Consider the following 288358-nt stretch of genomic DNA (forward strand, 5'->3'; position numbering starts at 1 on the left):
TACTTCCTTTTTTTTTTTTCCTGCTTCCCCAAGTGCTGGGATTACAGGCATGTGCCACAGTGGCTAGCTCAGTTGTTATTGTTTTTGTTTAACTAATTATGATGTTTAATCCTGGTTGCCAACGTAACTGGACCTGAACTCAGCTGAGACAGATCACGGGGCCCACCTGTGAAGGTTATTGGTTATTTGACGTGGGACAATGTACCCTCAATGAGGGCTGACTTTCTGATGGCAGAACAGATAAAAAGAGGTCTAAGCAGCTTTGCTTTTTGCCTGCCTTTCTTCACTCACTCTGGCAAGTGCATCTACCCTATAGCTGTTGCTGCTCCTTTTCTTGTGGTCTTTCACTGATTTCAGAGCCTAGTTTCTTTGGAGTTCCAACATCAACTAAAAATGAGTGGTTCTCCAGGGACTCTCCAAGCCTTTGGTGCCAGACTGGAATTGTTGAGGCATCTAGCCTTGTGGGCTGAGCAGCTCCTGGGTTCTTGGTTTTTCAGGTGTGAGACAGCCATTTTTGGATGATCCACACTGTATCTTGTAAGCCAACTTAACAAACCCTCTTGTAATATACATTCACCCTATACATTCTGTTCCTCTAGAGAGCCTTGACTACTACACCACCTGAAATATGTTTTATTAGGACTTTGGATGTAGCATAAAAGAGAATAGCAAGGCACATGCAATGTTCAGTTTTGTACCACTGGCATAATTAGCACAAGGTACCTAATTTTCAAAAGTATGGCTAAGGGAAAAGATAAATGAATCATAAAAGAGGATATAGCCAGGTGTGGTGGCGCATGCCTTTAAAGTCAGCATTCAGGAGGCTGAGGCAGGCAGATCTCTCTGGGTTCCGGGCCAACCTGGTTTACAGAGTGAGGACTAACAAAGAGAAACTCTGTCTGGAGTAGGTGTTAGTGGTGGGGCAGGAGACAAATCTCATTGTTTTTCTAGTTTTAACTTAGTAATCATTTTTTCCTGGTGGATAAGTAAATGCAAGCAGAACTGATAAACAGGTGCATAAAATACAATGTAAGCCTCACCGTTTTTAGAATGGCTGTTCTAACTGTATAGACGTTTGTGGAGATGTATAGGCTTTGGTCTGGCCTAGAACTGACTATGTGGACCAGACTGGCCTTGATCTCAAATGCTGGGATTAAAGCATGTGTCACTATGCTCAGCCATACAGGCTTTTAAAAAATTCTAAAAGCCGGGCGTGGTGGCGCACGCCTTTATTCCCAGCACTCGGGAGGCAGAGGCAGGCGGATCGCTGTGAGTTCGAGGCCAGCCTGATCTACAAAGTGAGTCCAGGACAGCCAAGGCTACACAGAGAAACCCTGTCTCAAAAAACAAAACAACAACAACAAAAAAATTCTAGAAATGTAGAAAGCCCCGAGTTGAGTGTGTATTGTATGTCTTAGTAGAGCTGACATTTCAAAAGATAAACATAAGCCTGAATACAAATACAATATACACCTGTATCCTTTTTTATAAATCTGCTTCGTAGAATAAATAGCGTATGTCATGTCATGGATCCCAATGCGTTAAACCCATGGACAATGGCCAAGCCTTCCTTCCTGGTCCAATTGCAAATGTTGATGCATGTGCAGAAAATGTCCATGGTAGCTTTGTTCTCACCCCGCCCCATGCCCACGCCCCCTCACCTCTCACCTCTCACCTCTCACCTCTCACCTCTCACCCCTGCGGTTTTAAGGTCTAGCCATCACTCTCCAACAGAAACTGCTCCTGCAGAGGCTAGCAAAACCTGCCTCTTTGTTCAGCTGTGTATAATATTCTCAGTTCCCTGTTCAGCTGCCTATAATAAGCACACTGAGCTTGTAGAGTGCTAAGCTTCCTTCATCAGAGAGCCCAGGCCACCTGTTTGCAGCTTTTCTGTGTATGTGTATGCTTGCCTTTTCTTCATTCCTTCAACTGCCCCAGGCAGGTCCATCCCCAGAGTCATGCTGGATGAGGCACAGGAAGACACAGAAGAAATGAACAGAATGAGTCAGAGGATGTGGGACTCAGCACAGGGCTGCAAGCAACACTGGGGGTCATATGCTATTTGTTCTATGAAGCAGATTTATAAAAATCTGTACAGGTGCATATTGTATTTGTTGTTTTTTTGTTTTGGGGATGTTTGTTTGTTTGTTTGTTTTTTGAGACAGGGTTTCTCTGTGTAACAGTCTTGACTATCCTGTACTTGTTTTGTAGACCAGCCTGGCCTCGAACTCACAGCGATCCACCTGCCTCTGCCTCCCAAGGGTTGGGATTAAAGGCGTGCGCCGCCACCACGCCCGTGTATATTGTATTTGTATTCAGTCACATTTGCCTGTTGAAATATCAGCTCTACTGACACATAATCCATATACCACATGATCATCCAAATGGCACAAGTGGCTTTCAGTATATTCACAAAATCGCAAGGATAGTTTCATTATTCCCCCTTCTCCCCAAATGCATAGCCACTAGCAACCTTTTTCTCTTTCCCCCACCTACCCCGGCACCCCCTATCCTGCTTTCTGCCTCTGTGGAGCTGCTCGCTGTATGAGGGGTTGGCTCCCAGTTCCTCTTCCTGATCATTCTCTTCCTATACAGATTCAATCCCCGTGTTTACTTACAGCTACTTCTGCTTGCTTTGCAGCAATGCAAACATCTCCAACTGTCACCATACTTTATTTAGCTTCATGTCTATAAATGCTCTGTGGTGGTAACAAATGACATCTGCCAGCTTCCCGTGGCCACTGTCCTTAGCTGACTCGGGGTTTCTCACTAATTGCTGTTTCCCTTCCAGATCTTTGTCTGTCTGTCTGTCTGTCTGTCTGTCTCTGTCTCTGTCTCTGTCTCTCTCTGTCTCTCTGTCTCTCTGTCTCTGTCTGTCTCTCTCTCTGTCTCTCTCTGTCTGTCTGTCTCTCTCTCTGTCTCTCTCTGTCTCTGTCTGTCTGTCTGTCTGTCTCTCTCTCTCTCTCTCTCTGTGTGTGTGTGGGGGGGGTGGGTATATGTGTGGAAGAGGGCAGAGGGCAACTCTGAAGAGTCAGTCCTCTCTCTCCACTATGGGGGGCAGAGATCTAACCCGGGTGGTCAGGTTTGGTCGGCCACTGCTGCTGAGTCATCTCACCAACCCTCTGGTTTACTTCTAGTGATACAATGTAAACACTGTGTAAACCGTTAGGGAATAATGACAAGGACTTAATATCTTTCTAATGTTTTTCAGCTGGACATTGGCTCAATTTGCAGATTGGAAACTTGTGAAGGTAGAGAGACAACTGTATTTGTCTGTATTCAACTTGAAACCAAGAATTAACCAAGTCTGTCTATGCTATTTCTTGAAACCAAAGTGGGACCAGGAGATGGTTTGCGTGCTTTCGCTCCTTCATTCCCTTATTCCCTTCCCAAACCAAAGGTGATGTCAACTCCCTACTCCTCAGAGAAGGCAGTGAGACTGCCTCAAGCCGTGGGGTCCAGTGAAAATTAGCTCCACAGCTTCTGGGGATAGACTATCAAAACATGCAAGTCTGCTTTTTCTTGGGATGCTGACTCTGGGATGGCAGCCAGGAGGTGGTGAAGAAATCAGTGCCCTGTGGGAAGCCCGTGTAGACAGAGACTGGGGACTGTGGGACATGACTCTAACTGAGCTCACAAGCAATTGGCCATCCATGTGTGTTAACAATCTTGAAAATGAAGCCTTGAGCCCTGGGTTGAATTAGCCCTGTGGAGCACGTATGACAGCCGAGTCAGGAGGACTAGAGAGACAAAGTACTTACCAGAATAGGCCATTGGTGCTAGAGATTTAGCTTTGCGTGGATGTGTGCTGTGTGCACAAGGCTAAGGGTTTGATTCCCAGGCATGCAAAGTGAGATAAAATACATAGAAGTAACTGAATCAATTCAGCAGGCAGAGTTCAAGGCTAGCCCGGTCTACAGAGCAAGTTCCAGGACAGCCAGGGATACATAGAGAAACCCTGTCTCAACAAACAAACAAATAATAAATAAATAAATAAACAAACAATAAGCCTGGCAGTGGTGGCACATGCCTTTAATCCCAGGACTTGGGAGGCAGAGACAGGCGGATCTCTGTGATCGAGGCCAGCCTGGTCTATAGAGTGAGTCCAGGACAGCCAGGGCTACACAGAGAAACCCTGTCTGGAAAAACCAAAACCAAACCAAACAAGAAAACAAAAACAAAAACAAAAAACAAAAACAAAAATCCTTGGAATAATGGCACTGCACTTGTAATTCCAGTGTTGTGGGGAAGATGAGACAGGCAGATCTCTGAGGCTCACTGGCCAGCCTCAGGACCAAATGAGAGATCCTGTCTCACAACACACGGCGAGGATGGGGAGATGACTCAGTGGAAAGGCACTTGCTGTGGAAGCCTAAGGCCCTGAGTTCGGATTCCCAGATCCACATAAGGCCCAGAGCTCCTACTGGGAGGTTGGGAAATAGAGACAGGCGACTCCTCAGAGGCTTAACAGCCAGCTCGGCTTACAGAGCACAGAACAACATTGGTTCCAAAGTAACGAGTTATCTCAATTGATTGTTCACCATCTGTCATACACCGAACAAAGCGTGGAACAAGAGTCCCTGTTTCAAACGAGGTAGAAAGCAGGAACCCGTAGCTGAAGTTATTCTCTGACGTCCAGTGTGTGTGCCATTGCACGTGCATGCCTGTACTCACACGGGTACACAGGCACACCTATGGAGATGGGAAGGAGGAAGAAAAAAAGAAGGAAGGAAGGACTAAGGAGTGGACGGCTCCCAAGGGACAATGCCGGGAGATGACCTCTGGCCTCTGCATGTCCCCCACCACTGCCCACACACAGAGAAGAGATCAGGAATCAGGACTTGGATGGAGTCTCAGCAGTTAGGAGATCTTCCAGAGGCCTCCGCTATAACCCAGCCACAGGCGGCTTATAACCCTCTATAATTCCAGTCCTAGGTGATCTGACGCCTTCTTCTGGCTTCTGTGGATATTAGACATTCATGCACTGCACAGACATGTAGGCAAAGCAGCCGTACATGTAAAATAATTTCCAAAAAGAAATAAAAAATGATGCCTTTGTTGTATCCTTAACTTGACAGTGTATAGCTCTCATAAACAACTATATTTTCTTTGTAAACTATTAAAAATTACATTTAGCGTGTGTATGTATGTGCATGTGTGCATGTGAGTTTAGGGGTGTATGTGTGTGTGTGTGTGTTATTGAGGTACATATATATGCACACATGTGCATGGTGTTCGGTCTCAAACCCAGGACAAATGGCTAATGGAGGTGCCTATTTAAGATATCAAAGCAGACCTGGCCATCAGACTCTCCCAGCATCCCTCAGTCCCTACGTGTTATAGGGATCAGTGACATACCCCCACCTCCTACTCTAAGCTTTTCCATCCCAGAGTCTGGGATGCTGTTCCTCCAGCTGCTCTTCCATATATAATCCAGCCATTTTGGTTGCCCTGTCTTTCTTTCTTTCTTTCTTTCTTTCCTTCTTCCTTTCTTTCTTTTTCTTTCTTTCTTTCTTCCTTTCTTTCTTTCTACCCTTTACTCTCCTGGCCTCTTGGCCTCTTGGTCTATTGGTCTCCTGGCTCTCCCATCCGCCCATCTCCTCACAAGGCTCGGCTCAGGGTCAAATTCACCTGAACCTCCCAGATGTCTCTGCCTCTGGCTATGCTCTCCCTTTTATCTACAATAAACCTTCTCCTCCATCACACCTAGAAATAGTCATGTCCTCCTTTTTTATTTATTTTCACTCACATACTGCAACTACTCTGTTATGGAAGTCACAGGACAAGTTGCAGGAAACTGGAGTTCTCTTCGTCCACCATGTGAGTCCCAGGGATTGAATTCAAATCATCAGACATGGCAGCAGGCTCCTTCATCCACTGGGTCATCTCACCTGCCCTCCTGCATCTCCGCAACCTAAAGTGGTTCTTCAGCCTTTTTCTCTTTCACCACACTGGAGTTTAAAGAATCTGAGTCAGCTATTTTAAGAAGTGTTCCTTAGCTGTTCTATCCCGGTGGCTCCTCATGCCTTGGTTGAGGTTTGGGGTCCTCTGGGAGGAGGTGAGCATCCGAGCTGGAGGTGCCCCATCCATCAGTTGGCCCTGGGGCAGGATAAAGTTAACTGATTACCTGATCCACATGGTATCAAGTGTCTCTACTAAATAGCTACTACAATTTTCTCCTTGCGAAAGGCAAAGCTGTCTCCTGAGAGACACTTCAGGCCCGAGGAAATATCCTATCTCTTAGCAGACATTATCTCTAGATTTAGCAATCACTGCTTCCTGCCAAAGTTTTTTTTTTAATTATAATTTATTCACATTACATCCCAATTGTAATCCCCTTGCTCGGATCTTCCTGTCCCCACCCTCCCTCCCTCTTCCCCTCCCCTAGACCTCTGACAGCTGGGGTCCTCAGTCCTCCTCCCCCACCATCTGACCACAGCCTATAAGTCTCATCTGGATCGCCTGCATCCCCTTCCTCTGTGTTCCCACAGGGGGCGTTGGCATGGGCACCAGAGTTTGTGCCAGAGGCAATCTCCCCCTTCCCCATGTAGAGAATGAGCCGTCCATCAGCTACGTCTGAACAGGGGGTCTAGGTCCACTGCTTGCAATGCCCTTAGTTGGTACATCAGCTTGGGCAGGTCCCTTGGGCCAACATTACTTTTTGGTTTGGTTTGGTTTTTTTGTCTTTAAACTGTGAAGATTGCAAAAGTGTTACACCCCATCCCTTCCTCCACTTGCCCCTCTCAGCTCTGTTTATCAATCACCTATCAGCATGAATTGAAGGAATGGGTACCGTGTGTGTGTGCGTGTGTGTGTGTGTGTGTGTGTGTGTGTGTGTGTGTGTGTGTGTATACAGGGTATGTGCATATGGGTATGCAAGTCTACATGTGTGTGGGTGCATGTGTGTTTGGATGTGTGCATACATGTATGAACAAGCATGTGAAGACCAGAAATCAATACTGGGTGCCTTCCTCAGTTTTCTTTTTTCTTTTTTTTCTTTGTTTCTTTCTTTCTGTTTGGTTGGTTGGTTGGTTGGTTGGTTGGTTTGTTTTGATTTTTGGACATAGGGTTTCTCTGTGTAGCCTTGGTTGTCCTAGACTTGCTTTTTAAACCAGGCTGGCCTCAAAGTAATAGAAATCCACTTGCTTCTGCTTCCCTGAGTGGTAGGATTACAGGTGTACGCCACCATGCCTGGCGTTCCTCAATTTTCTATACCTCGTACGTAGAAGCAGGTTCTCTCACTTGAGCGCAGAGTTCATCAGTTCCGTTAGGCAGCTTATGTGGAGATGCCATCTCCTGAGTGATGGAACTGCATGCAGGCCGTAATGCCAGCCTGGGATTTACCTGTGTTCTGGCGATCTGAACTCTTGCCCTCACTGTTGAGTGGCAAGCAGGCGTTTTCCACACTAAGCCATCTTTTTAGCTGTTTGCTTTGTTTTGACACAAGGCTGCCTTTTTGCCTAGGCTGGCCTTAAACTTGCTATGCAGTGGGGATGGCCCTGCCCTCCTGGTCCTCCTGTCCCCACTTGCCAAGTGCTAAAATATTACATGCATACACCCCCAACCCTGCTATGTAGAATCCTTGTGTAGATGTGGAATTTAGCTTTGGTTTTTAAGATAACCCAAGGGAATCTAGCACTTCCCAGGAGTACATGTGTTTTGCCATTTATTCAAGGCTTTTATGTCTGAAGGATTTTATTTTAAAATTCACTTAGCCATAGAGTTATTGAGGGTGGAGCTCATTATTTAATTTTGGTTCTCCTGTATAGTGCTTAGATGCCAAAGGGGCTTAAGCCATCAGTTAACTGAATGAAGGAAGGACCATTCGGTTCTTTCTTTTTTTTTTTAAGATTTATTTATTATTATGTATACAGTGTTATGACTGCATGTACACCTGCAGGCCAAAAGAGGGCATCAGATCACATTATGGATGGTTGTGAGCCACCATGTGGTTGCTAGAAATTGAACTCAGGACCTCTGGAAGAGCAGTCAGTGCTCCTAACCTCTGAGCCATCTCTCCAGCCCCTCCATTTGGGTTCTTGACTTACTCTCTCTTAAAAACAACCCACCTGCTCTGTCTCCAACAGAGCTTCTGTGTTTTGTTTTATTTTATTATGTGTATGTATGAGAGTGTGTAGTGCACATGTGTGTGTGGTATGGGCATGTGCCCCTGTGCACAGAGGCCAGGGGAGGGATGCCCTGGGCCCTGCTTTCGTTTCCATGAGACAGGGTCTCCCACTGAACTTGGAGCTAGGCCAACTACCAGCGAATGCCAGGGATCCTTCTGTCTCTGCCCCACCATGCACTAGGGCTCCGGGGTTGCAGAGCCACACCTGGCTTTTGACATGGGGTTTGGGATTTGAACTTGGGCTCTCATGCTTGCACATGCTCTTACCTGCTGAGCTGTCTGCCCAGGCCTGAAGTGTTTGAAGGCCTTCGTAGATGTGGAGCGTGAAAGTAAGGATAGAGTTTGTCCTTGTGTAAGGGTGGGGACCTCAGTGGCCAGATATACTTGTCTAGTGTCACAAGTAGCTCTGGGTTCCTAGTGCTGGAAGAAGGAAAAAAAAAAAAAACTGGGCAGGGAGAATTCTCGATTAAAGTATAAAGAATAATTCCAAGTGAAAACGAAGTAACTGGCACCCTGAGTCAGATCTGAACAATTCCTTGTCATTTAATACGGTTGTTTGAACGAGAATGGCTCCCATATAACTCATGTTTTAATGTTTGGTCCCAGTGAGTGGAGCTGTTTGGAGATGGTTAGGAGGCGTGGCCTTGTTGGAGTGGGTGTGGCCTTGTCGGAGAAGGTGTGTGGTTAGGGATGGGTGTTGAAGTTTCAAAAGCCTAAGTCAGGCCCAGGCTCTCTTCCCTGGCCTGCAGCTTAAGCATCAGATGTGAGCTTTTAGCTACTTCTCCAGCACCATGCACCCACTGCTGTGTTCCCTGACATGATGGGTTTGGGCTAACCTCTGAAACTATAAGCAAACTCCCAATTAAATGTTTTCTTTTATAAGCTGCTTTGGTCACGGTGTCTCTTCACATCAATAGAAGAGTAACTAAGACAATCAGCATGTGTGTGTGTGTGTGTGTGTGTGTGTGTGTGTGTGTGTGTGTGTAATTTATTTATTTAATTTTATGTGCTTTGGTGCAGGGGTGTTGGTCCCCGGGAACAGGAGCTACAGACAAATTGTGAGCAGCCATGTGGGTGCTGGGAATCGAACCCGCATCCTCTGGAAGAGCAGCCCATGCTCTTAACCACTGAGCCATCCCTCTAGCCCCTCGGTCAACATACGTTTGTCCTACGCTTTGTGTTTATGCTATGTGTGCCGATGTTAGTGCAGCAGAAAGAGAACCAATGCTAACTGCCTGTGAAGTGACAGATGCTGATGACACTTGCGTGCACTCTCTGCCAGCCCAGCCAGCCTTGCAGACGTCCATCCACATGGCGGATCGATAGGAGTGGCCTGGAGAAGAGAGTCTCATTAGTGGTGTGTGTAGAGGGCTGCACATGTGTGCAGATGTGCGTGCACGTGTGTGTGTGCATGTGGAGGCCAGAGGTCAGCCTCAGGTGGTGTCCCTCAGGAGCTATCCTTTTGTATTTTTAAATAGGCTTTCTTATTGGCTTGGATGCCTGCAGGTAGGCTGGTCAGCCAATGGAAAGCTGGGATCTTATGTGTCTGAGTCCTCATCAAGATGGTAAGTGCCACCTTCAAGTGGGTGCTAGGGAGGGAACTCAGGTCCTTCTGCGTTACACAGCAAGCACTTCACCTACCTACCCAGCTCCTAATCTAACATCATGAAATGTTCACAGTATAATTTATGGCTTTTGTATGACTAACAAAAGCTTGCTGGCTTATTATATAAAATACAAACTAAGGTGTGCAAAAACATATGCTTGCCAAGTATAATTGGACTTAATGGCTCTCTGAAGCCTTCCTTATGCCTTTGTCTGAAAATATAATCCCTTTGGGGCGGAACTGCCAATTTACCTGACTTAGTTGATTTTTTTCTCCACTTCTCAGAGTTCCATAGACTCAATCCTATGGAGGGGTAGCCACAAGGTAGGAGAGCCGTGAGGAGTTGCTGTGATTTTATAACCCGCATGTGTTTTAACTGTAAGTTGGAAAGACGGCGGACATATAGCTCAGTGGAAGAACACTTGCCTGGCCTGTGCAAAAACTCTGAAGGGCTGAATCCTCAACACCTCAAAAATCAAACCAACAAACAAGGAAACAATTAACTATATGTTGGACTTTCTCACACTAGCAACAGGGTTTGCTCATCTTTGCACGGTGCCCACTCTGTCTGTCCACTCTGGATTCTTCCATGTGGTCAACCCAAATCTGCGTGATGTGATCTCCTGGTGGTTTCTTCCCTTGGTGCTACCTGCATGCAACCCAGCTTACCTGGCTAGCTGCAACAGAAGGGATAGTAAGGTTGGGGCTAGCCTAGGCATAAACATAGCAACACCCTTGTGTTAAAATCAATTTTTTAAAGGATTGAGGGTGATTCTGGTAGAATCATGCTTACCTGACATAATTAAGGCCTTGGCTTGATCTCCATCTTTCAACCAACCAACCAAACTTATTCCCTAAAAGACACATCACAAGCATACATAGTGGAATCCCCTGGAAACCAACTGTGTCTTCTCCACTCCCTCACAGTGCTCTCTGGAGGAGTCAAGAAAGACGGTCAAGGCACCTGAAGAGTCTGATGTAAAGTCTTGTCCACACAGCTTTAAAGGCCAAGGCACAGCCTTCTTGTCAAAGTTTTCTCAGTTTCTGGGGTTTCTTTTCCCACTGTAGAACGCTCTCCCCTCACGGCCACCTCACCACCTGCTCCATCACCTCTTGTCCTCGGGCCACAAAGAGAAAGTGAGATTGTGGTTGCGGGGCAGCCACCAGCGAAGACTGCTTGGACAAGGGTTTAAGCCAATAGCAAGTCTTTATCAGCGGGCTGTAACTACCCTGGGTCAGGATCACAGTGAAGCATGGAGCTTTCCTCAGAGTGAGGTTTTAGAACAAAATCCACATCCTGGGTTGACATACTTCAGTTAACAAGTACAGTCGGCTAGAAGCAGAACAACAGAAGACAAAGAGCAAGGTTAGGACATTAGGGACTTTCCCAGAACTATGGGCTTTGATGGACTAGGCCTTTGATTTGGCAGGGGACAACTGTTCTATACTGACTTTTATGGCTGGAATGGTACTTCCATCATGGAATAAGTTGTGCTGAACTCGGGGGGCCTATTAAGGTCGAGAGGCCCGTTACAACAATGACCCTTTATTCTCAGATTTCTCTAATCAAATCTATGAGTTGTAGCTCATGAGTTCCTAAAAGTTCCTCTGTTCATCCTTGGAACTCTAGGAGCACAGCAGGTAGGGGCCAGACTCTGCCTTTGCTCCCCCCAGACTTTTGTTCTCAGTGAACAGATATTTTTGTTTTGTTTTTTGAGGCAGGGTTTCTCTATGTTATCTTGGCTGTCCTGGACTCTTTGTAGGCCAGGCTGGCCTCACAGCAATCTGATCCCCATGCCTCTGCCTCTTGAGTGCTGGGATTAAAGACATAGACCACTAGGGCTGGAGAGATGGCTCAGAGGTTAAGGGCACTGACTGCTACGCCAAAGGTCCTGAGTTCAATTCCCAGCAACCACATGGTGGCTCACAACCATCTATAATGTGATCTGATGCCCTCTTCTGGCCTACAGGTGTACATGCAGGCAGAGTACTGTATACATAATAATAAATAAATACATCTTAAAAAAAAAAAGACATACACCACCACGCCCCGCTGTCATCTCTTCTCTTGCCTTTTCCCTTCTTCAAGGCAGGATCTCATGTATCTCAAGCTGGCCTTGAACTAGATACACAGCCAACAGTGACTTTGAGTCTCTGCTCCTCTGCCTCCACCTTCTGAGCCCTGGGATTACAGCCATGTGCCACCATACCTAGTTTATGTGGTGCCAGGAGCTCACGCATGCTATCAACTGTACTGCATCGTCACACCGAGGTTTTAAGTCAGGAGTAGTGATGGGGAAAGGGCCCTGGCGCCTTCAGAGCCTGCTCTGGTCCTTCCTGATAGCATAGGAGGAGAAGCTTATTACAGGAGGGAAGAAACTAAGTGTTTGGAGTCCTGACTGCCACAGTCTCTCCAACAGAGGAGGGATGGTGTCCTGTGGACACGATCTATATCCTTGGGGAAGGAAAGCTGGGTCTGTCTTCTCAGCATCCGTTACAGGGATCAATGGCTCTGGAGGCCGGGGAGGAGAGACCTCTATGGTTGGCTTTGTAAGAAAGAAAATCTGATGTTCACTCTCAAAATAAAGTGTCTTGAGCCAGCTTTGGTCTAATTGCAGATAAACATAAAATGGCTCCCATCAAACTTGCTAGTCTAGCTACTCCACGCCCCCCTAAAAAAAAGCCTAAGGGGTTAGAGTAAAACGTTATTACTGCCCAGCCTGCCTAACAACCTGAAGATATGACACGATCATGTGGCCGTTAAGCTTTCAAACAAACAGGATGTTAAACAGAGGCGAGCCCATTAGGCTGGCTGGGTTCTTTGTCAACATGCCACAAGCTGGAGTCATTCGGGAAGAGGAAACCTCCATTGAGAAAATGCACCCACCAGAGTGGCTTGTGGAATATTTTCTTGATTAGTGACTTAGGTGAGAGGGTGCAGCTGCAGTGGGCAGCGCCACCGATGAGCTGTGCCCCTGGATGGTGTAAGAAAGCAGGGTGAACAAGCCACGAGGAACCAGGCAGGAGGAACATGCTTCCCTAGCTTTGTGCCCAGCCCCAGACTCCTTGCACTGAGTTCCCCTCAGCGACAGAGTGTGGCCTGGGAGTTACAAGCTGAATTCAACTCTTTCCTTCCCAACATGCTTCTGGTCAGAGTGGTTTACTACAATCGAACTCCTAACTAAGATACCCACGCAGTCTTTGTTAAGAAGACACGGGAGGTGACCTGCGTGATTGTACCCTCCTGACTGCACAGCCGACGAGGGAAGTGAGAAAGGGACCTGCGTGAGGGTGTTTAGACTCTCCTCTGCTTGGTCAGCAGGCCTGCCATTCTGGGCTGACACCTGGCTTTGGAAAGTCATAAAAAGAAACTGCCTTGTTGTCACTACTCCCAGTCTCCAGCGCTCTCACTATGAAGTGATTATCATGAAGGTTCTCTTACTAGAAAGGGGAAGTCTTGCCAGGCATGGTGGCACATGCCCTTAATCCGAGGATCTCTGTGAGTTTGAGGCCAGCCTGGTCTACAAAGAGAGTCCAGGACAGCCAAGGCTGTTACACAGAGAAACCCTGTCTTGAAAAACCTAAAAAAAAGAAAGAAAGAAAGAAAAATAAAAGAGGAAGTCTTCATTTCTCACATCTTTAGACCCCACCTCCCATTTTCTTAGCCTTTAAATTTTTTTTTAGATTTTATTTTATTTTTGGTTTTTCTCGAGACAGGGTTTTTCTTTGTAACGTAGACCAGGCTGGCCTCAAACTCACAGAGCTCTGCCTGCTTCTGCCTCCTGGGTGCTGGGATTAAAGGCATGTGCCACCACAGCCTGGCTATTTATTTATTTTTATATTATTTTTGGTTTTTCTCGAGACAAGGTTTCTCTTTGTAGCCTTAACTGGCCTGGACTTACTTTGTAGACCAGGCTGGCCTCGAATTCAGAGCAATCCACCTGCCTCTGCTTCCTGAGCATTGGGATTAAAGGAGTGCGCCACCACTGCTGTTTTTTGATAGCAGACTAGAACTCAGCTCCTTCTGCTTCCTCAGAAGCACTTTTACCAAGTGGGCTATCTCCCAAGCCCAGACAGCATTCTCCTTTTGTTTGTTTGCTCAGTATCCCTGGCTAACTTAGACCTTTCTGTAGCCCAGGCTGCCCTTTAGCTAGCAATTCTCCTGGGGTTTGGGTGTGCTGCACCACATCCTGGTCCATCTGGATTCATTCTTAAGGGGCCTGGCACTTGTACATCTTTGTTTCGTACCAGAAAGCCTCTAGGTGGATAGTAATGCTGTGACCTTTTGGGCAGCTTAGGGTGTCATAGAAACAGCCAGAGAAATGACTCAGATCCATTCTTTTGACCAGTAATCAAAGTCCTGCAGGCTCAGAACTGGTTTCACAAGCTGCCAACGATGAAGAAGAGGTATCCCCCTGTGACCTGCTAATATGTGACTAGCTACCTAAAGCAGGCGGCTGGCAGCAAGACCAGACTGAGCAACTGTCTTTGTTAGTCCCAGAACTAAAAACTACGGAGTAAATAAGTGAGTGTCTTTTTGTACCACATCCTCCTTCACCACTACAGACCAAGGAAACAAAAAAGCAGATCAGTGGTTTTCAACCTGTGGGTCATGACCCCTTTGGGGTTAAAGGACCCTCTCACAGGGGTCACCCAAGACCATCTGTGCATCAGATGCTTACGTTATGACTCACAACAGTAGTAAAATTAGTTATGAGGTGGCAATGAAAATAGTTTTATGGTTGGGGGTCACCACAACATGAGGAGCTGTATTAAAAGGTCGCAGCACTAGGAAGGTTGGGAACCACTGAAGTGGATGAACAAGGAAAGCCTGACAATAAAGGACCGTGGGACAAAGCAAAAGCATAGACAACATTGACGTGCATTTCCAAGAACTGCTATTTTCTCCCTGAGTTTCTGCTTGAGCCCGGGTCTTCATGGCCACTTCCTCCTTAGGGAAAAGCATACTAGGGTTGAGTTTCTGTCTCTTGAAGTTAAAGAGGTCTGCTTGCTTCCTTTGAAAAATGTGTCTTCTCAGAATCCCTGATAATGTAAGTAATTATTGAGCTTACTGTAGGAAAAAAACAAAACAAAACAAAACGACCAGTTTCAGAACTGTAACAAGAGGCTGTTGCGGGGCTGGAGAGATGGCTCAGTGATTGAGAGTATTGGCTGCTCTCTCAGAGGACCCAGGTTAAGTCCTCAGCACCACCCACATGGTGGCTCAGAACCATCTGTAACTCCAGGTCCAATGGACCCACTGCCCTCTTCTGGTCTTTTGACAGCTGGTACCCAGACCCTACCAGCAGGCAAAACACCCATATGCAGAAAATAATAAAATAATTTTTTTTTAAAAAAAGCACTGAAAGAGAGCCAGGACCACACAGCCAGACTCTACTGCTCTGGTCTCTGAAAACATCTCTTGCTATTTGGACTATTTTTCCTTCCACTTTAGTATGTATCTACATAAATTAAATCATGATTTTTTGGTGTGACTTTTAAAACCCATACCTTTATCCCTTTCAGATTATGCCATAGGCATTTCTATGTCAATATATTTTAATAAGTGGCCCAACTATGTGGGAATGAGTGCACTTGACCCTCTCCATTTCTAAGAATAAGATCTGTGATGTAATTAATAGAAAAGAAAAAACTTGGTCAACATAGAAAGACAGCGTTGGTCTCTGCCAAATGAGAAAGAGAAAAAGGCCTTGTATGATGCAGTTTCTGTGGGAAATGTCTATCACTGGTAAAAAGCCAGGGCTTTCTTTCTCCTTCACCATTTAACCAGAGGGAAATAGGTCTAGAACAAAAATGTCAACATTTGCTAAGCAACCCCTGTAACAAGCACTGGGCTGTACCTTACATAGAAGACTCCTTTAAAACTACGCAAATATTTATATGTAATGTTTAGTTAACAGAAGGGTGTTTCTAAGTCCCTCATTGATACTGTAAGAGAAAAGAGACCATTATAATCTTGGGTAGAGTCTCCCAGTAGATGAGTATTTATGAGGCTCATATTATGTTAATATAAAAGTTTCAGTGAAGTATCCAGGAAGACCCCTGGCTGCCCAGGAGGCCCGCTATATACACCTCATGATTGGCAGTTGAGCAACACATAATAGCTTCTGTCCCGGGAACAATCCTGGAGACTTTTCTAGGCATCACTTTCCTTATGTGAAGGCAGAGAGGGCTGTTGATGAAGGTCTCAGGAAGGGAACCCACATTTTTACCCTAACAGTTGTCAGAGGGCCCTGGAGGATGTTATGTGAGCTGTTAAACTGTTGAACTCTCTTTCCTGGTGCTTCCTTTGAAAGGGATATCTTCTCAGAATCCCTGATAATAATCTATAATAATTTGTCCTTATTCCCAGCACTCGGGAGGCAGAGGCAGGTGGATTGCTGTGAGTTTGAGGTCAGCCTGGTCTACAAAGTGAGTCTAGGACAGCCAGGGCTACACAGAGAAACCCTGTCTCAAAACAACAACAACAACTAAACAAAAAAATAATTTGTCCTTATGCCCACAGATATGTCTGGTTCTCACTCTTCAACCAGGAACCTTCTCTTTGGAACAGAAGGAGACCAGTACAGAAAACCACAACCAATCGAAATGCAGAGTCGTGGAGCCCATCCCAACAGATACATCTGGAAAACACTCCTGCACCTACAGCCTCTATAGCTCGGGGGACATTGAGGAAGAGGGGACGGGAAGACTGTACGAGCCAGAGGCTCGGGGGAGTTTGCTGTGAGATTGCGTGGTCTATCTAGCATGTTAGAAGCTCCAGCCATAGAGAGTCACCAGCATGACGGCCTGAATGTGAGCTGAACAAAGGCCACCCTGATGGACCTGCCAAAGCCGATGAGGAAAAGCCTAAGACGCGTCAACCCCACACACAGAGCTGTAGGCAACCGAGGAAAGCTGGGAGAGGGAGAAGTGGCCTTCTCCAGGGAAGAGCTCGCCAACTGGTTGTCCAGTGCCGACCAGCCAGCGCTGAAAACACACACACATTTACAGACTGAATAGGTTATAGTTAGGAACATATATGTACATGCACATACTTATATGCATGCAATAGCAGTTAGGGGACAGGAGCTCGAAGGAGAGCAGGAAGAGATGAATGGGAGGGCTTGGAAGGAGGAAAGGGAAGGGAGAAACATAATTATAATCTAAAAAAGGGCTGGAGAGAGGGCTCAGTCATTAAAGGCAAGGCTCACAGCCAAAAATATAACCTAAAAAATTTTTTTTTGATTTTGTTTTTGTTTGAGACAGGGTTTCTCGGTGTTAGCCTTGGCTGCCCTAGACTCGCTTTATAGGCCAGGCTAGCTTCGAACTCACAGCAATCCATCTGCTCTCTGCCTCCCAAGTGCTGGGAATAAGGACAAATTATTATAGATTATCATCAGGGATTCTGAGAAGATAATTTTTCTTTCTCTTTTTTTTAAAGATTTATTTATTTATTGTATATGAGTGCTTTATCTGCAGAAGAGGGCATCAGATCACATTATAGATGGTTGTGAGCCACCAAGTGGTTGCTGGGAATTGAACTCAGGACCTCTGAAAGAGCAGACAGTGCTCTTAACCACTGAGCCATCTCTCCAGCCCCCGAGAAGATACATTTTCAAAGGAAGCAACCAGAAAAGAGAGTTCAGCAGCTGGTGGCAAAATCAAACCCAAAGCTCCCAGCAATGCGGTTCCACTAGCACTGCCATCTTTACAAGGTGGCTTTCTATGCCTTTGGACCAAGACAATATTATCGCTTGGATCCAGCACACTGTCACCACTCCTACCAGAACGCGGCACGAATGTTGCAGTGTTGGGATTGTAGCCAATTTTCTTAATGTAGGTCCTGATTTCCTGAACAGCTTCCTCCCATCTCTTCTGGCTGTAGGGTGGCTCAGTGGAATCCATTTTGTTTGCACTAACAATTATCTGTTTCATGCCCAGTGTGTAAGCCAGAAGCACATGCTCACGGGTCTGCACCTCCTTAGATATAGCAGCTTCAAGCTCACTCATAGCAGCAGCTCCAATCAGGGAGGCCCAATCAGCCTGAGATGTGTCTGTAATCATGGTTTGGTGTTTTTGTTTGTTTGTTTTTGTTTTGTTTTGTTCTGATAAAATTTGTGTCCTGGAGCATCACTGATAGTGACACGATGTTTCCTGGTCTCAGATCTCCACAGGGAGATATCAATAGTTATACCACGCTCACACTCAGCTTTCAGTTTGTCCAAGGCACATGCATACTGGAAAAGGCCTTTCCCATCTCAGCTGCCTTTTTTCTCCCCAGATTGTACGGTGATGAGTTTATCAAGCCACAGCAACTTTGTAGACCATGTGGCCAACAACGTAACTTGCCTGAGTCTTTTCCTTTCCTGGTTGGCTTCGAGTTAGCAATAGTGGTGATTTTTACAGCACCCGCATTCTGATGACAAACCCATTGCAAAAACAAAACAAGCAAACAAAACAGACATTGCTTCCTCTATGTGTATTTACTAAGTGGAATGAGATTTTCAAGACAGGGTTTCTCTGTGTAGCCTTGGCTGTCCTGGACTCACTTTGTGGACCAGGCTGGCCTCGAACTCACAGCTGTACACCTGCCACTGCTGGGAGTACTGGGATTAAAGGCGTGTATTATCACCTCCTGGCTAGATAGTTGGACTATAATACTGTCCCATTGCTTCTGTGTCCTATGGGATGTCTCACATTCAAGTGAAACTTGATTGCCACGAGCCAGAAAGGAAAGAAGGACCCAGAAAAGAAAACCTGATCCAGGTGGAGAGAGTCTAACAGAAACGTAGGGCACTGTGATCCAAACTCAGGGATGTGTCATAGACAGAGCAGCCATAGGCATCCACTGGAATTCATGTGTCTCGGCCACTCCTCAGCCATGGGCATCTGCTGGGATGGATGTGTCTCAGTCAGTCTTTGTTTTGACAGCTTGGCTGCTTCCTGCCTGAGTCAGGCCTGGGTAAGTTCACCTGGTGCCTGGAACACAGAGACCTTATTCCCTGGCATCTGCTGTGTTATTATGAAGAAACCCAACAATTTTTGAATCTGCTCACAGAGGAGACGTATGTAACAAACTGGCTCTGTACAAGGCAGAAAACGGCTTGTGTTATGTTATGTTTTCCTTACCATCGACTGTAAACAGACGCTGTTTAATTTCTTGGCTTTTTAACTAATCTTGCAAAAGTTACAAAATATTTCTTGGAGTCTTGCTACTCTTTGCCGCTGCTCCACAGCTTAGAGGATCTGGGGTGGGGGTGGGGCAGCATTGCTCACTGTGCTTCAAAGGCCGTTAGAGGTTCTTAAAACCAGATGACAGCCATGGAAGTACTCTGTATACTGATGGCATTATATAGCTCTTTTATCTAATAGAAGTTCGTGTAGATTAAGGATGAAATCCTGTAACCATCCGGTTAACGCAGCATGTTTATAAGGCAAGGGACCGTGTGGGCCAAATCTTCAATTCTGGAAAATCAGGCCTGCAGCTAGAATCCTGAGGCTGGGTACACCTCTCCGGTAGAAACCAGAGGTATTGCCAAGCGCCCACGGGTGCTCTGAGGACATAGAACACTGCTCCTTTATGAAGGACGGTCAGCCCCGCATTCCAGACCGGCCAGAAGCTAAGTAACTTCAATTGAAGCAGAAGGGAGCTGGCCGCGCCTGTGAGGCCTAGGTGTGGGAGGGAGCAGTCCTCCCCTGCCCCCCCTCCCCAATCTGGACATTAGTGCTCTACTCCTGACTCAGTGTAGGGAGAAAAGCGGAAGGGAGAGATGTGGCCCTAAACAGCGTCTGACCACTCACGTGCCTTAGGAGCAACCTGAACCCATTGTTTTTGTAGTAGTCAAATGCTGCCAATCTCCTATTGTCTCCACCTAAATGGTTATGCATATCGCATATGATTATAGGGGCACAGTGACAACTAGGAAAGGATACTGTGGTGGTTTGAATGGGAATGGCCCCCATATGAGCATAGATTTGAATTCTTTTTTTTTTAAATAGGAACATTATTTTTTTAATTTTTATTTTATTTATTTATTCTTATTACATCTCAATGGTTATTCCATCCCTTGTATCCTCCCATTCCTCCCTCCCTCCCTTTTTCCCCTTATTCCCCTCCCCTATGACTGTGACTGAGGGGGATTTCCTCTCCCTTTATATACCCAGATCTAGCCAATGGCAGGACATTCTCCACAGTTGAGTGGACAGTGGGGTCTGACTTTCACACGTACTCTGGTGTCTCATATTTGACCACGTCCCCTGGAGGGGGAGACCTGGTGGCACTCAGAGGAAGGATAGCAGGTTACCAAGAAGAGACTGGATTTGAATTCTTGATAGGTCCCCAGCTGGTGGAGCTATTTAGAAAGGATCAGAAGGTGGGACACCTTCTTGGAGAAGGTGTGTCACTGAGGTCAGGCTTTGAGATTTCAAGAGCCCATTCATTCGCAGTTAATTCTCCACCGCCTGCTTGTGGGTCAGACGCGAGCTCTCGATTACTGCTCCAGCACCAAGCCTCGCTGCTGGCTGCCATGATGCCCACCATGATGGTCACAGATTCGGTCTCTGAAACTGTAAGCCCCCATTAAATGCTTTTGTCTCTAAGTTACCTTGATCATGCCGTCTCTTCACAGCAATAGAAAAAGTAACCAAGACAAATATGTACAAAGTTAACACAGACAGAAGGGCGCATTATAAACAGAGAAACAACTTTTGACAGTAGCAGCAGCCACGGCATGACCTTGCCTATCAAGGAGGCACGCCTGCACATATAAGGGGACACAGCTTTGGTGACAGCACCAACTCTCCTCTCTCAGGCAGGCCATTATCACACAGCAGGCTCTGCTTGCACTCATCGCGCCTCCTTCCTACATCCTCCACAGAAGGAAACCCAGGCTCCTGCTCCCAGGAGCATCTTAGGAGGACCAGGCAGGCAATTGAGATCGAACTTGTTAGGATCAAAAAGTCACCTGTGCCTCATTTTAAAACACTCCTTTAGCTGGAGATTGCCGCTGAGGTCAGAGGCCATAAGCATCAGTTAATAGTCTGATAAGGGGCTGGGAGATGGCTCAGTTGGTGATATGCAAGAAATTAAGGTCTGGCCTAGAGACCCAAAACCCACAGTCCTAGATCTAGGGAGGCATAGACAGGAGAATCTTTGGGGCTCTATCACCTGCAGCCTAACTGAGTTGTTGAGCCCCAGGTGCCAGTGAGAAATACTGACTCAGGAAGTCAGGTGGATGGCCCTTGGTCTCCACATGAGCACATGTGCTCACACACCAACAACACTCAGACAGGTCTGATCAGAAACCTTAGAGACAGAGACTGTTGACAAGACTGCGTTGAAAAGGCGGTTCTGAACCAATCATTATGCCTCCAAACAAATACCTAAAGAAAATGTTAGCATTTGCATGCATCAGAAAATCCAGGCTATGTCTGTACCTGTTTTGAGTTGTGGTATCATATATCGGGTGTTCTAAGGTTGAAAAGTCTGAATGTCCCAAGGGGTTTCACCAGTAATGAAGAAGCTAAGGATATGAATCAATTCAGACCATTTATTTATTTATTTATTTATTCATTCATTCATTCATTATTTTGGCTTTTGGAGACAGGGTTTCTCTGTGTAGTCCTGGCTGTCCTGGACTCGCTGTGTAGACTAGGCTGGCCTGGAACTCCCAGAGATCTGCCTGCCTCTCCCTCTGCCTCCCGACAGCTGTTGGTATGCAGGGTCAGCCACATCTTTGTTGGGAGTGGAGCCTGTGCCGCACACTGCAGGATGCTTGGCAGCACCATAGGCTACTAAAGCCTAATAGCATTCGCCTTACCCCGATGCTGTGACAAACATACCCTGCAGGTGGGCTGAGAGACAATGAATTTGTTGAACGCCGTTTGTTGTATTAATACAAAATACTGTGGTGAAGCATGCCAATAGCCACAGCGTGCATCTCATCCTCAAGTTGTGGCAAATATCCCTAGAGATGGAAGGAGGGCACATTGAGAAACAACGAATTTGATAAACCTCCTTTTCTGCACTAATACACTTCATTGTGAAGCATGCCTATGTTAAAAATGAGTTAGAAGGGATATATATTTATATGTACATATCTATTATATTGTTTAGATGGATAACGATCCATCTAGTATCAGTATGTGAGATATTCTTTTCTGGACCGTTGGTCAGGGAGGCCCCAAAGGCCCCTAAAACAACACCGACTCTAGCCATCTCCCTTGGCTGCCCCCCAGAACTAGACGATGAAACCCTGCTGATGAAGACACCATACTCTTTGGTTCCAAGATATAAAGAAGTGAGGCAGGAACTGGGCTGGACACGTCCTCCCAGCTCAATAGCTTTCATAATGCTGGCAGCTGCTCCGCAGGCTGCTGGGGAGAAGCAGCATTGGTAATCAATCCCACGAAGATCTCGGGTTTTTTTTTTTTTTTCCCTCATGGGTTACCGAGGCTTTTATTTTGCAGGTAGAGCCCCTGGGTGTCCTTGCCTGTGGCTGCCCTAGAGAGGACACTGGAGTTAGGAAGGTTCCAGACACCAGCTGGGAAGTGAGCTGACAGAAACAGTGATTCAGACCAATTATATGATTTACAAAGCTGGGGTTTCCAGCAGGGCTCCGGGTGGTCAGGCGGGACTTTGGAGCTGGGTATGCTGGCGCAGACCTTTAGTACCAGCACTCGGGAGGCACAGGCAGGCGGATCTCTGAGTTTGAGGCCAGCCTGGTCTACAGAGTGAGTCCAGGACAGCCAAGGCTACACAGAGAAACCCTGTCTAAAAAGAAGAAGAAGAAGAAGAGGAGGAGGAGGAGGAGGAGGAGGAGGAGGAGGAGGAGGAGGAGAAGGAGGAGGAGGAGGAAGAAGAAGCAGAGATGTAGAAAAGGCAAGCACTGGGCCAACCTCGAGCCGCCTCAGTGACATCGGGACAGGGAGGATCCAAGCAGCTGGTGGCCCCAGGGATCTCCAGCCCACACTTTACTTGGCCACGGGGTTCCTGAAGGCCCTGCCAGCACACTTGGCCTTGCTGCCCAGTTCTTCCTTGAGTCTAAGGATCTAACTGTACTTGACCGGATGCTGGGTCAGCAGGAGGCACCAGTCTTGATCTACCCAGTGCAGTGTCCCACCACCAGGTCAGCGATGAAAGGTCCTCAGTTCCCCCAGAGCCATAGGACACCACGATGGCCCAGCCATTGGACTGGGCCAGCTTACTGCCGACTCAGTCACTGAGCCTTGAGCTGGTTCACCTTGAGCAGGAGGTGGTTGCCAGACTCTCTCCCACAGCCTTGGCATTCCACTTAGGGTTGGTCAGTATGAGACCATCCCCAACCACCTGGATGCCTACACTAGCTACCAACTTCGGCCAAGTTTCCCAGTCATCCTGGTCAAAGATGCCTTCAGCCAACACCACTGGACTCCCGGATGAAGGACCAGTACAGAACGGACAGCTGGTCAGGCATGATGTACCTGCTAGAGCCATCAGGAGACTTAAAGTCCAGGTCATAGTTGCCAGACCTGTTTAACTCACAGGCAGCCATGTCCATGCCAACGACGACCTGCTCAGTGTAGCCAGCTTCTGCAATTGCGGTCTTCAGTAGCTCCAGCGCCTCTTTGTTCTCCAGGATGTTAGGTGCAAATCTGTCCCCATCACCCACGATGGTGGCATCCTTCCCATATTTCTCCTTGACGACTTTCTTCAGGTTGTGGCAAACCTCTGCTCCAGCGCTCATGGCTCCCCAGAGCAGGACGCCCCACAGGGAGGCTCATGAATTCCTGCTTGTTGCCCGCTGAGAACTGTCGTTGATCACACTGAAAGCTGGGGCCCGCAGGATAACTCAGGGTTGCTAGCCAAGTCAGCGATGTGACAGCAAAGGGGCGCTGTTGGCGTACTTTTAACCAACTATTTTTATTTCGGGTTCTTTACATCTCTTTCTCCCTTCTCCACCCCAATCCCTTCCAACACCCCAGCACTCAGGAGGAGGGAAAGAAGGTGAGTGGGGAGAGAGGGTGTAGTTTTCCTTAGCTGCTTCCTGCTGTTTAGGGTTGTCAGGTTCCTTGGGGCAGGTCCATTCCTGGTTTCGGGACATCTCTGACTTCTCGTCCAACTGCATCAACAGCAACCAGGACTAGCAGGGGTCAGCACCAGCAGCCTGCTTCTTTCTCGGAGCCCCCAGTCTCTCTTAGGGGCTGGCTTTTATCCCCACTGACAAAGACCACGCCCTCACATGAGGCACTTTCACAGCTGACAAGCATTACATGCCCTCTCAGGAGGCAACTACTAGCTGGGGATCCCACACCTGGGATTAAAACAAAAACATGTTTACATAGAAACCAAAACTTCGCCAGGCGGTGGTGGCGTACACCTTTAATTTCAGCCCTCGGGAGGCAGAGGCACGTGGATCCTTGTGAGTTCAAAGCCAGCCTGGTCTACAATGCAAGTCCAGGACAGCCAAAGCTACACAGAGAAACCTTGTCTCGAAAAACAAAACAAAAAACCCACCACCACCACCACAAGGACCCCAAAACTTCCACAACAAGGCACCCTATTTTCCAGGGCATCAGCGACACTCCCAGGATGGTATCTGCCAAATTTAGACTTATTTTTAGTGCCATCTATCTCAGTCATCAGCTTGTCAATCTTCTTGTGTTCCACAACATTCATAAGCTGGTTAATAGTTTTATCGATGTGCTCAACAAGCCTTTGAGACTCCCATCCCCATGCAGCGTGTCTTATCACTGTCACAGAGTTCCAGGGCCTCATAATTGCCAGTGGAGGCCCTGCCGGGCACTGCAGCTTACAAGAGAACCTTTTCAGGCACAGAGATCAACGTCAACAGTGGGATTCCCACAAGAGTCAGCGATCTCAATGGCATGGATCTTTGAGAACAGACATGGTAAATTTCTGGCTGTCGGGTCACTGCACAGGAAAGAGATCTCTACAGACACTTAAAAGAGCATTAAAGAGAGATGCGCAGTGGGCCCTGTATCTGAGCAGCTCTCTGAGATCTGAATCTTACTAATACCAACCTACCTGGCAAGATGTGCCCACTGGAGGTATAAGGGCACAACTGTTGTAGGGGCAACCAACGGCTTTATGATTAGATTTGACCCGTGAACAGGAGGACTTGAAGTTTGTTACTGTAAACCCAACCAAAACCTCATGGTTGAAGCAGCTGTAGGCCTTAGCGGGAAACTCACTAATACTCTTTAGCTTAATTGACTTGATGCCGAGGTTAGAGAGATGCCTCAGAGGTTAACAGCATTGACTGCTCTTCCAGAGATCCTCCTGAGTTCAATTCCCAGCAGCCAAATGGTGGCTCACAACCATCTATAATGTGATCTGATGTCCTCTTCTGGTCTGCAGGTGTGTGGGCATACATGCAGGTACAACACTGTGTATGGAATAACAAAGAAAGAAAGAAAGAAAGAAAGAAAGAAAGAAAGAAAGAAAGAAAGAGAGAGAGAGAGAGAAAGAAAGAAAGAAAGAAAGAAAAGAAAAGAACAGAACTATGGGGCTGGAGTGATGGCTCAGAGGTTAAGAGCACTGACTGCTCTTTAGAGGTCCTGAGTTCAATTCCTAGCAACCACATGGTGGCTCACAACCATCTATAATGAGATCTGGTGTCCTCTTCTGGTAGGCAAGCATACATGCAGGCAGAACACTGTATATATAATAAATAAATAAATATTATTAAATAAAAACAAAAAAACAAATAGCCAAAAGACTAAGAATGTAACATTTATATAATTCCTGATTGTTTCACAGTTCTTCTTGCTATAGGTAGTTGTTGTATATATGTGTAATAATATAAATGTATATGTAAAAAATTAAAAATAAAAAAAATTGAGTCGATGTCAAATTGTCTTCTAAACTTCTATGTTTATAACCAGGGACAAATGCGTTCCTCGGCCTTAATGAAAGAAGATTCTCTTTACAATAAATGGGAGTGGTTGCAGAATCTCTTGACTGCATCAAGGCACTAAGAAAAAGAAAAAGGAAGCATTGAGTGTTCAGCTCAAACAGGGCATTTATGCCACCCCCACAAATGCTTGGAATATTGTGGCAGTGGAGGTGGAAATAATGTAAGATCCAGAAGAAAGGGGGAGTCCTATAAAACGCTGTCTTCTAGGTATGACACAGACATTGTAGTCATGAACACAGAGCAGATTGCCCATAGGCAGTTGCTGATAGCCCCTCCCTGCTGAACTGAAGGGCTCAGGGGATGTGGAGGTCAGCTTTAGGTTTGTGTCCACTGTTTTGTTGTTGTTGTTGTTTTGTTTTTCGAGACAGGGTTTCTCTGTGTAGCCTTAGCTGTCCTGGACTTACTTTGTAGACCAGACTAGCCTCAAACAGCGATCCTCCTGCCTCTTCCTTCCAAGTGCTGGGATTAAAGGCGTGCACCACCACTGGCTGGCTTGTGTCCACTGTTGAGCCCATTAAGAATAGTTGGATAGTGTCATACCCAAGGTCACATAGACAGTCTTGGTTAAAATCACTGGGTCTCATGCTGGGCGTGGTGGCACACGCCTTTAATCCCAGCACTTGGGAGGCAGAGGCAGGCCAACTGCTGTGAGTTTGAGGCCAGCCTGGTCTACAAAGAGTGTCCAGGACAGCCAGAGCTGTTACACAGAGAAACCCTATCTTGAAAAACAAAACAATGGCTAGAGAGATGGCTCAGAGGTTAAGAACACTGACTGCTCTTCCAGAGGTCTTGAGTTCAATTCTCAGCAACCACATGGTAGCTCACAACCATCTATAATGTGATCTAATGCCTTCTTCTGGCCTTTAGGTGTATATGCAGGCAGAACACTCTGTACATAATTAATCATCTGTTTAAAAAGAAAAGAAACAAGCAAAAAAAATTACTGGGTCTCAAACAAAAAAAAATACATGAACATAAAAAGGGAACTTATATGGAGGAAGGAGTATTGATAGGTTTGAAAGAAAGACAAAAGAGGGTGTTAATAAAATTAATCAGTTGGGTGTGGTAGCGCACACCTCTAATCTTAACACTGGGAGGCCTTTAATCCCAGCACTTGGGAGGCAGAGGCAGGCCGACTGCTGTGAGTTCAAGGCCAGCCTGGTCTGCAAAGCAAGTCCAGGACAGCCGAGGTTACACAGAGAACCCCGGTCTCAAAAAAACAAAAGAAAAAAAAAGATTAATCAAAATGCATTACATACATGTATGAAATTATAATGGAATAAATTTAATTATTAATTTTTTAAGTAGAAAGGCTCTCTCCTGTGCACAGCAGAAGTGGCTTTGACAAGGCAGTCCTGAGCAGGAGCAAGGAAACACTGGGTGACCTAACACTGGGCTGTTTTCATGTGAGGTCTTAAAGCACAGGGACCTTCTTTAGACTAGCCCGAGGTGCCTGGGCCCCAGCAGCTTAGGTGCTGATGCTTGGTTTTAGGAATAATGGTTGGTCTGTTCGGGGATTTTCTTCCATCCTCAGAGGTGCAGTTTAATTGCATGGCATGAATGACTTCGTTTTGGTCTTCTGGGGCCTGGTGCAGAAACTCAGTCTAAAACAGTAGCCTCTCCTAAATCCCACTGAACGCTGATAAATCTGATTCCAACCAAGCAATATACACGGCTGTTTTGCAACACTGAGAGAAGTAGGTGAGACAGCCAATCCACAGGACCTCTTGAGACTAGGAAGAGCAACTAAATATTTGCAGGAGCCTGTGGGCATCTGGGGGGGGGGGGGACGGGACGGGACGGGACGGGACGGTTTACTAGTGTGTTAATCTAGGCTAGACTAAGCTAGTTAGGTGCCATGCTTAGAAGAACTGGCAACCATAGCTGGTCGTGGGAGGAATCACGCCCATATTCCAAGAGGCCCTCCTGACTGCAGCAAATGGTGCCCTGCCCACATCTCTGTCACTACTTATACACACCAGCAGATTCCCAAGAACAAGCAGCTTGCAGAGAGGAAAAGAGCTGATGTGCCATCTTCCTCTGGCAAGCCAGCTCTGAGCACACGACACAGTTACTCAGTATGTGCCAGGGGTGTTTTAGCCAGATTCCGTGTGTGTGTGTGTGTGTGTGTGTGTGTGTGTGTGTGTGTGTGTGTGTGTGTTTTGTATGCATGCATACGTGTGCACTTGTGTCACTATTTTGAAACAAGATCTCATGTATTCCAGACTAGCCTCAAATTTACTATGTATCTGAAGATAACCTTTAACTTCTAATCCTTCTGCCTCTGCCTTCAAAGTGCTGGCATTAAGGGCATGCACCTCCACCCCTGGCTTTCATTCATACACTTATTTTTATTTTATTCATGTGTTTGCTCGCATGTGGTGCCCACAGGGGCCAGAAAATAGGGGATCCCCTGGAACTGGAGTTCCAGACTGTTGTGAGCCATCATGCTGGGATCCAAACTCAGGTCTCCTATAGAAGCAGCAAGTGTTTGGAATTGCTGACGCACCTTTCCAGCCCCTCATTTGTGTACTTTGCGGGGCTGGGGTGGAGACAGGGTTTCTCTGTGTAGCCTTGGCTGTCCTGGACCCGATGTGTAGACCAGGCTGGCCTCAACTCGCTTGCCTCTGTCTCCCAAGTGCTGGGACTAAAGGTGTGTGCCACCACACCTGGCTGTGTCCTTTTTTATTGTCTTTCTCTTTGCTCAGTTCTCTGTGTCATCAGCAGTGCTCAGGATTACTATGTAAGCATACTATTTTCACCCAGATTCCTGCCTCAGACTCAGCTTCTGAAGGGAGTAAACTAAGATATCCAGATCTTAAACAAAGGCCCCAGGCAGCAGCCATGACAGCCGGAAGGCCACAGAGCAGATTCTCATGCCACTCTTAGTTACAGTTTCTACTGCTGTGATGACACAGCACAACCAAAAGCAATTCGGGGAGGAAAGGGTTTACTCAGCCTACATTTCCCATCACAGTCCATCATCCAAGGCAGCCAGGCAGGCAGGGCAGGTCCTGGAGGCAGGAGCTGATGCAGAGGCCACGAAGGGGTGCTGCTTACTGGCTTACTCGTCATGACTTGCTCAGCCTGCTTGTTTATAGAACCCAGGACCATCAGCTCAGGGATGTTCCTACCCACAGTAGTCTAGGCCTTCCCCATCCATTACTGCCTGCCTCCAGCCTGCTCTTACAGTGGCATTCTTCTCAACTGCCTCCTCTCAGGTAATTTGTGTCAAATTGGCATAAAACTAGCCAGGACAAACTCTCAGGAAGCAGAGGAGGCCTGCAGCTCTAACTCTGACAGAATGTCTAGTACCTGCAATCCCGAGTGCCTTCCTTATACATGTAATAGCGCATCACAAACTGACCCAAGGCAGGGTGATAGTTAACCCTGATTATCAACTTGACTAGACTGAAAAGTGCCTGTGAGACAGACACACTTGTAGATGTGTCTGGGAGGGGTTTCCAGACATGGTTTACTAAGAGAAGAAATTCTTAAAGTTAGTGCTTTTAAAGGCAAGGGTCTAGGTGGGGCTCAAGGATGTGTTCACTCACATCCGCCTTCCGGCTCCTTCCCTCACCCCTACCCTCCCTGACCACTGAGGTGAACAGCTGCCCCACTTTTTAGTGCTTTCCTGTGAATTGAAATTTTCATCCTGAAAGAAAGTTCCTTAAGGCTCAGGAAGTCCTAAAGCAGTGTTTCTCAACCTGTGGACTGTGAACCCTATGGCAAATGTCTATCTCTAAAAATATTTAAATTATAACGCATAACAGTAGAAAAATTACACTTAGGAGGTAGCACTAAAAATAATTTTATGGTTGGGGAGTCACTACAACATGAGGAACTGTATTAAAGGGTCACAGCATTAGGAAGGCTGAGAACCACTGTAAAAAAAAGTTTTTCTGGGCTGGAGAGATGGCTCAGAGGTTAAGAGCACTGTCTGCTCTACCAAAGGTCCTGAGTTCAATTCCCAGCAACCACATGGTGGCTCACAACCATCTATATTGAGATCTGGTGCCCTTTTCTGGCCTGCAGATGTACATGCAAGCAGAACACTGTATACATAATAAATAAATCTTTAAAAAAAAAAGAAAAAAGAAAAGTTTTTCTTTTCTTTCTTTGACAGGGCTTTTCTGTCTTGGTTTCCAGCTTTGGATGTCCTGAACTCACTTTGTAGACCAGGCTGGTCCCAAACTCACCGCGATCCACCTGCCTCTGCCTGAGTTCTGGGATTAAAGGTGTGCACCATCATGCCCAGCTGGTCCTTCACCCACACTCCACACTAACCTCAATAAACTCATTGGTTCACCAAATTGAATTTTGGTGGTATTTTCACTTTGTTCTTTGACTAGTCTTGGTATGGGGAAAATTATATATATATATATGTATATATATATATATATATATATATATATATATATATGTATATATATTCACAACACAGTCAAAACGCTGTTTTAATTATAAAGTCTAATTGAAAGCTGTACTTCTAACACAGTCAAGAACAAGGAATGCTAAACTCTGCTTCTGTATCTCTGCTTGTTTCTGTCCTTGGGAAAACACTTAGAACCATCTGAAAAGGCAGCTGTTCTCCATCTTTTCTGTTAAAACAACCCTACTAAAACTTACATATGTCATATGGATTTGTAACTCGGGGCCCAGTCTTCCCTAGAGCATTAGCTTAGCGAGGTGGCCAGCCTAACTCAACTGCAGCCTTCTTTGCAACCTTCGAGTGCACAGAAAGATTTCTTTCTGGAATTAGTCTGAGAGTTCCTCTGCCCTTATAGGCTCCCCAGGAAAAGTGTCACACAGCAGCCACACGCTCTCACTGCCATGATGCACTGCCTCACTCCATACCTATAAACACGGAGATACGTGCTCAGACTGCAACCACCTGCCAAATCCACCTTTCCTCCTTTCCTGTGTTCATATGGTGACAAAGTCTGGCTGACACGTGTGTCTGGTCATGTGGCCATCACACCATTCTTCTGGCAAATAGAAGCAGCTGGTGGAGGGTGCAGCAGGCAGGGATGGCAGCTCCTTAGCAGCTGGTGCTCTTCAGGGTAAGTCTCAGAGCAAGACTTACAAATACACAAACCCTTATTAACAATGTGAATGGTCATGTTCCAGCTTGGTGGGGGCCAGCTCTGTCCTCGGGCCTCTACACTATGCCTTCTGGGAAAGCCTCACTCCTGAGCCAATACAAACAGGGGCAGGAAGGGTTTAGACTTTGCTCTGCATCTTAGGTGCTGGTCCTATGGATTTGTGACTTGCAGGTTTGATGGTGGGGCCTCTGCAGTTTTTCCAATCAACCACATTCCTAACCTTTGAAATAGTTTTTATATACTATGTTAAACTAAGTGGGATAGATTTAAAATTTTGTTTTTATAGTTTTTGTTATGTATATATTTTCCAATATAGTATTTTTATTGATTATTTGGGAAATTCACCCTGATCAAATTCACTTCTCAGGCCTCCCAGGTCATCCTTGTGATCTCCCCTCCCCCCAAATATAAAGAAGAGAAAAACAACAAAAAGTCCAATTTGTGTTGCCATATACTCTGGAGCATGGTCAAACTCCCAGTGGCTAGTCCCTTAAAGATTCCTTCCCTATGCTCACCCTAGCCAGAAGCCATCGATTGTGGAGAGCTACACTTCAGCATCTCCATCACACACTTTTTTTTTTTTCAGGATATGGTTTCTCCGTATAGCCCTGGCTGCCTTGGAACTCACTTTGTAGACCAGGCTGGCCTCTGTCTCTGCCTCCTAAGTGCTGGGATTAAAGGCATGTGCCATCATGACCAGCTCCTTATCACACTTTTAAAGAGTTCGTTTTGATGGTTTCCTCACTAGTCTGTTGCTTTGGGGGTGGGGGTAGTATAGTTGTGTGTGGCTGCTTGTGGGTATGGGCATGGGAGTGTAGGTGTCATCAGAGGCCAGAGGCATTGAATCTCCTGAGGCTGAAGTTTCAGAGGGTTGGGAGCCACCATCCAGGTGCTGGGAATCGAACCCTGGTCCTCTAGAAGAACAGCAAGCACTCTTAACTACTGAACCACCTCTCCAGGTAGATCTAACAATATCTGAAGTGCTCATGCTTTATAAATGCCTTTGGAAATTGTGTTCCTGCCCAGGGTATGTCAATGCTAACTGTTCCTGCAATGGAAAATTTCATACTCTATAACAGCTAAATTTATTAAGCATTTACTTCATAATAGATACTGTACATGAACTTATTTTTAGTCCTCTAGAACTTCCCACAGGTGGGTTCCATAAGTGATGATGCTAAGTTACAGAGGAGAGGACTCAGGAGCTGGGCTTCAGGGAGTCCAGGACCTTAAAAACTATACTTTGTGGCCTCTCATGAGGCCAATGCCAGAATCAACTTGGAGAAACATGAGCTGTTACAAAATGTGAGAATCTGGGGTGGCGGGTGGGGGGCAGGGGGCGGGGAAGGCTGACTTGGTCATAGTAAAAAGATAGCTCTCAAAGTCTGTTTATGAACTCAGAGATGTGCAGACATTAGGAACAGACTCCTTCATGTAGCAGTGTCCCCAAAACAGAGCCAGCTGAGAACTCTCTTCACCAGAAATCTGACTGCTATACTGAAAATAATTTCTGTTGGCAATTGGGGGAGATGAACACTTTAAGAAAAGGCCCTCAAGCCAGGAGCAGTGGAACATACCTTTAATTCTACCACCTGAAAGGCAGAGGTGGATCTCTGAGTTTGAGGCCAATCTGATCTATAAAGTGAGTTCTAGGACAGACAGGGCTACACAGAGAAACTCTGTTTCGAAAAAACAAAATAAAAAACAAAAGAAGAGAGAGAGAGAAAAAAAAGGCCTCTCTGCCTATGAGCATTGAGACCAAACATCTCTAATGTCACCTTTTTTTATTATTATTATTATTATTATTATTATTATTATTATTATTATTATTATTAAAATTAAAGACTTTCTACCTTAAATAATAGTAACTCAAAGTTTTAATGGATATATCCACAAAAAAAATTCAAGCCAAGAAATATGTGACTGCTTTAAGAAGAACCACTGAAAGTATATGAGGACATGACAAAAGGGAGGGGCGTGGTGGCGCACGCCTTTAATCCCAGCACTCTGGAGGCAGAGGCAGGCGGATCGCTGTGAGTTTGAGGCCAGCCTGGTCTACAAAATGAGTCCAGGACAGCCAAGGCTACACAGAGAAACCCTGTCTCAAAACAAACAAACAAAAAAACAACAAAATACAAAACAAAAAAATAAAGGGAAGGGACCAGAATTAGAAAAAGTTGAGAACAGTGATCTAGACAGTAGAAGATGCTGCAGAGAGACCAAGAGAACAGAGGAAAAGGGATAGGGGAGGTAAACATTCTAGTTCTTCCTTCAATTTCCAAAATGACTACATCAACCACTTTCCCCTTTTCCAAATTCCAAATTCTTCTGGAGCCAGGGAGCTTGATAAGGCTGGGGCATCTCCCCTCCTTTTAATGATCAATATACTCTCATATGTATTTCCCCTCCTGTGTCTCCAATTATTTCTTGGAGGATTTAAACTTCTGCCCATATTAGTACAAAAACTATAGACAGGCATGGTGGTCTTTATCCAGCACTCGGGAGGCAGTGGTAGGCAGATCTCTGTGAGTTTGAGGCCAGCCTGGTCTATGGAGTGAGTTCCAGGCCCATGAGGGCTACATAGTGAGACCCTATCTCAAAAGAAACAAAGGAAATGCCTATCAAATAACAAATGAATGTTTTTTTTAAAGTACTGCCTAATTGCTACGTCTAGATCATTCCACTGTTATTTGTCCTATTATCAAGCGCCTCGCTGGTCTATCCTTCTACCAATCCTTTAACCCAGCTTAATTTTAGTACTATCACAAAGTAACCATGAACATCGCCACTCAGAATGATCAAATAGCCAAAGAGTTGATTTGTTACTCCCCACCCCCCTTCATTTTCTTTCCTTTTTATTTTCACTTACTAGAGAGTGTAGAACCTTATGCATGCGAGGTACGGTACACTACCACTGAGTTACAGCTCAAGTTTTGTTTTTCTGATGTAAAATTTAAATACAATGAAACACTCCAAAATTGTTTGGGGTTTTTGGTTTTCTTTTGTTTTTTGAGATGTTTCTCTGTGTAGCCTTGGCTGTCCTGAAACTCCCTCCATAGACCAGGCTGGCCTTGAACTCACAAAGATCTGCCTGCCGTTGCTTCCCAAGTGCTGGGATTAAAGGTGTGCACAACCACTGCCCATTGAAACACCCAAATCTTTTTTTTTAAAGGGTTATTTATTTATTTTATATCATAAACTTCTCATTATATATAATAAAATTCTGTTCTGCCTGTATGTAACACCTGCACACCAGAAGAGGGCACTTGATCTCATTATAGATGGCTATGAGCCACCATGTGGTTGCTGGGAATTGAACTCAGGACCTCTGGAAGAGCAGTCAGTGCTCTTAACCTCTGAGCCATCTCTCCAGCCCGAAACACCCAAATCTTAACTGTGAATGTGCTGGGTTTTCTCTCCTCTCTTCCCCTCCCCTCCCTCCCCCCCTCTCTGTGTAAAGTCACTGCTACTTTAGTACATTACTGAGTCTCGCCTCTCCCTGTCTTCCCCCCCCCCCCCCCCGCCCCCAGACAGGGTTTCTGTGTGTAGTCTTGGCTGTCCTGGACTTGCTTTGTAGACCAGGCTGATCCGCCTGCCTCTGCCTCCCAAGTGCTGGGATTAAAACCATGGGGTACCACACCCAGCTCTGAGTCTCTTACCCAGCACTGTCTCCACCTGAACCCCTAGAAATCTCAGCAGATTATACTACAAACTAATCAGTTGGGGTGAAGGCTCTTTTCATCCCTCTTGTAGGAACATCTGTAGTAGATTGCCATCAGGGTCCTCAGGGATGAAATGTGGAATACTTGAATTCTTTCCTACCTGTTCAGCCGCGCTGCGGTTCAGTTAGCACAACATCCATCAGGCCCCAACTGCTGGGAAGAGGGTTCTTTTTCTCCCCCCTCGAGACAGGGTTTCTCTGTGGAGCTTTGGGTGTCCTAGAACTTGCTTACTCTGTAGACCAGGCTGGCCTTGAACTCACAGAGACCCACCTGCTCCTGTCTCCCAAGTGCTGGGATCAAAGTTGTACACCACAACTGCCCACCTGTGAAAAGGGGTTTTGGATTTCACTTTCATTTAGGATTCAAAGGCAGTGGTTTTTTATTTGTTTTATAAGACTATAATTTTTATAAGTGGCTCAAAAGCTCATAATCTCTATGACTATATACTTCATACCCTTTAATTACTAAAGACAGTATAAGAGACAAACAAGTAGACCTAACCCACAAAGCAGGCTCCCAATGCCTGTTAAAGACATTAAACCACCAAGTGAACAAGATACTTTCTAATTAATATTTAAACGACATGTAAAACACTGACTTTGCACTACCCACTGGCCAGGCTCTCAATCTCCCATGTAAACACTAGGATACTGTTGGGTTTCAGAGGCAGGACAAGTAAGCCGAGGTTCCTACTTAATATATCAAAGCTGACCTGGCCTCCAGGTTCTTCCAGCATCCCTTAGTCCCTACTTGTTACAAGGTGTGGCTGGCATACCCTGCCCTCTGCTCTCAACTTTCCAGCTCAGACATTTTTCCTTTCCATGTGCAAACTCCCTGCTCCAGTCTCCCTGCCTGCAGAACTCCAGAGCTGCCCCCAAATGAATCTGCCTTTCTTTACTTTTTTTTTTTAAGATTTATTTATTTATTATTATGTATACAGTGCTCTGCCTGAATGTACACCTGTAGCCAGAGGAGGGCATCAGATCACATTATAGATGGTTGTGAGCCACCATGTGGTTGCTGGGAATTAAACTCATGACCTCTGGAAGAGCAGTCAGTGTTCTTAACCACTGAGCCATCTCTCCAGCCCCACCTTTCTTTACTTTTAATTCAGCTTGAATTGGCTTATTTCATTGTTGGAGAAAACCTATTACTTTCCTGACAAATGGGGGTCCACAGGCAAGCAGGAACCCTCTCCTTTCCTATACGGTGCTATACGGGCTTTGGGGGGTATTGGTATTGAGAGATTGTAGTTAGACCTATAAATTAGCTTCTTTGATGCTGTTATAAAATATCACACACACACACACACACACACACACACACACACACACACACACGGGGTGTATGTGTGTGTAAGCGTAAAGTCCATCATGGCTGCAAGAACATCGGGCAGCCTGACATGATGTGTTATATCTGCAGCCAGAAAGCAGAGAGATGGCCTGGCGCTCAGCGGCTTTCCCCCCCAGCCCATGGACTAGTGCTGCACACATCCAGGGTGGGCCCTCCCTCCCATCCCAGTTACACCTCTCTGGAAACAGTGTCACACACAAGCCGGAAGTTAGTCTTCTAGCTGAATCAAGTTGACAGAATAGCTCAGAAGAGTAAATGTTGGAGCTGTGCATGGTGGCACACACCTGTAATCCCAGCACTCAGGGAGGCAGAGTCAGGTGGTCTACCTGCCTGGTCTACAAAGCAAGTCTAGGGCAGCCAAGGCTACACAGAGAAATCCTATCTCAAACAACAACAACAACAACAAAAGCAAATGGCGGCATATTAAGGCCATACAGCACTACAGATCCTTTCCCTGTAAGAGGGTGTGTGTGTGTGTGTGTGTGTGTGTGTGTGTGTGTGTGTGTGTGTATGTAAGCATGATTCTGGATGCTTAGCTCCAACCTGTCCTGCCCCAAGGACGGCATTATAAATATGAGCCGCAGTACAGGAGAGCTTCTTTGACTACAACCAGAGAAAGCTCAGAAAATGGGCTTTAGTCAGGTTATTTCTACAGTCTGTCCCACAGAAGGGCAGGAGGTCACATGGCACATATACATAACACACATGCAAACAGGAATATGATGTAAATCAACCATTACAAAGTAAGTCTGAGACGAATGTGGCAACAAGAGCCTATCAGATCGCAGGGGAGCGAAGGCTGGCTTTCTGGACACACGGGAGGCAGGCCAGACTGGGAAGGACGTTACAGGGTATGGACCGGCAAAGGCATGGGAAGCCTGACCCCCAGGTGGGACAGGGCAAAGACAGAACGTCAAAGGACAAAACAAGCAACATGTTCCAACCTAGTAAGTGTGGGACAGAATAAACGACACACGACTAGGGCATATGTTCTGGACACGCGCACCCTTTCACGTCGGGAAGGAAAACAAAGGCCACCTCTCAGCTTTAAATAAACTCTGATCCCTTCCAGCAAGAAATAAAATCAGAACATCATAGGTCCCCACAAAGCAAATACGCAACACTAGCTCATTTCAAGAGCACAGGAAAGCCCTTTCTTTCCCTCACCCCTGAGAGCTCCTGACTCCGTTTGCTTTTTCTTCAGAGCACTAGACATTATACTTACTTCTTCTGTGTGGGGAGCATAGACAAGACGGTCTGTGTGGAGGGCAGAAGACAACTTACAGGGGTCAGTTCTTCTCTTTCTCCTTTAGGGTCCCGGGATTTGACTAGGGTCGTCAGGCTGGGTGGTAAGCGCGCTTAGCTGATGAGCCATCTCACCACCCCTCCTAAAAGCATTCTATTACCATCTGGCATTTGAAGCATTTGTCTGGATGCTGGTTCCCCATTGCCAGCCAACCACACGAGTGTTCACGTATGTGCATACACAGAGGAGAGAGAAGGAGGGGGGTGGTTCAGAAAAGCACACCTTGACCTCCCGAGGGCTCTGTCTGCTGTGGGGCCTGCCGGGACCCCGGACTCGCTTATTTATCATGTCCGGAATGAGGAGGCTAACCCAGGAATCAGAGCACACACATCAGTCATGGCGCTGCTTGGAAGTTGTGCTTTAATCTCTGCAGTTGGCTAGAATACTGTGAGACATGAGCATAAACTTTCATTAACACCCATAAAATAAACTGCACATTTTTACTGCTTTGCCTAACAGCTTATTCCTTTGAAACTTTTGAATTGAATTAAAGCTAGTTTATCTTCAGTGTAAAAACTTGGAGGTATAAACATATACAAGGTATTATATACAGTAAGTCATTAATATACACTTCCAGACTTGCACAGTGCATTTTAAACAAATGGTCTTATCTTACTTTTTAATGTTATGCATAATCCACATCTCAGTCTTGGATAGAAATTCACAATATATAAACCCACAGAAAGTTCCGTACACAAATACAAGTTATAGAAATCTGGTTTCAAATATAAATACATAAACTGTCATAAGCACACAGGTTACAATAGCTTGCTTGCTTTTTCTACTGTGATCTTAAAAAAAACATAGAAAAATATTTCAATGTACATTCAACTGCTATACCAAGGGTCATGACCTTGTGCCTTTAAACCATACCTTGTGAAGTATAAAACATCACAAAAGGCATTTTTGGAAAGATCACTAAGACTGTAGAGGCTACCATATAAATATTCACGTTATAATATGGTAACAAAAATAGTTATCTCTGCTGAGGCCTTGGGAAGCAGAGGTGGAGAGGAAGTGGCGGTTAGTGCTGAGCGCTCAAAGAAGGCAGCCAAGGGCCTGGCATGTTCTAAACTTCTCCACCGCAAGCCTAGCACGGATCTGGCCTGAAAGACTCTTAAGGCAACCAAGACTGAGTACGTTTGGCCCCAGAAACACAAACCCTGACCTCCCTCCAACATGCTGTCTCAACACAACAACCTGGCTTGTGCGTTACTGTGGAGGGGAGAAGAGGGAAAAATGATCATACATACAAAGGCGATTCAGTGCAAATCAGAAAGAACTCTTTATGAAGTTTCAAAATGCCTTATTGCCCATGAGCAACAGAAAGATTCCCTGCACAGGACCTCTCCTGAGTAGCAAACGTAGACAGAAGGCAAAGGCTTGAGGCGTTCTTGTTTGAGGTCCCTTGCCACGTCCGCTCTCCATGCTCTGTGCCTTTTGTGGGATTGGACAGGGTTCTGTTGAGTGACAGGGCTGATTTTTACAAATCATACTTTCAAACACTAAAAAAATATATATCTTTAAAACAGCAGATCCAAGGTAACCAGGCAGAGCTGAGTTTCTCTATGGCTTTTTAATCACTGAGGCATCCCGTGAGAAGTGCTTCTGACTCTTACGATGGCTTTCGTGTGAAAGCCTCATTGGAAAGGGACCCACATGCCCCAGCATCTGTGTAGGGGGTGGGGAAGGCGAGGGGAGCAGCTGCAGGGCTGGAGGCACAGTCCAGGTGCCCAGAGGGCCTGGTGTGTTCAAAACTGAGGGGCTCCACCAAGGAATGTGAGGCCCCTTCGGAAGACAGAGGAATTGCCCTAGTTTAGCCAGCAGGTCAGCAGCAAGACACTGGGACAAGGTGCGCCAAGGTGGACATGCAGAATGGCATGGAGCAGAAGGACGCAAGGGGGGCATGGCAGCAAAGGAAACCAGGCAGGTGCCTGCTCCACCCTGTGCTCTGCTATAGTCCAGGAAGGAGGGGACTGGACGTTAGGATGAATGACACCAGTAGAACTTTCCAGCTTTTCAAAGGTGTGTGTGTGTGTGTGTGTGTGTGTGTGTGTGTGTTGGGATATGCTTGGCTTAAGTCAAAGCACATCTCTTGATACCTCTGTCTCTCCGCTTACAGGCCTTACATAAAGCTGCTCTTGCTCCAATGGCTACACAGTTGTCTTGGCACAGACAGGACGGACGGGAGGAGGAAGCTCTCACAGCAATCCCGTCAAGAGCCATTTTGTGTACATATTATACAGGTGTCAGGAAATGACCTAATCCTATGACAGGTCAAGTAGAAGCTCCTTCCTATGAATAGTAGAGGCACAGCTTTAGTTGCACTGTCTTTCAGCACTGTGAAAGAAAAGGAGAACCGGCTCTCTTCCTGTAAGCCTGTTTTTCTCCTGCACAGCACTGGGCTAACACCATGACTCCACTCCAAGGAACGACTGTCCCACCCTCTTTCATGTCCCATGCCTCTTTCACAGTCCCTGAGGAGACAGGTCACACGTCCCCTAGGTCCACAAACTCATCTTCTCGTTTGGCCAGATCATCTTCGCCTCCCAAAGCTTTCCACCCACTGGTGGGTAAGACAGGCTTGGCTGAATGTCGCTGGAGCAGCGCGAAAGGGAACAAGGAGGACAGGCGAGCAGAGGTCCTGAGCAGGCACGGTGCCTGTGCGCGGACAGCCTCCTGTCTGTGATGCCTTGCGTCAATTTTCTCCTGTAAGCTCTGCACTTCCTCCATCATTTCCAAGAGTTTGCTCATAGTGGCTACTCTGCCACCACCCAGGATTTGGGCTTCTGGAATCCAACGTAAGTAGCGCTGGGCCCACACCTTGATTTCCGGCCCCTCAATGTGAGGCAGCAACAAGCCGTGATAGTCTGTGGGCTTACTGTGCCAGCTGTCATAGAACTCTCGAGAGTTGTCCTGCAGCTCGTCCGAAGAGTTAATAAGTTTACTAATTCTCTTGCCTAGAAGGTTTTTGATTAAATGATCTGTTTCTTCCCTGAAAAATCCTCTCTTGGGAGATGACTTAGACTGGGTAAGTGGCAAAGAAAGTTGTCGCTGATGCTTTGAAAGAAAACACAGAGTATGTGGTTAAGAGACAAGGTTACAGTTATTCTCCTTATAATAGTCACAATGAGCATCATCACCCTGCTGTGCACAGTGTCAAGAGACATCAGAACGGCCATCTCATGTGCATCCGCTAAAATGCTGTGGCACACAGAGGGGACTTCCTGCTTAAGGTGACAGTGAGTGATCTATGCATGATGCATATCAACAAAAGAAAGAAACCAGGCCTATGTGGGGCTGCACAGAAGGCATGCTGGGACAGCCTGGACCTTCTGGTAAGACGGGCACCAGTGGACACAAAGCACTTCACTGGAACTAGTTTAATGACCTAGGCCAGTCTTGGGGCCTTTTTGAGACATAGTTGTGCTACATATAGCCTGGCCAGCCTGGAACCCACAGTGTAGATCAGGCTGGCCCCTAACACTGGGACCCTGCTGCTTCTGCCTTCTGATCGCTGGCATCACAGACGTGTGCCACTACTCCTAGCTGGCATCACAGGCGCCTGCCACCACTCCTAGCACGTTTTTAAAAAGGGAACGAAGTGTGTCTTTCTTGAGAACTTAAGACCCTTTAACTTTAAGCACCAATATCTGAACATCGAGGTCCCCCCAGGACTGACTGATCTTATCCCGTGGACAAAATAACCTTCTGTCTGTCTGTCCATCCGTCCATTCGTGTCTGTCTGTCTGTCTGTCTGTGTCTCTCTCTCTCTCCCTCTTTCTCTCTCTCTCTCTCTCTCTCTCTCTCTCTCTCTCTCTCTCTCTCTCTGGCAACAAACAATGGGAGTAAGAGGCACTGGTAAGGAGGGATGGGCTCACTTGGCCAGACATTCTTGCTTGACAGGCTGCTCAGAGCAGGAAACGTGAGAGCATTTAGGTTTTGTTCCTTCGTGCTAGCTTTCTCAGGAGTAAAGCATGGTATGCCATTCTGCGGCACACTGTGCCAGAGTTTGTGGGGATTCATTGATGCCCAGAAGAAAAGGTACACATGTAAGGAGAGGCTGCTTTCTGCCAACTCTCCTGCTCTTAAGGTGTCCACTCGCAGTAGGAACAGAGAGCTGTAAGCAGAGGCTGATGCCTGGAACCCCGTGCTGGGGGGTGGGGGCTGAGACTGGAGACTGCCTGGGGTTTGGGGCTGGCTTGGGTTACATAGCAATTAGCCTGAGCAATAGCTGCTCACCCTCAATCTTGCCTCATTTACACAACCTGTAATCCTCTTGCTGGCTCACATCTCTCCCACCAGCCTCTCCTGGAGCCAACACCATCTGCCACTGTCTAAAAGAAGAGACAGCGAGGGCATCAGATAAGGGGTGCTCAGCTGTCCCAGGGGCTCCTTGCCCCACAGGTACCAGGCAGCTCTGTGACACACGCCCAGAGGACGTGTAGGCTGCCACCAGGGGGCACAGCACACCACACAAAAGCTCATCTCTGCCTGACAGGCTGAGGTGCAGCAATCTTGCTCTACTTGCTGAAAAGAAGCATCCATGTTGGGCCTAAGAACAGCTCAGAGGGCATCATGGTGGGTCTAGTGTTCAGCAGCAGACATTGTCTTCAAGTGCTGGCCGTGGCTCCCTGCATGTCATCTTCCTTAGACTAGAACCTTATTCCATGCCTGACCTGGCAAGGCTCCTGGAAGCCCCGAGAAGCAGGCAGGCTAGGAAGGACAGTGGCAGGAAAGATGCGGGGGTGCACGGACATAGATCTGTCAGAGAGGGATTCCAAGCTAGGCGACGATGCTGGGCAACACTGTTTAAACTGTGGTCAGTTAGTGAACGCTGGGCCACGATAATTAGTCAAATCAGAACAATTGTCTAAAAGAAAAATGGGGACTTGGTGGTGGTGGTTTAGGGGACAAGCGGGCAAACTCTACTCCATGGGGCAAAGCTGGGGGGCAGGGGGTGGGGTGACAGCTGTGTAAAACAAGGGAACACAGCTGTGCCCACTGTATGTTATTCAGGACAACTTCCCAGTTCCTAGAGCTTTAGTACAGTCTTTGACACAAAGCTTATCACTCTCAGTTTATAGGTTTATTAAATATCCTGAGGCTGGAGAGATGGCTCAGTGGTTAACCAGAGCACTGACTGTTCTTTCAGATGATCCAGGTTTGATTTCTAGCACCCACATGGGAGGTTTACAAGTGACTCTAAGGCCAATTCCAAAGATCTGATGCTGTTTTTTCTGGCCTCTGTGGCCACCAGGCACACATGTGGTACACAGACATATACCAGCTAAAATACAGCGACATATAAAATAAGGTAGCAATAATTTTTTTTTAAACAAAGAAAAAAAAGTAAGTCTTGCTATGAGCTCTATGAGCTGGTAAATGTTTAGCAAAACCTTCACGATCCCCGTTCCCTGTGCTCTCCCAGCCACACACAGAGACAGGGTAAGAAGCACAGCTCTGTGCAGCGCTGCTGTGGCAACAGCAGCCTCAGCTACAGGTCTCACCAGAGCAAAGGGGGGTTTGCTGAAACACAAGGCACCACTAGGAGCCCCAATAACCTGAGCGCCACAAATCCCAGCTGCACACCGTATAAAGAAGTAACACACCAACAGAGAGGTCCATAAAGTAGCCTTTGTCCTCACGTACATGGGATGGAGGAGCCGGTGGGGGGTGAGAGAGGGGGTGGGGGTGGTTAAGACATGCACATCTTACTTTGAAACGAGATCCTTTCCGCGGGCCTTTGTCCAGTTTTGGCTTTTCCGCATAGAGAGGGTTTCTGAGCAATGTCTGTGCTTTGGGTTCAAACTGTACTGACCAATCCCACACGGTAAGCAGAGTCAAAGGCTCTGTGTGCAGGCTTTCTCTACCCTGCCAAAACAAACACAGGTCACCACAGCTTCCAGGGAGGGCTGGAAAGCAAACACAGGTTCTCAGAAGCAGGCTCCAGGAAGAGTGCTCTGCTGGGACTGAGAATGAATACACACAGGCACTGCGTTTCTTAAGGCAGAGGCTCTGGGCAGGAGCACAGTGAGAAGGGCCCTTATTTTCAGTGGTCTACGTCAGCTATAAGGCTGGGTGCTTTCATAACAACCTTGTGAGTTAACCCCTACATTCCCAATTTGACATCTGAGGAAACTGAGGCTCAGAAAACAAAAGTGGGCTGCCTGAGGGTATGGAGCCTGCAAGCTGCAGGGCTGGTCGTTGTCTAAAACACCACGTTCTGTTGTCCCTGCTTCCTCCTGGGACTTGGCAATCTACCAACTCAAAGTCAGCCCAAAGCAGGACAGGGCTAGGGGGAAGGCACAGAGGTTCACCTGAAGCACAGGCTGAAGAGGTGGAGCTAAAGGACTTTCAGGTGCAAAACCAAAGCCCAGCTGCCCTGTTCCTAGGCATCCACTCTTGCCCCAGAGCAACTCTAGGTGTTAAGGCAGTGGAGAAAGGACATCTGGTCTACCTATACAAAGGATAACTTTTAATTTAGCTTATTCCTCAAACTTCAAAATGAACTTCCAGCTGAATATTCACTGTATTAACCTTGGGTTAAATCTATTGTTGCAGAGTGTGCTGCAAAAATTAAGTACTTTCTCAGGAGGACCAGCTGGGGTCACTTGAAGCAATACCTAGTGCATAACCAGTATTGAATACATGTCAGCTTTAGGGCCAGTATTTTGCATGGAGTTTGTAAGACGCAGCTTCTTTGGCTAAGGGGTCTTTAAGAGGAACTCTTACCATGTTAGCATCTTTTTGATGAGGCGAATTGAAGAAGAAGGTGCTAAAAATAGGTATGAACAGACTATCTGACAAAACAGTCAGGTAAGTCTCTGTGAACTCAAATGCTGGAGGGTACTGGTGCACCAGCTGCCAGACACAATCTAAGAAAAGCAGGAACACAGGGACCTACGTGGAGACAAGACACACATTACTTAGAAAGCCTTGGCTCAGCAAGAGCTGTCCTGAGCTCAGTGGACAGCCATCAGCAGCTTCTGAGCCTTGCTTCTCCCACAGACAATCCATTCCAAGGGATGAGTGTTCTCACTTCCCTGTGGGCTAGCATCAGCCTATGAGGTACCTACTATGTCAAAGATGAGCAAGCAGCTGCAAGCAGCTTTGGTGACAGGGAACACTAATTCTGACTCCAATTAAATGAATTCCATTACTGTGTGTGTGTGTGTGTGTGTGTGTGTGTGTGTGTGTGTGTGTATGTGTGTGTGTATGTGTGTGTGTGTGTGTTTCTCAAGATAGGGTTTCTCTGTTGTCCTAGAACTCACTCTGTAGACCAAGCTGGCCTTGACTTCAGAGCTTCACCTGAGCTCTGGGACTAAAGGCATGCACCAGCACTGGCCACTAGGAACCCCGTTCTTCTTCATTCCTGCCTGCTCCCGTGATAACAGGTGGAGCTGGCTCTGGAGACTCCGCTGGAGACGGTTCTCTTCAGCGAATGTCCTGAAGGCAAAGGCAAAAGCTGCAGGAAGGGCTCCTACCCCGTGCTCACATGTGTCTTGTTAACCTGGGTCCTCTTTTGAGAGCTCTCAGAGGCAAGTCTAGTTGGCAGTTCTGTTGTGCTACCAGTTATGAGGCTTTCCTCTTGATCCCCAGGGACCCTGCAACAGGGTTAAGGCAAGCTATGTGACAGTGTCCACCTTCCACAGGAACTGGTAAGAAGGTGGTGAGAATTCTTGGAAAAAAGGCCCGATTAACACAGTAATATCACACCAGCAAGTCCTTCAGAACTCCAGCCAGGCAGCTCTGAGAAGCTTCACACCAGAGATCCTGGGCAAGAGCACTAAGTAAAGTGTAAAGTGTACAGACCTTACTGTACAGTGAGGACCAAGGCTCTGAAGTGTGAGTGACTCTCAAAGGGCTGAGCACGGGCCTGCTTTTAGCTTCCTTCCCAACTAGATACAGAGCCTGCCAGCCTCCCTTTCTCAAGACATGCAACAAGACACCTTTCCAAACAGTATTGCCTCACTTTGCTTATCACAGTGTGTGTAGCTCATTAGCCTTTCAAATTGCTTCCTCCAAGCCCCTCCCAAGACAGAGAAGTGGTAGTCTCTCTCAAGTTTGATAACACACCGAAGAACTCAGGTCCGTCCTGAAAGAGACCAGCTGGCATAGTGACAGAGGCTGGAGTCTCCCCAGACACCTGTCAGGCCCTGAGGAGCAGACACTCCGCCTCTGTTCACATAGCACGATGTGCCACACTGCTCTGCACCACAGACATGCTAGTTAGTAATCCAGAGGAAGAAAGCAGTATTCGCAGTGGTCACTCTGTGGATGACTTAATTAGATAAAGTTGGGTCCATTTCTCCTTTCATTGGTTATCAAAGAGAACCAAGGAATGTGTGCTGCTGTTGCCTAAGAAAGGACACTATAGTCTGGAGGTGAACTACACTTTAACTCAGCTGGGGTGTGGGTCTGCTGATGGAGTGCTTGCCTTAAATTCTTGAAGCCCTGGGGTGTGTCTCCAGCACTGCATAAAGCTGGTTGTACTGGCATATGCCTATAGTCCCAGTGCTTGGGAGATGGAACAGATGGATGAAACTTCAAGTTCATCCTTGCTACACGAGTTTGAGACCAGCCTGTGATATGTAAGAGCTTGTCTAAAATAAAATCAAAATGAAACATAAAACAACTCTTTGATCTGAGAAGTTGAACCACTCATCTGAAGGAAAGCAAGCTGGATGTGGAGTGCACACATGAAATCCCAGCTACTTGGATGATGAGATGGAGGACGCTTGAGGTCAAAGCCAACATAAGTAAGATCACCAAAACCCCATACCCAAAACAACGTAACAGTAACACGCAGTAGAAACAGAAGAGGCTGTGACTCAGGGCCCACTTCTCCCAACACTGCAAAGGCTCTAGCAATGGATGGCATGAACAAAAGGAAAATTTACTCTCCCAAGAATACTTTCTGGGGCTGGAGAGATGGCTCAGAGGTTAAGAGTACTGCCTGCTCTTCCAAAGGTCCTGAGTTCAATTCCCAGCAACCCCATGGTGGCTCACAACCATCTATAGTGAGATCTGGTACCCTCTTCTGGCATGCAGACATACATACAGGCAAAAACATTGTTTACATAATAAATAATTTTTTAAAAAAGGAAAGAAAAAAAAGAATACTTTCTGGAGTACGTTTAGAAGGAAACATACATACAGCCTTACTCTGCACGAGTCACATGCTTACTGATATTCTCTTGGCCCTGGGAAACACGTCCTTATTGTGAAAGCTTTCAAAGTCATCCTGAGATGAGCAGACCGGTTGCCTGGTGTCTGAGAAGTACGCACTTGCACTTGCAAGCGTACATTTGAGGACAGTGACCAGATGAGAGGGAGTCTCTCCCCAGGACTGCAGTGAGAACACTTACCTCCTCTTTGTCGCTCTGGCGGAGATGGTTACAGCGGTCCAAGAAAGAGTGGCCACCCATGACCCACTCCTTTTGGATGAGGCTCTGGAACCCAGTCCTGGTTCGACAGTGGGGGTCCATCATCACTTGCACCAGAGAAGAGAGGAGGCAGCAGAGGTCAGAAGCGTTCTCTTCTAGAAGGGCCCAGCAGCAACACCAAGAAGAAAAAAGACAGCGTTACAAAGAGGCAGTACTCTCATCCACATAGCTAAAAACTCAGTTCCCAAGAGCACGGTCTACTGTTACTTCCTATAGGAAAGGGCCAGCTCGGGAGAGACAGACTGTTCCTGGCCTGTTAGGACAGGATCCAGGACACAGTAATGCTAAGCATAGATCTGCTTCCTGAACAAAGGCAGCACTGAAAAATCCACTTTCAGCACATGGCATGCATAGGTGCCATAAAAACATTTCTGCACGGAGAGCCTGCCTGGCTGTAGATGAGGTCCACCTCCTGGGGGTCACTGCCCACTGCTCCAGACTCTGACCCCCCTTTCTTCACGCTCCATCGAAATGACCTTTTCAGCCACAGGCTCGTTCCTGTTCTGAGGAGCACAGAGGTAGCTGGTTCTCCTTGCCAAGCCTACAGGAGGAATTCTCCTTGACATTTCTCCATGTGCCCACCTGGAATGCACTTCATACAACCCACAAGGCTGGGCCATTCACAGACTTACTAACACCACTGTTAGTTAAGCAAAGCAGGCAGGCATCCACAGTTATGCATGCTTCTTAGAGTTTGAAGACACTAAAGCCAGGTCTACATTGCCCAAAGCTGCTTCTTTATTCCCTCTTTCCAATTAGGTCTAATTCATACTGCGTTTTAAAAATGTTCTCAAGAAGATGGTGTCAGCATCTTTAGAGCTGAAGAACTGGAGATATGCCGTTTGCACTTTCTGCGCCCTGAAATCACAACGCACTGAAGCTCAGGCTTGCACTCACCCCAGGTGAACATGCAGGACTGCACGGGGTTAGAGACACATTTGCTCATGTACGCAGATATGTGTGTGAACGCGGGTGTGTGTGTGCGGTGCATGAGAAGGCCAGGTCACAGGACAATCTTGTGTTGCTCCTTGGGTACCATCTACCTTCTTCCTGCCCCCCAAGACAGGGTTTTTCACCGGCCTGGGCCTCAGGATTAGGCTAGCCTTCCTGTCCAGTGAGCACCAGGGATCATGTCTCCTCCTCCCAGGTGCTGGGGTTATGGGCTCATGCTACCATGCCCACATTTTTTTTTTTTAAGTGAAGGTCTGGAGATCTAACATGGTGCTTCCAAAGCTACTGACTCCTCTTCTCTGCCCAGGAGACAGATCTTTGTACCTGTCTTTGACAGTTCCATATTGAAGGCAGTATTCCTCTGCATCGTCCTGTGCTGATGGTTGGTACAGCTCTGGGGACAGCGGTACAGGGTGAAGGACATCTCATTTCCATCAGAAACAGATTTCACAACTGCATAGCTCTTCAGATCTGGTCTGGGCTCTCCTACCTCTCAGATCTCATCCCTCTTTACTAGCTATTTAGAATTCAAATAATACTTGTGTCTTTATGAAAATCTTCTTATGGTAACGCTCTCATTAGTTTGTACATGTCTAGACGGAAAAGCACGGCATTCTGCACACGGAAGGTGGTCAATGAGAGCGTTCAGGGTTAAGGCAGGGAGCTAGCACCAGGTGTCCAGAAACCATGGCAAGGGCCATTTTCCAATTTGATCTTGGGGGCTACAATAAAAGAAGTAAACACCATGGGTGGGAAAAACAGGAGACAGTCCACTTCATATGTAGTTGTGTTGGTCTAGAAACTTAAGATCCTCTAACAAAGCAAGCTAGGACAATGGGACACATCTGTAGTTCCAGATAACTGTGAGGCTGAGGCAGGAGGATCACTGAAGTCCAGGAATTTGAGGCCAGCTTGGGCAACACATGATTCCTCATCTCCTAAAAGCAAACTGAAATAACATCTCAACAGCAGATGCAGCTTCCGCTCCTACCCGAGGGCTCACAGCAGCGCTCTCCGCTGCGGGTGGGTCATGCGGCTTTTATACACTGTGTGACTCAGTCCTGACGCAGAGCAAATACCCTCCGAGAAGAGCAAAGCCACTGCCCACTACTTCACTTCCATGGCAACTGCATAAAGCCGCCTGCACACAAGTAAGAGGAGGAATCTAAGCAGCTACAGGTCTCCTGGGTAAAAGGGCGTCCCAAACACTGTTGGGGAGAGGCGCCGCACAATTCCTTCTTGGCCTGTGAGCAGGTCTGCCAAGTTCCAAGGGAAAGGATTTCATTTAAACCCTAACACTGAAATTTGAGGCAAAGGATTACCAGTTAAGGAAAAGAGAGAGGGAGAGAAAGAAACAAATCTACCCCCTAAGTATATACACAAAGGCCGCCTCTCAGTGACAAGGATGGAAACCACCCCTCCTGCCTCATTACCCAAGAGGACGACGTTCATGTTCTGCGCTTCCAGGCATCCCGAAATCTCTATTGCTTTCTTCAGGCAGCGTCTACAACGGGAGAGACACAAGAACAGGAGCGCTAGTTACTGAGCCTGCTGCTAGGAACAAGAAGGTTAGCGCTCTTCAGTTTCCTCTTTATCTCTTCACGCTAAAAGGCTAGAAAAGGAAAAAAATCACCGTTTACTGATACTGCCTATGATAAACCAATTACGACTATAACAAGTACACACACACAGATGACACACACACACATTAATTCCAAGACATAAAAGCAGTAGCTTAGCTATCCACGCTCCTATGTGCACGGTAGCTTATTTTGCACTAGTCACAACATTGACGCAACCTAAGAGTTCCTGGTGTGTGTGTGTGTGTGTGTGTGTGTGTGTGTGTGTGTGTGTGTATGTGAGAGAGAGAGAGAGAGAGAGAGAGAGAGAGAGAGAGAGAGAGAGAGATTATTATTCAGCAGTACAAAAGGCCACCGCCACTGCAGGACTATGGCAAGAACTTGAAGGAAAGATGCTAAGGAAAAGAATTCGGGTGCAAAAAGACAAACGCTACATAATTCCATACACAGAACCTACAAGTGCACAAGTCTGACACACAGAGAGCAGAACCGTGGGTCCCAGCAGACAGGCAGCGGTAGAAATGGGGAGATGTCGGGAACAGCATGGATGGCCAGGGCGTGCTGAGCTGTGGCTGCGGTGACCAGCACACAGAGCCCATGTATACAGACTACCGCACTGTGCTGCTCGCTGGGGTGTACTCCACGGTACAGTGCTCAAAGATGAACTATCGTCCATCTCTAGCACCACCAACAAATATGAGTAATTTCAATGTACAAACTCTCCACCAATTAAACCACCAAGAACTGAACATTTTCATAAGGGAGCCATGAAAATAATGTAAAGATGTTCCTGATTTTTCTTTTTCTTTTCTTTGTTTTTGCTTGTTTGTTTGAGACAGGGTTTCTCTGTGCAGTCCTGATATTACTTTGTAGAACAGGCTGGCCTCGAACTCACAGAGATCTGAGTGCCTCTGCCTCTCTAGTGCTAGGATTAAAGGTGTGTGCCACCATGCCTGGTCTAATATTTCTTTTGTATTGTAATTTTAAAAAAATATTTCTTTATTTATTATGTATACAACATCCTGCCTGCATGTGGGCCTGCCCGTTAGAAGAGGGCGCCAGATTACATTATAGATGGTTGTGAACCACCATGTGGTTGCTGGGAATTGAACTGAGGACCTTCGGAAGAGCAGCCAGTGCTCTTACCCTCTGAGCCATCTCTCCAGCCCCCTGTATTGTAATTTTTAGTAGCACACCAAATAATGGCTATGACTAGCACATACGTGTTTCTTGGTCACATCCATCCTCTACGCTCCCCTCCCCCACCCCTCCTCTCTATCTTTCCTGGTCTCCTTCACACCCAAATAGTCACTCTCCATTCTCACTGGGAAGGGGTGGAGAGAGTGCAAGAAAAACACTATCCAGATTCAGCTGAGGAAATGCGCCTTGCTGTGCTGCCCAACCCTCTCCTCCTGCCTGCCCTGACTTCAGAGCCCCTCCTCTCACCATCTCCCTTAGACCATCTCTTTTCTAAAAATGTGCGCGACAAGGTCTCATAGAGCCATAGCTGGCTACATAACAGTGGATGATGACCTTGAACTTCTGACCACAACCTCCACCTCAAAGGGCCTGGAGTCCATCTGTCTGTCTGTCTGAATTCTCAGACAAGGTTTCTCCATGTAGCCCTGGCTGTCTTGGAACTTGGTCTATAAACCAGGCTGACAGACTCAGAGCCTCTTATGTACTGAGATTAAAGGTATGTGCCAACACCTTCCAACTAACTATTTTTAAGTACCAGATTTATACTTGTCTGTCAAATATGCATAGATCTCTGGATATCTCGTATCCTGCATAGGAGAGGAAACACGTTGTAGAAGAGTGCTAATTCAGAACATGGCTGCTCTGGTAAGAGATCACATCCAAAGACCTTCTAGGTCTGTGTGATCTGGAAGGAATACAGACATGACTTTAATCTAGGAGACAGAGACAGGCGGATCTCTGAGGACAGCCTAATTTACACAGTGCGTTCAGGGACAGCCAGGGCTATACAGAGAAACCCTGTCTTGAAAGACGAAAGAAAGAAAAAAAGAAAGAAAGGAAGGAAGGAAGGAAGGAAGGAAAGAAAGAAGGAAGGACAAAGAAAAGGCAATGCTACTCTTCTCTGAGACAAGGCAAAAATGGCTCAGTGACATTAACGGTAATCTTTTACAATAATAACAGTAATATTTTTAAGTAGGTACAAACAAGAAACACACAAAGTTCAGAATGCTGTCCAGCGAGAAGCCAGGGCTTTCCCGCTGGGAAGCCAGCACTGTCTGATTTGAGTGGTCACGGCTTTTCCTGCAGCCTCTGCATGCCTTACCTAGTGAGTACCCGTCTTTTGTGAGCAGGGAGGATGCTGTCAATGGTAAATGGGAAACATAAAATGCAGCCCAGGCCTGACCAGAACGTATGACCTCGGTATAATTAACTGTGACATGCTAGGAATCTGTCACATACAACTCAGAATGAGGCAACTGTACAATTCATGTGCAAAACAATGGGTTGAAATACCTGATTATATCAAGCCAGCTGCTGCTTTCTAAGAGAGAAAACCATTTTATATCTGTGTCCCAAAATTCCGTACTGTTATCTGAAAAAGGAAAAAAAGAAAAAAGAAAAAGGGAGAGAGACTTCAGGTTACTGTCCACAACCACACGTGCCACAACACACCCATCATGCCCCTGGCTGTGCAGCTCAGGGTCCCAGACTCACCGTCCCGGGTCAAATAAATTATCTACTTCAAATCACAAGTTTTGGTTAGAGGATTGCAGTTTCTGTGTCAGTCATCTTTGTCAGGATGCCTGGCCCCGTTAGTCCATGCAGTGAAAGCTCAATGTCAGCCAAAAATAAAATCCCAAAATAGTAAAGAATGTGCTGAGAAGTCAAAGTTAGGAAAAGGTATCTCCAAGCCTGACATTCCCCAGAGAAAAGACTGGTTTAAGGATGTGAAGAATGGGCTGGAGAGATGGCTCAGCCCTTAAAGACTCACAACCAAAAGTGTAAGAATGTGAAGAATAAGCCGGGCGTGGTGGGGTGCGCCTTTAATCCCAGCACTCGGAAGGCAGAGGCAGGCAGATCAATGTGTGTTCCAGGCCAGCCTGGTCTCCAAAGCGAGTCCAGGACAGAAAAATCCCAGCTCGAGAACAAAAAAATAAACAAACAAGAAAAAGAAAGTATACATGTCCAATGTCCAATGACAGCTAAAACAAATTAAAGCATCCCCGATTTGGGAGAAAAATCAACCAGAGAAAACCAAAAAGTTATTCACATTATAAGTGATTACGAAGATCAGCGGCTCCAGGTACTCTCCATGGTTCAAAACCTGAGAGGATCTTAGAGCTAAAATGTTCACCACAGAGGAACCTGGCACGCTGGGGAAGGAGAGAGGAGGAAGATGGCGAGGTGACCATTCCAGCAAAGGCCACAGTGAAACCATGGCGAGCTGGACAGGAGCTCTATCACAGTGGCAGCTGGCACCCTGGACCTCTGCCTATAGCCTGACACTGCTTGTGTCCCTGTAGCCCTGGAGGCCAAGAGCCTCCACACACCATCATCAGCTTTCAGCAGATCCCCGAGGCGCAGCCTTGTCCCCACCTGAAGGAAGATTTGGCTCATCGTCTTCTCACCTATCAGAAACAGCTGCTTAAATTTACAGTATGCGCTCTGGATTTCCTGCAGGCTCAGGAAGCTGCTTGATAAGTCTTCGGTTTTAGCCACTTCGTAGGGTGGCCTGTGGATGGTCTTACAGTAAATTCTAGGTGTCAAAAAGAAACATGAGGTTAGAAGAGCAAACATGAGTTTGGGGAGCTTGTTTGCCGGGAGCACTTGTCATGAGCCACAGTCTGTGTCAGAGCCCTGCACCTGCCCACTCATGTGATCCTCCCGCACGAGAGCCAGGAGATGTAAAAATGAAAGTCACATTTGGGTCAAAGCAATTTAATTACATAGCCCACTCCCTGTGCTGTGTTAAGCTATCTAGTTTGACTTCATCACATGGGTTTTGCGGGGCTGGAGGGATGACTTGGTGGTTAACAGAAGAACTGCCTGCTCTTTGAAGCACCTGGGTCCAGCCCCCAGTGGCCCACAATAATCTGTAATTCCAGTCCCAGGGAGCAGGACAAGTGGTGCACAGGCAGAATACCCACACACATAAAATAAAGACATGGAAATTTAAAAATTATTTTGAGAAGCTTCTGCTCTATATACTAGAACCGTACAGTGATGTATGCCATGGCCTAGATTTGCAACTGTTAACATTACAGCTGTCATGCCACGCCCACCCCCTGCCCGATACGTCCATGAATCTCTGAGACTTGCAGTTGATCTTCCTAAGCTACACTGATTCCCTGGAGGATAATTAAAACTAGTGTTGTAACTCATAGTCCTCCAACACAAAGCTACCACACCATGTAAGCAGACTGGACACACTAGGAAGATCTGCACTAGCTGCTCCTTACCAAACAGGACCTAAACGGAACAGAGAAGAAGCACTGACCCGTCCAAGAAGTTCTTCTGGACCTGCAAAGCGCCGTCGTCCTGCTCTCTAGGCAGTGCTGACATTTTCAAAAGGGCACTTCCATTGTGGCAGGACCAACACCAGATCTACAGAAAGGAAAGGAAAACATTTGCCAGATGGAGTATTCAAAACCCAACAGGGGGCAGATGAGTTTAGCATTTACGATCAGACAGTACATTTATAACTTCATTTTTTCTTCTTCTTTTTCTTTTTTTTTCTTTTTGGTTTTTTGATTTTTTGAGACAGGGTTTCTCTGTGTAGACTTGACTGTCCTGGACTAACTTTATAGACCAGGCTGGCCTTGAACTCACAGAGATCCACCTGCCTCTGCCTCCCGAGTACTGAGATTAGCATGTGCCATCATGCCCGGCTGGATACAGTCAATGAAAAAGATTTAGTCTTGAAAGCTAAAGAAAGCAGGACTAGGCTAGAGAGATGGCTCAGTGGTTAAGAGCACTGCCTGCTCTTCCAAAGGACCCAGGTTCAATTCCCAGCACCCACATGGCAGCTCACAACTGTCTGTAACGCCAAGATCTGACATCCTCACACCAATGCACATAAATTAAAATTAAATAAAATTTTAAAAAAAAGAAAGAAAACAGGACTAAGCGGTCAAAGCTGGGCATGTTCACAGGCTAGCACTCACCCTTTGCTTGGCTTCAGAGCTGGTGACTGAGACCATGACAGCAGCACCACTGCCATTTTTACTAGCAGGACACTAGCTACTGAGGCAGTGCAGCTTATATGCCAGGCATTTTGCATGAATTAGCTCACTCAATTCTCATGATCACTGCGTGTGATAAGTATGAGTATGAGTCCCATTCACAGCAAGGAACTGAAGTTAAGAAAGAACAAAGGACTTTCTTCACATGTAGAACATTAGCTATGTCTGACTCCACAGACAACAGGCAGCACAGCTCCCACCAGCAGAGAGCGCTCCTGAGAAGATGGTGAGATATTTGACAGGGAATCTGAAGCTCACAGAGGGAAGGCCCTGATGAGGTTGTGAGATGGCATAAAGACAACCAAGACCCACCCTACCCACAGCTCTTCTCCAGCAAGACAGAACGTGGGAGATAGCGGAAGAACGGACGTGGCAGAACAGCAAAGGGAGGGGAAAGGATGCGTGACTGTGACAGACAGGCTTAGGTGCCTGGATGCTTTTCCCTGGATACTGCTTTTGGTTATTGGAAATGATCTTAGGATGAAGTAATGTGCCCTTGGTGTCGTGGCCAGATGTGTAAGCACGGCTTCTGTGCCCTGCTACAGGTTCGGTGGTGGCAATTGTCCAGCCCTTGCTCTGCTGAGCACACTATCAACCTTGGCTCAGCAGGTAAAGATACTTGGAGCTAAGCCTGACAATCTGAGTTCAATTCCTGAAGCCCACATGATGAAAGAAGAGAACTGACTTGTATAAAGTCATCTGCTGACCTGTGCACATGCTACTGTACGAATGAATGAACGAGTGAGTGAGTGAATGAACGAAACTCCGCTTTCTTCTCTTGGTAGACACCATTCACATCGCCTGCTATGAACAAGCCATGCCCTGGATAAGCGAGCAGCTGCCTGGGCCTGCACAGCATCCAGGAGCTTCTCTGCATCAGAGAACCAGAAAGGAGGACCGCCCTGGGGTTCAGGGGAAGATGGTGGAATTGACACTGGGCACACAGGGTACCTCGTGCAGCAGCTAACGTATCACCATAGAGCATCCAGGAGACCTCGGAATGAGGGGTTATGAGTTCAGGAGAGAACACTGCTGCGTGGAACATGGGAAGTCCTGTCAGTTGGATCGGGGCTGAGGACTGCTTTAGCATCTGCGCCCCACCCCCGCAAAAGCAACTCCCTTCTAGGGCCAAGCTATACGTGTAATCATATGAGGCTGTGGTATTCAGACACTGGGAAAACTGAGGGGCCCTTTGCTTCTTACTCCCTCCTCCAGGGTGACCGGAAGCAACATGCAGAAACTACCACAGGCTTCTGTGCTGCTGCCAAAGGCACAGAGCGATGCCCTGAGTACTGCAGCAGTCATACCCACAGCCGCTACAGCTTCTGTGGATGCAAATGGAAGAAGGACACTCTTAGCCATGACTGAATGACAGTTTAAAAAAAAAAGTCTCTAATCATTTTTTTTTTTTTTTTTTTTTTGGTTTTTCGAGACAGAGTCTCTCTGTGTAGCCTTGGCTGTCCTGGACTCACTTTTGTAGACCTGGCTGGCCTCGAACTCACAGCGATCCGCCTGCCTCTGCCTCCCAAGTGCTGGGATTAAAGGCGTGCGCCACCACGCCCGGCTTCTAATCATTTTTAACAACTAATTTGGGACAAAAAATGGCAGCCCTTTAGGGAAATACATTTGGGACATATGTAATGATGACCTTTAATCAGAATAGTCTCATCTCACCTAAGGCACAAGGGACAACTAACTACTGCTCTTTATTTCAAAGAGTAAAATCTATACAGTCAACTTAGCAACACCGGCCAGGATCAGAATGACCTGACAAACCACACAGAAGAGTTAGTGAAGGAATAAACAGAAGAGGGGCTAACAGAGATAGCTGCAACCAGATGAGCATGGTGAGGCCCTGTATTAGAGCCCAGCCCCAAGCACAGGAAGAGGGAGCTGGGCAGAGAGCAGAGGGGAGGAGGCTCACTGCTCTGTGTCCTGGGGCACACGTGTATCTCACTGCTGTGCACGCGCACTGCCTCACTAAGGACGGTGGAACATGTAACTGAAGCAGTGGAGGGAAGAGCGCCTCCTAAAGCTCCCAACAAATGTGGCTGGCTCTTCACCCATTTCTTAGGAGAAAGCTTCCTATGCCACGGTCCCAAGGCCTGGACAGAACATGCCATATCTAAATGTCCCATACAGTAGGGATGAAGAAGGAGCTTGTTCCCACATGCATGGATAATTCTCCTTTTCTGTTTCTTCTCATGGACCTTACCACACCCTGTTTTCTGTATTTCTCCATGAAAGGCTGAAGACAGAAAACCTCACTGTCATGCCTTTCAAGCAAGTGTACTTTTCCAAGTGTCCCGTGCACTGTCCTGAGACCCAAAACCTTATGGGTGGCAGCAATACCACAACCATTTTGCACTGTAGTGACATGAGCACTGGTGGCACAGTAGCAGTCAGGGCACAACTACCCAACTAACAGCTTGCTAATGTTACAACTTGGAGGGCAATAGGCTGAGTCACCTGAGAATGCCCTTCAACAGAAGGTCAAAGATGACAAATTTTAGGGCCCAAGTGATGGCTCAGCCAGTAAAGCACTTGTTGCACAAGCCTAATGACCAGAGTTCAATCCCCAGATCATGAGCAAAGGTAGAAGGAGAAACTCCACAAAGCTGTCCTCTGTCCTCCACACATGTACAATGGCATCCATGTCCCCAACCCCCACTCATAAACATTTTTAAATGATCAATTTTATAATCTTGATCACTGTATGACATAAATTGTCTCCTCCACTGAGTTGGGAATGTCATTGGCAAAACTGTGCATACTTAGACTTTAGAGATTAGCTCCTATAGTGTTGGAAGGAGCTAAGCAAGCTGCCATGGGAGAAAAGCAGCCACCAGCCCTGCTAGCCATGATGCCAACAGACCACAAAGTGACCAGCCCAGAAGATAAGAGTCAATGGAGCAATTGTGGCACTTTAACTTGGGGTAACTAACTGCTATCTACCCACAGGCAAGTGTAGCTCTCACACTCATCAAAGAAGCCTTATTTTTACAGCAGATGGTGATTATTACAGAGACCCATAGATAGTCAAATGCAAAAACAAGTGACTGGGTGCTCAACCCTAATTGATATATTCACAACAGCAGAAAGTTTTCAAGAACCAGAGGATCAGGACACTTGCTGGGAACTAGTGTCTTCAAGACATGACCAGGAAGCTGCATACATGAAACCTCAATAATACGATCAGTTGCCTAAAAAGGACCTGCATAATGAGAACACCAGTTGATACACCGATGTGGACAGAGTAAACTTCACAAGGCCCCAAGCCTAGATGAAGAGAAATGCGCATCAACAGCTCTTGAGAGAGGGAGAATCAGTCATCTCCAAGAATGATCCCCAGAGGGATCTAATTCTCAGGGGTCACCATCAACACATGTAGATACAAGCAACACTAAATGGGCTCAGTAGGCTGTGCATGTGCATTCATACATACATACATATATGTGTATATGTACACATGCAAAAACATGTGAAACAATTACATGTTACACAATTGTTATCACATGTAATAACTAAAGAAGAGGCCATGAATTTGAGAAGGAATAGGGAGGGACGTGGGAAGAGTTGACAGAAGAGAGGGAAGAGTGAGTGATGGATGCTCCTGTACCAAGTCTCAAAAAGTAAGACATGTGGAAGGCTAATGCCTGACATGGCTTGAACAGCTTCCTACATCTACTCTTCTGGAAATAGGATGGTATTGATTATCAATATTTACAACCCACGAACCAGTATGTTCAGATGTGTAATAGGACAGAGTGCATACTTTAAATTCCATTCGAAGTATAAGACAGACTGGTGGATTTTAATACCAAATGGGATTAGTTCCTTGTGTTTTCAGATTCCTTTCTGTGGTTAGCCTCTAAGAAACCATCAGGACCGTGTTCTGGTGCACTGTAAGTACCAATATTCTCAGTCCAGCCACGAACTATGCCTCCATTCCAAATGCACACGCCTGAGGCTGGAGTTTCTCTGTTCTTTAACTCATCCCTAGCACACAACAGACTAAATAAAAGAGTCCAGCTGTCTTCTATTTCCAAAATGCAAAATTGTGCTATTCTGTTTTATTGTTTTGGATGGTTATTTTCCCTAAAAGGATGTTACTTATGCTAACACAGGCTACTTAAATTTTTTATTAAAATTTAGTTTGGAAAAAGAGTTTTTAATTGGGTCTCACTCTGTAACCTACACTGACCTAAAACTTAGGGAGTCCATGCTGGCCTGAAACTCACAGCAATTCTCCTGCCTCAGCCTCCTTAGTGCTAGGATTACAGGCATGAGTTGTCATACCCAGTTCCAACTGGAATTTCTAATATGACAAAACCCATGTAAACAGCTCACAGCCACAATAATTTCCACGAGTGTAAAAGTAAGTATAAAAGCTGCAGCTGTCAATCAAAGGCTAAAAACTGGTGGACTGTGATCAGGTATACCCCAACTCTCCGACTTAGCTCTGTCTAGTTGGAGATCAGGAAAACTCACATAGAAATCTGTACCTCTGGTTTCCTCTGAGAAAATCTGACCATCTGGCAATATTCAGCGACAGTGCTACAGGCTGGTGCTGAAGAGCTGCCTCCTGGGCCAGGCAGAGGGACTCCACCCCTCTGTTAGGGCCACACTCATTCCCTGCTCAGCCTCCTCTCTGTAGGCACTGGGCCTGTGATGGTGTTTCACTAGCCTGGCTCATATTCAAGATTCTTGCGGCCAACCAGCCTTATGCACTGCACAACACTTCCTTATAATTCTCATTTCTTACTAAATCCCCACAGGTTTGGCAACTCCCAGGCGGCAATTAGAAGTAGGGGTATCATCTAGGCTTGCTTTATTTGGTCAGTGACACATTAAATATGGCTCTGATCACATCCTATTCTCTGAAAACTAAGGTGTGCTTCATGCTGTCACTAGAGACAACTCGGCATGCCCATACCAAGATTAACAGAGCTGGCCAAATAGAATCTATGATTAAATATGATTTCATCTAGGCGGGCCTATTTTCCTCCTAGAGCTTTTCAATATCTGCTGAAATGTCAAGAGCATTTGTAGTGGCTTCAGCCTTGCTCCAGGGAGCCCTGTTTAGGAGGCTGCTTAGGGAGACCCTGTGCTGATTCTGGACTATTCTTAGGCTGTAGACAAACTCTGGAAGACTAATGCAAGGGCTTTAAGGAGGATCACTGCGAGAACAGGCTGAGAGCTGCCACCGGCTCCTCGCCAGGGTCTCCAGATGCACTTACTGGTATGCCATGGCCCTGAAAACGCTTCATATCCTCTTCGGAAAGGGGAGTGGGGACAACAAAGCACGCTGGCAACCTAGAGAAAGAGATAGCATCAGCCTTTAGTCAGACACTTAATTCACAAAATAGAAAAATTCACATCAATGAATACCAGGAAGTAACAATGAGATAGAAAAAGGACCACACTGCCCTATGACAAACCAGCGCAGATCAACTGCCATCCTTGAGCTGGTAACAGATACTCTGACCAAACAGGTTAGGGATCTGGATTCCAACCCTAGCTCTGCCTATGGCTCTGCACGGCCCTGCCTCTGCTGGCAAGGAAGGCAAGTTGTTCTGCCCTTCTGAGTCTGTGTGAGGGAGACAGGGATGTGCAACAGAGCCCCTGCCTAGCAGGCACAAGACCCCAGATTTGGTCTTCAGCATCTAGGGGGGACTTGGAAAATGTGATAGCTATAAGTATATGAAGTCCAAAATCTCATTGACCAGAAACAACATAAACACCTGTGTTGTTTATATTAAACTAATATGAGAACCAGGAACCGCGGTGACTGCTGTCCATTCCATCACACACTCTGAGAGGGGTTGGTGGCACACGACTTTATCCCAGCACTTAGGGCACAGGATCTTTGTGAGTCTGGGCCAACCTGGTCTACACAGCGAGTTCCAGGATAGCTAGGGCTACATAGAAAAACAACAATAACAACACAAAAGCAAAAGGGAAAAGTCTCAAAAAAAAAAAAAAAAAAAAAAAGGAAAGTTCTGCCAACAACAAATATTTAAAGAGAGCGCCTCTGTGGCAGACACTGCTCTAACCCATCACATGGATGGTTCGTTTAACCCAACATCACTAGCAGGTATTCAGTATGATTATTTACATTTTACAGATAAAGAAACTGGGAAAGTGAGACCCCACACTAACTGAAGCTCTTCCTGGTTACACCAGAGACCTGGAGCCATTGTGATTTCATTATCTACAGGAGAAACTTCATCTCTACAAGAACAAGCCTGCTACACAGTAGAAGAGGAAAGAGCAGGACTGTTCAAAGTTGCAGGGATCAAGACTGCATGGGCACACTGGGTCCTAGGCAACAGGTCCGCCCTGTGGAGCTATAAACACCTTTCCCTCAGAGACTCTGAAGTCAAGCCCCTGTGTGGCTGAGCTTCAAGGGAAGCAATGAATGGTGTCTGCATGTACGCTGCACACTTGACCCAAATCCGTCAGACATCAGGTCAGGGAAAAGATACATTTCAAAACAAAGTTTGTATTTGTATGTGAGTGTGCCTGAGCATACATCTGTGCACCATGTCCATGTTGATGACCTCAAAAACCAGAGAGGGTGTTGGATTCCCTGGAATTGGAGTTACAGACAGTTGTGAGCCGCCATGTGTGTGCTGGGAACCAAAGAGTAGAAAGTAGTCTTATCCACTGAGCCATCCTTACCCTCGGCCCCAGCACCATGGAAAGATGGATCTGTAAAGTCAAAGAGCTCAGAACACAAATGATTGAGCCATTAATCAACTCACAGGAAGTGGACCAACATACTAAACATCACTAGATCATCAAACTCCTCACTGGGAAAAAACTAGCAAACAGCTTGCTTTCTTCAAGAAAGAGATGATGATGTGGGAAATTACACATAAAGCAACTTAAGAACCCTGTCAAAAAATGTCAAAAACACTACTCTGATTCTTTATTAATAATAAATTAAAAAGATAAAAGAGAAATGTTTTGCTAGGCGTGGTGGTACAGCCTTTAACCCCAGCACTCAGGAGGCAGAGGCAGGTAGGTCACTGTGAGTTCGAGGCCAGCCTAGTCTACAAAGTGAGGCCAGGATAGCCAGGACTACAAGAGAAACCCTGTCTTGAAAAACCAAAACTAAACCAAACCAAACTAAAAATAAATATTTCTAAAATGAATCAAGAACTTGTGGCACACTACTGGTGGCCAACCTGTGATATATGGTGAAACTCTGTCTCTACACACACACGCACACACACACACACACACACACACACACACACACACACACACACACACACACACACACACCAACCCACCAACCAAAAGAACCATACAGACAATTTTACAAGGACAAAGACCCTATGAAACTGGATGTATACTCAGGTCTGTGAACCACTGCTTATGGCAGTAACCCTCAAGTTACTAACAGGGTTAAGACCTAATTTCTGAAGCTCTGAGGTACTTAAATTTTCTCACATACTTGCCTGAGTAGGTGGGCAGTAAGCTGACCTTTCTTTAGGGACAGTCACTAAAGTAAAATCACTTCCACAGATCAATAGCGTTTAAACTCAAGAAGCCCATTAAAAGCACAGGAAGATTAGAAATTTTGGGGAGGGAGAGGAGAACAGGAAGATACAAGTGAGAGGATAACAACTGAGATGTAATCTGAATAAATTACTTAAATAGAAATTGTTAAAAAGATTAGAAAATTACTAAAATCCAGGCTTGAGCCCAAGATTACAAATCAGAAGTTTAAAGCTCTCCAGGAACACAGGGATTAACACTGCTGTTCTGGAGTGCCAGGCTGTCAGTGTAGCATCACTAGAGGAATGCAGATGCCCCCACCCCACCTGCATATCTAACCACTGGTCACTTCCACACAGGCCACCTGAGGAGTTCTCAGCGCCTTCCTCAGCACTGCATACTATTACGCTGCAGTGGGCCCTGGTCCTAAAAAGCTTTGCATGTCTTCCCCATGTAGTAAGATTGAATATTCTACAATGTTGGTTCTCTGGTTAATTTCATCTTGTATGAAGCTGTTCATACACAAGAGGGATGTCTACCAGTTTAAGCCTCTGTCCTGAGCTATGATGACGAGCACACCAGGCACCTGCCCCCCTTAGCTCTGGCGGGTCCCAGGCGAGAGACTTTCTCGGGGCAGCTTCAGTCGTGGAAGCTGGAAGCAGCGATCCCCTCAGGAACAGCGGTGGTCTGGGGTCTAAGCCCAGGAACGGCCCGCATCTTGCTGTGTGGCACTAGTTCACGGGTCTCTCTGTAACGCACACACTCCACGGGGCCATACACCTTCTCGTATCTCCACAAGGAAGTGGAAGGAAGGAAGGATTTAGGAGTGAATTGAAAAGGAGAAGCAACAGGCCAGCAGCACCCGACCAGCCATTCTGACAGTGCTCCAGTTTCTCCTCCTTACCCAGACCGACGGGGGAGGGGTCTCCCTGCTCACGGTTCAGACTGGCCAGATTCAAAGCTGATAGGCTGAAGAAGCTGAGACAGCCCAATATAAAAAGTGCTACGAACCGACAGTACTTTATGGAGTTGTCAGCAGACTTAGGAAGTTATGTTCCCAAATGATAAGACTCGTTTCTAAAAACAGATCCACAGAGTCATCCTTTAAAAATGTAGGCCAGATCACTCCCTGCCTCTGCTCAGACTCCCCTCATTGTTCTCAGAACCAGAAAGGATAGTCTTCTGGAAGCATCCACTGTCCCTTCTCCTCACCCTCTAGGCCTCTTTCCCAGGCTTGCTCCTCCCCAGTCCCTGGGGCACACAGCCCTGCCCTGACTGATCCTGCTACCAGGCTTCCCTGCCTCCTACAGTCTCGGCTCTGATCAAAGGCCACTTGCCCCGGGGCCTTCCTGCCCACCCTCCTCTCCACCACCTCCAGCTCTTCCCGCCTTCTGCCCCATCATTCCTCCACAGAGCTTGTCTTTTGACGCTGGTTACTGAACCCAGGGCCTCATACACAATAAGCAAGTGCTCTATGTCACCCAGTGTCTGTTTCAATAGCTCGCTATCTTAAATTTGTTCTATGTGTTCCCGTGTGAGGTGTGAGTCATGCGCGGTCAGGAGTCACTTCTGTACTTTAGCCCTAGGATCTGGGATGGAGCTCGGGATCATGGGGTAACAGTTTTACCTGCCAAGCCACCTTTTTCAGTGAGGGTCTCTAGTGGAATCTGGAGCTGCTCAGCTGGCTGGACTGGACAGGCAGCAAGCCCGGGGTCACCCTACCCTCACCGCCCAGCACTGGGATTACATGGGCCCTGGGGGTCAAACTGAGGTCCTCCTCCTTGTGTGGGAAGCACTTCACCATCTAAGGCATCGCCCCAGCCCCACTCCTGAGTCTTAACAGATGCTCTAAGGGTTTCTGCTAAAAGCTGCTGTCAAGAGTGCAGGTACGGTCCGGTGGCACAGCTCTTGCCTGGCACGCACAAGGCCCTGGTGGCTGTCTCCACCATCACAAACAAATAATAACAATAAAAGCTAGGGTTAAAGAAAGGAGTCTTCACACAGTTGACGGGAGTGCCAAAGGATACAATCTGTGAGGCAGTAGTCTGGTAATTCTTTAAACACAGCTAAACAAATCACACATTTTGGCATTATATTAAATTATACCAAGGAGAAATAAAAAGTGTATCTGCATAAAACTTAAGCATAAATATTTAGACAGCTCTGTACAGAAGAGCCCCAAACTAAACAACACAAATGCCCATCAACAAATGGATGGATAGGGGGCTGGAGAGATGGCTCAGAGGTTAAGAGCACTGACTGCTCTTCTAGAGGTCCTGAGTTCAATTCCCAGCAACCACATGGTGGCTCACAACCATCTATGATATGATCTGATGCCCTCTTCTGACCTGCAGGTGTATGTACAGGCAGAGCACTGTATACATAATAATAAATAAATCTTAAAAAAAAAAAAAACCAAATGGATGGATAAGTAAAATATGGAATGTCCATGCCATGGACTGTCACTTGGTGATAAAAAGAAAAGGCCACACATATAGGTGCACATCCACATGTACAGGTGCACAGCCACCCGTGTAGGTGCACATTCACACATGTAGGTGCACATGCACACGTGTAGGTGTCCATCCACACGTGTAGGTGCACATCCATACCGACTACTCAGTTGACTGAAGCAGGAAGACCTTGAGTTTGAGGCTAATTTGAGCTAACTAGTGAGTTCCAGACCATGTCTCAAGGGGGAAAAAAAAGGCAGTCATTTAAAGACCACCTATTCTATGTCTTATTTATTTAAAAATGTCCAGAATAGCTGGGCATGGTGGTGCATGCCTTTAGTCCCAGCACTCGAGAGGCAGAGGCAGGCAGATATCTCTGAGTTCCAGGCCAGCTTGGTCTACAAAGCGAGTCCAGGACAGCCAAGGCTGTTGAGAAACCCTGTCTCAAAAAAAACAAAAACAAAAACAAAAAAAAACAAAAACAAAAATGTCAGAATAGACAATATGCTTAGAGACTTGGACAGGAAGAACTGAGGAGAAATGTAGGGTGACTGTTGATTTGGAGTGTCTTTACAGGATAAAAATGTTCTAAAACTTACTGTGATTATAATTATAAAATAATGTCAATACATTCAAACACAGTGTTGGGGGCTAGAGAGATAACTCAGTGGTTTGTTTTGTTTTCAGATAGGGTTTCTCTATGTGACCCAGGCTGATGTTGAACTCCTCAGACCACACCCTGTAAGAAAACCTAGTTAATAAAGTGTGTGTGTGTGTGTGTGTGTGTGTGTGTGTGTGTGTGTGTGTGTACACATCCCGTTCTATCAGACTTGCTTCTTCAGAGAACCCTAATACATGGTCTAGGCTTTCTGGTCTCCAAGCACCCACAGACACATATGCACATACCCACACACATACCCACACAACTAATGGTGACGGGCAACACGGAAGCTTACCTGTCAGAGATACTGTAGCCTTCGTTCACAGTCACTGCTTTGTATTTCACACTACCCTTGGTCCGCTCCAGCTCCCAGCACCAGTCTTTCGCTGTGTCAAACATTACAGTATGGTTCCTGGGATCAGTAGCTAAGAAAACAAAATGAGTATGACAGTAATGTCTTTGCATGATGCTGGTATCTGTCTGTGTGGGCACACCCGCTCTGAACCTAATTTATTACACTGAGTCTATTTTTATCAAGGAGAATAAATTCACAGCTCAACTGGTCCACATTTCTCCACTTTCTGTCACTAATCAAAATTATAACGCGGACTTTATTCAAATGTGTATTACACTTATTCATGCTGTGTCTGAGAGGAGAACAGTATGCCTGTTACAGTGCACACTTGTTGAGCAGAGGACACCTTGTAGGTGGCGCTGGGGATTAAACTGGATTGACAGGTCTGGAGGTGGTGCTTTTTACCTGCTGAGCCATCCCACTGGCCCACGCTGACTATATACAACAGGAAGGGGGCTGTTCTGTTCTTAAAGATTTGCTTTCATTATTTTATGTGCATATGTGTGCATCTGTTTCTGTATGCCAAGAGTGTGTGTGAACCTGTGGGGTCCAGGAAATGGTGCTGGAGTTACAGACAGTTGCAAGTCACCCAATATGGGTGCTGGCAATTGAACTTGGGTCCTCGGGAAAAGCAACAAGGGCTCTTAACTGCTAAGCCATCCCTCCAGGCCTACAAAAGCTATTCTTGTTCCATGCCTTACGAAGTAATTTCTAACTCCATTCTCAGTCATCTGCCCACAAGATACTTTACATAAAACAGAACCCTGTGAAACACTGAGAGATGGGCTAGGCACAAAAGCTAAGTAAGAAATGAAGTATTTCAGCCCTACCACACGTGTCCGACATGGCCCCCTGGTTAGAATGGCATGTCAGGCTCTGGACTGCTTGTGATGCGCTGCCTGCAAGAGGCCTGCCCAGGACTGCACTTGGTTACTGAAGGCCATAAACCGATCAGAGCGTCACAGTGAGGAAAGTGGCCCATAGCCACGGCCTGCATCACGGTGACAGGAACTTTGGCTACTAAATCAGCACTGTTAGAACAGAATGTCCAGAAGTACTGTCCAAAGCTCAGCAGAAATGGCTGTGGCCTTTTTCCAAGCCATCACTGATTGCTGCAAGTGCATGCACATCAAAAACCCAAACTTCCTGGAAAAAAAGCAAGTGTTTGCTAAAACCACCCCGGCTACTTCTGTTAAATAAAATAATAGTACAGTAAAGGTAGCTAGAACAATGACAATAATTAGTAAGTTGAATATTCCTAATCTGAAAAATATGGGGAAAAATCTGAAACTTCTTTACTGCCAATGTGGTATCACAAGTGGAAAATACCACACCTGACCTGTCAGTCAAAACACAAGCACACTAAAAATACTGTGCAAGTGGGACCAGAAGATGGCTCTGTGGTTAAGAGCATTGGCTACTCTACCAGACTACCAGAGTCCAATTTCTAGGACCCACATGGCAGCTCCTAACTGCCTCTAACTGCAGTCTCAGGGAATCCAGTGTCCTCGTCCAGAACAAGCACTTATGTAGTGCATACATTCACACAAGCAAACAATCACACACATACAAACAAATACATCTAAAAATATATTATACAAGATGGGAATAGTACTCATATCTATAATGTCCTCGTTTAGAAGGCTAAAGTAGAACTTTGAGTTCGAGGGCAGCCTGAGCTACATACATATTGGAACCTGCCTCAAAATACACCATAGACAAACAGACACCATGTCTATCTATGTAGCCTAAAATACCAGGCTGACAGAGAGAGCTCAGTTGGTAATGTGCTTGCCTTTCAAGCATGAAGACCTAAGTTTAGTTCAGGCAGGTGCTTGTATTCTCAGTACTAAGCAGGTAGAGAAGGAATGATCAAACTAGAAAGCTTGAATTAACCAAACCATACTCAAACACTAATGGCCACTGTGCAGTGGTGGCAAACGCCTTTAATCCCAGCACTTGGAAGGCAGAGGCAGGCAGATCTCTGAACTTGATGTGAGCCTAGGCTATAGACTGAATTCTAGGGCTGCTAGGGCTACACAAAGAAACCCTATCTTGAAAAACAAAAACAAAAACTAATGGCCAATTAGTATCTATTAGTTATAACCTTTACTACCCAATGAAGGTTAGGAGGAAGAACAGAAAGATAGAAATATAATAAAGGTTCTATATATTCTGGGTGCCTGGCACAAAACAAACAAACACTAGAGAGCCGTGAAACTGTCCTACCAAGAACCAGACCAAAACATCAGGATCAGCGGTGCACACCTTTGATCTCAGCATCAAGAACATAAGAGATGATCGGCTGCACCTCTGAGTTTGAGGCCGGCCTGTGAGCTCCAGGCCAGCCAAGGTTACATAGTAAGACCCTGTCTTTAACAACAACAATTTTTAAATTAAGATGTATGGGAAATGTACTGATTTTTCAAAGATGAATCAAGAGATGCTTATATATAATTAGTCAACACCACCAAAACTGTGCATCAGCACTCCGGCCAGAAACAGAATAAAAAGAGGTGCGGGATTTCTAAACATGGAGATGATTATTTCTCAAGCGGGAGCCCAACAGATGTTTATATAAACTGCGGTAACCAACAGCAACAACCAAAGGCCATGCTTGTATCTCCCGTACTGTCATGACCTTTCATCTGCAATATAAAGATCTGTCTATAACAACGATGAACATCAAGGACATAGTTCCCCCTTCAGCTTAGTAATACTAATGTGAATGTAATTCTTAAGCATAGCCCACCATTAAGGATAGGTACTTTTTTTCTTTGAAACAGGGTCTCTGTGTATAGCCCTGGTGGGCCTGAAACCTGGTACCTAAAGTAGGCTGGCACCGAACTCTCAGAGATCCACCTGCCTTTGCCTCCTAGTACTGGGTACAAGTGTGTGACACCATGCCCAGAAAGCAGGCACTTTTATTCTCTACTAGCTCTCATAAAATGGATGCATCCTATATGCCATGAATTTACTGTTTAATACTCTTCACAAGAGAGCCATTAACACTGCTGGTTTTGTTTATTTGTTTGTTTTCTGAGACAGGGTTTCTCTGTGTAGCCTTGGATGACCTGAATTTTAGACAGAGAAACCCTGTCTAAAAACAACAACAACAAACCAACCAACCAACCAACAGATATATAAAATGAGAAAACACAAACACACAAGGCATTCAGAACCCTAAATAGGCATCACCAAGGAAGACCGTCTCCATAACATGCAGTCAAGATGTTAGAAAAGCAAAGAAGTCGCTAGAGAGATGGATGGGTAAAGGGCTCAGTATACAAGCATGAGGACATGAGGTCGGATCCCTAGCACCTACTTAAAAGCTGGGCTGAGTGTAATGGCCTCCACCTTAAATCCTAACAGAAGCAGGGAGATCTATCTCTGTGAGGCTGAGGCCAGCCTATCTCCACAGCAAGCTCCAGCACAGCAAGGACTACATAGAGAGCCCTGTCTCAGAAAACAAAAACAAACAAGAAAAGCCAGGTAGGCACACCAGCACACATCTGTAAGGAGGGGAGCAAACCTAACTGGATCCCTGAACCTCACGGGCCACTTGGCTTAGTCAATAAGCTCTAGGTTCAATGACAGATTCTGTCTCAAACACTAAAGTGGAGAGGAACTGTGGAAAACATCAATATCAACCTCTGGCCTGGACATGAGTGTACATGCACACCTACATGAACATATACATACAACACACACACAAACACACACACACACACACACACACACAGAATCCACTTACCAATAACCAAAAAGAACAGAAACAACAACAACACCCAGCCAGGCATAATGGCGCATACCCATAATCCCAACATTTGAGAGGTCAAAGCAGGAGCATCCACTAGTTGGAGGCTGCCTTGTGCTACATAGTGAGTCCTAAGCCAGGCTGGACTATAAGTGAGACCATGTCTCAAAAATTTATGCAGATAGACAGACACATACACACAGAATAAGACATTATTAAAAGCTCTAAGGGGAAAAGGCTAATTCACCTACGAAGGCCAGCAACCAAAAAAACATTGGCAACCCTAAAATCCAGGAAAGCATAGAACAATATACTTCAAGTGCTGAAATAAGTAATTACCAACCTAAATTGCTATAAATAGCAAAGCTATCTTTTAGGACTGACAGAGAAATAAGGATATTTCAGGACAAAAACTAAGGCAACCATGATGACCAGCACAAGGTCAAAATCATAGTAGTACATAAAGGAATACTGCCATGACAGCAGTAAGGAACTCACCACACCAGCACACTACACTAACACAGCCCTGCTACTAACAGCAGAAAGACCCAGCAAGCAGTAATCCACCCAACCAGAAAAGCAAGCAATACAATTACTAGAATTAGTAAGTGCCTCTCAATAGTAACTTTAAGTGTAAATGGCCTCAACTCCCCAAAAATTTAAAAAAGGAAAGATGCAAACAGGCTAAATATGTTTTAAAAGCAGCCCCTGGGACTGGAGAGATAGCTTTAGCAATTAAGAAAAAGTGCTGCTCTTCCAAAGGACCCATGGTTGGTTCCCATCACCCATGACAGTTGACTCACAAACACCTGTAACTCCAGCTCCAGAGAGACCTGATGTCCCTGGTCTCCTAAGGCAACACTCACAAAACAGCACCTACACATAATTTAAAATAATGAAAAATACAGATACAGTCACCTACCATCTCCAGGAAACAATTCACCAGCACAGACTGAAAATTAAAGGATGGAAGTCAATTTATTAACAAACATAAGGCTAAAAGAAGCTGGGGTAACTATTCTGTCACCTGAGGTATACTTGAACCTAGAGTAAGGACAGAGAAGGAAGCCCACTATAGAGTAATAAAGGAAACAATTCATCGAGAAGATGTAAAATAGTAAATATATATGTGTGCCAAATGCAAGGGCTCTTGATTTTTTTTTTTTGTTTTTTTAATATATACGGTATTCTGTCTGCATGTGTGCCTGCAGGCCAGAAGAGGGCACCAGATCTCATTATAGATTGTTGTGAGCCACCACGTGGTTGCTGGCAATTGAACTCAGGACCTCTGGAGAGTAGCCAGTGCTTTTAACCTCTGAGCCATCTCTCCAGCCCCGCTCTATTTCATGAAACATAAAATAGTAGACACACAGTGCCAAACGCTAGGACTCTCAATTTCATAAAGCAATCACTAATGGGCATTAAGGTCCAATAGGTCCTGATAACACCGGGCTACTTCAATAGCCCCATCGTATATCTGAATCAGTCATCCAAACTCAGAATGAGGAAAACTATACCATAGATCGAATGGATCTAACAGATAGCTACAGAATATTCTACCCAATAAAAACCGAGTACACCTTATTCTTCTCAGCAGCCTAGAGAGCTTCCTCTCAAACACACCATATATGCTCTAGGATGCAAAGGAAGTCTTAGCAAATACAAAAGAATTGAAACTGTTTCTTGTCCTCATCAGACCATAGTGAATAAATCTAGAAATCAACAGCAAGAGAAACTACAAATACTTAAGAGACTGGACCACACACTCCTGAGTGGCCAATGAGTAATTGAAGAAATCAGGGAAAAATTAGAATGCAGGCTGGGAAGACTGTTCAATCAGTAAAGTGCCTTTTTTTACAAGCAAAAGGACCCAAGTATGTTCCAAGTATGTTCCCAAGAGGCAGAGGCAGTCAGATTTACATGAGTTCAAGACCAGCCTACTCTACTAAGTTCCAGGACACCAGGGCTATACAGAAAAGCCCTGTCTCAAAACAAAACAAAACAAACAAACAAACCCAGCCAGGTGTGATGGCATGCACTTGTAATCCTAGCACTGGAAAGGCCAGAAGGCAGGAACAGGTGGACCCATGTGGCTTGCTGGCCACCTAGCCTAGGATGCTAAGTGATTTCCAGGCCACTAACTGGAGATCTGTCTAAAAAAGGGAAGAAAGAAAGGGGAATAAAATGTAGACAGTGTTTGAGGAATGACACCAAAAATCTTTATTCTTTCATCTCAATCATTCATAAGTCCTAGAATGTATCACTTTCTCTGAAACCCCTGTGTATCTCCAAGACTAACGCCAGCTCTTAGCAGCCACTCTAGCTGGACTACGGCTCACTCCCTCTGCCAACAAAGCGGACTTCCTTGGCAGAACACATCACTCTGCCACCTCCTTTCATTTTTATATAGTCTTAGTCTGCTTACCCCTACCTTCCGAGGGGTCAGGCCTACAGCAAGCATTCAAGAGATGCTTACTAAATGAGTGGTTGGTTGGTACAGTCCAAAAGCTTTCTATGCATGTGCTCTTAATCTTAAATAAGCCAACCAAGTGTTTGTGACATGGGGACCAGGGTCTCGAAGCACCCACTTCATATGACAGTGATGGGCAGAGCAAACATACTCAAGGAAGAGATGCATAGGAAGAACCAAACACCTAAAAGCACATCCATGCTGGACGCTGTTCTGCTTGTTTTAAATTACATTCACTCGTTTGCATTGTGTGTGTGTGTGCACGTGTGGAGCACAGCAGAGCTCAGAGGACCTGGTGTTCTCCTTCTGCCATGTGGCCCTGGGACTGAACTCATGTCACAAGCACTTTACCTGATGAGCATCTCAGCCTTGTTCTCAAACTGGGAAACACTTAAGAATTTTAAATCATATTCATTCTCATTCTCTGCTCTCTCTCTCTCTCTCTCTCTCTCTCTCTCTCTCTCTCTCTCTCTCTCTCTCTCACACACACACACACACACACACACACACACACACACACACACACACAGAGTGTCACTATGTGTGTACTAGTAGGTCTGCATGTTTTCCCTTATCAAGCCAGACCACTGGAGTGCTTTTTCTTATGAACAAATGTCCTGTTTTCACCAAATATCTACTGGATGTTATTCTCTACTTCAAACTTTAACGAATACACAGCATCTTCTAGAATTATAAATAAACCCAATTATATTTATGTAGAAAAAAGAACCTAGAGACAAATAAGGTTAAATCATCTCAATGTCTTTCAATTGTTTTGCATTTCCAATATACTATTGATTTTACCTTTTTTAATTCAGAAAAAATAAATTTCATCTGCAAGTGTGCATTCATGTGTGCGTGCACATGTGGGTGCCAGAGGTAGACCCCACGTGTCGTCTTCTACTGCTCTACAACTTGCTTTTGAGACAGGGTCCCTCACTGCATCTAGACCCTGCTCTCTCAGCTAGGGTGCGAGAGCTGGCTGGGAAGCTCCCACAGGCTACTTGTTCTACCTCCGGTACTGTAGCTCAGGCACGTGCCACCACCTGTCTTTTTTTTTTTTTTAAAGATTTATTTATTATCTATATAGTATTCTGCCCACATGTGTGCCTGCCCACCACAAGAAGACACCAGATCTCATTACAGGTGGTTGTGAGCCACCATGTGGTTGCTGGGAATTGAACTCGGGACCTTCGGAAGAGCAGAGGGTGCTCTTAACCGCTGAGCCATCTCTCTAGCTCCGCACCTGTCTTTTGCATGCACGCCAGGGGCTCAAACTCAAGTCCTTGTGCCAGCAGCGCAGCAAGCACTTTCGTAAGAAGTAACCACACAAACAGTTCATTGCAACATGGAAGCAAGCAGGCCTAAAAGGCAAGTCAAGCAAAGATCACACGAAAAAGAAAAAAGAAATCTCTAAATGAGTAGTGTGCTAGATGCTTGCAGCCAAATACGCGCTGTCATCTGGGGAGTGCCCTGGCTGGTTTTATGTCAGTGTGACACAAGCTAGAGTCATCTGAAAGGAAGGAGCCTCAACTGATAAAATGCCTCCATGAGATCAGGCAAGCGTTTAATGCATTTTTTTAATTAGGCGGAAGACTCAGCCCATTGTGGGTGGTGCCATCCCTGGAGTGCTGGCCCTGGTTCTATAAAAAAGCGGGCTGAGCAAGCCATGGGAAGCAAGCCAGTAAGCAGCATTATTCCATGGCCTCTGCCTCTAGGTTCCAGCTCTGCTTGACTTCCTGTCCTGACTTCCTTCATTGATGGATGATGTGAAAGTGTAAGCCAAACGAACCCTTTCCTCCCAGCTTGCTTTTGGTCATGGTGTTTCATCACAACAACAGTCACACTAACTAAGGCGGGGAGGGTGCAGACACGTAGGAGATTGGACCTTCTTGAAGGAAGCAAGTCACAGGTGTATCACTGGAGAAAGCAGGTCGCTGGAGTGTGTCTCTGAAGGCTATGTCTGGTCTCTGTTCCTTCTTCTTTTTCTATTTCCTGTCCTTTATCATGAGGTGAGCAACCTCCTCTCCATGAGTACACGGGCCAAGAAACCATGGAGTGAATCCTCTCTGGTAAATATTCTGTCACAGTGATACACACTCACTGAGATGGGTTTTCCCTTCCTGATTACAGGCAAGAATGGAAAGGAACCTTCTGGGGGTGGGGACATTTTACCAGGAGTCCCAGAGACCAGGCAGGAAGTTCCTGAGCTTGAGGTCAGCTTGGGCTATAGGAGAGACAAAACCAAAGCTAAACAGGAAGGATCCTGAGTGCTGTGCCGTGATGGCTCAGAAGGCACTTACCTGTGCTGCGCACAGTGGCGGCGGCTGCTGCATAGGAAAACAGAAACAGTCTTTTCAGCAGTAACGGAGACTGGGTGTGATGGATGATGCCACTGACAATCTAGAGAAGAAAGGACCAATGGAAACAGTTATGCTTCTGATAGATCAACACTAACAAAGGTAGGAGCCAACTTATCTTTCTCCATCACACTAATGGGGCTCTAGGGACAACACCACAACCCTTGCTGAAGCTGGATCTATGAGCTAACGCTTGGAATAGTGCCAGAGCAACAGAACACTATTTTGTCATGCTTTCTAAGAGCCCTGGATTTCTAGGGAAATTTTAAAACACAGTCTGATGTCCCAAAAACCAAGAGTTAAAATTCTCAACTGCCCTATTAGGTCAGGTCCTAACCAACATGTCCAAGACTCACAACTGACATCTGACACTAAGCAAAACTCTTTTAGCTGACTCACTTGTGGCTGCTCTGGACAGTGAAGGAAAGAGGCTAGGAATGAGCTTGTTAGTAGTGCGCATGCCTAGCTTGCACAAAGCCCTAGCAGCACATGCCTATTGTCAGAGCGCTCAGGAGGTAGAGGGAGGAGGAAGAGCAAAGCTTCAAGGTCCTTCCCGGCTACAGAGAGCATTCAAGGCCAGCCTGGGCTACACAAGACCTTGTCTCAAAGGGAAAAAAAGAAAGTAGGAAAAGAAATCAGTCCACTGTGTTGTTTACTGTGTTAATCAAAAGTATGTTTGGATAAATAATTAAAATAACTTCAAAAGGAAATGCTTTGTTTCTTGGGGAATTTTCTCTATCTATAGCCTTCTTTGCCTGCACAGAATAGATACTGCAATCACACTTCCTGTTCTAACTGAACTACCCTACTATCTGAAAGAAAATTAGGGCATTACCCACAGCGTGCATAACTCATAGCAGATAAGACAGTATAAGCAAACTGGCTTCTTGTTGGGCTTGCCGTAACTGAGCACTATGAGGGGCAAGACCTTCAGTCTCAACAAGAAAAACCTAGGAAACTGTAATGAATTGCAGCAAGCTTGTACAGCATTTCCAGACCACAACAACTTGCTGTGACCACCAAGAAATGATGCTTAACGTTCAGCGGTGCCCCTGGTCACCTGACTTTGCCCATGTGACCTGTGTTCCCTGGGCCACAGCCAACTGCCACCTTATAGACTCTTAGGAGTTGGGAGTCAGCACTCCTACTTTAGACAGACTGTCACGGGAAGAGGACCAGCCTTAGCATTCCCAAGTGAACCCTGACCTCACCCATCATCCTCCAGGACCATGAACTGAAGGAGTCAAGGAAGCAAATGCCAGTCAATGCAGTCATGCTTGCCCCAACTATCTCTCACATACTAATCCAGGATCAGATTACAGCTGACTTCAGCTTCACAAAGTGAAAGGCTCCCTTCCACCTTCAGGCAATATAGGCAAAACCTACAGTCAGTGGGGAAAACCTGATGGGAAATAAACCTAAAAACACATGCAACTAGTTACCCTTTTGACTTCCTCTTCCTTTGTGTACCTCAGACAAAAGTGGAGCACCCGCAGATCTTTGCAGTGGATAACAAGCTTCTCGGGGTATTTCTTCAGTTGTCCAAACAGAGGTTTTTTTTTCTCATCAAACACTACAGATCAATGACGAAATCATGAGTAGAAATGAATGTTACATGGCAACAAATTAGTGCTCAAGAAACAGATAGACTGTTAGCACCTAAGGCAGAAGTCCCTCACAGCAGGATTCTTTTTTGTTTGCTTTGTTTCAGGTTTTTTTTTGGGGGGGGAGGAAGTAGTTTGTTTAGTTTTTGGTCTCTTTCAAAACAGGGTTTCTCTGTGTAGTCCTGGCTGTCCTGGAACTCACTCAGCCTTGGCCTCGAGCTCTGAGATCCACCTTGCCTCTGCCTCCAAAGTCCTAGCCACATCTCGCTCCCAGCAGGATTCTGTTCTTCTTTTCTTTTTTGTTTTTTGTTTTTTGTTGTTGTTGTTGTTTTTCAAGACAGGTTTCTCTGGGTAGCCTTGGCTGTCCCAGACTCACTTTGTAGACCAGGTTGGCCTCGGACTCAGAGCTTCACCTGCCTCCCCGAGTGCTGAGATTACAGCCATGCACCACCATGGCCAGCTCCTAGCAGGATTCTTTATTCCTCTGGAGTAAGTCTTAAACTCAAATGGACAGACCAGATTCCAAAAGCCTAAAGAAGACTCAGCTCTGATAGGCCTGAAAAAAATGGCTCAGCAGCTATTAAGGACTGCCTGCTTTCAGAGGACTAGACTGCAGCTCCCAATATCCATGTAAGCAGTTCATAACTGCCTGTAACTCCAGCTCCTGGGAACTGGGGACACACACACACACACACACACACACACACACACACACATATCTTAAAAGAAAAAAGAACGGGACAGAGAAGAGGAGCCAAACCCAGCTTGGTTCACTTCTAGCCAAATGACCCAGAGTGAGCTACTTCATGCTGCACTTACTATTCACAAAGCTGCTTTACAAGGTAACTTGTGCAGCACCGTTTAATAGACTGTAAATGTCATCACTATTGCTATACACTGAGGCAGGCAAAGCAGCAAGAGGAGACACTCACCTCCATAAATCTGATCCACACAGTGGAGGGGAACATCATTTACTCCTACGATCTTATTCTTAAACTGAGTTTCCTATAAAGAAAAAAAAATCAAAAAGAAACAACTGTGACTCCTTTCTAAACGCTCAGAAGCTCAGAGCAAAGCACTGTTCTCCACTGTTCAGTGAGAGAAACTGAGAATGGCATCCACACCCCACAAGAAAGGCATGCTGCAGTGCGTGCATGGAAACCCCGTGAGTGTGCCAGTGTTTCAAGCCAGGAAGTACATGCCACTTCTAGGCTGCACCCAGGAAACACACGGTGCCGCTGAAAACCAAGAGAGGAAGCGGCAGTCTTTCTGCACACAGTCGCAAACAGGTGAACAACAACACTCCCTGGAGAGCTTTGGGAAAGACTGAAGAAGTCACAGTTTTGGCCAAGCTGCCTTTGCTCAGGACTAGGAGCCAAGGCCTGCAACAGACAGCAGTGCGGGTGGCCTGCCTTGAAGGCAGCAATCCTGACGCTTCATAGAAAGCAACGCGGTCCAGGGCAGCTGGCACATGGGGAGGCAGCGCCCTCCTGGGTGTCCACCGAGACACAGAGCTGCCCCTCTCCTACTGCCCACTCCTAAGTAGACGCAGGTCTCACAGTGACCCTGCAACTAGGTTTAGATCAGAAACCACCCATGCTCAGAGGCTGTACTCTGATCAGTTTCACTACGGCCCTCAGGTCCCGAATCTGTGAAAACGCTTAGCAGAGAGGAAACACGAAGAACTACGAAAGTGAGCGGCTATTCTAACAAGTGATTCACTCACTGTGCTGAATACAGAATAAAGCTGAGGGTGTCAACGTCTAAGGGCAAAAGCAAGGGAGCCCTGAGGCCCAAGTGGCCCACCTGGTGAAAGGCACAGGCCCCTAAGGTCAAGAGCAGACCTCTGATAGGACAGGCCCGCCTTTTGTTTGCGTGGAGGAGGGAGCAGCACACGCAGCGCATACTTACACCGCCATTATCCAAGGCCGAGTCTTCATCCCCCAAGAAGGCGATCTTGAAGTCAGTGCAGACCAGTCTCCCATAGACGCCACGCTGACAGGAATCTTCCTGCACGTACTTCAGGACTGTGCTGGCCTCACAAAGCAGTTGTTCACCTGAAGGGAACCAGAGCAAGCTCTCCTCAGAGGCCTCAGGGAATGCACAGAATGTGAGCGCAATGGTTTTTCGCTGTTTATGTAAGGACAAACACACAGTACGGCTCAGTGCTTGGCAGCAGCTCACCCCAGAGGGGCAGGAACTGCAAACTGAGGAAAGAAAGCGAAGCAGGGAAGGGAGAGCAAAATGCCTCCGAGACATCTGCATGCTGGGATTTCTCTGACCTCTCACCCTGATAACGGGAGTTTCCACACCTCTGATAATGATCTCAAAGCTCCTCTCTTTCCTTTCTTTGGAGACAGGTTCTCACATATTACACAGCCTGGCTTTGAGCTCCCTTTGTAGCCTGGGCTGGCCTTAATTTACAGGAACCCTTCTGCCTCAGCCTTCCGAGGGCTGGGATTAGTTTTGCGTCCCTGCACCTGGCTTGCAGCCACCTTCTCCAGTGTTTTCATTACTTTGGCCCAGCAGGAATCCCACAGCAATGGTACTACTATAAGCAGAGCAATGGCAGGCAGGTTGGCCAGCGGGGCAGTTTTTCCTGTGTAAGCCAGGGCCTCCAGGCAGCTTCCTCAGATGACAGGGATGCTAAAGCCTTCCATAACTCCTGTGTCTTCTCCTGGCTCCCATGTTGGAGGATGAGAGGGAAAAGGAAGTCATGGGGAGAGGGAGTTGGATGGTCCCTCTTTCCTAGTTCAAAGCATTTCCTCTTGATGTGCCACCTCCTCAGCCCACAGGAGAAGCCCAGACTCTAAAGCACACTAGGACTGGGAACTAGGTAAGCATCGTCTGCTCTCTGGATGCAAAGAAACCCTGTTGGTGTCTGGGTGAGGACAGGCAAGAAGGGCGCGTGGGAAACAGCCGACTGCGCACACATCCAGAAGATAGCCATCTTCCTCACAGGGCCACCCTCTGGCTTTCTTCACCTTTGAATTCACTCATTGGCTAAAACTTCATTTAAGCTAGCTTCCAACATGAAGATAAAGAATAAGCTACAGAGTTCGAGGCCAGCCTGGTCTACAAAAGCAAGACGGGAAAACCCTGTCTCAAAAAAACAAACCAAAACAAAAACAACAACAACAACAAAAAAGAATAAGCTACCAAGTGAGTCTATAACAGCTAGGGATACACAGAGAAACCCAGTTGAAAAAAACATGTTTAGGCCATCATTTTTTTTTAAAGGCCTTTGAAATTTAAAAACATCATTTAAAAGTCTAAAATAAAAAGTCAAGTGTCCTTGTTACAGAGAAATATACATTAAATACACAAGAAAATCAAAAACGTTTTGAAACTGGATGTAGCATGTACACCTGCGAGCCATACACAGAAGACAGAGGCAAAAGGGGTACACATCCCAGGCCAGCCCGAGCTTTATGAAACCTAGCTTCAAAATAAACAAAACCCTTGTTTAAAAAAAAAAATAATCTTGGATTGGGGAAAAAAATGGAAAGAAAGAATACACAGTTGGCACGACCACCCACATAAGATGGAGCTATACCATCAAGAGGTCTCTGTTCTTGAACTCAGAGGTAATTAAAATTTAACAAGAGCTCAGCCACTCTCCTCTGTCTCAAACACAGTCAACCAAGCCAGGCTCCTTCATAATGAATGACTTCAGAGCAGAGCCCCAGGGGCCTCAGCATCTCTGGGACCTGTGCTGAAATACACCCACAGCCAGACAGGGGAGGCCCACGATGGACGGCAGCAGCAGGAAGCACATGCAGACTCTAAGATTCTTCCAAAAACTAGGACTTTCTTGACTGGAGACCAGAAAAACTGGGTGAAGCCAAGTAGGACACCCTCAAAAAGGTCCCATTGGATTGTGAGGACTTCCCACTGTTTCCACCAGGTTGGAGGAAAAGGAAACAAGAGAAATTCTTTCCAAATGCTGTAACACCCAGAGCCAGGTGTGTACTCACTCAAGACCTTGACATCTTTGTTATGATACACTATTACTGCTACGTGCCAGAGGATGAAAACAAAGGAGTTTATACATAGCAACACTAGGGATGATGTAATCTATCTTTGGCCTTGAGCTATATGTGAGATATGATGTTAACATGACCGTTACCTGGCAACAAGTGAAGAGTGACTTCCTCTTTCTCTGTTACTTCCTTTTCATTTGCATGAATTTCCTAAAAATAAATAAATAATCAAATAAACACAAGAGCAAAAGATTTTAAGGGCTCAAAATAACAGTTAAGTCATGCTTTCAAAAGACACATTAAACTATCACCTATATTCAGAAACGTTGTGTTGATTTAACAAGCTACTGTTATTAGTTATTTATTTATTGTGAGTGTATACACATGCAAGCACAAGTACATGTGTTTGTGTGTGTGTGTGTGTGTGTGTGTGTGTGTGTGTGTGTGTGTGTGTTCATGCTCACACATGCACGCACAGGTCAGAGGACAACTAGAGGGAGCTGGTTCTTTGGGTCATTAGGCTTGGTAGCAAGTACATCTCCCCACTGAACTATCTCGCTGGTCTTTAACAAGCGACTTTTCAGATGCCTGTCTAGGGGCTGGAGCTGTTCCCTAGCATGATAAAGCCCTGGATTTCATCCTTATCATTGAAAACAAAAGCAATCCAACAACGACTGATGTGTCGAGATGCCTCCCTCAGTGAAGCGCACACTGCACAAGTAGGGGACATGCACTCTGTCACCTGCACCCATGTAAAAGCTAGAACAGACATGCACCTACAGTGCTGAGAAGGCAGAGGCAGGAGGCCCCCAGGCTTCCTGGCTAGCTAATCTAACCAAACAGGTAGGCCCAGGCTCAGGGAGAAATTGGCTCAGAAAAGAACATGGAGCTGGCCGTGGTGGCGCACGCCTTTACTTCTTTGTTTGTTTGTTTGTTTGTTTTGTTTTGTTTCGAGACAGGGTCTCTCTGTGCTAGCCTTGGTCGTCCTGGACTCACTTTGTAGACCAGGCTGGCCTCAAACTCACAGCGATCCGCCCGCCTCTGCCTTCCGAGTGCTGGGATTAAAGGCATGTGCCACCACGCCCGGCTTTAATCCCAGCATTCAGGAGGCAGAGGCAGGCGGATCTCTGAGTTCCAGGCTAGCCTGGTCTACAAAGTAAATCCAGGACAGTCAAGGCTACACAGGAAAACCCTGTCTGGAAAAACAAAAAAAAAAAGGGGGGGTAAAAAGGAGGGCAACTAAAGGCAGCACCCAATGTCAACTTGTGGCCTCCACAAGTACACACATGCACCTGCATACATATGTATACATACAAACAGGATGTGTACACCTGTAACCCCAGCACTCAGGACGTGGGGACAGGAGGATCAAGGTAACAAATTGTCTTTCCGGCAATGAACCTCCCTACAAGAATATGCCTTTCCAGAAGAGAAGAAGAAATACAGAAAAAATGCCTGATGCAGAGCCCCAATTCCTACTTTATGGATGTCAAGTGTCCAGGACGCTATAAAATCACCACGGTCTTTAGCCATGCCCAAACAGTAGTCTTGTGTGGTGGCTGCTCCACTGTTCTCTGTCAGCCTACAGGCAGGAAAGCAAGGCTGACAGAAGGATGCTCTTTCGGGAAGAAGCAGCACTGAAAGTACCTAATTCAAGAGGGGGAAACCACCCCCAATAAACACATTTTGGAGAAAAGAAAAGAAATTCAAGGTCATTCTTGTCTATATAGCAAATGTGAGGCCAGCTTGGGCTATGTGAGCCTCAGTCTTAAAAAAATAAAACTAGGGAGTGAATGGTTCAGTGGGCAAAAGCACTTGCTACCATTCCTGACGACTTGATTCCCAAGACTGTGCAGGAGAAGAAAACTGGGCCCAAAGTTATCCTCTGACTTTCTTTTTTGTTTATTTTTTGTTTTTGTTCGTTTAGGGTTTTTTGTTTTGTTTTGTTTTCTTGTTTTTCTTGTTTTTTTATTTTTTATTTTTATTATTTATTTACTTATTTTTCTTGTTTTTCGAGACAGGGTTTCTCTGTGTAGTCTTGGCTGTCCTAGACTCACTTTGTAGATCAGGCTGGTCTCAAACGCACAGAGATCTGCCTGCCTCTGCTTTCCCGAGTGCTGGGATTATAGGCGTGTACCACCCTGCTGGCTTGACATTCTTAGTGTCATCACATGATAATGAACAGACACTAAATAAATAAATGTAATTTTTAAATATGAAAACAAAATGTCCTGACTATAATCCCAGCACTTGGATGGTTGAGGCAGGGGAGCAGGAGGTCAAGGTTATCCTTGGCTACACAGTGAGTTCCAAGCCAACCTATATAGAACCCTGTCTCAAAAAACAGTAAAATTAAAGTAAATAAACAAATATCTTTAAATAAAGGCAGACAGAAAATCCCAGTCAGTTTTAGCGATAGTGGATGTATTAGGAAGGCAATGGTAGGAGTCCCTTATATGAAGGAACAAGTGAAAGGACACCTAGACAAAGCGACACAGGTCAGACGGTGTCAGGGAAAAGTACGAGACTTGTCAGAGAAGGAGCCCCTCTCTCCAAAGAAAGCCAAGGGTTGAAAGCTGTTTCTTCTTAGGAAAAACTGTCTCTCTACAAAGACAAACATAGGCAGTAGTCAATGTAGCTCCAACTACTCTAAGTAGCACACTAGGTTAGGGCTCAGTAAAGACACCAGATACCCACTGTCCACTCTAAGTGTCTTAAAACCACAAACTGTTGTCAAGGTTGCAACCACTTCTAGGGGGTACCAAGACCTGGCTCAGTGTCACTGTTTCTCAATAAATATATCCTCAGATCCCTCTTTTGTGTTCAGCATTTATTGGATGTTCAGAGATATCTATAAACTTTAATGAGTGATGTTACCAAAGTGACTTAGCAGAAACACTTGTTATTGTAACAAAAGAGACTAGACCTCCTAGTGGAGTCAGCCAAGCCATCTAAGTATTGGCTTATTGACCAAATGCCTAACCTCCAACACACCTGGTTCCCAACGCTTGCTCCAGAGGCACAGGGATTTTTAAGTTTCAAGCAGTGTGAGCTACACAGTAAAGTCTAGGTCAACCCGTGGTGCAGAGAAAGAGCCAGCCAAGGACAGAGGGACAGAAGTCAGGAACGAGGGGAAGAGAAAAAGGAGAAGGATAGGAGGGAGGGAAGGAGGGAACAGGCTGGGCTGGTGGAGGAAGCGCATGAGGCCTGTCACTCAAGAGGCTGAGGCAGGATAGAAAGTTCAAGGCCAGCCTGGGAAACCTAAGGAAACTGTCTCCAACTAAACAGGAAAAAGAGGGCTGGGCTTGCAGTATAGTTCACTGTAAGACCACCTCCCTATTAATCCCAGCACTCGGGAGGCAGAGGCAGGTGGATTGATGTGAGTTCGAGGCCAGCCTGGTCTACAAAGCAAGTCCAGAACAGCCAAGGCTACACAGAGAGACCCTGCCTTGAAAAACAAAACAAGTTAAAAAAAAAAAAAAAAGAGCACCTCCCTAGCATGGGAGGTCCTTTGTGAGGTTCAAAGCTTAATACAGCAAAAAAGAAAAGAAAAAAAAACAAAAACAGGACAGAGATACATAATAAATGACAGCTATAGGGATAATGAATCAGTCAGTACATGACTGGAAAATGCTAAAGGACCCGACAGTTTTGTCAGCAAATAAACTGGGTTTATTTAATTTTACTTAGGTAAAGGCTATGGGTAGAACAAAAGTCTGACTTTGTTAATTCAGATTGAGCTAAGGCTTAAGAATAAACCTGGTTTCTTTCTCAGCACAACTATCATTTGTATACAGGAAGGCCACTGACTTTTTTGAGTTAATTTTGTATCCAGCCACTTTGCTGAAGGTGTTTATCAGCTGTAGGAGTTCTCTGGTGGAATTTTGGCAGTCATTTATGTACACTGTCATATCATCTGCAATTTGACTTCCTCCTTTCCTATTTGGATCCCCTTGATCCCCTTTTGTTGTCTTATTGCCCTGGTTAGAACTTCAAGAATTATATTGAAGAGAAATGGAGAAAGTGGGCAGCCTTGTCTGGTCCCTGGTTGTGGAGGAATTTCCTTGAATTTCTCTCTATTGAATTACTGTTGGCTATTGGCTTTCTGTATACAGCCTTTATTATGTTTAGGTATGTGCCTTGTATCCCTGATCTCTCCAACACTTTAAACATGAATGGGTGTTGGATTTTGTTAAATGCTTTTTCTGCATCTAAGTAGATGATCATGTTTTTTTTTTCTTTCAGTTTGTTTATATGGTGGATTATATTGATGGATTTCTGTATATTGAACCATCCCTCAGTGCCTGGAATGAAGCCATCTTGGTCATGGTGAATGATATCTTTGATGTGTTCTTGGATTTGGTTTGTGAGTATTTTTGCATCAATGTTCATAAGAGAAATTGGTCTACAATTCTCTTTCTTTGCTGGGTCTTTGTGAGGTTTAAGTATCACAGTGACTGTGGCCTCACAGAATTAATTTGGTAAAGTTCCATTCATTTCTAGTTTGTGGAGTAGCTTGAAGAGTATCGATATTAGCTCTTCTTTGAAAGTCTGGTAAACTTGATAGGCTGTGATCATATGGTGGGGGAGGAGGTCCCCTTCTGTCATAGACCTAGGGGAGGGGAATAGGATGAAAAAATGTGGGGGAACAGGAAGATACAAGCGAGGGGAAAAGAATTGAGATATAATCTGAATAAATTACTTAAATAAATTAATTAAAAAATAAACCTGGATGCAGCAGAGGCAGTGCTAGAGCGCAGGCAGTGCTAGAGCCCTGGCAGTGCTTGAGCTCAGGCAATGTTAGAGCCCAGGCAGTGCTAGAGCCCAGGCAGTGCTAGAGCCCAGGCAGTGCTAGAGCCCAGGCAGTGCTAGAGCCCAGGCAGTGCTAGAGCCCAGGCAGTACTTGAGCCCAGGCAGTGCTAGAGCCCAGGCAGTGTTAGAGCCCAGGCAGTGCTTGAGCCTAGGCAGTGTTAGAGCCATCAATGCTGTAAAGATGACAGAGTATCATAGCTTTCCTAGAGAACCGCCCCTCCTTTTTGGTTTCTGAGACAGTTTCTCTGTGTGGTGTTGGCTGTTCTAAAACTCACTCTGTAGTCCAGCCTAGCCTTGAACTCAGAGATCTGCCTGCCTCTGCCTTCCCAGTGCTGGGATAAAAAACATGGGCTACACTGCTGATGAGAATCCTTTCAAGATAGCCTCTTTTGCAGCCTGGTCTGCAAAGTAAGTCCAGGACAACCAAGGCTACACAGAGAAACCTTGTCTCGAAAAACAAAACAAAAACAAAAACAAGAAAATAGCCTTTTTTGGAGGAAGATATGATTTCCATCTCAGGAGATGCCACAAATCCCATCCTTCTCAAACTTAGGGTGTATTACCAGTCCAGGGAGCCTGTTAGGGGTGGCTGAATCTGATACAATGTTTAGGGGTTGAGCAAGCTATTCATGTACAGTGAGTATTGGTAATTTGGGAATTCTCACTCAGAGTTTTCATTCTGTCACTGGCGAAGAACTACACTAAAGCACAATTATTTTTGTTAGTTCTTTTTTGGGGGGGTTGGTTTTTCAAGACAGGGTTTCTCTATGTAGCCCTTGCTGTCCTGGACTCGCTTCTTTATAGACCACGCTGTCATCAAACTCACAGAGATCCACCTGCCTCTGCCTCCCAAGCACTGGGATTAAAGGCATGCACCACAATGCCCAGCTATTTTTGTCAGGTTTTATCATCTCTCTCTGCGTGGAGCAGGCTGGGTGAGGACTGCCCTGCTGTTATCACCAGAAGTATCCTGCCTTCTTATGTAGCCCACGTCAGCCTTGAACTCGGGATTCTCTTGCCTCAGCCTCCTGAGTGCAGGCATTACTGGTGTGCACCACTATGCCAGGTGTGAAATTCTTTCTTTAATTGAGAGAAACCTTGTAGCATTCGGTACAATCCCAAACTCCCTTTCCCCAGACACTGTTCCAGTCCCCACTTCTTGGGGGAACCACTTCTTCCCACTAAGGGCAAGAGGAGTGATGCACAGACACAGGCAGACTGCCTCTCTCTCCTAGTAACTTCTCTGACAGGCTCAGAGATGCTAGTCAGGCTGGCGCCTCAACTGCAGACTGGAAAACTAGGCCACAAGCATGGGGAGGCAGAGGAAGGCGCTCGATGGAAAGGGGCGGGCACAGATGAGCTATATGGGGGGGGCACAGAGGGGTTAATGGGGGGGCACGGAGGGGTTAATGGGGGGAACAGAGGGGTTAATGGGGGTGGGGCACAGAGCAGTTACATGGGGAGGGTGGCACAGAGGAGCTACAGACACAGCTCTCAGAAGCTGGCAGCTCTCTGACTCACACCTGTGTCACCACCAACAATTCCCTTGTTGGCACACATCTGTCACAGTGGAATTATGTTTACTGTCAAAACGCTAACTCTGGTCAACTTTGTAACAGTGAGAAGCCACAGATGACTGGACTCACACCACCCAATGCATCAACAGTACAATACTCTTAAGAGTCACAGGATAAGGATCTCATGTCACAACCACCAGAAAGGAGTCAAATGACAAAAGTAGCAGCTATAGCCTCAAATACATGAGTTTCAGGTGGCGTCAGGTGTTGTTTAAAAGCAAAATCCCAAACGTTCAATTTTACCAATGAAGACTGTGGAGCCAGATACTAGGGTGAAAGCCTATTAGCTCAGAGACAGAACAAGCACCCAGAGGACAGAGAATGAACATAAAAAAACCAAAATAACAAAACAAAACAAACAAAAACACAGGAGGGGCTAGAGCACTATCTGCTCTTCAAAAGGTCCTGAGTTCAATTCCCAGCACCCACATGATGCCTCACAACCATCTATACTGGGATCTGATGCCCTCTTCTGGCATGCAGGCGTACATCCAGATAGACCACTCATACACATAAAATAAATAATAATTTTTTTGTTTTTTGAGGCAGGGTAATAATTTTTTTAAAGAAAGAAAACAAACAAAAACAAAAAATACAGGAAAGAGGGATGTTGAGTTGAGGAGCTTTTAAGACAGTGTGGAGTCAGAGAAGGGGCTTTTTTCCTTCTGGGATGTCGACTGAGTAGGACTTAAGGTCAGCTGGATGCTTTCTCTGCCTCTCTGAGCTAGCAGGCTTCCATCCCAGTATCTTTGCTCCTGAGACTGTTGGTAAAATCAAATGTTTGGGATTTTGCTTTTGAAAACAACATTTTGGTACCTCACATTAAGCGCCAATATAAAAGTAACTTTTATTTGCCTGATGTAATTGTCATCTCCGAGGCTTACTGCCTCCTGCTAACCTAGACCTAGTCCTGGAAGCTTCTAGCCTCCATACAGTCTAATCTAGGCCTAGGATGTTTTCAGCCTTTTAGACTTAAGCTGAATAAGATCATCCTTTCTAGCTCTTTCTGAGCTCTGACTGGCTGGTTTAACTCAGTTCTTTTGGCTTAAACTCCTCTTCCAAGCTGACTGATTCAATCTGGCTTCTCTCAGCTTCTCAATGAATTGCTCTGCTTGGCCTCATACTAACTTTGGCAATCTGTTCTCATCTTCTGGCTCCTTCTTGCTTTCTGGTTCGTTCTAACTTTACCTGTGTCTAGCTTGTTCTCTCTTCATCCTGTCTCTTAAACTCTCCCAGTAAAACTGCCTCTGAATTCAGTCCACAAACTGAACTGTCAGGAACTCAACTGTACTGCACTTCCTCTCAACTCACTCTCAACCAAACTGACTGAACTGACTAGAACTCTGTCTCATAAGTGCTGGGAGGAAGGCTGTGTACACTATACCTGGACCTAAAACACAAATGGATGGTGCCTCACAAATTACACAGATCGACTTCTGCCCCCTACAGACAGAATACTTAACAAAAATTCCACGTTATTCTTAACCCAATCGTTCTCAAACTAAGTCTTACAGTGTATATACATATACACAGACACATACATATAGTTTTGGTTTTTCTTAAAATAGAATATAGTATGACTTACGGTAGATAAAATGTGTAAGTACACAGGAAGAAGGTCATTTATAGAAGACAGGGGTCATTCTGGACAAGTGTTGGAGCTGAGCCCCAAAGGAAAAACGGGCGCATGTAGTCCAGCATGGGAAAACAGATACCAAACACCCTTACACTACACTGTGAAGGATGCTCTCCTCAAGGCACTGCCGCAGGGCTGTGGGGGCACAAAAGGCACCACGCTGCAGGGAGACGAACAGAGGAGGATATCGAAAAGAGACTGGCAACAGCCTTCTAAGAAGTGACAAATGGAGGACATAAGCAGACAGAAAATGAAGAGAAGGTACAAAAGGCAGCAGCGGGCACCTGACACCCTGAGAGGTGAGGGTTAGCACTGGGCGAGGAATCTGTGTGCCATCTTAAGGGATTTGGGGTTTATCCCATGGGCAACAAGAGACAAGTGAGGGAACAGAGATGGCTCAGTGGTTAAGAACATAGACTGTTCTTCCGGGTGAATGGAGTTCAGTTCCCAGCACCCGCATGGCAGCTCACCACTGTCTCTAACCCCAAGATCTGACACCTTCACACAAACATACATGCAGGCAAAACACCAAAGCACATAAAATAAAAGTAAATAATTTTTAAAAAGAGAAACAAGGCAAGTAGAGAAGAAAACTGAGCATGTAGTATTTACTATCTCCAATAAATGTCATTTGAGGAAGAGCACAGGGCTGAATCAGGAGCAGGAGATGGCAAGGGCAGGAGTCCCACTCTCAGAGCTGGTCCAAAGGGATGAAGTGAAAAGCTGTGCTGCCTGCCCTGTGCCACAGAAGCCCATGCAAGGCTCAGGTCAGTCTGAGTATGTGCGCCCAGACTGGGCTGAGGTATAGCTCAGTGTAGGCTTGAACCTTAGGTTCAATTAAAACAAAGCAACAAAGGAGGGGAAGAGGAGGAAAAAAGAAACTGAGAAGCATGAGCCCTGGAGGAAGACCCACTGTCTCCATGGGGAAGCCCAGGTCACAGCCCACATGGTGTTCAAAGAATGCCAGCAATCTCTAGAGCACTTCCTGGAGTGAGGAAGAGGCTGTACTCAGTACAGCCTTTAACTTTAAAAGCACCGCCTTCTTCCACAGAATAATGTTACATACGTTTTAATATTGGCACCTAGCTGCTAACTGAAAATCAGTCTTGTTTCAATCTTGGGAAAATCCAAAGCAACAAAGTCACCTGAGAACCGCAAACTCACCCAGGAGCCACATATTTTACAAAGTATTTGGCAATTTCAACATCAGAAGAGCATGGCAGAAAAGCCAACAGATTCCTAACCTGCTCAGCTTCCAACCAAAACTGCCACTATTCATCCCACTTCCTCAGCACTGGAGCCAGGAAAGGAAAAGGTCAGAGCACAGCAAGACTCTGCCGCCGCGGCCGCTGTCACTGCTGCTGCCACTGAAAACAATCTTATCACCAAGCAGATGCCAGGCCTTGTCTCAAAGGGCACTAAATCAACTACACCAACACCCTGTTCACCCCACATCCAGATCACACCAAGACCTCACCTATTTGGAATGCTGTCAAAAGTCATCAAGACCTGAGCTGCACTAATGAATGTGTAGAACTGGGCACACAGTGACAAAAGTCTTCCCTACCCAGTCTGATAGACTTCCCTAGAAGTAACGGCCAACACCTAATAAGCGTCTGTTCATACCAGATCCATCTCCCCATTAGCATCCTAGTCTCCGCTCAGCCCCAGTACTGTCTCCACTTGACAGATGAGGAAACTGAGGCCTAAAGAGGACCAGCAGCCTAAGTTTCAGAGGAGAAATGAGGCACCAGCCTAGGCTAAATGAGGCCCTACCTCAAAGAAATAAACTCCCACATGTGCATGTTCCTCCCAATCATGCTGTCTTATGTCAAGACACAAGCTGTTGTCCCTGTGAACCCCTTGGACAAAAGACCACAGGCTTCGCAATGTGGCCTTTACCAATACATGAATAAATACAATTGCTTCCTTAGTCCAGTATGTTACTGCATCAGGACCCAGTACACACTATGGGCTCAGAGTTCTTCAATCTGTTAATGTCGCCAAGGTCTCCAGGCCTCTGTCAAAGTGAGCGCGGGGCCAGCCTCACTGTGACAGGTAAACGATGATGAGCGTTTCTTGAGCCACAAACGCCTGGCTTGTTTAAAGGTGTTGTGTTTGTTAATTCATCTGACCTCACAGCAATCCTTCAAAACATCGTCATAGCCTGGAGCACTTCCTGTACAGATGAAGGCACCAACCGGGATATGGAGCAGTACGATTGATGCCCAGGTATCTGCACTCTTACAGAATGCCATGATATGTCTTGTATCACAAGGAAGGAAAAGGAAGACAGGCTGAGTAGCCAAGCAGCTCTAGTCCCACCTGCAATCAGATCAAGCGCCACAGAGTGCCGCTAGAAGCTGCCGTGTGGGGCATGCTGGAATCTCCGCAGCTGGACGGTAGAGAGGCTCAAGAGTTCAAGACCTCCACTGTCCTCAGTTCAAGGACAGCTGGGGCTACAGGAGAGCCTGTCGCCAAAAAAGAGGGTGAGGAGCAAGGAGAAAGCCCCCGAGAGTACTGCTGGGAAAACAAAAAAAAGGGCTGCTGTATTAGTCACATACTTGAGAGCTTTAAGGGAGCCCACAGCTTAGTGCCAATCCATCACAGTAGAAAGGCGGGCAGAGCCACGCCATGGTGGGCAAGAAGCAGAGAGAACAGTACACTACAAGGAACCACAGCAAGATATAGCCCTCAAGGACACACCCCAGTGACTTCCTGTCTTCTACCACCTCCCCAAATGCCATCATAAGTAAGTCTATCTAGGGTTCAGTCTATTAGTGGGGTGGGTCAGAGGCCCCTGTAGCTGACTCTAGAAATGTTTCACTGCCACATCCAAAGCGTGCTAGCCATTTCTTTCTTTCTTCTCCTTTTTTTTTTTTCCTGTTGTTTTCAAGACAGGGTTTCTCTGTGTAGCCTTGGCTGTCCTGGAGTCACTGTGTAGACCAGGCTGGCCTCGAACTCACAGCGATCCGCCTGCCTCTGCCTCCTGAGTGCTGGGATTAAAGGTGTGTGCCACCAGCGCCTGGCTGTGCTAGCCATTTCTTAATCCACTTAAACTGAGCCAACATTAACCATCACACCTACTCCTCACAAGTAATGGACCGAAGTGACACTGGCCTGCTGTACAGGGAAGAAATCATGAGCTTCATTCACACAAGCTGACAGAGTACTCCCTTATGACTCACTCCACTGTGTAAAAAGCAGCAATCTCCTGGTTGCCAATCCAACTGTGGAGAGTTCAGTGAGAATCATCGCTCACTGTGCTCCAACCCTAATTAGCGCTACTGTGTACTGCTGCCTGGGCAAGACAGTGCTTCCCTTCAAGAGTTTCTACAGCCTGAAGGCCATCCTAAGAGTGCCTGTTCCACCTCCTCCAACCAGCCTCAACGTCCACTCTCATACCAATTCTATCAGCATCACCTAGGAAGGATACTACAATCCTTCCCTCTGTCCACCAGCACCATCCTATTGGAGGCCGCCTCATCTCTTACCCACACCACTGCAATAGCTGTTCAACTAGGCTGCTGGCATCAGCTTTCTTTCTAACCCACCCTCCACCCTCAGGTAGGAACGTCCTTTTCAGAACACAGCCTGCTCTGGCTAGGCATGGAATAAAAACAGTATCGTTCAAGACTATGAAGCCCATACCTACTTAACCAGTCTGGCCTCCCACCATGTCCTCACCACTGTATCTGACACTCAGCCTTCTCTCAGCCCCTTGCATCTCTCTCACACCCTCTCATCCGGAGCTCTCTCCACAGGCATTTCCTCTTGCTTTGAATGGCTTCCTATCCGTCTTTGGCACTGAGAATTTTTTTTGTGTAGCTGAGTGCAGGATCATTTCCTCAGGGAAACCTGTTGTCAGGTCCTTCAGCATCCTGTGTCTCTCCTAGAATTATCTATCTCCCTGAAGTCAATAGGTTTGGGGCAAGTCTTGGTCCCCAGAATCTAGTAAAAGTCTGCTACACAGTAAATCTCAAAGACTTGGTTAAATTAATAAATAACTCAAAATAGAGTTCATACTTCCTGCCTATATTTTATTTTCAATTTCTAGCCAGAGTGGCACTAACTGCTGCACTCAGGGGAAGAGGCAGAGGGATCGCATATCCAAGGCTTGTCTGGGCTACACAGTAGACCCTGTCTCAAAATTTGAATTCAGGGGGCTGGTGATAATATATGGCTTTCTGGCTAGGAGCACTTGCTGCTCTTGCAAAGGGCCCAGGTTCAGTTCCCAGCAGACAACTGTCTGTAGCTCCAGTTCCAAGAAATCTAACACCTTTTTCCAGCCTCTGTAGGCACTGCGCGTACACTGCACACATACATACAGCCAGCCAGAATACTTATATACATATAATTGAAACAAATTTAAAACACACATATGGGGACTTGAGAGATGGCCCAGTGGTTAAGAGCACTGGCTGTTCTTCCAGAAGTCCTGAGTTCAATTCCCAGCAACCACATGGTGGCTCCTAATCATCTTTAATGAGATCTGGTGCCCTCTTCTGGTGTGCAGACATACATGAGACAGAACAGTGTACATGTAGTAAATAAATAAATATTTTTTTAAAAGAAAACCACATGTATATTTAAAATAAAAGACCAAGCATGGTAACTCAAACCTGAAATTCAAGCCTTCCACAGCCCTCAACAGGAGGAATAATGAGAGTTTGAAGTCACTCTGGACAACACAGCGAGCTTTAGGCCAGCCTGGGTTATGAGTCTCTGTCTCAAACAACATTTAACAACTAAAATATAACTTTAAAAGTTTCCTAATAAGCAGATTCTGAAATCTGCAGGAGACAAGAGAGCATATGGGAGATTAAGAAACAACAGCTAGATGTGGCCATTAGTAAGGCTGGCATCACCAAATGCTCTAACCATGGCAGCAAATCAAGCAAAGAACGCTCCCTTAAACACTGCCGTGCCATGTGTGGCACTAATCCAGACTGTCACTCAGGAAACAGGTCCAGAAGAACTTCGGCCGGGCAGCCTCCAGGGACAGACCCGGCATCATTCCAGGGTCTCTATGTGACAGCCAGTTAACCAGCCGCCTCTCCAGCAGCCTTGTCCTTTGGGTGGTGGGAGCTTTTTTTTCCTTCCCCACTGACCTCATTAGCCACCATGTTCAATGTGCAGGAAATAAATGTATGATGATTAAGAATCAAGCAGAAATGCCTCTATGACAGACTAATTTCTAAAGCTGACCCATTTCAAAGAAAGACAAATTTTCTACCCGTGTAAGTTATAAATGGCCTACGTACTCTGTCCTGCACCTCCTACTCTTCCACTTGAAAGGGGACAAAGCTTGTTATTATGGTATAAAAGAAAAGCAAAACATTTGCTGTCACAGGGGTCACAGTATGTCTAGGCTTTTAAGACTGGCGGCTGTTTCAGTGACATGGACTTAATTAGAATGGGGACAAAGCGTGGTTCTGCCAGAGTGGTAGGATCAGAGCTGGGCTTCCTTCATTTCCAATTGCAATGTTTACCTCAGTGCTGTGGGCATCCTTTCTGTTTGTTTTAATTTAAAACAGGATAAGGGCATGAAAAGCAAGTCTGCTCATTTCTGAAACTTTTCCTCCACAGATCAAAAGGAGTTGGCTGCATCTGTTCTGGCTGCCACTGAGAGAATCAACAGCCCTTCCAAGAGGGCCTGCAGCTGCCACTGCCCCATCTTCCAAGATCCCCACCCACGCTCAGCCAGAGAAGCACACCCTTTCTAGCAATGCCTATGCCAGAGAAGATGAGAGCCTGAGAACTGTCACCCAAGAGACCTACCTACAGAACTCTCAGCACCACAAGAGCTGTCAGTCCAATCTCTTCTTGGACCTGTTTCTGAGGAGTAGCCCCAAAATCGCAGGGCTCCAGTGAGGAGGCGTCAGCACCTCATGCCGTATGTCTGACTTCAACAAAAAATGAATATTCTAAATACCAAATGCTGGAGATGCTGGGGGACAGTTCAGTGATTAAAGTATATGCCATGCAAGTGTAAGGATCAGATTTGGGTCCCCAGAGCCCACCAAAAATGCCAGGGGGTGATTCCAGCCTCAGAAGGTGAAAACTGGACCCCTAGAGCAAGCAGCCAACCAAGACTGGCTGAACTGGAAGAGCAATTGAGGACAACTGTCACTGACATCAGGCCTAAACATACACATGCACACTCATAAATAAACACGTGTGCCTACCCATATGCAAATATACATACATACAAAACATGTCCTAGTCAGGGTTACTATTGTTGTGATGAAACACCATAACCAAAAACAACTTGGGGAGGAAAGGGTTTATTTGGACAAGGAGACAAAAACAAGATGAACTGACTTTCATTATGAAATTCAGGCACACACCTTTAATCCCAGCACTCAGGAGGCAGAGGCAGGCGGGTCGCTGTGAGTTCGAGGCCAGCCTGGTCTACAAAGTGAGTCCAGGACAGCCAAGGCTACACAGAGAAACCCTGTCTTGAAAAAAAAAATGTTTTAATAAAAATAAAAAATAAAATTCAGACAAAAAAACCTGTTGGCTCCTTGGATAATCGAGGTAATGGTTACTAAAAAGCCCAAAAAATCCTATCTGCACACTTCAGTTAATTTTCAAGACTGTGGCTAGCACTACTGCTCTCATTGTTCACAAGAAGAGAAAAGACTGAGCCAAGGAAAATGCAGTGAGCCCCTAGTCTCAGCTATACAACTAAAGCTGTGCTCTCTCTCTCTCCTTTGATCTGACCTGTTTCTATCTGCAGACTTCCTCTCTGGGATGCTGCTTCTGCCTGTCAACACTCACACTCTTCCGGTACTGAACAGCCATCGCTTATGATCTGCCCTAGTCCAGGCAGAGCAGTGAGAGACAACACAGCACACACCTTTAACTCCTTAGAGCCCAGCATGTGCATCACCACCACAGCATACAAGAAAGGGGCCAGCATCTCACAGAGCCAAGGCCTCCACTGGACTGTGTAGCCGAGGGCGACCTTGAAGTTTGATCCTCCTGCCCGGGCCTCCTGATATCACAGGTGTATGCCCTCCCACACCCGCCTTCAGAAAGGGATGAAACAGACTGGCACCCTCAGAAAAGTGTCCTGATATTGGGATCTGAAAATGGGCAGAGGAGGCAAGTGTAGTGGCGCATGCTTTTAATCCCAGCACTCAGGAAGGCAGAGAGAGGCAAATCTCTGAGTTCGAGGCCAGCTTGGTCTACAAAGTGAGTCCAAGACAGCCAAGTCTACACAGAGAAACCCTTTCTTGAAAAACAAAACAAAACAAAACAAAACAAAAGGGGTGGGGGGGCAGAGGTTACCTGTATGGAGAATGGCCAACACTCTTACTCAAGTCCCTTTGCTGAGAAGGCCCTAATGCCTCTCCACAAGCCCCCACTCCCTAGAGGAGCACTTCCATTCACCGGTCCTTTGGATGATGATCTGCCATGCATCTGTGATCAGAGCTCCAGATCTAGGTACCCTACAGCCCCATGGATGCCCACATTAGAATGCCCCTCAGTTCTTCAAGCTCACAACTCAAAGCCAGTCCACCACCACACCCATCCCTGCCTCTTATGAAGCTGGCGCCTGTGGGATCTGGCTAACAAACCACTCCAGGAACCAGGGAATCATTGTCTACTGCCTGTGTCTCAGGTCTCATGCTCTGCTTTCCCCATCACTCTCTTACTCGGGCCACCATCCTGTCACCTAGCATGCTGCTATGATACCAAGTCTTATTGCCTGTGTGTGACCGCAGCCCCTGAGCATGTATGGAGACCACTCAATACCTACAGGTCCCCAACCCTGTCCATCCAAATCTCTGTCCTGTCCACTGGCCACACAGTACAGCTCCTTTGGAAAGCTTTCTCTGATCTATCCTTCCTCACAAGACTGACAAGGAGCCCTTTTCTAGATGCCTGTTATGGTACGTCCCATACTTATCACCAACAAATGATGCCAACTCAGGGCTTAGACTGTACCTTCATGGGTTTTTAGCTTCAACTCCTACCCTTGAAAGATAGTAAATCATCAGTGAAAATATACTAAAGAACATATCCATAAAAATATATAAAAACAAGTAACTCTTTTTCTGGGTAATAGTCTTCACTGCTAGGCATAGCTTACAAAGTGTAAAACAACAGCTCTACTAAAAAGTCCTAAGTGTAATAGATAGGCTTTAGATGGTCCATCAACAGCCCTTGTGTTAAGGGTCTACCAGTCTGGTGCTATTGGAAGGTAATGGAAACTTGAAGAAGTGTGGCACAGTGGATGTTTTTGAGGCTCTCCTCAATGAAGATGATGGACCGTGGTGCTTTCCACCAGGAGGTCAGTAGTTTTGCCCCACCACACACTCCTACCATGATGTGGTACCTCATCACAGGAAAAAAACAAGGCCAACCAATCATGTACTAGAGCCTAGAAATACATGAGCTGAAATAAATCTTAGCTTTTAACTATTCAGATAATTACTGCAGGCATTTCGTACAGCAATGGAAGCTAACACACTGCACTAAGGTGGCTAGGGCCATATATCATCCAACTGCCCCCTTACTTGACTTTCTTAAGTATGTTCTAGTTTCACTGATAGAGCAGGGGCACATTCAAGCTCAGATTTGAAACTGGAAGTTTTCTCACCGATGATACAGACTCTAACCTGGATGAACCCACACATCAGTCAGTTGTAGAGGGCTAGAGTCTTCCTGGAGGTGCTGTCAGAGGACTGACTCCCTCGGAGGCAGCCTTAGTAGTAGATTCATTTCCTGAGCCCCCTGATTCAAAAAGTAGGACCGCCTTTAATCCCAGCACTTGGTAGACACAGGCAAGTGGATCGCTGTGAGTTTGAGGCCAGCCAGGTCTACAAAACAAGTCCAGGACAGTAAAGACTACACAAAGAAACCCTGTCTCGAAAAACAAAAAAACAAAAACAAAAACAAAAAGCAGAGTCCGAGGCCAGCTTGGTCTACAAAGTGAGTCCAGGACAGCCAGGACTACAAGAAAAACTCTGTTTCAAACAACAACAACAACAACTCCCTTAAAAAACAAAAACAAGCAAACAAACAAGCAAACAAAAAGCAGGACAGGATAACAGCTTTGCTGCTGGCCACAGCCTCGAGCTATATACACTGCTGTTGGCCACTGCAGGCACTGATACTCTGATAATAAGCCAAGAAAAAAACATCTGACAGGCAGACAGACAGGCATGCAGTAAAAAACTAACTGACAATCTGTCTGGTTCAAGGTAACAATACTACACAGTTATAACTACATATCTGGTCTTTAAGGGCTCTCCTGTTCACTCACTATACAAATCCGTTTCAGCCAGAAGTCCTTTTCATTTAAAAGGCTAGTTGGAGACTAGCACTTCCAGACTAAGCATCTGTTGTCTAGAGACATCTGAATGTAATCCACTGTTGTTCACAATGTCCACTCATAGATGTCTTGCCTACGTCATTTATTTTCACACGTTTGTCCAACTTTCTGCATTGCATACATGTTGTCATCTACAAATGTGTTGGACAGCATTTACAGTTATCCTAGGACACAGCCCAAGTGCTTCAGGTTAGACACGCCTGTGGGATAAGGAATTTTCATCCCCACCTTAAAGATAAGGCCAATAACACTTTAAAAGGCTAAGTAAAGTCTCCAGGGTTCCCAGAGCCAGAGACAGGGAAGCCAGGGTTCACCACCATTGCCCTTGACACCAACTCTAATATTCCTGACCCTTAAATGTTTGTTTGGTTTTTTTTTTCCTTTCGTTTGAGACAGGGTTCACATCCCATAGTGGCCCTGACCTCACTGTGTAGATAAGGATGGCCTTGAAGTTTGAATCCTCCTGCTTCCACCAAATGCTGGGGTTACAGGACGCAGCACGTACCCCACTTATCCCAGGGCTTCTGACTGGTTTGGTTTGGTTTGAAGGCGTAACTACTCCCCAGACTGCACCCGAGAGCCCTGCTCTTCCAATAGCTCATCATCTACTGAAGGAAGGGGAAACACCACTCATTCACACGTCTCAGCAGGAATCGCCAGGCCACACCCTGCCTGCCAAGCAAACACGCTCCCCATGAAGAAAGTCAAGTCAGAGAGGAAAAGTTAAGACACAAATAAAGTAAGCCTCAGGCCCACAGGAGTGACTTCATCAGTTAGCTGGCCTCCCTTATGTTCTGTGAGCCACAGCCCAGCAAAGGGTCAATGTGCTCGATGCTGGAGAACAAAAATCTATGAGAACACACACATGTGCTCTCCAGGCACCTAACAAGTCACGGGCTGAAGAACTGCCACGGGAGCTGGGCATGGTGGCGCACGCCTTTAATCCCAGCACCCGGGAGGCAGAGGCAGGTGGATTGCTATGAGTTCGAGGCCAGCCTGGTCTACAAAGTGAGTCATGGCCAGCCAAAGCTAATATAGAGAGACCCTTCTCAAAAAATATATATATACATATATATACATATACACACATATATATATGCCACGGTAGCTGAGCATGGTGGCACACCCCAGCACTTGGGAGGCAGAGGCAGGGGGATCACTGTGAGTTCAAAGCCAGCCTGGTCTATGAAGCAAGTCCAGGACAGCCAAGACTACACAGAGAAACCCTGTCTCGAAAGAAGAAGAAGAAGAAAAAAAAAAAGAACTGCCACTGTGATAGCAAAAAGAACTGGTTGGGAACAAAGGACCTCAGGCCAAATCTGATCCGGAGCATGAAGACTGAGCAGGGCTCACACTAAGGGATCACTGTGGCGGCTGCCTTCTGAGATCCTATCCTGCAACAGGCCTCATGCATCCCCCAGGATTCAACAAGGCCAGTGAGTGGGTGGCACAGCCGCCCTGACCTCAGGGGGCTCGGGCCCTGTTGGAAAACAGACTCACAGCAATTACGCAAGGACAGAACAGTCAACTGCACCAGTGGCAAGAACGGGAGCTGCCAAAGCCTGTAGCACAAGTGAAAGAAAGGGAGATAGACGCTGTAAGGGGAAAGCCGGACCAACACAGAGAGGAGGGCTCGGCACTGCCCCTCCGGAGCTTTACACACTGCTCTCGCCTTTTCTCTTCCCTCTCGGAGTTTCTCATTTGGTTGCATCTGAAAGTCTCTCAAATTTTGAAAGAAAGTCTCCTTTCCGGGCCATGACCTTCCCTGCCCCTGAGGCATATCACAATGCCTTGTTTGTTGTTGTTGATTTATTTTGAATGTCTGAATCTCACAGGACCCCTTGGTGGCACCTGCCTTTAATCCCCACACTTGGGAGGCAGAGGCAGGCAGATCTCTTTGCTCAAGGCCAGCCTGGTTTACACAGGAGTTCCAGGACAGCCAGAGCTACCCAGAGAAACCCTGTCTCAAAAAAAGGGAAAAGAAAACCCACAACTTCTAAAATCAGGAATTTTAATTCTCTAAAACCAGGAGATGAGTGCTTGGGTCACACATGAAAGAAACAGCCACAGACTAGGCCTACGAACCCAAACTCAGGCAGAGGCAGGTAGATCGCTGTGAGTTTGAGGCCAGATTGGTCTACAAAATGAGTCCAGGACAGTCAGGGCTACACAGAGAGACCCTATCTCAAAAAACAAAGAGAAGCAGTTCTACACAGGGAGGGTGGTATTACAAATGAAGACACTGTCACAGGGGCTCTCGCAAAGGGCTCTCTGGGGGCTGTGACTGCTTTACTATGGATTGTGAGGAAAAGAGTATCCTGACAGAACCCTGAGGGGATGACTTCAGAGAAGGAAAGCAAGCTGAACTGGATGTGTGTGTGTGCATGTGCGTGCGTGCGTGTGTCTTCAAGACCTCTCATGCTGCCTGTGTGTGTGTGTGTGTGTGTGTGTGTGTGTGTGTGTGTGTATGTGTGTGTGTCTCCAAGACTTCTCATGGGGTGTGTGTGTGTGTGTGTGTGTGTGTGTGTGTGTGTGTGTGTCTCCAAGACCTCTCATGCTGCCTGAACCGAGGCCTTCCTCTGAAGTCCTAGACATGAGATACGGATGGCTACAGAAAGACATCAAAGCAACTCTGAACTCCCATGAGAAGGCAAAGCACAGGCAAGGAGGCCTGACTAGGTGGAAGCCACAGAGTGGTGGCATATGCTACTAGACAGAAGGCACCTGTCAGTCCAGAGCTCAGTAAATGTGGTTATTTTTCTCATTTTCAAAACAAGCCTGTCCAAATGCTACAATAAGAGGTCTCAAGGAAATGACAGTCCCATGTCTAAGGTCACCATCAAGTGGCTGAGTCTGGACAGGAAGCCTACAGAATCGTGGGCTTGTCCGCAGTATCAGGGTACCGCCTTCCCATCCCATTTCTGATGCTCAGCTCAAGAAAGGCAAATGCATGGGCAGGTGCACCCATGTGCAAGAGGGCACGCGCATACACACACACACACTGCAGCTTCCAAGGCAATGAAGAATAATGACAACAGCATGGGCTGGCCATGTAGCATGCCTGTGTAACATGAACGAAGCCCAGATTCAACACCAGCACCCAAACCAGAAAAATTAAACAAAAACAATTAACACTGTCTACCAAGTACTGTGTCAACAGCTTTCCAGAAATCACTTCATGTAAGGCTAGCAGCATCCTTATAAAGCACATGGTCTTATTATTATTCCTACTCATAGATCAGAACTGAGACTCGTTGCTGTGAATATGTTGGAAGTACCGATGGCCATGTTGGGAAGTGTACAGGTGAAAGCAAGGTGACAGGTGTCAGTACTGGGCTGACACTGTTTCATAACCTAAGCTAAGGGGAGTGACTAGCAGCAGTTACAGAGATGGGTGGTGTGGGTGGCTCCCTCTCCACAATCTTCCCCAGAACTGGGAGGGGTCAACAGCCTTGGTACAGGGCACACTGCGTCTGCCTGAGGGCTTGCTGAGAGACAGGCTGACCTAATGGTAACGAGTCCTTCCAGAGCCTGGAAATGCTCCTGTACATTTATCCCCTTTCCACTGTCATGCAGAGAGATACAAAGCCTGGGTAAGAGGGGGACAGAGGCCCCAAGCACACATTCCTAACACACCTGGTAAGCGCTCAAGCTGCCACTCCCATCTGCCTGTCTAATTAGCACCTTCCTTTCACACCAAGTCCCACTGCATGACTGACCTTCCCAAGCACTCACATAAGCCTGACGCAGTGTGCGGGCCTCCTCTGCCCTGGGCTTCCTGGCGTTCTGGGCATGCCTCACTGCTGGGTTAGGCCGCTCCTGCCTCTGTGCTTTACAGCCATCTGGAGGCCTGCTGTCTCCAACAGAATGCGAAGCTCCCACACACATGAGTTCTTTGGATTCCTAATTTTAACCTTGTGTTAAGCAAATGGTAGGTACACAAAGATGCTGAACAAATAAAGAATCTTCCAGTTCTAGCTATGATTACTAATAAGAGTATCTCTAAGCTGTTAGGCATCTGCCACAAGACCAGGGTGGAGCAGAATAGTCAACATGCATCTCTTCTCATCCCCGAAATAAGCCTGCGGGGAAGATGCTTGTCTATGGCCCAGGAGACTAGCAGAGACAGAAGGGCAAAGGCCACATCTAAGGTCACCATCAAGGTGACCAGAACCAGAAACCTCTAGAATCAGAGGCTGAAGGCTCTTTCGTGACATCATGGCATCTTCTTTCCACCCACAATTCCCACTGTGACCAGTTTACTCTTCGGCTGTCTCCCCTGCTCTGGTCTGTCACAGTGGCTACCTTAGCGACAACACTGAGGGGCTGTCACACACCCCACAATGCCCCTGCCTTCTGTGTACCACAGACTGAGTTCTTAGGTTGCTGTTGTTGTTGCTGTTTGGTTTTTCTAGACAGGGTTTCACTGTGTAGCCCTGGCTGTCCTGGACTTGATTTGTAGACCAGGCTGGCCTCAAACTTAAGAGAGATCCTCCTCCGGAGGGCTGGGTTAGATGTGTGTACCACCAAGTCTGGCTCGGTGAGACTTTATTTGAAAAACTTTTCATTTTTCAGGCTGTCTCAGGTTTTTTTGTTTGTATTACTTTGTTTTTTGAGACAGGAACTTACTATGTAGCCAAGGCTGGCCTTGAACTCACTGTAACCCTGACTGAGCTGCCCTCAAACTCAAGACTTTCTTGCCTTGGCTACTGAAGGGCTTAGCATACAGGCTTGAACCACACCACCAGGTTCTTAGGCGTTTGTTTGTTTGTTTTTCAATTCCTAGCAAAAGCAAATTTATCAAAGCCCAGCAGGTCAGGAGGACTGAAAAGAGCCTGGCAACCTGACTTACAGACAGGACTCCTCAGAGCGCTTCACCACTCCAGCCAGGGTTTCCTTGCCCTCGCCCGCACTTAAGCCTTGCTGTTTTGGCCCCTTTCCCCAAAAGCAAGCAATAGAGGATGTGAAGGCCACCGTGACAGGCTACCCGCCACCAGGATGATGTGGGATGTGAAGGCCACCGTGACAGGCTACCCGCCACCAGGATGATGTGGGGTGTGAAGGCCACCGTGACAGGCTACCCGCCACCAGGATGATGTGGGGTGTGAAGGCCACCGTGACAGGCTACCCGCCACCAGGATGATGTGGGGTGGATGCAAGAGACAAAAGGATAGAATCTGTGCTACTGAAATATGAAACTAAAGCAGCATGATCTTGCAAATGCCTCTGAAACAAACAGAAGTCATTTTATTTTGCTTAAGCTAAGTGTGACTTCATTTGATTCACTTTAAATGAGTCACTGGATGCAAGTAATAAAGGACAAAATTTGGCCTGACAGAAATGAGGAAAGAGGAAAAGGCAGTCCACACCACACAATGAAACTAACGAAATGCCAAAGGCTGAACGCTAGTAAAGAAAATGGCTGACAACTGCGTTCTCATTAGGTCAAAATTTTAAATATAGTCAGATCATTCTCAACTACATAAAGGAACAAAAAATGAAAAAGAAACTTATAGAGATAGTGAAAAATATTCTAATAGTTACCACAGTGAACTTTCCTGTCATAGCATCATGGCAACCACCACAACAAAACACTCTACTTATTAATACCTTAGCCAGGAACAGTTCTTTTTTTTGGTTTTGGGTTTTTTGTTTTTGTTTTTTTGAGACAGGGTTTCTCTGTGTAGCCTTGGCTGTCTTGGACTCACTTTGTAGACCAGACTGGCCTCAAACTCATGGAGAGCAATCTGACTCTGCCTCCCAAGTGCTGGGATTACAGGCCACTGTGCCCAGAATCAGCCAGGACGATTTCTGTCCTCTAAGATGACTGACCAAGAGCTGAATGGAACTCCCCAGTGGCTGAATCATCATCACCACCACCACCAGCAGCAGCACATACTTCTTGAAGTCTATGTGCCAGGACCTTCTCAAGAGCAGTCAGAGTTAACAGTCATGAATGGTCATGTGCCTATGGTATAGGCTAGAAAACAAGAGAGCCTTAAAGGAGCCGGCTTCCCTGCTAGCACGCAGAGCTACTGACAAGCTTTTCCTTTCTTTAGTTATGTCCCACAGAGACTGAGGTGGGGGTGGGGGTGGAGGGGAACGGGTTCTGGTGTCCTTCCACCTCCTGTCTTCCTCCCCTAAGCAACAGAAAATTAAAAGTAAAAAGATTATTCTAGGGACTGGCATGGTGACTCATGCCTTTAATCCCAGCACTCAGGAGGTAGAGGCAGGCTGATCTCTGTGAGTTTGAGGCCAGTATGGTTTACAAAGTGAGTCCAGACAGCCAAGGCTACACAGACAAACTGTATCTCAAACAACAACTAGATTATTTTACTTCAATGCCAGACACGGCCTCCCAGCACCTGACAGGCTAATACAGAAGGACCACCAAGGGTTCAAGGCAAGCCTGAGACTGTTTGTTCCAGGTCAAGTCTTGGCCAAAAAATGACATGCATACACAATAAAATATATTGGGGCTAGAGAGATGGCTTAGTGGTTACTGTTCTTCCAGAGGAACTGAGTTCAATTCCCAGTGGGGGGGGGGGGCAGGGCACGGCAGCACATGCCTTTAATCCCAGCACTTGGGAGGCAAAGGCAGGCAGATCGCTGTGAGTTCGAGGCCAGCCTAGCCTAGCCTACAAATCGAGTCCAGGACAGCCAAGGCTACACAGAGAAACTCTGTCTCAAAAAATCAAAATAAGTAAACAAAATAAAATACATCTTGGAGGTTAGTGTACAACTTTAATCTCAGTACTTGGGAAGTAGAGACAGGCAGATCTCTGTGAATTCAAGGACAGCCTGAACGACATAGTGATATCCTATCTCAGTAAATAAAATTATTTTTTTTTCTTTTTTAAGATTAGGGGCCGGGCACTGGTGGCACATGCCTTTAATCCCAGCACTTGGGAGGCAGAGGCAGGTGAATTGCTGTGAGTTCAAGGCCAGCCTGGTCTACAAATCGAGTCTAGGACAGTCAAGGCTACACAGAGACCCCCTGTCTCGGAAAAACTAAAAAAGAAAAGAGAAAGAGAGAGAAAGAGAGATTAGGTCTCATTATGTGGCCCTGGCTGGCGTGGAACTCTCCAAACAGTCCAGATTGGCTTCCGACTCACACAGACCCACCTGCTTCTGCATCCAAACTCACCTGGCTGAAATATATCTTAAAATAACAGCAAAGTAAGCCCTCCACCTGCTGTGTACATTTCCTAAGCGTCAAGAAGTCCTGGGCAGGCGCCGCCATGAGCACAGCCCTAGCACAGTGAAAAAGGCAACTTCAGCACTTTTCTGAACTGAAATTCCAGTCAAAGGGTGTAAACTGTGACAGAGACAAGGGCAATTTCCTGCTGTTGAAACAGCTCGTACATGCCCTACCGCCCTACCAATACGGGGGCAGTACCAGCTTCAAATTTAACAACCACATGCAGCCTGGAAAGGATGCCTGTATTGCAACTACACACACACACACACACACACACACACACACACACACACACACTATGTGAGGCTTTTTTTTTTCTTTTTTGGTCAATGTTGTTGTTGTTGTTGTTGTTGTTGTTTTTAAGGAAAAAGTTTACCCTGAAAAGCAGGTTCTTTCTGAAACCCACGTGACACGTGGGATGGTGCCATGCAGTAACCATCCAGGAGCATCCAACACCCGGCTGAGGCGGTGCAGGGAAGGGTAACAGCCTTAGCCTTTATCTGTGGGCTTCCCACAGGCTGAGGCTCTGACAGCAGTCCTCTTCTTCCATCCTGGGCCTCACACGTGCACTCCAGCCCTCAGAGTAACCCTGAAATGGCAGCGTGAAGGGTGACCTGGCTCTAAGAGGAAGGCTGCAAGTGGCAGCTGTTTGGTCAGAACGCAGGAAGCGTTGCTTGGCAGAGCCTCCTGATGCGCCCTCCATCTGCAAGTTGTATGGTGTTGGATCTGACCCAGGGAGATGCCGCAGGAAACACATGCAGGGGGAAAAAAGCGGAAGCTTGGACAGATCATCAAACTAAAGCCACAGCTAAGAAAGTGATTATTTTAGGAAGAACGTTTTTGTTTTTTCCCCTGAGACAAGGTTTCTCTATAACAAGAGCCCTGACTGTCCTGGAACTCTCTTTGTAGCCAGACTGGCCTCGAACTCAGAGCTCTGCCTTCCTCTACTTCCTAAGTGCTGGGATTAAAGGCATGCACCACCACGCCCAGCTATTTTAGGGAGAACTTTTAATGTCCTTCCACGGCCTATTAAATCACTTTCAGTGACTGCCAACTTCAATGAGGTAAGTTGATGGGAGCAGTGGGGATACAGCTCAGTGCTAGAGTGCTTGCCTAAGTATATGCAGGCCTCGGGTTCAATCGTCAGCCCAATAAATGAATTAATTAACAATGGTAATAAATAATAAATAAATACTTGCTAAAAGAAGGAGGACCTGGCTATATATTTTAATATCCCCACTAACAGAAGAAAAGTAGTATGTTTTATATACACAGATGGCAAGCACTCAGTGCATTAACAAACAGAGGAGAGCCAGGTGTGGTGGCACATGCCTTTAATACCAGCACTTGGGAGGCAGAGGCAGGCAGATTTCTGTGAGTTCTAGGCCAGCCTGGTCTACAAAGTGAGTCCAAGACAGCCAAGGCTGTTACACAGAGAAACCCTGTCTCAAAAAACCAAAAATAAAAATACAAAAGCAAAGGAGAAAGTTCCTAAGTTTAAAAAAAGAAATGTTGAAAATGGAGAAAATGGAGTTATAGACTTAAAAAGAAAAAAGCAGGGACCACAGAGATGGCTGAGTGAGCAAAAGCACTTGCCTCCAAGCCTGACGACACGAGTTCAGTTCCTGGCGCCTAAACTGTGGAAGGAAAGAATCAACTCAACTCCTCAAAGTTGTCCTCTGTACACATGCTGGGGTGTGCCCATAAATGCATGTGCGTACACACACTCTAAATTTTAATTGTAAAAAAAGCAACAAAAAAGTAATGCATATAAGCCAGGTAGTGATGGTGCCTGCCTTTAATCCCAGCACTCAGGGAGGCAGAGGTAGGTGGATCTCTGAGTTGAAGGCCAGCCTGGTGTACAGAGTGAGTTCTAGAGCTACACAGAAAAGCCTTGTCTCATATATAGGACTGAAGGAGAACATCTGTTTCAGCCTAAGCTAATTTCTTCTTCATAGTATTTATCCATGAAAGTCATCAAAGTAAGTGGTCCAGCAAGTTGCCCATGGTGGTGCACATCTGTAATCCTATCACTTAGGCAGGAAGATCTTGATTTCCAGACCAACCTGATCTACATAGAGAGTTCCAGGCTAGCTGGGTTTACATAGGGAAACACTGTCTCAAAATATACATAAGAAGAAGATTTTCTGTTTCACTGTGTCTATTTTGTAGATTGCTACAGCTCTACTGGATGCCTAGAGTAATGGTTGGTAGATACAGCAGATGCTCGGTAAACATCTGCTGAACTCCAGAGGCTGGAGTAAACCAAAGATCCTGGCACCCCCTCAGTAAGCCTCCCAGATGAGCATCTAACAAAGCCAAAGAGGACACTGTCATGGAATGATACCAATGAGAAAGCACTGGAGTGTGCCCCAGCCAGATGTGGGCAACCCTGTTCTGCTTATGACAATGCCCTGAATCCACAAGGATAAGGCTAAGGAGAATGAGGCACAGAATCAGACCGTCCCAGTCTAAACACTGTGTGATAGGATCAAACCGTCAGAAATACACAGACCCAGTTCTCACCAAAGAAATGGACCTAAGTAAAGTCTAGGAAACAATGCATATGTCCCGGGGGATAAAGAGAAAAGGCTCTTACAACTTAAAAGAATCCTTTTCCAGGGATGGAGAGATGGCTCCGTGGGTTAAGAGCACCACCTGCTCTTCCAGAGGTCCTGAGTTCAATTCCCAGCAACCACATGGTGGCTCACAACCATCTATAATGTGATCTGATGCCCTCTTAACGGCCTGCAGGTGTACATGCAGATCAAGCAATGATGCACATTAAAATAAATAAATAAATAAATCTTTAAAAAATAAAAACTTTTCCAGCCAGACAGTGGTGGCACATGCCTTTAATCCCAGCACCTGGGGAAGCAAAAGCAGGCAGATCTCTGTGAGTTCTAGGCCAGTCTGGTCTACAGAGCAAGTTCCAGGACAGCCAGGGCCACACAGAGAAACCTTGTCTCGAAAACCCCTAAACAAAACAAAACAAAAATATCCTTTTCCATCTCCATCTCCCTTCTTGCCTTTTCTCCCTGTCTTGGCGTTTCTAGTGCTGTGATTTAACACTCCGACCAAAAGCAACTTGGGGAAGAAAAGTTTCATTTGCCTTACTTACCCTTTCAGGTCACAATCCACCACTGAGGGATCCTATGGAGGAATGTTGCTTCCTGGCTTGCTCCTAAAGGCTTGCTCAGTCTGCTTTTTCTCTTTTCTTTTTTCAAGCCAGGGTTTCTCTGCATAGCCTTGGCTGTCCTAGACTCACTTTGTAGACAAGGCTGGCTTGAGCTCAGAGCTCTGCCTGCCTCTGTCTGCCTCCCTAAGTGCTGGGATTCTAGACTTTGTGTGCCACTCTGCAGCCTGCTTTCTTACACACTCAGGACCACACAAAACCTTTCCTGAATTCTTATGGGCCTAGCTAGGCCCTGTCACTTCTGGATCTTTAGAGGACAGTTCTTTGTTCAGTAATCCTGTGGCCCTGTGCAAGAGCACTTAACCCTGCAGACTCAGTTTACACATCTGTAAACTGGAGGACAAATTATATTTTCTCCCCAATCTAAAAAAAAGACACAAAACAAGTCTCTGGTACTATTATTAGTATATCCAAGTCAAACACTGACTAAACCCCATAAGCAAGTACAATTTAACCATATTTGGAATGCCATGCAAAAATGGGTGTGCACGGCAGCACTGTGAGAGCCAAGTTTTCCAAGGCTGTTTTAAAGAACACACAAGCACCATGAAGCTTTCTGTTTAGCATCCTATCACAGTGGAATGTACTTCTGTCAAAGCCGACCTTCCTCCTAGTGCTGCCTACTTGCCTTGCTGTTCAAGCTTCTGGGCATATCTAATCACTAAAAATGACCACAAGGCCTGCAGAGATGACTCAGCGGTTACAAATACTTTACTCTTGCAGAAGACCTGGATTTGGTTCCCAGCACCCAAAAAGGTGACTCCAAACCATCCATAACTGGTTTCAGGGGATCAGATGATCTCTTTTGACCTCCTTGGGGTCAGGGACACATGCAAAGAAAACACTCATACACGTAAAATAAATAAACCCTTTCTAAAATGTCAAGTAGGTTAGCAAAGAACTGGTAACTTTGAACAATCACAGTGTCATTCAGCATCGGTTTCTAAGTACAAACCCATCCCATCAGCTATTTTGGCTGTGTGTGCTGCCTGGCCTCTCCTGTCACTGTGTCTCTATTGAGTGTAGTCTAACCACTGATATGGAGAGGTGTTTACAATATGCATTTTCGGTGAAAGAGGCAGCTGAGAATAAGATTGGTAATATTAATTCCATTTTGCATCCATACCCATATACTGTACACATATATCTAACAGGATGCACTGTAAGTCAATATGTTTGTAATCTCTGTTTTTTGGGTTTTTGTTTGGTTTTTCTTCTTTTTCTTTTTCTTTTTCTTCTTCTTTTTCTTTTTTCTCTCTCTCTCTCTTTTTTTTTCCCAAGACACAGTCGCCTTGGCTGTCCTGGACTACCTATGTAGACCAGGCTGGCCTCAAACTCACAGCAATCCACCTGCCTCTGCCTCTCAAGTGCCAAGATTAAAGGGGTGTGCCACCACACCAGGCAAAGAAGATTGATTGATTGGTTGATTATGTATACAGTGCTCTGTCTGCATGTACACCTGTGTGCCAGAAAAGGGCATCAGATCACATTATGGATGGTTGTGAGCCACTATGTGGTTGCTGGGAATTGAACTCAAGACCTCTGGAAGAGCAGTCAGTGCTCTTAACCTCTGAGGCATCTCTCCAGCCCGGGTTTTGTTTTTGTGTTTGTTTTTTTGAGACAGGGTTTCTCTTGTAGTCTTGGCTGTCCTGGATTCTCTTTGTAGAACAGGCTGGCTTCAAACTCACAGAGATCTAACTGCCTCTGCCTCCCAAGTGCTGAGATTAAAGGTGTGAGCCACCACACCCAGCAGTTTGTAATTTCTTAACATCATTTTTTTTTTATTTTAGAGTGTGTATGTGTGTGGGTGCTCACATGCCACAGTGTAGAAGTCAAAGGACAACTTGTGGGAAATGGTTCTCTCCTTCCACACCACAGGTTGGACTTGGGTCCTCAAGCTTGGCAGTAAGGTCCTTCTAAGCAATGTGCCATCTCCTCAGTACCAAATCCAGCCTGTTTTGTTTTGTTTTGTTTTGTTTGAGACAGGGTTTCTCTGTGTAGCCCTAGCTATCCAGGACTTTGTAGACCAGGCTGGCCTCGAACTCACAGAGATCTGCCTGCCTCTACCTCTTTTTTATTTATTTATTTATTTTTATTTTTGTGTATGTGAATGCTTGCCCCATGTATGTCTGAGGAGGCAGAAGAGAGGAGGCCTCCTGCACCCGGACTGGAGTTACAGGTGGTGGTGAGGTGCTGTTGGTTCTGAGACCAAACTTAGATCCTCTGCAAGACCTAACAACAGCCAGCACAAGTTTCTAACTTTTACTTGTTTTTTATATAACTTTATCTCATTTTCCCACATTTCCCAGACTCCTGCTGGCACAGTAATTCACACAGGTGTTCCATTTTCACATGAAACGTGGTTCTGCACTCAAACTATCCCCAGATGCCTCGCTGGGACACAGCTCAGTATGCCTGCTGCACACTGCCAGATTTTCTTTGTAACCTGTGCCTGAGGCTGAGCTAGAGTAGGGGTGCTAAGATATTTCTAGGGATCAGCTATCAAGTAGCAAGTTGGCCCCAGAAATCTGCCTCCTATAGCCCTCAACTTCCAGAACCATCGGCTTCCCACTTATCGGAGACCTCTGAACAGATTACAAAACATGCCCAAGGTAGAATCCATGACAAAACAATTCAGGTCACTTTGGCAGAGACATGGAAGCCGGCATTAACTATTACCCTGCATTCTAGGCTATTGCTGCAGGCCTTCTGGATCACAAGGGAGAAAAAGAGGATCATGTTTAATGATTTCACCTTCTAACACTTTACCCAGCGCTTTCGAACAGAAAGTGCTGACTCCTGAGAGGCTCTAGTCTGGCTTTACTGAAGGCTTCTGCCTCTGGAGGCTCTAAGATCTGTCAGCAGGCTCATTGCCAAGAGAAGGTGTGAAGAAGGTTCTGCAACTCAAGTCATCCACAGATAAGAAAGCATCTGAGAAACTGCAAATTTACCAGCTGGGGAAAGTGGTACAGAGAGAGAGGTGATGGGCTGGGATGTGTGGCTTCAGTGGTAGAGAGCACTTGTTTATCATGATGGAGGGAGGCCCTGTGTCCTCTCTCCAGAACCGCACACAGGGAAAATGTGATAACAGATGCTTTGGGCCTCTTCAGACTGGTATGGTTCTGGGTGGTATAACCAAAGACCAAAAATAAACACACACACACACACACACACACACACACACACACACACACACGAGACAAGGATAGGCAGATAGTTAAGTGGAAGGAGAGTAGAAATACTGTACAGCTAGTCTTCATAAAAGCGTTTTGTGGCTCCCACTGGCTGAACCAAGAGGGTATCAGACTTAGGGCGCTGAGGGCCGTTAGCAACTCTCAATGCTAGCAGCTCACCTATTTCCGGTAGCAGGATGGCTAGCAAAGCTAGCTACTTAAAAATAAACTGCTCTCTCGCCTCCTCCTACCATTATCCTTTACTAAGCCACACAGTTGAGTGGAGGACGCCATCCAGAACAGACTACAGCAAGCGTGCACAGCAACCTCACAGCCCTGCTCTAAATGCAGAAACCACTGCTTTCCCCCACTACTTCTCAAAGGAGTCACAGCCGGGCTTGTAGCAAAGAGCACACCTTTCAGATGTGAACTCTGGCCACACTTCAGAAGACTTTTCTCTCATAGTTTACTCTCACTAAATAGGAAAGGTTAAAATCGGTTACCTTTCAACTACGGTGCACTAAAGACAAAGAGAAACTGATCACATTACCTCTATGGGGTTCAGAGAGAGCCTGTCGAAATTGTAAGATAACCCTGCCTCTTCGCTATCAAGTTATGCCAGAGGAAGTCGTTTTTATTTGAAAATTAATACTAAAAACAGGACCCTTTCTAGTGCTCTCCAAGAGATGTCTTCATTTCAAGAGACACATGCAAAGGCTGCAGGCCCTAAGGTTTCTGGTTTCTCATCCCTGGCCCACCTGTTTTCCACCTTAACGGTGGTGAAAAGTGGGAAGACTTAGCGAGGCACGGAATTTGGTAACGCATCTACCCGCACAGTACTGATCAAATTGCAGAAGTTGGCCATGGTAGTACTACTACTGCCTTTAGTCCTAGCAGTCAGGAGGCAGAGGCACGCAGATCTCAGTGACTTCAAAGCCAGACTACCTTGTGAGTTCCAGGACAGCCAGGCTACATAACAGAAAGACCTATAAACCCACAAATAAATAAACCAAAAAAACCAACAACCTAGTAAAATTGTAGAAGCCTAGGAGGTCTGGTCTCTCCAAACTCTTCCCTGTGCCGCCTTCTCATGCAGGGAAGTCAAAGGGCAGCCTTACACTGGGGCTGTCCAGAACCCCTTACCTAGACCTAACGTCTTCCAAGTCTTGAATGAAAATACCACTTCCGCAAGAATGAAAAGATGCCTTCCCCCCAGTATCTTCTAAATACCATACAATTAACTTACGCATATCGTTTACTGTTTCTCTTTTCACACAAGCTCTCAGGAAGGAGCGATCTTTGTTAGTTCAGGATCGTACCTGGCACACAGTAGGAGCTCAGAAAGTACTTCCCGAGTGAGCACACTTCTTCACCAAAAATTGCAGATTGGAAGGGGTGAGATGAAATGGCAAGAAGCGGGAGGACGCTTCTCTGGGGAGATACCAAAAGAGGCCAGGGCCGACCCACATTCCCTACAGCAGCGCAGACGGAAGGCAGTGCACCACGTCCCGCCTGCGGCATCAAAAGGCACAGAAGGCAGCCGGCGTCCCGCAGCCGAAGAGCTCACAAGACTCACAGAGAAAGTCCAGAGTAGAGCATACCCACCAGGCTGCGTGCTGCCTTCTGCTCCCTTCCGGGATACCTGGGGCTCGGCTCCCGCCTACAGGCACCGTGGCGAGCGACAGGGCCCTGCCCCAGCACCTGCCAGGCCCGCCGCAGGGGTCCGGGCCGCGGCCCGCCCGGAGGCCCTAGAGCGTCCAGCCGTTTCGCCCCGCCCGGTTCCTGGGCAGGAAGAGCCCCTGCCCCGGCCGCTCCACCCGCCGCCACGCTCGCCGGGCGCTCTCACCTCAGGGCGCACGTACGACACGAAGGAAGGCTTGGGCGCCTTGGTGCCGCCGCCACCGCCGACTCCCCCTTTCCCCAGCATCCCGCCGCCTTGCGAAGCAACGACTCGCGGCAGCAGATGCGGCGGATCCGGATCCGGCTCGGGCAGCGGCGGCGGCCACCAGCACCAGCGGCCGGGGCTCCGCCCATCCCTAGGGCCGCGGCGGCGGCGGTACCGCCCGCATCCGGCTCCGCCGCTGACACCGTTCGCCCCGCCCAGCCCGCGCGCCCCGCCTACCGACCTGGGACACGCCCACTGTCGTTCGCCCTTCTCGGGCTGGAAGACCCCGCCCACAGCCCTCGAGCTGGCCACGCCCACTCCCTTGTTGTCCAGAGAGTGTGAACGCCTCTGCAGGCAGGCTCTGTTCGGCTGCCTGCGGCAGAGCCCGCCCCCGGGCGTCCTCTGATTGGCACGGGGCACTACCTGAAGAGATACTTGCTCTAGCCAATCCAGAGGGCGCTCTCTCCGGACTTCCGCACGATTGGATAGCGAGAACGTCGCCGTTTGTCCAATGATCCTGCGGTCACTAAGTCGTTCAACGCCTTTGCTTTATTTACTTGCCAGCAGCTTTGAAATTGAGTTTCCGAAAGCTTGCTGAGCTGAAAGGCTCCGTAGAAGCTTCGAATCCACATCAACGATGTTCACACTTTAACTTCAGACGAAAGAAAAAGAGAGAGAGCAGGCAGGAACTAAATAATAGACTGAAGAGCCCATAAAATGTTTTGTCAACTTCAAACTTTGTTCGTTGCTTTGTTTCTAACTGGTAAAATATCAAAAGCCCGTAAGACTTATCTACTCTCCCAAGTTATCGACAGCCCTCTCATTTTAAACCAAGACTGCAAATAAAAACCTGAACATGAGCCGGGCGTAATGTCGAACACTTTTAATCCCAGCACTCAGGAAGGCAGAGGCAGGAGGACTGTTGTGAGTTCGGGGCCTGCCTGGAATACAAAACGAGTCTAGGACAGCCAGGGAAGCCCTGTCTCGAAAGAAAAGAAAAAACAAAAAACAAAAAAAACGAGCACTTGCACACACAGTTCATTTGAATTCCACCTTTGGGGCACTCGCCTCGAGTGAGCAAGACCGAAGTGAATTCTCCCTCCAGAGCATTGTGTTAGACAAGAGTAAAACGGTGCAGCTCCTTAGAAGTTCCAACTACTGAGAAATGATAAACCTGTGCAATTCATTTTTCAAGTATCAGGCCCCTTCCTGTGCATTAGTCTCACCAGCAGCTTTTCTTTCTTTCCTTTTTAAAATCCCAACAGAGTTCTTTTCCTTCCCAAAGCTCTCCGATGTAAAATACAAGTGACAGAGAATGTGCGCACGGTAGTGCAACCTCTGGGAGGCCAGACAAGAAGAGTGTGAATCTGTGGCCAACTCCGACTACTTAGAAAGTTCCAGGTTAACCTGGTCTATAAATAAGACATCCACATCCATCTCAACTCCTAACCACTAACTGACTTCCTCCACGTTGTTCCCAGGAAGAAGTGACCCTAGTTCATTTGTACCAGACAGATTCTGATGCTTTTGTTTTCAGCATCTGGCCCAAACCATGAACAGAAGTACTGGCTTTTCGTAGAAATTTACCAAGCAAGGGTCCCTCCCTTCAGGCCATAGAGCATTAAACATCACTATTATCACCCTGATCTTTAACATCTGCTGATGGTCAAGCCCTGGTGTAATATGATCCTAGAAGCCTGACCTGTCTCTGATTCTACACACGTCCCAGGAATTGGAGCCAACAAATCGAAGTTTCTAAATACAAAAAAATTCAGCTGGTTTGCCACCCTCTGAAAGTGTCCCTTCCCTGTCCCTCCCTGTGTGAGACTGTTAGGAAGAGAGAGGCTTGGAAGAGGTCATTACATCTTGAGGAAATGCCTTTGTGAGAGCAGAGGGCTCTGGCTAGCCTTCCCCCATCAGAGAGCTCAGCAAGAGTGTGTCATCACCGAATGGGGCCACCCTTCCCAACCTGGAATCTATTGATGTCTTATTCTGGAATTCTCTAGCCTCCAGAACAATGAGAAGCAAATTTCTATTATCTATAAATTATCAGCTGTTACAACAGCCAGTGTAGACTCATACATGCTTCTGGAGTAATTTTTCACTCACTGGTGAATGCTCACTCTTTTTAAAAGATTTATTTTATTTTTACATGTGTCTATCTATATACATACATGTATGTATATATGTGTATATGTGCATATGTATGTAGACAGACACACACATGTAAAAATATGTATATATATTCATGTGTGGGTGCCCACAGAGGATGTCTCGTATTCCCTGAAGCTACAGTTAGGGGCACTTTTAAGCATTGGTGCTAGGAAACAAAGTCAGGTTAAGAACAGCAAGTGCTCTTAACTCCAGAACTATCTGTCCAGCCCTGATGATAATCTTGGGATGAACTAAAGACACACCTATAGGCTGGTCTACCAGGGCATTTCCAGGAAGGATTAACCAAGGGAGAAGACACTCCTTAAGAGTAGGCTGTGCCTTCCAGTAGGTGGCCCAGACAGAAACAGGTTGAGAGAACATCAGTTCCCTTCTCTTGCCTGCCTTGATTCTGCCTGCACTTATTGCGGCAACTCTTGGCCCCCTTCACTTACATCATACTCCAGCCTGGGCCTGAGGCTGTCCAGGAATCTCCTAGGCCTTCAGTGCCACGTTGGGGCCACTAATGCATCTGGCATCCTCCAACTGAACAGCTACCACGCAGAGAGCCATCATTAGACTACATGGGTCAGCCTTCTCAGTAGATTTTCTTTATAGTACAATAGTCCTATTGGTTCTGCTCATCTAGAAAGCTCTACTTCACGTGCATTTTGTTTGTTCATTTCTTGTTTTTAGAGACTGGGTTTCTCTGGGTAGCCTTAGCTGTCCTGGAACTCACTTTGTAGACCAGGCTGGCCTCGAACTCAGAAATCTGTCTGCTTCTGCCTCCCAAGTGCTGGGACTAAAGGCATGTGCCAGCACTACCCCTGGCCACACACTTTCTTTAATTAAGGAACAGAAAGGAAAGAAATGAGCAGAGAAAATAGTTTTTGTTTTGCTCTTATGGTTTTCCAGCTACCAGTAAAGGTTTGATCTTTAGGGTGTGGGTAAACTCTTATGAGAAGAGCCATTCCCAGGTGACTGAAAAGCCCACCCTACCAAGGTCAAACTACTCTCTATTACTAAGCAAATGTGTCTGGAGAGATGGCTCAGCAGTTCAGAGCACCTGTTGCTCTTGCGAGGACCCAGGTTCCATTTCCAGCACTTACATGGCAATGTCACAACCATCTTTAACTCTAGTTGTGGAAAGCCGGGCGTGGTGGCGCATGCCTGTAATCCCAGCACTCGGGAGGCAGAGGCAGGCAGATCGCTGTGAGTTCGAGGCCAGCCTGGTCTACAAAGTGAGTCCAGGACAGCCAAGGCTAACACAGAGAGATCTTGTCTCGAAAAAACAAAACAAAACAAAACAAAAAAACTCTAGTTGTGGAGGATCCAATTCCATCTTCTGGCCTCATCAGGCACACACATGTGGTATCCATAAATACACGGAGGCAAAACACTCATATAAAACAAAAAATATTTGTTAAAACAATATACAGAGGGTAGCTTGGAGATTTGGAAATATTACAAGACACATATAAAAGTTCAATGGTTTGGGGCTGGAGAGATGGCTCAGTGGTTAAGAGCACTGACTGCTCTTCTAGGGGTCCTGAGTTCAATTCCCAGCAACCACATGGTGGCTCGAAACCATCTATAATGTGATATAATGTGCACTGTATACATAATAAAGAAATAAAAAAAAATTTTTTTAAAGTTCAAAGGTTTACTCTTTCTCCCAATGTTGTTGTAATTTCACAGCAGACTCTAAACAGGAGTCGATCTTAGCTTGTTTCAACCAACGCAGCCCTGCTCCTCCCTTACCAGGCAACATTCGATTATGGCACATAGCTATACGAAGCTTAGCTGTTGACATTTTCTTCTCTTTGGAGTTACTTGATACCGTCCATGTGTACATTTTGTTCATCTTGACCTAACGGGTACCTCACACTCTATAGGAATTCAATATCTATTTGCAGTTGAGTGGATGAAGTAACTTAGTGTGAGAAACGGAGATCAGTGGGCATGGAAACAACATATACAGACCTTTCAAAAACTAAAGCGCATGTGCGTGGTTTCATATATACCGTGTGTGTGTGTGTGTGTGTGTGTGTGTGTGTGTGTGTGTGTAGGCTGGGAATCATTCTTGGGTGGCATTTGTTGGATACCACCCACCTTGCATTTGTTTGTTTGAGGCAGGATTTCTCTGTGTATTTCTGGCTATCCTGGACTTGTTTTTGTAGACCAGGCTTATACCACCACACCTGATTCACCTTGTTTTTATTTTATATTACTTATTTATTATTTTATTTATTTATTTTTGGTTTTTTGAGACAGGGTCTCCCTGTGTAGCCTTGGCTGTCCTGGACTCACTTTGTAGACGAGGCTGCCCTCGAACTCACAGTGATCCTCCTGCTTCTGCCTTCCTAGTGCTAGGATTAAGGGCGTGCCACCACACCCGGCTTGGCCTTGTTTTTAAAGACAGCATTTCTCACTGGCCTGGGACTTGCCGATGAGTACTAGGGATCCACCTGTCTCCACCTCCTGTTCTGCTGGGATCACAAGTGCACACCACAAAACCTGCCTTTAAAAGACACCAAAAACACCCAGCGTGGCGGCGCACACCTTTAATCCCAGTACTCAGTGAGGCAGAGGCAGGCAAATCGCTGTGAGTTCAAGGGCTGCCTGGTCTACGAAGAGAGTCCAGGACAGCCGAGAGAAACCTTTTCTCCACAAAACAAAAAACAAAACAAAACAAAAAAACCAACCAAACAAAAAAAGCAACAACAACAAAAAGAATGCAAAAACCAAAACCATGTGTTCCTAACACTAACTTCTCTGACTGAGCTAACGTCCTGGCCTTGTATGGCCACTTTCTACATTTCAACTTTACAAAGAAGTCTGGTGTCATCTGACTTCTTTCTTTTTTTGTCCTGGAGGGAAAGGCAGGAAGAGCATGAACTTGAAGCCAGCTGTGTTACATAATGAGGCAAACAGACAGGCAGACAGACAGACAGACAGACAGACACACACACACACACACACAGAGGGGGGGAGGGAGGGAGGGAGGGAGGGAGGGAGGGAGTCATAACAGGATAGCCTGCTGGAAAGCTTTTTTTTTTCCTGTTTTCTGCCCTGTTGTCCTATTGAGAATGGCCTCAGACTCCTGGCTCAGCAATCCTCAGGCACCATCTTCTGCAGTAGCTTAGACTGCAATCAGAGACCACCACACTCAGCTTATTTATTTAGTTTTACTCTTTTATTTATTTAGTTAGTTCTGTCGTTTTACAAGATACACAGCCTAAGCTGGTCACGTGGTTAGAAGCCTAGAGAGCCTCAATGAATTCTGCCTTCTTCCAGCCAGTGGCTTGCTAGGTTTATTCATTAAATAAAGGTTGACCAGGAGTGCATTGTGACTCACTCCAGCCTGGCCAGTCCAGAAGGTTCTTAAGTGTCGTTCTGGTTATGAAGGAGACTGAGACACTAACCACTGAGTGCTGCATGGCTAAGCAAATCCACCGCAAGGCTCAGAGGCCCAGGACGTGAGGAGTGGAAGAGGCAGGGAGATGGCACCCATACAGTCCTGGTAAAAACTGTCTTGAGAAGTTGGACAGATTGCTTAGCAACTAAAAGAGCTATGCTGCTCTCGCAGAGGAGCTTGGTTCCCAATGACCGTGTCGGGCAGCTTACAATCGCCTAGAACTCCAGCTCCAGGGACTCCAACACACTCTTCTTCTATGGGCATCTGAACACACATATGCGAATAAATGCATAGACACAGAAACACACACTAAACAAACAAACAAACAAACAAACTTTTTGGGCTGGAGAGAAGGCTCAGAGATTAAGAGTATAATGTTCTTCCAAAGCAACCACGTGGTGACTCACAACCATCTATACTGAGATCTGGTGCCCTCTTCTGGCCTGCAGGTGTACATGCAGGCAGAGCACTATATACATAATAATTAATAAATAAATCTTTTTAAAAAGACTATTAAAATTGTCGAAGGAATTTTAATTCTAAAAATTTGTCTTAATAAATGTTAATAATAAATGTATCCCATAGATGTTTGAAATGACATTACAATTCTTTGACTGAGGTTTTGTCATGCTGTGTTTTAGTTTCAGACAGGATCTCAAATAACCCAAGCTGGCCTCATAGGCTGAGGGCTGACCTTCTGCCTCCACTTTCCAAGTCCTGGGATTACAGCCTATACTTCCATCCACTAACTACACTTGTGTGTGTGTGTGTAACATTGAGTTAAAAATATTGTAAATGTTCACTAACAGGGGTGGGTCAAGTAAATTTACAGGACAACAACAATTTAATTGGGTACCATATAGCCATTTAAAAAAAAAAAGAATGAGGAAACATTTTAGCCGTGCAGTTTGTTGGCTGAAGGCAACCATTCATGAGTCAGACAACCTGGCTTCATCTGCCTACATGTCCTCCATATGTGGTCCTCCCTTTCTCTGAGACAGTGTCTCACTCTGCAGCCCAAGCTGCTTGTGACTCACTATGTAGTTCAGCCTGGCTTTGAACTTCGAATCCTCATGCCCTCACCTCCTAAGAACTGGCCTCACAGAAGAGTCCTGTTATACCATCTCTTTGTATGGGAATAAAACCTTTCTGCATAGATATAAAGGGAATTCTGGCTTTGGTTGTCTTTAGAAAGAGAAACTGAGTATTTGGAGAAATCTTTCTTCTCTCTCTCTCTCTCTCTCTCTCTCTCTCTCTCTCTCTTTCTCTCTCTCTCTTTCTTCTTTTTTATATTTTTTAGGTTTTTTTTTTTTTTGAGACAGGGTTTTTCTGTCCTTGGCTGTCCTGGACTCACTTTGTAGACTAGGCTAGCCTTGAACTCTCAGAGATCCATCTGCCTCTTCCCCCACCCTACCCCCACCAAGTGCTGGGATCAAAGGTGTGCCCTACCGCTGCCCAGCTGAGAAATGTTTTAAGCATTTTCTGGCCAGGCCAGCCTGATCTACAAAGCCAGTTCAGGGTACACAGGGAAACCCTGTATCAAAAAAAACAAAAACAAAAAACACAAACAAATAAGCAAAAAAGAAAAAAGAAAAGAGTTTTCTGAACAGCCTCTTTCTAACTTTAAATTCCTAATCGGGGGATTATTATATAGCCCTAATAATTAGTAACTTAAGAAGTATTGCACTGGGAGCTGGAGAGATGGCTCAGAGGTTAAGAGCATCAGCTGCTCTTCCAAAGGTCCTGAGTTCAATTCCCAGCAACCACATGGTGGCTCACAGCCATCTATAATGGGATGTGGTCCCTTCTTCTGGCGTGCAGGTGTACATGCAGATAAAACACTATATACATAAATAAATAAATCTTTTTTAAAAGTAGTCATATTGTATTATTTATTTTTTGTTTGTTTTGATTTTTTTTTTGAGATAGGGTTTCTCAGTGTCACACTGGCTATCCTGGACTCTCTTTGTAGACCCGGCTGGCCTCAAACTCGCAGAGATCCTCCTGCCTCTGCCTTCCTAGTGCCGGGATTAAAGGCATGTGCCACCTCACCTGGCTATTGTATTATTTCAGCATACCTTTTTAAAAGGGTGACAGTCTCACTGGGTATACAAACCACACTTAACAGCAGGTCTCATGCCCAGCTGTAGATGGCCAATACAAAATAAATTCAATGGTATTTTTGGAGGGTTTCTTTTTCCCTTAAAGGTCTTTTAAAGCTTATCTATTATGGTTTCCAATTTTGTGTTTCTATAGGATTTCTGTGCATTCATATGTGTGTCTCTGTATCTATAAGTGTTTTCTGTGGTTTTTCTTTGGCTCTTTTTCTTTTCTGTTCATTTGTTTTGTCCTATTTACATTTGTTTTATTTTCTCTTTTCTTTCTTCCTTTCTTTTCTTTTTTTAGATGCCTGTTTGTTTTCTAATGGAGGGAGCAAAAAAGAGTGTGGATTTGTGTTTGGGGAGTTGGGAAGGATCTGGGAGAAGTTGCTGGAGGGAAAAACATTGTCAGAATATATTGTATAAAAAATATATTTTTTCAGGCAGGATATGGTGGCGCTCGCCTTTAATCCCAGCACTCAGGAGGCAGATGCAGGCAGATCTCTGTAAGTTTGAGGTCAGCCTGGTCTACAAAGCAAGTCCAGCACAGCCAGGGCTACATAGAGAAACGCTGTCTCGAAAAAAAACAAGAAATAAACAAACAAACAACAACAAACCAACCCCCCCAAATCTATTTTCAATAAAAGATAAGAGGCTGACAGTCACATAACATTAGCCATTTTATAGTGAATATTTCAAGTAACTTGGATTTTAATAAAAACCAAGTAGCTTGTTGTGAACACTTGTACTCAGTAAACATTAACATAGGAGATTAAGGCAGGAAAATCAGGAAGTCAAAGTCCCTTGGCTACATAGTGAGTTCTAGCCGGTCTGGACGACCTGAGTCAGTGTCCCCTCAAAACAACAAACCATCCAGCCAAATAAACCAATGCCACTTTCTGTCTCTGCTTGTTTTGGCATAATTCCCCATGCCATCCTATCCAATAAATCTATTTCCAGCGTCAACAGCTCCTTCGACAGCTTGCTTAGAGAGTGCTGAAGAGGTAGACCCTCCTAATTTCTCAGCATCTCCAAGCTACACAGACTCGTCCTGGCCCCTTGAATATGTCTCAGTATCTAGAATAAATCCTTTCATCCTCCTTAGAGGTGAGCTAAGAGCTCTTAGGTCGGGAGGGGTGAGGGGGAGGGTGGGCGCTCCCGTTTTCTTCCTCCTCTCCCCCTCCTTCCCCTCCCCACACCTCTTTTTCTTCAACGGGGTCTTGCTATATAGTCCTGGACGGCCTGGAAGGTACTATGTACCATGTAGCCTCAAATTTGCAAGCCACGCTCCGGCTTCAGCTTCCGGCTTGCTGCCCAGCTGGCCTTTAAGATTCTCTCCAACACTGTCCTCCGTGGTTTAGATTACTCCGGAGGATACAGTCAGAGCAATGATCTGTGGATGCTTCAGGAACGAGGAAACTGCGCCCTCTACAGGACTACTTAAAAACTGGCAGGCTAAGTCCGACTGACTGGACCAGGTTCTGTCCGTTGTCCACGCCCACTCTCACCGCTCTCCCCGTGTCCCACAGTACCTCCTCTCAATACATCAGCTCTGCCGCAGTCACATGAAACTTGGAGTACAAACTCAGCCTATGTCAGCGTCTGAGCACGCCCAGGAGTTACAGAACTTAAGAGGCTCCACCCCAAGTTGGTGGTAGTGCATGCCTACCTAGCACTAAGGAGACAAGAGGCAGGCGGATCTCCGTGAGTTCGAGGCCAGACTGGCCTACAAAGATAGTTCCAGGACGGCCAGGGCTAATACACAGAGAAACTCTGTCTCGAAAAAACAAAAACAAACAAACAAACAAACAAACAAACACAAAGTCTCCAACCCTGGGTTGCAAAAAAGGGTGTAGCAAAGGCTAGAGATGTCGTCAGGCGCACAAAGTCCTAAGTGTGCCTCCCAGCACCACATAAACCAGGCATGATGGTGCAAGCTTGGTCAGCTCGAGGTCCGAGGCATACTGGCATACGCTAGCCCTTGTCTGAAACACAAAGGTCGAAGAGATGGCTCAGAGGTTAGGAGCACTTACTGCACAATCTTGAGAACTGGAGAGCATGTCCTGGCACCCACATAAGGGGTCAGGGCATCGGAGACAGGAGAATCACTGGGCCTTGCTGGCTTGTAACTCACTTGAGAAAGCCTGGCCCTGGGTTCCAGGAGAGAGCCTCCTGCAAAAGGAACAGGCGGAAATTAATAGAAAAGGATACCAAGCCAGGCCTGGGGTGGCACACACCTTTAATGCCAGCACTGGCAGAATCTCTTGAGTTTGAGGCCAGCCTGATCTTCAACAGAGCGAGTTCCAACACAGCCAGGACTTTACAAAGAAATCCTGTCTGGAAAAAAACAGAAAGAGAGAGAGAGAGAACCAAAGCCTTCTGGCACATACAGGCACATAAATAAATACTTTTTGTTTGTTTGTTTGTTTTTGTAGACAGGGTTTCTCTGTGTAGCCTTGGCTGTCCTGGACCTGCTTTGTAGACTAGGCTGGCCTCGAACTCACAGTGATCCACCTGCCTCTGCCTCCCGAGTGCTGGGATTATAGGCGTGTGCCACCACGCCCGGCTTTCTTACTGACGTCTTAAATGATGAAGTTTCATGCAATCTAAGGATTGTCATCCCAATACATGAGAGCTGTAGAGCGCAAAATAAAAATAACCGGAGTAGCCAGGTGTAGTGGCGCACACGTTTAATCCCAGCACTCGGGAGGCAGAGGCAAGTGGATCGCTGTGAGTTCGAAGCTAGCCTGGTCCACAAAGTGAGTCCAGGATAGTCAAGGCTACACAGAGAAACCCTGTCTCAAACAAAAACAAAAACCAACCAAACAAACAAAGAAGAGCCCAGAGGTTGGGGACACCCTCAAACCCCATCATGTTAGAGTGTGGTGGGGCACCCTTTAATCCTAGCATTTGAGAGGCAGAGGCAGGCGGGTCACACTGAGAACTCGAGGCCAGCCTGGTTTACAAAGTGAGTCCAGGACAGCCAAGGCTACACAGAGAAACCCTGTCTTGAAAAAAACCAAAAAACCAAAACATAACAAAAAAGCAATTTTTAGCAGCTGAAAGTAAGTTTGTTTTATCCAAAGGCAGACGGAGAACACTGGGAATCACTGAGCTGCGACTGGACTGCCCCAAGTTTTTAACTCAGTAGCTTTTCTGCTAGAGGCCTGTTAATGATCAGCCAGTTCCTGGCTCCTTTCCTTCCTCCAGAACACTAGAGTCTCTTCACCATTCATCACCTGGCCCCAGGAACGCGTTCTCAGGGCAGCCAAGAAAAGCAGGCAATGTCCAACTCTGCAAACATGTCTCACAGGCCTTGGAAATCAAAACAGGGACGTTATGACCCAGCTGAGGGGGTTACCAGAAGGCAAGGGGGGGGGGTTGGGGGGTTGGGGGTGTGGGAGTGGCATTTTCCACTCCATGTGAGGAATCTGCTGAAGAGGAAATATCCCCAGAAGCAGTTTGAAACCACGTGATCGGAAGTAATCGGTTTGCTTGTTGAAAAGAAGGTTCTGCTTTCTCCGGCTTGCCTCATATCAGTAAAGAGGCACTGATCAATTTAGCCTACTTCAAAGAAAATGCATATTCCCCCATAACACTGTTAGGGTTCGAGCTATCTGCTGACGAAAGACTCCAAGGCAGTATGCAAAAGCAAAGAGTGTTTTTATTCTAGTAAGGTAGGGGTCGCCTCTCTCCTCTGGAGGGCGACCCGGAAATGAGCACGCAGGGTCTATTTATAGACAGTTGGAGGGATCTGTGACGACAGAATCGAGTCAGAGTGTACGAGGGGATTCAGGACTGGCTGTTTGTTTGGCTACTGGGGACTTTTGAGTCACTGAAGTTTTTTTGGCTTTTACTCAGGAGTTGGCCTTTAATTTGATTGGATGGGGCCAACTGTGTTCTTTACCAAGGCCATGAAGTAATAAAAACATGGTATCTAGTCAGTATTGTTCCATAAGCTGATTAGCTGCCCATGAGCTGTCCACTCCTGTGGTTTTTTTTCCCCCCAGGAATTGTTAGAACCTTGGCCTAGTTAAGCAGAGTGAAAACCTGAAGCCTGTCATGGAGTTGGTCTAGTCAAGCAACTGGGGTCTTTGGAGGGGGGGGTCTGGGGTCACTGAGGGAGGGTCCCTTCAACACAACCCCTAATACTCCGCCAACGGAACACCTCACAAAGGCCTAGAGGCCCAACTGAGAGAAAGCGCTGAGGACAAGGACTTGGCTCTGGAAGTTACAAAAGGGGTTGAGCAAGCCTTTGAATGTCATATAAGGAAACCTAGGAGAGTGGTCGCCCTGCTCAGGTCTGTAGACCTTCTCTGCAGCGCTCTCCTTTCCGCCGGCATCTGGAATCCCTCAGCCTTGGGGAGAGCTCACCGGTTCTAACACTCCCTCGCGCTGCAGCATTTTTTTTTTAACGGACTTATCACGGCTCTTCAGAACATCCCCCCTGCTACCGATAGCTGCAGCCTGCTTTATTTAAATCCGCAGCATGGCAAACCTGTCTCAAGCTGTCTTATCCCATTTTAAAGTTATTAGTCCCAGGTTGTACACGTTGTCTGCTCTCCTCTTTCGTGGCGAGGTGAGAGGAGGAAAGAGAGAAGGGTCAATCTCTACTGACCCCTCATCCAGCTGACTCCACAAAACTGTCTTCTGACCCCCCAAGGGCACAAGTGGGGGCACACACACACACACACACACACACACACACACACACACACACACACACATAGTAAAGTAAAAATTTAAGGAATTTATAATTTTGCATAGACAATAAATATGTTTAATTCTTGGTTTTTGTTTTGTTTTGTTTTTGTTTTTGAGACAGGGTTTCACTGTGTAGCCTTGGCTGTCCTGGACTCGCTTTGTAGACCAGGCTGGCCTCGAACTCCAACAGATCCTGCCTCTGCCTCCTGAGTACTGGGATTAAAGGTGTGCACTACCACTGCACAGCCTAGATTTTTTTTTTTAAACAACAAAATCGTTGATGTACAGTTGCTGAGTCAAAGGCTCTCAAAATACATGTGACTTTTTATTTTTTTTCACACCACCCAGTTAAGGTGCTGAGTGAAGCTGGATGTGGCAGTGCATCCCAGTGATGCCGGCACTCGGAGGGCTGAGGGGTGAAGATGGTGAGTGCGAGGCCGCAGCCGCTATAAAACAAGCTCCGGGCACGGAGCCCGACAGTGAAGAGGCTGCTCAGAGCCGCAACAGCGGTGACGAGAAGCCGGACTGAACCGGTTTTCTTCAACTGTATTTTGGTGCTGAAAATTCAGCCTTAAAAATTTTTTTTTGGATAATTCAGACATTAATATTTTCAATCTTTATATATTTTGTCTGTCTGATTCTATTGTCATTAAAATTTTGTGCACGTATTTGATTACTAGTAAGTTTAAAAATGTGGTTTCGGGGCTGGAGAGATGGCTCAGCGGTTAAGAGCACCACCTGCTCTTCCAAAGGTCCTGAGTTCAATTCCTAGCAACCACATGGTGGCTCATAACCATCTGTAATGTGATATGACGCCCTCTTCTGGCTTGCAGGAGTACATGCAGGCAGAGCACTGTATATATAATAATAAATAAATCTTTTTTAAAAATGTGGTTTCATATTCTTTTTTTTTTCTTTTTTCTTTTTCGAGACAGGGTTTCTCTGTGTAGCCTTGGCCATTCTGGACTCACTTTGTAGACTAGGCTGGCCTCGAACTCACAGCGATCCGCCTGCCTCTGCCTCCCGAGTGCTGGGATTAAAGGCGTGCGCCACCACGCCCAGCGTTGGTTTTGTATTCTTAGAAACCATTTATTCTCAGCACTTGAAAGGCAGAGGCAGGCAAATCTCTGTGAGTACAAGTCCAGCCTAGTCTACAGAGCAAGTCCAGGATAGTCAGGACTATAAGAGAAACCTTGTCAAAAAAAAAAGGTTTTTTGCCATCCCCACTTTTGAAATGAGGTCTCTGTTAATGTCTTATTTCTGGAACAAAGACGTGAGAAGACATGTAATGATATAAAGGGAGGAATTACCTGTTTTGAGTCATGTTTTCAGCACACGGTCCTTGGCACAACTGTGATGCTCGTAGCTGAAAAAGCAACAGAGTGGGGCAGCATAAGAAGCAGGCGTCTGTGAATGAAACTTTAAAGAAAAACAAACAAAAAACAGTGGTCACCAAAACTTCTCATCAAGAAGATGCACCTGCCCCCCAAACCTGTCAACTTGAGTTCAGTTCCCAGAATCCACAGAAGATGGAAGGAGCGAAGGGTCTCCACCTCCGACAGTGCATATGCGTGCTTATGCACATGCACCCACACATGCAAATAATGGGCTAAATTAAACAGTAGAGCTAGGGAGATGGTCCATGAAAGTCATAGCTGCTCTTCATCCAGCAGAGGATGAGTACCTGGAATTTAAAAAAAAAATTCAAGCTGGGGACCAAGGTGCACACCTTTAATCCCAGCACTCAGAGGCGGAGGCAGGTGGATCTCTGTGAGTTCAAGGCCAGCCTGGTCTACCCTGAGCCTAGGACAGACAGGGATCTGTTAAACAGAGAAATCCTGTCTCAAAAAACAAAAAAAAAACCAGCAATAAACCCCCAAAATTACACACACACACACACACACACACACACACACACACACACACACACGCACACACGCACATATATAAACAGAATATTTTCTTTTTTAGATTTTTTTACTTTGTGTGCACGAGTGCTTTGCTGGCATGTATGTCTATACACCACACACATATGCTTTACCTAAGGCAATGGTGAGCCTCCTTGTGGGTGCTGGGAATTGAATCCTGGCCCTCTGCAAGAACAAGGGCTCTTAACCAGTGAACCAACTATCCAGACTCATAAACCTGGTAAACCTTCTCCTTCTCTTCCTCCTCCTCCTTTTCCTTCCCCTTCTCGGCTTCTTCATCATTGTAGTTTGAAAAACTGAAAAGTCCCAGATTGTTCAATTTTACCAATAAAGACTTAGGAGCCAGATGCTAAGGTGAAAACTTGCTAGCTCAGAGAGGTTGATTAAAGTGAGATGTAGAAGATGTAACCGCCCATTTCATATGGATATGGAGACAGGGCGAAGACAGTCATAACAAATGAAAAAAAAAATCCCATTGGGATTTTGGGAGTTGGGAGTTGGTTATAAGGTTTTGTTTGTCTGTCTGTTTTCGTTTTGGGTTTGTGTGTGTGTTTTGTGTTGTTTTTTTTTTTTTAATTAAATTTTAAAAATGTTTTTTTGAGACAGAGTTTCTCTGTGTAGCCTTGGTTGTTCTGGACTCACTTTATAGACTACGCTGGCCTTATACACACAGTAATCCACCCGCCTCTGCCTCCCAAATGCTGGGATCAAAGGTGTGCATCAACATGCCTTCCTTGTTATAAGTTATTATTGGTCTTGTGCAGAGAGAAAACAAAGTTGGACTCAGGTATTTCTCTCTTTTATTTTTTTCTTTCTTTCTTTCTTTCTTTCTTTCTTTCTTTCTTTCTTTCTTAGGTATGAAGATAGGGGTTGAAAACAAAGAAGGGAGAATGTTGCTTTAATTGAAAATCTCAGATCATTCTATTTACCAATAAAGGCTCAGGAGCCAGATGCTGTGGTGAAAAACTTGCTAGCTCAGAGAAAACACCCAGCTGACCTTCCTACTTAGCTCACATCCTGATGGAAAAGGCCTAAAAGGCTCAGTAGCCCAGCTGACTGCCCAGGAAGAAAAGGTCAAAGAATCCAAGGCCAAAGGCTTGCTAGCTCAAAGCCCAAAAAGCCAAAGGCCAAGGAGCTGAGGTGCTCAAGAGCCAGAGCTAAAAGCTAAAGAGCTTTAATCTCAAGAACCCAAAGCTAAAGCATCGTCTACAATCTGTATTTTTAAAAACTTTTTGAAGGATTTATTGATTTATTTTACATATAAGTGCTCTATCTGTGTGTACACCTGCATGCCAGAAGAGGGCACCAGATCTCATTATAGATGGTTACGAGCCACCATGTGGTTGCTGGGAACTGAACTCAGGACCTCTGGAAGAGCACACAGTGTTCTTAATCACTGAGCCATCTCTTCAGCCTTCTACATACTGTCTTAAATACCCCTCAACTCAAAGTCCCTCCTGCTCTTTTTTTTTTTTTTTTTTTTTTTTTTTGGTTTTTCGAGACAGGGTCTCTCTGTGTAGCCTTGGCCATCCTGGACTCACTTTGTAGACCAGGCTGGCCTCGAACTCACAGCAATCCACCTACCTCTGCCTCCCGAGTGCTGGGATTAAAGGCGTGCGCCACCACGCCCGGCCCCTCCTGCTCTTTAATCACTGTAACCTGGTTTCTTGCTCTGCCTCTTGACTTAGGGTTAACTTTATTAAATCCTGTGTACAGATGATAGTTCTTAGATTAAAGGTATGTGTTAGGTCTCAACCATGCCAAACAAAAGACAGGTTTTTACAGTCCACAATCTCAGGGATTGCAAAGACCAACCTAACACCACTTTGTATCCAACCTCTATGTTCTGTATGTTCTGTGAGATCTTGTCCTCTAGGTGACCTCATTCTTTCTGTGTTCCGGGAATGACCTCAAACTACCATAAACTGCACCTTCCAGCAGTTTCCAGAAACTCACACCTGGGCAATTAGATATAATCAGGACCCAATGTTCCTCTGAGATAAAAAAAATTTCCTGTCGTGATTTAGTCTCCACCCAACATGTCTAAAGGTGACATTCCTGTGACCCACAACTCCCACTTACATTTTTTTCCCTTTATAAACCCATTACCCTTGAAGCTCTGTGCCACTCTCCTGTCCTACTGTGTCAGAAAGGCTTGTGGTCTGAGCTTGAGCCCGTAATAAAGGACCCTGTGTGTATTGCATTGGTATTGAGTCCTGGTGGTCTTTTGGGGTTCTTGCATTCTGGGCACAACAGGATCAGATTGGGATCAATACAGGTTTTTACAGTTTATAATCTCAGGGATCACATTGGGATCAAATATCCTGCAAGAGGGGATAGAAAATATATAGAGATGACAAAAAGTAGATTATTGAATCTACTCAACTTAAGGACTTAATCTTTACTCACCAATAAGGTCATTTTTAATTCATTGGTATAAAATTTTATATAATATCCAACAGTAAGTTTATTCTTGCTACATTGGTATAGATTCAAATTTAAGGTTATTCTTCACACACACACACTGTATATATGTATACATATATATGCATGTATATATATGTGTGTGTACGTATATATATACATATATATACATATATACACATATATATACTCTAGTATGAAGTATTGTACCCATACAACTCATTTATAATACAAGGTTTACATCCAATATTTTTAAACTGCTATTGTAGACTATTTAGGTTAATTCAGTAATATAAGTTAATAAATAGTCAATCAGATTCATGATCATGCCAAATACTAGTCTAATTTAGCACAAGAATATATATCCTAGGTTTAAGAGATAGATTTTATTCTATAAACAGATTATATAAAAATAAATAGATAAGGTTTTCAAAAGCCTTAGAGGCCTATAGAATATGGCATTTTAAAATATTTTTATTATTTTAAGGATTCTTTGACAATGAGACATGTCAATACCTGGCAAGACCCAGCCTACCTCAAAGAAGATGATGAGCATCAAATAACCTCCTTATGGAGATGGCTTCAAATGTGGCCAACCAGGCACTGGGCAAAAATACCCTAGTTTTCTGCCACAGACAGAATTGTGCCTGAAATGGGTAAGCTAGGATTCAGGCTGAGTTGACTGCAGAACTCTGCTAAGACAGAGTAAGCAAGTCCTTAATAATTCCTGCTTCACAAATATGTCTGTCAGATATACTGGGTCAGAAGCCTGAAGATGATGCTTCAATGCTTCAGTTTTTGGGTGACTATTCAGGCAGTAAACTAGCTCTGTTCATTTTTATTTTGGAAGCTGCTAAACTTTACTTCCTGTTCACTCAGGTAATTAGTTTTATTCCTTCTCAACTTTCTGATGAGGTTGAAGACCACATAGTTTAGTTTTACAATTAAACTTAGTTGTTTAGGAGTTAAAAAGATGCTTTTAGGTCTGGATAGATTGTTTTTAGGTTGATAGAGATGAGATATAATAAAATTGATTTAGGTACAAAATTTGGACTCTCATAGATAGGATAATATTTTCTCCTAAATCGCCAAATGCATATGAACTGGAGATTTCAAATGTAGATCTTCCTGATAGTTTTCATAAATGTTCCATAATTATTATTGTATATTAGTTTATTATTGAAAGAAAACGAGCCTTTTATTGGACTTAAAGGGGGAAATGTTGGCAAAATGTTCCTGTGGACTGTGTACAGTTTACCTTTGCTCATTCAAATGTTGATTTCTCCACCCGACTCTCTGAATCAATCCAGACACTGCATTGTGATGTATATTCTAAGTTCTCCAGTTTCAAGTTTGTGTAAATATGTCACCATTTGTTCTCTCCCATAAAAACCAGGTAGCCAATGCAGGGTGGTGTATGCCTTTAATCTCAGCACTTGGAAGGCAGAGGCAAGTGGATTGCTGTGAGTTCAAGTCCAGCCTGGTCTACAAAGTGACTCCAGGACAGCCAAGGCTACACAGAGAAACCCTGACTGGAAAAACCAGGAACCAAACCCCAAACCAACAAACAAACAAATAAAAAACCAAAACCAATTAGCCAATGCCGAGCAACAACAGAGAATAGGGTGGGACATCTTGGTCCTGTGAGGGGAAGAGAAAGAGGAGGAAGGAGAGGATGGAGCCAGGAGGAGAAGACCGGGAAGTACCAGCAGGAATCAGCCAGACCTAGGATGTGAGTAAAAAGTAAGTATAAAGTGGGAAATCAAAACGGGAGGAAACTATACTAGCATGGAGGTTTAGGATGGAGTAATTATTGTGCAGCATTGTGCGAATAAAATAGATTCTAGTCTTTCTGTGGTTATTTGGGTATAAAGCTGGTTGAGGAGTAACCGCTGATGTCACTAAAATAATAATTCGATATTAAATATTAATAATCATTCAACAGAAGCTGTGATTGGTGCTTTCTGTGTACTCTGGTTTTAGCTAAAGAACATTCATCAGCGTTCATCCTTGGAGCAGAGCTGAAGGCTGGGAGCCCATTCCTCTGAGCCAGACAAAAGGAAGGCTTTGCATTTCCATGAGTCTGAGACGTCTGGGTTCTTGGTGTGGCTTTGTTGGGATAAGTGTGGCCTTGTTTGAGGAAGTATATCACCCGGGGGTGGGCTCTGAGGTGTCAAGCGCTCACGCCAGGCCCAGTGTGTCTTTCCTCCTGCTGCCTGACAATCCAGAGAGAGAGCTCTCTACGCTTTCTCGGGCACCATGTCTGCCTACCCGTCACCATGCTTCTCCATGTGACGCACACTGGACTAAACCTTTGAACTGTAAGCCATCCAATTAAATGTTTTTCTTTCTTAAGAGTTGCCATGGTTGTCCTGTCTCTTCACAGCAATAAAAATCCTGAGACAATGGTCTTACCAGTCCTGGACCCTGCACACTGCAATATCAACCCACTAGGCAAATTGTGGCTTCCTAAAATAGTGGATGCTGTGGGTAACTAACCACTTTCTGATTAGATTGGAGGCTGCTCTACAGGAGGGAATTTCTTTTTCTTTTTTTTTGTGTTGTTGTCTTTTTTTTTTTTTTTTTTTTGAGACAGGGTCTCTCTGTGTAGCTTTGGATGTCCTGGACTCGTTTTGTAGACCAGGCTGGCCTCGAACTCACAGCAATCCGCCTGCCTCTGCCTCCCGAGTGCTGGGATTAAAGCTTTCTTTCTTTCTTTTTTCCTTTCTTTCCTTTTTTTTTTTTTTTTGTATTTTGAGACAGGGTTTCTCTATATTATCTTGGCTGTCCTGGACTTGCTTTGTAGACCAGGCTGGCCTCAAACTCACAGTGATCCGCCTGCCTCTGCCTTTCCAGTGCTTGGTTTAAAAGTCTACACAGAGAAACCCTGTCTTGAAAAACCAAAACCCAAACCACATTCATGCCACTATTTCACCATGGCTGGTAGGCTGGTACTGTGACACGAAGGGTTTTGTGCTGGGTGATGTCAGTAGTGGCTTTCCTCACTCAGAAGCAGACTGAAAGCTAGCCAGCAGGGCAGAAATTTTAGACCAGTTCTAGCTTATTTACTGTTTTGCAACCAGATTATGTTGTGTTTTCAGCGATAGGGCCGTACCACTTAGTTTTGAAGATCAAGAGTGGAGAATGTAGCCACCATTGTCTTGTTCCTGATTCTAGTTCAAATGCTTTTTTTAAAAAAAAAGATTTATTTATTATTATGTATACAGTGCTCTGCTTGCATGTACTCCTGCAAGCCAGAAGAGGGCGCCATATCACATTACAGATGGTTATGCGCCACCATGTGGTTGCTGGGAATTGAACTCAGGGCCTTTAAGAGCAGGTGGCACTCTTAACCGCGGAGCCATCTCTCCAGCCAAAATGCTTTTTTGATTCAAAATGTTGCTAGCAGTATGTGTTGGTAAGCATCTGGCGGGTGGCCTGGTTCTATGTCCCACAGGCACTGCTTGCTTTCAGCCAAGGACAGACCCTGAGGTCAAAGATTTGGTTTCTTTCTCAGGAACGGCCAGAGTGCTTTACGAGGGTTCCGCGCTACGCAAGGTTCTCTGCCTCACTGGGGGAGGTGGAAAGGATTTTCCACTGGGTGTTACAGTTTAGCTCTTTTAGGATGAAATTGCTCGTATCAGAGACTCTTAATATTACCAAAAGTGTTATAGCCGTTTGTCAAGCTGCTCTGCTAAGCATGGCAGAGGAAGCAGGTGGATATTAGGAAGTCCAGTGAGACAAAGGCCTGGTGGAGCTTCACTTAGCAGTAGAGCTAGCCACGATGGAGCAGGTTTCTGCAGTTGCCAAGGCAAGCTCTGCCATTGCTGCCTTGCCTGGCAGTCAAGGCACCGGTGTCCAGCAGTGATTCCTTCCCAGAATAAATGGGAGTCCGAGTCCGTCATGGCTCCAGCACCAGAGCAAGCCAGGCTACTTTTATTTCTACCCCTTGGGCAGTGGGGAGGCATTTGTGGGAGAATGTCAGGATACTTAATTTGCATGCAGTGTACAGAACCTCATTTGCATGCAGTGACACTATCACAAGAAGGTAAACACAGCACTTAATTATCCCATGGGTGGGGGGAAGAACGCCTAGGTAGGATTAAAGGTCATTTGCTGGAGACCAGCATCTTCTTAGCACAGGGTGGGGGTACTTCCAGGAATCTCCAAGTCCTTTTGAGGAACAGCTTTTATCAGGAAAGGCTCAGGCCAGCAATCTTCCCTGAGGGATATGTGACCCTCCTTAGGGGGTCCCCAGATCAGGGGAAGAGAGAGCATGGCTGAAAAAGAGAGTCCTTCATAATAGAATGGGCTCAGTTGCCTATTTGGATACATCAGACTTTGACCTCTCCAGCATCGCCCCACAGGAAGGTAATACTTGTCTTTATTAGCTTTGGGTATCTAGAAGATACTAGTGTGAGAAAGTGATAGGTAGTGTTCCTCCCTTTTCTGTTTTATGCAAACACCTGAAAAATATTTGTGGTGATGTAGGATGAAGATATCTCATAATTATGAGACTGGAACTTTTGTTGGACCCAAAGTTTTGAGGTAAAACATTTTCCTTCCTAAAAAAAAAATTAAATTGTATGGATATTCAAAAACTTATAATGAGGGGCTGGAGAGATGACTCATAGGTTAAGAGCACTGACTGCTCTTCCAGAGGTCCTGAGTTCAATTCCCAGCAACCACATGGTGGCTCACAACCATCTATAATGAGATCTGGTGACCTCTTCTGGCATGGATAGAGCACTATACACATAATAAAAAATAAGTAAATCTTTTAAAAAATTTTCAGAGAAAATTTATGCAGCTGGGCACAGTGGTGCACGTCTGTGATCCCAGTACTTGGGAGGCACAAGCAGGGGGATCTTTGTGAATTGTAGGGCCTATGCTAAGAGTTCAGGAAAGCCATGGCTAAGCGGAGAACACCCCCCTCCCCCGCCACTGCCAAAGTCCTAAGTCATAGTCTGGGGGAGGGTTCCAACCTTACAAAAATGAACCAATATGGTGGTAAAATCTAAAACCTTTTAGAATTATGTGATCAGCAAACACACACTTGTCAGGAGTGATATATATATAACACAAGGTTTTACTAAAGCGTTAAGTAGTATCAAGCAAACATTTCCACACCAAGCCTCTTATATAATACAATTAAGTCATTATATGAATTTTAAATTTTTATTTCTGTATCTCACTGTAGTGCTGTGACAACAAAACAACATCTGTGTACCAGAGCATACATATATCAACAGTAAGATGTAACTTCAGTTTACACCACTGCTAGGGGTATTAGCATTTTGTATGAGACATAAGCATGTAAGATGGCCATACCAAATAATTTTCTGTTTATTTCCTTAGGTAATCTTATTTTTTAAATCAGTAACACTTTATCAATCTCACTGTTAATAGACCTATAAATGACCTGGATGATATGATGTGTGGGGACCATTCAACTGTTTTATACTGTAAGGGGCTAGTGTAACTGCACACACACCAATAAGGAGCTGTTACCATAATTAAGGGCTAGTTATTGTTAGTTACTGTTAGTTGCACAATAATGACGTTCCTTTGAAAACAACAGCCCACTTATATGTGAAAAATGCCCTTTCACCTTGTACAGAAGAAAAAGTATTCAGAAAGTTATTTTTGGCCTTGCTATGTCAAAAAGTCAACTGTACAAAGATCTACGTTAAACCTAAATTATAATTTTAAATGTCTATTAGAAACAAAAACATCATGCATATTATCAATTATGCAGAGGCTTTAAAACTGTTTCAAGACCATATAATATATATTAGCTTTTATACTGCTAATGCACAACTAACAGCAAACTTGATTAGATTAACGAATTTGTCTTAATTACACCTTTATATATCACACTAGAGAGACAAATGCCACAAGATCTGCAGAAAAACCCAGTTCTGAGCACTCAAATGGCAGGGTAGATTTTTGTATTATAATCCTTCACATACAGAGTAACAAAAGGAAAAAATCCTGCAGTTTCACGTTACAAAAAAACGTACTGCCTTAAAATATTAAGGGGTAAAGGATACTATCTATAACACAAAGTAACTTACAACTAGTGTCAAAGCAAATAAAACTTCTAAATAAAAGTATCAAAAATACATGGAGCAACTGAAGCACAATTCCTGCATTAAATACAGTAAAGATTTAATAACACAATGCACTAGTTAATAAAAGACACAAAAATACAGGGATCAAGGTTAACAAGTAAATAAAATCAAAATAATGGGAGGAAAAAGAAACCACTGTATTTCCCCTAGTCACTTTTTTTTTTTTTGGTGTCTTTCCATCCATATAATACCTAACACTGTACATTAAATTTTTAATATCATAGAAAAACTTGGTTCTTCCACGAAACTCTTTATATTCTTGATAAACTTTTAAGCAGACATTATTATGAATGGAAAACAGCCAATAAACTGGCACCTATTTTAACACTGAAGATTTACAGAAACTTTTAAAAGTTATCATAATCCTTTTTGTCTTTTTTCCCCTCGGCTTCAAACCCATCCACTCCATCACTATCCCTTCTTCGTTTTCTGTTGTTGTGGATGTTAAAACGTTGATTCATTTGTGGTAATGGATCCATTCCTAGAACTTTGTGTATCTGACGGAATGCGAGGAGCCTCAATGCAAACTGCAAATAGAGTTAGAATATAGAATTAATTTAAAAGTCAAAACATTCTAAACTTTGTACTTTGTAATCTATTCATTCATCTTTTTGTGTGCACGTGTACTCCACAGTCAGAATACAAATTGGGGTCATTCTCTCCTACCATCTGCGTGGGGACCAACGCTCAGGCCATCGGCTGCGCAGCAAGCACTTGTACCTATAGAGCTATCTCACTGGTACAAAAGCACATTAGTTCTTTTTTTTTTCCAAGAATTTTTTAAATTATGTATACAATGTTCTGTCAGCATGTGTGCCTGCACGTCAGAAGAGGGCACCAGGTCTCATTAAGAGATCTATAATCATGAGCTACCATGCGGTTGCTGGGAATTGAACTCAGGACCTCTGGAAGAGCAGATAGTGTTCTTAACCTCTGAGCCATCTCTCCAGTCCAGCACATTAATTTTTGTTAAGTTTACTTCCCCATATAACAATATGAGAAAAATAATTTAATAAACACCTTCAACGGGTTGTTTCACCATCATGAATTAATCAGAAAGAATAGAAAATTTATTTATTTGAGACAGGGTCTCTCTGTGTAGCCTTGGCTGTCCTGGACTCACTTTGTAGACCAGGTTGGCCTCGAACTCACAGTGATCCGCCTACCTCTGCCTCCCGAGTGCTGAGACTAAAGGCGTGTGCCACCACGCCCAGCTACTTATGTTTTTTTGAGACAGAGCTTCTCTATGTCCTAGAGAATTCCTAGAATTCAGAGATCCACGGCTTGTCTCAAGTGTTGGGATTAAAGCTGTGCCCACCATGCCTGGTTTCTTGAAGTCTTTTGATATCTATCTATCTATCTATCTATCTATCTATCTATCTATCTATCTATCTATCTATCTATGTTATTAATATACATACAGATCTAATTTTTTCCTATAGATCAGTTAGCTTTCTCAAAACCACATTGTTCATGACTTATCCTTTATTAAATATCAAGTCCCTTATATATTTAATAGTCCAGTTTTAAGGTCTTTGATCCAAAGGTTTATCTGCGTCATAATTACACTGTTTAAATATCTGCTGTTTCGATAGCTGGTAGTTACTTTTCTTGGCACTACTCTATCCAAATAAAATAGATCCAAATCTATTCCAAATAAAAAATAAACTCCAAAAAGAGAGAAAAAGAGAAAAGAAAGAGAGGAGGGAGGGGAAGTGAGGGAAGGAGGGAGAGATTGAGAGGTCACTGTGTAGACCCAGGCTGGCCTTGAACTTTTTTTTTTTTAGGGGGGGGTGGGGTGGGGGGGCAGGGGCGGATTATGTTTCCTATAGATACAGAGACAGGGTTTCTTTGTGTAGCCCTAGCTGTCCTAGAACTCCTAAAGACCAGGCTGGCCTTGAACTCAGAGATCCAATCTGCCTCTGTCTCCCAAGACCTGAGATTAAAGGCATGTGTCACCACCACCCTGCAAAAATCTTTTTAATAACTTCTTTAAAGGCTTACTTTTGAAATAGGTATCACAATGAATATTATAGTTATTGCATGTAAAGACACAATTAATTATAAAACCCCTCAAAGTTAAGAACAAGAATTCAATTACCTGTGCACTGGATGTAATGTCTTCACGCTGTTGGTCAGTCATTGTTGCCAAAGTATCAAAGGGATCCTTTTCACAGGGATCCAGAAGTCCAGGGCTGCCTACAATAATCATTATAAAGAGATAAAAGCATTAATAGCATTATCTATTTGAGAAAGTAAGCCTCTTATTCAATAAAGAAATACACTTAACTTTACTTAATAAAAATACACAACTCACCTTTGAGAATAATTCCTGAAGAGATGCACTCAAACACTCTCCTCAGAGCATCTCCAGGGCTCTGAGGACTAGAAGCACTACTAATTGCTTTTTCTACCAGTAACTCCATAGCCTGAGATTAAAAACATGAAATATGTTCAGCAGCTTAAAGAACATTCTCAGCCTGAGATTAAAAACATGAAATATGTTCAGCAGCTTAAAGAACATTCTCAAACACCATTAGAATGATAGATACACTCTCAAGGATTGATAAAGATTTCAAAGATCGGACTAGAGAGATGGCTCAGAGGTTAAGAACACTGGCTTTTCTTCCAAAGCTCCTGAGTTTAATTCTCAGCAACTGCACGGTGGCTCATAAGCATCAATAATGAGATCTGGTGCCCTCTTTTGGCCTGCTGGCTCACATGCAGGCAGAGTATAGTATACACAACAAATAAATAGATAAATAACAGAAAAATATTTAAAAAGTTATGGGAGTTATAGTAAGACAAGGTAATAATGAGCCAGTAAGCCAGCTCAGTGGGTAAACAGCACTTGCTCATGAGCGTAATGGCACTTCCATGGCAGAGAACTGACCTCTCCAAGTGGCCCTTAGACAGACAACACCCTGATGAAACGTTCAAAGTAGAAAGAACTAACTTCTCCAAGTTGTCCCAACACACACCCACACCCACAAGTATTCTTTATAATATTAAAATATACAAATTAAATAAAAGCATTTGTTTGTTTGTTTTTCTGAGACAGGGTTTCTTTCTAGCCTTGGCTGTCTGGGACTCACTTTGTAGATCAGGCTAGCCTTGAACTCACAGTGATCCACCTGCCTCTGCCTCTGCTGGGATTAAATGCGTGCTCCACCACTGCCCGGCTAAAAGCATGAGGTTTTATGCCTTTTACATCATCTCTTTCGAGGCTGAGGTTCAGAGTCCAGCCTGGGTAACATAATAAAAACCAAAAAACCTGGCTGGCCTCCAGGCAGCGGTAGGGGATCTCTGTGAGTTCGAGGCCTGCTTATTCTACATAGTGAGCTTCAAGACAAACAGAACTACAGAGAGACTATCTCAAAAGAAGCAAATGAGTACACTCCAGGCAGTAGGATAAGAAGTTCAAGGCAATTATGAACAACACAATGAAGTCTCAAAAAACCAGAAACTTAAGGGAACACAAACTTTACATTTTAAGATTTGTGCTTAAAGAATAAAACATTGAGCACATACCTGTAATCCCACCACTTGGGAGGCAGAGGAAGGTGGATCATTGTGAGTTCGAGGCCAGCCTGGTCTACAAAGCAAGGCTACAAAGAGAAGCCGGGTCTCCAAAACAAAAAACAAAACAAAACAAACAAACAAAAAACACCCCCCACACCCCCAGCCAAACCAAATCAAACCATCAAGGCTAATACCTATAGACTGCTTGATTCTAGGAGTTCAGACAGGCTGTCCTTGAACTCACATAGATCCGTCTGCCTCTGTCCTCCAAGTGCTGGGATTAAAGGCATGCGCCACCATGCCCAGCAGTATTTATAATTTTTATGATTCATTCTTTCAAAGTTATAATTCAGAAGATTTTGGTAGGCTTACATGTTGTTCAGTCGTTACCACAGCAAACTCCCAGAATTAGAAAGAAATCACTGCTTATCTATGAGTAGACACCTCTCCCTCTTTACCCGTTCCTGCAATCCACAGACAGGCCTGCTCCTGCCGTCTCATACACATTGAACAGTACTAAGAAGGCTATCTTCCATCTAGTACAAAGCTTTGCATTTATCCAGTGTGTGTTTTGTTTTGTTTTGAGACAGGGTTTCTCTGTATCCTTGGCTGTCCTGGGCTGTGTAGATGAGGCTGGCCTTGAACTCGTCTGCTTCTGCCTCCCGGAGGTTGGGATTACAGGCATGTGCCACCAACCCAGCTTCCAGTAATTTTCAGAAATTACTTTTTATTTAATTTTACTTGAGTGTGTGTTGAGTGTCTGCCACATGTATGGAGGTGCCCAAGATGAAAGAGGGTGTCAGAACCCCTTGGAGCTAGAGTAACAGACAATTATGAACTGCTAGATGTGTGTGCTGGGAACTGAATTCAGGTCCTTTGGAAGGGCAGTTAATGCTTTTAACTGTTAAGCCATCTCTCCAGTGCCTGCTGTAGCTTTTATTTAAAATTTAAGTAGGAACTACAGGGCCTATCAAATGGCTCAGCAAGCCATGGGATTGCTGTCCAGCCTGACAACATGAGTTTGATCCCTGAGACTTTGGGCGCAAGGAGAGAAGACTCCTGCAAATTGATCTCTGATTGATAGGGGCACACATACACTGCTCAAAACACATGAGCAAAATACATGAATGCAGTAAGTAGAAGCTGCAAAAGCAATCCAAAGAAACCAAGTAACATGCAATTACAATGAAACCCTAAAATGATCCAGAAGCTGAAAAACTTACGTTCAACTATTCAATAAAAAAAAGTCAGAGATACTGGCGGGGCTAAGAAATGGCGCAGTGGCTAAGAGCATTTGTTGCTTTTGCAGAAGACCCAGGTTTCATTCCTAGTACCCACATGGTGGCATGCAACTATCTAACTTAAATTCAAGGACTCTGATATCTATTTTGGTCTTCGCAGTCACAGTTACCAGGCATACACATGACGTATATACACACATGTAGATCCAGAGGTAAACAGTGTCTGGTCAATCTCAAGGTGACAGTACACACAGAGCCAAAATCTCAAGATTTCTTGTTCTTCTAAAACACAATAATAATGCTTTTTTAAATTACTAAATTATTATTAAAAAGTAGCGATGCACGGCTGGAGAGATGGCTCAGTGGTTCAGAATGCCGCCTGCTCTTCCAAAGGTCCTGAGTTCAATTCCCAGCAACCACATGGTGGCTCACAACCATCTATATAATGTGATCTGAAGTCCTCTTCTGGCCTACAGGTATACATGCAGGCAGCTGTATACATAATAAAAAATAACAGTGATTAGGCGCAAGCAGGCCTTCCCTGCACTCTCTACGTGGAACTTGAGGGTGTGCTTGGCAAGCGAGAGAACAAAACCTTCAATATTTCACTAATAACAAATCAGTTGGGGAAAGTGGACTGTGTTGCAGAACATTTTCCTAAAAGTTAGATCTCTTCTGACCATCTTTATCTTCCCAGAGGACAGGAGCAGAGAATTTCTAATTCTGGAGCTTTGGTGAAAACCAGCCTTCACAGTACTTTACCCACATCTAATAACTTAATAATAAACACACTTTTAAAGTGTAGGTTAGCAATAACCTTTCGAAGCTGGGTGCAGTGGTGGTAATCCCAGCACTCAGGGAGGCAGAGACAGGCAGGTCGCTCTGAGTTCAAGGCCAGCATGGTCTACAAAGCGAAATCTAGCAAGGCTACACAGAGAAATCCCGTCTTGAGAAAAAAAAAAAAGCCTTTCAAATTATATTCCTTTCTACAACCAGTCCATAAAGCATAACTCATAGGGGGAGAAAAGAAGAGACACTTAAAAAAGGTTCTTTAACACTTGACTAAAAATAATGTGGGTCACATAAACTGGGGAACTAAGGCCTGATGCTAGCCTATCATTTCCAACAACATGGATTAAAAACTAACAGTTTTCATATTTGTGAAAATAAGTCATGCATAAATATGTTCCCACAAACAGAACATTGGCAGAGCCTGAGAAGTATGTGGAGGAGGTGATGGTGGCGAGACAGCTAATGACCACACAGTAGGAACGGAGAAGCAGAACACCGTACGTTCTGTGGCACAACAGGATGACAATGCTTAACAACAAGTAGTCATAACTTCTTTTTAGGGGCGTGTATGTGTTAGGAAATGGGGACCAAACCCAGAATCTTGGATATCCTTGGCAACTACACTTCTAGCTCTTTTGTTTCAAGGTAGCTCTTAGAAGACTCTGAATGTTCCTAGCATTAAAAAAACAAAAAACAAAAAACAAAAAAACTGGGGCCTGAGAGATGGCTCAGTGGTTCAGGGCACTGTCTGCTCTTCCAGAGGTCCTGAGTTCAATTCCCAGCTCCACATGGTGGCTCACAACCATCTATAATGTGATCTGATGTCCCCTTCTGCTCTGCAGGTATGTATACAGGCAGAGCACTGTATACATAATAGTAACTTAAAAAAAAAAGCTAATAAATGTCTTAAGTGATAAATGTTAGTGATTTGACCAAATCATGAATGTACCAAAACGGTCCACTATAATTGTGTCAACTAAATAGATCAAAAATAGATGGGAATAAATTTGTATGACATCTTATACTTAGTGAAGAATAATATGAAAGTCTATCTTGTATTGCCATTGCATGGCAATTACTCATCAAAATAGCTTGTTAATAACAAATGCACCCCTCTGGTACAGATGCTGATACGGAAGCTGTGCATGTGCAAGGGCAAAAGACGCATGAGAACTCTTTTCAATCAAGAGTTCCATGAACAAAGCTCTTGTTAAAAGTAAAAACTAATAAAACATCGAAAACAAAAAACAAAATGGAACAAAACAAAACAAAGCCGGGCGTGGTGGCGCCCGACTTTAGTCCCAGCACTCGGGAGGCAGAGGCAGGTGGATCACTATGAGTTTGAGGCCAGCCTGGTCTACAAAGTGAGTCCAGGACAGCCAAGGCTACACAGAGAGATCCTGTCTCAAAAAACAAAACAAAACAAAAACAAACAAACAAACAAAAAATGAGCCAGGCATGGTGGCGTACACCTTTAATCCCAGCACTGGAAGGCAGTGAATTCATAGCCAGCCTGGTCTACAAAGTGAGTCCAGTACAGCTAGGGCTACGCAGAGAAGCCCTGTCTTGAAAGACCGTCGCTGGGCTCTGGTCTTGCTTTGTTCCAGGATTTTCTCATTATGCCCCTTTCCCAACTCTATGGAAAAGTACTGCATATTCTGTGCCACTGTACACTGGAAGTATGTAACTTGCATTTTGCTTTTATGATAATTACAGCAGAGACTGTGATGAGTCTCTTAAGATGATTTAAAAATTTTTAAACTGTGAAAAAATCTGGGGACTTTTGAAGTTAGACTAAATTAATTTTGCACTATGTTGTAGCCACATGTATATGGGGGCAGGGATAAAAGGTGGTTTGAATGAGAATGATCTACACAGGCTCAAATACAAATATTTGGTCCTCAGTTGGTATAATGTTTTGGGAAGGATTAGGTGTGGCCTTATTGGAAAAGGCATGTCGCTAGGGGTGGGCTTTGAGGTTTTAGAAGTGCACACTATTCCTAGTTAAGATCTCTCTGTTGGTTATGCTTCAGTATGTAAGTTCTCAGCTACTTACTGTTCTAGTACAATGCCTGCCTGCTGCCATTGTCCCTGACAATAACGGTCTTGGACTAACCTGAAGGTATATACCTAAGCTCTCAATAAACTCTTTTTTGGGGGGGGGGGGGTGGGCGGTTTCGAGACAGGGTTTCTTTGTATAGCCTTGGCTGTCCTGGACTCGCTTTATAGACCAGGCTGGCCTCGAACTCACAGCGATCCGCCTGCCACTGCCTCCCAAGTGCTGGGATTAAAGGCGTGCACCACCATGCCCAGCTTTTTTTTTTTTAAAGGTTTATTTATTTATTATGTATACAATGCACACTAGATCACATTATAGATGGTTATGAGCCACCATGTGGTTGCTGGGAATTGAACTCATGACCTTTGGAAGAGCAGTCAGTGCTCTTAACTGCTGAGCCATCTCTCCAGCCCCCCTGGCTTTTTTTTTTTTTTAAACTCTTTCTTATATAAGTTGCCTTGGCCATGGTGTCTCTATCACAGAAATAGAAAAATAACTAAGAGAAGAACTAATGAACAGCAAAGAATAGGACAAAGCTGAAAACCAAATTAACTTTTCAAACTCTGTACAAATAGAAAAGTGGCAAGAGATTTTTTGAAAACATTAACAGAAAAGACAGTAGTTATGTCACACAAAGTTAATCTGGATAATTGTCTCTAAACAGAAATCATATTAATCAGACACAACAGAAAACTTTCCCTTCTTTGGGTTTAAAAAAAAAAAAAAAAAGAGGGCCAGGCACGGTGGCACATGCCTTTAATGTCAGTACTCAGGAGGCAGATATGAGTTCGAGGCCAGCCTGGTCTACAAAGTGAGTCTAGGACAGCCAAGGCTACACAGAGAAACCTTGTCTGGAAAAACTAAAAATAAAAAATATGCAGGACAAAAAGTATCTCAGAAAATACATAGTGGCTTTTTTGACATAGGGTCTTATAAACAATGTAACTCATAATTCCCTGCCGTAAGCTTCCCTAGTGCTGCGGTCACAGATGTGTACAAGAGTCCCTGGATGCTACTCATAATTTAAGGATTATTTAGTTGTACCAGTAAACACATATATCCTCTCCTCTCCAATAAAATATGAAGCATTACAGCCCTTTAGCTTATTTCTTCCTCCTACTCCTCTTAGAAATAATTACTAACTCAGGAGGCAGAGGCAGGCAGACTGCTGTGAGTTTGAGGCCAGCCTGGTCTACAAAGGGAGTCTGGGACAGCCAAGGCTACACAGAGAAATCTTGTCTCAAAAAAACCAAAAGATTCAATGGGCAGGGGGAAACCCTCAAACAAAAAACACCTGACCTTTGCCAGTCATTAAGTCTAAGGGTTTTTTCTGTTTTTGTTTTAAAATCTATTTTATTTATTATATATACAGTGCTCTGCTGAATGTGTGCCTGCAGGCCAGAAGAGGGCACCAGATCTCATTATAGATGGCTGTGAGCCACCATGTGGTTGCTGGGAATTGAACTCAGGACCTTTGGAAAAGCAGACAGTGCTCTTAACCTCTGAGCCATCTCTCCACCCCCCGCCCCCCAGCTTCTCCACCCCCCTTAAAGCATGGAATCCTTAAATATAAAACAAACAAGAACAAAACAATAAGACAATATACAAATACAAGATAACCATGGCTAGCTAACTTTTAATAACCTAACTTTGAAATCAAAAGGTTCAATTTTATTTCTGAACAAATCTCTATCTGAAACTTTAAACAAAGTTTAAACAGTGAGTCTTTTTAAGTCCTCATATCTTTAGCCCAGGTGTGACTTGACTTTAACACTTTCACTAGCATATTTCCTTGAGAAAGGGTTTCCTGGAGCTAGGTTAGTGGACAGCAATCCTCCTGTCTTGGACAATACAGTACCAAGGTTATAACAAACCCAGTCTTTTATTATTTTATGTGTGGGTCCTGGTGACTTGACCTTAGGGCCTGAAGCCTGCACAGCTGAGCTGCTTCATAGTCCAGTATCTTGTTTGGTTTGTTTTTTTGAGATAGGGTTTCTCTGTGTAGCCTTGGCTGTCTCGGAACTCTCTTTGTAGACCGGGCTGGCCTCAAACTCAGAGATCCGCTTGCCTCTGCCTCCTGAGTGCTGGGATTAAAGGCGTGCGCCATCATGCCCAGCTTGTTTTGTTTTTCTAATTTGCAAACCATCTTTAATAAAATAAAAAAAAAAAAATCACTCACTCACCCATTCACTACTATGTGTGCCTCCCTACTCCTCCTCTGTGTATTACAGTGTGCACAATATGAAAGTCAAAGGACAATTTTTAGGAGTCAGCTCTTACCATAAACCACACACATGGAACTCAGTCAGGTTTTCAGGCTTGGTGGCAAATGCCCTTACCCCCAGTAAGTTATTTCACCAGTCCAAACATATTTTGTTTTGTGTTTGTTTTTCAAGACAAGGTTTCTCTGGGTAGCCTTGGCTGTCCCACGCTCATTTTGTAGACCAGGCTGGCCTCAAACTCACAGTGATCAGCCCCAAGCATAACTTTTTAATTAGTAAATACTAAGAAAGTCTAAGAAAGTAAGTATTCTCAAATCTCTAGAATTTGTCATCAAACAGAAAAATACAATAGAAAACATAGGGTCAGAGGACAAAGAATAACCAGAGAAAACCTTTCTAAATGCTCATCTTTCACACTGTGCTGTTACAGGCTACTTACCCAGCTGGGAAAATCAGACCATGTTGGAACTCGTTGACAAAGGTCTCGGAGAATACGTATGATAATCACACAGGACTGTAGGCCATTAGCTCTAGCCTTGAGGGCAACACAAAAACCAACTGAATTAATCTTAGCAATATTAAAAATATCCCTTGATGAAAAAAAGTTAAAATACCACTGTTCAATGGAAGCTCAGATTAAAAATAAAAATAATTACATTTAAGTTAGGTTCAATGAGCTGCCATTTACAGCAATATTTTATGCCAGAGTTAGTATGTAAAAGCTAGTATTTAGGTCAAAGTAAACAGATTATACAAGAATAATATTTCTTGATCCCCTGTGAACCTTGACCTGTGTCATATAAAACAGTAAACTGAAAAAAAAATCTGCCTAAATTAGAAATAAAAAGGAAAAGTAAAGAGCTAAAAAGTCTGTCTAGGGACTGAAAGGTTAAGGAAATCTGTTTGGTTTCCTTTCTGTGCCTTTGCATGTCTGCAAAGTCACTAAACCAAGCAGCTGCTTCCTCATCTTTCATTCCCTACACTTATAAACTTAGAGAAAGAGGGGGAAATCTTAAAACTATACACAAAGCTTTAAACACATATTCCATTATTTAAAGCAAAGTTAATCTGCAGCCTTATGGAATATAATATATATAAAAAAACATGATGTTCCTAAACAAGTCAGCTTTAAATATAGCCACTAAAAATAAAAAACCCAGACTACAAACACCCCCAAACCTGCTTATGGTCAAATTAATAGTAACTGCAAAATGCAGATCTTCATACTTAGCTTTCTATGATACCTTATTTTCTGAGATTTAATTTAAAATAGTGTTGCTTAGGCAATCTTTTGAAATGTTTAAACATAGTTAAACATGTTGAACTGAACTACTCTCTCATAAGGCTACAAGAAAAAAGTAAAATGATGTTCCGAACCTGGAACCACTTAGCGTGGCGTAGAGCAGCCAGAGCGTCAAGGCATTTTTGCCTGTCCAAGACGTCCGGTGGGTCTTTCACCATACCCGAGGTTACATCTAAAATGGATTGAATTGGCAAAATGCAGTGAGGAATGGGTGTTTGACCAGGTGAGCAAGACAGTTTCTTAAAGTAGCATCAGTGTCACATGAGCCATTTGAGAGCTTTTCAGTTTAAATCATCCAGGGAGTAAATTTCAACAAATTTACATAATACGATATGAAGAACAAAAGGAGAATTAAGATAAAACTCCTGAGGTATACAGTAATCTTCTGGAAATAGAAACCTTACTCACCAAAATGAAATCTATAGGAAAGATTATTGGACACAGTGCCCCAGCACAAAGAAGACAAAGACAAAAGGGAACACAAAAATCCACCTTAAATGGGAATGTACAATAAACTATCAAGTTGATAAAATATTCTAGATTATTCTGGGGCTAAGATAAGAGAGAACTTAAATAAATGTGGAATGATCAATACAACATTACAAGGAAAGAAAAAAAAAAAAGAACAAAGGACCAAAATGAGGGTTTTTCCCTCTTATGAAAATTCAATCCTTTATGCTTAATAGGAGAATGTTTGCATGTTGTAAGGGGATACAAAAATGCCTTCTAAAATGAGAAGTTTTCATTAAAAGTTTTTCAAACAGGAAGCAGAGAGAAACAATGAGTAAAGCAGAAAAAGGCTACAGGAACTAGCACAGTTAAAAACAGTTAAGTACAGAAAAGAAGCCATAAGCAGAGTGCTTTGATGGTATATATGTAGGGTCTTTTAAGTTGGTTAAAACATGTGTCACATAAAGCTTGAGAAAATAGGAAACTAAATCAGGACAAGAATTAACTTTACACTAAGAAAGGCCGTCTACATTAGAAGTTGTTCACAAAAGTGAAACTATGTTTATCTAAAATATCTATAAAATGTGCACAAGGTAACACACATTTGTTGATCAAAGTATTATGTAACTAAATACAAATACTTCAACATTTAGTTCACAGTTGCCACCAACTTGCTAGTATATTTTGCTTTTCTTAGTTTTAAAACAAGGTGTTTGTAGCCCAGGTTGGCCTTGAACTCATGGTTTATCCTCCACCCTCAGCCTCTGAGAGCTGGGATTAAGAGTGTGTGTGAGCCATCATACGTGGCTTATAGTGTACTTTTTAAATATATAAAGATTATAAAAGGTACTGTTGAGTATAAGCAGTAGCTAGAGAGCACAAAAACCATGACACATTCATGACACAATAATTTACTGAGTATTTCAAATGACTATCAGAGATAAATGAAATATAAAAAATAATGAGAGTACTTTAAGTCTGGGCAAAGTGCTTGAATTTTTGTCTTCTAAACACTTAGAAATTTATTTTATTAAAATTTATTTTTATTTATGTATGTTTGTAGGTGCCCACAGGGCGCGGAAAGCATCAGATTCCCTGGGGCAGGAGTTTAGTTGGCTGTAGGATGCCTGACCATGGGTACTGGGGCTCTCTACAAGAGCAGCAATTGTTCTTTCTTAATCAGTGAGCCATCTCTTCAGCCCAATAATTTAGAAATCTTAAAAGTTTTCATTTTTCTGAGAAAAAAGAAGATAAGGAAAAAGGACAAAGAAAGGGTAGCGAACTAACCTGAGAAAGAAGAAAAGTCACCCTTCACTTCTACTTCCCACAACATGCAGACGCTGAAAGGACCTCTGATGACTGCTCTTATTTACAGCATCGTTAAAAGCCACAAAATAAATAGACTATAGCCACTGTAAAGTTTCTTAATATACTGTATCTCAGAATTTTACAAATTCTGCCAATATGCAGGAAAAATTTTTGTACTAAAGCTTAACTTTATAAAATTTAATCTACAGTACAAATTCAATGATGCCAGAACCTATTCTAAGTTAAAAACAAATAAGAGCTATAAGTAGGAAGTTTTTGTTAAATTTAGAGTGTGGATTTTTGTACCCATTTTTATGCTTTAAGTAGATTAACCCCTTAGATATATTGTACTAAAATCATACTTGTTCCCTAACAGTCAATGAAACAAAACAAAAGTCTGTTAATTTGTAAAAAACAAAACACAAATTCTTTCCCTACATGAATGCATTTCACGAATTTTAAGGGGTTAATCACCAATTAGAAGACATGCTGTGTCCACACTATTTTATGATTAAAAGTTAATGGGAATGTATTAATTTCAATTAAGATGGTTATGTCAAATATAATTTACTCAACTATTTAAAAACTAGTGTGAACACTGCTCAATTCTAGAAGAGACAAAAGACAGACAAAATAGTCACACAAAAGACAAAAAAATGCCAGACTCTGCATCCAAAATCCTCCCTTAGTCAAATGGCAGATGTGACACTGAGCTTTTGAAAACCTTGGTCAAAAATCCTTCCGATGTCTTGGCAGCAACCCCTGACAGGAATCAATCCCTTCTGCTAGAAGGCTTTGGACCGGGCCTGATAAGCTACAGGTAGAAAAAAACACACACATACTTCATTTGCTGCAGAAAAGGCTCTGTAGCAATGGTTAGAGCATTCTGAACATTGCAAGCTAAAGTCAATTAAATATTTACTGCATAACTGTCAAACACAGTACCAGAAAAGAGATCTGTCATGTGTTGAACAGTTATTTCAACAATTTAGTCATTTCTTTTAGTTAATGATTTTTCACATCAAACAGGACTATTACACATTAATGAGGCTTTCATATCACACTATGTGGAAATATAATAGTTAAGTCTCATGATTTAAAACGGGTCTTCCGGCAAAGCCTTCCTTACTCCCTGTACTAACTCCCCAAAGCAAGCTATAGGCTTTACATGATTTTAAGACACAGAGCATCGGGAGCTGCAGTGAGAAAGAATACATACCGATAGTCTGCAGCTAGAAAGAAACAATCTTCATGATAAAGCTAAAAACATGGGTTTACTGCAGTCATCTGCAGCAAGGCACACGCTAATCAGTGTTTCTACACTTTTGCACATCCAACTTTCCAGCTCAGTGTCTTGAAGCAAATCTTTCAATTTTAGGCTGACACTTCCCTCATGATCATTATTTATAAAATTCAGAATTGTAATTCTATCTCGGTCTGGGTCAGACAAAAATGTAATTTTGTTTCCTTTAGAAGGGGCATGTTAAAAAATTTATACACGTATGACACTATTAACTTATAAAATGGCTTGATAATGAGCTGAGGCTAAAGACACAGAAGCATTCTGAAATAAAGCTAAATGGTAACAAGAGCATAATTTTACACTAAATATTAATTTATAATATACCATACTAGATTTGTTTGTTTGTTTTTTGAGACAGGGTTTCTCTGTGTAACAGCTCTGGCTGTCCTGGAACTTGCTCTGTAGTCCAGGCTGGCCTCTAACTCATGGAGATCCACCTGCCTCTGCCTCCAAAGTGCTGGGATTAAAGGTGTGGACCACCGCCGCCCGGCCTTCATACTAAATTTTTAAAAACTAAAGTAAAGGATCATATGCTACATACAACTTGGCCAAATTGACTCAGGAACTACTTTGCTCAGCAACATGGACAGACAGACCTTGAGGGAAATTCATGTTCATATAAATGATCCTTTACATAAAATTCATGTGGTTTTTTGGATATAAAGATACAACACTTAAAATGCTAATATGGTGTACATATGAAGTATACAAAATCAGACATGTCTCCTAATGAAATTTTGACTAAAATATTATTTTCTTGGACTATATAGAAAGCTCAGTTTCTTAAAAACAATGGCTTTGTCTTAAAAAAAAAATTAAAGAACAGTAATTGATAATCTCTTTCTCCTAAAAATGTTTTACAAACAGTGTAAAATTTAATTCCAGTTTCAACAACTTAAGATGGTTAAAAACATGAAAGGAAACAAAGTAAATTTTATCTGACCCATGAAACAAGAGAACCAACATTACTGCAGACACTGATCATGCTTTTGGCTTAAAAGCTTTGGAAGCTTTGAAAACGTTACAGAACAGTCCCTAAAGCAACATTGCTGGCACCAGTAGTGTTTCATGGTCTACCAACGCAAATTCAGCTTAAAAACCAAAAAACCAAAAACCAAACCCTTCAACTGTACTGTACTCATTTATCAACATCGTTTGTTAAGAGCAGCATGTTATGCAGGCCAAATGCCCAAATCTACGTGTATCAGCATGTTCTGCATTTATGAAAGTGCGCAAACCAAACAACAACCTCAGAGAACTAGAAACAGTGACTTCAGCACAGGCCAAATCCAGGACTATAAACATAATCATTTTAAGTATGTATTACAGTTTGCCAATTTGTAAAAAAATTTTTTTTCATCAAGCAAGGCAAAACCAAGGTTGTTTTAGTAAAAGTTAAATGTGGACCCTAGTTATTAACAAGCATTTAAATTTTTTCTGTGTCAACTATGTAAAAAACAATTTTTGAAGTTTTTTTTCCAGAAATCTGAGGTCCGCAAGAAAAGAAAGAAAAAAATGTCAAGAAAACCAATCACATAATATAAATGTTCTCTAGAATTGTACATTACTAAGAAGAGCATTCACTTTGTTAGAAATGATCTAAAGCAAACCTGATTGCTGAGTAAGTTAAACCTACAAACTCGTATGCAATGCCAGCATGTTGCCTTCTAGGGCTTAATGCCATCATAAAGGGCAGGTAAATGGAAAACAAAAAGTTAACAGAAAAGTAGAATATTTAATTGGCTTTCCAACCTCCTTCCCTCATGTTCTCTTCTCGAATAATTGGAGATGTCAGGGTGATAGTGACTTGCATTTTGGGCTCCACACACGAGTTCAAAATTATTGCTGCTTCAGACACAGCACACTTTATGTCATACTTCTCAGGACTTATAACCTGTGTAATGAAGGTTAAAAGAAATTAGTTGAATCTTTTTCACTAAAAGACAAAAATAGTTTTATTGTAGCTTTAGTTATTATATTAACTACTCTTCAAAGACTGGATTCTATTCCTTCTAAAAACACATGCCGGATTACCCTAGCATTAACCTTTTGCCATTTCTCATTTTCAGAATTCTTTGTGGAACTAGTATTTTCCACTATTTTAAAACTTTTTATTGACTTATTTTGTATGTATGAGTATTTTGACTACAAGTGCACCTAGTGCCCATAGAGGAAAGAAGAGGGCTCAGATCCTGTGGAACTGGAGTTACCAATGGCTGTGAGTCATCATCTGAGGGTTTTTAATTAATTATTCCATTATCTTTAATAGGAATTACTTGTACACGTGTCTGTATGTCTTTTTAACTGATGAATTTTTTAAAAAGCCAAAACTATTATTTATCTCATATTTATAGACTTTAGTTTGTTTGTTTTATGATAGTGTTTCTCTGTGTAGTCCTGGCTGTCGTGGAAACTTTTTGTAGATCCAGCTGTCCTCAAACTCACATCTACCCACCTGCCTCCCAAGTGCTGTGATCAAAGGCATACACCACCATTTCCAGCTTTTATTTATACTTTTTTCTTTTTTTAACTATTATTTTATTTTCATTTTTTACATATACATTTATATTATTACACATATATACAATAAACTACCTACAGAAAGAAGCATCACGAAACAATCAGGAATTCTATAAATGTTACACTCATAGTGCTTTGGCTATTCGTATTTGGCAGCCGTGGTGCATCTAACATTCTGAATGTCCATCGCTAGCTATCATATCTCATCATTACAGTACCAGCACCTCAGGGAGCCTGACTCTACTGCTCCTACTGCTCATCCTCTGTGACTTTAATATTACTATACTTAACACATACAAGGTTGTTAATTTAAAAAAAGATTTCAATGTATTTATTATTGTGCATATGCCATAGCGCATGAGTGGAGCCAGAGAATGGCTTGCAACAGTTCTTTCTTTTCACCACCAAGTGGGCCCTGGAGAGTGTGTGAACTGTGAACTCAGGCCATCAGACTTGGCAGCAAGTCTGAGCACCTCACCAGCCCTCTAACTTAAGAACTTATAATACTAGTTAAATGTTAATGACAATGATGATTAACTTATCTTACCTGTTTATATACAAAAAGCAAGTAGTTTGCTTTTGATTAATAGTTAATTAATCAAATGTACTTTTGATTATTGTTTAATACTTTTATTATTGTTTTAAGGAGTTATTTTATGTGCATGTGTTTTGCTTGCTTGTGTATCTGTACCACATGTGTGCCTGGTCAGAGAGGGTGTTAGCTCCCCCTAGAGCTGCAGTTCTGCTGTAGGAAAGACAGAACATATATACTATCTGAGGCTTCAGCCATCCTGGGGGTCAGGGACTCTTCCGACATCTTTCCAAGAGTACAGAGGGACTACTGTATTAATAAAGCCAGACAAATTCAAGTAAGAAATAATATAATTATATTAAATATTTCATTCAACTAAGAGATTAATGAATTAAAAAAAAATTAAGCTTGATATACATGATCTTTAAAAACATTCTTCCCCCAACCCCCAATCAGGTTAGTTGAGATGGCTGAGTGGGCAAAAAGCACTTGCTGCTACCAAGCCTGATGACCTAAGTTTGACACCTGGAACCCACACAGTGGGAGGAGACAGCTGATCCATATATATTGTCCTCTGACTGCTATGTATTATATGATATACATATTCAGGAAATAAAATATGAACAAATCAGCACTTGGGAGGAGGCAGAGAACGGGTAGATCTCTATGAGTTCGAGGCCAGCCTGGTCTACAAAGCGAGTCCAGTACAGTTAAAATCATGCCCCACCTCCAGCCAAAAAGAAAAAAATCATTCTTTGCTATGATTTATCTTAAGTCCAATTTTGGAAAACTGGGCATATGCTGAAATTTTCCATTTTAAAATAAATTAGCAAGATGGCTTGCTGCCAAATTACAAGCAATGCAAAACCCCAAAAGATGAAGCAGAAAATGGTTTCATCAATTTGCACAAATAAGGGTGGGGGGAAGCCCAAACCTTTTCATTATGGAAAGCCAAGCCAAAAATTAAATGGCTGAGGTTTAAATTGAAGCACAGTTAGTCCTGACAAAACTTCTGATCTAGACAAAGAGTAAATTTAATATTTCCATGATACTTACAGCAAGCTGTTTGGGTAGGTTTTCTGCAATACGGCTTAATAATGTCTTTGAAGGTTTTTCCGAGCACAGTAAAACAAGGTTGACATTTCTGTCTCCTCGGAGAAGTAATCCTTTCGCTAACACTCCTACTCGCAACACCCCTTTCAGAGCTCTGTAGCAAAATCAACTTATATTAAAATATTACATTTCTCAACTAGAACTGTGATTTCCTCTGAACATAATAGTAAATTAAGTGACTTTTGCACTATTGAAAATTCCCTTTCACTATAATGGGAAAATACACAATATTTTAAACTATATGTCATTTAGATAAACAACACACATTAAAAAAATAAATCCAGAGTCAAATAGCCTCAAGAACACCTACTAGTTTGAACCAGTTCAGAGAGCCCTCTAGCCCTAGACCAGAGCCCTCAACAACCCCAGATGTACTTGTACCCTTGCTCCTGATCTGTGACGACAGAAGTAAAGATTACCTAACCTACTTTGAAACTTCCTTAACCCTGAATGCTCAACAAGATAGGTCTTTCGCCATCTTGCTTTCCACAGGCAAGGATCCCAGTGCACTGGATCTCTGCAGAATAAAGGCTCTTTGCTTTTGCATATGAAAATAAATAAATAAGCAATCCAGGCTGGATATATGACTCAGTGGTTAAGGGTTATTGTTCCTGAGGAACAGGTTTCCAATCCCAGTACCCACATAGCAGTCTGTATTCTGCAAACACCTGTAACTCCATGGGACTGGATGCCCTCTTCTTGTTTCCATATGCACACCTGTTCATATACATACACTCTCTCACATACAAACACAAATAAATCTTTTTTTAAAAAAATCAAGGCATAATCTTGCATATGGACAACTGAAATAGATTGTCCACCCTTTAGAACCTCACCATGATACAGGCTGATGTCAGATTGTGGCCCTCGTGCTTTTGCTTCCGTGTGCTAGGCTGTGAGTGTGGGCCAAACACCTGGCCTCTGTGTTTTAGTTTACAAGTCAGAATTGTCAGGCAAACGCTAATACAAAAAATATTCCCAAAGCGGAAAGAGGAAATTAGAAAAGCATAAACAAGAAAGATATTAAAGGTTGGTTAACTTATGCTTTATGGCCAATACTTTTAAAAGGCACTGAAATACAGTGTGGACAAGTGGGTGACAGATACAAGGCACATAGAAAACCAGAAAAGAGCAGCCGGGATACAACTAAAAAGTTATAAGGGTTGCTTTAAAACATTTAATGTTTTTTTTTTTGTAATAACATTTAATTTGTTTTTTAAAAAAACAACATCAATAAAGCCAGGCGGTGGTGGTGCACGCCTTTAACCCAGCACTCAGGAGGCGGAGGCAGGTAAATGGCTGTGAGTTTGAGGCCAGCCTGGTCTACAAAGTTAGTCCAGGACAAAGACCCTGTCTCCAAAAAAAAAAAGAGGAAAAAAAAAAAAAAAAAAAAAAAAAAGCAACAAAACCAAACAAACACAACAACAAAAAAAACTGGTGGTATTAGAAATGTTTACTAGATCTAGCCAAGGGACAGAACGTTCTCCACAGCTAAGTGGAGACTGGGGACTGACTTTCACAGGATCTCTGGTGCCCTATATTTGGCCATGTCCCTTTGTTGGGGAGGCCCAATGGCACTCGGAGGACGGATAGCGGACTACCAAGAAAAGATTTGATACCCTAGCACCATATTCAGGGGGAGGAGGTCCCCCACAGCCACAGTCATAGGGAAGGGGGATTGGGGTGAAAGTGGGAGGGAGGGAGGAATGGGAGGATGCATAGGATGGGATAGAAAATGAGATGTAATAGGAATCATTTTTAATTTTCAATAAAAATGTGTTATTATTAAAAAAAGGAAATGTTTACTAATCATTTTAGCAAAAATATAAATATAGTTAAAATGTGTGCACTAACACCAATTTTCTGCCAATTTTATGTGTACGTCTGCCACACGCGTTTAGGTGCCCAGAGGCCAGAGGAGGAGCTGGTTGTGGGTTGCCTAACATGGGTGCTAGGAACTAAACCCAGGTATTCCAGAAGTAGGGCAGCAAGCATCCTTAACTGCTGAGCCATTTCACAAGCCCCTTATCCACCTTGTTAATCTTTATCATAGTAGAAACTGTCCATGCAAAGGAAATAAAATGGTAAGTAATTTGTAAACACACCTGTCTTTACCTCCCTCTTTCTTATCATCTCCCTCTTTGTTCTTGCTCTTCTCATGTTCAGACAAACTGTCTGAAACAAGTTTTAAAGCACGTTCAGTAATAGAAACAATTTTCTGAACTGCTTGTAACTCTTCTTCAGTTGGATAAATGGTTGCATGCTTTGTCATTACATAACGATCATCAGATGAGTCAGGGCGACGTAAGGGCTAGAGAGAGAAAAGGTTACTTTTCTGAATGAAAGAAAATTATAAATTTTCACGTATACATATACTTGTCAGCTTTACCAGAAAGGCAATTAAGCAAAATATTGACTTAAAAAATTTCCTTTTTCAATACAATGAAAGTGTAACCATCTCTGTTCCTAAAGCAAAATTGTTATCTACTTATGTATAAATATGTACCTGTGTATGTAGACATATATGTATTTATGTATATAAAACTTAAAGTATGAAAATGCTTTTAAAAATTGGTAGTACTATACTCAAAAACAGAATACCAAATGCTACTGCTCTACTACTGGTGAGCTAATCTCTCTCCTTGTAAATGTTTTTCAGTGATCTGAAACTCACCTTGCTTTCAATAACAGTAATAAGTTTACATACAATTGCTCAGACACTGTACTAACATGAGAAAGAATAGGTAACAGAGTTACTTCTAACATTCTAAGTTCCTTCTGCTCAAAGGAAAAATAAGGATAAATCTATCTCTTGTGTATAAAATATTTATCAAACGTAGCTCTGCATCCAGAATTTAGCAAGCACTAAAAATAAAGAAGAACAAAGGAAACTTGACCAACTTCTTAGGTATAAGGACATTAACCTTAGGCATCTTTAAGAGAAGGCCTAAAGGGCTAGAGTGATGGCTCAGCGGTTAAGAGCACTGTCTGCTCTTCCAGAGGTCTTGAGCTCAAGCCCTTGTAACCACATGGTGGCTCACAACCATCTATAAAGCGATCTGATGCCCTCTTCTGGTCTGTAGGTGTACATGCAGATAGAGCACTTTTAAAATAAAACAAATAAATAAATCTTTAAAAAAAAAAGGACTAAAAATACAATCAAGACAAAAACTGATGACATTGTTAAATCTAAAAATCAGCTCACAAAACATCTTAAAAAAAAAGATTTATTTATTCTTATTATGTATACAGTGCTCTGCCTACATATACATCCACAGACCAGAAGAGGCCATATGATCACGTTATAGATGGTTGTGAGCCACCATGTGGTTGCTGGGAATTGAACTCAGGACCTCTGGAAGAGCAGTCAGTGCTCTTAACCTATGAGCCATGTCTCCAGCCCACAAAACATCTTCTAATTTTGAAAGATTTAAATTTTCATCCCTTGCCTTTAATCCCAGCACTTGGGAGGCAGAGGCAGGCAGAGCTCTGTGAGTTCAAGGCCAGCCTGGTCTACAAAGAGAGTTCCAAAAGCCAGGTGGTGGCGGCATATGCCTTTAATCCCAGCACTCGGGAGGCAGAGGCAGGTGGATCGCTGTGAGTTCAAGGCCGGCCTAGTCTATAAAGCGAGTCCAGGACAGCCAAGGCTACAGAGAGAAATCCTGTCTCAAAAAACCAAAAAGAGAGCTCCAAGACAGCCAGGGCTATTATACAGAGAAACCTTGTTTTGAAAACAAAACAAAACAAAACAAAACAAAACAAAAAACCCCCAAACCTTCATCCCTTATATTAGCAAAACAGAAACTCACTGCAGGACCCTGTGGCTGGGGAGGCATGCCTGGTCGGACTCCCAAAAGACCTAATGGGCCTGGAGGACCATGAGGATAGCCTCCATCAGGCATCCGTCGGCGATCATCCCAATGATGCTGTTCTTCCTCCATTCTTCTCCAGTACATGTCTTCTTCATAACGCCTGATGCATAAACGATACATTAAAAAACAACCTCTACAGCTTAAGAAATTCTATCAACAAGGACATAACCTTAAGTAATCAACCCAGAAAAATGATTCAGCAGAAAAGGTGCTTGCACCAGATTGATGACCCGAGTTCCACCCCTGGAACCTAAATCAAAGGAGAGAACAGATGCTCTGAAAGTTGTCCTTTGACCTCTGCTCATGCATAGTAGCACATATCCCTGACAATGGTACATAAGCACACAAAATAAATAATATCCTTAAGAAAAATCTACTCAAACCACCTTTGTACTTTCCCCCCCATTTCCATTATTTATTTTTTTTAAAAAAAGATTTATTTATTCATGCATATGACTGCTCCATTTGTATGTATGCCTGCATGACAGAAGAGGCCACCAGATCATTTTATAGATAGTTGTGAGACACAGCGTGGTTGCTGGAAACTGAATTCAGGATCTCTGGAAATACAGATAGCACTTTTAACCACTGAGCCATCTCTCTGACCTCCCGTTATTTATTTTTCATTGAGAAGTAAATAGAGTAAAAACTAGAGACAATAGTGAGAAAAGGAGAATATCACACACCTCAAGGACAAAGTACAACAGAAAACACAAACTTCAGCTTCCTTGAATCATTTAAGGTAAAGATTATAAATCCACACACCTAAACCGAGGAAGCTCAACCAATAATACATACGCAAGAGCCACTGTATACACAGGATTTTCTGGCATTTATTTCATGTCCTCAGAAGATATGAACTCATTTCTTTAGTTTTCCTTTTGTCTTTAAAAAGACTGTGCGTGTACGTGCACAGGTCAGAGACAACCTTTAGTATTGGCCCCTCCTTCCCGTTTGAGATATTCTATTGTTTTGCTTGTTTCTTTGTTTTGCTGCTGCACATGTTAGGCTAGCTTGCCCCTAGCTTCCAAGAATTCTCCAGTCTCTGCCTCCCATTACAGACATGGACTACAGATATGAACCACCAGGTCCAGCTTTACATTGGTCCTGGGGATTCAAACTCAAATCTTCACCATCTTCTTAGCCTGAATTGTGTTCTTTTTTAAATCAGTAAAGTTCTCTATATACAGGGAGTGCAAAATATTTCTCTGCTACGAAGATCAACAGTTGCAACCCACAATTTCATTGCTGGGGAAACACAAGGGTAATGGTAGATTATAAAAGTAGAGGGCAAATCCTTGGCTATAGATACCTGTCTGTGGCTCAATTCCTAATCAGTGTAGCCAAAAGGAATATAGGCTGTATTGCTAAAGTCACCAGAGTAATTGTGAAACCTCATGGCTATTGGCTCAGTTAAAAATAGTGCTCATTTCGGCAGCACATATACTAAAATTAGAAAGACAGAGGGAAGACTAGCATGGGCGCTGTGCAAGGATTACATGGAAATTTGTGAAGCAAATTCGTAAAGCATTCCATACAGTACAACAGTTAATGAACTTGGAACATGGTATCAAGCATAGAGCCTCTTCCTCGCTCATTAACATTTTCCACATCTATTTTTGTTCTGGCTCGGTTCTAACTCTTTTAATTTCAATAGCTATCTCAAAAGAATCCATGTAGCAATAGGCTATTCTAACAAATCTATCTAAAGTAAAAAGGTGTGTGCTTACTAGGAATAAGCAGTGTATTTTAGGGCATGTAAGGACTGGTGGAATATTTTTATGTGACTTGAGAAAATTTTAAAAAGAATAAAAAATAGCTCAAAATTTCTAGAAATTCATGTTTAGTCCAGTGTTTGTTACTCCTAAAAATATTTACATAAGGAAAGGAATTTTAATTATGTTTATAAACACATGGTCAACAAACGAACACATTTCCAAGCACTGAGTATGTACCTAAGATAATCATATTTGATATATGAGTAAAAGAGGCTTAACTATATGATCTTATCATAGAAAGAATTCCCAATCCATTACAAAGGCCCAAATTAAAAAAAGAATATAATTTTTTACTGTACATAAAATAAATTATGCATTATCTATCACTGAAACCTAAAGGTAATACCTAATAAAATGTGAATAAGTAGCTTAAGGGGAAAAAAAAAAAAAAAAAAAAAAGGATTGGCTGGGCCTGGTGGTGCACACCTGTCATCCCAGCACTTGGGAGGCAGAAGCAGGTAGATCAGTATGAGTTTGAGGTCAGCCTGGTATACAAAGCGAATCCAGGACAGCCAAGGTTACACAGAGAAACCCTGTCTTGAAAAAAAAATTATTTATACTGTATTCTGTCCACATGTGTGCCTACACACCAGATCTCATTGTAGATGGTTGTGAGTCAACATGTGGTTGCTGGGAATTGAACTCAGGATCTTTGGAAGAACACACAATACTCTTAACCTCCAAACCATCTCTCTAGCCCCATGAATAAGTAGCTTTATAATAAAGTATTTAAAACATAACAGTGTGGGTGTGCACACCTGTCGTACCAGTGTTGGGAGGGGTATGTGTGAAGACAGGATCACTGGGACTTGCTGGCCACCAAGTCTAGTTCTTGGTTCCATGAGAGATCTGCCTCAAGGAAATAAGTCAGGGAATAACAGGCTATGCATGCATGTGCATAAACATTCATACTGCACATCTACCACAACACACACACACACACACACACACACACACACACACACACACACACACAAACACACACACACACACACACACACACACACACACACACACACACACACACACACACACACACACACACCCTGGAAACACTGAAAATCAAAGAAGCCAAACACAAAAGACTATTCCATCAGTTAAAAGTGGTATCATTTATGAAATCTATAGAATTTATAAAGATGGCAAGTAGATGAGTGGCTCATGGTACTGAGATGAGATGGGGAACACGGAAGACATGGAGATGGTTGTTAATGGGGTTATCATTTCTTTTAGGAGTGATGAAATATTCTAAAACTGATAGTGGTGACTACTTTTCAACTGGGCATATGCCAACATCTTGTAACTATGAGATTTTACTGGTTCTAGAGAGAACATTTATCACAGTAAGACACTTCCTCAGATAGTGCATGTGCACGTATGCATCCAGCATCCCTCTGCAGCTGGATTACAGCCAGTTGTTGTCAAGTTACCTGATGTGCTAAAACCCAAACATAGGCCATCTGCAAGAGTGGCATGTGGTCTTCACTCCTCCCTGAGGTACCTCTACAATTCCCAATCTTTTCAGATTATTTAATATATAATATAATTTATCACTTTTTTTCATGGAGACAGAGCCTTGCCCGGCCTTGAACTCACATGTCTTTATTGGGATTAAAAGTGTGAGCAACCACTATGAAATTCTTCATACCCGAGTAAAAATCAAATAAAAGTATACTTAGCATATCTTTCTTGACTTAGGATCTCAATGAACACTGAAAGCACATAAATTAAGTCTGAATATGGAAGCCATATTCACAGAACAGTTTTCTTTTTAAGGCAGAAGAATCACTTACTGCCATAGAATTAAAGGTTTAAAGCAGTACCTCATTTCCATTCTCCAGCGCTCCTCCTCCTCTCGTCTCCGCCAATACTCCTCCTTCTGCATTTGCTTCCTCATTTTCTCTTCTTGAATCTTTCTTGCTCGAATACTGGGCTTCACTTCTACTTGCAAATCTGGATTTACTTTTTTCTGTTAATACCGATAATACATTTTTAAAAAGGAACAGGCCCCTTCAACAAACTTAATTCATTAAAAGCAATTTATTTTTGTATTTAATGTCTGTGTGCATGCATGCACTCTTTATGTACAAACAATGCCATGTGTGGAGATCAGAGGATAACTTGTGTAAATAAGTTTTCTCCTTCTACCACATGGATTCCAAGTATCACCCCCAGGCCATCAGACAGGTGCCAAGTGTCTTTACCTGCCCCCCAACCCCTTCCTTTCAAGACAGGATTACTCTGTGTAGCCCTGGCCGGCCTGGAACTCAACAGTGATCCATCTGCCTTTGCCTCCCCGAGTGCTGAGATTAAAGGCATGCGCGAACTACTACACCCAGTTTTTCGACATTGGGTTTCTCTGTGTAGATTCAGCTGTCCTGCACTCAATTTGTACTCCAGGTTGGCCTTGAACTCAAAAATCTGCCTGCCTTGGCCTCCAAGTGCTTGGATCACAGGCATGCACCCCCACCCCCACCCTGAGACAGGGTTTCTCTGTGTAGCCTTGGCTGTCTGGACTCACTTTGTAGACCAGGATGTCCTCGAACTCAGAGATCTGCCTGCCTCTGCCTCCCAAGTGTTAGGATTAAAGGGTGCGACACCACTGCCTGCCTCCAAAACCATTTCTAATCACATTAATTTTACATAGCTCTTCACCGGAGACTTACAGTTACAAATTTTGTGACATAGACATTCATTGGTTTCTTTTTGGTTTGTTTTGTTTTTTCCGAGACAGAGTTTCTCTGCGTAACAGCCCTGGCTGTACTGACTCATTTTGTAAACCAGGCTGGCCTAGAACTCAAGAGAGATATGCCTACCTCTGCCTTCTCGTGAGCCACACGCCCAGCTGTTTCTTGTTTTTGAGATTTTTTTAATGAGAATTTTAACATAAAGGAGGTAGGTGAAGTAGCATTCCTTACATTTAATATGAAGTAACTATCAGTACATGACTTCTTGACCCAAGTAATTTATTAGTTTTTCTAGATTCTACTTTTTAGGGTTATACTATTATCCTATCAAAGTGAATGCTAAATTTAGAATGGAAGATCATACACTAGGTGAGTTGTATTTAGATGCATATAGAATGTTCCCATTGTTTTACAAAAGGACAACTAAGGGCTGGAGAGACTGCTGGTTCAGAAGCTAAGGGCATTGGCTGTGCTTCCAAAAGATCTTGATTTGATTCCCTGAACAGAATGTTGCCCTACAGTAGTTTTTAACTCCAGTTCGAGAGGATCTAATGCCTTCCTCTGGCTTCTCTGGGTAATAGGCAAACATGCAGAGCACAGGTTTACATGCAGGCAAAATACGCATAGAAATAAAAAAAAAATGTTTAAAAACCTAAAAGGACAATGGTTAGCAGTTACTTACTTTATACTGAAGTCTATGTCTTCGTCCTTTTAAGTGCATCTCTTTAGCATTGGGGTCATTAAAGCTGCATTCACATAATTTACAATGGAAGCGAATGACTTTCCCTTCATCATTTCGTACCTTAGTGTGGAAAAATAGAACCTTTGATCAATTTGGAAGTAAACTTTGAAGCACTGTCTCACTGTTGTACCCTTGGCTGTCCTGGAACTCTCTATGTAGACCAGTCTGGCCTTGAACCCACATCCACCTGTCTCTGCCTCAACTGCCCAGGTCTAACTTCTTAAAAAGACAAACACCAGGACTGGGATGAATATCAGCATATACTCGCTTATGTAAACTATGTTCTACTTTACTCTCTGTCTGTATGTAAGCATTTAGATTTACTTTTTGAAGCATTTCTATTAATTCTTTGACCATTTCCTACATGGATACAATAGTCTGATCATGTGCCATCCTCTATTCTTCATTCCCATCTTCATTAACTCTCTTCCCATTTAGTAAGTTTCTTTCATAATTTCATGTTTTGTTCTGTGATATAAAAGATTTAACTGGGCCACCTGCATGCGCATATGTATACATTTACATACAGGAGCATGGGCGAGGTGCCAGTAATACATCACTGAAGATAATGATCTCTCAGCCCTTTCCAGCAGTCAGCAAATGCCAACAGATTTGCAAGGAGTAGCCTGGCTCTATGAAGCCCTGCACCATCCATGACTGAATGCTTGCTGGCCCCATAGGAGTCAATCATGCTTTCCTAATATAGCTAGATGCCTTAAACTCAACACAGGTCACCTGCTTCTTGGGAGATGAAAAGGATTAAAAAAAAAAAACAACCCAAAAAACAAAAACAAACAACCAACCAACCAAACAAAAAAAACAACCAAACAATTTTGGCATAGAAACTTCTCAAATATCAAGATTTTCATGCATATGCAAAGTCAAGATGCACTTTTTTCTAATTGCATAGTGAGAAAAACGCAGAGATGTTACTTTTAAATTCAGATTGTGCTAGCAAGACTACTTGAATGAAATTATCTATATTAACCCAAGTCATTAGAAATAAAGATATCTGAGAACACACTTTATTTTATTTTTACATACATTTATGTATTTATTTCCATGTTTCTTTCGTGTGCACACAAGCTATCATAGAGCACCATGTTAAGGTCAGAGGACAACTTGTGGGAGTGAGTTTTCTTCTTCCATGAGTCTTGGGGCTCAAACTTGGGTCATCAGGTTTGATGACAAGCACCTGTACCCACACTAAGCCATTTTACCAGCCCATAAATAGTACTCTAATATATGAATATACTAGTTTGTTTTCCCAGTCACTTGTTGGACATATTACAGGTAAAGGTGCCAGGACCATTTCCAAACATGAATTTATGTGGACATATGCTTTCATTTTCACAGAGAACAGCTGGGTTACAGGATAAGCATATGTGTAACTACAGGGAACTTTCCAACCATTTCCAAAGCGGCTGGACCACTCTCCACTTCTACCAGCATGTGAATGTCCGAGAACACACTTTAAAAGGTAACCTAATCTTACCTTGTAAGATATGGTCATTTATAAATTACTAGCTGTATCCCTTTATAAACAAAGGTCTCAATATATTATGTAATCTCTTTGTATAGAGAAATAGATTAAAGTGTAAATAGTTATCAAAATCTGACTATATGGCATTCACTCAATTTTGTCTAATTATCATAATTTTGTTGGGCAAACACCCGAGTTTTATAGACACACTAGAGCCTGGAAAGTTATACACACTTTCCAGTAGAGTGAAATCAAACTATAGTGTCAGACACTACTATATGATCTTTCTGTTAGTAGCAACTATTTATTCAAGCCTGTGATATTCCCTTGTTGTGACACTTACTGTACTGACCTGTAAAACAGGAAATGTTCTAATCAGCTCAAGAAACCAACTGAATGGTATATATTAGATCAGCAATCTTAATTTTGTAAGTAATAGAAATCTAAAATATAACTGGATACAGTTTGGTTTTACACATTAAGTGTGTCTGCAACAGAGTGACCCATTTTTTCTTTTGCCCAATCTCAGAGCAATGATTACTCATCTATACCTCTTCTACATAGTCATGTCCCACTGGTTGTACATCACTCTGCAAAGCAGCAAGGGATGCAGGTGTGACTGCTTCTGATACTGCATCTTGCTTTACTTCGGGAATCTGCACAGCAGAGGCAGCAGGAGTACTTTTAACACATTCAGTTCCTTTTAAGTCTTCGGTTTTATTTCCTGTGGACTGTAGCTTGTTACCACCTAAAAAAGCAAAAGAAAAAGTTACAGTAACTTTATTTTTATAAATGTATAAACCTGTTAAGATGAAAACTTAGTTAACTACTGCTGGCTAAACTTTATGCAGAACAGATCAGAATGAAAAGAAAACTGTGTACACTATATTGCTTTTTGTAACCTAGTAATGAACCACATTTCCGAAGTTTTCCCTTCTCTCACAACATACAATCAGAGCTACAAACCCCATCTTGGTTCTCCTAACAGTTAGCATCCAAACTGAAAAGAAGAAACCTGAAAAGAAAGGGATATAATGTATGTTTGTATTGAGCTCTCTAAACTGTGATTAATAAACAGTATATATCTAGCCCCCCATTGTGCTTTTTTCCGCCCCCTGCCCCACATCTCTGAGATGAGGGCTCTCAGGCTGTAGACAAGCGTGTTCTGAATTCAGTACGGAGGCCAGGTTGGCCTAAAAATTGTAGCAGTTCTCTCTCTACCTCTCAGGCGTTGGGATTAAAGGTGTGTCACCTATAATTGTGTGGGTTTTATGTGGGGATGGGAATTGAACCCAGGGCTTTGCACATGTTAGGCAAGCATCAACTGAGCCACATATCTGGCTCATGTGGGCCATAACCACATGTGAAGATTAGAGGAAAACCTGAGGGAGTCAATTCTCTCCTACCACATGGCTATCAAGGATTGAACTTGAGTCATTAGGCTTGGCAGTGCTGTGTACCCACTGTGATCTTTCAAACCTAGATTTGTTTTTTATTCTAAATTAAAAGTGTGAATTAAGAGAAAAAACACCAAAAAACCAAAAGCAAAATATAACCTCAAAACTACAAATGACTGCTTTCTTTACAGCCAATTAAATTTAACACATTACTCAAGAGAATAACACACTGTCAATGATTTACTCTTAAACCTCTTTCAAATATATTTTAAGAAGTAGCTACAGAAACTAGACCATTATACAAAGGGAGAAAATTGTCAAAGGACAACTTTAGCAAAACTGTATTAAAAAAGGAAGTTACAAGCATTTATAATATCCTGAGCCAAGTAGGAACTGAACACTGTAGGAACGAAGCACAGTAGTCACAGGCCTGTACCCCTTCTGGTTAGAAGGGACTTTGCAAAGGGTTTATCATTTGAACTGGGCTTTGAGAGAAGACTAACCAGAATGAAACAGCCAAAGACATTAAGATAATAATTTCTAAAGAGAAAGTACGGCATGGATAAGAGAGTAGCAACAAAATTTAAGACTGCAGTAAACTGAAGAGTCAGTAACTTGGCATCAGCTATTGCCAGGTAGTAACATAAAGATAAGAAGGAAGGTACCAGTCAGTTATGAAGGCTTACATGACATAGTCAGAAATAGACTTTATCCTAAATATAAAGGCCAATGAAGATTTTAGAAGAGAAGGCACGCTAACAAGAACAGATTATTTTCAAGAGACTAGAAATGATAAGAAATTGAGCTCTAAGGAAGAAAACTAAAGGCCTGAAAAACAAATAGCAATGAAAACTTTTTACCAGAGGCACTGTAAGGATGATAGGAAAACAGCAATTAATAGGGGAGGCAATTAGTAAGAAATAATGTTAGTGAAGCTTTCCTTTAAAAAAGAAAAAAAAAAAAACAACTCAGTCATTTTCATGAGTATTTTGTAGTACTCTTGTGATGGGACACAACGGAAGGGAGTATCTACTGGGTGGTCAGCAAGCAACCAAAATATGATTCTCAAACTCAGGTGGGATTTTGAATTTGCCAGATTTTATAGCTGCGGACACTAGAATGCATGAAACCATCTAGGAATGCTGCTGTGCACAGATGAGACGCAGAACCATAATTTTAGGAATAATGTCATTTAACAATCATATAGGTAGAGAATCAGTAAGATACTCCAAAACAAGAATGAGTGGGCATAGATATACTGAAAACTAAGATTCATCTTGGGTTTTACAGCATAGCAGCTAATTATATCAAGTCTAAGTTAAGGCAGTCAACAGGATGAAACTGAAAACTAACTAGTGGATTTGACAGGGGCTGGGTTTTGTTTTGCTTTTTTTGGGGGGGGGGGCGGATCTGTTTGTTTTGTTATATTTCTGAGACACTTTTTCTCTTACTAGTTTTATGCTGGCTTGGAACCAAACCCAGGCTGGTCTCAAACTTGTGGCAATCCTTCTGACTCAGCCTCCCAAGTTCTGGTACTAGAGGTGTGAGTGATGCTTGGCTCTAAGTAGTTAGATACCTTGGTAAGCCCTACAAGGTTTCAGAAAATGGTAGTAGACTGTGGATTGATTAGAAAGTACAGAAGCAGAGAGAACAGACGCTGTTCAGTAGTACAGTGTTTGCCTGGCATACACCAGGTTCTGGGTTCAGTAGCCAGGAATACAGTGGAGAAAAAAACCACCCTGACAGAGTTAGGAGGAACACAAAGAACCAATCTTTTGTACTTGCCAACAAAGTTTATTTTGGGTGTAGATGTTTTCTTGGCAGCCATATTAGTAGGTACCGCTGATACTTTAGTGTTGGATGTGCTATTAAGAGACGAGTTTCCTGTAGTTGAAAGACCTTTCACTGAAGAAGTTGCAATTGATGACGTGTTCAGAGTACAATTGCTTGCTCCAATACTTGAAGGAGAGGCAGTTGGTTTTGAAGCAGATACAGCTGTTGAAGAAGTAGCTTGGCTAACAACATTTGGTTCCGTTGAAGGAATAGGTTTACCAAGTTTTGTGTGTAATTTAACCACCTACAAAACAAAAAGCACACCTGTCAGGAAACTCATATGTGTTGATTTTTTAAAAAGTTTGTCTGAGTGAGACTTATTATAAAATGAGAATCAAAACTGTAATTTTCTTTGCTATTTTTTTCAATTATGGTTTTACAGACAAAACTCATTATTTTTAACATCTGTTTATTGATTAAAGGACTTGCCTATAAGCAAATCAATCTGTAGTTAATCAAGACAAATGAATTAGTCCCAAATTGTAAAGCAAGTGGTTTAATTCAATGTAAAGGTTCTCTAGAGTGTCTCTTTTAAGCAATGACTATTTGATATTACCTTGATGTATGTTAACATAAACAAGGTTTATTTATAATACACTCAAAAGTTTAAAAAATTGTAGTCATTGTTTTTAAAACCCTTGTTGAAAAGTGAGAGTAAGTAGAGTAAGACATAAGGCTGTGTGTGTGGGTGGGAGGGGGAGCAAACACCTACTTTCTGATGCTTAGCACCACGAATGTGGGCAGCATATGCATCTGCTCCTGTACAAGACACATCACAGAGCTCGCAACGTAGCTGATTTTGTGTCCCACGAGTTGAGTTGTTGCTGCTGCTGGTATTTTGAGAGGCTTTCAATGCGGCTTCTTTTTTTTTATGTTTCTGTCCTTCTAAGTGCTCTTTATAAGTCTGTTTTGAACAAAAAGTACAAATTTTCTTTCTATAACATTCTATTCAACTTTCAGACCTCTAACACTCATTTCAAAATGGATCATAAGCTGGGTGTAGTGGCACATATCTTTAATCGTAGTACTCAGTAAGCAGAGCAGAACTGTATTGAGTTTGAGGCCGGCATGGACTATATGGTGAGTGTCAGGCCAGCCAGTTACATGGTAAGACCCTGTCTCAAAAAAACCTAAAAACAGACCCCCAAACAAAACAACAACAAAGAGAACATGGTAAATGTGTCGTGCAGACCTGTAATCTAAGTGCTCAGTAGGCTAACGAAGATCATCATTGAGTTTAAGGCTGTCCTGGGCTATGTAACAATAAACTGTCTCAAAAAAAAAAAAAATGAAAGAGGGGATCGAATAAGGGAAGCATGGATAAGAACTGCTGTTTTAAAAGCACTTCAGAGCACAAGAGATTCTGTATGAACTGTAGCTCTCTCTCTCTGTAGTTTAATGAGAGTACTTCGCTGTTTGTTGCCAAGGACTAAGTCAGGTACATATGTAGGCCCAGCATATACCTCTAACCTTCTAAGAACACATTTATTCAATAGTCCGTGTATGGGTGCTAAAGAGCACAGGGCAAGCACAACCTACGGTTTTATTCAAGAGGTTAGCTTAGCCATTTTGTAGACAAGGTTTTCCTGAGACCATCCAGGGGATGCCAAGGATCTGCCTATCTCTCCTTTCTGAAGAAACACTAGTATGTTAAGCTTAGGCCACATGAGGCTTTAAAAAAAAAAAGTACAACCAAACATAGTGGCATTGTTTGCAAAGCCAACACTTATCAACTGAGCTATTTTCTTTACTTTTAACCCAATAGCTTTGAATTACAAAGCATTTCACGGACAGAATATACAATAATCTAGACAGGTACAATGGCCCACCTATAATCCCAGCACTCAGGGAGGAACAGGCAGAGGCAGGCGGATCTCTGTGAGTTCGAAGCCAGCCTAGTGTACAAAGCAAATACAAGACAGCCAAGGCTTCACAGAGAAACTCTGCCTCCAAAATCCAAAAAAGAATATAAGATTACTGCCTGTAGTTTTAAGAACTTACACAACACTGGGCAGAAAATGATAATAGTAATCATTCCACTACAGCATGATAATCATTCTTTATAAAGAGGCATATTTATATAATTTAATTAAAAAATTTAATGTGTTGACAATCATTAGAATCTAAAATAAACTGCGTAAAAATGAATATAAATGCATATATTTTACTACTCTAATTAGGTGTCAGCAATTCAGAAAACACACACACACAAAGAGAAAATATTCAAGAGTTATGTATTAAAATAAGAATTCAGTAAATTAAAAATTATATATAAGCCAGGCATAGTAGCACATGCCTTTAATTCCAGCACTTGGAAGGCAGAGGCAGGCAGAGGCCTGTGAGGCCAGTATGATCTACATAGTGAGTTGTGGGAGGGGTGGCAGCAGCAGCAGCGCTACATAGTAAGACACCCCTCCCCCCAAAAGCAACAACAAAAAATATACTGGTAGAATAGAGTTGGAAATATAGAAATAATGTGAAGAGTCAAATTTGATCTATTCTCCCCACATAAATTTTTTAATCTTAAAAAAAGGGGGGGGGATCATATATGCTTGGTACCCTCAGAGGCAAGGCAATAAGGGTGTATCCTATCTTCTTCTGGAACTGTAGTTATGTTAGTCAGCATCTATGTGCTGGAAATCCAACCTAGACCCTCGGCAAGATCAAGTGTTCATAACCACTATGCCTCTAGCCAATGCTTATGTAAAGTTTTATATAAAAACTTTTTTTAAAGACAGGCTCTTATTTTGCAGGCTAGGCTGGCCTTGAACTTGCTATCTTCCTATTTCTGATGTACAATCTGTTGGGATTATAGCTGTGTATCCCCATACTTGACAAAAAATGGACTCTCTCATAATCAAAACAAGTAAGGTTTAGAAAGGAATGATTCATTAACAGACCCATGCTTGAATCACACATTTTAAGATGGTAGGATCATTATCAAAACAAATTTGTCCTAGGTTGATCTTTGTTTAGGCAAGTTAAAGGGAGACAGGGCCTCTAATACAGGCTGGCCTCAAACTGAACACATAGCCAAGGATAACTGAACTTCTGCCTCTAAGTACTGGGATTACAGGTGCACAGCAACTACCATGTCTAGTCTATGTAGGTGTGGGGATTTGAGTCTAAGGCCCAGTATATAGGCAAGAACTTTACCAACTGAGTTATATCCCCAGCACTATAGTTGATCTTCCTTACACCTTTCTACTTCTAGTGTTCCAAGTCCCTACATGAAGAAAGTTACAGACTATAAAGCATGTAGAAAAGTCTCATTAGAAATACAATCCTTAAAATTATAGGTTAATTTGAACTTTCAAAAACTTAGAGAAGTTTTATATAAAAAGCAAAGCATCCTAAAAAGAGTGGGAGGCTTAAGTTTCCTCACTTTTCATACACTTACACTCACTTTTACTGTTTTCCTGATGATCACTTTTGTGTTTCAATACGAACAATTTTTAAAGAAATGTTTAGTGAAATACAGCTATCTCTCAGCGTCTGCAGGAAATTGTTGACCAAAATCCAAGCATGCTCAAGTTTTTAAATTAAATAGCAAAATTCTTTGCATATAATCTATGATTTCACCTGCTTACATTAAAATCTCTAAATTATTTATAATACCTGTAGTAAATCCTACTGAACAGTTCTCCTGTATGGTTTAGAAAAATAACAAGAGAAAGAAGTGTAGGTATTCTGCACAAATGCAGTCTTCCACATGCGTATTTTTGATCTATGGGTGAATCGTGAGATGTAGAATACACAAATGTAAATGTGCTCTGTAGGCACAGGAGTTAGAACATCAGCCCTACTCAACTATGAAAAATAACCACGAAGACTCATGGTAAATACACAATATAAGTACCTGTGGTCCAGCACAGCTGATCTTACAAACATCACAATAGTGAATCTGGGGTGGTTTGGGAGGCTGTTTTGGTTTCAGTTGTTTATTTTGGAATGGTGTTTTTTTAGTAAAGGTGGTCCCTGTCCAGGCAGCTGTTGCTGCTGCTGCTGCAGCAGCTGCTGCTGCTTGCTTCTGTTGCTGCTGCTGTTGTTGGTAGTAGGAAGACGCAGCTGAATATACGGCTGCTTCATAACCTGAATAAGATGTACCTTACAAATAAAACGAAACAAAGATTATGTTATATGATTATAAAAGGACAAATTAAATGTCAGTTGTAAGTTTAAATTCAACAAATGCCAACAAAAGGTAGATTTACATGTGCATATTTACAGTATTTATATGTCTTACATCATAAAATGTCTGCACCCGCCCCCACACAAAACTTACCAGTGTTCTACACCAAGTTACTTAAATATTTACTTGAAACATCAGATGCTATGATGGTGTGTAAGATAAGTGTAAGATTTAGTCTTTCAAAAGATGCTTACTGTTCAACCAAAGGAACATGCCTGACAATTGTGTGGTTACAGAACCTATTGATCCTTTGAACACATTTCACAAAATACTGGGCTTAAAGAAGAATCTAAAGTAGGAAAAATTCAGAAGCGCTTCATAAAGTAAGACTTAGAATGGAGGGATGGCTCAGCCATTAAAGGCTTACAACCAAAAATAAAGTTACTATCGGATAAATTAAGAGAGTAACAGATAATGAGAATAAGATATATGACACCAGAAATTCAAGTCCCAGCGACCAACTTACGGATTGTACAAATGGTGAAAACAAGAAAAAACAAGTGGGTTTAGGAGGCAAGGAAACAAAGCTTAGTAAATGAAGGACAAGTTACAAGACCATAGAACAAGAATCAGTACATTGTTCTTTCTTCCAAAACATAAAAGTAGCATGGTATTCTGATTTAATATATAGATTCTGTAAATTTACACTGTTGGGAGTCTATACTGATAAACTCTTTATGGTGATGGATGACATACATAAACTTCAATGTTCAGTGACACACATGCTTTTAATGTATGAAGACTTTTAAGTTTGCAGTTGTTCAGTTTATATATGAGCATGTTTAAAAACTAAAAGTCTACCAGTTTCTTGAGATCCAGTGTGCTGCCTAGTCCCCATACCCCCAGTCATATATAATAGGTGGGCAAGAAGTAAAGAAGACCAAGATGGCAAAACAGCATAAACTACAGAAACCTGGAGCTACAATTACTGCTCAGCAGTAGATGGCACAGTGGACTGAACCTAAGTTCAATGCTCAGTACAGAGAGTATGGAGAATGGGGTGAGTGAAGAGAACGAGTATGAAGGCACAGCTTCTCGCTCTTAAAAGCTAATCTATAATAACCAAATGACTTCTGACCTACTGACTATAATACATGTACACATACAGAAAAAAAAAGAGGAAGATAGGAGCTTAGCTATACCAGTAACCAGAATCTTAAAACCAACAAAGCTAACAAAGATAAAGAAAACAGGTAAGTTTTTGAGAAAAGCCTTTTTGGTTTTAATTATAAATTATCAGATTATAAAATGCTTCTGAAATTTTAAGGTAAGAAAATGTGGTAGAAGAAAATACTTGAAAGAAGGGAAAGGCAGACACAAGTGATAACCACATCATCAGATAAGAGAATAATTTGGAACCCAGGGTTTCACATTTGGCTTATGCCTTTTTTTAGACAAAAACTGTAAAAAATAAAATAGCGTGTGTGTTTAAATTTGAAACTCTACCATAAGTTTCACAACATATCCATAAGGCAGGCATCACTACCCTTATTTTACAGACACACGTCTACACACAATTAAAAAGAATTTTTAAAAAAGTTTATAGCCTGGTAGCACGCAGTTTTACTCACTTCACTCATCTTGCTGGCTTATAAATTTTTATTTTATTATTTGTTTGTTTATATTTTGGTTTTTGAGACAGGATTTCTCTGTGTAGCCTTGGCTGTTCTAGATGCACTTTGTAGACCAGGCTGACCTCAAACTCACATCCATCTGTCTGCCTCGGCCACCTGAATGCTGTAATTAAAGGTGTGTGCCACCATGACCAGCTTTAGAAATTTTATTTTTCATTGACATTGTTATGGTATAATGCTCTAGTATATAAAAAGTGTATTTATCGGATACAGTGTGGCATTTCAGGCCCAGGAAAAATAGCTTCTAATGTTTAATACAGCATAGCAGGATGACTAAGCTTAACAATAGAGGCAATATTTCAAGATAGCTGGCAGAGAGGTATTTGAATATCTGAATACCAAAGAATGGTATCTGAAGTGATAGGTATGCATATTCCCTTAATGGATCATTACACATGATTCACTTGTTGAAATGACACACTGTGTCTGTGAGTGGGTATGTACATGTCAATGTAAGCGCAAGGTATTTAATTCCTTGGAGCTGGGGTTACAGGTCTGTATCTGACACTGGTACTGGGAACCCTATTTGGGTCCTGTGCAAGAGGAATAAATACTAAACCACTGAGCCATCTCTCTAGCCCCAAGAGGACAACCTTCAGTATGATCCCTGAGAACCACATGGCAGGAAAGAATCAGCTCTCACAAGCTGTCCTGTGATATCAACACAGTATATACTGTGTTTGCCCCCCATTAAATTAAAAAAAATTTATAAAACAGCATAAAAGCTAGATGTGGTAGTGCATGTCTTTAATCCCAGCACTCAGGAGGCACAGGCAGGTGGGATCACTCTGAGTTCGAGGCCAGCCTGGTCTATACAGCAAGTCCAAGACAGCCAGGGCTACACACAGAGAAACTCTGTCTCAAAAACAAACAAACAAAAAAAAACCCCAGCCAAACAAAAAACCCAAAAAACAGACCAAAAAACCAACCCCCAAAATGCCAGCATAAAAACATTAGACACATACACACACACACTTGCAAATATAGTGTTACCCAGAGAATACTATGAAACATTCATGTTTCTAAATGATATTCACATTATTAAGAAACTGTAAGCATCATTACTGAAATGGTTGCTTGCTGAGTCTACAGCAAGAAAAACTTAAAAGCGCTCAAAGACTAACTTGGCAATATCAAAAAGACTCAAGAATAAAAGGACCCCATTGACCAAATTCATGAAAATAATGCCCCAAAGAGACACGGATTACAACTTACTGTATAATAAAAAAATCTAAAGTACTGAACTGGAAGAGGGGACTCCTTGGAAAATAATCCTCAAGGATCAACATGTTAAAAAACTTCCAAAAACTGCCAAAGAAATTTACTTATATTTTTAAAATAAGGAAAAAAGTTATTTTATTTAAAAGATTCTCCAGCCCCCAAGAAAGGTATTTTATTAATGAAGTAATGAAGATACCTGACAGGCAATACTTAAACAGCTGATGGTATCATGGATGAGAAATAAAGGTATTATTCATTATATGGTCCTGATGAAACCGAACGGAGAGAACATTCAAATGTAGTTTTTCTTTATTTAAAGAGCTGGCTGAACCTAAATATAAAGAAACTAATACTGACACATGTCACTGTATTCCCTTTCCGCAAAAAAAAAAAAAAAAAAAAATGTAAAAAAGAGAAAAAGAAAAATATAAACAACACTTGGTTTGATGGTGTATACCTATAATCCCAGTCAGCACTTAGATGGACAAGGCAGAAAGATCATGGTCTAAAGCCCACCTAAGCTGTACTTCGAATTCTAGGCTGTCAACAGGAACAGTGAGATCATGTCTCAAAAGCAAACCACTTAGATTGCTGGAAAAACAATCCCTCATTAGGAGGAAATCAACAGATTCTTTGCCTAAAGAAGTATACTCACTAAGATCTTACTCTGTCTGCCAAGGTCACTGATTTTAATTTTAAACTTTATTATAAAAAACTGTAAAGCAAAACACCAAATTTAACCAGAAATTTATACATTTGATAGTACCCATGTCTAATTTATTATTAAAATTGTGGCTCACTGTGTAGATTATTTTAAAAAGTTCAGAAGGGCTGGAGAGGTGGCTCAGAAGTTAAGAGCACTGTCTGCTCTTCTAGAGGTCCTGAGTTCAATTCCCAGCAACCACATGGTGGTTCTCAACCATCTATAATGAGATCTGGTGTCCTCTTCTGGTGTGCTGCCATATATACAGGCAGAACACTATATGCATAATAAATACATAAATCTTAAGAAAAAAAAAGAGTTCAGAAGAAAGTTGTCATTAGCTGGGGAGCGGTGGTATATACCTTTAATGCTAGTACTAGGGAGACAGAGGCAGAAGGATCTCTGTGAGTTTGAGGCCAGCCTGGTCTACAGAGTAAGTTCTAAGACAGGAAAAGAAAAGTTGTCATACTGGGACTGAGGGGTTATAGAGTTTATAGCCAAATCTAATAATCTGAGTTCAATACCTCAGGCTCACATGGTGGAAGGAAATAGCCAAATCCTGCAATTTATCTTCTGACCTACACACGCATGCACATGCATGCACACACAAGCATTAATTAAAAAAACCAATTTTTTAAAAAAGTCATCATTCAAGTATATAGTCAGGTATCCTGAGAATTCTTGACCGTATAGCTATATAAAAAAATGATCTTTTATTCTTAGGGAATACTTTCAGAAGAACTCAAGACAAGGTACTAGACTGCATGATTACATTTTATAGAACATATTCAGAAAAGAAGTCATGACCAGAGATAATGTAGACATTTAAAAGATGTCCAATAATACTTCATTCCAACAATCTTGGCTACAAATGTAAATAATTAACAAACAAAGAAGCAGAGAAACTTAACCAGAAAGTTTTATTTGAGTAGAAATATTGGTATTTTAAAACATGAAAAGATCCATTCCTTAAATATGGAAAATCCTGGATCATATCTTTACTTGTTTAAAAATAATAATAATAATAATAAAAGACTCTCTTTGCTAACTTCCTTTAATCAGGTCCTCACTATTCACCAATTTAGGCAGAAGTCTCAGAAGACCCTTTCCTCATTCCAATGTTTCCATATATTGCCAAGGTAGACAGCACCACATAAGAATACAGACTTTGTACGCACGCACGCACGCAGGCACGCGCGCACACACACACAGCAAGATTTTGAAGTAGTGTAGGCTGCTCTTACGAAAACTATCTGCTTGCCTAGTTACATTATGTTCCTCAAATCAGGGATAAGAAATCTCTGAGGAGAAAAAAAGGTTATCTTTTAAAGTTCATGTGCAAGTGGCTAAAGAGGTAGCTTAGTGGTTAAGAGCACTGTCTGCTCTTCCAGAGGTCCTGAGTTCAATTCCCAGCAACCACATGATGACTCACAACCATCTACATTGGGATGTGATGCGTGCTACAAAGTCTGTATTCTTATGTGGTGCTGTCTACCTTGGGATGTGATGTCCTCTTATGGCATGCAAGTGAATATGCAGATAGGGCACTCATATACCTAAAATAAACAAATCTTTAAAAAAAAAATTCTGATACTCAGAATACAGCAATGCAGAAAAAAACATAAGAACTAAAACGGTCTATGCCACCGTAGGGCTGCCACAGACTATGATAGAGGATTAAAGAATACAAGCAATACACATCAAGTAACACAAGGCCAGGAATCCACAAAAACAGGCACGCAGTTTTCACTTCTGCAATACTAACTACCTCAGTCAGAAACCAAGAGTATCCTATCCCTACAATCTTACAGGTGTTATTTAAAAACAAAAACCGGGAGCTGGAGAGACGACTCAGTGGTTAAGAGCACTGACTGCTGTTCGAGGGGACCAGGGTTCAATTCCCAGCACCTACATGGCAGCTCACACCTGTCTGTAACTCCAAGATCTGACACCCTCACACAGACATACATGCAGGCAAAGCACCAATGCACATGAAATAAAAATAAATAAATTACAAAAATACCTCAAAAACCTGAGAACTGCTGCCAACATTTTCAGGGACTACTTCTGAATAAATATAGCTCATCAAGAACCAGAAGAAACAATATGAATAATTTGTCTATGATAGTTTTCAAGTGCTAATCTTGAGTTTTAAACTATCAAAAAACAAGCCTGTTACGTTTTCTAACTGAAAGGGTAGGTCAGAATACACAACTAGCTTTCAAATTTCTCCCAAGGGCAGTATAATCTGTTAAGAGCTTCTATCACCACCACTATCACCACCACAGACCTTTTGTTACATTATGTACAAATATTTGTATTAACAATTTTATCAATTCAATACCTGCTACTGTAAGTAAAATACTTCCACAGACAACCAGGAGTTTGTAGTCGGTGCTTTGCAATTTGTTTACCCACTTAAATACGACATGTCAGTCTTACCAGAATAAGTGACTGCTGTGGTACTGTAAGTAGCACTCTGAGTATAGGACGGCACCACAGTAGCCGCAGCTGCCACTGGTTGTACAGTGGAGGACACAGGATAAATGGAGAACGTAGTGGTAGCTGGACTTGGTGTAGCTGGTTTTATGGCTGTCACTTGTCGAGCTTGCTGGGCTTGAGTATACTGTGTCGCACCTTGACTATAACCTGCCTTAGGAGCTAAAAAGCAAGAAAGACATGAGAAAAAAAGAGGGTAAATACAGTCACTGCAACAATATACTTTAAAAAGCTAACAGCAATAGCTTGTCACAAATGCAACTTCTTCTGAGCAAACAATGATACAATTCTTACTATAATATGAATAAACATGTAAATTTATCTGCTGTGTTTCCCCACGTGTCTCTAAATTTGTGGCATGACAGTTCATCAGAATCAGAACCAGAATAGCAGTACTATTTATAAATGATAAATTTGTTTAACTTTTAAATCAATCAGTCTACCTGAAAGGCTTAACTTTGCAAACAGAACAAAGAAAGCTAAATTTGTATTTCAACTCACATTAAAAATTTCAGTGTTTAAGCCAGGCATGGTGGCACACACCTTTAGTCCCAACACTAGGGAATCAGAGGCAGACAGATCAAGGCCAGCCTGGTCCACAAAGCGAGTACAGGACAGTCAAGGCTACACAGAAAAACTCTGTCTCGAAAAACAAAAAACAAAACAACACAACAACAAAAAGGTTTTGTTGTTGTGTTGTTTTGTTCTTAAAATGAAACTTTTCGGTCAAGTTCTCAAGTCTACATCCATTAAGGTCTACAAGTATGGAGGCTTCTACCCAAACAAAAATCTTCCTGCATCTGAGCCATTATATGCACTGTATTCAACATTATTGATGTTCAGTGAATGTTGCTGGCTCAGTGCTCTAGGCATAGTAGTGGGCTGGGTTAAAGGGTTGTGGGCGTGTTTAACAAATGGCCTTACAAAAATGGGAGAGAGAAACCCATTATCAGTGGTTAGTAACAGAACCACCTGTCATTACAGATAAAAATATGGGCTCATAAAAGTACCCATTGGTTACTAGGGCAGTCTGGTATAGCATGTAGCTACAAGGTCCTGCCACAGCTTCTTTTGTATAGTTTATTTCAGCAAGAGTCCTATGCTATAAATGACCAGCAAAATCCTCCTCTAGAACAAAGGAACAGCAACCTTTCTCCTAATCATCTCTCTTTGTGACTCAACAGCGTTACAGTAGTCAAAAACAAGGACATAGAACCATTGTAAATGCTCTGCAGTTTGTCTTCATTAGATTACCCCAAATTACGTATTCAGAAATGTGTAATAAAACTGTTTATATTCATAAAGCCCACCTGTCTGATAGTAGGTTTCAGCAACAGAAGGCTGAGGCTGGGCGGCAGCAGCTACAGCAGCAGCAGTTGCTGTTGGCTGTTGGTAGTACTGCTTACTATCATAAGCTACAGCAGGGGCTGTGGATCTTACATACGAATATGAGTCCTAAAGAGAAGAAAGGAAAGAAAAAAAACACACAAAAAGATCCTTTACTTAAGAGGCAGGAAAAAATCCTTACTGTGTAAAAATATAATAAAGGAAAATAAAACATATAGTTATATAGGCCAAGACATACAGTTTCAATATAATACAACTAACCAATAAATTTTTAGTTTATAGTAAGAAATACAATATTAGTAATAAATATATAAACATTAAATAATAATATAATCAAGTTTCAATACAAATAGAACTAATTTAGAACTTTTAAAAATAAAAGTTTGATTTTATTTTTGATTCAAGGAGTATGATTTCAATCAGAACTCCAAAACACTGAAAAATTACTGAATCAAATAACCCATTTTACTTAAGATCTCACTTAAAAAATTTTTTATTATGTATACAGTGTTTTGCCTGCATGTGAGCCAGCAGGCCAAAAGATGGTATCAGATCACTTTATAGATGGTTGTGAGCCACCATGCAGTTGCTGGGAATTAAATTCAGGACCTTCAAAAGAACAGCTAATTTCTTAGCCATCTAAAATCTCACTTTTGCCTTTAAAGAAGAATACTATAGTATTAGAGAAAGAATTTCCATGGGAAAAGAAAATAGAGCATCAAAGTAACAGCAAGAGGATCAGAAACTTTGATGAGTTTCAAGAAGAAAACATGTAATATGTATTCAATGTGGCTTATGGCTATGAGTTCAAACTACCCTGTCTCAGAAGGACAAGTAATGTCCACTTGTATAAACAAAGGACATTTCCCCCATATAATTTCTTTTCTCTAAAAAATTAGGGTAAAACAAAAGCATTTAAACAATATTTTGTGTAAAACTTTTAAAAAACTAAACAAACATATAAAAATACATATATGTGGTTGGAGAGATGGCTCAGAGGTTAAGAGCATTGGCTGTTTTTCCAAAGGTCCTGAGTTCAATTCTCAGCAACCACATGGTGGCTCACAACCATCTATTATAAGATCTGGTGCCCTCTTCTGGTCTGCAGGTGTACATGAAGACAAAACAAGATATACATAATATGTAAATGTATGTAGTAGGGTAAAACTAGCAAAGGAGAATTAACATAAAACCCATTGCAAAGAAATTTAATGCTTGGGTCACACCCCAACATCCAAGAAATCGTTCACTTTTCTCCATCACTGGGAGTACATTTGGAAGGCTTAGGCCTTCTGTTATACCTGAGCCCATTAAAAGTGTGTCTTTAGGCCTTTCTCACCTGGTAGTTCTGTGTAGTAGCTGGAGGTGGTGGGGGTGGTGCTTCTTGTTGCCTCTGGGTGTAACCATAGTCGGTTGCTGTGTGGGCAGTGGGATAGCCTCCGTAAGCAGCAGCTGTTGCAGCAGCTGCAACAGCTACTGGAGCGGGCCTGGCAACTGCAACTGTGGCGGCTGCTGGTGCATAAGCAGCAGTAACTGTGTGGGCAGCTACTGGAGCCTGATGGACAGTGTAGCTAGCAACTGTAGTTGGATGAGAATAGGCTACACCCGAAGCTGGCTGCTGGCTAAAGTGTGAAGTAGAAGAATAAACATAATAATTTAATTTTAAAATCAAGCAGTCATCTTAAAATTGTTTGTCAACTTAAAAACACCGAGGTATAAGAATATGATTTAAAATTATCACCTTAAAATTATCAAAAGCATACTTTTCAAGTAATATAATTACTGACTACAGAAGGCAAAGTATTTGAACTCGCTACTTTCTAGTCAATACTGTTATTATTTTTAAAATTTTCATTCTTTAATCACAATACTTTATATATTCAAATATATTATGTTTCAGATCATGAATCACACTGCAAAGCGAAAGGAACAGATATGAAAACACTAGGAAGGAAAAAAACTCGAATCAAATTAGGAATTTAAAAAAAGCATTTGTATAAAATTCATTATTTTATTCATACATTAAAAAATCTTAACAAAAAGACATTGTACAAGTTCTAGTGGAATATATGATAAATTTTCCTGCTGACATTTCATTGCATAGTTCTTATAAATTTAATAGGAAATGTTGTAAAAGGCCCTATAGCAGATGCTTTGCAGTCATTCCCATTTAAGCCTCAAAGGCAAAAGCATTTTCCAAACATAGTAATCAAATAAAATTTCACCTAAAATTCTTATAGAAATGTTAATTTAACTTTGAAAATGGGAATCTATATTACATAAGACTTAAGTCATACATGTTATCACAAGATAGCACAGCTTAGTTTTCATTAAAGGCCCTGAGCAACATACTCGTAATTTCACATGCTAAGGCTATAGTACCAAGTACTTCTTAAAAGTACTTCTTAAAAGCAGCGATACCCAATAGCTGAAATGCTTGGCTGATAACAAGGTTTACTATGAGCCAACAGTTAAGAATAGCTGGGGGGTATGAACTGTTGACACAGCACTAATAAATTACGAGTATGTGATTCATAGGTTATAAAGTACAGCATATTCTGCTATTGATGTGCATGGCAGCATAGGAAGGCTGTATAGAATTATTATTTTGGGCCACCATATTTAACCTGAATTATGGAAAACAGTGATCAACTAAAATTTGACCAAAGGGAATATGAAATAGAGTTAAGGATTTATTTTATCTCATATAAAAATGGAAGAGTCTAGAAAAGGTGATAGTTGCCTTCTAAAAGAAGACACTTACTCCATGCTGCTCCAGAGAACAGAACTAGAACCAACAGATGGAAGTTACAGGGTGCCAGATTTCAGTCCAATATGAAAAAGAAAACAAAAAACAAAAACAAACAAAAAACTTAGAGTCCAAAGAAACTCATAAATTCTACCTGGATGAAGTTCCTATATTTTCATATAAAACTAGCCAACACTTTCTGCATAGATGGCAATTACAGAAAAAGAAAGACAAGCTCATATTTTTAGCAGCAAATATGTCTAAAACTAACATTTGACTTCTTATGGATAATATGACATTCCTTTTAATTTTATTTATTTACTTATTTTGCAGTGCTGGGAATTTAAATTAGGGCTTCATACACGCTAGGCGAAGACTCCAACACAGCTATATTTCTAGCCTCAATTTGACATTCTTTAAAAAAAAATTACTATGGGTGGAATGTATGTGCCATGTACGAACGTTGTGTGGAGGTCAGAGGAAATTTTGTGGAGTTGGTTCTCTCTACCTTTATGTAGATTCTGGGAATCTAACTGAGGCCATCTGCACTTTTATCTTCTTGATGGCCCATAAATGGGCATTCTTTAGAGAACAGACTCCTGTAAGATGTAACCTGACATGTGCAGCCTCCTCACCAGAAAAAAAATATAAGAGTTTAATTATATATGATTATATATCTAATAATAAATATGACATTAATAAATATAATAAATTTAATATATTTATATTCTAATATATATGATGAGAATGTAGCTCAGTTGGTATAGTGCTTGTCTGTCTAATGTACTGCAAACAGCAGGGCTCACTACTTAGCGTCTCATAAAATGATGTGGAGATATACAACTGTAACCAAATACTTGAGAATTGAAGGCAGGAAGCAGATATTCAAGGTCATTCTTAGTTACACAAGACCTAGTCCTAAAAACTAAAATAAAAACACACCAAGTATATGAAACCTGCATTAAACATTTAACTAGTAAGATTTGATTTCACACACACATACATACACACTACATTGTCTATAAAGGAAATTAGTTATGTTAAAATTCAGATAGAGTCTCAGATTCTCATACAACACACTTTGATATCTGTAGGAGACTGGCTCCAAATGAAAATGATAAGATTAATAATAAGATAACAAAATTCAATAATGTTCAATTTCTGGCAAAAAAAAGGGGGGGGGGTACAGTTCACAAGAGCTAGGAAAGTAGCTCAGTGATGGAACCTCGTGCTAGCACATGCAAAGTCCCTTGGTTGAGGCCTTAGCAAAACAAAAAATACAAGTTTCTAAAAGGCATAGTATTTGCATAATTTAAACATTATCATACCCTACACCATAAATCTCATGCTCACATTACTTATATTAATAAAAATGCCATATAATTAACTACAGCTTAGGAAATAATGGATGACAATAAAAACACCTATAATGCTCATTAGTATAAGACACAATCATCCAGTCTTTAGCCATGATGCAGAGCCTGTACATACACAGAGTTAACTTTAACTGACCACATTTCTTGGCCCCAAGACAAAAAGTAGGTGGGAACAGAGTGGAAACAAGTCAAGTAGGTAGGCAATTTGACTTATTTTGATCCTAACCCTTAAAAATTCATGTAACTCAGGGAGAAAGACCACATGCTCATTTATGCCTCCTGTCTCAGTGGAATCACTCATGATTTCTGCACTCTTCTAAGTGTCTCAGTTCAAAAAATTACAAAGTCACCTTCCCCAAGTTTCCGTATAAAAATGATGCCAGGGCAGTAAGCAATTATTATATATACATTCCTAGGGCTTCCTGACCTAGGTCTGTTTTACTAGGCCAGGTCTCTATACTCATCAACTGGACTGGAACCTTATCTTCTTGATACAGAGGCTCCAGTATCCCAGATTGGCCTTGAGCTTACTATTTAGCTAAAGATGACCCTGAACCCCTCATTTAGTCTTTGGAGTGCTGGGGAATACAACTCAAGTGTTCCCCACAGTGGAAGTATTCTATCAACAGAGCTACATCACTAGCCCCTGGAACCATAACTTCTACCAAAAAATCAGGTAGTCCCAATTCTGAGGGTAGCTGAGCTGATTTCTGTTCAAATAAAGACTGTCTAGTGTATTATACTAAAAGCCATTCAGAAAATTCTCTTTTCATTTCAACTCTCCCAACATGCTATACCAAACATATACTAAACTAGCTTATACTAATCCAATCAAGCAATAAGGGGCCAATAAATATACTTTAAAATTTCAGGTCAAAGAGTAGGGGGTGAAGCCCAGTATGAGAGAATTTCTGAATCCGAACCCTAGCATGGGGGATTTGATTTCAGGAAGGATGGTTTAAGTCAATACCAAGTTCACAATAACAAGTTAACGCCAGGCGCACACCATTAATGCCAGCACTCCAAGGCAGAGGCAGGCAGATCTCAGAGAAACCCTGTCTCAAAGAAACAAAACAGGAAAGAAGTTAAAAATCAAGCAGATTTGACTATTTTATAGTAGTAAAATAAAAGGTGTCACATCCCTGCATACAATGTAAAATTTAACTGACTTCAATCTGTAAAAACAAGAGCTTCTGCGTAAAAATAATAAATAGAATTTAGTCAGCACCCTCTCCCCCCAGACAGGGTCTCTCTGTGTAGCCTTGGTTATCCTGGGCTCACTTTGTAGACTAGGCTGGCCTCGAACTCACAGCCATTCACCTGCCTCTGCCTTCCAAGTGCTGGGATTAAAGGCGTGTACTACCTCGCCCGGCTAGAATTTAGTCAGCTTTAAATGGAGAGAAATTAAATAGAAAATCAAGAAATTAAGCTGGGTATGGATCATGTCTTTAATCCCAGCTCACAGGAGATAATAGCAAGCAAACCTCTGTGAGTTTACCACCAACCAGCCTGGTCTACATAACAAATCCCAGGACAGCAAGGGCTACACAGAGAAACGTTGTCAATTACTCCCCTCCAAAAGCCTTGAAACAATTCCTTCAGGTGGGCATGGTGGAGCATGCCACCAAGCACTCAAAAGGCAGAGGCAGGAGGACCTCTATTGCTCTGTGAGTTCTAGACCAGTCTGGTCTACACAGAGACCCAAGCCAGCCAGGGTAGAGAAGCTACATGGATAAATGAATTAGGTTTTCCAGGCAGCTTTGCTGTCTTCTTAAAAAAAACAAACAAACAAACAAAAAAACTAAAAAGAGGGTGACAGACAATTTATCAGGTATTTTTAAAAGGTGTATTCTCTTTTTTTTTTTTTTTTTGGTTTTTCGAGACAGGGTTTCTCTGTGTAGCCTTGGCCGTCCTAGACTCACTTTGTAGACCAGGCTGGCCTCGAACTCACAGCGATCCGCCTGCCTCTGCCTCCCGAGTGCTGGGATTAAAGGCGTGCGCCACCACCGCCCGGCTACAAGGTGTATTCTCAATTGCAAAGCAGGTTAAGTCTGACTGCAAGAAATAAATAACACAAAGTAACACAACTTTCAAGCCCCCTAACTTATGTCATAAAAAAAGTCTTTATACTAGATGAACCTATGGAATATATATGAGATAAAATGTGAAAGAAAAAGAGGTCCAATATCTAACTAGAAAAGAATTCTAGAGGAAAAAAAAAACAAGTAAATGAAACTAAGAAAAACGTCTACTACTAAAGGGGAGCATACTTTTAAATTCAATTGGCCAGCCTACTACAAAACAACCAAAGTTGGAGACATTATACAAATTTTCAACACAAAAGAAGCCCTTCAATTTTTCCAGAGAGGAAAATAATAGTATATTTTACAATCAATAGAAAACTAGATACTAGTGGATCATAGACAATATGGTAATGTCTTCAAAATCCAAAGGAAAATGTTATTCTGTAGAATTCTGTGCCCAGCCTTGTTATGCAAATAAGTACTTTTAAAAGACATCCTAGGCATAAAGTTTTCCTCTTAAACTACACAAAAATTAAACCAAGATAACACATTTCACAAACCATGAAGAGGAAAGTCCAGATTAACAGCTATGAAGCAGGCCAGAGATCAGAGCAAAGCCTCTGACAGAAAAGATGTCCAGGAAGACAGGAAACAGAAAAATTGAGATACAATCACTAGGACTGGAAAGATGGCTCAGAGGTTACACTACCTGTTCTTCCAAAGGTCCTGAGTTCAATTCCCAGCAACCACATGGTGGCGTGCAACCGTCTATAATGAGATCTGGCACCCTCTTCTGGCATTCGGGCTTACATTCAGGTAAAATACTGTATACTTAATAATAAATAATTTTTTTTTTTAAAGAAATAATCACTAGGCCTGGTGGCACTTGCCTATAATCCCAGTACTTAAGAGGCAGAGGAAAGACAATGAGTAGTTCAAAGCCATCCTTGATCACACGGTAAGCCTGGGACCAGCCAGAGCGTCAGACCCTGCTATCAACAAGCAAATGATAACATGGCAATGACAACAAAGGGATGATGATCTCAAGACAAAGGACAGGTGGACAGAAAGTACAAGTGAAAAAAAAAATCCACCTTAACTTTAGACTAGGTAGATTCCTATTAAGTACTGCAGGATTGCAAATGGTCTCCTATAGGATTTAGATTTCTAGCACAGTATCTGGCTCCATATTAACTACTTACAGTTAGAATAAGGTAAGTTTTTCTTTTCTTTTTTTTTAAAGTCTTAGAATCAATATATACAGAAGACAAAATCATAACTAGAGAACAAAATAGCAGTAAAAATTGTAACATAAGGGGAGAGATGGTATATGTTAAGAAAAGAAGCAAAGTACAAATGTTTCAAGATCCACTCATCGCACCTACCCCAGCCCAGACAGGGTTTCTCTGTGTAACCCACCAGGTTGTGCTCAAGCTCAGAGATACACCTGCCTCTGTCAAGTGCTAGGATTAAAGGCATGTGTCACCACTGACCTTACTGCTTTCTTTCTTTCTTTTTTTTGAGCCAGGGTTTCTCTGTGTAGCCTTGGCTGTCCTGGACTCACTTCACAGACCTGCCTCTGCCTCCTGAATGCTGGGACTATAAAGACATGACCACCACACCTAGCTCCTTAGAGATTCTTAAAACAGGGGCTGGGGAGATGGCTCAGAGGTTAAGAGGTTAAGACCTCTTTCAGAGGTCCTGTGTTCAATTCCCAGCAACCACATGGTAGCTCACAACCATCTATAATGAGACCTGACACCCTCTTCTGGAGTACAGGTGTACATATATAGGCAGAGCACTGTATGCATAATAAATTTTTAAAAAGATTCTTAAAGCAAAGAATAAATTACTGTCTTCAAGGGAACTAGGAACATAATATGCTATGTAAACAAACAATGTAAACATAATTGTATAAGGTTGATTAGAATAAATTATATATAGTAAAGCAGACATATTTAGTGATATAAAATGGATACCAAAATAAAATAGAACACACTGGGTGTGTTAGATCTCTGGAAGTAGAAGTCTTTAGTTTTTCTTTCTTTCCTTTTTGTTCGTTTGAGACAGGGTTTCTCTGTGTAGCCCAGGCTGGTCTTCCCTGGGGGCTGGGATTGTTTTGTTTCTTTCAAAAAAATAAATTTTCATACATATGGATGTTTTGCTGTATATATCTGTGTATTATGTTCATGCCTGATACTCATGGAAGCCAGATGAAGGCATCAGATCCTCTGGGACTGGAGCCATCTTCCCAGCCCCCTTTATTGTTTTCTTTTTGAGACAAGATTTCATTGTATATTCCAGACTAGCTTTTGAGCTTCTAATCTCTTGCCTCAGCTGGTGGTAGACATAAAATATATAGCAGTACCATAAGGATTAAAATAGTTAAGAATAAACTTAAGGGCAGGGCAGATAGCTCAGTTGATAAATTACTACCAGGCAAGCCTGAAGACCTGAGCTCCAATTTCTAGAATTCACATTTAAAAAACAGGTTCAGTGGCATAAGGCTGTAATCCCAGCATTAGGGAGGCAGATCCTAGGGGCTTGCTTGGCCATTGGTGAGTGCCAGATTCAGTGAGACCCTGTCTCACAAAGTAAATTGGGTGACAATTGAGGAGGAAAACAGAAGTCAGGCTCAGTCTGTTTCCACACACTCTACACCTTTTGCCCCCTCTCTATTCCTCTATGAACATACAAAGAACAAAACTGGACTGGTGAGGAGGCTCAGCAGGTTAAGTCATATGCCAAGTTCAAGACCAGGATCCACACACAGAGGAGAACACTGACTTCTACAAATTGTTCTCTGACCTCAAATGTGTTGTTGCCCATACATACACACATACAAAAACAAAACAAAACAAAACAAAAAAACAAAAAAACAAAAAAAACCAAAACCAAAAACCAACAACAACAAAAACAACCCAAAAAACGGACCCCTGTTTGTTGTGGACTTTTTGTTTTATTTTGTTATTTTCTGTCTTACTCTTAAAGAGAGAAGTAATAGGATGAAGTTGGGTGGGTAGGGAGATGGGGAAGAACAGGAAGATTTGGGGAAGGTGAAAAAAAATGATCAACATTTTGCATGAAACAATTTAAATAAACATTCCACATATTTAAGGTGAAGCATGTTAGGATCTAAGTACTACTCAAAGTCATCTATAGATCTGGTGAGATACTATCAAATTCCAATGACTTTCTGCAGGAATTAAAAAATCCATTTTAAAAGTCACATGAATCTTAAGGGAACCCCAATAGCCAAATAACCTTTAAAATGGACAAAACCTCAAATAATTATCTTCAGTAGATATAAATGGATGGCAACAGATCCTATGAAAGTGTGAAAAAAACATAAATACTAATCATTAGAGAAATGTAAATCAAAATGTATAATAGGTATTTTTCTCCCATCCACTAGAATATTATAAAAACAAGTGTTTGAATGAGCATCAAAGATCCTTCTTATGGAGATGGCTTCAAATGTGGCAAACAAGCCACTGGGCAAAATGTCCTCATTTCTACCACAGACAGAATTCTGCCTAAAAAAGGGCAAGCTTGGATGCCAGCAGAGTCAACAGCTAAACTCTGCCAAGACAGAGTAATCAAGTCCTCAACAGTTTCTGCCTCACAAATGTTTGTCAGATATATTGGGCCAGAAGGCTGAAGAAGATGCTCCCAACATTATAGCGTTTTGGGTGACTACACAGGTAGCAGACTGTCTCTGTCATTTTCTCATTTGGAAAGCTACTAACCTGTATTCCCGGCATACTCAGGTAATCAAGTTTATTCCTTCTCAAGTCTCTGATGGACTTGAAGACCAGGTAACTAGTTTTACCATGAAGCTTAGCTGTTTAGGAATTAGGATGTTCTTAGGTCTAGATACATGTTTTAAGTTCATAATGACAGATGTGATGGACAATAATTTACATTCAGAATTTTAGACACACCAAGATAGGAAAGATGTTTTCTTCAAGGCTCTCAAATACAAATAATCAAAACACTAAGAATGTAACATTTATATTAATTCCTGATTGTGTCATGGTTCTTCTTGCTATAGGTAGCTTAATGTATAGATGTATAATATAAATGTATATGTAAAAAATAAAAGATGTTTAATTAAAAAAAGGTGTTGAGGAAGCTATGAAAGTTGTTTAAGAAATTAAAACTATCATTGATCTAGCAACCCACTTTTGAGTATAATATATAAAAACATTAATAGTAGTATCCAGGTGAATGAGTGAGTATGTATGTATGTATGTATGTATGTATGTATGTATGTATGTAACAAACGCCAAAAGGTAGAAACAACTCCAACTGTTCACCAAGAAAGGAATGAAAACACGTGGTATAACCATTTAGCAGCATGTGTTTAATCTTTTTTTTTTTTTTTTAGTTTTTCGAGACAGGGTTTCTCTGTGTAGCCTTGGCTGTCCTGGACTCACTTTGTAGACCAGGCTGGCCTCGAACTCACAGCGATCCGCCTGCCTCTGCCTCCCGAGTGCTGGCATGTGTTTAATCTTTAAAAGGAAGGAAACTTTGGATGAGATGGCTCAGAGGTTAAGGCTGTTCTTCCAAAGGTCCGGAGTTAATTTCCGAGTAACCACAGGGTGGCTCAAAACCATCTATAATGTGATCTGGTGCCCTCTTCTGGCCTGTTGGCTCATATGTAGGCAGAATACTGTATAAATAATAAAGCTTGAAAAAAATAAAAATAAAATAAAATAACTTTAAAAAAAGGAAGGAAACTCTGTAGAGTTGCAACACTGATGAATTTTAAGGATGCTATGGTAGGTGAAAAAAGCCAAACATAAAACAATAGATATTGTATTATTCAACTACTATACCTGTACCTTTCTAAAGATATCTAGATGTGTTAAAATTCATAGAAAAAGAAAGAAGAATGGGCATTACCATGGGCTATCTGGAAATATGTTTCACAACAAAGTAAATATATTTAACAGCATTGAACTACATACTTTAAAATGTCTAAGAGAGATGGTACCTTTTTGATTAATCTAAAGCACTTCTCTCACACCAATATAAATTTGTTACAATTTTTCAAAGTCGCAAAAGCAATCGAGTACTTAGTATCCAGCTACAAAAATGTATGAAAATAACTAGAAATTGTCCCAACATAAGATATCTAAACATAGCCAGATGTGGTGGCACATGTCTGTAATCCCAGTAGAAGGAGGCAGAGGCAGGCAGATCTCTGTGAGTTTGAGGCCAGCGTGGTTGGTCTACAAAGTGAGTCCAGACAGGCAGGACTACACAGAGAAAAAGCCTGTCTTGAAAAACCAAAAAGGGCCAGGTGTGGTGGTGCAGGCCTTTAATCCCAGCACTTGGGAGGCAGAGGCAGATGGATTGCTGTGAGTTCAAGGCCAGCCTGGTCTCCAAAGCGAGTCCAGGAGAGCCAAGGCTAACAAAGAGAGACTCTGTCTTGAAATACCAAACCAAAACAAAAAAACCCAAAAACAAAACAAACAAAAAACCAAAAAGATATCTAAACGTGAAAACAAAATACTTTATCAAATAAGTAAATATGCTGGACAGAAATGGAAGGAAACTTCAGTGCTAAACCTGTAAGATTAGGCCATTTTGATTCTGTCTGCTGAACCTGAGAACCATGAGAAGTTCTCTAAGGCACAGGAAAAACTGTCTTGTTAACAAGAGACTGAAAACTACTGAAGCATGAGTGTAGCATGCTGAAGACGTTCTGAGGGTAGATAGTTTTCATTGCTCTTCAAAGTGGTGTGTGTGGAAGGAACCTTAATGAGGAATGAACAAATAAAGGGAGAAGGCCAGTTTAAATAACTGATTACAGGGGCTGGAGAGATGGCTCAGAGGGTAAGAGCACTGTCTGCTCTTCCAAAGGTCCTGAGTTCAATTCCCAGCACCCACATGGTGGCTCACAAGCACCTATAATGAGATCTGGTGCCCTCTTCTGGTTTGCAAGCTCACAATGCAGGCAGAATACTGTTTAAGTAATAAATAAATAAATCTTTAAAAAAAAACCTGATTTTAGAGGATAACAATTATGCCCAACAATAATTATAAGGACTGTACAACAGTATTTGAAGTCCTTATAACTACTATAAATAACCGAATAGTTCATAAAAGAAAGTATTAGTTATACTAAAAGCTGTTGGGTAATATAAAATGCTTTCTAATGGAATTCATGAAAACCAGGTCAAACACTGACATTTATTCAGGCAGTCAGGACTATTCATTCACCCAGAAGAAAAAGAACAAGCAGCCTGTCAGGCAGATAGGTGGCTCATTGGGTAAAGGCCCTGGTACTGGAGCCAGACCACCTGAGTTCAATTCCCAGGTCCTACCCGATTGAGAGTTCAGTCTGTTTCTTTCTCTGGCTCTACCAGAGAAAGTTATTTATTCACTCAAAACACGTATACAGGTCGGTTTTATACATATTCTGCTTTAGTCGTGGATCACCAAACATGAAGCTGATAACCAGGTTTACATTTCAAATCCTTATTGCTGTCCTGTAAACACCTAAGGAATAATGCTAACACTGATAGGAACTGTGAAACGACTTGACAAATAATATTGAATCTCCAAAAAACTGGAAGAGTGTGGAAGCCTCCTGGGATGCTGATAATGTTCTGTTTAAGTGGGGGCTACACAAGTGTGCTTACTTCAACATAATACCAAATTATCACGTATGTTCAGTTTTCTTTTTACATATATCTTGTTTCAATAGTTTTGTTTTTTAAGATTTTGGAGACAAGGTTTTTCTGTTTAGCTCTGGCTGTCCCAGACAGAACTTGCTCTTGCAGTCTAGGCTGGCCTGGAACGCTTTTGAGAGCCACCCATCTCTGCCTCCTGAGTGCTGGGATTAAAGGTGTGCATCACCATCTCACGGCATTTTTTTTTTAAGACTGTATTATTAGCCGGCCTTTAATTTGGCGCACGCCTTTAATCCCAGCACTCGGGAGGCAGAGGCGGGCGGATCGCTGTGAGTTCGAGGCCAGCCTGGTCTACAAAGTGAGTCCAGGACAGCCAAGGCTAACACAGAGACCCTGTTTCGAAAAACAAAAAACAAAAAACAAAAAACAAACAAACAAAAAAAGACTGTATTATTATGTATACAGTGCTCTACCTGCATGCACACCTACAGACCAGAAGAGGGCACCAGATCACATTATAGACGGTTGCAAGCCACCATGTGGTTGCTGGGAATTGAACTATAGCCCTCTGGAAGAACAGCCAGTACTCTTAACTGCTGAGCCATCTCTCCAGCCCTATCTCAAATTATTTTAAAGAATTATTTCCACTATTTTAAAAGACATTTAAAAAAGAATTTGTGTGTATAAGTATTGTCTGAGGAGGTCTGAAGAGAGCACTGGACCTCCTGGAACTAAGAGCTTGAGATGGTTCTAGGCCACTACAATGTGGGTTTGGGAACTGAACTCAGGTCCTCTGTAAGAGCAGGAAGCGCTTTTAACTTGCTGAGCCATCTCTCCAGTCCTTATTTATTTATTTATTTATTTATTTACTTACTTACTGTGTGTATGTTTCAAATGTCTTTTAACATACAAAATATTCAAAGAAACAAAAAGCACAATGCTTATTTTATTAATTTGATCTCTATGCATTAAGAGTTATACTTCAGGGACTTTGCTTTATCAAACACTAAAAGGTGCCATACCTGAAAAATGACCTTAATCCTGAGCTCTAACCAAGCGGTGACATGAACAATTTATGAATAAGGACAGTGTTGACCTTTTAACCTTTACTAAATAGATTAAACATGTAATTCTAATGCTGCAAGCTACATTTCTAAGCCCAAAGACTCTATTTCACCCCCATGTAATTTCTTAGTAACAATGTAGCTGACTGAGAAAACAAAAACATACTTTTACTTTGAGCCTTCTATCTATAAGCAAAGCTCTATCTCTAAAGTCTTTAATTTAATGATCTGTCTGTCCTTCTATTTTATTTTTCCAAGTCCTTCTTAATCATTTCTTACAAAATGTCCTAACTACTCTTGTTTTACTACAATCATTAAGATCCCTTTATGAGTTACTTAAACAACTAGAGATATTCAGAAATCTCAAGTCTGGAATTATACTAAGTATATTAGAGTTAATTTAACAGTTGACTTTTCAACGTAAAAGTCAAGGTAAATTTACCTTACATGAGCGCTCTATCTGCATATACATTTGCAGGCCAGAGGAAGGCATCAGATCACATTATAGATGGTTGTGAACCACCATGTGGTTGCTGGGAATCGAACTCAGGACCTCTGGAAGGGCAGTCAGTGCTCTTAACTGCTGAGCCATCTCCCCAGTCTCAATGATTCTAACTTTTAAAACATTTAATTAACATAACCTCTTCTATGACTATTCTTTTGTATATTTTTCTTAACACGTCTTACAGATCTCACTAGTTTTATCTCTACTCAAAAGGTTTACAGCTATATAAACATGGGCAGTCCTGTAGACATATCTTAGGTGTGGGGCACTAGCTTAAACAGGACTTGTATGAAATTTAGTAGCTTAATCTACTATTGCTGCAATGGTTAGAATAAGGATTTGTTTTGGTGAGGCAGGACCTCCCTTTGTAGGTCAGGGTGGCCTTGAATTTACTCAGGTTAAGCTCAAGTCCTGGGATCACAAGTGCACACCGTCATATCCAGCTCAAGAAAGTCAGCCCTTTTATGATTTAGTTACAGAAAATTTATTGAACTCTGTGCATGTTAAATTGAATAATTATACTACTTACTATTATTTACAAAGTTTTTCTTCCTTCCCTACTGAAATGAAATTGATACCAGCACCTACTTTATAATAATCATATGGTAGACATAAGTTGGGATTTCTTTAAAAATAGATGAACTCCTACAGCATTGGTAGGCATACTTTCTAAAACCCATGCTCTAGGCTAGGAAGTATTGTTTGTTTTTGTTTGGTTTGGGTTTTCAAGACAGGGTTTCTCTGTGTAGTCTTGGCCTGACTCAGTTTGTAGACCAGGCTGGCCTCACACTCACAGTATTCTATTTAATTTTCACCCTGACAAAATGTGGGTGAAAAAAAAAATCTCAGCTAGTAGAATAAAGAAATGGAGCTGAGACTCAAATTTAACTAGCTCCCAAATGTTTTTCAGACAGTGTATTACCATAAAGGCAATGTAAAGCATACCTAGCCACACACTTGAACATGGTTATTCTGGCTTACTCTAATCCCAATCCTTTCAACCCACTCCCTAGACTATCAATAGAATATATAGGAAATGGTAGAAGTCTAATAGCAGCTGTCCTTTTTTGGGGGGTAGGGGGAGAACAATTTCATTATTTTAAGCTCATAGATTTTTTTCTTTTCTTGTTTTTTGTTTTTGTTGTTGTTGTTGTTTTTGTTTTTTTTTTTTTGAGACAGGGTTTCTCTGTGTAGACTTGACTGTCCTGGACTCACTTTGCAAAGCAGGCTGGCCTCGAACTTCCAATGACCTACCTGCCTTTGTCTCCCAAGCACTGGGATTAAAGGTGTGTGTCACTATGCCTGGCAAGCTCATACATTTAATATAGTCATCTTAGGTTCTCTGACTCACCAATGGGGGAAAACTAGTACACAGCAGTCGAAAAAAGTTAACAGCCAGTAAAATTCCATCTTCAAAACCTGTTCATCTGGTTTTTCTTTTTTTACTTTTTCATGAGAGAGTAGTCTTTATACCCTACTAGTGTTACTTTGAAACAATATTACTAACTCTACACTCAAGTACAAGGTATCAAAGAAAAAACAAAAACCTAAACTCATTGGCTAATCAGCCTGTTCAAGGTTATTGTTTGCATGCCCAAATTATTTTAGTGAGTTAAGACACTTTTGAAACACACGTCCCAAAGACACCTCAAAATCATTAGATGAAATGCCTTCTATTTACTAGAAATTTTAATTTAAGTTTTTTTTTGATTGACTAGAGGTTCTCAAGTGCTCACCAAGTAGGCAACCATGACTCAAGGTCAGTCTGTTAATACTTGGAGGCTAAGGCAGGAGGTCTGTGGGAGTCTAAATATGAGGGGAGTAATTATTTTGCACATTTATACAACTTTACTTTCTCTGGATTCAATAAATATTGTTAAGAATGCTAAAAATGTTGTCAAATGATCATTTTAAATAGCAACTTTATTGACGGTAAAATAACATTGAGGTATTAATGATACCAAAAGTTATATCTAGGAAAATAAAACTAGTTTAAGTACCAGCTAGAGATTGAAGTTATCTGAAGGACAAGTACATTGACAAATGTGAAAATTACAAGGTAATTTGAAAGGTTTTCTCAAGAATAAGAGAAAATGGCTGCTTAAAACACTAAAAGAAATGATTGTTTTTCTACTCACTGGAGAATATAAACCATTATTGTTATTATTTTTTTTTCCCCGAGACAGGGTTTCTCTGTGTAGCCTTGGCTGTCCTGGACTTGATTTGTAGACCAGGCTGGCTTCAAACTCACAGCAATCCACCTGCCTCTGCTTCCCAAGTGCTAGGATTAAAGGTGTGCTCCACCATGCCCGGTTATATTATTTTTTATTACATATTTTGTATATCCCCAAGTACTGTTGGGAGAGATGGAATGTGCCTTTAATTCCAGCACTCAGGAGGCAGAAGCAGGCATTTCTCTGTAAATTCCAAAACAGACAAGGCAACATGGTCAGACGATATCTCAAAAACAAGAACAAAAAAAACTCCCTTGAGTACTTTGAAAAGCTCACCTTAAGAGGGTGAGTGGAAGATGTCTATTAGGAAAATATCAGAGTCCCTACACTCTCAATTAAAAATCATCTTAAAAGCCAGGCGTGGTGGCATACAGGCTTTTAATCCCAGCACTCGGGAGGCAGAGGCAGGGGTATCATTAAGTTTGAGGCCAGCCTGGTCTACAAAGTGAGTCCAGGACAGCCAAGGCTGCACAGAGAAACTGTGTCTAAAAACAAACAAACAAACAAAAACAAAACACCTATCTTAGGTCAGCAAGACAGCAGGTAAGAACATTTGCCCTACAAATCTAGCGACTCTTTGGTGCCCAAAATACATGAGAGAGGGAGAGAAGTGACTCCTGAAAGTTGGAATCTTGTTTCCACAGGTGTACTAGACACACATTCCACTGCGCACACTCACCCCCACACAGAACAGTAGCCTATAATAAATAAAACAATTATACTATAAATTGAGTATGGCAGCATGGAAGCACACTGCCAGTTAAGGCAGGAGAATCAGTAGTTTAAGGTTGTGACAGTGGATTTAAGGTTAGCCTAAAACATGAGACATGTGACCCCTATCACAAAACACAAACGAGAGCAGCGCCTGCAATCCCAGAGCCTGGAAGGTAGAAGCACGAAGACCTAGAGCTCAGGGTTCAGTGAGGCTAGCATGGGCTACATGTTACCTCAAAAATAAAACATATAGACATACCCATCTTATTTTTAAGTGTGTGGGGGTTTTCCTTTTTTGTTTGTTTTTTCCCTGAGAGTGTCCTTCTTAAGTTTTTTCTTTTTTTAAAAAAACTTTTGTGTGTCTAATAGTATACCTTCTCAAACAGAAGAGTTCTCCAACTAAGCTCACTTTCTGCCAGTTTGGTTATTTTCCAGGGGAGAACTTGCTTTTCTTGTGCCTCTACCCATAAACTAAACATCTTATCAGAAATATATAAATACATACAAATGAACACTTAAAAAATTCCCAATAGGAAACAAATCTTCAAAAAGCAAATGGCATTTCATGTTTACTTTTCCTTAAACAAATACACAAAACAGGAAAATAGAAGGTGGGATTTTGCAACACAAACATTGAATAAATGTTTAACATAGAAATGTTTTAATATAAATCATCACAAATGAAGACCATCTAAAAGCTATTTGGGACTTGTTTACAATACATCCTACTAACTCTTCAGGGTACCATTAAAGTAGCAAAGCTAGGACTGGGGATGTAACTTTATGGTAGAGCAACTGCCAGGGAGCACAGAAGACATAGACCTCCATTTCCAGTAGGTAGGAAAGGGTAATCTAAGATAAACTTCGTCAAATATATTGTATATCCATGTGACTAGGAAAGATAAGAACCAGAATTACTAAATTGAAGATTTATCTATCATCAGTAATAGTGAAGCAATTCACCCACTTGTAAAAGACTTCCAAGTTTGAGATGTTTCATATTAAGAAACATATACATACGCATGCAAACTAAGGTTTCCACCCCCTAAAGTTCCATCGCAACTGTTTCTAGCTAGAATCAACAACATTGTTAGTATTAATGTTATTTATTCATCTTCCTCAAACATTATTTTTGGACATGGATTCTTGTTTCTAAGTGCCAGTAACTTTCATACAAGTCTATGTAAAAGGAAAGAGTGTCTTGATAATTAGTTTTGGTGATACATTAACAGTCAAAATCAAGACTAGTCTTTTCCCTTAAAACATACATTATCATCAACCAACCCAGTAACTGGAACATTCTCATAAATATTAATTGGATTAAAAAAGATGTTTAATCTATAGGCCTGCATGGGGGGGAGGGAGTTTTAAAAACTGCAATCCCAATTGTACCTAAACAGTTAAAATGCAATTCTGCCATTCAGTGAGTATTAAGAAAACAGAAAAATACTGCACAAGATGAACAAAAAAGTTTAATGGTTATACACTGCTTTTTCTAGAACACATGGTACTCGTCAGCAGTAGATTTATGGCCACAGATGCCATTAGTTTTCTCATTTCCCAGAAAAAAAAATTTGTTTAGTTGATTAAGTTCTCTCCCATCACAAAAGGCTTTACTACAATAGTTGAGGTTCTGCTTGTTTAGTATCAAAACTTGTAAATCAAATGACATGTTAATGTCTGAAATTTCCAAGATTTTGCTCTGATATATAATTTCAAGTCCTATTTCTCAGCACAAGCCTCAAGAGACTTATGTCAGGTAAGATGAAAGCTTTCAACTATCAGTACAATACATACGTCAGCAATATAATACATTTACAAATTTTAACACTTCTTAAAAAACTAATGGGGGGGGCATTGTATCTACTTTGATTGGCATAGATTTTTCTTTTTCAGTAATACATACAAAAGTACCTCTTGCAGTAAATTGCATTGTAGGATTCCATAGAATTGGGTTTTCTCCTATAGAACTTTCAGCCCCCAAATATTAACCAGTATCCCATTTTTACAGAGGAAGCCACTGGAAACTCAAATATATGCATCCCAAATGTCATAAAAACCATGAAGACACAGTTACTCAAAATTTGTTTCCCAATGAGCCCCTTTTAATACACGACTTGCCTAAGGTAAATGAAACAAAGCAAAACAAAAAACAAAAACAACAACAACAACAAAAAACCCGAGTTTAACTGTGATGTACCTAACATACTAAGATGTGCGATGTAATGCATACATAAAGCTAAATACTCAGGAGCTGTGTGCTTACGGCTTGGACCAAGGAACGGTGCCTCACTTTGTGTTTGCCATAAGATGTATAAAGAATTATCGCTACTTTGGGGCTGACAGCTATTTGAAAGTAGAGGATTCACCCCGTGCATTACAGTGACTCAGTATAAGTCACTCGCATTTTCTTTTCCCCGGGGGAAACCGACCCCAAAGGAGACTCTCACTGATCCACCTGGAACCGTTCTCAATGGGTAAAAAGGCTTTGCCCTCAGCAGCAGCACTAGGAACTTCGCACATCTTTTCCAGTCCAACAGCTAAACAATTCACAGGTGGTTGGCATAATAACATCTCTCAGTGCAAGAAAACCAAAGGGAACGGGAAGGATGCAGTGACGCGAGCGAGCCAACTGGCAGTTCGGCTGAGGGACCAGCGGGGAAGAGGACCGGGGCCTCTGGACCAAGGGGAGGGACGGTGCCCACAAAGACACGTTATCTGGGTTCCCGGGGGGGGGGGGGGGCGTCGAGGTGGAGGCCGCTGCGCCTAGACTCCGCACTCGGTGCGAGTCCCCCGCCCGCCCCCTCCCTCTCCATTTCCCCAAGCCAAAGGCAGATAAGAGGTGGGGGCTGGCAGGGCGGAGGCGGGGGACGGGGAAGACGAGGGGCCGGCGGCGGGCGGCTCGGCACCGCTCCAAGGCCGCGCGGGAGGCCATTTTACCTCCGGGGCCGTCCAAGGCCCCGGCGGCCCTCCACGTCCCCAACCCTCGGTAGTCTCTCCTCCCCCCCCCCCACCCCCGCCCCACCCCGGGGCCGCTCCCCGATGCTCGCCGGCTTGGCGGAGTACCACTGGGCAGGGGGAGGGGCGTGGGGGGGGAGGGTGCGGGGCTCAGTGCGGCGGGGGCGGGGGCGGCTGCGGCCGCGGGCCGTGGCGTCGGCGGGATACGGGACCGCGGGGCGCGGAGGGAGAGGAAAAGGGAGAGGCCGGGGAGCCGTTACCTATACTGGGCCGCAGCCGCCGCCGCCGCCGCCCCGCTGTGGGTGAATCCAAAGTAGTTGCCGGTCGCCATTTTGGCATCTTCCCCCAGCCGGCTGGGCACTGCGGCGGGCACGGAGAGTCGGGTCCCATGGCGGGAGGGCAGCCGTGAAGGGGTCGGGGCGCCGAGGGATGGCAAGGGAGAGAAAAAGGGCCGTGAGAAGCCGCCCTGGCCGGCCGGGCCGCGGCCGCACCGCCGTCCGCCTCCCTCCCCGCACTCCCTCACTCACTCGCACGCCCGGGTGGCGGCCGCCGCCTCCTCCCCGGAGCTGGCCCCAACCCCCGCGCCTACCCGCCACCCGGGGCTGGGGAAGGGCAGGGCAGAGGCCTCCGCGGGCCACATTAGACTCACCATAGGTGAAAGAAACTACAGGGCATATGGGAATCATGGGCTCGGGCTGCTGCTGCTGAACTCTGAACTCTCACCCGCTGCCTCCCTCCTCTGCCCCACTCCTCCTCAGCGGAGAACAGACCGCCGCCTCCGGCCGCACTGCGCAAGCGCGCCGGTGCGCTGCATCCTGGGAGATGTAGTCCTCACGGCCCGCGCCAACGCTCCCACCCCCCACCCCCCACCCCTGGCGGTCTGGCGCAGGCCCCCGGAGGAACAGATTTCTGGGGTGCGGGCGTAGGGCTCCCTCCCGGGACTAAAGATCCGGCCTTTTCCCCAAGCGACGGTGACTTGTAGCCGCAGCGGGGCCGCTACAAGGCGGAGGAGGAGCGCCCCGCCCGGCCGCGGGGGAGTCGGGGAGCGTGACCAGATAGAGTGACGTCTGTTGGCCTTTTCGCCGCCTTACTTTTTCACTGGTTTCCTTTACTTTAGCATCTGCGTTTGTTCTTTGTGTTTCAGCCCTCCTCTCCAGTTTAATTTCCATTAGAATTTGAGCTGGCCCAATTCCTGTTGCCTGTCAATTGCCTTTGAAAAGGGGAGGGGAGAAGAGGAGAGAAAAAGCAGGGGAAGTGCGGCACTGTACCAAGCATCTGCCCTTAGAGGCCTGCCTGCCACCGGAGTCACACCTCTTGCCGAGCCCACCCCCAGCCCCCGCCCCACCTCACAGACTCCTTCAGTCTTTCAGGGCCATGTTGGCCCCCAACAAGGTGTTGGGCGTTGATGCTAGAGAGATGACATGTTGTAGGTGCTGTGAGCAAAACAAAATCCCCCGTTCACGTGGGATTTTTATTCTGGCGTATGAGAAAACTCGTGGGTGATGATTGGAGCTTTAAAAATAAACAATTGATGATAAGGTAGTTCGGTTAGGGAGACCACTGGAATACCTGACCCCCAGGTAGCTACCTGGAGGAAGGACAGTGGAGGAAAAATTCAAGAGCATCAAGGACGTCATTCTGGCCAGAACCGAGGGAAGGACCAGTTCAAAGGTCCCTGTGAGAGTCCCGGATTTGTTGGGTGTAGTGGCACATCCGCGTAATCTCAGCATTTGGGGGAGGCTGAGACAGGAGGGTCTAGACCTGCCTACACTGCAGCGGGACTGCAAGCAACCACGTCTTCCTTACAGCTACTTTACTGTTGGTATCTCTTTATTTTCACAGGCCATTTTCTGTCATCCCCCTCCCTCACCTACTCTCTCAACTCTATCTGGCTCCTCTACTGCTGGGGACAGGGCTCAAGGCATCCTGCAAAGTGCAAGCAGGACTCTGACTAGAGCGGTATCTCTTTAGTCTTGAGGCAGGGTCTTGCTGGCTGGCCCAAGGACCTGGCACTCACTGCTCGCGCCGGCCTCCGTTTCCCAGGAATCCTGCATCAGCCGCTGGCGTGTGGAGATAAGGAGTATGTGCCACCTTACTGGGCTCAGTCCTGTCCTGGGCTGTTTTCTGTCACCTTGCCTTTACCCTGCCTCCACCAAGGCATGCGAAAGCTTTGCCTCACCTTCTTCTTACCTTCTCTGTGCCCATCCACCAGCCCCCCTGTTGCTTATCTCCTCTTAAGAGTCAGACGTGAACCTTAAAATAGTCGGTGATTCAGGACTCACCCGTGGAAATCAGGGCTTTATTCTACCTTCCTTTCAAAGCAGAAACAATGCTTCAATTCTTATTTGTGCCAACCCCCATACCTCCTACAAAAGTGCAGGTTCAGAGAACCTGTCTGATTTGTCTTTTTACTCATTTCAAAAGAGAAAACGTAGAGCATTTGGGGGAAAATCAGTGTCATTGTTTTTGAGAACCCTGATGTTTCCCAATTGTGTCGCTAAGGGGGAAAAAATCTCCTACATTCAGGGTATTAGAACCATATTTAAAAAGTGACTTGCCTTGAACTTCAGAACAAATAAGCCTCCAGACAGACGGCAGCTGCTTTCATAAACCTCACCACTATTAAGTTATTTGCACTCACCACTACTAAGTTATTTTCTCTTCCAGTTTCTAAACTGGAGGAGAAAAGTCACGCGATAAAATTGTTGACATTCTGTTGAGGCTGATTTGCTGTTTGGCTGCTTGGCAGGTCGTGAGAGGATGGATTGTGTTGACACTTTTCAAGCAGTGAACTTGAAGTGGAAGCTGGCTTCTTTGCAGCAATTGTCCTTGGGGTGTGGCCTCGGGTTTGCAACAGCACTGATCTCAGAGGCAAGTGTAGAGACATGAAGTATTTTCGCTTGCCCTCATCCTTGGGTTTGTTTAGGAAATCTGTTTTGGAGCCAACTGGAATTTAAAGAAAGACCTTTTTGGGGGGGGGCGGGACAATTAGCAGTGGAATGTCCTGATTAGAATTTATTTAATTTTAGGAATCTCTTTTTGTTATTGTTGTTATTTGGGTTTTTTGTTTGGTTGGTTGGTTTTGTTTTGTTTCTTCAGACAGGGTTTCTCTGGGTAGCCTTGGCTGTCTTGGACTCACTTTGTAGACTAGGCTGGCCTTGAACTTCCAATGACCCACCCCCCTGCCTCTGCCTCCCCTAGTGCTGGGATTACAGGTGTGAACCACCCCACCTGGCTCCTATTTTGGAATCTCTTAAGATAGAAATAACAATGTCTTCTTTATATGGACCAGTGAGATGGCTGTGGATGTAACTGAGTTGGGAAAGTGCCTGCCTAAACTGAGGTGCTTAAAGCCCTGGCTTCAGTCCCCATTAGCACATAAGCTGAGTGCAATGGACTGCCCCTGTAATCTCAGGCCTGGGAAGCTAGAAGCAGGAGAATTAGAAGTTCAAGGTCCCGTACAGTCCTTGGCTATATGGGAATTTTTTAAACTCAACCCAAGGCACCTGAGATCCCCCTTCCAAACAAAACAGCATCAGCAACAGCCAAGCAAGCAAACTGGAGAGATGGCTCAGTCCATGATGTGCAAGCAAGCACACGGACGAGAGTTTGGATCCCATGTAAAAGCTTGTGTGACGTGGATGTGCTTCTGTGCACACATCTGCAGCCTCCGCTCTGGGAGAGGGGAGAAGGGTAAAAGTGGGACAGGACAGGAAGATCTCTGGGGCTCTCTGCCCTGCCAGTCCAGCCAAAAACGTGGTTGCAGTTTCAGAAAACAAACAAACAAACAAACAAACAAACAAAAGCAACTTAACTCCAAAAATGAGGGGGAGGACAACTAAGAAAGCCATCTGCCATCCACCTCTGGCTTCTACAAGCAAGCACACACATGCACATATGTGTACAGGCTCCCACAAGCACGCACACACGTAACCACACGAAGTGCTTGACTGGAGGCAGCTACCCGTACTATCTAGCATCTTGATGTTAGGAAATGGTTCAGAATGCATATGTGGTGGAGGCCTGTGCTCCTCGTCCTTTTCAGAACAAAGCCCATTTCTTCTAAGTAGACTTAAAGACTCCACATAGTCTGGCCTTCCTCCCTAGTCATCATCCTACTCCATATTGCCTTTATTCCAACACTCTTAACCTCTTTCTTACCATGCCCTGCCCCCCCTCCCCACCCCACAGGACATCTCACACCCTCCTTGCCTAGAATTCTTGCTTCTTTTTGCCCTGTTAGTTCTCTGTATAGAGGACTAAACTCAACTGGGTCAGCACCGCCTCTGCATCCCTCTATGATGTCCCCTCTGTCACCTCCTCAAGGGAGCAGATTGTTACCATGTACTCAGAGCCCAAGGCAATTCTTAGTTGCCTTGTCACAGCTACCACCTTATAGTTACTGCGTGATGGTTTGATTGATGTGTGTTCATCCCATCAAACTATGATCATTCTGAGGGCTGAGTGCCAGTATCAGATGCCTAGTCAACAGTAAGTCCTTGAAGAATGATCAAGCCAGGGGACGCACAACTTAATCATTCTTCGATGATTCAGAATGCAGTTCTAGATTCCCAAAGCTCCTGGGGTTGTAATTAGGAACCTCAATCAGCATCCCAAGACAAATGGGGAAGTGTTAATTGGCAGTTCTGTTAGCCACAAGGTGGAGCTAGTCGGAGAAAGCCTGTCTTCAGCTGCACCTTTGAGGCCTGGTTTCCTGAAAGACTGTTGAATACAGATAAAACAGCCAGAGCAGGTCACATTAGCTACTGCATACCAAGAAGAATAGATAGTGTGTGCTGCTTGGTTTTTTTGTCAGTTTGACACAAACCCACACATATATGGGAAGAGAGACTCAGTTGAAAAAATGCCCCAATAAGATTGGCCTGAGGCATGTTGTCCTTGGGGTGTTAGCTTGATAAATGATTGATGTGGGAAGGGCTCAGGTCACTGTGGGTGGTGCTATGCCTGGGCTGCTGGTCCTGGGTGCCTACTGAGCAGGCTAAGAGGAGCAGTGCTTCCCCATGATTTCTGTTGCCATTTCTGCCACCAGGTCCCTGCCTTGAGTTCCTGCCTTGATTTACCTCAGTGATAGAGTGTGATCTGAGAGTTGTAAAAATCAAATAAACCTTTGCAATCTTTGTGTTTTTCCTCTCAAAAAAAAAATGTTGGCAAAATAGCTATACAACAAGAAAGATGAGCTATGATAAAGCAAAGGCTTGAGAGACAAGAGACAGGAACTAAGAGAACAGAAAATGTAATTATGAACTTGTGGTACCTAATGAAATTGATGATCAAGGTAGACAGCCCATTGATAATGGTTAAGAAGCCTAGCTTTATAGGATGGAGGGCAGCTCATTCACATGGAGCTGGGCATGTGAGACTGCCCCAATATCTAGGTTATGTGTGGGTTCTTAAAGAGCTAACTGTAACTTGAGAAACAGAAAAGGGGAATAACATTAGCTAAAGGACACTGGATTGTAAACTGGGTGCACGCCTTTAATCCCAGCACTCAGGGACACAAAGGCAGGAGGATCTCTGAGAGTTAGAGGTCAGCCTGGTCTACAAATTGAGTCCAGGACAGCACAGGCTACATAGAGACCCTGTCTGAGAGAGAGAGAGAGAGAGAGAGAGAGAGAGAGAGAGAGAGAGAGAGAGAGAGAGAGAGAGAGAAGCTTCCAAATGAAAGGCACGACTCAAGAAAGAGAAGCGGAAAGACAGCAAGGCAGACGATGCAGAAAGCAGATGCCCTTGCATGGAGACAGCTTAACAAACAGCTGAAGAAGGACAGATCACTCACTGGACTGGCAGACTGGAAAACTCTAATGCTGAAATGGACTGTTGCTGAAGAATTGATGATTGGGAGTGCGATTGCGGAGGAACATTGCATTGATGGCTGAGCGGATCTTCATAAGGACGTTCTGACTGTTAAGATTGTGGGGTTGATAATTGTTTTTATTGCAAAATTTAAACTGTGTACAATTTTTAGCATAAACAGAAAGGAGGAAGTTGTAGGGGACTTTTAATTCAGAACATGGCTGTTCTGGCAAGAGATCACATCCAAAGATCTTCTAGGTCTGTGATCTGGCAGGAATACAAACACACCTTTAATTCAGGAGACAGAGGCAAACAGATCTGAGTTCAAGGCCAGCCTGGTATTGAGCAAGTATCAATCAGGTAAAGAAAAGCTTAGGTCCAGGTGTGGTGGGACATGCCTTTAGTCCCAAATGAAGGAAAAGTTAGTTTGTAGAAGGAATCATCCATGTTTGAAAGTGATGTCTAATTGAGTAACTGAGCGGCAGAGAAGGTGAGGAATCAGAGAAGATTTGACAGAATAGGATACACCCAACTTTCATGAGAAGAGAGAAGAAAGAAAAGCTACTTAAGAGGCAGGTTTACCCGGACAGTAGTAGAGAGATGGGCTGCAGAGAGAGAATTCAGGTGAAGGTGAAACGAGACAGAAATGAGAAGAAGCCAGAAGATTAGAACAGATTGCTGAGTTAGTTTGAGGCCAAGCAGAGCAATCGTGGGCCAAGAGAGAAGCCAGATTGAATAGGTCAGCTGGGAGAAGAGTTTGAGCCAGAACAGCTGAGTTCAGCCAGCCAGCCCAGAGCTCAGAAAGAAAAAGTAAGAGTGAGTTCATTAAGTAGTAAGTCCCAGACACTGAAAACATTCTAGGCCTGGGTTAGATTGTATGGCGGCGAAGTTACTTTTACATAAACCTTTTTCTCCCCATGTTGCTCTGGAACATGGTGTTTTAGCACAGCAATTAAAACTCTACTAAGGGAAGGAAGCATAGCTGGGTGGGAGAGTCTGAGGATCCCAGTCAAGCGGTGAATGCCTGGAGAGAGAAAGCCTTTTAGAGCTGGCATGGAACAACTCTCAGACGGTGAAGCCGCTTGTGCCAGTTTATTTGGGGGTGAACAAGGACTATATGAGCTTTGGGGAGTGGGAAGGGACTTTCAGGGTGGGCTCATATCACTGGCTGGGGCTGAGATGGTGGGAATCCTTTACTTGTGTAGAGAGGAAAATCCAGGTGCCAGGCTCCATTGACCTTTGGAGAGGTAGGGGATCAAGCAGGCATGGAGCAGGGAGCGAGAGATCCTTACTCCTGCTGACCTCACCATTGAGAGCCTGCTCTGCCTTCCGCGTGCTGGGACTAAAGGTGTGCACCACCACACCTGCCTGAGAATCTCTCTCTTAATTTGCCTGAATTTAATACATTCACCAAGGTATAAATACCACTACTATCTAACTTCAGAATATTTTTATTACTGTGGTAATTCTATAGCCCTTAGCAGCCACGTGTCTTTGCTTTCTCTCAACCCCTGATGGCCACACAAATAATTGTTTTAGGTACTTGTTTGTTTTTTATTTTTTTCTTTAAGTATTAGGGATTGAACCTAAAGACTTGAATCTCAGCGCCACCCCCTCGTTTTGCTTTGTTATGTAGCCCTACCTAGAGTGGTACTTATAGCATCACAAGACTGGCAGTAATCCTCCTGCTCCGGCCTCCCGTCTTAAAGGATGACAGGATTGAGGTATTTTGGTTATATGTACAGGCTTTAAGGATATCTATTATTTAGATTTAGTTCTCTTCACTTGCACAGTATTTTTAGGCCCTGTTGTCCATTTTTTTTTTGAGAGAGTCTTGCTTGCTAGCCCCAGGCTGGAAATTTTTCTTTCTTAGTCTCTCAAGTTCTGAGAGGTGGATGTGCACCACCACCCTTGGCTGGTAGGGATGCTCTCACAATGGCCTCTGTTCTAACTTTTGCTGATACATACCAGGGAGGAGAATGTTGGTATACCTTGATGTTGAGACGGGTCTTTATGATGTAGGCTGGGTTGGTCGCAAATGTACAATCTAAGAATTTTTTTTTTTAAACAGCAGCATGTGAACCACCATGTACATATAATACATCGTCTTCATTATTCTGTATAAAAACCCTGAGCTAGCCAGAGGCAGGATTTCAGTTTAGTAGGCTTACATACTGACTGCAGCATGCCAGTCCCCTCTGATGTACTGTGTCCCTGAGACACATCTGAGGAACATCTCCTTACCGTCTGAAAACTTTACAAAGCTGTCCGCTTGTCTAAAGGAAGAACACAAGCTCCTGATGGCAGGTCGCCAGCTACAGTTGTTGCCAGCTCTAGTGCTTGTGGCTATTTCTCATCTATGAACTTCTAGAGCATTCATCATCATCTGCCTAATTATTCACCCTCTCATTCTTTGAATTTGCCAACACTCGTCAAACTTGTCATTCCTAGTTTGGTATCTCCCTTCCTCTCAGGAAAGAACATAGTCGTTACAGGGTCAGGAACTAGGTCTGACCCCCCGAGTTTCCGATGCCTACGGCCATGCGTAGAGTAAGTGGGCACTTAAATACTTGACAGCGATGGTTTTTTGACATAAGCCTTTAATATATTCCCACCCCCAACCCATTGTGGTAATAGGCCTATAAGTAAATACCAACCTATTTCAGTCCTCCCAGCTCCCTTGACATTCTAACTGATGTTGTTCCCTGCCAAGTCTCGACACCAAGCACCAGTGTTATAAAGGGTCTCATTGTGTCCGTAATACATTCGTAAGAATTTGAAGAACTTGTAGAAGTCAACACAGTCATGAAGGATAACTATTTAAGGGCACGGAGGGGCTGGGCCGCAACCTGGTGTCACTAGCATATGCATAGATTCCATCCCCAGCACTGCTAAAAATATATTAAAATATAAAAATAAATAAAGCTTGAGGAAGAGTCTCAGCCACCCTGTGCTCTCACTTAGATCAATAACAGATGCTAAAGGTCATGTTGATGTAGAGCCACACTCTAGAGCAATGCTATTTAATAGAACTTTATTTCACTATGGAATTATTCTCTGTGCAACATGGCAACCATCAGAGTACATGAAATGCAACTAATAGACTTGCATATGACCAGTGGCTACTGTAGGGGATAGTGTAGTAGCAGAGTCTGATGATCCAAGTTCAAATCCCAGCTCTACTACTAGCTGACAATGATCTTTTGTGTGGAGTGTGTGTGTGTGTGTGTGTGTGTGTGTGTGTGTGTGTGTGTGTGTTGCTGGGGGATCAAACCATTGTGCAAGTGCTCGACTCCCAAGCTTCATCTTAGCCTTGATAGCATAACTTTGTCCAAATTCCTTAACATCCTTGTGATCCCTCCTCACCAGGAGCTCCTTTAACCAGTTAATGAGGGAGGGCTGACTGATAGCTTAGCAGGTGTTGAGCCACGTCTAATGGCCTGCGATCTATCCCCAGGAACCACAAATTGGAAAGAGAGAGCTGACTCAGGTTGTCATCTGGCCTCTCTACACATGCATGCACACACTCTCTCTGTCTCTGTCTCTCACACACACATACACACTCACACTATATGTGTAATATATGACATATGTATAATATATTGCATATAAGATTATATAAATATATTGCAGATATATGTATATATTTATATGTGTAATTACACATATAATGTGTTATATTACACATATATTACATGTATAATAACTAGTTAATAAAAGAGGCAAACATTTAAGAGATTGTCTATAAGCTTATCATCAAAGCTAGTAACATAATGTCTCTAAATCACTCTCTGTCTCTAATTCTCCACATCTTTCTTTCTTGGGGTCTTTGGATCTGTCTGGATAATCCAGAGTCATCTTAGTCATATCTTCGCAGTCCCTTTGCTATGAATAGTGGTATACATTAGTCTGGGGGCCTAAGATACATGAGACATGAGTATACTGATTTCCTGTAGCCTTTCTGAAAGGCTCATAATACATCTGGACTTGCTTATCATACTTTTTTCTTTCTTTTTTTTCTCTATGCCATTCCTTTTAATATTCCAAAGCCATATGTAAGTCTAGTAACACAAATCTTTCTTATTCTAATTTCATTGTTACATGTGTATACACAAATAGAATAATACCGTTAGGGCTAGAAAGATAGATCAGTGGTTAAGAGCATTTGCTAGTCTTTCAGAGGACCCAGGTTAGGTTCCTAGCATCCATGTCAGGTGCCTCACAAGCGCCTGTAACTCCATCTTCAGGGAATACGATGCCCTCTTTTGGCCTTCTCAGACACTTGTACCTATGTGGCAAACATACACACACGTGCACATTCTCTCTCTCTCTCTCTCTCTCTCTCTCTCTCTCTCTCTCTCTCTCTCTCTCTCTCTCTCTCAATAGCCTTTTTTTTCTTTTGGTTTTCTGAGACAGGGTTTCTCTGTGTAGCCCTGGCTGTGCTGGGCACTAGACTCACTTTGTAGACCATGCTGGCCCCTAACTCACAGCGATCCACATGCCTCTGCCTCCTGAGTGCTAGGGTTAAAGGCAGCACCACTATGCCTGGCCTCTCACACACACTTTTAAAACTTTGTATTTTCTAGTTCAGTCTCTTTTTCCTTTTCTTTCTGCCAATGGCCCCAGCCTCTAACTCCTTATGAAGATTGTTAGTTACCTGGTTTTGATGCCTTGAGTACTTTCCCCCTTAGACTCACATACCATCTACCCATATATGACTATGCATATAGACACATGAAAACTATATATAGGTATATGAATTGTTAAAAATGTTTGGTCTTATTTTCCCCCAGTTCCTGGTCAGCTGGCTCTTGCTCATTTCTAGATCCATATGCAAGCTTACATGGGAGATAAGCGATAAGGTACATGACTGCAGACCTGCCTTTGATGCTGTATTACAGATGCTCACTTCAGCAGCGTGTGTACTAAAATTAGAACGCTGTGTCTCAGAACGCCCCATGTGGAGAGCAGGGCAGCAGTCAGATAATACAGTATCAGCTCTTGCCAGACTTCCCTGTGATTGACTACTGACTCAGGCCCCTGATTTCTTCCTTGTTTGTCCTTTTCATAGGGAAGTCTCATGGGGTTATACAAATAGCTCCAAGAAGAGGCTGCAAGAACAAAGAAGCTGTTACCAAGGGATTCTAGAACTCTCTCTCTCTCTCCCTCCCTCCCTCCCTCCTTCTATTCCTCTCTCCTCCCCTCCTTCCATTCCTCCCTCCCTCCCTCCTTCCATTCCTCCTCCCTCCCTTCCTTCTTTTCTTCCTGTCTTCTTTCTTTTGTTCTTTCTTTCCTTCTTTCTGTATTGAGAATTGAACCCAGGGCCTCATATGCGCTTCTACCAATGAACTACATCCCCTCTTTTGTTTTTCGCTTTGAGACAAAGTCTACTCAATTGCTCACTTTGGCCTTAGATTCACTCTAGTTTAGGCAGCTCTTGAATTGGTAACCCTGCTGCCTCAGTCTTTTTAATACCTTCAATTGCAGGTCTGTGCCAACAGGATCAGTGATTCTGGGTCATTTGCTTTTTAACAGTCTCGTTAGAGGCTTGTGGACTGACCCACCCTGATATGTACACATGTATGTTTGCATGCCTGCAGGAGATTCTGTTTTAGAATGCTGTGTGTGTTTAATTTCATGGTTTGGATATTGGATTGTATTTGATTTGTGGCTGTCAGGTCCCTTTGTCTATGAGACCTTTGTGTCTGCTGTGGTTGGGCACAGCTGAAGTGTGCCAACAGTGGCTCATGTGTTGGAAGCTTGAGCTTTGGTGAGCAAGCAGTGTTGGGAGGTGGTGCCTGTAAGAGGAAGGGTCTGGTGGTGATCTTAGCTCACTGGGTTGGAAGGGATGAAAATAGATCTCTTAGGCCCTCTGAGTTTCCAGAACACAAGTTGTGTGTTGTTCTCTGACTTCTGGCTTTGAGTTGTGACTTCTTCTTCAACCATGTGCTTCCCACAGTGTGACACTGCCCACCATATTCTGCCACAGCTCCCTACAATGGACACTGCCCACCACCTTCCACAGCTCCTGACAATGTGACACTACCCACCACCTGCCACAGCTCCCCACAATGTGACACTGCCCACTACCTGCCACAGCTCCCCACAATGTGACACTGCCCACCACCTGCCACAGCTCCCCACAATGTGACACTGCCCACCACCTGCCACAGCTCCTGACAATGTGACACTGCCCACTACCCACGACTCCCCACAATGTGATACTGCCCACTACCCATAGCTCCCCACAATGTGACACTACCCACCACCACCTGCCAAGACTCCCTACAATGTGACACACTGCCTACCACCTGTCATGAGTTGGTGCTGGTGCTAACCCTTGAATCTCCAGAGCTATGAGCAATATAAACATTTTTTAATTTCATAAATTTAACTGCCTCCAGTTTTTTGTTACAGTAATGAAGAGTGAGTGCTTTAGGGTTTCGTGCTCAGTGGTTCAGTTTCTACCAGGACCCAGAAGCTTCTCAGGAGCAGATTCTTAGGTGAGTGAGTAGCTGTTGACAGGAGTGACACTGGCTTTTATATATATGGAACAGTATCCCCATGTAGCCTATGCTGGCTCACACATTCTAACACGCGTCCCAAGAACCATTCTTTGAGCCAGTGTGGGGGTAGGGGTGCAGGGGGAAATCAGTCTCCAGAAGCTTTGTTCAGGGGTGGCTTCCCCCTTCAGCTGCAGCCCAGGGAGTGTAGAAGGGGTCAGATATTATAGCTCTGCCTGTCCTGCTCCCTAGCCCCGTTCTATTGTGGGTCCTTTTACACCTGTGTTCTAATTTCAAAGCTTACCAAAATTTCGCCTTTTGTTGCAGTCTGTACCATTATGCTCTGGGTATGCCCCCTCCCCCAACACTGTGACTTCATAGATGAGCGGCTTAGTTAAAATGGCCACTAAAGGAGTCTGAGTGGCTGCTTCTTTTCTTAGTTGGATGGTCATTTGGTCTTCCAATGCCTTATCCTGCCCATTCACTTGATCTTGTGCTCTCAGCAGCCATAGTCTGAGAACCCGGGATGCCAACCCATGCCAGGTTCTCTTCATGCCCCTGTACACATATATTATATAATATATTATACTATATATTATAATTTTAATGTGTTACAATGAAGTCACCTTTCTTCTTTATTGCTTAGAAACTTCTTTTTTAAATTACTACATTTATTTATTGTGTGTGCACGGGTCTGTGCATGTGCATTGTATCTGTGCGTGCCACAGGTACATGGAGGCCAGAGGAGAACTTGTGAGAGTCAGTTCTGGTCTTCTGCCACGAGGGCCCTAGGAATCCAATGCACGTTGTCAGGCTGCACAGCATGCACTGTCACCTGCTGAGCCATCTCGTCAGCCTCGAACTTCTTATCTCTATAGAGTGACACCAATCAGGCTCCTAAGCAACTGAAAAAAAAAATGTCCACGTTGAAGAGTCTAAACCTAATGTTTCCCCAACTTGCTGATGATAAGGGTCACCTAGGGATTCCTCTACCAGATCAGATCTCTGAATCCCAGTGTGGGCTCCCGAGACTAAAATCCCAGGGCTTTTGGAATGGGAAGCATAGGTTGTGCAATAGGTTGCACACGTTGTATGTGTCTCCTCCCCTCCGCTCTAACTCCCACTGACAAGGAAACTAGGATGCACTGTGTTCAAGCTATACTTTATGGATTTTTGTTCCTTCCAAAAGAAACAAAGTTGGGAGCTTAGTTCCAAATACCACCTGATGAGAGTTTCCCAGGGCTTATGGATTGAAGTCATTGATATAATCCAGATTTAAAATGTGCCTTAAAGACCCACAAATTAAAGGCACGGATGCTCAGCTTGGTACTGTTTGGGCTCATCGGAAGCCCAAGAGGATAGGCCTAGTGGGACATCTTAGGTCATCAGGCATATGTCCTCCAAGGGGATTGTGGGCCATTGCTTGCGTCCTTCATCTCTCTTGCTTTCTGGGGTCCAAGAAATATACAGTTTCTTCTGCCACGTCTCCCTGTTACAATGCACTGCTTGCTGCAGTCTCAGAGGAATAGGGCCAAGTAAACATGGACTAGAACTTTGAAATCATAAGCCAAAATAAACCAAAGCTGATTAATAGAGCTACTATAAGAAAGGCTTGCAAATACGCGTTCCTCTTTTGTTTGTTTGTTTTACTTCCTTTGCCATATGAGGACACACAGTTCTTTGCCTTCTACCTTCCATCACATGATAACACAGCGTGGAGATATTTACCAGATGTTTGCATCTTGTTGTCTTGTACTTACAGCCTTCAAAACTGTGAGCCAATACATCTCTACTCACCGTGAACTACCGAGTCTACAGAACAGTATGACACCCAGAGAAAACTGAATAATTGACTAAAGATTCCTGTGTGCCTGCTTCCCCAGGCACAGGGTGCTTCTGGAAGGAATCAGAGGTTAGCGAAAAGAGTCTGTACTTTTAAAATAACTTGCTCTTGTTGTGGTGGCTACAAGTTTTCACTACATAATGATTTGCTCTTTCAATTTGAAACTTAGTTCTGCTATGCCGAATTGCAATACATCTTGGAAATACAGTCATTTGTACCCTGGCTTTCCTCACTCCCACCTACCTTGAGTCTGGTTTCTAGCTGTCAAGCAGCCCACTCTTTTCTCTTTCCCTGCATTCCCAGACTCCTCCTACTCCTGTGTCATTGCTGGGCTGGAGGCCAGGATCTCCTAAACAGCACTGTCCTCTGCTGAGAGGAGTTTGGAGAGAGCCATGCATTTCATAAGATCAAGGAGGGAGATCTAGAACTGTCTACTATGCTTGACTGAGAGCCTTGGTGGACTGACGTGATTTGCCAGTGGTAGCCCTAAGCAGTACCCACCCTGAATGTATCCAACCGCCTCCCCAAGCAGTGCCGGACTCTGAATGCATTTAGAAGGGACATGGCCTTACTAGCACTTTGCTAGTGTTTTTGTGTAGCAAAATCTCACAGTCCTAGAGACAACATTCTCTGTAATACAGGGTTAGAAAAGAAAAAAAAAGTTGAAATAAGAGAGCGTGGAACGAAGAGAACTGTCAGGAGTGTGGTGGAGACGCCAAGTGTTCCGTTTATTTTGGAGAACTATTTTGTGGAATCCATTTGCTGAAGCTCAATGATGCATACATGTGGCCCAGGGCTTCTGCTCCCGGATGCACTTCAGAAACGTGTTTACATATGTGCTAACGGATCTATGCAAGAACGGTCACGGAAACAGCCATTCAAACCAGTCCCCAGTGGACACTACTCAAGTGCTCACTAATAGTCAAATGGCCAAATAAATGCTGTTCATACAGCTGACTGTTGACGACAAATGAAAGATCTGCTGCCACGTGGGTGACTCTTGTGGATGGAACTCTGAACCTCCAAACGTACAGAAGTACAGATTCTATATTGTTGTTTGCATCAAGTTTGAAAGATGAATAGTGTCAGGCGCTGTTGTCAGTCTGGCTAGTTGCTGCAAAGTGGCTGGGAAAGGACTGATTAGAATTAGAACCCATTAAGGGGGTGGGTAACTTGTAAAATGTCAATATACCAATATATAAGTTGGGTAAAATATGTACTCTATAAAAAGTCATTAAATTAACTTATTCATGATGTATATATTCGTGAATGCATCTTTAACATAAGGCATGTGTTGTAAAATATAATATTAATGGTTCCCTAGAACAGTAGATCTTTATCAAACTCAAATATGTATTGTTTTGCTTTGCTTTTTTTTTTTTTTTTTTTTTAGCAAAGGCTCATATAGCCCAAGCTGGCCTTGAACTGATTATGTAGCCAAGGTGACTTTGAACTCCTGATCCTCCTGCCTCTATCTCCCAAGTGCTGGGATTACAAATGTGCACCACTGTGCCCAGTTTTATATAGTGCTGGGAACTAACCCCCGTGTTTCATGAATATTGGACCAACATTTTACCACCAAGCCACATACCCATCCCTGTCTGTGTGTTTTAGGCTGTCCCTTAGCTTTCCCTATAGCCAAGGATGGCTTTGAACTCCCGATCCTCCCATCTCTGTTTTCTAAGTGTTGGGATTACGGGTGTGACCCACCATACTCAGCTCTATGGCTTCTTTTAAAACAAATACATAAAAATATCCTATTCTCTTCTGAATTAAAATTATAGATAGATAATTTCACATAGTGCATGTGTAACTGCTATTAGGATATATTAATTACACATAATAGTGGGTTTCACTATGACATTGTCATACAGGTATATAATGTACTTTTATTATACTCACCTCCATTACACCTTTCATTCTGCCTGATCCCCTCTCTTTCTCCCCCCCTGCTCCTCTGCCTCCCTTCCTTTTATCCTTCAAGTCTCAATATGTAGGCACAGTTGACCTGAATCCCTAGTCCTGCTGGTCGTCCTGCCCCACCTCCCAGGACTGGAATTGCAGGTGTGTACCATCACGATCAGCTTTAGTTATTCATTCAATCATTTTGTTTGTTTGTTTGGTGTGTGTGTGTGTGCAGACATGTATGTGTGATGGTGTGCATGTGGGGGGTGGGGTCAGGACAACTCTCTGGACTTGGTTTTATCAACTTCCGCCATGGGGCCTGGGGATTGACCTCAGGACATCAGGCTTGCTAGGCAAGTACTTTTACCCAAGGAACCGGCTCACGGGCTCCTAAATTTGCCTTTTAAAAATAAAAGTTTGGCCAGAACTTAGAAGACAGAGGCATAAGGATTAGAAGTGGAGGCCATTCTGGGCTACACAGCTAGACCATGTTATGATTTGAGTGTCTAATATCCTGTACAGGCTCATGTGTTTGCATACCTCGTCTCCAATGGTATGTTTTCGGAGGTTGTACCTCTCTGAAGAAGTAAGGCCTAGCTAGAAGAAATGGATTACTGGGTTTACAACCCAGCTCAGCTTATTTGCTTTCTGTTCCAATGAGATACCAGGCATCCCAGCCCCATGCTTCTGCCTCCACACAGCCTCACCGTGGGGCTCCCTGCATCCACACAACCCCACCGTGGAGCTCCCTGCATGCACACAACCTCACCGTGGGGTTCCCTGCAGCCACACAACCTCACCGTGGGGCTCCCTGCATGCACACAACCCCACTGTGGGGCTCCCTGCATGCACACAACCTCACCGTGGGGCTCCCTGCATGCACACAACCCCACTGTGGGGCTCCCTGCATGCACACAACCTCACCGTGGGGTTCCCTGCAGCCACACAACCTCACCGTGGGGTTCTCTGCATCCACACAACCTCACCATGGGGCTCCCTGCATCCACACAACCCCACCGTGGAGCTCCCTGCATGCACACAACCTCACCGTGGGGTTCCCTGCAGCCACACAACCTCACCGTGGGGTTCTCTGCATCCACACAACCTCACCATGGGGCTCCCTGCATGCACACAACCTCACCGTGGGGCTCCCTGCATGCACACAGCCTCACCGTGGGGTTCTCTGCATCCACACAACCTCACCGTGGGGCTCCCTGCATGCACACAACCTCACTGTGGAGCTCCCTGCATGCACACAACCCCACTGTGGGGCTCCCTGCATGCACACAACCCCACTGTGGGGCTCCCTGCATGCACACAACCTCACCGTGGGGCTCCCTGCATGCACACAACCCCACTGTGGGGCTCCCTGCATGCACACAACCTCACCGTGGGGTTCCCTGCAGCCACACAACCTCACCGTGGGGTTCTCTGCATCCACACAACCTCACCGTGGGGCTCCCTGCATGCACACAACCTCACCGTGGAGCTCCCTGCATGCACACAACCTCACCGTGGGGCTCCCTGCATCCACACAACCTCACCGTGGGGCTCCCTGCATCCACACAACCCCACCGTGGGGCTCCCTGCATCCACACAACCTCACCGTGGGGCTCCCTGCATCCACACAACCTCACCTTGGGGCTCCCTGCATCCACACAACCTCACCTTGGGGCTCCCTGCATGCACACAACCCCACCGTGGGGCTCCCTGCATCCACACAACCCCACTGTGGGGCTCCCTGCATGCACACAGCCTCACCGTGGGGTTCCCTGCATGCACACAACCTCACCGTGGGGCTCCCTGCATGCACACAACCTCACCGTGGGGTTCCCTGCATGCACACAACCTCACCGTGGGGCTCCCTGCATGCACACAACCTCACCGTGGGGCTCCCTGCATGCACACAGCCTCACCGTGGGGTTCCCTGCATGCACACAGCCTCACCGTGGGGTTCCCTGCATCCACACAACCCCACCGTGGGGCTCCCTGCTTGCACACAACCTCACCGTGGGGTTCCCTGCATGCACACAACCTCACCGTGGGGCTCCCTGCATGCACACAACCTCACCGTGGGGCTCCCTGCATGCACACAACCTCACCGTGGGGCTCCCTGCATCCACACAACCTCACCGTGGGGTTCCCTGCAGCCACACAACCTCACCGTGGGGTTCTCTGCATCCACACAACCTCACCGTGGGGTTCCCTGCAGCCACACAACCTCACCGTGGGGTTCTCTGCATCCACACAACCTCACCGTGGGGCTCCCTGCATGCACACAACCTCACCGTGGGGCTCCCTGCATCCACACAACCTCACCGTGGGGCTCCCTGCATGCACACAGCCTCACCGTGGAGCTTTCTGCATCCACACAACCTCACCGTGGAGCTTCCTGCTACCATATTTGTATATTTTCCCCACTATGATGAACTAGATTTTCTGACACCATGAGCCCAAATCAAGCCTTACCCTTTAAGTTACATCTTGTTAGAAATTAACCATAATCACAAGAAAGGTAATGAGTGCACCCGCTTTCACAAAAAAACCCCAAATAAATAAAACAAACAGTAATTTTGTAATTAAATGTCAATATGCTTCCCTAAACAATAAAGAAAAGGCAAGAAGAAAATCTTTCTAACAAAGTCGTATGTCTTCCTGTATGTTAGTTAGCATTTGGTGGCGCACTCTCTGGAAGATACGGTCCACACCAGAGCTGTGCCTTTTGTAACCATCTCCAGGGATACAACAGTCGCAACTGCTCACTGAACTGGGCCAGGGACTGGCTAATTAGGCCATGGATGATGCAGTTTTCTGAAATGGTTGAGATGGTCTATAGCAACACCAGAGAGGACTCTGCAGGACCATCTCTTGCCCTACACATCGTCATGCTCTCTCAGGGTCATGTTAAAGGTGTCGAGAGTACTCAGTGCTTACATGCTAAAGCCCATCGAGATTCTGGATGCGTTCAACTCCCACAGCCCTGCAAGGGAGGGTCACTGTTATTTTGGTTCTGGGACTTGAATCTGGAGGTTCATGCACAGTACTACTGTCACTTCAAGGTTTCGTTGAGGAAACTGAGCAAAGAAGTAAAGCAACGTTTCCAGGCTCACATGATTAAAATGCTAAGGCGCTAGGAACTGAAACCAAAGCTGAAGCCTTTGTGCTTTATGGTGTTCTGCCTCCAACACAGGAGAATCTTCTTTTGCTGAGAAGTTTTATCCAGGGGGTAGAGAAGGGTAGTCCTCCTTTACCGAAGTTCCCTTTGGCATCCAGATTAGCTGGACAACTGTGGGGGCTGCCTGTATCTCCAAGGGTGTAGACGTTATGCCTCTCACCCCAAATCTCACCTTTCACATCACTTAATTTTTAAAATTACATTTTTATGCATTTTGTATATGAGTATGGGTGTTGGTTTGAATGCATATGCTCCCCAATTAGGCTCATATGTTAGAATGTTTGGTCCTCAGTTAATGGAATTGCTTGAGAAGGATTAGGAGGTGTGGTCTTGTTGGAGGAGGTGTGTCACTGTAGGTGGGCTTTGAGGTTTCAAAAGCCCATACTAGGTTCAGTCTCACTCTCTCTCTGGCTCTGTCTTTCAGATAAGATTTAAATTCCCAGCTACTGTTCCAGCACCATGCCTCCCTGCTGCCTGCTGCCTGCCTGCTTCCCTGCTGCCTGCCTGCCTCTCTGCTGCCTGCCTGCCTCCCTGCTGCCTGCTGCCTGCCTGCCTCCCTCCTTCCCTGCCTGCCTGCTGCCAGCCTCCCTGCTGCCTGCCTGCCTCCCTGCTGCCTGCCTGCCTGTCTGCCTGCCTGTTGCTTCCTGCCTGCCTGCCTGCCTGCCTGCCTGCCTGCCACCATGCTTCCCACTCTGATCATTGTGGACTAACTCTCTGAAGTTGTAAGTAAGCCCACAATGACATTTTTTTTGTAAGTTGCCTTGGCAATGGTGTTTTGTTTGTTTGTTTGGTTGGTTTTTTTTGTCACAACAATAGAAAAATAGCTAAAGGCAATGTGTGTGTATATATTAGCACATTTATGCCATAGCATGTATACAGAGGTCAGTGGCCAGCATGTGGGTCCTGGGCATGCTGTCAGGCTTGGTGACAGGAGCCGTTACTTTTTGAGCTATCTCATCAGCTTTGTGTCACTTTATCTGTAACCTCTGTAATTGCCTTTATAATAATTAAACAATTAAATGTCCATATGAGTTCCCTGAGTCTCCCACGCAAATAACTGGACTCAAGGATGGAGTTGTGGGACCTATTTTTAGTTGGTGGTCAGAGGCACAGGTAAAACTGTACAACTGGCATCTAAAATGGAAGGAAGGACGGCCTTGGGACGGAGCCTGCATCCTGTGGGATCTGGCACTGTCTCTAGGTCAGTAGCGGCAGAGCTGAATTCAATTAGAGGCTGCTCAGCTGGAGCCTTCGGCTTCCTCACTGCTTGCTTGCTCACTGGCAAGGAGCAACTCTCCTACCTCTGTAGTTTTCTGTGTTATCTCCAGTGCCCTGAGAGCTGTGCTGCATGTGATGGTCCATGGATGTACCTATTCATGTATTCACTTAATGCAGATATGTGCCTGTCTGTATGTGGTACTGGGTGCATGTGTGTGTACCATGTGTGTACAGTTGCTCACAGAGGCCAGAAGAGGGCGTCAGGTCCTCTGGAACTGGAGCCAAAGGTGGTTGGGAGCTGCCCACAGTGCGTGTGAGGAACAAAACCTGGGTCCTCTGTGAAAGAAAAGTGGCACATGCTTTTAACTATTGACCACTGAGCCATCCCTTCAGCCCCCTGTTTTGTTTTGTCTTTTTTTTTTTTAATAAATTGCAACTTTTAATAAGTAAAAGGAGGTAGGGGCTAGGATGTAGTTCAGTTGGTAGCTCAGCATGTATGAATTCTGGGCTTGCTTGCCAGCATCATATAAACCAGGCACAGTGGTACAGTCCCACCATGGTGGTGTAATCTCAGCGCTTGGGAAGTGGAGGCAGGAGGATCACAAGTTCAAGGCCATCCTTAGTCATGCATGGTGGCACACACCCTTAATCCCAGCACTCGGGAGGCAGAGGCAGGCGGATCACTGTGAGTTCGAGGCCAGCCTGGTCTACAAAGTGGTCCAAGACAGCCAAGGTAACAGAGAAACCCTGTCTAAAAAACAAAAAACAAACAAACAAAAAAACAAAAACAAAAACAAAAAAAACCTAATCAAGGTCATCTTTGGCTTTATAGTGATTTGTAGGCCAACCTGGCATGCACAAGACCCTGTCTCAGAAAAAAAAAGGGGGGGGGGGTGGAGGGAGGGGAGAGAAAAGAAAGAAAGAGGTGCGGAGAGAAAAATATTTAGCTAGGCACAGTGGCACATACTTGTACCCCAGCACTCAGGCTAGAGGCTGAGAGAGGAGGCTCACATGTTGGAGGTCAGACTGGGCTTGCAGGGAGAGACCTGTCATTCATTCATACATAAATACAAATATGTATATATTAATACACCAAATGCAATTAGATTCCTGGTGATCACTTCTGCCCTAACAACAGAGAAAGAATTATTTTAAAGCTTAAATCCTCACTGAAAAGAGCTGAAAATTTCAGATGCTATGAAATGTTCATCCTCATTTTCCTCCTCCCACTCAACATAATTGGCATCATTGGCACGGACCGTGTGTGAAATCACGCACAACACAAAGTAAATTGCCATCTCCCCCTGGGTTTCTGGCTGCAGCCCAGCTGTGCTTTGGCTGGCTCTTTTGGATTCAGACCTCCATCCTCAGCTGAGACTCCTCCTGCTGCAGACACAGCCGGGCACCCAGACCTGTGCATGGAGCAGAAGAGTCACCAGGGCTCTTGAGGCCCCTGCCTTCAGGAGCAGCGCTTCGTAGTTCACAGTGCGTAATTATATTCTTTGTAAAGAACTAGAAGAGTGCCGGGCATGGTGGCGCACGCCTTTAATCCCAGGACTCGGGAGGCAGAGGTGGGCTGGCCGCTGTGAGTTTGAGGCCAGCCTGGTCTACAAAGTGAGTCCAGGACAGCCCAGGCTAACACAGAGAGACCCTGTCTCGAAAAACAAACAAACAAACAAACAAACAAAGAACTAGAAGAGAATCTGGGTCTGGTGTTTCACGCACTTAGGAGGCGGAGCCATGGAGAGTGTGGTGAGTTGGAGGCTAGTTTGAGACCCTCTCTCAAGAAACTCAACAACAGCAGCAACAGCAACAACAACATCAGCAGCAACAACAGTGACAACAGCAGCAACAACAACATCAATGACAACAGCAATAGCAACAGCAAAAGCAACAGCAGCGCAACAGCAACAACAGCAGCAACAGTAATAACAACAGCAACAACAGAACCACAAGGAAGTAGTTCAGAGTTTCCTTGGCCAATGCACTGATAGAAAATTCAATGATTTGAGCATTGTGTAGTGTATTTATATATCATATATTATACCCATCACATATATATAATTAATTATTATGTGCCAACTATAAACTAAATAAATGAGTAAGGTACACAGTAATATCATTTTTGTGCCCTTTTCAAAGATAAAATTCTGCATAAGTGTTGGTGCTCTATTAACACACAGGATAGATGGGAATCTAAACTACATTTATTTAGTGTGTGTGTGTGAGAGAGAGAGAGAGAAAGAGAGAGAGAGAGAGAGAGAGAGAGAGAGAGAGAGAGTGTGTGTGTGTGTGTGTGTGTGTGTGTGAGAGAGAGAGAGAGAGAGAGAGAGAGAATGTGTGTGTGTGTGTGATGAACTGAATAATTATATCATTTATAAATAAAAGATTTTTTTTACTTCCCTATTGAACTGAAATTGAGATCTACTATTGATACTAGCACCTATTTTATAGTAATCATATGGCAGTCATAAATCGGGATTTCTTTAAAAATATATGAACACTTTGTAAACACCATGCTGTAGGCTAGGAAGTATTGTATCTCGGGCGTCAGAGACAACCTGAAGGATTTGGTTTTCTCCCTCCACTGTGTGGGTCTTGGGAACTTGGATTCTCAAAGGAACCTTTTATCTGCTTATATAAAAGAACCTTGTATCTTCCCATCGTTTAGCTTGTTTTTGAAAACTACACCGACAATGTTGTGTTTCTGTCTTTATTTTTCGTCTCCTTTCCCTCTTTTTCCTTACATAAGCTGCATGCCAGCTCAGGCTTTGTCCCTTCCCTTTTGTGTCCCTAGTGTGCAGTGCCATAGTTGAGTAAGTGTTTGTTGGATGCATCAATGAATGGTTGTTCCGGGCCTGGACTGTCAGGTTCATACTTGTTACAGCAGTGGTCCTCAACCTTCCTAATGCTGTGCCCCTTTAATACGGCTCCTCACGTTGTGGTGACCCCCACCATAAAGCTGTTTTCGTTGCTACTTCATAACTGCAATTGTGCTGCTGTTATGAACCATAATGCAAATAGCTGTGTTTCCTGATGGTCTTTGGTGACTCCTGGACCTCCAAAGAGGTCGCAACCCACAGGTTGAGAACCACAGCTATAGAGAATGGAAGATTGTAATGGAAGTGCTGGTCACCAGCCCCTCACCCTGGGTAGAGTCTGTGGGTGTAGACTTAAGCTTCAGAGGGTCTTCTTTCGAGAGACCCTCAGGCTTGGTGCTCAAAAATTGCCAGTTGGCCCCCGCGGATATAGGTCACATTTGGCTGAAGAACAAAGGTATTGATGGGACCTTCCCAGCTGTGTTCTAGAAGGCAAGTGACTCATCCCAGAAAGGGTGGTGGTGCTTGTCATGGAAGTCCTGCTTTGGATTAGTGAAGAGAAAGTAGCCTCGTGAAGCTCCTCAAATGATCCTTTGGCCCAGTTGGCCGGTATTGGTCCCCTGGGGAGAATACTGAATAACAACAATAATTATTACTGCATTTTATTATTAATAATGTATTGCTATCATGAATTATTACTATAAATCAGACAAACTGAAGAGCCCTAGGTAATAGCAGAGTCACTTCTCTTTACGGTCTCATAGGGTTTACCTGGTCAGAGGTGTCTGAATGAGGCAGCAGCTAAGAGCACCTTGCCTCTGACTGCAGAGTTAAGGGACATGCTACATTTTATATAAACATACAAATATATTTATATACAAGATATATTAATACACCAAAATTCAGTGGCTCCCAGCATTGACAACACATATGTGCATCCCACTTGTGAGTGTTCAGTTGTGATAGGCTCTGCTGCAGCTGCCACACTGATCTTACATGTCAAGGCTGTCAGCCAAGCCACATAAACAGGCTAAAAAAACCTCAGCATCTATTAATATTCCACGGACAAACACATTATGCAGTCAAGCCCAGTGTCAACGGATCATGAAAATGTCCCTGCCCACCCCGGAGAGATCTTGAAGGGTCACGTGGCAGAGGCTGTGGTACTTAATTGCAAGGAGGGAGTAAGAAAAGCAGAGCAGTAATTCGGTATGCCTCATGGTGGCTGTTCAGAGGCACAAGTGAGTTACCATGGAGACACCATGACTGAGGAAGGGAGACCGAACTGTGAGGCTGGGCGCGCAAGACTATTCCTGTATTACTGTCACTTTGATACGTATTCTTGACTTTTACCCTCCAGACTAAAATTTGAACCTCCTTGATTTTTACCTCCGGGCTAAATTTAAGTCTTGGGAAGCTGAAATTATAGAAAACAGGGCGGAGAGTCAGCGCACAGAGCTGGTAGACTGTCACTTGAACCCGAGGACGCCACACAATGATGCAGTAAAATTAGACAACCCGGGCTGGCTCGAGAAAAGAAAGCGTAGTCATACTTCAGGGTAAAGTTACAGAAAAAGACATTTCCTTGCTCGGGTCTGGAAATGGGTTGAAATGCGTCCCCTAAGCTTCGTGTATGAGAAGCTTGGGTTCAGTGCAGCCACGTCAAAAGACAGTCGGATCTTTCTGAGGTAAAGCGCGCTAGGCAGTCATTGCCCTGCAAAAGCTGCTGTCATTTTCCAGGACCCAGTTTTAGTGAGAAAGAATTGTTATGAAAGAGCAAGGCTGGCCCTGCAGCCACCTCTCGGGTTCCTTATTTCATCAGAAGGCCATCGTCTGGAGGCAGCCGTCCGGAGCCAGTGCCGTGTTGTTGGCTTCAGGTGTTTCTGTAAAAGAAAACTGAGAAGCCAGGTGGTGGTGGCGCACGCCTCTAATCCCAGCACTCGGGAGGCAGAGACAGGTGGATTGCTGTGAGTTCGAGGCCAGCCTGGTCTAAAAAGTGAGTCCAGGACAGCCAAAGCTACACAGAGAAACCCTGTCTCGAAAAACCAAAAATAAAAAAAAAGAAAAAGAAAACTGAGAACACACTCTTTATTTATGAGCTTGGTTCTGCAGTAATTTATTTTCATATGTAAGAATTATTTCAATGCTTTCCCTGATACTGTGGGGAATGAGAACTGGACATAACTGATATTTCTAGATATTAAGAGCATGCTGCTTCAAGTATCAAAACTGTTTATTTTAACCACTTGAGAAGTTAAAATCAAGAAGAATGTTATTTTGATGACATCACTCCTGTGTAGGCATGGAGACAATTGAGGACAGCTGTCAGGGCTCTGCTGAGGCTCGTTAAGGTCAAGAGGATGGAACCTGGGCGCTAGAGAGATGGCTCAGCAGTTAAGAACATTGTTTGCTCTTGCAGAGGATCTAGCACCCACATGGCAGCTCACAACCTTCTACAATAACTTTAATTCCGGCGGGTGAGGGTGGGCCCAATGCCCTCTTCTGGCCCCTGTGGGAACTGCATGCAGTTCTGATGTTGGGTGGGGAAATGATTTTCTGATCTGCTGCAAAGAGTAGAATACTGCATACTATTGTGTCCTCCCTTAAGAGCTAATCCACTTGGGCCTGTCAGTCATCCATCCAAGAGACCACTGTTTAAGAAAGCTGACCCAGGGGGCTGGAGAGATGGCTCTGAGGTTAAGAGCACTGTCTGTTCTTCCAGAAGTGCAGAGTTCAATTCCCAGCAACCACATGGTGGCTCATAACCATCTACAATGATATCTGGTGCCTTCTTCTGGTGGGCAGGCACACATGCAGGTAGAACACTGTATACATAAATCTTAAAAAAGAAAGAAAGAAAGCTGGTCAGCACTCGGGAGGCAGAGGCAGGTAGATCACTGTGAGTTCAAGGCCACCTGGTCTACAAAGGGAGTCCAGGACAGCCAAGGCTACACAGAGAAACCCTGTCTTGAAAAACAAAAAAACAAAAATCAAAACAACAAAAAAAGAAAGCTGGTCCACCTAAAGCCATGGTAAGGAGAAGGGAGAAATAATTACCCCTTTAAGAGAGAATAAACAGCCTTCCCACTAACCGCTGTCCCCTGTAATAGCTTGTAGAGCTTCTATCATGAAATACTACAGCCTGCCTACTCTACTGGGTTGCTTGGAAAAGTATAACGTTTTCTTTTTCTTCCATCTCTTTTTTTCCCTTCCAGATCCTAATCAAAACCTGGACATGCTTTCTGGAACATTCTGGGCTTCATCATTGTTTTTCTTTAAAAAAAATTTTTTTTTCTGAAACTTCCCTCATCTTCCATGCAGCTGCTCATCTGCCAAGTGGCTGCTTGCTAGCCTCCACCATTGATCTTGTCTGTCTCTTCCCCTCTTCCCCATCTCCCTCCTCCTGCGAACCGCTGAGGTTTATAGGTTGCCTGCCTTGCTTTTCTCTTAGACCAATAAAACTGTCCTTATTCCAAGTCTGTTTCTAAATTCTTTATTAACAGCCTATGTTGTGGTTTGAGTAGGTCCGGCCAACGCTTGGCCCATAGCAGAGTGGCTCTGTTAGGAGGTGTGACCTTGTTAGGACGGCTGTGGCCCTGGTGGAAAAAGTGTTTCCCTGTTGGGGCGGGCTTTGAAGTCTCCCATGCTCAGGCTGTCCCCAGTGTGGCTCACAAGTCTTCTGCTGCCGGCAGATCAAGATGCAGAACTCTCAGCTCCTTCTCCAGCACCGTGTCTGCCTCTGCCCTCCAGGTGTCCAGACACTGTTGTACTCTCGGCTGGGCTGGAAGGGGCGAAGCTTAGCTGGGCAGGTGGATTAGCAGGATCTTGGTCAGCAGTGAGAGTGGGAGAAACAGCCTTCTCCAAGAGGGTTTTCAGTGAAGAAACATCTCCCTCCCTCCCTTCCCCCCCTCTCTTTTTGTTTTTTGTTTTCTTAAGACAGGACTTTTCTGTGTAGCCTCGGCTGTCCTGGACTCACTTTGTAGACCAAGTTGGCCTCAAACTCATAGGGATCAGCCTGCCTCTGCCTTCCAGGATGCTGGGATCACAGGCGTGCACCACAGGCTGAATAAGGGTTTTAAGCTTTGGGAAAGTGGGTGGCATTTTCAGGGTGAGTGTGTAGCATTGGTTGTGGCTGAGGTGCTGGCAATGCTTTATTTGCACGAAGAGAAAGTCCAGGTGCTAGCTGGACATGTCCTTTTAAGGAAATAGGAAGTTTTAACCTGAAACCTGGCCACCGGGCTACATACGTGGTAGCAGAGGTGGGGGTGGGTCACAAAGTTACGTGCATGGGGACATGCTGGCCCAGAACAGGGAGGGAGCAGTTCTTACACCTGCTGTTCTCAAGATGAGGTTTTTGGGGTTTGGAGGTGTCTCCACCTCACTTTTTCTCTGGGCCTGCTCCCCAGGCTACACCACTCAACTGCTTGGCATCTCCTCCTTTTTTTGGTTCTGTTTTGTTTTGTCACCATAGTCACCAGCCTCTATGCTGAGAACAGTTCGGTATTGAATCAGGTGATTGGCAGTGATTTTTGCAATGCTCCTTATCTGCCATTTTAGAAACTGGGTGAGGCATACCACCGTGTCTCCCTCCACTGTAGGCCAGCCGCAACCAAATGCTCTCCTTTATAAGAGTCTCTGTTGCCCCTGCGTCTCATCACAGAAATAAAACCCCCGACTAAGACAGACTAAGAACTCAATTTCCATGGTAACATCATGTGTGGCCTTGAGCTTGTGCCACCATCCTCCCCACTGACTGTACCACTGCACCTGGCTCGGGGCTAGATTTCGAAGAAATCATGATAGAGGTGGGGCGGGAGGGGGGGGAGGGGGGCGGAGGGAGAGTGACTGTGTAGCCGCTTTGGGCTTTATCCTGGAAGATGAAGGACATTCTAAAGCCGGCAGTGATCGCCGCAGTGAGAACCTGACTTCATCAGCACATTGTTTCTCAGGCATTCAGACCCCTGGACTTAGATCAGCACCCCACATTCTCTCTCTTATGACTGAGAGAAGATAGATGGGCAGAAAACCAGGGGAAATGGGGAGGGACGAGGGAGCCCCTCACTGCAGGACCTGTCTGAATCTCTGTCCAGCCGAGAGTCAAGAATTCCAGCATAGCCTGGTGTGGTGGTGCATGCCTTTAATCCCAGCACTCAGGAGGCAGAGGCAGGTGGATCGCTGTGAGTTCTAGGCCAACCTGGTCTACAAAGGGAGTCCTGGACAGTCAGGGCCACATAGAGAAACCGCCTCGAAAACCAAAAACAAACAAACAACAAAGAATTCCAGCACAATTAACAACACTTGCTGTGAAGCTGGTCCACACAGAGACGGTGTCTATTCTAGAGATCGTTCAAAGGAGAAGGTTACCATAACAGTGGACTACATTTAAGGCCTAAACATGTATGCTCCTTGCTCTTTTTTTCTAAATTTATTTATTTATTGTATATGAGTACTTTATCTATAGAAGAGGGCATTAGGTCACATTACAGGTGGTTATGAGCCACCATGTAGTTGCTGGGAATTGAACTCAGGACCTCTAGAAGAGCAGGCAGCGCTCTTATCCACTGAACCATCTCTCCAGCCCCGTGATTTTGCTCTTTTTCCAGACATGAGCCTGCAATTTTCTTGGAACTCCACAGTGAGACTAAAACTTTGTTTATAGGAGGAAAAAAAAAAAGCCTTATTTTGGCTCCTTTATGGCCTATGGTTTTAAGCCCTGTGACCTATGGTTTTACCTTGTCATGTGTAATCATACCCAACACATCTCAAGATTTTTTTTTTTTTTTGAGACAGGCTTTCTCTGTGTAGCCTTGGCTTCCCTGGAGTGCTGGCATTAATAGTGTGTGCTACCAGTGCTACCACCGCTGGCCTCAGGAGCCTTCTATAATCTCATTTGTGTCTCTTAGTAGCCTTTCAGGATGTGGATTCAGAGGCCACCATGTGCATGGCTCTATGAGGACACTTAGGCACGGCTCTCTCCGGAGAGGCCCACACCTGTACTGGGTGCATAATGTTGTTTTCCTAAGTATTTTTCTTTCTACTGACTTGTCCTAAAATTGTTTCTTGCAGAGAATCTGGCTTCCTTCGAGTGAGTCTCCGAAAAGAACTTCGTACTGCTACCACCAGCCGTACGGAACTGTGTCTCCATTACCAGCCGTATGGAACTGTGTCTCCATTACCAGCCGTACGGAACTGTGTCTCCATTACCAGCCGTATGGAACTGTGTCTCCATTACCAGCCGTATGGAACTGTGTCTCCATTACCAGCCGTATGGAACTGTGTCCCCACCACCAGCCCTCTTGACACAACTCCTGTGTCTGCCCCACCCAACACTACCTCACAGCGTTTCAAGTGTACAATGTGTAGCAATATGGAAAATTTATGATGTCCAGAGGCCAAGACTGGGGCTTAGTATGAGAGGAAGATAAGCAGAAAAGCCTTTGTCTCTAGTCCTGTCAGGGAGTCGCTCCCTCAGCCAGTGTGGTGGCTCACACTAGCACTCCCTGCGCTTGAATTCAAATCCTAGTTCAAAATGGAAAAGCAGGCAAGGTTGTCACCCCATGCCTACTACCTGAAAATCATAACCTTCCTCAGCAAGAGGTGAGTTAGAGAGCCACACACAATACATATGGAAGCCCAGTCTCTCCTTTTGGGTTTAGCATTTCATACATTCCTTCTTGCAGTCATTGCATTGTATTTTTGGTTAATTTCTAAGCCACCCAGCTGGTATCAAACTTTTTGTCCTGCTATTTTTGACAGGGTATCCTTGTAGCCCAGGCTGGCCTGGAAGTTGTTAAGCAGCCCAGGCTGGCCCCAACCTTGTGGCTGAGAATGTATAGCCTCACTCTCACACCTGGTTCAGGCTTCTTCTTTTTATATTATCATTGCTGATTTACTTGGCACCTATGGTGTATATGATGCGTGATGGGCACCCACAGAGGCCACAGGAGGACAGCAGCTTTCCTAGGCTGGCCTCGAACTCCAGATCCTCCTGCCTCTGCCTCCTCCAGCAAATCCTACCGGCCTGCGCCACCACAACCGGCAATAGCAGCTTCCCTAGTCTGTCATCCTAGGCCTAATTCCCCAAGACAGAGCCTCTTACTGAACTGGCTAGCCAGCAAGCCCTCCAGATCTGCCTGTCTCCAGCTCTCAGCACTGGAGCTGTGGACAGTGCAGTATGCCTCACTTTTTTTTTTCTTTTCAAATGTGGGTGCTTGGGATTCGAACTCATATCCTCATGCTGGTAAAGCAAGCACCTTTATCTATTTCTGACTCAAATTCTTTCACTTCTCGTGTGTGTGTGTGTGTGTGTGTGTGTGTGTGTGTGTGTGTGTGTGTGTGTGTTACAGATGTTTGTGGAACCACATCTGGAATTTATGTGTGTACTGGACTTTGTACTATGGTCCTCATGGTTGAATAGCAAGCACGTTAACCCATTCAGCCATCTCTGCAGCCTTCGACCTTCTGAATCTCACCTTCTCTGGGTGTTCTTGGCCACTTAGTGCTCTGCCATTTGACATAGCCTCTTGGACTGTCTTTGTGATCATTTGCATTTTCTTTTCCTTCCTTCCATTCTTTCTCTCTTTATTTCTTGTAAAATAATGGGCCTTCTATGTCTGCTCTAGCTCTCAAATAATGACACAGAGACCTAGTATATTTATTAATAAGCTTCAAGCCAGATACTCATAGTCCAGACTATGCTGGCCTATTCAGCCCTTTATTAACACATCAGAAGATGGAGAAAATTTTTTGACACAGCATTTGAGACAGGAATAGAAATGACAATTCCAACATCCAGACTGCAGCCAGATCGCTGGGTACAGAAATCACCATTTGAATACACATATGCAAAACATCCTCCAACTCTCTTCCTCCCTCCTTCCCTCCCTCCCTCCCTCCTTTTCTTTCTCCCCCTCCCTCTCTCCTTCCCTCCCTTTCTCTTTCCCTCCCTCCCTCTTTCTTCTTCCTTCCTTTTTTTCCTCCTTCCTTCCTTCCTTCCTTCCTTCCTATACACTGTCTTACATAGCCCAAGCCAGCCTCAAACTTGCTATGTAGCAGAGAATGTCCTTGATCCTCCTGCCTTCTGCTTAAAATACTGGGATGGCAGGCACCATGGCTGCCTAGAAGGCATTTCAGTCCTGTATCTTCTTGTTGGAGCATTGCTCAGGCCTGTACGTGGCTGAGATGCAGCAGAGACACGCAGGAAAACCATCTAGGCTGCTCGCCACTAGCATTCATTAATTGCTCTTGGGTCCTGGAAAGCTGCCTGCTTCCCTCATTCCAGCTGGAATCACGCTCAGTACACTGAGCTAATGCTGCGCCTTCACCATCTGCTCATCATCCTTAAATCCTGGGCCTGCTTCAGTGTCTCGCATTTTCTGCATCCTGTGTTGGATTTTCAGGTCTTGAATGACTTTCTGCTGCTGCTTCCTGGAACAGCTGGGTTTTCTCTGGAACCCCATCACTGCTGTCGCTTCCTTCTCCTGCAGGAAGGCATTGAGTTTAGCCAACTACTTAATCAGGCCATTGATTTCTACTCCGTTCTACTCACTGAGGGCATTTTAGTAGCGCACACCATTTCCCTCCAGCCCCAGATATTTCTCAACACTGGAGATAAAATCCAGGACCTTACACATGCTAGGCAAGCTTTTCACCACAGACCCATTCCCATCCCAGATAACATTTGTTTTTGTAACAAATCCTCTGATGTTTATTTTGTCCCAGAGATCAAGATATAAAATAAGCAAGTTCTGAGTTTTCTGAAAGCATTTTCATATAAACAACATCAGCAATAAACAAACATTCTGTGGATAGGTGTTGCTGTATCAAAATACTAGAGGCTAAGAACTTTATAAAGAACAAAGGGCTTTTTTACTCATGGTTCTGGAGCTTTAAGAATATCCTTCTGAGGCCAGGCATAGTGGTGCATGCCTTTAATCCCAGCACTCCGGAAGCAGAGGCAGAAGGATCGCTGTGAGTTCGAGGCCAGCCTGGTTCTACAAAGAGTATCCAGGGCAGCCAAGTGACACAGAGAATCCCAGTCTTGAAAGCCCCCTACCCCCCCAAAAAAGAACATACTTCTGACACTGATTTGGTTCTGGTGAGGGCCTCACCACAGATGTCATCACAGCTGGATTAATATATGTAGAAAGAAAAACCACAAAACCAGACAGGCATAGCGGTGGTGGGGATCAGGGGCCAGTCCTGACCACAACTCATTTTGTGAGACCTACTCAAGATAACAAAGAGAACAGATTAGTCCTTTTCAAAGTTGATTCCCCAAATGACCTGATTTCTTTCCAATAGGCTCCACCGCTTACATGTTCTACCATCTCTCAGCATCACTATGCTGAGACCAAGCCTCCACTATGTGAAACCGGGGACAACCATAGAAGGAACACATTTGAATATAGCTGAACCATAGAGTGTATTGACCTATTGGAAATGCTTGGCAGGGGCCAGCGAGATGGCACAGTGGGTCAAAGTTTCTGCTGCCACCTCTGACAACCTGCCTTCGGTTCCCCAGGACCACATGGTGGAAGGAGAGAGCTGACTCTTAGAAGTTGTTCCCCGAGTCCCACATGTGAGTCATGGTGTGCGTGTGTGTGTGTGTGTGTGTGTGTGTGTGTGTGTGTGTGTGTGTGTCTATGTATAGCATTGGCAGTGACAGGCTGTGCCCACAATTTTGAATTCAGGAGACAGAGGCAAGAGAATCAGAAGTTCAAGGTTATCTTTGGGTACATAGTGTGTGTGATGAAAGCATGTGCTATACGAAACAAAGTCCCAGTAAAATACTTGACAAATCTTGGACTTGTCTTATTGTGATTGTGATTATGTGTGTGCGTATATATGTGTGTGTGTATGTATGTATGTATGTATGTGTGTGTGTGTGTGTGTGTGTGCACGCGCGTTTTAATTTTTTTCTTCTCCCCTGATTTCCCTTTACATCTATGGGCCCAGGGTCCCTGCTGAAGGTTCTTGGTTTTGTTGATAAAAGAGTTTAGAGATGAATACAAGCAGGGTGTGGTGCCTTTAATTCTAGCACTCAGGAGACAGGCAGGAGGATATCTGTGAGTTTGAGACCAGCCTGGACTACATAAAGTTCCAAGACATTCTGGACTGTAGAGACCCTGACTTCAAAACCCCAAGCCCCCAAATGGATACAGAAGTGTTCTTAAGGACAATTTACTGGAGTTAGAAGAGATAATCGGTGAGACAAATTGGAGCTTTAGGTAGCTTGAAGGAAGGAAGCAAATGGAAAAAGGGGAAATTAAGCGTTTAATTAAACCAGAGGTTCTGAACCTTCCTAACGCTGTGACCCTTTAAGACAGTCCCTCATGTTGAGATGACTCCCGACCATGAAATTATTATTATTTTTTTTTGGTTTTTTTTGAGACAGGGTTTCTCTGTGTATCCCTGGCTGTCCTGGACTCACTTTGTAGACCAGGCTGGCCTTGAACTCACAGTGATCCGCCTGCCTCTGCCTCCCGAGTGCTAGGATTAAAGGCGTGCGCCACCACGCCCGGCTCCGACCATGAAATGATTTTTGTTGCTACTTCATAACTGTAAGTTTGCTACTGTTACAAATCATAATCTAAACATCTGTGTTTCCCAAAGGGTCTTAGGTGACCCCTGTGAAAGGACCACCCAAGCCCCAGCAGGGAGGAAACCCACAGGTTGAGGACCACTGTTTAATAGACTACAAACAAAAGATACATTTAGAGGAAAGGAGATCACAACAGAAGAAAACCAGCTCCCATAGTCTAAGCAAATGTAAGGGAAATGTCAGCGGCAGCCAGAGGATTCTGCCTCTTACCTCTACAACTTTCTTGGTGGAAGGAGGGAACCAAACCTAACTGGTTTTCCTCTGACCACTACCGAAATGCTGTAGCTTGTGTGTCCATGCTCATACAAACAAATTAACAAACAGACGTCTAAAAACTGTAGTAAACATTTTGAGTCAGTTATGAGTAACTTGGAGGTTTGTTTGTTTGTTTGTTTTTTCATATCACTTGAAAACTGTCTCTTTTTTAAAAAATCTCCCTATCTACCAGGGCATTAGCAACCACAGAGCAGGCCATTTGTCTTAGAGGAAGCAGATATGTTGATATTTTTATATTAACATGATTTCTACCCCACCAATTTCTCCGGCGCTCCATCCCACTTTCTCCCAAATCCATGACTTTTTTATTATACACACACACACACACACACACACACACACACACACACACTTGCATGCACGCACATATGTACATGCACTCGTGCACACACAAGCACGTATAAATGCAACCTGCTGCGTTCATTTACTGTTGCCTGTATGTATGAGTATTTAGGGCTGACCACTTGGAATTGTCAGGAAGCTTGTCCCCGACAAAGTGGCCATCAATTGCCTGTAAGAGCTATGGCATCTTAGCTCCCAAATTGTCTCAGTACAGTCTAAGGAGGGTGTCTCTGCAAAGCTATCCCAGAGAAAAGTTCTGTGTGGATGTTGAACAGAAGAGACTTGAAATACAAAAACAAAATTATTTTCCTAATGTGAATTGTAGTCTACCTCCAGACCACCAGGGGGTGCATGGGTTTTGGTCAAAGATTGGCTGCGCTGGAGCAAATTGAGATCATTTCTTAGAGGTGTGTTTGAGTAGGGAGGATCGTGGGTGAGGAGGCAGGGGCTGTGTGGCCTCTTTCTACAGGCCGTAGGAATTAACCTTCCGACCGGCAGAGTGGGCTGTGCCTTGCCTGTGGCCACTGTTCTAAACTGGATTTATAAAGACAGGCCGTGAAGCAGATGTGTTTATTCTTGGCTACCGGCGTTTCCGTTTGACCCTTTGAGTGGGTTTCTGATGCTTTCTTCTGCGTTCGCTTTCAGGCCCCGTCACTGGTCTAGCGCAAAGCCTGCAAAAACTGAGTGTGAGAAAGAGTCACATCCCATTCTCAAGTGTGCCATCAAAGACTACCTCACAAAGAAGGCCGGGTCCCTTTGCACACAAAAAGAAAAACACAAATGGCACCGAGATTCCTAGAACCAAGCTTCCATCTTGTATTTGTTGTGTTTGTTTGTTTTGTTTGGAGATTCTGAGCAGATGGCCTGGCTACATCAGTAACAAACGAAGTCAGAGCTGGGGAGCGAGGAGGGGGAGGAGGCTGAGCTGGTAGCCCCACTCTGCAGCTCTCTGGGGCACTATTTCTGCAAACATGGCCTCCCTCCCACCCGCGTGGAGGCACCTGGAGGAGAAGAGCCTGTAAAAATAGAGCTTTCTGGACTGCATCCCAGTGTCAACATCTGGACCTGGAATCTTGTTCCACTTGCTTTTTTTTTTTTTTTTTGAGCTGAGTTCCTCAAATGATTTCTTACGGATAAACATGACCTGTGAAATGAGAGGTAAGCCTCCTGGGGTGTGTGGGAGGGGAGGCCAGGATGCCCAGAGGTGATATTTTAGCAGTGGACTTCAAGCACCTTTGCTCTGATACAAAGTTTACATGCATCCCAGGGAAGCTGCTGTGTACAAACCCAAGTGACCAGGATCCAGACCTGAGGGCCTAGGGAGGAAATGTTGTGAGATGCTTAAAATTGGAGCCTGAGCAACATGAGGAGCCCTCAGAAGGACACGTGGGGCCTCTGGAGGGGGACCTGAGCGTTCTGTGCCACAGAGATACTTCCAGAACCCCAGTGCCACACTGAGGGGTTGGTTGTAGCTGGAAACGCCTGTGGAAACCCCTTGCTCTAGAATGTCTTTCATACTGCAGGCAAGCACCTTCCTTAATTCCCCCTCCTGGATCTTCACTTGTATTAGATTTTATTGTTTTAAAATCTTTTCAAATGCAAATTCTCTGAGGGGGGTTAGAAATGAGAGTTAAGAGAATTTGCTTCTTATTTCTCATTACAATGTTATGATTTCTCGTTCTAAGACATGTTTTCATAAGTTGAAAGGGGGAGGTAATTTTAGTTTAATTTCCTTTTTGAGACAGGACCTCACTGTATAGCTCTGGCTGGCCTGTTATGGAGGACTGGTTGGTTAGCTTTGAACTTACCTGCTTCTGACTCCCAAGTTCTGAGATCCCAGGTGAGCACCTGCACACCTTGCAGGGCTGGGATTCCAGGTGAACACCTGCACACCTGGCAGGGTTGGGATTCCAGGTGAGCACCTGCACACCTGGCAGGGCTGGGATCCCAAGTGAGCACCTGCACACCTGGCATGACTGGGATCCCAGGTGAACACCTGCACACCTGGCATGACTGGGATCCCAGGTGAACACTTGCACACCTGGCAGGGTTGAGATCCCAGGTGAGCACCTGCACACCTGGCAGGGCTTGGATCCCAGGTGAACACCTGCACACCTGGCAGGGTTGGGATCCCAGGTGAGTACCTGCACACCTGGCAGGGCTTGGATCTCAGGTGAGCACCTGCACACCTGGCAGGGCTGGGATCCCAAGTGAGCACCTGCACACCTGGTAGGGCTGGGATCCCAGGTGAGCACTGCCACACCTGGCAGGAGGAGGTAATTTTAGAGCTTGCAGAGTTGGAGCAGGTGAGAGAAGAGGACTAGAACATCGATTCCAGGGATACTTGAAAGAGGGTAAAACTGGGAGCTACTTCTGGTCTCAGGAGATGTAAAACCCTGGCACAATACTGGCCTGCAGACATAAGAAATAGTGAGTACTATACAAGGAATGAATTTTCGTTTGCAAACCCCAGAACAGAAGATCGGGAATGTTGTTTCTGTGTGGATACTGATTCTTCTTTTGTGTCTCTAGGCTGAGCTAGACTAGGTATGGAGCACAAATCAAGACGCTTTAACTTGGGGGCTTAGCAACAAAGCAGGCTGTGTCATCACTGGATATAAGGCTTGGTGGGCATCTAAAAGGATGTCCAGATTCTTGTGTTCTAGGCTAAAGAATCACTCAGAAAGTTGTACACATTAATAACAGGAGAGGGAGTTTATTAAGAAAGAATGTACTTGGCTAGGCATGGTGGCACAGGACTCTGGAGGGAGAGGCAGGTAGGTTTCTGTCAGTTTGAAGCCAGCCTGGTCTATACAGCAAGTTCCAGACCAGCTGGAGCTATCTAGTGAAACCCTGTCTCAAAAACAAAAACAAAAACAAAACAAAAAACCAACCAACCAAACAAACAAACAAAGAAAGGAAGTGAGTTCTCCAAGAGAAGGCAGCGAGAGAACTTGGAGGAAAAGTTAGCAGTATGTGGGCAACTGATATCCAGAGGATGGGGCCACTTTAGGGAGTTTGCACAGCAGGAACATGTTCTGTACAAGCTCTGTTACCTACGGGCACAGCACTAGGTAGGGTGGGTAGCAGTGTTCTAGACCTTCTCTCTTCCCATGGGTTTCTCTCACAAGCTAATGCTCAAGCTATGCATCTCACTGCCCGCTCCCCCTCCCCCCCTCTCCTGCTCAGATCCTACCTGTCATGGCCTCTCAGGCTCCAACTTGAAGAGGCTAATCTCCACACTTGCTTCTAAGGTTAGTGTGGCAGGGGGGAAATGTGAACAATGGCATGTAGGTTCTGATTTAGGGTTCTTCAAGAAACAGAACCAATAGGCAGTAGGTGTGTGTGTGTGTGTGTGTGTGTGTGTGTGTGTGTGTGTAAAGGAAATATAGAGAAAGTCAGAACTGAAAATTTCTTTGGCCCACGCACTTGTGGGGATTGACAGATATGAAATCTACAGCGTAGGCAGGCAAGGTGCTTGGAGACCAGAGATGAACTGGCATTGCAGCTTGAGTCTGAAGGCATCCTGAGGCAGAGTTTCTTTCTTTCTTTTTTCCTTTCTTTTTTCTTTCTTTTCTTTTTTCTTTTTCTTTTTTTCTTTCTTTTTTTGTTTTTTGTGACAGGGTTTCTCTGTGCAGCCTTGGCTATCCTAGACTCGTGTAGACCAGGCTGGCCTCGAACTCACAGCGATCCGCCTGCCTCTGCCTCCCGAGTGCTGGGATTAAAGGCGTGCCCCACCATGCCCAGCCAGAGTTTCTTTCTTTCTTTCTAAGATTTATTTTATTTATTGTATATGAGTGCTTTATCTGCAGATGAAGGCATCAGATCCCATTATAGATGGTTGTGAGCCACCATGTGATTGCTGGGAATTGAACTCAGGACCTCTGGAAGGGCAGGCGGCGCTCTTAACCACTGAGCCATCTCTCCAGCCCCCAGTGTTTCTTTCTTAATGGATCACAATACTTGTCCCTTATGCTCTTCAGTGGATCAGGTGAAGCCAACCCACATTTTAGCTGGCAGTGTTTCATTCAGAGTCTCCTGCTCTAATATCAAACACATGGAAAGTGAATGTGCAGAAGCCTCTTCACTGTTGTTGGACCAGAAACTGGATACTGGATAGCCTAACCCAAACAAGACATAAAACTGACCATTGCAGGCTCTTATGCTTAGCCTAGACAGGGTAAATCTCACTTTTGTACAAGTGTTATTAACCAAAGTATATCATATGTAACTTCAAGGGGACACAAAATGCAAAACTTGCCCTTTCTTTATAAGGTGAACAGCAGACTATTTGATGACAGTCCTGAGTGGCTGTCACATCCTCATTTCACTAGGGTGGTGGGAAAACATGTTCTAAGCCAATTCAGAGTCCTCTTTTCTTGGGTTCCCTTTGTGAGGCTTGTAAGAGGGTGTCCCGACCTCATTTGCCATCTATTCAGATTGGCATCATCACAGAGACATCCATGCAGTCTCAGCAACCTGCCTCCTACATCCCAGGTTGCGGTACTTCCCAGGACCTCTCTGGGGCATGAAGAATTATTCTGCTTCTCCTGGAGGCCAGGGTGGGAAGGACCATTAGTTGCTCTGCAGTGTATGCTCTCTCCTTCTACAGAACTAGAGTGCACATTTAAGAGCTGGATACATGTCCAGAGTCCTCATTCCATTGCTCAGACTTCCTTGCAGAGGTCTGTCTTTCTTCCACCTACCTTCCTTCCCTTTCCTCTTTGGTAGAGCCATAAGAGTACAGTATGGCCACTGTTAAAGACTCTGCAAACATATACAAAAACCATCAAAGGGCCTTACAAGCAGAGAGGTGTCCTTTCTCTTTTCCTTCCTCTTCTTGGCTGTCTGGGATGTGAATGAGGTCGCTGGAGGGTGAGCAGTCCCTTTGGAGGGTGAGGAGACCTTGAAGAATGGAGGCCATGCCTAGTGGAGGAATGTTTGCACTGCCACACCCACTGCTGGAGAGGAAATAAAATTCTCAGCTCTAAGAAGTTCACTGATGGGACCCTATAACAGAAGACAGAGGAACCAAAGAAATGCAAGCAAGTGCGTTTATGCATAAGGTCTCTACAACACCAGAGAAACCCTAATGAAAGGTGAGTAAAGGTACTAGCTTCACACTCTGGCTTGTCTAGCATCTTTAACAACAACCATAACAACAACAATAACAACAACAACAACAACAGCAGCAGCAGCAACAACAGCAACAGCAACCTTTAGAGAATTGAGAAAACAAACAAAAGTAAGTTTGCATTTGTAAAGGTGGAGAACTGTGAAGATAAATAAATGAAGGAAAAACTAGTGGGTTCTGGTTGGTTTCCATGTTCCTCTGATACCTTCACTGGCTGATGAGGTCAACAGTCATTAAAATGTGCAGCCTGTTAGGCACGGTGGCACACACCTTTAATCTCAGCACTCTGGAGGCAGAGGCAGGAAGATCTTCATGAGTTTGAAGTCAGTCTGGTCTACATAGCAAATTTCAGGCCAGTAAAGGCTATATAGTGAGACTGTCTCTCAAATAAATAAATAAATAAATAAATAAATAAATAAATAAATCAGAAAGAAGGAAAGAAAGAAGAGAGTCCATCCCACTTCGGGCAAGGAGAGACCTCTTCTGAGCCTGCTCCTTTTTGTCTCCAGTTCCACAATTGTTGGGTCCCAGCCCACGGGGAAAATTTGAATCAGGGTTCACCTGAAAGAGGGAGTGGGGATTGAAAGTAGGATACAGAGACACGAGAAATAACGAATCAAGTCAGGACATTTCTGATCAAGATTCACTTTATTGCCGACTAGCAGGAACATATATAGGGCAAGGTCAATAGGATCTATTCTTATCTCACTCACCCTAGCCCCCGGGCAAGAATGCAATAGTCTAAATCGCTCCCTGTAGAACTTCCTAGTTCTCTGAGTAGTTCCTTGTAAGAACTTCCTAGATCCTCTGGATGGTTCCAAGTTGAGACTTCTCTACTTCTTTCAAAGGTAAATAGTCCAAAGATGGCCTAGAACACAAGACCTCGTGGTGAGGTAAAGGTCAGCAACTCGAAGGTCACAGCATTCAGTCTAAGCACAGGATTTCTGACATGGCAGAATTTGGCATGGGTCCCGCGGGCTCTCATGTTCATACCCCTTGACTACCTCCCATCTACTGAGTAAAAGACATTCAGCTTCCTACTCTTTGAGGCTGCACTCCCTATTCTTCTATCACTTGCAAAACATGAACAAACGAAGCACAGAATGCCCTCCAGCTAGGGACTGGGTGCCAAGGACGACGAAGAATCTGCAGCTGCAGAGCTGCCTGATCTATGACCCCTCAGAGGGGAGTGCAGGCATCCTCTCACCTTCTGGCACTCTCCACTTGCTCACACAGATGAGGAAGAAGTAGATGTGACAGGAGTCTAACGTGGAATGCTGTACCAGCTACAGGGGAGGAAAGACAATTTCTCTTCAACCCTCAGACACTCTTAGTCGGGGCACTGGAGTGAAAGCCTCCTTGACCCTGCCTTGGGCTGGGCGGTAATGATATGGCTTGCTGTAGCTGTTTAGTTTCCCAGGAGCAACCCCTAGTGAGGATAAACACTAAGTGAGGATTTGAGTTCAGGTAGTATATTCATGAATTGAAACCACTTTGTAAAAAAATATATTTTATTAATTTATTCATATTACATCTCAATTGTTATCCCATCCCTTGTATCCTCCCATTCTTCCCTCCCTCACATTTTCCCCTTACTCCCCTCCCCTATGACTGTGACTGAGGGGGACTTCCTCCCCCTGTATATGCTCATAGGGTATCAAGTCTCTTCTTGGTAGCCTGCTATCCTTCCTCTGAGTGCCACCAGGTCTCCCCATCCACGGGATGTGGTCAAATATGGAGCACCAGAGTTCGTGTGAAAGTCAGACCCCACTCTCCACTCAACTGTGGAGAATGTCCTGTCCATTGGCTAGATCTGGGTAGGGGTTCGAAATTTATTGCATGTATTGTCCTTGGTTGGGCACTTTAACAGGAGAATGGAGAAGTGAGAGGAAGATGCAAAGGAATTCAGTAAAGCCTGCGCTGAGCTGGGAAGTACGCTTCCTCTGTGGGCTGCATCTTTTTGGAGGAAGTGATGAGAATAACAGAGCGTGCTTCAAAATGGTCTAGACTAACCCTGTTGGGGCTAAAGAAGCCGAGGACCGGACTGCTTAACTATCCCCCATTGGCTGAAGTTTGCTTCCGCAGGGAGGCATTCACTTTCCAGAACTCCCTGATCGCTCAATCTGCCAGGCACAGAAGGGGCTGCTGAGGCAAACAAAGCACTTTCCAGGGGAGCTGTAGTGTCTGTGGTAAGAATCCAGGAGGGACTGGGACAACAACCCAGCTGCAAAACCCTTGACCTACAATTTGTCCTGCCTGCAACTTGTGCTGGGGTAAAGGTGGCACAGAAATTGTGGGAGTGGCCAACCAAGGATTGGTCCAGTTTGAGACCCATGCCATGAGAAGGCTCTCACCCCTGACACTGCCTGGAGGGCCAGGAACCAGACTCTGGACTCCTAGAGACCTAGGATAGAACCAAACACTACTGGGGGAAAAAGGCAATGAAATGATTCCTAATGATATTCTGTTGTACTCATGGACCAGAGTCTAGCACCGCCCTCATCAAAGAGGCTTCCATCCGGTAGGGCCAGTGCAGAGACCAGCAGACAAAACATCTGGGGAATTTTTTAGAAAAGAGGGAGGAAGGATTTTAGGAGCCAGAGGGGACAAGGACACCACAAGAAGACCACAGAATCAACTAACCTGGGTCCATAGGGGGTCACAGAGTCTGAAGTGACAACCAGGACACTTGCATGTGCTTGACCTATGTCCTTTGCATACATGTTATGGTTGTGTAGCTTGGTGTCCTTGTGGGTCTCCTAACAGTGGGAGCTGGGACTGTCTCTGACTCTTTTGTCTGCTCTTGGGACCCGTTTCCTTCTACTGGGTTGCGTCAACAGTCTTGATATGAAGTATGTGCCTAGTTTTATTTGTAACCTGATATCCCATGCTTGGTTGATCTCCAGGGGAGGCCTGTTCTATTCTGAAGGGAAATAGAGGAGTGGACCTTGGGGAGAAGAAAGGTGGGGGGAAGGGGCTGCGATGAGAGGAGGGAGGAAAAACTATGGCTAGGATGTAATATATGAGTGAAGAATAAATAAATAAACAAATAAGTAAGTAATAATGATAAGGATTCAAGGGCATGTGGGTCAGGCACTTGGGTCCAACTTGGCTTCTCTCTGACCCTGTGCCCACTGTGAATACTTTGAAAAGGTAGGGGTGGGGGCAGTCATTTAAGAAAGGAATCTTCCAGAGGTCCTCAGTTCAATTCCCAGCAACCACATGATGGCTCACAACCATCTATAATGTGATCTGATACCCTGCTGCAGATGGAGCACTCATATATGTAAAATAATTAGATGTTTAAAAACAGAAAATAAATAAATAAATAAAGGAATTAGAGGCTGAAGGGACGGCTCTCTACAGTTGGGAGCACTTGCTGCTCTTGTGAGGAACTCAGATTCGGTTCTCCGAATCCACGTGATAGACACAACCATCAATAGATCTTTGGAACACTCAGAGCACGAAGGCACATACATGGTGCGCAAGCATACATACAAAGACGATACTTATACCATAAAAATAAAACATTATTTAAAAAAAAGGAGTTAGCTTCACTTAAAGTGAAACATGAACTAAGCACTTGCGACTTCTGTTTTCTGAGTTCTACGCAGTAGCGCTTTTGCCAGGACTAGCTACATAATTTACACAGCCCAGCACAAAATGAAGATGGCTGGGTCTTATGCAGAAACAAGACTTTCTGCATGTGTCCCGTGCTAGCGCTCTCTGAAGGCGGCTGGCTCCCTGCTCTGGGGTATTTGGACTTACAGGTGGCTTCGTCTTAGCTCTAGGTTTCCAACATTGATTTATTGCTCTCCATGTGTCTCTCTTTTATGGATAACTTTTTTTCTCTCTGATCCCCGACACTGAAGATACAAGGAGACTAGGCATTCTTTCAAAGTGCCACAGAGGGGCCGGGCATGGTGGTGCATGCCTTTAATCCCAGCACTCGGGAGCCAGAGGCAGGCGGATCGCTGTGAGTTCAAGGCCAGCCTGGTCTACAAAAGCGAGTCCAGGACAGCCAAGGCTAGCACAGAGAGACCCTGTCTCGAAAAACAACAACAACAACAAAAACCAAAGTGCCACAGAGACCAACTTCCTGGTTTCGACCCGAACCAGCTCTGCTCCTGCATCAACTGTGCTAGATGGAGTCATGCAATGTGACTAGTGTGTAAGACAGCTTTTAGGCTGTCAGTTGTAATTAACTTCCAGGTTGTTCTGTGTGTTCCTGCCCCCACTTGCCTTGTCACCTGCATCCTGTTACCCCGCTAGTCTAGTGGTTGAGTCCAAGTGGGAAATAATGGGCCAGAGGAAGTAGATGGGAAAGGGTTAATTCGAGAGAGTATGAAAACATCAAATCAATAGAGGTAGGTTAGGAATCTTGAGTAAGAAAAACAGGGCCTTGCCGCTTGTATCTCCAGTCTCTTCTCTCTGCCATACTCTATAGTGACCCAGAGAGTGGAGAGGTGGAGAGGTTCTGTGTGACTCTTCAGGTCTTCCCACGGGCTTGGAGTAGTGTTGAGACATGCCTCCTACCCCAAATAACAAAATAACAGGAACCCCCAAAACTCCTGGTCTTCCATCTCACTTTTCCATCTGTCTCCACCGTACTTACAGATGTCCAGGCTGTTCTTTGGTGTCCCTGCACTCCCCCCTCCCCGAACCCCCCCTCCCCGCACCCCCCCGACTGTCCTATCACATTATTCAGCAAACATCTGTGACCCCCTAGATGAGAGGACAGTTGTGCTCTCTGACCACTATAGTGTAGATAGCGATTTCCCCTGGGGCAAAGGAGACCCAGGCTTGTTAGTGGCTCCTTCAGTAGCCTACCTGGCCAGCTCTTACCACACCCTTGAGAGTTGAGGGCAAGGGAACTGATGAATATGTGGGGTTCTGCTGCCCGAAGCGCGCTGTGAGTCGGCTGATATAGGAGCTTGCAGGTCAGGAGACCTCACAGCTGAGGTAGCAGGGGACATTTAGGGACAGCTTGACCACTTGACATGGTTCTGCAGGGCTGTCTGATTTTCCCTTAGGGCAGGCACATTTTGTGTGTTTTAAAGGTAGCACTTTAGCCTCCGAAGTCCCTTTGCTGTTGGTACTGTTCTTCTCCTGTCTTCCTTTACTTTTGTCTTGATGGAGTATCAGTTGTCGAAGATGCTAATTATTAATGTGTGTGCTCCGATTTCCTAGCAAAGCTGCATTTGCATGTCAGAACGGACCAAAATAACACAGGGAGAACTTTTTTGAGCTTTTTAGTGCATTGTACAGATAATACAACATTCAACTAGTATACTGCAAAGTGTAACGACTCATAAGAAGGAAACCATCACTGATGTGGTGGTGGTGCACGCCTGTAGTCTCAGGAGGTGGGAGGTAGAGGTGGAACGGCCAGGGGCGCTAAGTCATCCATGGCTGCTACTGGGAGTTTTAGGTCACAGTGAGCTACATGAGATCCAGTCATACAACAAAGCAGCACAGCACACACATACACACACACACACAGCACATATATACTCACACACATACACACATAGCACACATATACTCACACACACACAACATACATACACAGAACACACACACGCATACATGTGCACACACAGCACACACAGCACACTTACATACGCATACACAGTGTTAGCATTCTGCTTTAGTCTGCCTCCTTGTGATGTCATTGCTTACCTGCCATGGGAAGAGGTGGGGGAGGGGTGTGTGACCCTGCCCAGGGTTATATAAAAGAACAGACCCTCCACGAGGTCTCTCTCTTACCCATCTACCCACTTCTCTTCTCTCTCTATTCTCTTATTCTTCCTCTGTCTCTGTCTCTCTCTTTCTCTCTGGGGTACCCCTCCCCCTTTCTTTCTCTCCCCATACTCACTTAATAAACTTCATATAATATAATATCTGTTGCCTGGCATCTTATTATCTTATCTGCACATTTACACATGCACATACAAAGCACATGCACACATGCAAACTCACATATGCACACACGGCACACATGCACATGCACACATGCACACACAGCACACACGTACACTCACACATGCACATACAAAGCACATGCACACATGCAAACTCACAGCACACATGCACACTCACACATGCACACACAGCACACACGTACACACGCATACACACATGCACACACAAAGCACACTCACAGCACACATGCATTCACACAGCACAATGTACATTCTCACATAAACACACACAGCACAATGCACACTCACACACGCATACACAAAGCACAGCACAATGCACACTCACACATGCATACACAAAGCACACACACACACTCATACATGTATATTCACACATGCACACAGCACATATGCATTCACACAGCACACATGCACACTCACACATGCATGCACACACTTTTGCTGATTCCAGAATGGCTCCTGCATGCTGCCCCAGATTTTCACCACAGGGAACACAGAGCCTTTTAAAGATCAAAGGCTTTTTTTTTTGGAGCACAACAAAGCAGAGCCTTAATGTGCTCCACTGCAGATCTCAGGGTCGCCCCCGAGGATTGGCTCTCAAAGCATCATTCCATGGATTCCTGCACACAGGGGCTAGGAGGCAGCAGCTGGCCAGATTCCTCTGCAGTTAGCACATTGCATAAGATTGCAGTCACGTTGTGTTTTATGTGGCTATACCCGAATACCACAGGCAATGATTTATAAAGAGTAGAGGTCTGAGTGGCTCATTGTTCTGAAGGCTGCGAAGTTCAAGATGAGGCAGTTGGTGCGAATATTCTTCTGAATCCCAAGGTGACCTGTCTTATAATGAGACGGAGCTAGCAAGCCATAGAGAACTATTTATTTTATTTTATTTTTATTTATTTATTTTTTTGTTTTTGTTTTTTTTCAGAGACAGGGTTTCTCTATGTAGCACTGGCTGTCCTGGACTCTCTTTGCAGACCAGGATAGCCTCAAACTCAGAGAAATCCTCCTGCCTCTGCCTCCTAAGTGCTGGGGTTACAGGCATGTGCCACCGAGAACTATCTTTTATATCAAAGACACACTTGATGTAACTCTTCAGTCTAGCAGATCATCAATTTCATGAATGACCTCATTCATGAAGACAGAAGACTAATAACCAATGGCCTCCCTACAGTCCCCCCCACCTTAATATTTCACAAGAGCAGTCATGTTAATCAGCTTTCCATCACGGTGACCAAAATACCTGTGGATAACAACTTATTTGGCTCATGATATAAAAGGTCGCGGTTTGTGGTTGGCTGGTTCCAGTGGTGATGGAAGGGCATGGCAAACTTGTCTTCCGGCAGGTCTGAGAGGAAAGGCAGAAAGAAGATAGATGGTGGGGTGAGGGAAGCACACTTAAAGTCATCTACTTTCGCCGGGCGTGGTGGTGCACGCCTTTAATCCCAGCACTCGGGAGGCAGAGGCAGGCGAATCACTGTGAGTTCGAGGCCAGCCTGGTCTACAAAGTGAGTCCAGGACAGCCAAGGCTACACAGAGAAACCCTGTCTCGAAAAACCAAAAAAAAAAGTCATCTACTTTCTTTCATGGGGCCCCACTTCCTAAGAGCTCATTCAGCTATGAACTTATACTAGTTACTTGTTGGTGTCACAAAAAATGCTCGACAGAGTCAAGATAAGGGAGGAAGCATTTGTTTTAGATCACGGTTTGAGAAGAAGGCATGGCAGTGGGAATGTGAGGCACCTGGTCACGCTGCTCACAGTCAGGAAGCAGAAAGACATGAACATCAGTGTCTCAACTCATCACCGTGTCTTTGTCAATCGTGGGGACCAGGCCATGGCACTGCCCACATCTGTATGTCCTGCCTTGTGTGGGGCTTAGTCTCAGTTGGCAGTTTGCTAAGACCTTCTGGGAGATGAGCTGATGGGCGTGACTTGGGGGATTGTCTTCATTAGGTTAGCTGAGGGGAAAAGACCTGCCCACTGTGGGTGGAACCATCCCCTGGCTTGGGATCCGCACTGCATGAAAAGGAGAAAATGAGCCGAGCACTAGTGTTCATTGTTCTCTGCTTCTTAGCAGTGGGTGTGATGCGAACAGTTGTTTTAAGCTCCTGACGCTGTGACTTCCCACAGGGATGCACTATAACCTTCCGTCTTTCCTGCGTCGCTCCTGTCAGAGTATTTTTTATCACAGCAACAGAAAGGTAAGCAAGACACCTCTTTTCCAGGCACATCCTCTTAGCCAGAGCCAGAGCTGTACTTCCTGGTGATTTCGTGACTACGAGGGTGTTTTAACTTTATATTGATCCCAGCAAAGTCCTACTTTGATGAGAAGATATCTTTCGAGGTGGAGGTGTTTTTTTCCCTCATCTTCTCTCTAGAACAGCTGCGGTAGAGTTTTGGCTGATTCATGCATGTTGGCACGGCTTTGCCATGTTGTACAACATAATTGTGTTTATCAGAAAGGGGCACTTGAGCCTCTGTATACATAGCATAGCGCTAGAATGCTTGCCTGGCATACAAGGGCCTGAATTTGATCTGTAACACTGAAAAAAAAAAAAAAGAAAAGAAAATTATACCTAATTCTGCCCAAAGCACTTTAATTCCATCTGTTAAAAAAACTGTCATTTGCATGCCAATATATTAGAACAAGACACCATCTGCTGGAAGTTGTAATAAATAAATCTAAGATGTCTTCAGTGCGGCTTACAAAGCCCGTGAGCCATGCCTGAGTGGTGTGCAGCACCAATAGCCAGGTAATCGTTAGAAGATTCTATCCCGCTTGTTTCCTAGTCCAAGGTTGGTTTCCTGGTTCCCCCAGAAATGCCTTATGTCACAAATAGACTTTAACAAGTCCCTGGGTACTTAGCTAGAACTATCATCTATATCTGGAATGTCCCCAGAGGTCCTTTAGCTTGGCAGCATTGGAAGGTGGCAGAAACTTTGAGAGGTAGGTCCTTTGGGCAGATGCTTAGGTCTTTGTGAGTATTTCGTCAAATGGACTTTGGTACCATAGTCTTTGCCTCTTTCTTTTCCTCCTCACCCTGGCTATCAGGTGGCTCTGAGTCCAACTGTGCTGAGTTCATTCTCCTACTGTGATATGGTGTTTTGGTACAGAACTGAAAGCAATAGGGCCAACTGATCATAAACTGATGCTCCCCAAACTGTAAACCAGAATAAACCCTTTATTCCCTCTCTATAAGCTGATTTTCCCCAGGCATTTGTTATAATAACAGAAAGCTGAGCTGGGTGTGGTGGTGCATGCCTATAATCCTAGCACTTGGGAGGCAGAGGCAGGCAGATCGCTTGTGAGTTTGAGGCCAGCCTGGTCTACAAAGTGAGTCCAGGACAGCCAAGGCTACACAGAGAAACCCTGTCCCCCCCCCCCCAAAAAAAAGCTGACTTAATGGAGGGTTCCAGTCTGCCACTAACAATTGCAACACGGAAGACAGAGAAAGTGGTAAGCAGCAGTGAGGGAGGGAGGAAGAAAATTAAATCAGACTTTGAGTTTTATAGAAAGAGAATAAACATCTCATAAGAGGAGGCACAGAGAGAGGGCCGGTGAGATCACTGTGCCAGTTGGTTATTGTGAATGCGACACCAACCTAGACATACTTGGGTAGAGGGAACCTTTCCTTTTAAAATTATTTTTATCTTTTGAGATTATAATATAATTACATTAGTTTTCCCTTCCTTTCCCCTGCTCCAACCTTCCTCCCCCATATTTAAAAGGGGTACCCCCTGTTCTATTTTGAATTCATGGCCTTTAAAAAAAATGAATTCTTGATCGCTGTGAGTTCGAGGCCAGCCTGGTCTACAAAGTGAGTCCAGGATGGCCAAGGCTACACAGAGAAACCCTGTCTCGAAAAAACCAAAAAACAAAAAACAGCAAAAACAAACAAACAAACAAACAAAAAACCAAAAAATAAACCCTAATGAATTCTTGCTAGACAGACAGACAGACGGACAGACAGACAGACAGACACACACACACACACACACACACACACACTCCTAAACATAACCTGCTCAGTTTGTACAGCGTTACTCGGATGTATGTGTTTAGGGCTGACCGCTTGGTATTAGATAACTAATTGGTGTGCTCTTCTGTGAGGACGTGTATTTCTCCTGCCCTCAGCATTCCTTAGCAGTGCTTTGTGTAGGGTCTATCAAGGGTTTCCCCTGTTGCTCCCCCTGATGTCTATTGAACTCATCCTTATTTGGCTCTTTAGACCGTCAGGTCGGTGAGATTATGAGCGTAGCTTCTGACGTTACTAGGAGACACAATCTCACGGCAACTCCTTGGTCCTCTGGCTCTTATAACTTCTCCAACTCAGGAAGAGAGAATCTTAATTAAGAAAATGGCTCCATGAAGATTGGCTTATTGGCCAGTTGGTAGGGTCTTTTCTTGATTAATGATTGACATGGAAGGGCCCAGCTCATTGCACACCGTGTCAACCATGCACTGGTGGTCCTGAGTTGCATAAGAAAGCAGGCTGAGCAAGGCACAAGGAGCAAGCCAGTAAGCAGCACTCCTGTGTGGCTTCGCTTCAGTTCCTGCCTGTGTTCCACAGTGATGGGGTATGACTTGGGAGCTGTACTCCTCCCTCCCCATGTTGCTTTTGGTGATGGATTTTTACCGCAGCAATGGAAACCTTGACTTGGACAGTGGTTCAACAGTGGCACTTGCCGCTAAGCCTGTTGGCTGGCCTCAGTTTGACCCCCAGGTATCACATGGTAGAAGGAGCCAGCTAATTCTTAGAGGTTGTTCTCTGACCTCTACATCTTCTAAGTGAAGTGCACATCTCTCTCTCTCCCCAAAACAAAACAAAACAAAACAAAACAAAACAAAACAGCCCTCAGCACTAGAGATGTCAGCTTTCAATCCCAGCACTTGGGTGGCAGAAGCAGGAAGATCCTAAGCTCAAACCACCCTGAGTTGCTTAAATGATCCGTCCTCTCAAACCCAAACGCACAAAGCAAGTGGGCAAGAGAGAGGCAGAGTGAGACAGAGACAGACACACAGAGAGACAGACACGGAGAAACAGCCTTTTCTTACAGTGTGTTCCTTTCAATGGATGTGATTACATTCCATGCAGAGTTACAAGTTCAACAGAAGGGACAACATCTATTTGCTTGAGAAATAAACACAATAGGGATCTTGAAATCAGCAAAAGATTCTTTTATGCAGATTTACAATCCACTAGTCTAATGCCTTTAAAAATAAACGTCTCTGCAATCGCCCTGGCTTACCCCATGCTGGAAAGGAAGTAGCTGTCTGGTCCAGCTTGCAAATGGCTTTTGGATGAAGAGCAGACACCAATTCCAGAAGACCTTCCTTAGAGGGCCCTGGGGGCGTTAGAAACCTGGGGCATTTTCTTCTCTGGTTTAAGGTGTTCCTTCCAGGTTTTCCAACTTTGTGTGCAGGAGCTCAGCTTTGAATGGTTTACGACAGATTGCTTCTTCTTCCTCCTTGCTTTCTCTTTACTCCCCCAACTCCTCCACCGCCCACCCCTCCTCCACCAAATATTTGCCTTACTAGGAGTTGTAACTGTTTGGTTCTCAATGTTAGGCAAGCACTGTACACTGTTCCCAACCCCCACCCTACCACCCCAAGCGTTATCCCAGGCCTCTCTTCCTTCTTCCCTTTCCTTTTCTTTTTTTTTCCCCTCCCCACCCCCCACCCCCACCCCCGAGATGGAGTTTCTCCGTGTAGCCCTGGCTATCCTGGACTCATTTTGTAGACCAGGCTGGCCTTGAACTCATAGAGATCTGTCTGCTTCTGCCTCCCGAGTGCTGGGATTAAAGGCGTGTCCTACTACGCCTGGCTTCCTTTCTTTCTTTCTTTTTTTTTTTTTTAAATTTTTTTATTATGTATTCAATGTTCTGCCTCTGTGTATGCCTGAACGCCAGAAGAGGGCACAGGATCTCATTATAGATGGTTGTGAGCCACCATGTGGTTGCTGGGAATTGAACTCAGGACCTTTGGAAGAACAGGCAGTGCTCTTAACCTCTGAGCCATCTCTCCAGCCCCCTGGCTTCCTTTCTTAACTACCTTCTAATCTTATTTTGTTAGTTCTCATGCTTGCAGTAAAAGCTAAGTAGGGGAAAGGATGGACTCTTGATGTTGATGCAAAGACTCCATCTCCTTCCATACAGCTTTGTTAGTTATTGACTTGAAGGTGGTGAAGGGAGCTCCCTGAAGACCACAGGGAACGCCGGCCTCCATCTTCTGCCCTCCCTGCATTTATTCCTCAACCCTGTTGCAGCACGTTTTCCTTCTCTGCACACTCAGCCTCTCCCTCAGCCTGAACCGTCATACTTGCCGTTTCATCCAAGATTTTCCTGGATGGACCCAGGGCTTTGAGCCAGGAAAGTGCTGGAAAGGGAAGGATTGCCCTGGGGGCCTGGCAGAAGTAGGGATCCAAATGTCTGACTTTTTCTCAGCTTAAAAAGTCACCAGGACAGTTCACTAAGAACCTTGTCTGCCCCACTGTGTTATTTGAATCCACTTTGAATTCAACCCTGGGAAGAAGGGTGTGTGTGTGTGTGATCGTTTCCTGCCACAAATAAAATAGCTCAGACGTTTAGGTGAAGATTACAAAAGACAGTAAAACAGGCCAAGAAATGGTGGGGGTTGGAGGTGGGAGATTGGGGGACCAGGACAGAGGTGATGCTATGGACCTGATTGTTGAGGCAGATGCTGGTGGAGACTAAATTACACACATGTACATACACACACACAAACACACACATGCGCGCACACACAGACACACACACACACACACACACACACACACACACACACACACACATACACACACACCACACAACCGGTGTTGCTCTCCCAACCCTCTGGAACCCAGACCTGCTTTCAGCCAGTGGGTGAGAATCTGCACTTTCCGCCTGCAGAGACACATTACTTCTCTTCCTTGTTTTGGAACATGATATCTGGCTCTGCAGTATGTGAGTATCTTTGAAAAACAAAATGAAGTGTTACTCAAGGGTGCAAAACATGGCACACAGGCTGAGGTATCTGGATTTTTCTCATAGGCAGACCACACAGCTCTCCCTGCCCCCCTCTCCCCAATAATAGCACTGTGGTGTGTGGGGAGGGACAAGTTTGCTTACTCTCTGTCCATGTGACTGTGGTGAGAGGGGCTCCAGTCCCCAGCAGACCTAAATGCCCCTCCTCCAACTTGGGCATACATGCCAAAAGAAGCAACTGTTTACACTGGAAGGTTCCTGTGACTTACATGCTTGGGGGAGTCCTCTCACACTGTGGTGGAAGAAAAGGTTTACTTCTTAGTGTGGGTACCAGGCATCTGGCAAATCCTCTGGCTTGGTTTGTGAAATCTTGCCTGAGAGCCAAGCCAAAGAAAAGACCCCACTGAGTAAGGAAGAGAAGTTCCTGAGGACAGGGGTCGCCTCCACTCAGCAATACCCCATGCATGGCATCGTAGCTTTCTGTGCTGGAAACCTCTCTGCCATCCCCTGCGCCTCCCCTCCCCCGAATTTTGTTTTTAACCACTCTGCAATATGCTTCTATTGCTTACTATGCAGAGTCCCCTACCTGATAAAGGTGGCTTTAGAAAACTCAAGACGTTTTCCCAGGCCCCTGGGCAGGACCGAACAGCTAGGGGCTGCTGCTAGCTGCCATTGCCCCAGCAGGCAGCCCAGAGACTTGTTTCCAGATCTTGTTTGATTCCCAGTACACAGCTGCCTCTGAGAGAGCTCCAGCCAGGCGCTGGCAGCGAGAGCCGCGCTTAAATAATAATCACCGTGTTCAGTTCTACGCCATTGTGCAGCAGTGTTCTCTGAGGACACCCTGAACAAAACTGAACGCACGTAGAGGTTCAGACCGCATTCAAGAAGCCAGGGCCTCTGCTTGTTCCTGTATGCGAAGGGATAATTGTTCTCAGACGCCCTGGAAGAGACAGCTCTTGGCTCCTTCGCAGGAGCCGCTGTGAAAATGTTCCTTGAACGGAAAGCAGCAGGAAGCAGCTGTTAAGGGAATGGACAATTAGAAAGACGAGGCCGCTTTAATATTTATCCTCTGGTCAGCAAGGGATGATTGATTGCTTCGGTGGTGCTAGGAATGGAAACTGGAATGAAAGGCAACAAAACAAAACAAAACAACAACAACAACAAACCCCCCCAAAAACCAAAAAACAACAATGGAAAAAACCCCACACCCTTAGGAAGCACGTTGCTGGGTTAGGAGTAGACAAGACAGCCAAAGGATAAATAATGCAAGTATGGTACAGGCGTTGGGATGCAGTGATGAAAGAACGCTGTCCGCCAACAGCATTCCCTTCTTCCTTTGCCATTCATCCCAGGAGGCTGGATGGATGCCCAGGTAAGATCAAGATGCACTGTGATTTTAAGTCAGGGGTTTGAAATCCTGGACTGGCTGAAACCCAGCATTATTGCTCCCATCCTAGAGGTTTTGATTCAGTAACTCTAGGTGAGGCCTGGGAGTTTTCATTTCTAGTAAGTTCCGAAGCTATGCGGCCCCTGGTGGCCCCAGGGTGCTCTGTGAAGCATGGTTGTCCTGCAAGCCGCCCTAGTACAGCCAGTCTCGTATGGCCTGTGGGCTTGTTACTGGGGCATGCGCAAGCAGTGACAGATCCTTGACATCAAAATCGAAGAATTGAAGATGATCTCGTAGATGGCAAAGTAGCAAAGAAAAAGCAAAGCGTTAGTACAGATCAAATCCACTGTCAAAGAGGGCAGAGGGCTCCTTGAGATGAGTCTCCAGAGGAGCCAGGGACATGGCTCAGTGGGTAAGCACACTTGCTGCATAGGCCTGACGACATGGGTTTGAACCCTGGACCCCACTGTAGAAGGTAAGAACTGACCCTCAAATGATATCCACGGACCTCCATACGTGTTATAGCACATGTGCACTGACATGCTCTCTCTCTCTCTCCCTCCCTCTCTCTCTCTCTCTCACACACATATGAACACACACACATTTTTCTTTATTAAAATGTCAGCAAGACGTCTCCGCCTCAGTAGGTGAAGGCACTCATGGCTAACCCTGACAACCTGAGTTGAATCCCCAGAACCCACACAGTGGAAGAAGGGAACTGATACCCTTCCCCCACGACAAACAAAGAAACAAATAAACAAGTGGATAAAATACTCAAGATTCCCAGATTATCTCCTAGGATCTTTCTTTCTAGGGTCTGGGAGGAGGAAGTGGAGTTTTGCTGCTAACAGGCATATGCATGGTGGTTCCTTGCTTTGACTGACAGGCTTAAATTACGCAAGTCTTTGCTTCATGCACACGCCCCTTTCCATGAAACATCTGGTTTTAATCATATGTGTGTCCAGTGATGTACAGGCATGAGTTGGTAAATAAGGAAGTCTGCCTAGAAGTCCATTCCTCAACTGCTTGTGCACCCAACACCAGTCCTGGCTGAACTGCCCTGCTGTCTTCCAGTCCCTGATATATCCATATTTGAATAGGTATGGGGCATTCTCAGGAGGTTGCTAAGGGGAGTGGCTTACTTTTTCCTTTAAAGCAGACATAGAGGCTTGATTCAGGTTGCCAATGGGTTGCTAGGCACACTTTTGGTTAAAGGGTATTTTTACTGCCCAAGCCAGGTGGTGTTCTAGGTTGCTAAGTTATTCCTATGCCTGACCATTTCATGATCATTCATGGATTTGACCAACTATAGCTTAAAATGAATTGGCCTATAAAAATGGCACCCGTACTGAACATGTACATATTTTTTTTCTTGTCATTATTCTGCTAGCATAAGGTTATTGTATAATTCAAATGCTGATTTCTGTATCTCTCTCCCCCCCCATATCTGGTTGCAAGCCTTGTTCTAAGAATCTCCTATCTCAATGCTGTATAAGCTCTGCTCCCCAATTGTCCCCCAATAAAGCAGCTTACAGCCAGTCACTGAACAGGGGAGATAATATGGTTGGACATCCTGCCAGGTAGGGGAGGAGGAGTTAGGAGAGAAAGGAGGGGATTCAGCCACAGGCAGAGGTGCAGGAGAGATGAAGAAGATTCAGCTGGAGCAAAGAAAGAAAGAACTAAAAAGCACGTAACTTAGAGATTTTGGCCAAGACAGAGTCAGGATAACATAGAGGGTTAAACTGGTCAAAATTGTGCTGTAAAGCTTTTGAAACAAATATAAAAGTGTCTCAATTATTTGTGTGATAGCTGGGTTAAGAAATAAACTAAGAGAAACAAACACAGTTTTATAAAAATAACTCATAACATTATTCCCTTAACAATATAATATAATAACCATTTACATTGTATTAGGAATTTTAAGTTATTTTGAAGTAGATGGAGCCAGGCGTGGTGGCTCAAGCTTTTAGTGCCAGCACCCGGGAGGCAGAGGCAGGTGGATCGCTGTGAGTTCAAGGTCAGCCTGGGCTATAGAGGGAGTCCAGGACAGCCAAGGCTAACACAAAGAGACCCTATCTTGAAAAAAAAGTAGATGGAAGGATAGATAAAGGTTCTATGATGTACCTCTGGGCTTTTGGTGTCCCCAGAGAAGTCTGGGAACCCCTTCCCCTGAGACTCAGAGGGATGCTGGATGGGTTAGTAAAAGAACATGGCCAGGTTCCACATGATGAAAAGGAAGAGAGAGGCGCTGGAGCACTTTAGGAAGACTTTTCCCACCTTGGTAAAATGCCAGGTTGAGAGGAGCTGCTTTTGATCCGCTCTGGAGTGGAGGTTAGGTGAGGAGGTGCTGCTTAGATCTGGCCTTTTGGCACATTACCTGCCTGTGTGGACTCGCCAAGGCACAGAAAGCCTGACTGTTGAGATGAGACTTCGCCTTGACCCGAATTATTCCACATTGTGTAAAATCGTACTTCCATAAAAAACTTGTATAAAGCTTTCCAAAATGAGCTTGCCGGGAGAGGCTCCATTTTACAAGCAGCGCTTGACTCCGTTGGGTACAAATGCAGATGCTGACTCTGCCCTTGGTTGGCATAGAAACAACGCTATCTGCCTGGCATGATGGAGAAAACAGAAAGGATGCCTCTCTGTGAGTTTATCAAGCTAAGCTGGGACTAAAGGAGTACATGGGTATGCTGAAATCACGCCTAGGAAACGAGCCTCAATAACTTACTGGACACATGAGGCTGAGGAAAGGACCAAGCTCCCCCACCTGGATACAATGGAGACGAGGACATTTTACACGTCGATGGCATTTTAGTCCCTGGCATCGGGCCACTGGGTGTGCACATCAGGCAGAGAACTCCCAACTGTCACAAAGGCTTAGCGTGCTGCAGTCCCCATTGTTGATGCGGCCTACTCAAATTGCTGTCTGTCTGTCTGTTTGCCTGCCTATATCTGTCTGTTTGCTCCTCTGAACCCCAGCTTGCCTTTGCCTTCTAAAGCTTCCATAGCCTGGCGGGTTGCTTTAGTAAGTCTCTTTGAGATCCTTTCCACTCGGACTCTACAGCAGACCGAGTGAGGTTAGTTATCTGACTCCTAGCATGGACTTCTTACCCCTCCCTGACTCCTGCCTCGCAGGCCCTAGAGCAGTGGTCCTCAACCTTCCTAATGCTGCAACCCTGTAATACAGTTCCCCATGATGGGGTGACCCCCCCCCATGTGAACTTATTTTCGTTGCTACTTTGTAACTGTAATTTTTGGTACTGGTTTTTTTTTTTTTTTTTTTTTTTGGTTTTTCGAGACAGTGTTTCTCTGTGTAGCCTTGGCTTTCCTGGACTCACTTTGTAGTCCAGGCTGGCCTCGAACTCACAGCGATCCGCCTGCCTCTGCCTCCCGAGTGCTTGGATTAAAGGCATGTGCCACCACGCCCGGCACAATTTTTGGTACTGTTATGAATCGTAGTGCAAATATCTGATATGCAAGATGTCTGATATGTGACCCCTGTGAAAAGGTTGTTTGAGCCCCAAAGGTGTTGTGACCCACAAGTTGGTTGAGAACCACTGCTCTAGATGAACTCTTCTGTTGTAGCCCCCTTTCCTACCTGATGGAAGTTCTTTAAGGACACACAGACACACAGACAGACAGACAGACACACACACACTCGCATACACGCACATATATATGCATGTGCACACCCCTACCTACCTATATAGTTGATTGATAAATATCCATATGTTATTGCATGATGTATAATGAATGATCCAAAAGTTAATATTAACGTTAAAGTTGGACTAAAAGAACATGTGTTTGCCTCAGCCAGCTATCAAGAAAGTTGGGAATACTTGGCAAATGCTGCCAAGAAATCCGTGTAGCATGTGAATGTATTGTTATTTAGTAAATTCTGACATGATGGAAGGACACCAATATGCACATCTGTTTCTGACAGAGTCGGCTCATGGTACTGACTCAATTCCCTGACACTGTTGAGGAGCTAAGCAAGCCTTAAAAGCCAACGTCTTTAGATTCATTGTTTCAGCTTTACCCCCACCCCCCCAGTCTTAATTGTTGGGGATGGAACTGAGTTAGGACCACACACAGGCTCGCTCCAAGTTCTTTTGTTATATAATATCACTATCATCACAAGAGGACACCTCCTCACCCCATCCTCATTCTGGGGAACCAGTCCACGGCCTCTCACACACGAGGCAAACAATCTACCACTGAGCTAAGCGTCCTGTGCCTGAAATAAATACTATTGTTGTTAAAGTTGACAGAATTCCCAACCTGGTCAGAAGGTGCTTCATTTGAGCCTGTGTGGATGCAACAATGAGAGGCTCCCAATGGGTCATTCCGTTTTCCTAACTCTTCAAAGAACAGTTCCCACTTTGGTTTTGGTCAGATGACAAATGACGGCACTTTGTACACGTGTCTGTAAAGTAATTTTAAGTTGGCTAAACAAGGAGGGTTGAATTTATAAATACTAATCGTTTACTTCATTTATAAATAACTCTTGAAACAGAGAATGAGAAAACTATTAATCTCCCCAGTGGTGAATTCAAGGAAAAGTTTTTGGAGGAGGCGACATTTGGTGCAGAGCTGATGGCTGAGGGGAGGGTATCACCTGCCTGGTGCTCATAGACCCATCTACTCTGGGCCTTATCTGACCTGAAGGATGACTCAGCTAGAGGAAACGGCGCAGGCAACAGCCCACTGGCATGGTAGTTTGATGTCTCTCGGTATGTGTTAGAGTTTGGTATGCTGACCCCGTGACAGTGTGGTTCAACTGAGCCAAGATGTGAAAAAGGTTGGGAGGAATCAGATTCTCTTACACTGGAAAGCGAAATAAGGGCAATCCATTAGATGAACAGAAAATTGAATATCCCGGCTAAACTTGGTGACATGCACTTGTGGTCCCAGTGCTGAGGAAGCTGAGGCAGGAGGATCAGGGGGTTCAAGAGCAGACTCGATCACAATAGAGGGTGAGGCTAGGGTAGGTTCTAGGGCTCCCTGTTTTATCCCCTACTTCAAATAAAAAAAAAAATGAAGGAGAAAAAAAATCTTTGAATACTTTAGCCTTTAAAGACTTTGGACCTGGCTTCTTGCTTTGGGTGGAACTTTGTGCCCATTTCCCCTGCTCTGTGCTGGGATTCCTCCGCCTTAAACTTGCACAAGTCTTGTGTATGCTCTCCCAGTCTCTGTAAGTTCATATGTACATCTGCAAGGCTCTGCTTCCTTGGGGCCGTCTACCACTTCTAGCTTTTTACCCCATCTTTCTGCCCCCTCTCCTGCATAGATCTTTGCGCCTTGAGGGGAAAGGTTTGATAATGACATCCCATTGGGCTGAGTGCTCCAAATCACTCACTCTCTGACCTGTCCAGGACTGTTCTCTGTGTTAATTACTATCCATGGCAAGAAGAAGCGTCTCTGATGAGGGTTGAGTGTGGCACTGATCTGTAGGTGTAGCAGTGTGACATTAGGCGTGGTTTTATTGCTGTCTTGTTTTTTGTTGTTGTTGTTTTTTTGTTTTTGGGTTTTTTTTTTTGTCTTTTTGGTGTTTTGTTTTGATTTTTTTTGAGAGAGAGAGAAAAAAAAAAGAACATGAAGTTGGGAGGAGTCCAGAGAGGGAGAGACAAAAATATATTCTATAAAAAATTTGCAATATAATCTGAGATTTTCTGCCTCAAGAAGGAGCATAGATGTGGGTGTGAGGAACTGTAGATGTCATTTATACAGAGGTCCATGACAGAGGGAAAAAAAGGGTTTAGGGAGGGATGGGGAAAGAAAAGGATATATACTGTATGAAAATGAAAGGTTTACATTAGGATGCAGAACAGAGAGATACAGGAACTGAGGAGGTAAACACAGGGTCTTAAATAATAAAATAAACAAATAGATAAAACAAAGAACAAAGTACAATGGATTTTAATGTAACAAAAATACTTATTAAAATGCTTGACTTCAGGCCAAAGAGTTGGCTCACTGAATAAGAGCATGTACCGCTTTTGCAGAAAATCCAGGTTTAGCTCCCAGCATCCATGTAGGGCAGCATACAACTGCCTGCAAATCCAGCTCCAAGGGGTCCTATGCTGTCCTCCGGCCTTTGTAGGTACTACACTCATGCACGTGGACACACCCAGAGGTACACATATAAACACACAATTAAAACTAAAAATAAAATCTTTTTAAAAATGAGTGAGTGGGCTGGAGAGATAGCTCAGTTGCTAAGAGCACTGTCTGCTCTTCCAGAGGTCCTGAGTTCAATTCCCAGCACCATATCGTGGCTCACAACCATCTATAATGGTGCCCTCTCCTGGTTTGCAGGCATACATGCAGGCAGAACACTATGTATGTAATAAATAAATAAATCTTTTAAAAAGTACATGAATATATTTTTTTAAACAGAACTTTAAGAAACAAATTCTTACCTAGTTTTAGTGTAGTGGCACAGAATAGCCAGCTCTGTTTAAAAACACCCTTTAATAAGTTTCCCTCTCTCTTTTAATATTTACTTATTTACTTATTATTTGTACAATATTCTGCCCGCATGTGTGCCTGCAGGCCAGAGGAAGGCATGAGATTTCATTGTGGATAGTTGTGAGCTACCATGTGTTTGCTGGGAATTGAACTCAGGACCTTCGGAAGATTAGACAGTGCTCTTAACCTCTGAGCCACCTTTCCAGCTCCTGTTTCCCTTTTTCAATTGGATATCTGTGAGAAGTTGAATTTTCTTCACCTAACTTAAACAAAACAATGACTGCAGCAGATCCAGTGAAGAGCTGACAGAGAATCTGTATTTCTCAGGGTGAGACAGATGTAAGAAAGATTCACTAAGATCGGAAACAATGTCGTTCTTCTATGTTTTGTTTCGAAAAGTATTTTTAGGCCAGGCATGGTGGCGCACACCTTTAATCCCAGCACTTGGGAGGCAGAGGCAGGTGGAGCGCTGTGAGTTCGAGGCCAGCCTGGTCTACAAAGCGAGTCCAGGGCAGCCAAGGCTACACAGAGAGACCCTGTCTCAACCCCCCCCCCCAAAGGCATTATCTTAACATATAAGAGGTCACAGCCCTTTCAATTCCTTTTAAAAGGAATTAGGAAATATTTGTAAAGTCATCCGATGTTAATTTTTAACATGGTATCAGCAAGTTCCCTACACACACACACACACACACACACACACACACACACACACACACACAGAAGCCCACTGACAATAAATCTAAAGAGCATCAAAGGAATCTGAGACCAAAAAATAGGGAAATTGTGGTCACTTGAACAAGAGTTCTTCTGGCATATCCACATGCATACTGGCTGTAGAAGAAAAACTAAGCAGATACACCCTCCGCAGTGTGACCAACCAATGACGGCCAAAGCTTCAGCTTGGGTGAACAGAGACTTGATCTGAGGCACCGTGGTGGTCCCGGCTTCTTCAGTTCACAGGCCTGAGTTGGGAAGGACACCAAATACACGGATCAAGGACCTCCATGGTGCACACTGGTGTGCTCTAGAACCTCCTGAAATACAGGCACCATTCGCTCCTGTAACTGTGAATTGGAGTGTGGGTAAAGGGAAAGAGACATATACCTTTCAGGAAGTTAAAAAAACAAAAAAACAAGAACAAACCGGTTTTAAGATAAGTAGCAGATTCCTAGAGAGGCAGGTGTGGCTCTAATGGCCATCAGTTGAAAAGTAGAGTTCTATATATAAAACAGGCTCACTGGCTAGAGCTGGAATCAAAAGCCACAGCAATCGGCATACTTCCACTGGCTGGCTGACCTTGGTGGCACAGACCTGTAGTCCTTAGCATGTGTATGGGTGAAGCCTCCACAAGGCTCTGTCTCAAAAGAAAACTAAAGCAAAAAGCTGAGTACAGTTTCCCTAGAGAAACTACACAACTAGCTACTAAGTACCCCCAAGATCATTCAACATCATCACTGAACGGGGAACTATACGAGGTATATAGCAGAACTGAAAACATATGTCCAAACAAAGGCTCACAACATGAATGTTCCTGGCAGCACTGTTCAGAATAGCTGACACACGGATGCAGTCTGCTCTGTCCCAGGACCAGTAAACAAATACAATGTATCCAAACAGCTCTAAAGCCCTACTCCACGCTACAGTGAGGACAAATCCGGAAAACATTAGGTGAAAGGAAAGAAGCCAGGTGCGAACTCCCTCACCAGCTCAGTACTACACAGAGGGTCCTGTCACTGCGGGGGGGGGGGAGGGGGGGGGTGTGTGTGCGGGGGTGGGGTGGGGGGGGGTGGGGGAGAGCCAGAAGGAGGAAAACTCAGCCTGTTATGGATTGTCAGGTTTCGCTTGTATTAAATTCCCAGGATTAAAATATCACGGGAGGGGGAAGTAGACTAGTGGTTTTCAGAGGTGGGGGAAGGAGGGGACGGCGGAGAGTCAGGAACGACTGATTACTAACAGGGTCAGGGTTTCTTTTGGTGATGAAGAATATGTTTAGAGAGGAGATGATCATACAAGTGTGTATGGATGTGCTACAGCCCACTGATGTGCATTTCAAAAGGTTTTGGAGATTGCAGTTATTTTTATTTTATGTGCTTTGTCTGTCTGTCTGAATGTATGCCTGTGCGTCACGTGCGTGCAGAGGCCAAAAGGGACATGTCAGATCCCCTGGGACTGGAGTTACAGATGGCTGTGAGCTGCCATGTGGGTGCCGGGAATCAAACCTGGGTCCCTCTGGAAGAACAGCCAGGCCTTTTAATCGATGAGCCGTCTCTCCAGTGCCCTGCTGTGTACATATTAAAAGGTGAACTTCATGATACATGTGCGGTCGCTCTTTGCTACTTTGTGGGTTCTTCTTTTTCCTACCCTCTACCCCGCCCCCCCATCCCACCCCCCATTTTACCCCCATCACGTAAAATGTGATGGAGATGTAAAGTATTTCTGGCAGACGAAGAGAAAATGCATTTTAAGATGGATTAAATTTTGACAGCAGATTAGACGTGGGAAGCAAAAAAAAAAAAAGTTCTTCTTTAACGATGGATGACTCTAAACTTTCTGGTTTGGGGGCTGTGATGCCTGGTTGTTCCAGTAAGTGAGTGAAGGTGCAGGAAAGGAGGAGCAGATTGTGTTGGGGGAGAAGATGCAGGGTTTTGTTCTTGGGGATGAGGATGCAGCTCAGTTGGTAGAGCACCTGCCTAGCATCCAGGAAAGCTCTAGGTTCAGTTCCTAGTCCCGGATGGTACTGGGAAGCTGGCTCGTGCCTGTAACTCCAACACCTGAGGTGGAGGCAGGAAAAGCAGAAGTTAATGTTATTCTGACTCACATGGTGAGTTTGAGGACATCCCGTGTTCGAGACTCTGAGAAGAAGAAGAAGAAGAAGAAGAAGAAGAAGAAGAAGAAGAAGAAGAAGAAGAAGAAGAAGAAGAAAGAAAGAAAAAAAAAGAGCCACATCTGCTGGGCTTGACACAGCACAGAGCGATCTGAGGATGTTTCCGTTGGAGGACAGTCCCATCAGATTAGTCTGTGGGCATGTGGGTGGGGTATTTTCTTGACTATTGACTGAAGAGGGTGGGTAGTTCGCTGAGAGCAGTGCCATCCCCGAGTGGACAGTCCTGTGGGAAAGCATGCTTGGCAAGCCAGTAGGCAGCATCCTCCATGGTCTTTGCTTTAGTTCTTTTTTAAAAAAAATATTTTATTTAATTTTAACGTATGTGTGTTGGTATGAGGGTGTCAGATCTTGGAGTTACAGACAGTTGTAAGCTGCCATGTGGGTGCTGGGAATTGAACCCGGGTCCTTTGGAAGAGCAGGCAGTACTCTTAACCACTGAGCCATCTCTCCAGCCCCTCTGCTTTAGTTCTTTCCTCTCGTTTCCCCCCTTGAATTCCCTCAATAGTGGATTGAGACCTGGAAGGGCAAGCCAGATCTCCCTTCCCTTCCCTTCCCTTCCCTTCCCTTCCCTTCCCTTCCCTTCCCTTCCCTCCCCGAGTTGCTTTTGGTCAGATGGTTTTTATCAGAGCAACTGAACAGCAAACTAGCTCAGAGCCCCATCTCAAAGTATAAGGTGAAGCCGGCTACAGTGGTCCCCTCCTTTAACCCCAGCACCCGAGAGGGAGAGGCAGGTGGATATCTGTGAGTGTGAGGCCAACCTGGTCTATCTTAGAAAGTTCCAGGCCAGCCAGGGCTACATTCTGAGACTCTGTCTGAAACAACTGCAATAATCAAAACAAACAAAAAGCAGAACCCTCTCCCCTAAAAATAAAAACAAATCCCCACATAAGATGGAGATGTGATTAAGGCCAGCATTCCAATGTTAAGCTCTGTTCTTCCTGTATACGCACGTCTGCAGCACACACGCACGCACGCATGCGTACTCATGGGAGATGAAAAGAGCATTAGGTGGGCAAAAGGGTAGAGACAGAATCACTTTTAACTAGTGAGCAGGAGGTAGCAAAGCAACGGTAGAGGAGGCAGGAGACCTAGGCCAGTGGTTGTCAACCTTCCTACTGCTGTGACCCTTCGGTACACTTCCTCATGTTGTGGTGACTCTCAGCCATACAATTATTTTTACTGCTACTTCATAACTGTACTTTTGCCACCATTATGAATTGGAATGTAAATATTAGTGTTTTCCTATGGTCTGAGGTGACCCCTGTGGAAGGGTCATTCGACTTCAAATGGGACACAACCCACAGGTTGAGAACCACTGATCTAAGGAGAAAGAGAGGGTAGTAACCGCACTGATAGAATAATGAAAAAGGTTGTCAGGCCACACAGCCATGCCTTTCAACAGTACAAACAGATATATTATACTGTAGATACACAGTGGCAACGTCGATGAAGTTTATCAGCACGCATAGCCATTTTCTTTGCTTCTTTTATAAGGCAAGCGCTGTACTACAGCCCCATTCTCTCTGTATATTTAAAAGCACTTTTAATTTATTTTTTATTTTATTTATTTATTTATTTATTTATTTATTTATTTATTGTTTTTTGAGATAGGGTTTCTCTGTGTAGCCTTAGCTGTCCTGGACTAACTTTGTAGACCAGGCTGGCCTCCAACTCACAGAGATCCACCTGCCTCTGCCTCCTGAGTGCTGGGCTTAAAGGCGTGTACCACCACACCTGGCCTTAAGCTTTTTATTTTGAAATAGAGTCTCAAGTGATGCCCAGGCCAGTCTTGAACTCCTTGTAATCATTGTGCCCCAGCCTGATGGAATTCCAGGCCTGCTGCTGCCTGGCTACACTTTTGAACTAGTGATAAGGAATTTGTGCTGGCTGATAAAGGTATCCTATGTGCTCACTGGCCTGTTGGTTTCTTGAAAGCTGTGACTTGATCTTTCAAGATTCTGGAAGATGCTTGGGTTTTGGACAAAGATTGAGAAGAAAGTCAACTGCTGGGTTTTCTGTCATTTGTGAGATCTAAAGTCCTACAACAGAAAATATGGTCCACATAAGTTCAATATGAAGCCCTTCCTTCTCTGACCCCTTGCCACTTAAAAATTATATATAATATACATACCATATGTTATACATGTATTTATCATATATTTATGATATAAATATTACATAGATATAGTGTATATTTATTAATATATTATATACAGGTTTTTTCTTTTTTTTAAGATTTATCTATATAAGCACTCTGTTTGCATGTATGTGTTGAGGCCTGTTCCTTCTGGGTAGCATAACTATAGTCATTTTTATTTCAGGCCTACCAGCCACATCAGCTCAGCTTGTTGCTGATAGAGGGAAAAGCTTTCTGTGCCAGGTGAAGTTGACCAAAAACTATGTTTATGTTCAGTATACTCTATGGCCTTGCTAGTCCTAGAAATACTCCAACCATAAGTGCAGGTGGCCCTTATATACACTCTACTTAGGACCAATCAAATTAAAGGTCAACTAAAACTGCTTTGTGTATTTAACAAAAATAACTTGAGCCAAAGGTGACCACCCTGTTCCACTGTCTCCCACCCCACCTCCCTATGAGCTAACTGTGGGTTCTGCCTTTATTTTATTTTTTAATTTTTTTTTTTGCTTTTTGAGACAGGGGTTTCTCTGTGTAGCCTTGACTGCCCTGGAACTCACTCTGTAGACCAGGCTGGCCTTGAACTCTCAGAGATCTGCCTGCCTCTCTGCCTCTAGAGTGCTAGGATTACAGGTGTGTGCCACCCCTGCCTGAGTTCTGCCTTTATAAGCTGTCTCTAAAGAGTGTTGCCTGTCACAGTTTGGCTCCTGAATTCACTCCGTGTCCCTGACCAGGGTCAGTCTTGGGGACTTGTGTTCAATAAACCATGCATATCTACCTGAGGCCAGTGTCTAAGTGGTTTGTGTGGCTTCCTCTGGGACCTAACAGTATGTCTGCATGTCAGAAGTGAGCATCAGACAGAAGAGGGCATCAGATCTCATTATGGATGGTTGTGAGTCACATGTGGTTGCTGGGAATTGAACTCAGAACCTCTGGATGAGCAGCCAGTGCTCCTGACTGCCAAGTCCTATCTCCAGCTCCACCCCTCCCTGACTGTGTCATTTGTAACCTCAGTTCTTACAATTCTATTTGTCCTATTCTCTAAGCAATTCCACCACTCAAATTTGGCAAATGCCTCCTCCCTCCCCTTTCCTCCTTCCTTCCTTCCTCCTTCTCTCTCTTCCTCTCCCTCTCTCTCTCTCCCTCCCCCTCCCTTCCTTCCCTCTCTTTCTCTCTCTCTCTCTCTCCTCAGGTTTTTTTTTTTTTTTAAATATAGCCTGACAGTGGCCTTGTACTTGAGGCAATCCTCCTGCCTCAGCCAAGCCTGGCTTGCTTGGAGCCTTTTCCTCCCGTCTCCTTCTCCTCTATCTGTTCCTCCCTCCCCTCTGCCTCTTCCTGTATTTCATTACTTTTTTAGAGACAGGGCCTCATTATGTTTCCTAGGCTAATCTCAAACTTCTGGGCTTAAGTAATCTTCCTGCCTCAGCCTCCCGAGTGGCTGGCACGACAGAAAAGAGCTACCACACTCAGTTCATATCCCTTAATATGCTGTTTCTTCAGCCAGGAATACCAGTCTGAAGCTAAAATCCTTTATCTGCTCCCTGTCGGTCTTGGAATAAATTCCTGTTTAATCACACATGACCATACCTTCACTCACTGAGGAGAAAAAAACAGCCCCACAATAGAGCTTCATGGTACTAGAACAGCCAGTGGGGAAAAAAGGTGACATCTCAGCAATCTCAGCGAAATCTTCGCTCGTTACGACTTTGCTGGACACTGTGTCTCACTTGATTTCGCAGGACACTGGTCTCCCTGTGCTCTGTGGGCATCGTCTCTAAGCCGGGCTTTCAGGGCACTCACAGTCATGCCCAGCCCCTTCTCTTCGGAACAGCATGTACCCTTCTTTCCCACTCAGGTTCCAGCGTCTTCTTTTTTTCTCGGGAGGATTACAACGTTCCTCCTCCCACGACTATCACAAGACAATTCTCAGCCAAGGTCTGAAGTTGTATCTTTGTTAAAGATACAGAGGGAGGAGGAGGGGAGAGGGAGGGGGAGGGAGGGAGGGAGGGGGAAGTCTTAGTTGCTATCTCTTCCCAAATCTGTAACTTCACTCTAATCACGAGGAAAACATCAGACCAACTTAAAGAATAGTGTCCAAAATACCAAGCACTGTTTAAGAGTGCCACACTCAAGAGAAATTAGGGAAAGAAGCCAAGAAGAAAAGGAGAGTACAAATGACACAGTGTGGGTGTTGGCCTGTGTCCTGAGGTAGGAACACAGCACGGTGGGAAAGAGAGGGAGAATCCCGAGGAAATGGAGGTTAGTAGTTAATACTATTGCACCAATGTCAAGCTTTTATTTTTTAATATTATCAGGATGATCAGCCAAGTGGCCCCAAGCCTGTAGCCTCAGCCCTCCAGATGCTGAGGCAGAAGGAACAGGTGTCTGAGGCTAGCCTGGGCTACATAAGATCTTCTTGTTTCAAAAAACCAAGTGGTATACACCGAGGATGTGACTAAGATGGCTGAGTGCTTGTCTCACATGCACAAAGCCCGGGATTGCATTCTTAGAATAGCACACAACAAACAGGGCACAGTGCTGCCTGCTGCCTGTCTGTGATCCTCAGGATGTTCTGGCAAGAAGAATAGGAGTTCAAGGTCATCCTTGGCTACCTAGTGAATTTCAGGCCAGCCTTAAATGTGTTAGGCCTTGTCTGGAAAAACAAAAAACAAAAAAAACCCAAAAAACAAAAAAACAACCCAAACAACAACAAAAAATTGTTATTGAGGCCCTAGATTGCCTCTCCACAGGGGAGGTGGGGAGATTAGGGTATCTGTTTATACCAAGACACCCTGTTATCTTTGTCAACTGTGTTTCCAGGCCTTTAAAAAAATTTTTTTTTTAATTTGTTTTGTTTTGTAGCTATACAGAAATAACTCATATAGGATGGGAAGGAGGAAACTTTGAAGGTGGGAGCCCTGCTCCGCTAGGCAGCGTGTGAATACTAGGGGTCCGGCAATGCAAGCAGAAACGGAAAGATGACCTCATTTGTAGTCTGGCCAGCGAGCCCAGCTGCATGCCGGCTGCACAGGTATCAGAGGCATCTTTTCCGGGCTCTCACTCCTGTGAGATGCTGCTCTGTAAATCAGGTCCGCAAGCCAGCTTCCCACGTAGGCCGTTCCCTAAATTTAGAACTTGCTTTCTTCAGGTGGAGAGCTAACTTTGAGGCTAAAGCATTAACCAGGGACTGTGGGAAGAAAGCATTTTCAAAGCAAATAACGACCCAAGCGGAGCGGAACATAGTCCCTTTAGCACACCGGAGCGGGGAATTGCACAGCAAGTGGCATCTTGCCAGGGAATTAACTCAAAACAAATCTCTTACAGCCCTGAGGTACTGGGGGGGGGGGGGGGGGGAAGGGTTTCAGAAAGACTCTGCGGGGGGGGGGGGCTGTGCAAGGGTTTACAGGAACTGCCTCACTTGATCTTTGATGTTAGCGCTCAGCTGAGCCTCTGGGGCAGGGAAAGGGCACGTGGGATCAGAGTGGGTACATCATAGAGAGACTATGGAGGCACTGCGCTGTCTTTCCCATGAGCAGATGAGGCATCCAAGGCACGGAAAGATGAAAGCCTGTGCCCAAGGGCACGCACTGGAGAACTGTGAGGAGAAATCCAGGTCCCTTTTTCTCCCCAAGTTTTCCAACCTTTGTACCTTATAGATGAGCGAGGCAGGGGATGGGGCGTCCACGTGCTCTTGCTCACTGGGTGACACAGCACTATTTCTGGTGCAGAGCTGAAGCATCAGTCGGCAAACAGCAGGACGAGATAAATGTGGTCCCCGTGCATGGGAGCAGCATGTGACAGTGTGACAAGATGTGTCAGCGCAGGAACAATTAAAAGCAGCGCCATGGCAACCAGCGTTCACTCTGGGCCCCAGACAGCATTGGTAATTGCCGGGTGCCGTTCAAGATGGCGTCTCATCTGCTGAGAAGCCTGCAAATGGGAGGGAGGCTCTAAAATAGACCGCAGAGTTAAAGCAGCCACAAGCAGACTCCATCTTCTTCACCAAGGGCTGGGGCTTTCTGCCATTACTCAGAGGAGAGATAAGCCCAGAGGCCTTGGGAATCCCCCAGAATTACCTCGTCTACTGTAAAGAGGGTTTTGCTTCCTCTTACGGCAGTGTGCTGTTTCAATGTCCCCTGAGCACTAATGTTCCAAGAAGGGGCTCAGAAGTGAGCAGAAGGGGAAGAATTCCTCCCTCCCCTATCCCCTCCCTTTCCCTCCTCCCTTCCCCCTCCTCCCTTCCCTCACCCCCCTCCCGTCCCCCACCCCCTTCGACCTCCTTTCCCTTCCGCCCTTATCATTACTATCATCACCACCACCATCATCATCATCATGATTATTATTTTGAGACACGGTTTCTCTGTGTTAGCCTTGGCTGTCCTGGACTGGCTTTGTAGACCAGGCTGGCCTCAAACTCACAGAGATCCACCTGCCTCTGCCTCCCCAGAGTGCTGGGATTGCTGGTGTGTGCCACTGTGCCCAGCCCCTTTTCATTATTTGATACAGGGTCTCACACTGTAGCTCAGGCTGGCTTCAAGCTCTCAGAAATTCTCCAACCTCAGCCTCTTTTGTGCTAAGATTACAGGTGTGGCCACCATGTCCAGCTTGTACCTTTCTTGTATATTTGCAGGCTCTACTGCTACCTCCCCCCAATTAATAATAATAATAATAATAATAATAATAATAATAATAATAATAATAATAATAAAATAATAATAATGAAATAATAAGTCTCCAACCAGGTGAAGGTGTGGCATGAATTCAGTTTCATCAGCAGGAGCCATTAGTAGGCCGTTGTGCTCAGCAGATGCTGCCCTGATTTTAGCCTTGATGAAGCACACCTGTCTCCAGTTTGGTCCCTTGCTTTTTAACTGTTATTTTTTATTTGGAGTCAGGGTCTCACTATATAGCCCAGGCTGTTCTTGAACTCAGGACCCTCCGGCTTCAGTTATCTGAGCACTGGGTTTACAAGTGTGTACCACCAGGCCTAGCTTCTCTCTTGCTTTTACTTTAATTTTATTTTCTTCTGTTAAATTTCTAATTGGGCACATGGCAATAAGGACTCCCAGCTGCCCTGAGAAGCAGATGTGGTCCTGTGACCAGGCTGATCCTACTGTGAGCGCAAGTGCAGCTTTCTGGGGTGTGGTCCTGGCTCCAGCCTCCTCACTGCTGGTGGGCTGGCTTGCAGTTGGAGTGGTGACATCATCTTGGGCAGGGAATATGAAGACAACATCACAGGAATAGCAGAGCAGTAAGACATGCCCTCCCCCCCCCCCAATTTAAAGAAACTGCTACTTATTTTGTCATTACTTTAGAAACAAGAAAATGGGAGGCATCCAATATGCCAGCTAAAAGAAGCCTAGTTGGAGTAAACATCCTTTTGTATTAGGTTGTGCTGGGGTCAAACCCTCTGAACCACACTGCATATCTGTTCTGCCAGCTATTCTGTTGTTGTTGTTGTTGTAGAGTTGGGGTTTTGTCAGGTATAGTGGCTCACACCACAAGTCCCAGCATGTGGGAAGCTGAGGCAGGAGGATAGCTACAAGTCTGAGGTCAGACTAGGCGCCATAGTGAGTTTTAAGTCAGTCTGAGCTACAGAGTTAATACGCTGTCTTATCTCCCTACCAGAGAGGGACAATATTAAGTGAAGGCACTTATGTGGGATTTATTAAGAAAATAATGGTAATATACACTAATTGCAAGGCATGGGCATGAGCTCTCAGAGTAAGCTGGGATCTTGGGTAGCTCACTTATAAACTCATTCATTTCTCTTTGCCTTGACTGAGTGGGACATGACCAGCTGTCTCAAGCCCCTGCAGCTCTGTCTTCCCAACAAGGACAGACTGTTCCCCAGAATTGTGAACTAAAACCCACCTTTTCCCCTAAGATGCTATTTGTCAGGGTATTTTAATCACAGCAGAAATGAAACTAGAAGTCAGAAGAAAGCAAAGTTGAGGTTATTAAGTAAAGGAGGGAGTTATTTTGTTTTATTTTTGAGACAGGGTGTACTGGCTGGTTTTGTGTGTCAACATAACACAAGCTAGGGTCATCAGAGAGAAAGGAGCCTCAGTTGAAAAAAATGCCTCCAGTAGACCCAACTGTAAGGCATTTTCTCAGTGATCAATGAAGGAGGCCCAGCCCATTGTGGGTAGGGCCATCCCTGGGTGTTATAAGAAAGCATGCTGAGCAAGCCATGGGGAGCAAGCCAGTAAGCAGCAAGCCTCCATGGCCTCTGCCTCTGTTCCTGCCTTCAGGTTCCAGGCCCAATTGAGTTCCTGTCCTGACTTCCTCCAGTGATAGACTATGATCTGGAAGCGTAAGCCGAGTAAACTCTTTCCTCCTCAACTTGCTCTTTGGTCATGATGTTTTCATTGCAGCAATAAAAACCCTAACAAAGACAAACTGGTACCGGCAACTTGAACTTGAGTAATGGCTGTGACAGCCCTAACCATGTTTGTGGGACAACTGGGAACTTTGGCCTGGAAGAACCATTCATCGAGTCAACCTCAGTGTTGGAAGATGAGAATGTTGCAAGCAGTGCAAAAAAATGGAGGCTTGGCTTGTGGCATTTCAGAGGATTTAAGATTCTGTCAGGGCTGTTTGCTATTTTGATGTAAGATTCTGTGGTTCTGGCTAGGTGGGGCTGAAGAATCAGCTGTGATTCACAAGACACCGGCACTACTAGAGCAAAACCTTTGTGTTGCTGGGACAATTGGTGCTGGTCAGCTGGAGCTAAGAAATTCACCATGATTGCTATCTCAGAAAACTGGGAATAGGGCTTCCTCAAGACCCAGCTATTCCACTCCTTGGAATATACCCAGAAGATGCTCCAGCACACAACAAGAAAATTTGCTTAACCATGTTCATAGGAGCCTTATTCATAATAGCCAGAACAGGAAACAGCCTAAGTGTCCCTCAGTAGAAGAATGGATAAAGAAACTGTGGTACATATACACTATGGAATACTACTCAGATATTAAAAACAAGGAATTTCTGAAATTTGTGGACAAATGGATTGAATTAGAAATGATCAATAATGAGTGAGTTAACCCAGAAGCAGAAAGAGTTAAATGGTATATACTCACTTATATCTGCATACTAGCCCAAGGGGCATGTCCCATGAAAGTCTTCACTTACCAGGAAACTGGGACCGAGGGGAGGACATCCTATTGGGATTCTAGATGAGAGAAGCATGGGAGAATGGCATAGTTGAAGGATCCAGAGGATCCTAGAAACCTACAAGAAGAAAATTATGATAGGCAGATTTGGGCCCAGGGGTCCCACTTAAACTATGTCACCAGCCAAGGACAATACAGGCCGTAAACTTTAAACCCCTACCCAGATCTAGCCAATGGACAGGACATTCTCCACAGTTGAGTGGAGAGTGGGGTCTGACTTTCATACAAACTCTGGTGCCTCATATTTGACCACGTCCCCTGAATGGGGAGACCTGGTGGCACTCAGAGGAAGGATAGCAGGCTACCAAGAGGAGACTTGATACCCTATGAGCATATACAGGGGGAGGAAGTCCCCCTCAGGAACAGTCATAGGGGAGGGGTGTAAGGGGAAAATGGGAGGGAGGGAAGAATGGGAGGATACAAGGGAAGGGATAATCATTGAGATGTAATATGAATAAATTAATAAAAAAAAGAAATTCACCATAATTAAGAAGAGACCGGCATCACTGAGGTGAAATCTGGGAAGTGTTTCCTGAGGGCATAGAGAAGCTGTGCTCCAGAGGCGGCCACGGTTGGACCTCATGTTTGCAGCTGGACTCAGCGGTTTGGAGTCACTCAGGTCATGCTGGTTTTGGAAGGCATGAAGGCTGAGGCTTGTTCCTGTGAGAGGCCAGGAGAGCTCATTGGTAAAGGTGCAGCCTCAATGGCAGTTGAAGGCCCAGGACTGAAGAGGTCATGCAGAGAAGTTGAGGCTTAACACCAGGAAGAGAGCCTATGAGAGGACTGATGAAAATGCAACCTAGTTGCAGCAAGGCACCCCAGCAGTTTTGGAGGGGCCAGTGCCATGGGGTGGCCACCAAGAACAGCAGCAACAGTGGAGTGGAGCCAGCCGGAGCCTAGAGGACAAGCTGTGTGTGCTGCAGTGGGTAGAGCTGACGTGTCACAGGCCCTCTGGAAGCATCCAGAAGACTTTGAATCCTAGACATTGGACACTGAGAGAGAGGTGAGGATGTGGAGAGACTCTTGCTTCTACCAGAGCTCCTGCGAGGGACACTTGTGTTTACAGTTTAGCCCTCAAGATCCTTAGCACATGGCAGTGTCCCTTTTGCCACATAAGGTTAAGAATGGGGCTTTCTGTGTTTAGTATGTGGGTATTAGCCTACTGAAGTTAAAAAAAACTTTTACTCACTTCTCCAGCCACAACTTTGTTTTGTTTTTGTTTTTGTTTTTTTGTTTTTTGTTTTCAAGACAAGGTTTCTCTGTGTAACAGCCCTGGCTGATCTGGAACTCACTTTGTAGACCAGGCTGGCCTTGAACTCACAGAGATCCACTTGCCTCTGTCTCCCTGAGTGCTAGAATTAAAGGCGTGCGCCACCATGCAGAGCTCTGTATGTGGTTTTAAAGGTCACTCATGTACATATTGCTTTTTCATTCTGCGGCCATGTTCCATGTAAGTAGTCACGTTTGTGGTGGCGCACGCCTTTAAATCCCATCACTCGGGAGGCAGAGGCAGGCAGATTTCTGAGTTCAAGGCCAGCCTGGCCTGCAAAGCGAGTCCAGGACATCCAAGGCTACACAGAGAAAGCCTGTCTCAAAAAAACCAAAATAAAATAAATAAAAAGTATTGTGGGTGACAGAAAAAACATTCATTACTTGCACGTTGGTATGTGTGCATATAAAATACCAAAAAAAAAAAAAGGTCCATAGTTTTAAATGAAACACATGCTCATAAAGGATAATGGGATAGTAAAGTTGTCTTTTTATTTATTAAATGCCTTTTGAGTCACCTTTGTGCCTGACTCTGCCATGAAAGTCTGGAGTCAGAAATAGGTATATAAAATGACCCTCAGTGCCAAGGAAACCTTGGATCACTGTAAGTGAAAAATACTGTAACTCTAATGGAAATGTGAGCTCCTGGCTCATGCTCCCAGATGCTTTGTAGATGCAAAGGGCTATTAAGCTTCAGGAAGGGGAAGCCAGGAAATAAACTACCAGAACCCGCAGCTGTCTGATTAGCTCTTGTTTTCCCACCTCACCGTTACTTCCAACTCTGTCTTCTCTCTCTTCTCTGTCCACACCACTGACGCCGGCCACCCTAGACTGTTTGACTCCTTTACAGTTGGCGCTCCCTCTCCAGCGTGGTGAGGCCGCACTCTCATGAGGCTGCCGCAGCCAGAACAGCTAGGTTGGTAAGGCAGGAGGCCCTCACACACACCTCTCAGAGATGATGTAAGGGAAGAGGAAGTGGGAGCAGCCTGACACGGTGGTTGTGACTTGAGTCACTCATGTTGACTGTTGGAAGTCACTTTTCAGGTGGCCTATCCTGCCCCTTTGCTGGGGTTGTAAGAGAGAGGAGCCCCCTGATCACCTCAGAGAGCCATAGAGATTCATGAGGACAGTGGTGGAGCACGGGGCTGGACCGAGGACAGACCTGGATGCTTTTTGGACCCAGTAAGAGGAGCTTCTGCTCAGAAATGGCAGGCTGGCAATTCTGAGAGGGACTTACTCACAGGCATGCTTCTGTCTTGGTCTGTGGGCTCTCGTTCAGGAAGGAAGAGGTGTCTAAGAGGCCGTTTTCACTCCTTGGAACTCACTTATACTGGCTTAAGCTATCTACTTCACATCAAATAGTTTTTAGAACTTTTTCCTTCCTTTTAAAAAGATTTATATATTTATGTATATCAGATCTCATTATAGATGGTTATGGACTACCGTGTGAGTGCTAGGAAATGAACTCAGGATCTCTTTCTTTTTTTCTTGTTCTTTTTGTTTGTTTTCTGAGACAGGGTCTCTCTGTGTATCCTTGGCTGTCCTAGACTCACTTTGTAGACCAGGCTGGCCTCGAACTCACAGTGATCCACCTGCCTCTGAGTCCCGAGTGCTCCTTTGTTATTCTTCCTCCTCCCCTTTGGCTTTCTTTTTAAGACAGGGTTTCTCTGTGTAGCCCCACACTATCCTGGAACTCTCTCTGGAGACCAAGCTGGCTTTGAACTCAGCTGTCTCTGACTCCTGTGTGCTGGCACTAATGAGGTGTGCCACCACAGCTGGCAACTTTTAGAACTGTTTCATGGGAATTAGTCTCTGTGGGGCTGACGTTCCAGGTTGTAGGGATCTTGTATGTAAAGTTGCTGAAGGTGACCCTTGAGGTTAGAGAGGTAGAAAGGAAGTCACTCGCTGCCCGTCCACATCCGGTTCTTGCTGCTGGAACTGAGCAGGGAAAAGGATAAAGATGGAGGCATGGTGGACCTTGTCTGGGGTTCCAGCACCACAGATACTGAGGCAGGAGGATTTTGAGTTTCATCTAACCTAGGGTATATTTAGTGAAACCCTGTCTTAAAACAACAGGGGGGAAACCCCTTATTTTTTTATAGTTCTGAAGGCTGAGAAGTCCAAGGGGCCACATTTGGCGAGCACCTTCTGCCTGGTGGGGATTCTGCAGGGTACCATGTGTTGGGATAGTGAAAACTTGCTATGAGTCTCCTTGCCTAAGAGGCCAGTAATGTGACCATGAGGGCCCCACCCTTCAGGGACTCATCTAACCCTGATTACCTTCCAAAGGCCTCAGTTCCAAGCACCATTAACGTAGAACCTTGGGGGACTAAGTTTCTTAGCAAATTTTGGAAGAGCCAAAGAGCCAGACCATAATGCTTTTTTTTTTTAAAGGGGGTTATTTGAAGATTGTGGTAGTGACTATGGTAGCAGTGGTCATTGTGGAAGAGGTGGTCATTGGTGACGAGTGTGGTTATGGTGACAACTGTGCTGTTAGGAGCAAAGGCATATTTGGATTTTTTTTTTTTTTTTTTTTTTTGGTTTTTCAAGACAGGGTTTCTCTGTGTAGCCTTGGCTGTTCTGGACTCATTTTGTAGACCAGGCTGGCCTTGAACTCACAGAGATCCACCTACCTCTGCCTCCCAAGTGTTGGGATTAGAGGTGTGTGCCACCATGCCCGGTCAGCATATTTGGATCTTTAAGTCACCTGTCCGTGAAGGCTCCAGACAGAACCTACCAGTTCATCAAGGTTGCTCCTTGCATGATCCTCCGTTCTATCAGCTTGGTGCCTTAGGTTGCATGGCCTCCGCGGGTCTCTGCTGTTCCGGAGGTGTGTCTGCCGGGAGCCCTCTGCTGTAAAATAAAAACTCCCAGCACAGAGCTGCAGCCCCCAGGACCCCTGTGGTTGGCTCTGCTGCCTGCTTCTCCCTTCACTTACCGCAAAGCACGTTTGACGCCATTGCTGGTCATAGAGCTACTAAAGATTCAGGCATTTGGAAGCTGGAGTCCTAACGATTTCTACCTGCCTGCCTGTCTCTAGCTCGTTCAATTCCGTCTGCTGGACAAAAGCAATAGGAAAACCAGTTAGTCAAGAGTACTATGCTGTGTGCACATACTCGGGCACTTTGTATCATCTGTGCAGAACTAATTGTTTGGACTTCTGGAATCATTTCCATCTGTGGCCTTTCCAAAAACCACAGCCAGGGTCGATGGGTCCAGGGAGTTTTAGGTGGTTTTTTAGGTACATTAACACTTGAGAGCTGCAGCTGAATTGCCTGTTGAGTTTGATGTGGGGCAGGATGTCTTGTCAAGTTACTTCAGAGCACGTTACTGTACGTTCAGGTGATGTGGCTGAACACTGGGAACTGAGATTGTTTGTGCTTAACTCTAGTCCACAGCAGGGCCACACCCAGGCTGGCAAAGCCTTTATTGATGTTCTTTGGTGTCTGCAGGGGGGCGAGTTCTTGGTGCCTTGATCCCCTGTGCTCCCTAGAACCTGTGTGTTGGTTGTTATTAAGGCTCTACTTAGAGGTCATGTTGGTTGTTATTAAGGCTCTACCTGGAGGTCATCCTGACTTCCCTGCCTCCTTGCTTCCCCTTAGCTGGTCCCTCTATTCGTACACGGACTGTGCATCCCTGCCTTCATGAAGGGGACCTGTAGTCCCATGACCTGAGCTTGTCACCTGTGGATCTCCTCAGACTGTAGACAAAGAACACTGAATAGCTGTAAGTTTCAATTTGCTAATATGAGAAGAACTCCTTGTTCCTCGAGAGGGGTGTATATGAGACTTGAACAAGTAAGCAGCTAAGGATCTGTTTTTATTCTTTTTTTTTTTTTTTTTTTTTTTTTTTGGAGACAGGGTTTCTTTGTGTAGCCTGGGCTGTCCTGGACTCGCTTTGTAGACCAGGCTGGCCTCGAACTCACAATGATCCACCTGCCTCTGCCTCTCGAGTGCTGGGATTAAAGGCGTGCGCCACCACACCCGGCCCTGTTTTTATTCTTTTGGTGCGGTGTTATAATGTCCAACACTGCATTACGTTCATGTAACATCTTCAACCTTGAGAGAAGAACCCACAGTGTAAAGATCGCTGCCCCTTGATGTAGGCAGAGGGAGACAGGGAACTTGATTTTTGCCTGTGTGGAGCGTGCTTTTTCTCCCAGCACTTGGGGATGTGCTTATAAGGTGAGGGGGGCTATAGAATAGGGAAGTGGTGAGATTTTTTTTCCCTTGGGCCCGAAGAACTTCTGATGCCCAGACTCACATGCCTTTAATCCCCATTAGTTAAAAATAAGAAAGTGGGCTGAAAGTACAGGATTTAGAAAAGGTTGACCCATAGTTCTCTTCTGATGTGGACAGCTCTAAATGACAACCTAAATGACAGAGAGTGGCTTTCCACGAGACCAGGCATAATGGGGAAGAGCGTTAAACAGCAATGCCATGGCAACTGGGTACATTCAGGAAGGCAGAGAGACGCAAGGGTTTCAAAGGTAAAATGGGGCGGCCACATAAGTTGTTTTGAGCTGAAGAGAACATTGATTATTGTGGGAATTGACGTCAGTTCAATGATGGACAATGTCCCAGGCTATTGTTTTTATGTCCTGGTGACTGATGTAGCAAGGTAGGGTTTGTAAGTCCTTTGTAAAGGTTCTGATTACAGGCCCTTCAGCGGGCCTTTGTGATGGTTCTTATCATAGCCGGGGTACCGGAGGGCCTGCCCTTTTCAGTCTCTGAATCTTTCAGAAAAAAAAAATTTTTTTTTTTTTAAAACAACACTATGTTGGCTTGGGCAACTTTCATAGTCTAATCGTGAAACCAGCAGCAGTCAGTGGACTCAAAAGCAATGAATGTAGAAAAGGATTCCTGGCTGTAGGGTTGCTGAACCGTGAGGTCTCTCAAGCTAGGAGGGTTAGCTACGGACAGTGCTAGTCTCTAAACAGAGGTAAAGGGAGTGAAGCTATGCAAAGCTTGTGAGCATCAGCTGGAGAAGTGTAACAGTGACTCAGCATCCCACCTGAGAGTCTGAGTCAGAAGGGGCAGGCGAAGTGTGCCTGAGTGCACGCGCGCGTGTGTGTGTGTGTGTGTACAAATGTGTAGCATTTTATTCTTTAATCGTTTCTAGTGAACTATACTTTACTATATCCTTTGTGCAATTTTTTTTAAACTTAGTCATTTTGGGGCACAAGTCATAGCACAACATTGCTGAAGTATCTTTGTTTGACAAAGTTTTTTCATTTTATCAGAAAAATTCATTCACCTGGTAAATGCTTGTCGAACAACTACTGTACGACATTCATGCATTGTTCTGGGCTCTGGGTAGACAGTGTGAATAAGACTGATGGGGTCTTCCCAGGACTCCAATGCAGTTAAAGTAGTTTGAAAGGAGCAGTAGAGCTTTCTGGATCTTAAGGTTCTATTATTTGGCTCCTGGTGCTGTGCTTGCTACAAAACTCTGCAGCACGGGTTGGGGAACCCTTGTTCTAGGGTCCTGGGTGGCAGTGAAATAAAGCTAGCACAGGCTCTTTGGGTTTCTCATTGATAAAATGAGGACATGGACACCTACCTCAAGTCTCACCACGAGTTGCAAAAAAACCCCAAGCCATTCCACCACCACCACCATCACCACCCACCCATCCACCCACCACCGCCATTACTACCACTAGCCACCCCCCCACCAGCCACCCCCCCCCACCAGCCACCCCCCCCACCAGCCACCCCCCCCACCAGCCACCCCACCACCACCAGCCACCTCCCCCCCACCAGCCACCACCACCACTAGCAGCAGCGGCGGCGGCAGCAGCAGCCACCATGACCACCAGCAGCCACCAGCACCACCACCAACTGCCACCACCAGCAGCCACTTCCACCAGCAGCCACGAAACCTAAGCACATGAATGGTGGACTCCAGGGCTTGGCACATAGCTGGAGCCATCTTCTCTTTTGCTTCACAATGGATTCAAGTTACTTATCTTTGGTGGGGTCGAGTTGGAGAAAACATGAACAAGTCTGGAGGGGGCCTTGACAAATGGGCTTGAGGCTCAAATGGGATAATAAAGAACGTGAAACAGAACCAAGAAGAGGCTCCGCCGCCCCCACAGTGTAAGAGCTGCAGGTGTACAGTGGGGCAGCTGCTCCGGGGGTTCCTCAAAAATGTAAGCAGAGCTCACTATATGACTCAGTAATTCCACTCGTAGGCACACACCAAGGGAGCCGGAAACATACATGACACTGCAACCTGTATGCAAAGTATACATCACCACTAAGCACAAAGGCCAAAATTAGAAACAACCCAAGTCCATATTAACTGATGAATAAAGTAGTGTGTGTGTGTGTGTGTGTGTGTGTGTGTGTGTGTGTGAATTAAAAATAAATAAATGTAATGAAATACTATTCAGCCACCGAAAAGGAATGAAGCTTTGACCATGTGGTAGCATGGATAGATCTCAAAACACAAATGATGTCAGACACAAAACACCACATATTTATGGCACCACAATCAAAATGTCTGTGATAAGAAAATATGTAGACTCCGGAAGGAAAAAGAAAAAAGAAAGGCTGACTCACCCACTGACTTCCTTTCCCCAACTTAGAAGCAGAGAGCTGTTCTTGCATTCACTATTCCAAATTATTTAGTGGGCAAAGTTTAGAGATCCAAGTATGTTTAATTGGCTAGAAATAAAAGTTACATTATACACGTTGGTGGGATTTATGTTTTCTGATTCTAAGGTTGGACAACTGTTCTAGTTTCATTTAATGTTTGACTTTGTCAATAGCCTTTTCTTCATCTAAAGAGGTCATCATGTGACATCTGTGGCATCTGTTGACACAATACATTTAGGTTAGTATGGTATAAACAGAATGTGGTAGGCACACCTGTAAATCCAGCATTCAGAAGGTAGAGGCAAGAGGATAGAAGGCTGAGATTATCCTCAACTACAGAGTAAGTCGGAGGCCAGCCTGAGCTACAAAAGACCCTGTGTCAAAAAAGACAAGCATGCTGGGCGTGCCTATAAATAACCCCAGCACTCGGGAGGCAGAGGCAGAGGCAGATCACTGTGCACTGGAGGCCACCCTGGTCTACAAAGTGAGTCTAGGGCAGCCCAAGGCTACACAAAGAAACCCTGTCTGGAAAAACAAAAACAAAAAAGAAAGAAAAGACAAACGATACATTTTATACCCTCTAGGAATTAAGAAACCGCTCTGAGCCTGCCCAGCCTCAGGTGGCACACACAGGGGCTTCAGAAGGAGTGCAGATGGCTTCAGATGACAAATGCCCTGGCCTGACACTCCTCAGTTTGTCTACTGGGGCCTAAAGAACACAGCAGCTTCTGTGCAAAGAAGAGGAGGCAAGGGAACAAAACAGAGCTTGTTCTAGCCCTGCATTGTTTACAAAGATTTCCACCTCAGCCACAGCCACAGGGATGGCTTGGTAGTTTTCAATGAAGTCCTGGGCTTTGTGGCTCTTAGACTCAGTTCTGAAAGCTCCACCAGGGCCTTGCAAGGCGCAGGTGGGTGGTCTTGAAGTGGTCTTACGTGGTTTTGCCCTGCCCACTGCTCAAATACTGGGTGCAGCTCCATGGACAAGCTCTCCAGGCTCCTGTTGGCTGGATGAGGAAAGTATTTTCAGGAGCAATGTGAGATGCGTTAGCACAGAAGGCTTTCTCAAGCCTGAGAAAGTGCATGCATGGGGAGGGATGTCTGCCAGAGAGTGATCCACACTTCGTTTTCTCTCTCACGCTAGCTTCAGGCTCCCTCCCCAATGGTCCTGACTACATGCCGCCCTGCAGAATGTGTCTTTGTCACTTCTGAACGGTCACATATGCTCTGTTGTACATTTGGGATTGCCGCGTCAGGTTTTCAAAACCGATTGGGGCGGGGAGATTTTTTTTTTAAAGTTTGCCTTTAGCATTTTGCAGGAAGCCTGCTCTCACCAGCTGTTTGTTTATAGTGTCTTGTGATTGTTTTTGCACATTATCAATGAATAGTGCATAATTACATCATTACCAGACAAGCAGCAAGCTGAATTCCCCGCAGGGTGTTTCTAAGGGGAATGCTGTACCGGGTCTATTCTTAGAGCTCTGAGGAGATTTAGAGGTTAGACAGGCAGTCAGTGCCTCCAGGAGTGGTGGGTCTTCTGGGCAGCTGCTAAACCCCGACTCTGGTGGCCCTATGGCAGGCAGTGACTCTTGGGGAAGAGACGGAAGCTTGCAAAGACGGTCTATTTGAACTTTTTTCCTACGGCATTTCAGACTCAGGTCAGTCTCTTCTTCCTTTCCTATATTTATTTTACTTTTAAAAATTGACATATACAAAGTATACATGTGCCTGAGATGCCAGAAACAGGTCAACACATACCCGTGGCTTACTGTTCAACTCTGTCTGCTCCAGCATTTGCCATTTCTTTCTGAAGAAAGTGTTCAATAACCTTTCTTTGGGTATAGACCCCAACCGTGCAGCAACACATCAGAATCTTCCTCCTACATGTAGCTTGGTACACCTTGATCAACGTCTACTCACCATCCCTAGGTGGTTTCTGCACCCATTTTCAGCCACACTTATTCTCCCCCGCTTCAGCCCTTGGCAGTCACTAATCTATTCTGTTTGGATTTTTCATACAAGCATAACCATATACTTGTGGTCTTTTGTTCTGGCTTCTTTCACTTAGTGTAATATTTTCCAATACCGGTACATAGGACAGCACATATCACTGCATCCATTCATTCCTCTCTAAATAAAAAAACTATGAAAAAATCATATAATGTAAAATTCATCATCTAAACCAGTCAGCTATACAGTTAGTATATTTAGTATATGCTCACTTTCCTCCAACCAAGCTCCAACTCTTTTGTCTTGCAAAACTAAAGTTATGTCTGTTAAGGTAGTTTTATCCATCCCAGACCCATTTATGTAGAGGGCAGGATGATGACGTGTGCCTTCTTTACTTTCCATCTTAATTTTTTGAAGCATAGTCTCTCACTGAACATGGAGCTCAGGGCTTCAGCTAGATCGGCAGTGAGCCCCTGAGAGCCTGTCTCCGCGCTCCCAGCTCTGGCTTGCGCATGCTGTACCTGGCTTTTACAGGTGCCAGGCATTTAGACAATAGTTCTTACACGTTCACACCAATGCTTTGCATGCTGAGTTATCTCCCTGGCCCCTCCCTTGATTTCCCCAGATCTCTTGGCTGTTTCTATGAGTCTGGCTATCCCAGATGACCACTTAATTAATTAACTGCGTGCGCACACGTGTGTGTGTGTGTGTGTGTGTGTGTGTGCATGTGTTTCTGTCCATCCTACTGTAGGTATGTTGTGTTCAGAGTATAATCCATAAGAGCCCTCTCTTTCCAACATGTGGATCTCAGTTCACCAGGCTTAGAGGCAAGTGCCCTTATCCTTGGAGCCATGTCAATGCCTATTTGGCTTTTGTGACTGGTTTATTTCATTTAATATCATGCTGTCTAGGTTTTATCTATCTGGTAGCATATGTCAGGATTCCCTTTTTAAGCCTGAGTGATACTCCATTATCCATTTTTTTTTTTTACCATTATCCATATTTTAAATCCATCCATCCACAGATAGACGTTGGGGCTACCTTCACCTTTGGGCTACAGTGAACTGCACTGCAGTGAACGAGGGCGTACTCGTTCTGTTTAAATCCCCACTTTCAGTGCTTTCAGGTATGTACCTAGAAGTGGGATTGCTGGATGGCAGCATATTTGTTTTTAGCTTTGGGGGAGCCACCATATTGTTTCCTGATGGCTACACTATCTTACATTCTCCTCAACAGTGTATAGAGTTCCAATTTCTCGCAGCTGTCTTGAACACTTGTTGTTTTCTGTTTCGTTTGGTTTGCTTTTGCGTTTTAGATTGTAGCTTCCCTAACTAGTTCAAAATGGTGTTCATGAGCTGGAGAGATGGCTCAGAGGTTAAGAGCACTGGCTGCTCTTCCAAAGGTCCTGAGTTCAATTCCCAGCAACCACATGGTGGCTTACAACCATCTATAACGAGATCTTCTGTGGTCTGCAGGTGTACATGCAGGCAAAACACTGTATACACAATAAATAAATGAATCTTTTTAAAAAATGGTTTTCTGTGACACTGGACATACTGTGCTGTGTGGACAACGAGGGACCTGCCAATGAAGAAAAATGCAAACGAGATATCAGACACAGTCCATGCTCTAGCACTGCAATCTGTCTTGGGAAGTAAGATCATATTGAGCATCAACAGTAGCACTCGGCAAGTACTGTGTGCTGGACACCGTGCTGAGAGCTCTCCGTGTTCTCTTTCCTTCAGTCCTTCCATCGTTGTCCTGCGAGCGCCATCTCATTTAACAGGAAAGGGAAGTGGGCACTCTAGTGGTTTACTAGGTCTGTCTAGCCAGAGTTGTAAGTTAGCAGTCTCTCACTTGGAAGCCTGTCTGGGTTTTCCTTCCTAGCCCCTTGCTGACTAGCCAGGCATTGCTGGGATGGAGGAGTCAGACAGACCCTCAGAGCTGAGGGCCAAGCTTCCAGCCCACATTTGGAAAAGAGATCCCCTGGACCATTTTTCAATCCCATTATTTAGAGCAATATGTCCAACCTGTGACTCACCAACCTCATGAGAGCTAAGAATGTGGACCATCAAGTCCTGTCACAGTCACCCCTGAATTAAAGAAAGAGTTGGGTTGGTTTATTAGTGGAAGGAATGGGGAATTCTCGTGCTTTCTCCTCATCGGTTCTATCGCTATTTTGAGAGACGGAAAAGGCCCGATTGGCCACCAGCGTGAGTTATTTATTTTAGCACACAGAGTAATGGGATCCATTATGGTACCATCATACACAGGTATCAACATACTTGATTCTGCTCTGGCTGTTTCCCTTCCTCCCTTCCCACTCCCACCGTGTGTCCGTCCAGTGTCATCGAGGCAGGAGTAGAGAGGCCCAGAAGCCTGGCCTCGTTGACAAATCCTCCTCTTTTTTTTGTGTTTGGGGTTGTACAGCCTCTTAATATTGATTGTGGGAATCTCCCTTTGTCTGAGGTTTTGCTTTCAGGGCCTCAGCTGGCTGTGGACAGTGTCGTCTTAGAATGTTATGAGGACAATTTTAGAAATAGATAATTTGTAAGTTTCTATCTGTTTTTCATGTATTGATAGACTGATTTGTGTGTGTTTATGTGTATGTATCTGTATATATGTGTGTGCGTGTGCGTGCGTGTGTGTGTGTGTGTGTGTGTGTGTGTGTGTGTGTGTGTGAGCATGTGTGTAGGCAAGAAGACAGCTTGTGGTGTTTGGTTCTGGTTCTCTCCTATCATCTTGTGGGTTCCAAGGATTGAATTCAGGTCATCAGACTTGGCAACCAGGTTGTCAGGCTTGGTGACAAGTGACTTTACCTAATAAGCCCTCTAATTTGGCCAGTGCTCCTTTTCTTTCCTTCTCTCTCTCTCTCTCTCTCTTTTTTTTTTGGACAAGGTCTTTTTATGTAGCCCTGGCTGGCTGGCCTGGAGCTTGTTATGTGGGCCAGGCTAGTTTTATTTTATTTTATTATTTTTTTATTTGTTTGGTTTTTCGAGACAGAGTTTTTCTATGTAGCCTTGGCTGTCCTGGACTCACTTTGTAGACCAGGCTGGCTTTGAACTCACAGTGATCCATCTGCCTCTGCCTCCCAAGTACTGGGATTAAAGGCATGAGCCACCATGCTCAGCTGAGCCAGGGTAGTTTTAAACTTGAGGTGATCCTGTTGCCTCCACCCCTGATGTGCAGAGATTATTGGAGTGTACTAACATGGACACCTTAATAATTCATTAGTTTAAAATAACTTTAAACCATGTGGTGGTGGTGCATGCCTTTAATCCCAGCACTTGGGAGGTAGAGGCTAGCGAATCTCTGAGTTTAAGGCCAACCTGATCTACAGAGTAAGTTCTAGGATAGCCATGGCTACAGAGAAACCCTGTCTTGAAAACCTATAACCAACCAACCAACTAACCAACCAAAAAAAAAAACCCTTTCATTATAATGTCTTCTTATACTCATTTTATTTGATTAGTAGTTATCGATAATCTTTCTCTTCTAAATGTATAAATTAGAAACTTTACCATAGGGACATATATCTAAGAAAACGAGTAAATGAATGTTGGAAAACCAAACAGGTTTTCCTCTATTCTTCTCCACACTCAACACAGAAGACCTTGGTGACCCCAAAAGCCACGGGGGATTTGTCCCCGGAAACTAGCAAGCAGTTCTGCAACAGAGAACAGCAGCTGCGTGTCCTACAGCTTAATGGAGTCCCAACTGTCAGTCACCTGGAGCTATGCCCTAAAAGGAAAAGACACAATGCAGTAACCAGTGAGAACTGCCGGCCATCGGCCATCCCGTGTATATGTATGCACTCTGCCGACGAGCTGTCATCCAGTCTCGATAAAATGTTCACTGGGTTGAAGGAAACCAGAATATGTCACTTCAGAAGTTAGGAAAACCTGTTTATGCCGAAGGCAGTCAGAAAGCTGCTAAGTGGGAAAATCTCCCCCTTACCCATTTTGTGTAAGGAGGGTGTACTTTCTCTTTTCCTAGACAGCTATAGGCGCTTACCATCCCAGAGAAGGCTCAAGCCTACCCTACAGCACCCTCTCTGTGCTCACCTCCCCACAGCCGCCCACTGCAGAGGCAGAGCTCTCAGGCAGCATCCTCTCTGTGCTCACCTCCCCACAGCTGCCCACTGCAGAGGCAGAGCTCTCAGGCAGCATCCTCTCTGTGCTCACCTCCCCACAGCTGCCCACTGCAGAGGCAGAGCTCTCAGGCAGCGTCCTCTCTGTGCTCACCTCCCCACAGCTGCCCACTGCAGAGGCAGAGCTCTCAGGCAGCATCCTCTCTGTGTTCACCTCCCCACAGCTGCCCACTGCAGAGGCAGAGCTCTCAGGCAGCGTCCTCTCTGTGCTCACCTCCCCACAGCTGCCCACTGCAGAGGCAGAGCTCTCAGGCAGCGTCCTCTCTGTGCTCACCTCCCCACAGCTGCCCACTGCAGAGGCAGAGCTCTCAGGCAGCGCTTTGAGATGCTTTTGCTGAGGTTGCTTCTGTGTGGTGTGTGTTGTCTGTGTTGCTTATGCTTCTCTTCCTAATGGTCTTTTGTTGTGGGTGTTCCAACTCCGTACACCTATAAGAGAAGGATTGCCTGTCCTCCTCACAAAGTGGTGTTCTCTTTAAAAAAAATATTTATAGAGACTGTATAGAGGCATATTTTTTTTCCTGTGGTTATTAGATGATCTGAATTTTCCCTTGACTTTATGTATAGAAGAGAAATACATGTTTTCTCCCTGTAAACATATGAATACCTGAATTTTTCTTTGGCTTATACACAGTAAAGAAATACATATTCTTGAACATATGAATCTCTGTATATACATACATTTATATGTGCATGCAGTTCTCTCTCTCTCTCTCTCTCTCTCTCTCTCTCTCTCTCTCTCTCTCTCACCCTTTGAGCCATTTTCTTCCTTCTTTGGTTAAAATCATTCTGAGATAATCATAGCAGGGACTCCATTTCCTGTGAACAGGTTTAGCCTCTGGTGAGGAGTGTGACAGAATTACAGGCGAAAAGATAAAAGGGGGCATCTATTGTACACTTGCTAAGAACTCTTTCCTGGGGAGGAAAATCAGAGCCCCACCAGGCAAATAGTCCATTAGGTGTGCCTTCTCCCAGCATGCCTCGGTAGGCTCTTATAAAGATACAGAGCTAGAATCTGCAGCAGCCATCTTGTGACTGCTAGTGACAGCCTAAGGACAAGAAGCTGAAAGGCTGTTAAAGAGAGATGTGTATTTGATGAAATCGCTGGCACTTGAATCAGTCTGGGACCATAACTTTCAGACGTTTAAAAAAAAAAAAGAAGAAGAAGAACAAAATCAAAATGTGTTTGTTTGATAGCAGGTTTAGCTTCATAACAAAACTAAGAGATTGCATGGGAGCCCTACCCCACGCCTGTGACTCCTGCCTCTCCACATAGACCCCCTTCTCCACTGTCACCACACCCACGAGTGCAGTTCATTTACTAGAATTAGTGAAACTACATCAACACGGCACAGTCTCCCCAAAATACACTGTGTTCATTCAGCTTGCTCTTGCCGCTGTGCACCTGTGTACTGGGCGGTGTGAAGCCGTAGGTCCCAGAAATACCGCATCATAGTGAGATGTTTCAGTGCCCTAGACATCCTCGTGCAGTGCTGTGAAACACCTAGATATTGATTTTTGTCCTATCGCCATAGTCAAAGGTTTTTTTTTAAAAGAATGTTCCAGACTCTTTATAGTGCAGATAATGACCAACGATGTTTAAACCTTTGTCTTCCTCTTGCTGACTTCATCATCACTGAATCCTTCTCCCGTTAGCTGAGAACTCACTAGCGGCAGGGATAAAGTCTGTGGTTTCTTTGTATATTGTGTGCACAATACTAAAATGCTGTCAGTTTGACTGTTGGGTGGGGCTCCCTGGAATCAGACCTTGCAGTACAGTGGGTGAATGAGATGAAAGAACTTTAGAGGCAGAATGAAACATAGCCTTGGCTCACTGGGTCCAGCCTTCTCATTTTATAGAGAGAAACGGGTAGTGCGCTTCATGTTTGTTAGTGACAGATATAATGCCTGGCTCCATATCTGGCCATCTTCCCTTCTATTGTGCTTGCTTATCTTGGCTAATGTGGCCAACTCATGACCTTTCCAGCACAGCTCCAGGCTCCTGGCATTAATGCTTGCAGTAACTGGTGGTGGGGGTCCACTGGGAGGACCTTTGCAGTGACGTAGCAGCAAAGAGACCAACAAAATCCCTGGTGGGTGGGATGGGCCTGTGCTCACGCTGTGCTCATCTGAGAAGGAAGCCAGGGGTTCTGGCAGAATTGTTGTCTGGAAAAGATGGGACAGAAGACAGACACTACTATCTTTCCATGTGTCTCTAAGTCCAGACCACTGCAAAGGTGCTCCGTAGGGGGAGTCGCCCACATCTCAGCCCCGACTCAGATGGAGTCCTATTCCGTCAGATAGGTTTGTAGGACTACTGTCACAGTTGATTTTCTGTGCCCACCTGGTCAAACCCCAAACTAGATATTGCTGTGATGCTATTTTTGTTTTTGTTTTTTTTTTAAAGACGGGATTAACATCTAAATCAGTAGACTTGGAATGAAAGTAGGTTACCACCCACAGTATGGGGAGGCCTTAAGTAAAAAGACCTTAAGAAAAATGAATGTGGCCCTTGAAGAGGCAGGGAGTCTGCCTTGCCGGCCACTTTGGACGTAGCTACACCATTAG

General features: G+C 44.3%; 3 protein-coding genes, 1 long non-coding RNA gene and 1 pseudogene across 10 annotated transcripts; 1 reads left to right on the top strand and 4 right to left on the bottom strand.

The window, feature by feature from the left end:
* Positions 1–22607: 22607 nt before the first annotated feature.
* Positions 22608–24492, bottom strand: LOC311598369 (alpha-enolase-like; annotated as a pseudogene). The gene is made up of 2 exons: positions 24274–24492; positions 22608–23631 (listed from the first exon to the last, which is right to left on the bottom strand). The product of its transcript is annotated as an alpha-enolase-like (transcript).
* Positions 24493–37481: 12989 nt separating this feature from the next.
* MTMR12 (myotubularin related protein 12) lies at positions 37482–112536 on the bottom strand. Of its 2 annotated transcripts, none has more exons than XM_084784116.1 (16): positions 112282–112536; positions 79641–79704; positions 77423–77568; positions 76444–76516; positions 75350–75480; positions 73851–73950; positions 65261–65390; positions 59583–59658; positions 53598–53704; positions 52729–52856; positions 51614–51692; positions 48974–49044; positions 46512–46684; positions 43876–44043; positions 42859–43014; positions 37482–40200 (listed from the first exon to the last, which is right to left on the bottom strand). In XM_084784116.1, the coding sequence occupies exons 1-16, from the start codon at positions 112360–112362 to the stop codon at positions 39631–39633; spliced, it is 2253 nt and encodes a 750-aa protein (XP_084640242.1). In that variant the 5' UTR covers positions 112363–112536; the 3' UTR covers positions 37482–39630. The 2 variants fall into 2 exon arrangements, with proteins under 2 accessions (XP_084640242.1, XP_084640243.1); XM_084784117.1 differs by lacking the exon at positions 112282–112536 and adding an exon at positions 112041–112076.
* LOC311598771 (small ribosomal subunit protein eS27-like) lies at positions 79762–111734 on the top strand. 2 transcript variants are annotated; one of them, XM_084784119.1, is made up of 3 exons: positions 79762–80493; positions 80652–81538; positions 103596–111734. In XM_084784119.1, exon 2 carries the CDS (start codon positions 80890–80892, stop codon positions 81133–81135), a length of 246 nt encoding a protein of 81 aa, XP_084640245.1. In that variant the 5' UTR covers positions 79762–80493; positions 80652–80889; the 3' UTR covers positions 81136–81538; positions 103596–111734. The 2 variants fall into 2 exon arrangements, with proteins under 2 accessions (XP_084640245.1, XP_084640244.1); XM_084784118.1 differs by having other exon boundaries at positions 79762–81538.
* Positions 112537–134203: 21667 nt separating the features above from the next.
* On the bottom strand, positions 134204–200003 carry ZFR (zinc finger RNA binding protein). 3 transcript variants are annotated; one of them, XM_084782589.1, is made up of 21 exons: positions 199849–200003; positions 199460–199559; positions 181696–181719; positions 180271–180553; positions 178895–179039; positions 177528–177746; positions 171195–171442; positions 168048–168239; positions 167288–167579; positions 164657–164853; positions 162563–162682; positions 161017–161162; positions 157353–157515; positions 155649–155854; positions 153487–153637; positions 151131–151272; positions 146392–146489; positions 145454–145549; positions 137496–137607; positions 137280–137377; positions 134204–135705 (listed from the first exon to the last, which is right to left on the bottom strand). In XM_084782589.1, the coding sequence occupies exons 1-21, from the start codon at positions 199883–199885 to the stop codon at positions 135526–135528; spliced, it is 3249 nt and encodes a 1082-aa protein (XP_084638715.1). In that variant the 5' UTR covers positions 199886–200003; the 3' UTR covers positions 134204–135525. The 3 variants fall into 3 exon arrangements, with proteins under 3 accessions (XP_084638715.1, XP_084638716.1, XP_084638717.1); XM_084782590.1 differs by lacking the exon at positions 181696–181719; XM_084782591.1 differs by lacking the exons at positions 167288–167579; positions 168048–168239; positions 171195–171442.
* Positions 200004–254900: 54897 nt separating this feature from the next.
* Positions 254901–268761, bottom strand: LOC311597765. Of its 2 annotated transcripts, none has more exons than XR_014779343.1 (3): positions 268300–268761; positions 266238–266599; positions 254901–255763 (listed from the first exon to the last, which is right to left on the bottom strand). It is a non-coding gene; the product is annotated as an uncharacterized lncRNA (long non-coding RNA). The 2 variants fall into 2 exon arrangements; XR_014779344.1 differs by lacking the exon at positions 254901–255763 and adding an exon at positions 260470–260693 and having other exon boundaries at positions 268300–268759.
* Between the last annotated feature and the right edge of the window lie 19597 nt (positions 268762–288358).

Source organism: Acomys minous (genome assembly GCF_964271855.1).
Source record: "Acomys minous genome assembly, chromosome: 5".
Taxonomy (NCBI): domain Eukaryota; kingdom Metazoa; phylum Chordata; class Mammalia; order Rodentia; family Muridae; genus Acomys; species Acomys minous.

Coding starts and splice junctions, on each gene's coding strand:
- ZFR (XM_084782589.1), bottom strand. CDS start 199,885: ATGATTCCCATATGCCCTGTAGTTTCTTTCACCTATG. Junction 157,516..161,016: donor CGCTGGAGAATGGAAATGAG/GTACTGCTTTAA, acceptor TTTATGCATCAG/GCGTTATGAAGAAGACATGT. Junction 155,855..157,352: donor CCCAGCCACAGGGTCCTGCA/GTGAGTTTCTGT, acceptor TTCTCTCTCTAG/CCCTTACGTCGCCCTGACTC.
- MTMR12 (XM_084784116.1), bottom strand. CDS start 112,362: ATGCTGGGGAAAGGGGGAGTCGGCGGTGGCGGCGGCACCAAGGCGCCC. Junction 46,685..48,973: donor CATGAACGTCGTCCTCTTGG/GTAATGAGGCAG, acceptor GGGCCCTTCTAG/AAGAGAACGCTTCTGACCTC. Junction 44,044..46,511: donor GCCAGAGCGACAAAGAGGAG/GTAAGTGTTCTC, acceptor GTCTCCACGTAG/GTCCCTGTGTTCCTGCTTTT.
- LOC311598771 (XM_084784118.1), top strand. CDS start 80,890: ATGAACCTCCCTACAAGAATATGCCTTTCCAGAAGAGAAGAAGAAATA.